At 46.8% G+C, this 217,322-nt stretch overlaps 23 protein-coding genes and 2 long non-coding RNA genes across 57 annotated transcripts; 12 read left to right on the forward strand and 13 right to left on the reverse strand.

The window, feature by feature from the left end:
* Positions 1-7,496: 7,496 nt before the first annotated feature.
* LOC4802799 (trophoblast glycoprotein) lies at positions 7,497-51,624 on the forward strand. 2 transcript variants are annotated; one of them, XM_033385938.1, is made up of 3 exons: positions 7,497-7,542; positions 18,449-18,507; positions 50,165-51,624. In XM_033385938.1, the coding sequence occupies exon 3, from the start codon at positions 50,184-50,186 to the stop codon at positions 51,489-51,491; it is 1,308 nt and encodes a 435-aa protein (XP_033241829.1). In that variant the 5' UTR covers positions 7,497-7,542; positions 18,449-18,507; positions 50,165-50,183; the 3' UTR covers positions 51,492-51,624. The 2 variants fall into 2 exon arrangements, with proteins under 2 accessions (XP_033241829.1, XP_033241828.1); XM_033385937.1 differs by lacking the exons at positions 7,497-7,542; positions 18,449-18,507 and adding an exon at positions 35,407-35,463.
* Positions 51,625-51,680: 56 nt separating this feature from the next.
* LOC117185662 (uncharacterized) lies at positions 51,681-52,704 on the reverse strand. The gene is made up of 2 exons (XR_004471133.1): positions 52,495-52,704; positions 51,681-52,441 (listed from the first exon to the last, which is right to left on the reverse strand). It is a non-coding gene; the product is annotated as an uncharacterized lncRNA (long non-coding RNA).
* A 58-nt stretch (positions 52,705-52,762) lies between these two features.
* On the forward strand, positions 52,763-54,892 carry Kyat (Kynurenine aminotransferase). Of its 3 annotated transcripts, none has more exons than XM_015182611.2 (3): positions 52,763-52,851; positions 53,426-53,989; positions 54,048-54,892. In XM_015182611.2, the coding sequence occupies exons 2-3, from the start codon at positions 53,426-53,428 to the stop codon at positions 54,861-54,863; spliced, it is 1,380 nt and encodes a 459-aa protein (XP_015038097.2). In that variant the 5' UTR covers positions 52,763-52,851; the 3' UTR covers positions 54,864-54,892. The 3 variants fall into 3 exon arrangements, with proteins under 3 accessions (XP_015038097.2, XP_015038098.2, XP_001359645.3); XM_015182612.2 differs by having other exon boundaries at positions 52,847-52,980; XM_001359608.5 differs by lacking the exon at positions 52,763-52,851 and adding an exon at positions 53,174-53,334.
* Positions 54,893-54,966: 74 nt separating this feature from the next.
* COX5A (Cytochrome c oxidase subunit 5A) lies at positions 54,967-55,822 on the reverse strand. Its single transcript, XM_001359609.5, has 2 exons — positions 55,668-55,822; positions 54,967-55,599 (listed from the first exon to the last, which is right to left on the reverse strand). The coding sequence occupies exon 2, from the start codon at positions 55,595-55,597 to the stop codon at positions 55,148-55,150; it is 450 nt and encodes a 149-aa protein (XP_001359646.2). The 5' UTR covers positions 55,598-55,599; positions 55,668-55,822; the 3' UTR covers positions 54,967-55,147.
* A 535-nt stretch (positions 55,823-56,357) lies between these two features.
* Positions 56,358-58,166, forward strand: p23 (cytosolic prostaglandin E synthase). 2 transcript variants are annotated; one of them, XM_015182613.2, is made up of 4 exons: positions 56,358-56,509; positions 57,064-57,150; positions 57,216-57,472; positions 57,536-58,166. In XM_015182613.2, exons 1-4 carry the CDS (start codon positions 56,493-56,495, stop codon positions 57,727-57,729), a joined length of 555 nt encoding a protein of 184 aa, XP_015038099.1. In that variant the 5' UTR covers positions 56,358-56,492; the 3' UTR covers positions 57,730-58,166. The 2 variants fall into 2 exon arrangements, with proteins under 2 accessions (XP_015038099.1, XP_001359647.1); XM_001359610.4 differs by having other exon boundaries at positions 57,539-58,166.
* Positions 58,167-58,274: 108 nt separating this feature from the next.
* Positions 58,275-59,844, forward strand: nmdyn-D7 (nucleoside diphosphate kinase homolog 7). Its single transcript, XM_001359611.4, has 4 exons — positions 58,275-58,511; positions 58,576-58,742; positions 58,805-58,972; positions 59,036-59,844. The coding sequence occupies exons 1-4, from the start codon at positions 58,389-58,391 to the stop codon at positions 59,739-59,741; spliced, it is 1,164 nt and encodes a 387-aa protein (XP_001359648.3). The 5' UTR covers positions 58,275-58,388; the 3' UTR covers positions 59,742-59,844.
* Positions 59,845-60,816: 972 nt separating this feature from the next.
* On the reverse strand, positions 60,817-63,778 carry LOC4802804 (solute carrier family 15 member 1). The gene is made up of 7 exons (XM_001359612.4): positions 63,357-63,778; positions 63,044-63,274; positions 62,428-62,656; positions 62,088-62,362; positions 61,818-62,023; positions 61,447-61,752; positions 60,817-61,376 (listed from the first exon to the last, which is right to left on the reverse strand). Exons 1-7 carry the CDS (start codon positions 63,388-63,390, stop codon positions 60,981-60,983), a joined length of 1,677 nt encoding a protein of 558 aa, XP_001359649.2. The 5' UTR covers positions 63,391-63,778; the 3' UTR covers positions 60,817-60,980.
* A 142-nt stretch (positions 63,779-63,920) lies between these two features.
* eca (transmembrane p24 trafficking protein eclair) lies at positions 63,921-64,922 on the reverse strand. Its single transcript, XM_001359613.5, has 2 exons — positions 64,681-64,922; positions 63,921-64,619 (listed from the first exon to the last, which is right to left on the reverse strand). The coding sequence occupies exons 1-2, from the start codon at positions 64,811-64,813 to the stop codon at positions 64,102-64,104; spliced, it is 651 nt and encodes a 216-aa protein (XP_001359650.2). The 5' UTR covers positions 64,814-64,922; the 3' UTR covers positions 63,921-64,101.
* Positions 64,923-65,027: 105 nt separating this feature from the next.
* Ddrgk1 (DDRGK domain containing 1) lies at positions 65,028-66,440 on the forward strand. Its single transcript, XM_001359614.5, has 2 exons — positions 65,028-65,394; positions 65,453-66,440. Exons 1-2 carry the CDS (start codon positions 65,304-65,306, stop codon positions 66,289-66,291), a joined length of 930 nt encoding a protein of 309 aa, XP_001359651.1. The 5' UTR covers positions 65,028-65,303; the 3' UTR covers positions 66,292-66,440.
* LOC6897811 (transmembrane emp24 domain-containing protein eca-like) lies at positions 66,438-67,964 on the reverse strand. Its single transcript, XM_002137880.4, has 4 exons — positions 67,793-67,964; positions 67,181-67,731; positions 66,938-67,121; positions 66,438-66,879 (listed from the first exon to the last, which is right to left on the reverse strand). Exons 1-4 carry the CDS (start codon positions 67,923-67,925, stop codon positions 66,671-66,673), a joined length of 1,077 nt encoding a protein of 358 aa, XP_002137916.4. The 5' UTR covers positions 67,926-67,964; the 3' UTR covers positions 66,438-66,670.
* A 93-nt stretch (positions 67,965-68,057) lies between these two features.
* Positions 68,058-69,836, reverse strand: Smyd5 (SET and MYND domain containing, class 5). The gene is made up of 4 exons (XM_001359615.5): positions 69,699-69,836; positions 69,028-69,642; positions 68,783-68,960; positions 68,058-68,718 (listed from the first exon to the last, which is right to left on the reverse strand). The coding sequence occupies exons 1-4, from the start codon at positions 69,732-69,734 to the stop codon at positions 68,366-68,368; spliced, it is 1,182 nt and encodes a 393-aa protein (XP_001359652.3). The 5' UTR covers positions 69,735-69,836; the 3' UTR covers positions 68,058-68,365.
* A 509-nt stretch (positions 69,837-70,345) lies between these two features.
* On the reverse strand, positions 70,346-128,876 carry SNF4Agamma (SNF4/AMP-activated protein kinase gamma subunit). Of its 9 annotated transcripts, XM_033376863.1 has the most exons (13): positions 127,273-127,412; positions 125,947-126,131; positions 107,747-109,397; positions 104,681-104,799; positions 103,993-104,617; positions 103,798-103,920; positions 98,045-98,081; positions 80,029-80,162; positions 75,526-75,574; positions 72,075-72,365; positions 71,829-72,007; positions 71,558-71,761; positions 70,346-71,479 (listed from the first exon to the last, which is right to left on the reverse strand). In XM_033376863.1, exons 3-13 carry the CDS (start codon positions 109,223-109,225, stop codon positions 70,586-70,588), a joined length of 4,134 nt encoding a protein of 1,377 aa, XP_033232754.1. In that variant the 5' UTR covers positions 109,226-109,397; positions 125,947-126,131; positions 127,273-127,412; the 3' UTR covers positions 70,346-70,585. The 9 variants fall into 9 exon arrangements, with proteins under 9 accessions (XP_033232754.1, XP_033232756.1, XP_033232755.1 ...); XM_033376865.1 differs by lacking the exons at positions 107,747-109,397; positions 125,947-126,131; positions 127,273-127,412 and adding exons at positions 128,494-128,654; positions 128,714-128,876; XM_033376864.1 differs by lacking the exon at positions 125,947-126,131.
* Positions 81,731-82,607, reverse strand: LOC117183327 (uncharacterized). The gene is made up of 2 exons (XM_033376869.1): positions 82,385-82,607; positions 81,731-82,310 (listed from the first exon to the last, which is right to left on the reverse strand). The coding sequence occupies exons 1-2, from the start codon at positions 82,526-82,528 to the stop codon at positions 82,098-82,100; spliced, it is 357 nt and encodes a 118-aa protein (XP_033232760.1). The 5' UTR covers positions 82,529-82,607; the 3' UTR covers positions 81,731-82,097.
* Snmp1 (Sensory neuron membrane protein 1) lies at positions 115,245-118,018 on the forward strand. The gene is made up of 7 exons (XM_001359617.4): positions 115,245-115,510; positions 115,566-115,723; positions 115,788-115,935; positions 116,385-116,639; positions 116,699-117,205; positions 117,267-117,445; positions 117,515-118,018. The coding sequence occupies exons 1-7, from the start codon at positions 115,400-115,402 to the stop codon at positions 117,840-117,842; spliced, it is 1,686 nt and encodes a 561-aa protein (XP_001359654.3). The 5' UTR covers positions 115,245-115,399; the 3' UTR covers positions 117,843-118,018.
* LOC117183326 (leucine-rich repeat-containing protein 15) lies at positions 118,074-119,676 on the reverse strand. Its single transcript, XM_033376868.1, has one exon. The coding sequence runs from the start codon at positions 119,447-119,449 to the stop codon at positions 118,103-118,105; it is 1,347 nt and encodes a 448-aa protein (XP_033232759.1). The 5' UTR covers positions 119,450-119,676; the 3' UTR covers positions 118,074-118,102.
* On the forward strand, positions 122,982-124,745 carry cDIP (Common Dpr-interacting protein). The gene has a single exon (XM_001359618.4). It carries the CDS (start codon positions 123,041-123,043, stop codon positions 124,673-124,675), a length of 1,635 nt encoding a protein of 544 aa, XP_001359655.2. The 5' UTR covers positions 122,982-123,040; the 3' UTR covers positions 124,676-124,745.
* A 2,152-nt stretch (positions 128,877-131,028) lies between the features above and the next one.
* Positions 131,029-131,280, forward strand: LOC117183328 (uncharacterized). The gene is made up of 2 exons (XR_004468481.1): positions 131,029-131,121; positions 131,192-131,280. It is a non-coding gene; the product is annotated as an uncharacterized lncRNA (long non-coding RNA).
* A 2,659-nt stretch (positions 131,281-133,939) lies between these two features.
* On the reverse strand, positions 133,940-135,468 carry meigo (Solute carrier family 35 member B1 homolog meigo). The gene is made up of 3 exons (XM_001359619.4): positions 135,162-135,468; positions 134,647-135,108; positions 133,940-134,589 (listed from the first exon to the last, which is right to left on the reverse strand). Exons 1-3 carry the CDS (start codon positions 135,364-135,366, stop codon positions 134,225-134,227), a joined length of 1,032 nt encoding a protein of 343 aa, XP_001359656.3. The 5' UTR covers positions 135,367-135,468; the 3' UTR covers positions 133,940-134,224.
* Positions 135,469-135,966: 498 nt separating this feature from the next.
* Positions 135,967-137,729, forward strand: LOC4802814 (soluble calcium-activated nucleotidase 1). The gene is made up of 2 exons (XM_001359620.5): positions 135,967-137,132; positions 137,190-137,729. Exons 1-2 carry the CDS (start codon positions 136,174-136,176, stop codon positions 137,488-137,490), a joined length of 1,260 nt encoding a protein of 419 aa, XP_001359657.3. The 5' UTR covers positions 135,967-136,173; the 3' UTR covers positions 137,491-137,729.
* Exd2 (Exonuclease 3'-5' domain-containing 2) lies at positions 137,665-139,902 on the reverse strand. The gene is made up of 3 exons (XM_001359621.5): positions 139,402-139,902; positions 138,214-139,338; positions 137,665-138,154 (listed from the first exon to the last, which is right to left on the reverse strand). The coding sequence occupies exons 1-3, from the start codon at positions 139,602-139,604 to the stop codon at positions 137,746-137,748; spliced, it is 1,737 nt and encodes a 578-aa protein (XP_001359658.3). The 5' UTR covers positions 139,605-139,902; the 3' UTR covers positions 137,665-137,745.
* A 384-nt stretch (positions 139,903-140,286) lies between these two features.
* On the forward strand, positions 140,287-141,989 carry LOC4802816 (solute carrier family 35 member G1). The gene has a single exon (XM_001359622.4). It carries the CDS (start codon positions 140,575-140,577, stop codon positions 141,616-141,618), a length of 1,044 nt encoding a protein of 347 aa, XP_001359659.1. The 5' UTR covers positions 140,287-140,574; the 3' UTR covers positions 141,619-141,989.
* Positions 141,990-142,442: 453 nt separating this feature from the next.
* sals (sarcomere length short) lies at positions 142,443-155,527 on the reverse strand. Of its 12 annotated transcripts, none has more exons than XM_015182621.2 (9): positions 154,873-154,948; positions 151,239-152,779; positions 145,293-145,416; positions 145,124-145,213; positions 144,302-145,052; positions 143,579-143,701; positions 143,247-143,509; positions 142,965-143,184; positions 142,443-142,877 (listed from the first exon to the last, which is right to left on the reverse strand). In XM_015182621.2, exons 2-9 carry the CDS (start codon positions 152,296-152,298, stop codon positions 142,677-142,679), a joined length of 2,832 nt encoding a protein of 943 aa, XP_015038107.2. In that variant the 5' UTR covers positions 152,299-152,779; positions 154,873-154,948; the 3' UTR covers positions 142,443-142,676. The 12 variants fall into 12 exon arrangements, with proteins under 12 accessions (XP_015038107.2, XP_033232961.1, XP_001359660.3 ...); XM_033377070.1 differs by having other exon boundaries at positions 151,239-152,511; positions 154,873-154,940; XM_001359623.4 differs by having other exon boundaries at positions 151,239-152,508; positions 154,873-154,937.
* LOC6904114 (golgin subfamily A member 6-like protein 1) lies at positions 142,805-167,953 on the forward strand. Of its 4 annotated transcripts, none has more exons than XM_033377074.1 (2): positions 142,805-142,922; positions 166,232-167,953. In XM_033377074.1, the coding sequence occupies exon 2, from the start codon at positions 166,237-166,239 to the stop codon at positions 167,740-167,742; it is 1,506 nt and encodes a 501-aa protein (XP_033232965.1). In that variant the 5' UTR covers positions 142,805-142,922; positions 166,232-166,236; the 3' UTR covers positions 167,743-167,953. The 4 variants fall into 4 exon arrangements, with proteins under 4 accessions (XP_033232965.1, XP_033232967.1, XP_033232966.1 ...); XM_033377076.1 differs by lacking the exon at positions 142,805-142,922 and adding an exon at positions 153,805-153,828; XM_033377075.1 differs by lacking the exon at positions 142,805-142,922 and adding an exon at positions 153,807-153,820 and having other exon boundaries at positions 166,230-167,953.
* Positions 156,391-163,041, reverse strand: PGRP-LB (Peptidoglycan recognition protein LB). Of its 6 annotated transcripts, none has more exons than XM_015182627.2 (3): positions 162,894-163,041; positions 156,852-157,226; positions 156,391-156,789 (listed from the first exon to the last, which is right to left on the reverse strand). In XM_015182627.2, exons 1-3 carry the CDS (start codon positions 162,985-162,987, stop codon positions 156,542-156,544), a joined length of 717 nt encoding a protein of 238 aa, XP_015038113.2. In that variant the 5' UTR covers positions 162,988-163,041; the 3' UTR covers positions 156,391-156,541. The 6 variants fall into 6 exon arrangements, with proteins under 6 accessions (XP_015038113.2, XP_001359661.3, XP_033232968.1 ...); XM_001359624.4 differs by lacking the exon at positions 162,894-163,041 and adding an exon at positions 160,254-160,756; XM_033377077.1 differs by lacking the exon at positions 162,894-163,041 and adding an exon at positions 159,555-159,576.
* Positions 167,954-181,142: 13,189 nt separating the features above from the next.
* Positions 181,143-208,863, forward strand: dpr5 (defective proboscis extension response 5). Of its 2 annotated transcripts, none has more exons than XM_003736784.3 (5): positions 181,143-181,349; positions 204,990-205,134; positions 207,214-207,585; positions 207,955-208,212; positions 208,295-208,863. In XM_003736784.3, exons 2-5 carry the CDS (start codon positions 205,026-205,028, stop codon positions 208,429-208,431), a joined length of 876 nt encoding a protein of 291 aa, XP_003736832.1. In that variant the 5' UTR covers positions 181,143-181,349; positions 204,990-205,025; the 3' UTR covers positions 208,432-208,863. The 2 variants fall into 2 exon arrangements, with proteins under 2 accessions (XP_003736832.1, XP_001359663.3); XM_001359626.4 differs by lacking the exon at positions 181,143-181,349 and adding an exon at positions 203,695-204,175.
* The last annotated feature ends 8,459 nt before the right edge of the window (positions 208,864-217,322 follow it).

Consider the following 217,322-nt stretch of genomic DNA (forward strand, 5'->3'; position numbering starts at 1 on the left):
GCTATTTGTAAGAAGAGCACAGCTAGTGTGTGGCGGTTGGGCGCGCAAATTTGAATGTCGGGCAGCGATTTGAATTGGAACGTGATGTGGAAATCGGACTCTAATGTGATAACAGTTTTTAAAAAAGCCAATGAGCGCTAACAAGATCTCAGCAAAGAGTCCTTCTATGCCTGCTATGATGAAAAACTTTGTTTTTATCATCCATTGTGTGCTCTATGTTCAGTTATATGTTAAATATACTGTTTACGCTTCCATTGTGGCACTAACACCAAACCCAATTTAGTTTCAAGCCTCAGCAATCATGAACAAGTCTGAATAACAACGCTGACGGCATAAAATCCCATTGTGCCCTTGCGACCGCAAATTTAAACCATCTGCACTCTCGCGGCACAATAGAAGGGTTCAAAGTGTGGCATTAACGGTGCCATAATTTGCATGTTTCAGTTTAGTTGACACTAAAAATAAATCAAGAATATACGGGCCATAAAAAATACATAGACAAAAACTAGATAAACCTCAACAAATGCGGCATCAAAAAGTTGACAGAAAACAGAACACAAAAATCATGGGCCGATGTGTGCTTCGGGCAATGGAATTTATTTATTAATAGTTAGTATTTTAATAGCTTCGATGGGAATACAATAAAGCCTCGAATCGTGACCCGACACCGGGATCCTCTTGATGTGGGTTCCAAACCAGAAGCGGAACGAAAGACCTTCCTAGGAAATCGCTGTCATATTTATGGCACAGTAAAGGGAGGGACCAGCATCCCCATTCCCGTATTTTGGAAGGGTTGAAATAAATAAATATTGTTTTCCCCCATCTCTCTCTCTCTCTCTCTCTGCGGCAGCAGCTCACGCGACATGCATAATAAAAATAATATTAATATAAGGGTGGGAGAGCACAGCCCCTTTCAGCCCCAGCCCCCACCGCAGGGGCTAATGCAATAATAAGACCGACTCGGAAAGGGCATACATAAAAAGACTATATAAAAAGGGGTGCGGTAGGAGAACAAAAGCTCGAAGCAGCATGACGCCTTCCGCTTTTACGAGTATAGCCAGAAGACAAGGAGGCAGGAAGTTGTAGCAGTTGCAACACCGGAAACAGAAACGAGCTTCCATTGAGGAGGAGAAGACAGTACTTACCCGTAGCTGTCTTCTCCTGCCTGTCATTAGGTGGAGTCAACATGAAAGAGTGTCTGTGTCGCCTCTTTAGGAGGGAAATGGAAAATCTGAGATGAATGAGCCGCCATTTCCAGATCCATTTGTCTTCGTGAATGAATAACAAACGAGGAATCGGAATCGGAATCCTAGTTACAGTTCTGATTGAAATCCGTTTCGGTAACGGCAGGGAGTTGTCCGGAATGCCAGAGAATCTACATCTTACAATGTCAATCCTCTCCAAATGAAAATTGGCTTTTCTTATACTCAAGAACCATCTGTTAAGGCTCGCAGACTCCCCAACTTCAATCCTTTTCCAAATCCAACAAAATTGACCAAACATTCCAGCTCGAAACCTAAGCGGAAGTCCTTACAGCTTTTGCATATCCTTAAGTGCCACAAAGTGCTGCTATCATTCCTTCCACTCGTTTGTATGGAATGTGTGCTGTCGATGCTTATGACACCCTCAACCGCACTTTGAAGCGGATACAGATACGGATACAAATAGAGATAGAGAGGCAGATACAGATACAGATACAGATACGAATAGTGTGCATCCTGCAGATGTCCTGTGGTGTGTGTTCTTCATGGGAGTCTGCTTCAAGTGGCCCCCCACTTCGCTATGGTTGGTTTTTGTATCGCTGACCATGACAGAATTTTTCTCCTTGAGTTTTTTTTTTAACACGACTCTAAAGGGCTCTACACGTGGCACCACCTCCCTCTAGTGGCCTCCCTCCCAGAAAAGTGTCCAAAACATAAATGACATTTATATTGGTTATAGTATTAAAAGGAATGCTTGTTCTGCTCTGTTTTGGCTCCCCAAATACGATACGTGCCAACGTTTTGGGGTCATAAAAATATATGCCACAACAACGACAACAGCAGAAGCAGCAGCAAAAGAAAAGAAAAGAGAACACTGGGAACAAACAATTTATATGACGGCCAACAAAATATAGAAGGAGGAAAGGTCAAGCCATGAAATATGAGAAATTGCACACCCCTCCCACGAGTACGATTATGTGTGTCATGCCAGTGCGTTTCATAATGGGAAAGACAGTAGAAAGTTTGAACTCTAGCCAAGGTAGGTCTCTAGCTCTTAATATCTTAATAATATGTCACTTAAGAGAATACTCGTATATATCGTTAAGAGCTGATGATGTAGTATCCAATCGGAAACGGTTCTTAGATCAGTAATCAAGTTCTAATAAAGGAAAATGAAGTATTCCCATCTTTCCATGAACAATCATCATGTTTGAGGTATCTTCAGCTTTATTGAAGACTTGATGTGAAACATTTTGAGTTATCGTGCACTTAGATATCGGACAGAAACGAGTATCGTTAGAAATTATCAATTGAATTCACCTATCACCTATAAGAAGATAAATGCAAGATATTTTCTCTGATCGACTGTAATTATTAAAATTCCTATACATTTTTTTCAGAATCAAACGAAGTGTTTATTCATTCATTACCGATAATTTGTATTTCATTTTAGGTTACTTTCTTCATTATTTAACCATCCTTCCTCATTCAACCATGAATACCCACTGTATTTTATATAACATAACCATTTGCCGTATATCCCATATATCCCACTGAAATCTTTACCCAAAAAAGAACGAAGAAGCAACAGCAGCAATAACGTTTGCAATTTGCTGGTCACGTGGTCAAAGAGCAAGAGAGAGAGAGGGGGAACAAAAGCCTGGGCAAAAGAGTGGCTCCAAGAGTCAAAAATTGCGTATACGCCGCGTGCGTCAAAACGCAAATGTCAAAATTGGCTTTGGGTCAGAAGACCAAAAGGCGATGCGGGAAAGGGAATCGCTGAAGGGGTTGTTTGTTGAAGGGGTAGGGGCAGGGACAGGGGCAGGGGCGGGACCGTTGCTGCTGGTGTCTGTGAGTGGTTTAGGCAGAGTGTGCGTGCCTATGGCATAATTGTGTTCGCATACATCTATAGAAAACGAGAGGCAGAGGCAGATAGTGGCAGAGGGAGACAGAGAGGTAGGGCGTGTGGGGGCAAGTTCAATGGCGTCTCTCATAAATCCATCGCCGCAGCCAATGCAAATAAACAAAGCGGCGCTCATGCCTCCTCCTTGTGAATGGTTGTCCCATGTCCAAAGGATGAGGAGAAGTCTGCCCAGAGCAGGCAATATTCGCAGCTGAGCGGATAGATAGACAAACAAACACTAAAACAACAGACAGAGAGCGAGGGAGAAACATGGGTGAGGATGCATGCCACGTGCTGATTTAAACCTTTTTGATGAAGGGATGCCCTAACCCAGGAAAGCTATTAATGTGCAGAGAAGGGTTTGGTTGTGGAGACCAGAAAGAGGTGTTAGGGATAGGCTGATGCTCTATGAAGAGAAAACAACTTCACTAGTTGATAAATTTCCACTGCAAAGGTACTTTCAAAGATCTTCTCGAAAAGGGGCTTCTCCTAGCCTCTGTCGCTTCTTAAAAGAGTGTATCCTCTGCCCTTAACTTCTGATCCCTTCAAATCGCCTGCAGGTGTCAACAAACTTTCTCAGTTCTCAGTCTCTGTTTTCTTGTTGTTTGTCACTTTTTGTTTTGGTGCAAAAAAATGGAAGGTCGACCCAAAATATAAATACAAAACGATTTTGGTTGATGATTTTGTTTTTTGTTTTTCGGTTTATTTGGGGTAGCCTGTCCTGCCTGACTGTTGTTGTTTATCCCTCTGGGCCTAAATCATATTAATGAATTTTCTTTTCCCTTTTCTGGTCATGCTTTTGGCCCCTGGTCCTCCCGGAATGGGAAGGAGACCTATGGAGGACATTAATTACGCAAAATTAAATTTGATATCCTCACATTAGACCTGAAACGCTTCAGTGCATTTTCTTCCCCTTTTTTTTTGGTGGCAAACTTTCAAGGGTAGAACTTTGGGGGGTTTACTCTCGAAGGAAGTACTTTCAGGGGCAGTACGCTGAGGAGACCTCCTCCTTTTGAGCAGCTTATTTTAATTCATGTTTCGGCTGAAAATAACAAAGAAAAAATGAGTTTCCCCTGCAATGCGAAATCCGCTTTTGGTCATTAGCCCGATGCCCAGTCCGAGGGTTGGCTGTGCCCAGAAAGAGCGAGGGAGGGGGGAGGGGGGCGAGAGGAATGTGTGTGTGACACTTGCAAACCGGAATTTATTTGCCCCGCGCATTGCAGACCTCATTAGCAATAGTTTTGTTTGGTTTCGTCGGGATTTTGGCTTTTGCGAGAGGCATAAATCATGAGAGGCGCCATCGATGATGATGCCTCCCTCTTGTGGGCACAGAGAGGGGGAGAAATAGTCAGAGGGTTGGGGGGTTAGCGGGCTATTACAGTGTTTATTACGAGAGAGCCCAAAATAATACCCGACTTGCCAGTGACTGAACTGTGGCCCAAAATCTAATTAGACCACAAATGAACGTCCCAATACGACAATATCGAAGAGGAGAAGTTGCATTTTGGGTTGAAGAAGAGGAATCGCCATCGCTGCGACTTTTTCGGTGCTGCCAATTATTTAAGAGGATAGTGGGGACAGAGGACTGGAGGTCATAGGTCAGGGCAATGCATTAATCTCTATAAATAATTGGCAGCTAATTTCAATGGATTGGGAATCAGAGAGCGGTGATTACTATAGATGTAAGTCCCTTTGGAATATTTAGTCAAGGATAGGATGGTCGTGGCACTGATTAGCGGCTATCACCCGTATATCATTAAAATAATTGGATAATTGTAATTCTAATTAGAGAGATGTTGATTTTATCTCGATACAGATGGAGAAACCACAATAAGATTGACTGAAATGCCCGTCCCTGTATCTTTCTCTCTTTTTCTCTCTGTTAACGGATGTCCTTGATAATCTTGAACCATTTGTCCCTGCCTCAACAACATGAACTTTTGCAATTTTTCCCTCTCACTCAGTCGCTTTCTTCTTCAACAGATTTTGACTTGCGGCTTGAGTGGGGACTGGGACTGCGAGGGGGAGAAGAGATGGAGGAGAGCGTGTAAGCAGGCCAATCAAGCTGCATGAGTGCATCTTCCAACTCCAGATGCAGCTCACACACACACAAACACAGAGAGATACAGAGAGAGACAGAGAAACACGTGTGTGGCATCATCATTAACGGTACAACTGCAAGAGATAGTTCGAGGGGGGACGGAGACGACTTTCTCCCTTAGCGTTGTCCCTTTTTTGGCTTTTTACGTTTTTGTTGTCTTTGTTGATTGCCTGGCTCACTGCAAGAGAGAGAGAGAGAGGTGAGGGGGGAGAAAAGGCACGGGCTAAGCCTGTTTAAAGGCGAGTCAGAGATCGGGTCTGAGCGGAGCTTAAGAGAGGATTTTTCCCTGATATTTTTAAATGCAATTATGCCAGAGAGAGCGAGACAAATGTATATTTAATTTCGAACTCGATTTCGACATCTAAATGCAATTACTTCTGCCATGAACAGTAATTGCATATTTTGTGTGCCGTCGTGCCCCGAAAATTCGTTTATCCTTGGCCAAAAATGCTAATCTCTTCTGCTCCTTTTCATCTCTTGAACTCCCACGCACTGTCTCTATTCTCTCTTTGTGTTTGTGTGTGTGTGTTAAACAGAGCATGCATAATTCGAATGAAAATTAATTTGTTATTAGTTTGCAGCAAACACAAACACAAATCACCAGCAACAGGCAGAAGGAGAAAGGGAAATGGGGAGAGGGGAAAAGTCAAAGGCAGTGGAGAAGTAGCGGCGTAACAGCGGGGAGGAGTGCAAAACGATGAAAACCAATAAGTATGGACCGGCATAAAGCTAGCCTCATTACCACCCCAGCAAAGAGAGAGAGAGTGAGAGGGCAAGTGTGAGAGACAGCTTCGATAGCGTCTTGCTTAATTTACATAAAACACTTAAACAAACAGGAAACGAATGCCTTATACCCATGATATAGTCAAGATGTCTCTCAATCTGCGATGTCTAGAAAGAAACAAGTCTCTGCGTTATAAACAGCCTCCGAAAAACATCATACTCCCCTCAGCCAGTGGATACCCACTGGCAGCAGCAGCTACAGAAGAAGGAAAAGGAGAAAAAGCAACAGAGAAAATACATTGAGGAAAAACTACACCAAGAAACTGAAATTTAAATAAACCTTAAAATTGACTTAGCGACAGCGACAAAAACAGCAACGGGAGCAGCAACAGCAAACGGTGACAGGTGAGCGGCAGCAAGCAAGAGACGAAGAAGGTTAACTACAAATGCAAAAAGAGGCATACTAGCAAGAGGAAGAGATAACTTACTGATGCATTAACATTGCCAAGTCAATTTTGCTTTACGGTCTTTAAAAATAATATTTTCTTAACACAAACGCAAATTTGGCTTTGCAAAACCACTTAACACCCACTGTAACTGAAACATGTTGCTGGCGACAACTGAGGCGCTCATACATGGAACGAGAAAATGAGTCGGTGAGTAATTTTGAATGGGCTATCCAAAGAGGTATGTACAACAGGAAAAAGCAGCCGAGGAAAATTGCAAGGTTCGTATGAACCTCACCTCGCCGTGTTTTGACGCCGCAATATACCTTGAAGACAAAATCGGCGTTTTTGGCCTCAAGGTATATTATTGAAAAGGGGTGGGTTTTGCCTTGCATGCGGTGTATTTCCTGGGCCGTGTTGCCTGTTGCCCATACCCTCTTTTTCTGCAATGTGTAGTTGCCATGTTGTAAATTGAGCAAATGTAAACACAAAACCAACTGTCGGCCCCCATTTGGAGGCAACAAACCACAATCCCCAATCAGCCGCGAAGGTGGAAACAGTTAGTGTTGTGTCGAATGGTTGCATTCCATTCAAATCAGAATCGAACCGCGGAACCAGACAACAAGCAACTGGTGTTATTATCAGAAAATATATATGTAATACCCCTTGCCGCGGACAAGGATGTGTCGAATTTGCTTTTGAATTCGGGAGTCGGGGTCTGAATCTGAATCCGCGTGTTTTTCGCCTTGAATCGTTGTTATACCAGTTACCGCCTTGACCGCCCACCCGGCACCGTTTCCCCCTCCGGTGTCCCACCCAACCAACCCACTGTCCAACCGTCCAACGCGACGCCTACGCGCGCGACAAGTGAAGCGCACAGGTATTTGCGCTTGTATTGTGTACTTTCTGTGCCTGTGTGTGCGTGATTTTCCTTTTGTTTGCGGCCCAATTGTTTGTCGTAATTGAATGCTAGTCGCAGTTGCTAAGAGAATTGCGAAAAACGCAATAGAAAAAAAAACATATTGGAAAAAAGGTACAAAAACCAATACCCACACACACATACATCGATAGAAAGAGCAGAGCAGTGGCAGAAGCAGCATTTTAAGAAGCATATAAAAACCAGTTTTCGAGCAGAAGCAGCAGCGCAGTCGCAGCGGCCAAACTGAGGTGAGTTTTTTCATAAGTGTGTGCGCGTGTGTGTGAGACAATGTCTGAGCCGCCCGCCCACATACCCGAAGCTCCGATCCGCGCCGACCAAGGTGTGCTTTGGGAAGGGGAGGGTGATGCAGCAGAGAGCTCTCTGAGAACGACTCACCTAAAAATACACCTTTCTGTTCTCCGTCGTGGCATGCAAAAAGTATCAAACACCAAACTTCTCTCTGTCCTTGCCCCTGCGACAACTTGCTGAAGCCTTACTCCCAATTGGCGACAGAGAGGAGCAGCAGAACTCGAATCAAAAGCAGTACCTTTGAAAATTTAAATTATTTCCAAACAAAAAGAGAGATAAAACCAAACGAAAAAAGCGAAAAAGTGGAGAGATTGTGAAAATGGCAGTAAACTAAACTAATTTGCACACAGTTTTGCGTTTGACAAACTTTGTCTCTCCAGCTTGCTGTCTCTGTCTCTCTCTCTCTCTGGTCTGTCTCTTTGTTGACAAAAAACTCATTTAGAGAAGCAGCACTAAAACAACAGCAACAAAAATCAGAAAGAACTCGAAACTAGCTTTGGATATCGAAGTTTTAGATACCTTAGAAAAACACGATACTTATTTAAATCGATTAAAAGTAAAAGATATTCATGAAAAATCAAAAGAACTAAACATATTCCTTTTTGTAGACTGATGGATTTTGGTGTTTGTTTATTTATAAATTTGATTTTAAATCTAAGCAAAAATATCTTCAAGCTATCATGCCTGCTTTTTCTATCTATATTCGGTAGACTTCCTAGCTTAATTTTCATTCGTTTCGATCGTGCCGATCATACCCTCTTTCTGCAAAGGGTAGCGTACAACAAACGAATAATTAAAAACACAAAAAAAGGAGCTCCGAAAAAGTTTTTAATTGTCAACTTTAAGCCGATGCCGAAAGACCCGAAAGTCAAGAACAGACACGAGACCGAACCGAAGTAGAGGAGGGGAAGGGGAGGGGGGGAGCGCTGTTAGAAGAGGGAACAATTAGTGGGGGAGGAGAAAAGCGAAGAGAAGAGAGGCGAAGAGAGGCGAAGAGACTCCGATGACAGCAGACGAAGTTCGGTTTTCTTTTTTTTTGGCAGGGCTTCTTCTTTTTTCGCTTCCCACTCCTCCGCTTCTCCTTTGCTTTATGGAGGAGAAAGAATCACTAATTGAAATTTAGTTTTTCCCGCTCTCCCCCCCCCCCCCCCCCCCCCCTTTACTCCTCCTTTTATGGAAATGTAATGTTTAATGTTCTGTGTGGAACATTCGTTGCTTTTTGTTGGTTCTTGGGTTATTTATGCCACAACTACAGCCACGTATTGACAGTCAGGAGAGGGGGGTGGAGAGAAGGGCGGGGGTCTTCCCTGGGAAATTCAATTGAGAAATGGTAATTAGAGTTTTTCTTTGGTTTTCCTTTGCGCTTTCAATGTTACAACTTTTAGATGCAAGTCTTTAGATTAAGTCCATTTATCTCTTGAGTTGTTTTGCCATGTTTTCCCATGAGTTTTCCCCCTACTGCGGAAAGTGTTTAGTTTTCCAAGAAAACTTTAGTTTCATATACGAGTATGTCCTATATTTCTCGCATTCATATCCCAAGGTTTGATCCAATGTCCGTCCCATATAATCCCATTTTGTGCGTAACTTTAATAAAATTCTCTTAAGGGAGGTTTTCTTTAAGCCTTTCAGCTACCTCTTCCTTTCCCATCTCCTGGTAGTGCCATAAATGTATCTTTGTATCTTTAAACCCCTTTATCAACCTCATATTTTCTACTTTTGCCTTGGAAAAATAGGTTTCCATTGATTACAATTTGCTTGCTGCTGTTGCATCTTTTGCTCTTGCACTCGTATTTCATAGTTTGCCTCAATTACGACTCCACTGACTGGTATCCTGCATTCCCTGTTGCCAGCAGCAGGTCCTGCCGCTCCTTTGATGGAAAAAACTTTTGTTTTCGTGCCATTTTTCATATACTTTCGTTGGGTGACGCACAATTTAAAAGTTTCCTTCATGCAACACAAGAGGCGCCACAGCAGCAGAGCAACAAGATAGATAGAGGAGTTGCTGCATGGTCAGGATTGTACATTTCCACATAGCCATCCCCTTGCCCCTGATTTTCCTATTTTTTTTCTATCGCTTCCATGAAAACTTTGTCCTGGAGACCTAAAAATGAGCTCAATTTTCGCTGGGCATTCTGCTCGTGATTCCTCCTCCTTTGCGTCCTCCTTTTCCCCTTCAGACAACACTTTCTCTGGGCCAAATATTTGGCATAGATTTTCCGCAGGAAAAGCGCAGGCAGGGATGGAGGCAGAAGGCAGGATGGAGACCTTCCTAATTTGTATGCAAAAATTCTCAAATAATAATATACATCAGAGATCCATAGAGAAGACAGGACACACATCCCCACACACACACAGACATGTATGGAGCTCCTTTTGGGAATTGTATCTGTGTGTTTTGGAGTGTGTTTCTGTGTGTGTGTGTGTGGCTGTGCGTAGCTAAGGGATGGCTTTCGGTGACAGTTTATAATTTCAATCAGTGTCAGAGTCGTGACAAGTTGTGTATGTTTTATTGCTGTCTGCCACATGCCCCCCCGAAGCCCCCCCGAAGCCCCACACGGAGACACATCAGCAGGAATTTCCCTGGGAAATCCTGCCACCCCTTTGCTGTCTCTTCCTGCCTCTAAAATTGTATGCAAATTCATTTTGTGGCAAGGATCTTCTCTGTGCTTTTCGATGAAATATTTCTTTCTAATTATTTCTCAAGGAAAAGTGCAACAAAAACCTGGAAATTGCAACAAATGTCTCTATATTTATGGGCGAATGAATAAGTTTTGACTTTTTGAACTCAGAGCCAGAGAGACAAAGGGAGGGAGAGCAACCACAACCAGATACAGATACATTCATTCACTCGTACGAGTGGAGTATTTTGTTTAGTTTTGTGGCTTTTTCAGGAGTCGTTTTGGGGAAAGAATAACAAAAACGGTTTGAATCAGGGAGCGATTTTCGGGGAAGTTTCGAATATATGTATTTCATTGGATGTTCCCCAAAAGTAGGCTACAAAGAAAAGATGCCAAGGATTTGAAATGTTTCTTGCATTAAACAGCGTATTTTTTGGAACTCGGAATCGATTTTGAATCTAACAAATTCTATAAAATCAGAACCTTCTTGGTGGACAATTTACTTCGGTTTCGAACACTCAAAAGTACAGTACTTTACAGTGTTCAAAAGTCCGCCAAAAAGTGTTGGAAATATGTAAGTACGATTCCACTGAATCCTCTGTGGATTCTCTGTGCATAAAACCAGTCCTGTCCAGCCTTCAAAGAAGTCTCAAATGGAAATTAAATCCAGATCCTAGGCCTACTTTCAGTTTAATTATTTTCCCTGAATTTCCCAGAGTCTGGAGAGGAAAATCTCAGTCTTAAATCGTTTTCTCTTGATACATTTTCGGCAATTTAATTAATTTAAGCCAGAAAGGCCATTCTGGGTGCTTTCCCTCCTGGAATTCCACTTAAATGTGTTCCTTGCCGTCCACTTTAATTTGTTTCTAAATTGCAACAATTTAATGCCTAATTATCTTTAAATTTGACAGTCCATTGGATCGGGGGCAAGGAAAGAGGAATAGGTCCGGGGCATAGCCATTGGATTGACCTTTCCACCGTGCCACAAAGGCGAAGACTGCCTCCGCCTCCGCCTCGCCATCGCCTTCTCTCCTCTGAAGTCATGTGAGAGACAGGAGAGGCAGCCGGGAAGGAAGGGAGGGACGACAAGACGACTGATAGGTGTAATCCGAGGAGCTTAGACCTTGCTCCAGGCCCTCGAAACATCTTCCTCGAGAAGCCTGCCTCGACTCTCCTTCCGAAGGTGCCACAACTCAACTTCTTATGGCCTCCGTCTCTCCCCAGGAAACGCCGCGTACCTTCCGAGGGCGATTCTCTTGCCTTTAGAGGCAGGGATGGGAGGAGGACAGTCGAATGTTGGCCCAGCAGTAATTCACACAATAAGCCGCAGACAGCAGGCGGAAAAAAGACAAAAATAAGAAGGAAGGAAACAAATGAGAGGTGTTACCCGTTTCGAGTACAATCTACAGACATAGATGCTACCCAGCAATGGAATTTCCTGTTGATACTGCGATAAATCCCAAGGTTTTCCTATTAATTGGCTCTTGAAGTGGCTTTCTTTTACTATTCCTACAAAATCCCCAAACTTGCCCTCATTTTCTATGCATTCCTGTGTTGCATGCTACCCTGTAGATTTTTCCAGGTATACAAATAAATTTCGGGAAAAAAGGAGACGAGAAAGTGGCAGAGCGGAAGGACGAGTGCCGCAAATGAGAAAAGAAAATGTTCCTGAAGCTCGTGGCAGCAGAAGCGGCAGCAGCTTGTGGCACGTTCCATCACACTCAAATACCGGATGGAATGGAACGAAAACGAGACGCAGACGAGTGGCAATGGCAGGCGGCAGACAAACAGACTTGTGGCATGCCTCAAAGGCAGAATGTGGTGCAGACAGAAAAAGAAGAAGATAAAAAGAGACCGAGAGAGAGAGAGATGGAGAGAAGGAGAGACGAAAGAAGTGCCTAAGATGCGAGATGCCTCTACCTCTCTCCATTCGAAACTTTTTGGCCTCATAGTCGGTGGCTCTTTAACATGTAAGCGACAATTACTGGCAATTGTTGCAGCGACTAGATACTCGTTCGTGCAACAGCAGACACACAGGGAAAAATCCACCTCTGTGAGTCATAAATTTGCATCGACGCTTCGACGCCTCCACTTTCGAGGTGGAGGAGGAAAAAGAGGTGCCAGACACAGACAGAGATAGAGATACGAGTAATGTATGCAGTCGTGCCCCCCCTCCCCCCCTCCCCTCCCACACACACTGTATCTCAATTAAAGCCATCGAATCGTTGCCAGCAATCGCTTTAATTGTGATTTTATGCAAATATTTTCCACCCTTAAAGGTAGATTTTTGCGATTCAATTAAGTTGCTGGACTCTGGGGCTGGATTCGATTCATACAATATTCGTGAATGTTTTTCAGCTTTCAGATAAATATGAGAACGGCATGGCCTCATCGCTGCCTCTGCCTCTGCCTCTGCGATGCATCTTCATCTTTGAAAGTTTCGAGTCGCTGCATCTTTCAGTTGGCGGATTGCAGCCAAGAGTCGTATCCTTTCCACATGCACAGGCTGGCTGGCATCGGGAGTTACTTAAGTGATTCGCTGCCACAGAAAATCTGTTGAGATTTCATCTACCGCTTTTGATTTGATTGAAATGCCAGCAAAGGGAGGTTTTAAACGCTTCGTTTAAGCCAGGAATTAAAGAAGAGTCTGTTTAGATATTTCCTTCTTTTTTCTCAAATATTTAACCTTGCAACAGGGGCAGAGGGGCAGCTGTAGCGTCCAACTGCACATTCCATGCCTCTTAATTTCAACAAAAATACCACATGGAATGAAGGTAGGATTTAGGATTAGGTTTTAGGAGATTTAGGAGAGATTTAGGAGGGCTAGGGAGTGGGTTTCTAGGACTAGGTGGATTCTATATATATATAGAGAAAGAGAGCGAGTAAACCACCTGCATATTCGAATCGTTGGAGATTGCAGCAGAAATGGTAGCAGAAATTGTGGCAATTGATTTGCTTTGAGCAAATTCAAAGGACCCGGCCTGCACGCGGTGGCTGCTGCCCTTTTGCTGCCAAGGCATCTGCATCTCTTAGCCACCCACCCCTCTCCCCTCTGCACCTCTGCGCCCCTCCACCTACTGTATACAGCACCTTCTCGTCCTTTTGCAGGCACTGCCTCCTCATTAGCCAAAGGAGGAGGACCGCCCCCACACAAGCCATAAGTTTAATTTGTGGCCAAAATGTGAGGCACACACACACACACGTGAGGAGGGGAGGAGGGGCGACGGGAAGAGGGAGAGGGAGAGAGGACCAACTCCGTGTGGCAAACAAATAGACATGGAAATCATTGAATTACTAATGCGGGAAGCGCAAGGGGGGGGGGGGGGGGGGGGAGAGCTGAAAATGTGTACCAAAATGTTGAAAATGGTGAATGGCAAATGAATTGGAATTGGAATATGAAACCAATTTGCATTCCGATTGCCAATTGTGAGGCCAATTTCCAAAAAGATGTATGAAAGGAGCCATGAATCGGAATCGGAATGGGAATAGGAATCGGTTGTACGTACATGTGTTCTATAACCCAAGGATTTCCTGGGGAGAAATTCCTTTGGCTTTTCATCAATTAGATTTCCTGAGCAAAAAAAACACAGACATTTCTCGATCTTTGGGATTTAATTTTCGTGTTTTGGCTGTCGACTTTTAAGGCATTTCCCCTCACCTTTCCCCTCACCCCCTCCGACTCTTGCCTCTCTTCCTAAGCTTGCCACGCTCCATACTCTCTTTTTTAGCCTCCTGTTTTTCATTTCCCTGCTAATGCTTTTCCGCCCAAAAAGTCATTGAAAAATCGATCTAAGGGTTAGCCTTTTTTCTGGGGGGTTTAAGGGGACGGATATATGCACCTCTGGTCCGTCTGGTTCCTCCCCCCCCCCCCCCCCCCCCCTCTGCCACTTTAAGCCCACTTTCCCACTTTTAGGGGCCACCATATTTGCAGATGTCGGAAGTGGTTTTCAATGAATGGAATGAAAGTCGGAGTGAAACTTGAGTGATTTATTTGCCACCCCCCATCCATGCTCCATAGCATAGCCCCCTACCCCCTACCCCCACCGGCCCCCTGCACCTCTTTTCTAACGAAAAAACTCGCCGAAAATTGGGGGCAGAGATCGTTAAACAATTTTCTGATTTATTTGCGCAACGATCGCGAGGGGGCGGGGCGGGGAGAGGAGAGGAAGGGGGGGTGGGCTGTCATTAGCAAGGGGGCTTTTCGTTGAAAATCTAATGAGTATTTTGAAGGAGTTTTGGGGAGAGATTCTTTTCTTTTTTGTGGCCCAAAACATATTCCCTTGACTTTCGTGGGAAATTGTTTGCCATCTTCTACGGTTCTTTGGGGGAAAAACTAACGAAAGGAAAGCAAAGAGGGAGAGAGAGCCGTGTCCGTGTCCCTACTGTGCTCGCCCCCCCTTTTCAAGGACTCTCGTACCCCAACAGCCTCACATTTTTGATAAGAAAGTCGCTCCAATTGTCTATGCGGCCCCCTCTCTCTCCTCTCTCTGTTTTTCTTGTTTTCTCTCTCTCTCTCTCACTCCCTTGGCATCTCTCCTTCCTCCCCAGATACGAGCATGTGTGTGTTTTGTGTTTAGACGGGGCGAAGCATTGTCTGCCAGATGCTGCCTGGTGCTCTGCCCAAAAAAACGCCAGGACCTCCGGTTATAAGGTTTTTTTTTATGCATTGTTTTCTGTTTTTAGCTGTTGTCTTTCCGGGGGGGAGGGAGGTTAGTTTCCAGGGAAATATGGAATATAGAACGCAATCTTGGTACACTTTTTAGTTGTTTTTTTTTGCAGAAATATTTGGACAACAGAGTTTTGGGCGAAGAATACCCAGCAAACACCTAAATAAAATTGTATTAAATTAAGGCAACGATTCGGTCTTAGGTTTCGGTTCCTTTGTTGAAGAATCGATGAATTTTCTGCTTGATTTTTGGTTCCATCTGTCATTCAATTTGTTCCCTCCTTGTGCTCTCCTTTTGCCCTCTTTTTTCTCTCTCATTTGCCTGCAGGGCATTCCCCATTCGTCTTTTGCATTTTGTTGTTCTTTTGCTTTGTTTTTAACCATTTTTTGGGCTGTTATTACTCTTGTTTTTTTGTGTGTTATTGCCACCGCTGCTCGGGCCATGGCCACTAGCTGCCCTGTCTGCCCCCCTGCTCCCTGCCTCCCAGACGCTGGAGAGAGGCACGGGGAGGAGTAGAGGGGCAGTGCAGTGACGGTGTGTCTTTCGGGAGGGGCCTCCCGACTCTACTTATTTGTATGCGTGAGTGAAGAGTCGGGCGTGTGGGCTTTGCATACCCTAGAAAATCTGTAAAAACCTATAGCTTGTCAGCACTCTACGCCACTGCTCTTGTTTGTCGTCTCTCCCCATCGTTTCCCCCCCTCATATCGATCGGATGTGCTGCCCCTGGGGTGGGTTACACTCTCATTCGTTTACTTCCTCGTTGCCCTCTGATCTCTGGACACTGGGTATCACTGGGTCGACTCTCCGGCATGCGCCTACAGCCACACTGCTCCCATGTGTGTGTTTTTTTTTGTATCTCCTACGTGTGTGTGTGTGTGTGTGTGAGTGCAATGAATTGAGGATTTCGCTCGCTTTTCGTTTCGTTATCACATTTCGCTGCCTCATGCTCTGCCCGCGCCGCAGCTTTCTTGCCTGCACAATCCTGTTGCTCGCTCTCTCTCTCTCTCTCTCTCTCTCCCTCTCTCCTGCGTTCCTTATCTTGTGCTTCTCCTCGCTTGCGCTCCTTCCTTCGCTCTGCGCTCTCTCTCTTTGCATTATGTTTGCCTGATTAGTTTCTGAGTCGCATTTCGGACTCTGAAAGTTCAACGGAGAGACAGCGAGAGACAGAGAGGAGGAAAGGAGATCTTTCCTCTGAGACAGACAGACAGAGAGAGAGAGAGAGAGGCGTGGGATAATGCTTAGTAGCTTCCCTCCCACCAACGCCATCTTCGTGCTTCTCTCTCCAGCTCCCCCTTTGAGGGGAACCTTTGGGGTTCTTAATTGCATATTTTTGACGCCTTCAATTTTCTCCTTCCCTGGCCTGTGATATGTCGATTAAGGGAGAGGAATATTAATGATAGATTGGGGATTATTGGGGGATGAGCATTGCGGGTTAATTCACTGCTGAAACGAGCTTCGAATGGGGTTAAAAGTTTCAGCAAATAAAGGATCATCTTAGGGGTTCCTTTGGGGTATATAATATATATAATACATGATATCCTGCCTTAGGCCTTCCTGCTTGCCTGCAATATTTCGTAAAGGGAGTTCCAGGAAAGTCCGTAAAATATTACAATTAATATGTTTTCCATTAAGTGTCCATTAAATTCTAGCCAATTTCTACCATCCCTTTGCCCCTCTTGTGATTCACCCCCAAACATTATATAAGCCTCCACCTCCTGTAGCTTCGTCTTGGAACTTTTTTGGGATATTTATTCGCTCTTAAGGACACACAAACACACAGGCCGCCGCCCCCTCCTTTCACACCGCCCCTCGTAGATGGAGAAAATTATTGAATTTTTCGCCTAATTTACTGCCGTTTACTTTTTGTTCTTTTACTCATTTCTATATTCATAGGGCGAGTGAGGGAGGCAAACGTTGCGTATACGTAACGTAATTTACAACATATGAATGGTGGGGGTGCAGAGGGAAGGGGGAGAGCGGGACACAAAGCGTGGCATGTTGGCCGTAAATAACTTTACCAAGAAAACTCGTACTGCTCTTGGAGCTCCTTTGCCTTCCTCCTCCCCCTCCTGCTGTCGACTCCGTTGGGGGCAGCGCCTTTACATACATGCATACATGTGTGTGTGTGTGTGTATTTGTATTTTGTTGCAAATTGAATTCTGGCGAAGGCAGGAGGCACAACTTTTTGCCACTTTCTTATGTTTGACGACAACTTTGGCAGATAGATTTGTATCTTGTTTCCCAAAGTGCGCCCCAGGAACATGTATCTTTGGTGGATTTAGAAGGAGTAGCAACAAAGGCGGCAAGTGGAACAAGTTCTGTGGCAAATACGAGTGATTTCGGCTGCTTATTAAGTGCCGCCACACACAAAAATCGTTGCAGAACAAACCAGGAGAGGAGAGAGTTGAGAGGAGCGAGGAGCGAGGAGAAGAGAAGGTTTTCAAGGCCTACGCTGGTCATATGCCACGACACGATGGAGATGGAGATGGAAAATAAAAGAGAACCAGAACCGAAACAGAAACAGAAACTTGTTTAACAGCATTTTTCTCTGTCTGCCGCAGGCCCCATGCCACATGCCCCATGCCACATTCTCCTGCTCCTGCTGCTTCTGCTTCTGCTTCTCATTCTGCCTCCTACTTTTGCTACCAAAAAAGGAGGCGCCGCCCAGCCTAAAGATGGACTACTTTGATGGTCTTTGAAGGCAGCCATTCATCTCTTTTTAAGCGCGTTTTAATCGATGTATCGATTGTTTCTATATCATTTACAAGTAACGTCGAGAAATCGGCTAAGAATCGATGTACACATGAATCGAACTAAAAGAACTATCGATTTTTAATCAATTATTGATTTATTCCGCATTTATACATTGTCGATAATTATTCGATCGATTATTAAAAACGGTTTTGAAAGCCACTTCCACGGATGTGTCCTTATGGATTCCTCACTGGTGTCGTAGATCTCTGCCATTCCTTTCCTCATTCGAGCATACCCCAAGGACCATGTGTACGCCCAAAAATGGAAGAAAAGAATCAGAAAGTGGCGATAACAAGGCTCCTCCATATATGCGAATATTCGCAGAGAATATATGAGAACATGGCATTCGCATCGAGGGTTTATTCTCGTAGAGTCCCCCGAAACCCTACCCCACCCTCCTAGCCCCTTGCCCTTCCTACCCCTCCACTCCTCCTCCGTATATAATCTTTTTTCGGTTTCGGTTTCGATTTCTTCTTTGCTCTTTCCTTTTGTTCCGTCGTCGATGGCGATGTCCCACTGCCAAAAAAAATAGTGCCAGAGGAAAGTGTAGAGAGGAAAGGAAAGGCATATTTCGAAGGGGTAAGGAACAAGGCATAAAAGCGATAGGAAACTGGCAAGGGATATGGCTTAGATTGGTAAAGTATTCTTATGATTTCTCTCCAAATTATTAATGATATCTGTACAAATGAAATACGAATGAAATTGATGAGAAAAGAATCGAAGACAAAAGGTTACTTTAATTCGCACTCTTTTCTTGAATATTGCCACTTGCCATAGAAATATAAACATTTCGATATAATTTTCAGTTTCTATGGACATTCATTGGTTTCTATCTGGATAATCTACACAGACAACAGATTTTGAGGTAAGAACGGCCTAAAAATCCATGTAAACCATGGAAAATGCTGAATAAATTTCTATTAATTAGGGATATACTCATACATATGTATGTATATCCGTATATGCTCGTATATTTATCAACTGCAAACTGCACTGCGGTTCATTCCATCTTTCTGGCATTCCATTCTCTCGACTCTCGACATTCCTCCCTAAAGCAAACATAATCGGCCCTCGGATACTCCTGTCAGCTGTCAACGTTGACGGCCATTTTGTATTTTCATTTCCGCCTTTTTTTTGTGTTGTTGTATTATTTGTTTAATTTGTACACGAGTTTTGGGCTTAAGGGAAAGGGAAAGTGGCAGGGGAAAAGGGAAAAGGGAAAAATCCCAAAAGAGAGGAAAATAAATATAAACATAATTTTTAATTGCACCCAAAAGAGGCGTAAAAAGAACAACAAGAGTGACCCCCCCCCCCCCCCCTCCTCACTCACTCTCTTGCCTCTTTCCCTTCCAACAGGGGAACACTTTCCCACTTTCCCTGAGGAAAATGGGGAACATTTCGAGACATTTGACATTTAAATTTCCAATGCAGTGACCTAATGAGGGGGAGGAGGGGAGGAGGAAGCAGTTTGTTCCCTTTGAAGGCGCTTAAATTTTAAATGGGAAACCGCACAGCTCTCCCCGCCCCCCACTTTTGTGCTTAAAGTGTTGAAAACTTTTCTCAGAGACTGTGCCAAGTGATTTGGGTAAACAATGAAAAGCGATTACTCTTTCCCCCACTCTCTTCTCCGCGCTCTCTATGAGCGCCTCCTCGTTTTGTGGTAATAAAAATTGTAAACTTTGGCAATTAATTTAATTTATGCGGTGTCTTAAATGTTTATAATGTGTGTGTGTGGCATGGTGGGGCCTGTGGGGCACATGGCTCCACTCAAAGCAAATGTTTGCCAAGAGTAGAGTGTCCTCTGGGTGGTGTCCTGCCTTCGATAGTGTGTGTGTGCTACGGGGAAACTTAAGAAATTTCTCAGGTACGGAATGAGTGGAAAATCTAAGGATAGGAGCGACATGTCATGTCACACGTCTCTGCGGTTTAGACCTCTCTCTGGGATCCTGGCATAATAAAGAGGATACTAATTATTTTGTGCAGGACTGCGGGATTCATATCTTTATTTGTGTGTGAAGACACCCACAATAGGGGTTTTATCAGGACTCAAGGAAGCACGAAGGGTCTACCATGTAGAATAAAGATGGAAATTGGGAAATGCAGAAGAAAATTGTACTATTTCCAGACAAATTAGCTCTTCTGTAGAGGATCTTTTACCCTCAATTATCCATAGATCTCTCCACCATAGATCTATTCTTATATCCGCTAACAGCCAGATGGAACTGTCTTCAACCTCGAGCTCGTCCCAACAAGGATGCCCCAAGGAGCCTATTCTTGCCCTTTCTTCCATCTAGAGTTGAATCCTTCTGCTCATTGGGGTCTGTGGATCTCCTGTAGCGTATCTCCACCAACTACTCGCAAACTACACATCAAATCACAGCAAACGGATGGCATTTCCCTGCCTCCCAGGGCCGAGTTCTATCCTCAAATCCTTGGCTCCCTGTTTACAATAGAGAGCGACTTGTAGCCAAGTTTGAGGCTTGTCCATAATTAATGCACTTGCACGATGCATAATTATAATTAGTCGCGCCGCCAGAACAACTTCTGCCTAGCTTCTGCCAAAAGTGGGATTAGGAGATACAAAGGGTGCCGTACAGGAGGGGTGGAGATGGATGGAGGTGCCATGATGCCATCCACAAACAAATACACTGGGAAAAACTTCATATAAAATTCACGAATGGCTCCCTCTCTGCCCCCCCTGCCTTATTGTTACTGCCACGCCCTCAAAACAGATTTAGGCAAATGTTAATTAGACGTTGTGAGGGGGAGGGGGAGGGGATGGTGAGGAGGAAGGTTACGGCCCAGAGGGAAGAGCGGCTTGAAAATTGCCACAAATTTAGTTAACATTTTCATTGAAAATACAAGAGACTCGAAAAATGGATACCTCCCCTCTCTGCCACCCCTCTTCGCTACCCCCCCTCTCTCTCTCTCTCTCTCTCTCTCTCTCTATCTGCTAACTTGATTACTGAATAATTGAGTGCGGGATATAATGAAATTCGTATTCAAAATTCGTCGTCATTCAGTCAACGTCCGTCCGCCTCTCGTCTCATCCGGCTGAATCCAAAATCCAACTAAATGTTTGAGGAGCGAGAGAGAGGGAGAGATGACAAGTGGGTGGTGGAAGAGAGGGGCTCTCCCTCTAGAGGTGTGTGCTGTATTCGTGGGTCTGTGTCTGTATTTGCTTTTGGGTTTTGTGCGTAGCCGACTTGCATACGTAATGACACTCTCTCTCTCTCTCTCTCTCCCTCTGTCCATCCACCTTGTTGCCATGACACAGGCCCCTGCCCCTGCCCCTGTCCCTTACCCTTCCCTCATCATCAGCAAACGCTTTTATAGCCATTCAATACCAGACGCGACGCATATCCTCCGCTTTGGAGCCAAATTCTTGTGGGGGAATAAATGTTGGAGCCATGGAGACATGGATTCAAAGGATATCTTCTTTAGGTACCCAAAGATCTTACCAAAGAATTTTTAGAATGAGATAAAAAGAGAAAATAATGAGAATTTATACGGAAAAGATTCACTTTTAATGAATACTCGTATGATTCTTATACTTTACAGGAGAAGGGATTTCAATATCCTGCAGCTCCTTTCGGTATTTCTGGCCTTCTTTGATCCTTATCCTTATCTACAGCCTTTCTTCTGGACTTGGGAACCATTCTTAGAACTATTTCTGAGAAATGGAACCGGGAATCGGGAACCAGGAATTGAACTGCTCAAAAGTCTCGTCTCTTCTTTCGTACTACTGTTATCCTGTTGCTCCCTTGCCACCCTCCTTCCCTTCCCTTTCTTTCGTTCTCTCTCTCTCTCTCGCTCCTTATCCTTATCTACAGCCTTTCTTATGGACTTTGGAACCCTTCTTAGAACTATTTCTGAGAAATGGAACCGGGAACCAGGAATTGAACTGTTCTTTCGTACTATTGTTATCCTGTTGATCCCTTGCCACCCTCCTTCCCTGCCCTTCCCTTTCCTTCTCTCTCTCTCTCTCGCTCGTTCCCTTTCCTCTTTTTTTTTGGCGCTGCTGTCGTTGTAACTGGCGTGTCATTTCGCTTTGAGGTTCATATAAATTGTTTGGGGATTTAGTCGCACGATTTTCGTGTCCTGCCGCTTCCTGAAGCCAGAACCCCCCGAAGTAATTTCCCCCCCTTACCGCCCCTCCCTATTCCCGGACATAGCGACACCGGGGGGGGAAACTACGGCTCTGTCTCTGTCTCTGTCTCCGGCTCATTATTGTCATCGTCGGTCGACGACAGTTCTCGTTTCAGTTCTGTGCTTAATGACATCATTTTGTATGAAAAATTGTAGTTGCATACAAAAGAGACAGAGAGAAGGGAGGGGGGTGACTGGGAGAGAGGGAGAGAAAGTAACATAGGGAATGCCAGTCGACGCCAGAATGAATGCCGGCTTCGTAATCCTTGCCAAAAATTATAAAGTTGAGGTAATGATTAATGTCTGGGACCTGCTTCCCCCCCCCCCCCCCCCCCCCCCTTCTTCCTCTTTCTCTCTGCCAGTGTGTTCCCATCACGCATGGATATCCATCGTCTCCATGTAATAATCCTTCTCATGAAATATTTGTGTGACAGAAATGAGACATAACTTTTCCTGAAAATTATATTAAAAGAGGAGAAAAGAAAAGCCAGAGAGGGAAGGAAGGGGGTAGAAAATGAAAATGGAAAGAGAGGCACAACAGAGCAAGAGATAGAGATAGAGAGAGAGAGAGAGAGAGAAAGAAGATAACTTGTAATTCACTTTCATTTTTGTCTGTCTCCAAATTTTTCATCCAAATCCGAAGTCACGTTCCTCCAAAAAAAGGAAGCCAAAAGGTGAATAGTGAATGGAAAAATTGGGAGGAGAGAGAGAAAGAGAGTGAGAACGCTTTAAGCAGTAAAAACATTAAAATTCTTTGAAGCAGAAATATGAACCGCTATCAAATAAATACATATCCAAAAGAACCTTCAAAGAACCCTTGAAATATTTGTTGAAATCGAAAGCAGCGCTTTTGAAAAAACTCTATTGAGCAGCCAATTAATGTAATCACCCATGAAAATGCCAGGAAAGGAGGTTATTCGATGGAATTTCCCGAGCTCTTGGACTTCTTTTCCATAAAATGCACTCGCATTTTCCCTTTCCCTTTTCCCAGCCAAGACTTCACCTTGGCGGTAACCTCACCTCAGCCACATTTCATTCCATTTCCCATTTTGCCCCATTTCATAATTCATTCAAGAAAAAGTTTTGCATATTTTTTGTACAGCGCCAACTAATTTCAAGAGGTGAGGCACCTGCGATGATGAAATAAATAAACTTGTCAACATTTTCTTCAGCTGAAGGGAACCCCCACCTCTGCTCCACGTCCCCACCAGCTGATTTTCCTACCTTCTCTCTTTGCTCTTTCTCCTTCTGCTTCTCCTTCTCCTGCTGTCACGCTGTGCCTTGTCGGCTGTCAGAGGAGTTTTCCCCGCAATGGAAATAATATATAAGCTGAATGTTTAAATAAGCTTCAAGTCGCATACAGAGAAAGGAATGGATATGGGAGGAAAAGCCACATCAGGAGACGGCATTTTCCCACCCCCCACGGGTCTCCTTTGCACTGCTTGCCCTTCCTTCCTCCTCCAATTGGTGCTAAAAATTGTCAAAATTCCATTAGGAAAACCCGCCTGAGAGGGAACTGTTTTCTCCACATTTTCTCTATATTTTAAAGCTTTAAATTGGGGATAATCCCCATAAATTTATGCCGATATCTATCTGTATTTTTGTTTACAAACACTAGCTTTAAATGTCATCCTGTCATCCTGCATGAACTGCGGAATGTGGCAAGACTCCAAATCGGTGTTTAATCGATTGTTTAAGCTTTTGTTTCACCCTTTGTTTAAGGGGCTACGTTATATGGATATGAATCCATATATCGTTAAGAGAATTCATCGTTTGCCGCACAGGATAACCCTCTAGTCGAGTTCTATTTTACATTTATTAAACTAATTTTTATTTGTTTTATTATGTTGCCGCCTGTTGATTAGCGCTTCACGTATGTGGTCCCCCCCCCCCAGTCCTTCCCCCGGAGGGCGGGACTTTATTTGCATTCCATTTATTATATGTTTGAAATGCAATTCTATGAACTCTTCGCTCAATGGCGCTGCGCACACCACACCAAGCACAAAGCACACAAAAAACACTCGTAATGAAATTAAATATACAACATCCACACAATGGAAAAAACGAAAAAAACCCTCGAGCGAATGCAAATGAAATGGGTCTAAACTGTGAGTGCCGAAGGTTGAGATGCACTTAAAAGGGGTTAATATTACTATGGTAGGTCTATCCGTACCGATATTTGGGAGTTCTTTGTGAAAATTTGAGGAGTTACAAAAATTCTACCTATTGAAGGTAGTCAAGGTCTTTCCTATGTTTATATTTGATTATCTTTGTTTCAGAGAAACCACAGCCTGAAATACCCTTCGAAAAGAGTACCAAAAAACACTGCAAAAAAAGGCAGAAAAGGGTTTAGAAATGAGAGGGGGGGGGGGGGGGGGGGGGGGGGGGGGGGGAGAGAGGAATGCTGCCGCAGAGGCGTAGTTTTAAATTACGATTTCCGTAAAGCCGCAGAAAAGTGGGGTGTCTCGGACTCGCTTTATTTTTTTTGTAGAGATTCGGATTGGATGGGTTTGTTATGTGTTGATTTTCATGGCTTTTAACTTTAAATGCTATTGAGGTGGGCGGGGGGTCGGTGGTCGTTGTGGCAGAGACTGCCAGGGGAATGAAGAGGGGTGGGGGGGGGAGGCGCTGGCACAACCGCTGCGGTCAGCTAAATGGCCACCGAAAAAAAAAGAGAAGGCAGAAACGAGAGAATGAAATGAGAGATTGAGTGCTCGATGGAGAGCGAGAAATAAAATTATATTGCAAGTGCACAAAATAAAAAACACAAAAATTGAATTTTATGCAGAAATTATACCATATTCAGTAGAGGATTAAAGAGGGGATGCATATTTCACGTTTTAAATTCGAATGTAGATCGAGATCCATTCAGAAATACCTGAAAATGAAAGCCCGAACGTATGACGGGACATTTGATGGGAGATTTCGATTTGGAGGAGGATTTTTTGATTTATTTTTTTAGTTAATTAAACGTAGGATACACATTTGTTCGGGGGGGCTTGTGGGGATTGCAGGGCTAGGCAGAGGAGCTTAATGAATGATGAAAGCCCAGAATGTGAAGTGCATTTTGATTGGAAGTGACTTCTATTGGGAGGGGGAGGGGGAGTGGAAGATGATGTCACAGACGTCATATGTTATACAGAATGGATAAACATAACAGGCTGGTTAACGATTAAATTAACTGGAATTAACGACAGGAAATAACGATTTTCAAATAATTCTTTAATCGATTCTTTAGTGTATACTTTGCTTAATCTTTTTATGGGTTTCTTTAATGATGTTTGTTTTTTTCTAATCCCAAAAATGATAATAGAAAATAGATTCGAATTAGTGGAAGTTCTATAAAGATTTCGAAATATTTTCCCTCTAGAGGTGTACGATACAACAATACTTTCAGGCAACAACCTAACCTCTCCATCCCCACCTTTTTACACCCACTCCCTCGTTTCTCTTCTTACTCTACCTACTCCCACACTCATTCGTCCCACGGCACCATCCCCAGTGTAGCCTCTTTCCATTCGGCACTCTCCTGCCTCTGCCATTCCACCATACTCCCATTTTATATCTAAATTTATCAGCCATATCATTAGATTTGTCAACGCAGAATCCAAAATCAAAAGTTTTTCCTCTCTGAATCCACTTGATCTCTTTAAACCGCTACCTCTCTCTCTCTCTCTCTCTCTCTCTCTTTGTGTGGGTGTTTTGTATGTTCAACTAACCTCAAAATCGAATCAGCATCAGCGCCAGCAACATCCCCGAGACGAAGGAGAAACAACAATAGCAACATAATGACCCCAAAAGTATTTCTATTTATAGCAACCACAAAGCATAGCTAACCGTAAATTATGTTCTTTGGGCTTTCCCCACTCTGCCCACTCTTGTGTTCCCTTTTTCCTTTTCCCATATTCCCCATCTTCTGTCCCTCTTCTGCTTCCCCAACTCCAACCTCTGGTCCCCCTCCCTTTTGTACTTCTCCCTTCTGTGCTTTTATCTGGGTGACGGTGACAGGGGCCCTATCATACGCCCACTTAAATGGTTAGGGACCAGGGTTAAAAGAAGGTACGGCAGTCCAAGAGGAGCGGCCTTCCTTCAGCTTAGTGAGTGCGTATACTTATTGCTGCCATACCTTTCATACAATTTACCTTGCTCTAAACGATAAGAACCGGTTATGCTGCTGCTGCTGTTTTTGTTGTTGTTGCCGTAAAGCAATTTCTTGCATCGGGCATCTCTTTATTTCTTTTCTATTCTTCGCGAGCATCGCTATCGCTGCAGCTCCTGATGCGTCGTCGTCGTCGTCTTCGTCGTCTCGCATCTGGCATCTCCCTCTGGCCCACACGTATGTCACCAAATGTCATTGACACGATTTGCTTTATGCGCTCTCTGTCGTTCCTCTCTACATAAAGCAACAGAACCAGCAGCAGCAGCAGCAGCAGCAACAGCAGCAGTAGTAGCAGCAGCGCTGCAACTGCGACGCAGTTTACTTTGTGTATGCACCTCTGTATGGGTGTGTGTCTGTGTGAGTGTGGGACCACCTCAGCTTTTTTTCCACTGTCTCTGTCTGTGTCTCTGCCTCTGCTCTGTCTGTGACTTTGTGTTTGTCTTGTGTTTGGTTATTTCTACCTCTGCTGCCGGACCGCCCGCCCACTTCTCCTGCATTCACTAGCCGCACAGATGAGCACGAACGAAAGAGAGAGTGAGAGTGACAGAGATAGCTACTGCATAGATTGTTATCAGTTGGCAAACAAGAAGGCACCGAAGGCCTTCTGCTCGGGGTGTCGATGCTTTGATACCCCTCTAGCGCGGTGTTTTTATGGTGATTTCAATTAAATTTTGTATTTTTCGATCGATATTTCCTAAGAAAGCCTAGTTCTGATGAAGAAACCTTTATCCTGTATGGGATTTTCCGATGCTTGCTTCTTTGCCTTGCAAACCTCTGAACAAAACCATTATACCCTCTCTCTCCACACGGTATAAAAAATCCACCGACTCGTCGTTCAGCTCAGTGAAAATTGTCGTTGCTCTGAGCTTGGAAAAATTATTGAACCAAATTGTGGGCCAGTGAGGCATGAGTGCCAGAGGTAGAAGAAGATGGAAGATAGAGCGCGCGAGAGAGAGAGAGAGAGGGAGTGGCAGGGTACAGGTGCAAGTGTTGCATATACGTAATGAGAATGAATGAATGAGTCAGTCGGTCATTTGTTAAATCATTAAAAATGAATTAAACGCCAAATATTTTATTCCCAGCTTGTGCTTGGTGTCGGGTGGCCCATTAGCGGCATATAACACTTTATGCCCACTGTTATACGCCCTATTCTTATTGCGTTTTATGTAACTTTCAGCTGATTGAAGGCCGCCCCCACTTTGAAATGTGAATACAAATATTTAATATTATTATGACTACATTCCTTCCGTGCATGTAATGCGTATATTGCGGATAATTAACGGTTTCAATTCAATTAATGAGGATATTTCTGAAAAAATTCAATCGTAAACCACAATCCAATGTGTGGGTTGTTATCGAATTGTTGCTCCAGGAATTCGCCATGGGAGAAGTTTATATTAAATGGATGATGCTCTGGAAACGGTGGTGGTGGTGCGGTATCTGGCTTGTGGCGTGACTTGTGGGGGGGATGGGGGGGGGGGGGGGGGGGGTGGGGACAGAGATTGAAATTGCAGTCAGAGAATGTGGCAGTAGCCGAGGTATGGACGGATTAATTGCAACCATTTATGTGGCGTGTGTTCCTATGCGTATAACAGTTGATTGCGTGCAATATAACAGTGGCTGTCGCTACACAATTGTCCGAGTGACAGCCCAATTCCAGTTCAAAAAACTCTGTTGAAACAACAATTTACTTGCAACTGGCAATTTAAATGAGATTTGCATACCAAACACCGCACACATCCCCGTTTAAAACTAACTGAATTCGTGTCGCATCCTTAACACACACAGGACAGCATAACGGAAACATAACACGCATGCCGCATAAATTTATTAGAAAGAATGTTCTGCCAACTGTCAAAATGTGCGACAATCTTCTACCTCCCTCCCCACCCCCCTCCCCCCTAATCCTACACTCCACTCGTGTGCAGTTTATTTGAAGAACGTGAAAATGTTGTGGCCGGACACGGAGAAGCAACTGAAACTCTCTCCTGCTCTCATTCCCATTCCCATTCCCATTCTCCTTCTACAAATTCCATTCCCATTTCCATAACTACAATATTCCCACACCACACCACACGACATAAATATATGTACATACCTCGTATATGCATATGTATAAGTCTGTAGATATGTATGCATGTTTATATAGTCGTATATCTGTAGCATCGTCTGTGGCGGCATGCATGTTTACTCATGTATTTGCATTTCGTGTGACATAAATCACGCACACGACACGCCGCCCAGAGGCACAACAAGAGAGAGAGAGAGAGAACGCAGAGGAGAGGAGATGAGCATGAGCCCAGAGGGGGGAGGGGTGTGGGGGATATGGTAAACGTGTACGACACCTTCAGGGCAACATCCATGAAACAGCGGAAATGTCGCGCTGCATTTCTCAATGAGTGCTTCGCCGTTGATTATTCTTCAAGCAGCCCCCAGCCACCAGCCACCAGCCAGCGGGCCACCAGGCTCAGCATCAGCACCAATCCCACCACTGGAATACTCCTCAGGCCTCAGACCTCATCAATATATCAGAGACAGAGACAGCGGCAGAAAAGTTACCGGCAAAGGAAAATACAAAAAGAAAACAGAAAGAAAGCGAAAGAACAGCAACGAAAGAAAAAGGGCATTGCGACAAAAGACATAAGATATTAATTAAGCTTCGGAATTCAGTTAACATTTTGATGCGGAAGGAAGGACTGAGCTCTTAGTAAAAGAGTAGTAAATAATAGTGGTATTATTATCATCCCTGCTGTTAGTAAACTCAAAAAAATACTAGATAATACAGATAGTCCTTCTTCAACTTTATAATACCAGAAACTACTCGATAAATACAAAAATACCTACAAAGTTTAGAGTACTTAAAAATACTGATTTAAGAATACCAAAAAATAGAGCATTCAAAGTTCTCCCTTACGTGGTTCTCCTCTTTTCTTTCATTCGTTTCTTTGGTTATTGTTTGAGGTTTTTCCTCCCCCCCTCCAACCACTCTGCACCCTTGTCCTTTCGAGGCTCGAGAACTTTATTAATTTTACATTTTATACCCGATACGACTTGTGTAACGTCCAGAAGGTATCCTTTTCGACCCCATAATTATTATACAATAAAAATCAAAAATAATTATACAATAATACCTTATCAGCGCCATCTGCCGGAGGAGAGCCACACTGACCAAGTAACGGGTATAAATGTAGAGTTGCGGTCGCAGCCGCCACTCACAACGTTCCCCCCTCGTTGTTATTGCTTTTTGCCAACTGCTTTCGACATTTGGGCCCTTTGTCCCTGGCGCTGGCGCTGTCGCTGTTGACATTTGCCATTGCTTTCCATTTTTGACGAACGAACCAAGCGATTTTCCATTTCCCTCATTGACTTTTCAATTGATTGATTGATGCGAAAGTAATGAGAGACGCAGAGGTCAGGCAGGGTCCAGGTCATGAACTTATGTATGAAAACATTCCTCTATCTATAGATATGTATGTACGTAGAATATTAAGTAACTTCAATTAGCCGGACGTTTGCTGTACGGAAAATCCATTTAAATCCGAACTTCACTTAGCCGAGATTTCGGTTCGGGCCCTAAGAGCATTAGGCCCTCGTTTGATAGGCAATTTCATGGAGCTTCGGTTCCATTAAGGACATTACCTTCCACTACCTTGGGGGCCGACGCGTCGGCTGCTGATGGAATTTAATTACAGCAGATCCACAAATTGAAATGCTTTCGACAGCAGCGATACAGGCAGATGCCAGAGGCAGATCCCATTCCCATTTGCATTGATTTGGCCCTGGGTCTGGGTCTGGGTCTGGGTCTGTCGCCACTGCAAGTGTCAGATGACAGGCACACCATCCACTCACAACCACCGTGGATGCCCGATCTTTTATCATCACTTAACCCTTGGGTATAGGGGGGTATAGGGGGAGGTCCCTGATTCAATTAACGCCACCCCGAAAATAGTTATCGAAACGGATATGGAAGTGAAAATGTGGTTACAAAAGTGCCAGTGGAATCCCTGCCATCCCCATGAAAATGGGAGCCTCCTGGCCGTGTAATTGCTTAAAATGTGAGCATAAATCGGAAAGCAGATCCGGGCTGTCGCCTGTTGGCGTGGGTCTCCGTCTATCTGTCTGTCTGGTGCCGCATCTCTGCCTCTCAGATGCACAACGCGCCACTGACACGCAGTGGCGTCTCCCCCACCTCTACAGGGAACACTAGACAACCAGAATGAGGACCAGCGAAAGATAGCAGGGGGGCGATATCGTATCTTGGAGTACGAGTAATAGATTTTTGTTGAACATAAACCACTTTTTCCTTCAATAGAATCAAGGAAACCCGATTCCAAATTCCAAATAAATTGCCATACCTTTTACATACGAGTAGATCCCGTTTTTGTGCAGTCTAGTGTAATGAGTGGCTGACTGGCGGACGATGGCGATGGCGATTGGAGGCGGGTGGCTCCTCCTCCTGGGTCCTCCTCCGCTTGGTCGGAATATACAAATTCTAAAATGCATGCAAATGTGCTTTGCCACTGCTAATAATGGGCATTATCATGATGTTGATGGTGCTAGTGCCGCTCATGGCTCTCTGGCTCTGTGTCCCGTTGCTCCATCTGCTGCCACATCTGCCACAGCCTCCCCCTGCCCCTCCTCAACCACCACTTGATGAGGAACTGCAACTAGGGATGGCTCAGAGTGTGGTGGGCGGGGTAACGCGATAACTATTCCATCCAGTAGTCAGCCACTTCGTTGGTAGCCCCACCACCACCAAAAAGGGGGGGGGAACTGTCGCGTAGCCCCCGCCCCCTCTCTGTACCCTGCTCTGCTCCATGTAGACTTTCTGTGAAATTCTCGCCAGCGACATGCATTTCTCATGATGCGAAAATTTTGTTTCACTTGACATTTTGACATTTGACAGCTGGCGCAAAATTAACGCAAACTGCGAGGGAAGGGGAGGGAGGGAGGGATGGGGAGGGGCAAGGAAGGAGTGTAAAGGAATAGGGGATTAGTGGTTGGATGGAGGCGAGGGGAGTGGAGTGGGTCGGTTCAAGGAGGTGCTAAAAATGCAATAACATTCAACGAAATCCTTTACTCCCGCCCCCCCGCCACAAAATTTATCATGTTCGACAAGTGAGTGGCTGGGGGAAGGAGGAAAGGGGGCCCTGACAAGGGAGGAGAAGGTTGAATGGCGGCTGTCGAGCAGGGATCTGCTAAATACTGGATAATGACGCTGGATGAGGACTTAATTGAATCGCAGCTTCCCATAGGGAAACCCACAAAGAGGAGGAAGGCAGCGAAAGAGAGATTTTTAGGATGAGTTGGCAAAAGTTGGCAAGATTTAGTTTTATATCATGAAATGAATGCAACAAAATCACGAGAAAACTCAACAAATATTAGCTGCATAGCTGTGTATCACCTATCTAGATGCATTTCCTGGACTCTAGTCACTGTATAATGCATATAACACTCTGCCAACATCTGCATGAAACAGTTGAAGGATATTTGCCATCTCTAGAGCTTTTTTTTTGTCTGAAAATGTCCATAAGAAGGCTAAGCTTCTTGTTTCTTTCGTCCTGCAGAAGGAGGGGGCCTTTCGGATTCAGTCTTTTGATAGAAAAGATAGGCTAACCCCCCCCCCCCCCCCCCCAAAGGACCCCCCATCAACTTGTGTGTCTTCCCCATCCTCTGAACGAGGTATTTTTGCTGGCTTTTGTTGTGTTTGGGGCTGATGGAACACGTTGTCTGTACGTCAGTCTCCCTGTCCCTGTCTCGCCGTCCCTCTCTCTCTCTCTCACTCTCTCACTCACTCTGTTAGTTGTACAGATGTCGGCTGCAGCTATCATCTGTCCATTGTTGTCTCTGCCTTGACATCGCCTCCCCATGTTTCCCTCCAGGGAGGAAGAGGGGGGCCCTGATTCGTCCTGATTTTGACACTCGTCCAGTGGGAACCCTCGGCATGGAATTATTCGTATTAGTAGGAAATGCGTTTTGTTTTTCACAGGAGTTTTCTTTGGGGAAAGTAAGCTTCTTTTGTGGTGGAGGCAGAGAGGCGGATTTGATGGAAAGTTTGAATATGTTTTTCTGCAGATGGAAAATTAAATAAAAGTTGCCACTTTTGGGATCTGAGACGAGGAGTACGTACTATTCTATTGGGTAGACCGTAATTTATGCTCCAAAATCATAATTGAAGCACAAACTGTTATACGGCTAGAGACTGTGCTTAAAACAGTTATATATAGACTCCATAGCCTACCTTTTGCTCTACCCTCGATCTTCAACACTCCCAAAACTGTTATATGTACACTGAAACTGTTATACAGAAAACATTTAACAAAATTTATATTTCTTTTAAAAATTCTAACTCAAGAAAACAAAAAATGTAAATTAATTTGCACACAAAATGGGGGAAAATGGGGAAAATGGCTAATGGATAATATGTTTATGTCGAATTTGCACTCTGTCTGTTATCCTTTGTTCATACCAGCACGAGTACGAGTATATCCTGGCCCCCAAACGACCTGTCAAGTGTACAATCTCTGGAGAGAGAAGAAGAGAATGCAGAATCGAATGGCAAATGGTAAACTTTTTGCATTTTCCATTTCATAGTTGCCTCTGCTGTCACATAAAATGAAAATCCAATGGAAAAATGTGCATAAATATAACGAAAACAAAACACAGGAGGAGAATGACGAAAAGGGGGAGCAAACAAAGAAGGAGGGGGGAGGAGGAGTGACCCACAATATTTTCAGGGGCCAAAGCAATTCTCGACTTGTCCTCCGAGATGCACTGGAATTGCTGCCGTGCAAGAGAGTCCCGTCTGTTTATGAGGGATTTCGGGGGCCAAAGGAGTCGTCGCTTGAGTGAAGTTAAGTTGGGTTTTTATCTCAGGAATAGGGGATAACTAGGGCCCAGAGGAAGGTTAACAAGATGGACAAACAGCAGCAGAGGGTGAGACGATTGGATAACAAACTGTTTGCTTGTTTTTGGGAAACACAGTGGAGAGGGGGGTTCCCTTCCTTGCACACCCTTCTCTCTCTCTCTCTCTCTTCCTCTCCTCTCGTTGCCCCTTTGAATTCTGCAAATATTTGCGTAAACAATCCAAGTGCATTATGGTTTTGTATGCAATGCCCCTTGGCAAAGGACTTTATTACCATCTGTCAATGTAAAGTGCGTACCTTAAAAGGAAAGCGGACTTTGGGCTACAAGAATTGGATATATCGATTATGTATTGAAATCATTCATAAATTACCTATTAATCGATATTGAAACTAAATTTAACTCATTTTTCGTAATAATATTGTGGTGGGATAACCCCTATCACTCAGTACGGCAGCCCCATTACAACCTATATCAGCCAATGCGGCATCCCTAGCTTAGATTAAGAATCCATAAATGTACGGCCACCCCAGAAAAATACCGAAGATACGGGCACATTAAAAGTATGTAGATCGACGCTCGTTCATTACAAAATGGCGGATGAGTGGAATAAAGACGTGTTCGGAAAAGTAAAAAGTTCCATCCCATTTCACTCTCACAATATCGATCCAAAGACCATCGACAAGTGTTGTAAAAATCGATTTATTGATGGAAATATCGATTGAAAATCATTCAGAATTCAAATGATCAAATGGTAACTACAAAGAACTTTGTTTTTCGGGTTCGCTTTTTGTAACTATCATACGCCTATGAAATATACCTTGTATTTCTACCACATACACACATACACAAATGGCCACAAAACTTCTCTCATAGACCGGACTGGGCGCCTCCGGGAGCGCAACACAGCATTCAAATTGAAAGTCAGAATAAACGAGCGACTGTACAACTGTAGGGAGCGACCACGCCCCCTCACAAGTATAAAGGAGATGCAACTGCCTTCGACTGCCCCCGCCGTCTTTCGCCACAGACACCGCCATTGTCTTTCTGTTCCGTAGAACTTTTTGGCTTTCGGCACGTTTTGCCATTATCCATATGCTCAGAGTCAGACTCAGGGACTTGCAGGCTGCTCTTCTGCCTCTTTCCGTCCTTTTTACCATATGCTACTTATATGCCGCTTTTGCGTGTGTGTGTGTGTGAGTGTGCAACCGGAAACGAAAATAAAGCACAAAAGTTCTGTATTTCTGTCTGTGTCTCTGTGTCTCTGCTTCTCCTCTGCTCCCCTGTCCACCGTAATAATAGTTGGCTCTATATTTTGTTGGCCTTAACCTCTTTGCAGCCCCCTCTGACCCCTGTCTGGGGCTATTGTTCAAACTGATTTTATGAGCCCCCAAAAACTCTGACCATAATTTACTTAACCCCAACAAAAAAGAGACATAAAAAGGACAGGAAAGTGGGAAAAATAAACCGAAAATAAAAGCCAAAAACTCATAATTCATGGCTCACACTAATTGTCCAGATGTCCGGTGCTGTCCGGACTGTCCTTCTGGCCTGCCTCCCTGCCTGCCTCCCTGTCTGTGTGTCCTTTTGGGAGTTTTAATTAAATGCAGACAGAAGGATCAGGGGGATCAGGAGGACTGCCCACTGACTGAGGGAGTGACGGCTTGGAGGCTTGGCATCTGTCTGCCTTTAGATTTTGGCAGTTTTTAAATATATTTCGTAAGTACGAGTCTGTTGCCTGTTGCAGGGCAGGGTATAATGCTTTTGAGGACACCTTTTGCAGGACACGTTTACAATATTTCGATCTAATGTCGATGCAAAAGAATGCGATAAATGTTTAATGTATCAGCTTTTAATATATTTATCCATTTTTAATCGAAAATCAGCTGCTTTTCAAGAACATTCCAACGAAAACTCAATAAATGCACTCCTTGCAAATTCGTCCTTTTCCTTGAGGGGTATCAAAAGTACCATCATCGTTTCTGTTGTTGTTTCGAGACCTCAATCTCTGAAGCTTCGCCAGGCGGAGGCTGGAAGCTGGCAGAGAGTGCGCGTTGAGGGTAAATCTCTGCTGGCGAAAGCCGCTTTAAATTAAGTCCTTAGCCAACTGCTGGCTGTCACATTGCGCATACGTCATGTGGCACACGGGAGGCCAATGGAGCGGGACACCAAGGGGATGACAAAGATGCCATTTGTTGCTCCCCTTTGTCCTCCTCTGAATGCTGACCAAAGCTGCAGTTGAAGGGATTGCCCATTGCCCATTGCCCGGAGGTTTACTATCAAGCGAATGAAGTGTGGGGAAATGTCTTAGACAGAGAGAGAGAGAGAGAGAGAGGATTTCGACCAGGGTTAGAGGGGGGTGTTGGCATTAAAATATAACAACAGAAAGTTTGAAAAAAGTGTAATTAAAGGGCCTCTGGAAAAGAGTTTTCTGTGGATTTTTGGGAGCTCTTTGGGACATAAATTTACTTACTTATTATCCTTAAACAAAGCATCTACTAGATCTAATAGCTCTTTGGCTTATTCTTCTATAAAATCCTTCAATAACTTTTCGTTTCCTTTCAGAACTTTCGCCGAGTCCCTAAGTGACAGCAAAAATCAACGCAGAAGAAATAAACGAAACAAAACGAAAAAATAGTTTATTTTGATGTAAGTTTTCAGCTTAAATCCGCTAGGGAAAATACAGTTAAAATTAGAGCAGATAAAACAAAAAGAGAAAACCCGAAACTCGAAGGGAAACCCCAAAGGAAAACCATAGGAAAAGCCGCAAAACTGGAAAGTCATTTGCAGTGTTTGCGGATGCCACGGCGGCATTCGCATTCGAAATTTCAATTAGAGAAGTTTTTGTCGCGGGAGGGAGGGGCAAGGGAAGGAGAAGGAGAAGACAATAAGAATGAGAATAGTTGTTGCTCATTAAAATGAGAATCTCGAGGAAATGTCTCCCTCTCTCTCTCTTCCCCTTTTTATCCTTGTTTCTACCTGAGAGAAATTTCCCAAAATTGCACGAGTTTTTTTGGGGGTCTCATTAGAACTCTCTCTGGCTGCTTCCCCTTCCCCTTCTCCTTTTCTCCATGCTCCTCTGAGGATTCCGCTGGAAATCAAATGTGTGAAAAGTCTTTTTACTCAAGACAAAGTCTCAGGCGCTCAATGATTGAATTAATTGAAAATCCACTTCAAGGGCTAACGAGAGGTGGAAGTAGAAGTAAAGAAGAAGTTAAGAAAGGAGAATTAAAGAGGGGGTAGAGGAGGAAAGAGTTGTCATAACACAAGATGGAACTGCATGGCAGTTTTGGGCCTCCGGTAAATGATGGTCGAGGCAGAAGTTTCTCAAAGAAACTCTTACAATTTCCCATACGCTGCAGGAAGAAGAAGGAGAGCTCCCAGAGGGAAATGGGGGGGGGGGGAATAGTCCTTGGAGAGGGAGCAAGAGAAAGAGCAGCAGTAGCAACAGCAGCAGATGTTTGTCTAACGAAGCCTGACATCTTAACCTTCTCTATCCACACAGTCCCCCCCCTTTTCCCCTTTTCCCCTTGCTCCTTACATCTCTCTCCACATTCCACTTCCCCCTTCTTCCCTTCACTTTCTCTCGTTTAAGGAAAAACCCATCAAAACGAGAGACGAAACGAAATGCAATTCAAGCAATTTTCAATTTTCATTTCTTCTTTTTTTTTGGGGGGGTATGCAATCCGTTCTTACCACTTCCCCTGCCACCCCTGGCAACCCCGTTACTATCCAGAAAAGAAAAACTTGTCGCATATGCAACGGGTCTCAAAAATTCCCATCATTCATGAATGAAATGATGATGATGGTCGTCGTCTCGGTCTCTGAGGGCAATTTTCCAGGGACTTTACCACGTGCACGCGCTTTTCTTATGCGTTCTTTTAGCCCCCCTCTCTTTGCTCTCTTTATCCCCCTCTCCAGTCTCAAGTTATGCCTTAAAATCGAGAGAGAGAGAGAGAGAGGGAGAGGATGAAGGAGCTACTAAAAAAATGGCAAAGAAAAAGCATTAAAAGTTTTGCTAAAAAGATTTTCGCCTTAGCCTCGGCTTGGGCCGCCGTTTTTGCGACTCCTCTCCCCCCCTGCTCTTGGCTTACTCTCTCAGCTCCTCTCTGGCGCCCCTTTCTCCACTCTTTGCCAACTTTCCCTGTTGTTGGAGGAGCACCAAATGAAGGCATTACTGTTAGTTTTTATGGATTCTCTGCCTCGAGAGGAGCCCCCCCCCCCTGCCAGAGAGGAGGAGAGAAGGAGAAGGAGAAAAAGGGGAACCGCGTACAGTATTTAAACCACCAGCCAAATGAAGCCAAAGTTAACAACTGGAAAATGGAAAATGGAAAATTGGAGGTTGGGCTTCTGTGTCGGACCGTTGTCCGGGGTCCTTTCGCGTTAAGTGCATTCAAATAATGGTAAACTTCGCTCTGGTTAATCCTCTTTAGAGCAGTCTCCGTTTCCCCGGCAATCTTCTCTTTCGCTCTGTGTGCCTCTCCCCCTCTCTGGCTGCGATTCCTTTGACGTGGCACAGTCGTTAAGTAGGGTCCTTTGAACAGCTGCTGCAAGGATAATGATTGCTGCCCCCTGTAATGAGATTGGGTTTTGCTGTGGAATGAGAAGCAGGCAATGCAATAAGTAAAGAGATTTCTGAGTAAATTGCGAGATCCGTAAGGCTTTGAATTTGCTAAATATATATCTTAACTTAATTCCACTCGTTCATTGAGTGATATTTGAACCTATACGGAGTGTCGTTCCTTCTGAGAACTGCAAAAGAATGGATGGCATATGAAGAGGGGATACACATCCACAAATCAAGTAAATACCTGTATATATTTTCAAATATTTCCTATATCTACCATGTAGATATCCTCGTATATTAGCCTCGTATATTACTCTCAATGAGTATAAGGATTCCATCCTATTCGTGTGCTCCTTTGCCGCCCCACGATGCCTGTAGGCATCTCTCTAAATATCCTAAAGTTTTACAGTTTCCCCATAATTTCTGCTCCATTGTCCACATTTTCCGTCTCAATTTCATCTATTTCTTTCTCTCTCTCTCGGAAGGGAACAAGTTGGGTCTGGTCTTTCTTTTGGGGCCAAAACGATTAATATCTGACCCCAGGAACCGAACTGACAAATTCTTACAATTAGAGGAAGAGAGGCAGGCATCATAGAGGGTGGGGCATGGGGCATGCCCTTTGACACCACACATACTGCAGTTCTTTCCTTTCCTTCCGCGTCCTCCTCTCTGGCGGAAGCTCTTGCAAATATTTGCGCGCAATTTTTCATATTAAACGACAGCGGAAGGCGTGGAAAAGGGCATGGAAAATGGAAAATGGGTTTATCAGTGATGCAGCGGGAAGCGGGAAGCGGGAAGCGGGGTGATGCCACGGGACGGACCGGAAATAAATATTGCACGAAAAGGCTACAAAAACTGTGGGCCAACTGTGATCAATCTTTGGTGGCAGGAGAGAACGGAATAGGAGGAGCAGAAGGCCCTCCTGCAGTTTCAAAATATTTCGGAGGTCCCTCGGAGGCACAGGACCTGCCATGTCCTTGTCAAAAAGGGGAGGAATGACCGAAAAGGACGAGAGATGTGGGGAAAGCAACAGGACGGGAGAAGCCCAGAACTGGAGGAAAATTGCAACATATTTGCAATAGTCGTTAGGAGGCCACCGAGGGAAAACCCCCTTCAAGAGGGAAAGCGCCGGAGAATGCACAGAGAAGGGTCGCCCAGAGAGAGAGCAACTGCCCAAATGAATGGAGATGGAGCGGGAAACGGTATTTGGCCAAAGACTTGAACTGCCTGCCAAGGACTCGACTCTCGACTCCCGACTCGACTCTGGACGCCGGGCCAAAAGATTGATTGGCCCAGAGTTGTCGTGTGGCCAGAGGGGAAGGACGAGGTCCTGCCTGTCACTTCGCGTTCCGCTTTCCCACTAAGAAACCCTGTCCGCCGGCCACTTTTCTCTTCTTTTCACTCTGAAATTAGTTGGCCTGTCAAAAACTTAACGAGTCCAGAGGGTTTCTTCCATGACGATGAAGGGGGATGGGGATGGTGATGGTGGGAGGAACAAGAAAGGCCCCGAAGGCAAAAGGCAATCATAGTGCGACAGAGAGAGAGAGAGAGAGAGAGAGAGGAGAAAAGACTACAGAGTAAAGATATTTGCATCTTGTTTGTGGTTCTCTTGCAGCTCATTTTGCATTCCATTTTGATGGGTATGTATACCCTTTAATACGAAAAGAGATGGCAGGACTCTTGCACCAGTTTAATGGTTACATCTGAAAAATATTTGTTTAAGTTCTGGTTTGAGTTTTGTTTAACTTTCGATCAGCTTTTGAGCTAATATTGAACCTGTAGGCCGTCTAACCTGGGAATTGTAGTGACCAATATCGGTGTGTGGGTGAACTGCCTATGTATAAAAACACACAATATAACTCTTTTTATTAGCTGCGCGTCTGTCTCTCACGATCGCCATTTTACTTTATTATCGATGTTTCTTATCCGATATCTCACTATTGGTATTTTCCGCCGAGTGTATCGATGGTGCGGTAAATACCAACGCGCGCTGTATGCTTTTTTAAATACTAATTGAATGCCTTACTAATTATTATCTTGCTACAAATCGTATTTCATAGAATATTCGTCGCTTTGGAATCGATTATGAAACGGTTATACACGAGTAGATTTAAAGTGCAAGCAAACGGGTCAGGCATTCAATGAGTTCTGTATCGCCACTTGAACACCTTGAACGGGCATCCTTGTACTACTCTCCTACTCTCCCTCTCCCTCTCGCTCTCGCCCGCTCTCTGCTTAGAATATGCATTTTACACCGTTTGTTCCCCCCCCCCCCCCCCTTCCCTTTCACTCATTGTTTTCGCTGTTGCTATTCTTCGGTGGGAGCTGCTGCTGCTGCTGCTTTGTTTTGCAATAAACACTTCTCACTTGCTCCTCTCTTTTGCCTTTCATCTATTCGTCTACGAGCATTGCCCATTACCATTGCTCTCTTCCCCACTCCCCTGAGCTCTGCTAACTGCCCTTCATCTGCCCTGCCACTACCAAATGACTTTGAAATGTTTCTCTTCTTTCACTCGCTTTGGTTTTATGTGATTTTCTGTTTCTGTGCCTTTTCTGTGCTTGTTGTTGTATTTGTTGTAGAGCTTAAGCCTTGGCTATTTTGCAGTCATTTCAATTACCGTTTGTTATGGCTACTGTCTGTTTGTCTCTGTGCCGCTCTCCCTGTCTTGTGACAGATGAGGTGCTCTCTCTTGTGATGCTTATCTGTTGGAAAGATCTCTGCGCTTCTGCTGCAGCGCTGCTTGGCTCCGATGCAGGTCTGCTTTTGCTTTGCTAGTGCTCTGCTGCAGTGCGGCAGCGCTTGACGTTGAGAGACTTTGTCCGATCTGCCTGTGCTCTGCTTCTGCTCTGCTCTGCGTCTCTGCCGCTGCCTGCAGTGAGGTCTACTTCTTACGCCTCTCTCTTTCCTTGCTTCCGAGAGCGAGTACTCTTAATCCTATTATGTAGCGACATTCAATAAAACACTTCTGTGCTTACATACTTGCTCCTTCTTTCTAATATTTACTCTACAGATTATCCCTCCCCCCCTTTGCTCTCTGCGTTTCATTAACTTTGCTCTTGGCGAAAAACAAAAGTTGTTCTTTTCGGTATTTGCTTTGTTTTCACTTTTCCACTTTTCTCGTTTCGCTTTCCACTTTTCGGATCAATCCCCAATTTGTAAAACACTTTCAGCGTAAACAAAAACCGCGAATAAAGCTTCAGGGCACAAAAGCTCCTCCACTCCGCTCTCTGCTCCCCGCTCTCTCTCTGTCCCTGCTTCATTGAATCTCTGTGTCGCAACGCTTGAACTGTGGCCCCCCCTGTCCACTCTCGCCCCCTCTCTCGACAGTGTATGTCCCTTTTAATGGAAACTTTTCAACGCGTTCTTTGTCTCTTGCTCTGCCCCTCTCTGCTTTTTTGATGCAGATCAACTTTCGCCCTGAAATTTATAAACTGTTTTTGTTGGAGAGTGTATATGGGGTGTAGTGGGTGTAGGGGGTGCCGGGGGGTCTGTGTGACTTCCCCCAATTGAATATTTTTGGGCGATTTCATCGTTGACAGGATGTGGGTTCCGTTATTTTAGCGGCTAACCCTGTAACCCACAAAAAAAAAAGCGAATGAATTTTAAATAAACGCAAAGGCCCCAAAAGCTACAGAAGCCCTCCTTCGAAAGGGGTGTAAGAGGGAGGGAGGGAGTTGGTAGTTGATAAGGGACAAAGAATGGACAAAGAAGAGAATTTTGCATTAGAAAAGAGGCAAAAGAGGTCGAGAGGAGGAGCAGAAAAACCGAGAGTGAAAGCGTTAGAGCGGCAGCAGAGGAAAAGCGTTGTAAAAATGTAAATCTACACAAATTTCTAAAAAAATGTGAACTGTTTTTATCTCCTTCTACTTCTGTTCTTTAGTTATTTCCAAAGTATATTTTATGCAAGGTAAGGCATCTTACGCAGAGGTGGAGAGAGGGAGAGAAAGGTAGAGTGGCAATAAAAATTTGAGAATATTCTTATGGCTCACCCTATAATAATACACCTTGGCATTTGGCCTTTTGACTTGTTCTTTTGCGAAAAGGGCAGGAAGAATCTGAGAAGGAGAGGGGGGGGGGGGGGGGGGCAAGGACCCAAGCTGTTTGTTTCCAATTAGAGGAGTCGGTCGTCCGTCGAGCGCCATGGCATGCCGAGAGCAGAGGGCAGAGGTCAGAGGGCACCCAAGCAAAGGGCGGGCCGTATGATAATTGGATTGTGCCATGCATGCGGACACGAGGATGCGAGGAGGACACCCGACAGAGAGAGAGACAAAAGCTAGTACAAGGCTCTGCTGCCCCTCTTCCTTTCGCCCTCACCTGCCGTGTTATCCTCCGTTTACCGTTAGCTGTTAGCTGTTTGCTGTTTGCCTTCTGCTCTAGCAGATAAATGGATGGAGGACAAGTGGCGGAAGATAAAGAACAACAAGAAGAGAAGGAATGAGAGACGGACCAGACTGCCGGCAGGAGGGCAGCAAGAGGCAGACGACAACAAAGAAGCAACGACAACAGTTGACAAGTGGCTGCTGAAGAGGTGGGCAGAGAGAGAAAAACTGGGCAGAGAGGAACCCAGTCTTGCCGTCTATTTGATATTTGTACCTTTAGGGCTTGAGCGAAGAGCAACGGCGGAGGAGGAGGGCGAGGGAGAGAGAAGAAAAACTGTAGCACACTTTTGAGAACAGCAAAAAATGGTACAGCCGTGCATAAAGAGCAGGAGATAACGGAAGGAAGTATCGCAAGAGTGAGAGAGCAAGTGAGAGGGGGGGGGGGGGGGGGGCAAAGGGCGGCTATAAATAGTTGCAGGCGCCTCGGGGCAAAAAAACTATGCCAAAGGCGCTTCAACAAGCAGCAGAGGGGGGGGGGGGGGGGGGGACAGGGCCACCGAGGGCCCGGAGGCAGCAGCGGAGAAGAGAACTGGCGTTTAAGTTCAACAGGTTGAATCCTCTTCTACGCCCCTCCTCGTGGCATCCTCCTGAAACCGAGGACGAACCACAGCAACAAGGCAATTTGGCCGCCACGATGCCACACGCCGCTGCCTGGCCTCAAATCTCGCCCCAAAAGCCGGACTCAACAAATGACCAACAAAGGAGAAGAGGCCTCCCCGTCAGAGTTTTGGCATGCAACCAACACAAACACAGGCTAAGGGAATGCATTCTTGGATGGATCGTACTCTGGCGAAAAATCTCCCTCAGTTCTTCCGTGGAACTTCTTCATTAGCGGATATTCCCGTAGACTCCTCTCATAGGGACATCTCCATTAAGCACAGGAGGAAGAAGCGCTGAAACCTGGTGGTATGCTCCCCAGAGCATTAGAGCATTCCCCTAGTTATCTATAGATTTCCGCACAAAAATCCTTGCAACCTGGGCCTCATTCCTAGTGATTTTCATTGATTTTTCCATTGAATTTTTTATGCAATTTACAAGTAAATCAAATATGAATAAAAACTCGAGGAAAATCAGTGAAAATTCCATTAAAATTTAATTTAATTTGAGGTTGTTTTCTTTAGTTGGACATAGTTTTTATGGCCATTGGAAAAATAGATGGAAAATGCTGATGAAAACGGAAATTTAATTAAAATGCATTCAAATAAAGGTATTCTTCTTGAAGTTTCCTGCATGTCATGAGAATACTCAAAAGAAGTCCCTTTTTTAGGGGAACCCATTTGCAGAGACACTTTCAACTTTCAGCTCAATCGTAAGCACAATATCCTTGATAAATAAAATAAATGTAGACATCCTTTCGACATCATAAACCCCCCAAAACCCACTTTCACTTCATTCAAAGCGCCACAAAAAGTGTAATGAATGCACTTGCCTTTGTCGCCTCCCCCCCTAGCCCCCGTGTCTCATCCCCTCATCCTCCATTTCAGCAGAAAACAGCAGCAACATCGTCTGGCAAAAAGGAAAAACTCTGTGGAACCCAAAAAATATGCAAACGAAAACTTTATTGTCGCCTCCTCCAAACAAAGAGGGGGAAAACCCTCGAAATGGGAAAACAAATACCGTAATACAATTGCAAAGAGAGAGTGAGAGAGAGAGGCAAGTGCCACGCCCCCTGGGGTAGGTAGGGAGGCCGCTTTTAATGCAATTTGTAAGTGCAGCCCCCCAGTGCGATTTTGGGGCGATTTGGGGGCGGTTTTGGCCGCATGCGATTTCTGGTATACATTTTGCAAGAACACAAAAGAGAGCGGGCGGAGGTGTTTGCAGGGGGAGGGGGTGTAGTGATTTGGCAATGCTGTCAAAGCATTCGTAATTGTCGATAGCCCAAAAACACGGCTCATCGTGCCTTCCCTTTCCCTTCCCCTCTACTGCCTCTCTCTCGCCCTTTTCCTTCAGCATTTAATGGATTTTTGACACGAGTTCAGGAGTGCTGCCACTTTGCCTATGCCACTCGTAAATGATGTGCAAAAAACGGATTCCGAATTCCGCCTGCGTTTGTATGCAAATCCTTTAAAAACAGCCAAGAGGGGTATGACGATTAGGAGAAGACTCTTCTCAGAGCAGAGAGGGGAGAATTGTGGATTAATTAGGATTTATTTATAAGGATTCAACGAAACCAGGGCGAGGACTTTTAAGCACGAAGTGGAAGAAGTGGACGATCGGCTCGTGGGCAAATCTTTTTTATTTATAAACATATTCCAGGTGTGATTCTATATCATCGTAGATCTCTCATAGAAATTATGAGTGGCTTTGCAGGGTATCGAATTCTTCGACTATCGAGGCTACACTTTTTCTTTGCTGGATTCCTTGCTGTTGGGGAAGGCAACACGTGCCATTTTCTGCCTGGGGAGGACAGAAAGAGAAAGAGAGAGAGAGAAAGGCAGGGTACAGTGTTGTTGCCACAACGTGTTCGTGTTGCATTCTTGTACACGCTCTCTCTCGCTCTCCCTCGCTCTCTTTCTCTCTCTCTGGGAGTATCTGTATCGGTGTGTGTTGCATCGTATGTACTCGCATTGCGTTTTATTCCAATTACCAATTTTGAGTGGTATTTACGCTTTAAAGCAGAGCAGAGGATACGTTTGATTACACTGTTGTTGCCACCAGCATATGTGCCACAGGATACGCCCGCTCGTCCTGTGCGTGGGGTGAAAGTGCGATGGAAGTGTCTTTTAAACCAAAAATTATCCCGAATTGCTGCGGATTTCGGGGAAAATTGTTCAGTAAAAGATAGATAGACGCTCCAAAGCGGCAGATGTACAAAATTTGGGCATTAATGGAATAAAAAAGTGTCCTTGAAGCAGTTAAAGAGTTTTTGGGTTCATCTATCATCATTTTCAATCAATGCCTCCTAATGATCACTAGACTTGTTTAAATATTATTAAATCGTATCCTTAGGCATTTCTTGGCTATATACAACATTCTAGACCTGCTTTCTACCCCCGAAAATATCACCTTCCCCTCTCCAACCCCCACTCCTGCCTGCATCCTGCCTGCTTCTTCGCCAAACTTCCACTTACCTTAATGACACTGCACCACGTTGCAAACCACCACATGGGGCATGTCCTGAGCTGCCCCTCTAGCCCCCCTCCAGCACCTGGTTAACCGCATCATATACTTTGGAGTCTGTTTCTGGCCATCATCCGAAACTGTCTCTCGCTCTCTCACTTCCTGCCCCCCCTCTGCCGCTTCTTGCGTCTCTCCCCTGCTGTCGCTCCATCTGTGTTTTCTTGAAAAGACCGCAAAAGCCACAACTCTCTCGCCTCGCAGTTGCCCCTTAAACTTTCACATTTCCCCTTGGATTTCCGTGGCACAACTTCCTGCCGTTTGGCGTGTGAAAAACTCTCACTTCTTTGGCGGGGAAGACTTCTGGCAGGGGATGGAGGAGTGGAGATACAAGATAGGTACTCGGCCATTGAGCTGCAATTAGCTATTGCTGTTCGCTAATTACATGCTGCCCCCAGCGGAAGACCCCTCTGGAAGACCTCTCGTCTGGTCAAGACAATGGGGGGAAGTCCTTCATTACGATACTCTTTCGAAAGCTCTCGCTTCCTGGTGCTCCTTACCCTCTCCTTCGTCTTCTTTTGCTCCCTCTTTTTTTGCCACACGCGCAATGGCTTCCGTGTCGTGTCCGTCCGTAACGCCGTCGTCCATCGTCCTCTCCTCATAATGAAATTATGAAGAAACCAACGTGCAACAATTTCATATTGTGGCGGATACAGCAGCAGCAGCAGCAGCAGCACATTCCCTCCACCCTCTCTCCTCTCTCTAGAAGTTTCTCCTAATTGAGTTTGAGGCCAGGACCAGCCAGGACCATGCCAGGACACTGCAGCATAGAGTCGCGTTTAATTGCATTGGCGATGGAGGGGCGGCTTCTCCTGAACAGAGGTTGAAGGGGGGGGAAAAACAGGTGAGAGACAACCGCGACAAGTAGCTCCCCACTGTCTCTCTCTCTCTCTATCTCTCTTTAGGGGCTCCCTGCGACAGTCAATGAAGCCATAAACAAGGCGGAACAAAGCCGTGAAGCGCCCAAAAGCAGTCCCTGGCGATAACTCAGTTCCCACACTCCCAAAGCCCCCTGCCAACCCCCACTTTGAAATTTATGGCCACGACCACAAGAACAGTTAGTTGGAGACTCTTTCTTTTGGTGGGAGCTCCCAGAGAGAGTCCCTTCCCAGAGTAGCTTCCTTTGGGGAAAAGCTTTTGCACAACATTTCAAATTGTTCGCTTCCTTTAATGACTGCAGAAGGACATTAAACGCTTTGTTGGCCGCATTAGGATTTTCGTAAGGAAGAGAGGAAGGAGCCTTGTCCTGCCGACTCCTCCATTAGATTGGACTGCAAGTGTTGCAACAGAGCGAAATCATCGCCGTTTAAAGAGCACAAGTGTTGCCCCAAAGTGTACGAGTATGCAACGAGGAGGAGTTGTGGCAACAATGAAATTTGACTGGCGAAAAATCCCAAGGACAGCACTTGATGGAGGCGTCGAGTGGGCGTGGCTTCAAATTTCAGTGCAAGAGAAATGGCAAGAGCTTGGGGCTTGGGGCTTGGCCACAGAACAGCCACCGATTCCGAGGAGTCGCCACCGACGGTGGTGATAATGGAGACATCTGCTGCTCTAGCTCCTGCTCCCCCAACTAAAAAGCGAAAGCCGAAACTCAACTCAATTTCAATGGGGATTCCGCTCCAGGGGATGCTTTCGTTGGGAGATGGGATGGAATGGGGGGAGGGGTAGGATGCTGGCTTTAATAAGGAGCAGCTAACAGAAGGGAAATCTGAACTAGATTATCCTGCAATAGACTATGGAATAATTTAAGTTGGGACTCCAGGGAAGAGATCGATAAATCAAGTACGATGTGGTCATTTTATCGAATGTTCAAAAGGGAAACAGTCGATGAATAAGAAAGGGGGATATGTGGTAAAAGGGGGATAAGGGGGGGTTGACAGTAGAAAGCTAATTGGTTGTCGTTATTCAGAATTACAGCGGAAAGCAATTGTGGTTTTGGCTTGTTCTACTGCTTCCACCTTACACCTTCCACCCTCCACCTGCTATTCTACTAACCAAGTGGTGACCCCTGACACCCGTTATAAATGTGACTTATCTATCGTAACTCTGAAGGTGTACTACTTCGTCCCCTCTCTTTCGCTCACTCACTCGCACTGCTCTTTCGACTTTCACCCCTACGTATGGGGGGGGGGGCGGGGGTTTCTCTCTCTCTTTCGCTCTGTAACTGTACATTTATGCTCTAATTAGACCACACACTCAAACACACACACCCCCACCCCCTCCCCCTCTCTGACTCTCATCGCGAGCTACAAATTGAGAGGCGGGCCCACCTTTAATTTCATTCCCATTTGTATTTACCCCACACTCGTCTTTTTTTTTTTTGCTCGCTTCCTTCTGCACCTGCTGTACTTTTCTTTTTTTTCGCCTCCCCCGCCACCTCACCAGCAGCTCCTCTTCCTTTGCATTGCAACTGCCAAGTGCCTGGCACTTCAGCAACTAACGAATTAACAGAGGAGAGGAGTAGAGTGGAGAGTGGAGAGAGGGAGAGGGAGAGTGTGTGTGGTAGAATGTTGGGGAAGGGGAAGGGAGTGGGAGAGGGAGAGGGAGCGGGAGCGGGAGCGGGGACAGCGAATGCAAAGCACACAAAAAATGTTATTATTTTGTTTGCGCGAATTATAATGCCTCCTCGTCGTCCTCCTCCTCCTCCTTCTCCTCCTCCTCCTCGTCCTCCTCCTCCTCGTCCTCCTCCTTCTCCTCCTCCTCCTCCTCCCCTTCCTCCTCCCCCTCCTCCTCCTCCTCCTCGTCCTCCTCCTCCTCCTCCTCCCCCTCCTCCTCCTCGTCCTCATCTGTCGATGCTGTTGCTGTTTCTTTCATTCATTGTTCTTTTGATACCCTGGAGAGTATTCAAGAAGAAGGTGATATTTTTTTGGAAAGAAGTTGGCAAGAAAATATTTGACCAAACATCTCAAGAGGTAGCACATATGATTTATTATCACTGGTGAAGATTCAAGGTATTATTAATGTCCAAATGCAGATAGACATTCTGAGTAACGCATTATCTGGAGAACATGCCGATAATTGCCACTTGCCTGGATATTTTCACAGGACAACGACCCGATACATTGCTGCAGGATAGTCAAGTCGTGGCTTAACCAAGAGGGAATCAATGTTTTGTAACGGCCCCCGCAGAGTTCCGACCAGAACCCTATAGAGAACTTGTGGGGAATTCTAAGCCAAGTCGTTGCCCAAAAAAAACCGAATTTGTGCCGAATTTGACTGGAAGAATGGAGGAAAATCACTCCTCAACAGTGGGCACATCCTGTAGATTCAATACCAAGGCGTTGCTCCACTTTTCTTAAGCAGAAAGGTCATCCTACAAAATATTAAAGTAGTTTTATTAAAAATACTAGGAATACTGGGCAAATTTGAACTTTTTTAACCATTTTTTTGGAGGATATTTTGGAGAAGATTTCAGATTTTTTAATTATTTCGCTGACTATATATTTTCATAACTTGGTTGTTGGTTTATGTAGTTCTTGTGGCTTAAGTTTATGAGCACCACGGTATGATTTATTATCACTTTTCCCAACACTTTCTAGGGTATCAACCGCTTTCACCCCTCGAAGAAACATATGTATGTATGCTTTTCGTTGTTGGCTTTTGTTGTTGCTTTTGGGTTATTGTTACTTTTGTTGCTTTTCTTTATTATTATTATTTTAAGCGCATGAATAAATTCCACAAAGCAAAATGGAGAGAGAGAGGGGGAACAAATTATTTGTTTGTGGAGGGGCCAGAGGGGGGCCACACACACACACACACACACACACATAAAATGCAAAGCAAAGAACAAACAAAAGACATACATATGTATGTAAATGTTGAAATTGAAGTAAAACTGCAAAGAGAGTCGAACAACAGAGGGAGGCAGCGAGCACAGGCGCAGGCGGAGGGTCTCGAGTGTTAGAGTAGTACAGTGTTTTTGTTTTTGTTGTTGTTGCTGGTGCCGCCGCTTGTTAGCGTCCGACAAACCGGAAATGACACACACGGACCTGCATGAACATGTTCCTATTTGCCAACATTCTAACGGTAGTGGGTAGTGTTGGGTAGGCAGCAGCAGCAAAGCTTTTGTTTCATTCCCTTGGCTTTGTGCCCTTTTTTTTGGGCAGAAGCGCAAGAGAGAAACGTTTAAGGCATGTAATGGGGGGAGTGTGAAAATGGAAGAATAGGCGTGGAATGGTAAATGGAATTCCTGCCTAATGAAAACCTCTCTCTCTCTCTGTCTCTGTCTTTGTACTCTCACTAATTGGTAAATATTTTCCGTATTTTTCGCAGCCAGCAGATAAGGAATATCTTTGCCACACAATTTTGTTAATTTTTGTGGAATTTCAAATTCCAGGCAAATATCGAATCAAATATTTCAACATAATTGCCAGCATGGGATAATTGAGTGGCACACAGAATGGCAGAGTGGCATGTGGCATGTGGCACCTGGCACGTGGGGCGCCTATTAAAGAGCCGTTAGTTTTCAATTTTCACAGTTGGATATTTGATGCCGCTCATTAGCAACCCTTTGGGAAGGCCTGTGAGCCTCCATTTCCATAGACAAGAGAGTCGAGTGCTAATTGAACCATCATCCAGGACACCCGCCTCTGAACGGAGGCAATCAATGTGGCAAAGGGCACACAGCACTCAAACGTAGAGAATAGGGGCCCTTGTCCCTTTTATGCACTTTCCCAGGCCGAATCTTTTGTGTGTTTCGGTTCGGGGCTTCCAAAGGAGTCGCTGTGGCTGTGGCTGTGCCTTAATTAACCCCTCGAACGGCAGAGAATGGTAAACATCGTTTCGACCAAGTGGCTCCACTCCAAACAGGGGCTAAAGCGCTTTCACTGAGATTACTCTACCTTACCAAACAACTCAAAGCCCAAAATATCCTGAAACCACGCACGCTAAACAAATAACAATAAAAGAGAGAAAAATAATCAGGTTTACGGCTTCGCCGCATCTCCGGTTCCTCCCGGCTGCTTCCTGTTTCCCGCTTGAGTGCTCTTCGGGCGTCTGTTGTGGCTGTCGGTCGGTCGGTCCTTCCTTCCACCCCGGCAAAAAGTTTCGGCACTAAACAGAAATTACCCATACGCCGCGTGAGCCATTGAGGTGTGCAGCCGGAGCCCCCTTTCATAAGCTCGTAAATCTGCAACTTGTGGAGCATAAATATCCAACAAGGACGGGGGGTAAGTGGGTAAGGGGAGGGGGGCTAAAGATAGGGCAGATTGAGGTTGCGGCTTTTGGGCTCCACTTTAAAATGCATTCGCAACTAATAAAACATTTTACTCCTGCTATTAATTGCAGACCCAAGCCCCGGAACTATATGAGAGCTACGAGAGCCATGATGCCAACCACCGAATCGAGGCACAGCGGATGGGCTGTCCTGGCCGTGGTCCTGGTGGCCATTACCCTGGTGGACGTGGATGCCCAAAGCTCTTCCAGCTGTGGCCCCAATTTCCCGCCCGCCTGCAGTTGCGGGGAGGAGGTGTACGAGAGCGAGATGCAGTACGTCGTTAACTGCACAAACGCGGGGCTGCGCAACACGAGCGTCCTGGAGTTCATGCCCGAGAAGGTGGAGGTGCTGATCTTCACCGGCAATCACATTGCGGAGCTGCCCTGGAACGTGTTCGGGAGCATCAACGACTACAAGCAGCTCAAGATCGTGGACATGAGCAGCAACCACATCCGGGAGATACGCGGCAAGAGCTACCACCATGTGCCGCGCGTCGAGCGGCTGATCCTCAATCACAACAACCTGAGCATCTCGCGCTACGACGACGAGGTCAATCATCACCATCCGCGGGTCTTCTCCAACTTTGTCAATTTGCAGAGCCTTCACCTAACGGACGCCTTCGAGGACAACAGTTCGCCGCAGCTGAGCGAGGACCTGCACGACATATTCGTCAACAGCCAGCTGCTGAAGCTGCAAAAGCTCCATCTCGAACAGAACGAGATCACGCACTTCAAGGACCGCAATGTCTTCTGCGATCTGCCCTCCCTCAGGGACCTGCATCTGGGCGACAACCAGCTGCGGGACATTAACTTCGAGGTGCGATGCCTGAACAATCTGCGGTTCCTGGACCTCGAACGGAATCAATTTGGCTTCGTGAAGCCCAGCGACATGAGGGTCCTCAACGAGCTGGAGGATCGCTCCAATCGCACGGCCAATCTGATTGTGGACTTTAATCTGAATCCCTTCGTCTGTGACTGCCGCATTGCGCCCTTCCGCGCGTGGATCCAGTCCACACGGGTGACCGTCCGCAACAAGGACAGTCTCATGTGCTTCCACTCGGCTTCACGGGTGGATCCCTCGCCCGCCCACATCCTGCAGCTGGATATGGGCGCATGCCAGGCGGCCATTGATGCAGCGGCCACCATCCTGAATGCCGCCGAGGAGGAGCAGCGGAGCTATGGAGCAGAGCAGCCGCCGGCGCACATCAGCGGCCATACTGCCACGCTAATCTTCCTGCTGATCGTGCTGAGCATGATCCTGCTGGGGCTGCTGGTGGCCCTCGTCTACGTGAGTCGCGATAAGTTAAAGTACATGATCACGCCGGTGTTCGATAACGTGGCCAAGAAGGTCCAGTATACGTCAATTAAGGATGAGGACTGCCCGGAAGTGCATGTCTAGAGGGGCCCATATCCATCATCCCAGAAGGAGGAGAGACCTGAGGAAGAACCAAAACTCAGTTTCGTTTCAGTTTCAGTTTTTGTATGCCATTCGCGTTACGCAAAGTGTGCCATTCACAGCGGAAGGGGAAACAGAAGATCGAATATCATTTGCATCCGCGTATCCCAAAACTTAAGCCTCTTGTTTTTCGTAGTACTTAAGCATTTAACAATGAAGATCGAAGGAGTAGGAGGAACGTGCAAAATGCACTTGCAATTACAGTTAAAATACACACACTCACACAATTTTTCTATAGTTTTAGCGTTTTTCTAACTTAAACTTAAGTCCAAGTCTTGTTATTTCTATGATTCCCACACACGAAAAAGGAGTCCATAGGAGTGCAAAGCGGCCCTGTAACAACCGATTTGACCAGAAGACCACGCATACATATATAGCAGCCTATATATACATACATACCCACATATATCGTAACAAACACTTTAGTGTTATCTGTGATTTAAGTTTAGTAGCTTTACTTTGTTAAAACTCTGCAGAACGCAACTTTTGTAATGGAAATTCATCAAACAAAAATACATATACATATATCTTCAAATGTAAAACGTTTCGCTACTCAAAAACATGTTATTAATCATTTGTCAATTACAACACTATAGCTATATGATGATTTCATACTTGATTTACCAACATTAACAAGCATTTTTTATAAATAAAACTTTTGAAAATTGAAAAAGCGCGGTGCTGTTTTGAGTTTTGAATTTCGATAGATGTATCGATAGATGAGATAATATGTGTGGTGTGAATGGGATTTGGGATTTTTTCTCCTTTTCGTGGTGCGATATCCTCTCTTCGTGGAGGGATTTTTCGTAGGAACGTTAATTTAAGGTTTTCTTAAAGACACCAAGAATAGATATCGGGAATCGTATGCCTAAATATTTCTAAAACATGTCCACCTGAGACCAAGTCATTAGTACTGTTTCCAATCAGCCTATACAAATGTCCTTACCACCGGTTGACAAGCAACAAATTCATGCCATTTTACGTTTTAGCTTTGAATTTTTTCGTTTAAACTTTCATTTAGCCAGAATCCAAGCAAAGAGTATCTTTAAAATTAGCCAGTAATATAGAAAATTAACTAATCTACCGGATAAAATTATGAGTTCAAAACTGAGGCTCCTTTCTGGATATTTAGCCGAATTTAAAAAATGTGGAATATGATGGAACTTGAATATAAATAAATCGTCACTATATTTACGGTATATTTTAAAAATTGTGACGCATATTTCGGTATTTTTCTGATGGTCAGACGGTCGATAAGTCCGCGGTCACACTGAAGAGCTTTTCCCGCCTAGAATTATAATAAGTACAATTTTTATTTAATTTGCTGGTTTTGCGGCTATTGTGGTTAATGTTTAAGTAGTTCGGGGTGTGTTGGAAGTTGAGGGGAACATTGGAATTATGGAACACTTACCGCGCTGCTAAGAAGCCCTGTGTGAGGAACCAAGCTCAGGGCTAAAGCTGAATCGTAGATTCTATAAAGTAAAGCACTAACATACAGTATATACAGTAAAATCCACAGCATAGCATAATTTCAAGAAACAGCTGGCAAGTGTATATGTATATTCACCAAACCGATTTATTTACATACATATTTGAGTGTGTGAGTGCTTTAAACAAATTCAGTTTCGCATCGCTTATATGTACATAGATATTCCGCGAGTCTAATCAAAATTCAGTTCCATTATGCAACGTCACTGAACAGTGCACGGCTCCAGCATTCAATTCCCCCAACAATTGCATTTAACAAGTGATATTTAAGCACACAATTGTCTCAGACAGCAATAAAGTGCGTGCTTATCAGCCACATCAAACAGTTCGCAACACACGCTGCCCCAACGATAAGGGATCATAAAAACTAAAAACCACCTTTCTTACAGATGCTCCGAAACTGTCGCAGCGCTCTGCAGCCAATCCGCCTCCTCCTCACAGCTAAAGACCCCTGTCAGCCCCAACCGCAACGCCAGCAACAAAGCGCCGCAGCCGCAGCCGCCAGCGGAAGCATGGAGAAGTTCGATCTGCCCAAGCGACTGCAGGGGAGCACGCCAAGCGTGTGGAACGAGTACATCGCTTTGGCCATGCAGTACAAGCCCCTGAATCTGGGACAGGGCTTTCCAGACGATGCCGCCCCCGAGTATGTGACCCATTCGCTGGCTGACATTGCGCAGGATGAAAATCCTCTGCTGCATCAGTACACCCGAGGATACGGTCATGTGCGTCTGGTTCAGGCTCTTTCCAAGTTGTACAGTGGACTCGTGGGACGTGAGCTGAATCCGCTCAGCGATATCCTCATCACTTCGGGGGCGTACGAAGCTCTGTACTCTACCATCATGGGTCATGTGGATGTCGGCGATGAAGTGATCATCATCGAACCCTTCTTCGATTGCTACGAACCCATGGTGAAAATGGCTGGCGGTGTCTCACGTTTTATTCCACTGAAGCTGGTAGGAATTCCAAACTACAAACTACTTAGATCCCCCTTTCATTTGTATTCTTTTTCAGCGCAAAACAGAGCAGGGTCCGATCAGCTCCGCGGATTGGGTGCTGGACGACGCCGAGCTCGAGAGTCTCTTCAATGCGAAAACCAAAATGATCATCCTGAACACGCCACACAATCCGATAGGAAAGGTCTTCAACCGCAGGGAGCTAGAGCGCATTGCCGAGCTGTGCCGCAAGTGGAACGTTCTGTGTGTCTCGGATGAGGTGTACGAGTGGCTGGTCTTCGACGGAGCCGAGCACATACGCATCTGCACGCTGCCCGGGATGTGGGATCGCACCATCACGCTTGGGTCCGCGGGCAAGACTTTCTCCGTCACTGGCTGGAAGATCGGCTGGGCCTACGGGCCGTCTCAGCTGATCAGGAACCTCCAGATGGTGCACCAGAACTCTGTTTATACTTGCCCCACGCCCCTCCAAGAGGGTGTGGCACGCAGCTTCGAAGTGGAGCTGGCCCGCCTGGGCACACCAGAGAGCTACTTCCTCAGCCTGCCCCGCGAGCTGAAGGAGAAGCGGGATTTCATGGCCAAATTCCTGTCGGATGCTGGGATGCGTCCAACCATCCCCGAGGGCGGCTACTTCATGCTGGCCGACTGGTCACCGCTAGCGAGCAAAGTGGACCTGAGCTCAGAAACGGACAAGCACCGTGACTACAAGTTCACCAAATGGATGACGAAGAACATGGGATTGCAGGGCATCCCCCCTAGTGCCTTCTACAGCGAGCCCAACAAGCCGCTGGGCGAGGACTTTGTGCGCTACTGCTTCATCAAGAAGCAGGAGAACCTGGACAAGGCAGCCGAGCTGCTCAGGAAGTGGAAATAGTGGCCAATCAATAAACGAATTTAATGAAATCCAACCCAGAATGCAGTAGCAGCCGTCTAACCTAGGTGGTCCGGTTACATAATCAAGAGGCAAACAACACACATTCACTTGTGTGGTGGTAGCCTTACTCCAATCTCCTTTTATTTGCAATCCAATAACATGTTCATCCACACCATATTTGGGATACTATGGATGTGTAGCTAGTGTCTCTGTGAGGTGAGGGTATTGTGTACTGTTTTGCTTTTTCATTAAACTATGTGGAAAAGCAGCTCGGTATGTACTGCTTAGAGGTCGTACACCGACTTGAGGGCCAGTTCGGGTTTGTCGTAGCCCAGCTCCTCAATGGTGGGAATGCCCAGCTCCTTGAGGGTAGGGGTGATCTTCTCCAGCAAGTAGGGATAAAGGGTAGCCTTCTGGTCACCGCACTTGTCCTTGCAGCCCTCCAGCCACCTGATTGCCAAAGCGATGTCGTTGACACGGCGAGCACCGCGCAGGCCAGCCTCGATGACCTTGGGGCTGGGCACCAGATCCATGCCCAGCAGATCGTTCATACCCTTGCGGATCTCCCAGCCGTCGATGCCCTCGCGGCTGAAGTACTTCTCGTAACGCTTGTCAAAATCCTCCGCAGATTCCTCAGATCCGTGCAGGGCGCGGACGGCAGCGACGCGCGACGAGGTAACGCCAATGGTGCCACGGATGGCGCTACCAAGTTTACCAGCTGTGATGCGCAACATGGCTGTCGAAAATGCAATTAAACAATCTCAAATTGGCAAAAAATTTGGTTAAGTAATAGTTCAGACTCACTTTTCGTTCTTGTTCTTGCTACTTTTTCTTTCAGAGGTATGGCAGCGCTGTGAGTGAAATTTCTGTGCTGTACAATGCCTCAACTGTCAGAGAAATACTATTCACCTTTTTTTGTAAACCTTATATTATACACATTCCAAACTAATTCACCAATCGGATAAAATTATGTGTTCAGGAATGATGGTCTTGCCTAGCTAGCTATATCAAATCGAATATGAAAATCGACGAATTTGACTTCCGATCATGGACGATTAACCCATTGTTGACCAGTGGATACTAAAATACTCTCCCCAAAAATTATGAATGTTAAAGAATTTTAACGCAGTTCAGGTGAAAGATATCGTAGTGTTTATTGAAGTTCAGAGGAAAGATGGCATGAATCTACAACAAGAACTTACAATCGTTAATATTTTCAGCCATTTACCTGAAGTAGTTGAACTATTTAAATAGAGGGGGCTGAAGTGGGCTAAGTTCGTTTTTCATCATAACGAGACGCTAGCAAGAAAACAAGTCAAGTAGAAAATTGATTCATCAATAGGATAAAATTATGTGGGCAGGGCTGAGGGTTTTATTGCACGGAACATCAAAAACGAGGAATATGTATAATAGAAATTGGCTTCGTCAGTATATTTACGGTATATTCTTAAAATGAGACCGTATATTTTGGTATATTTCACACACTGTTCTCGAGCTCTATTTCCTCGGTCTCCTCTCAAATTATATTTTACGCGGCCACACTGATCCTGAAAAAAAGTGAAGAGTCAGGCAATAAAGAACTGCTAATAAATAAATAGCCCAGTAACTAGCAATCAAATCAACTACAGAATGTCGGCAGCAATTGGGTGAGTGCATTATTTATCGTTGTAAATAGCCATGTTCTTGGCCCGGCCGCTGCACATCTTTTTGTGGCTTCTTTCTGCGGCGCGTGCTTTGTTGCAGTAGTGGTGGCGTCCATTTTTCGCGGATACCTATGATTTGCGCGGTCAGTCCTTAGATAGTTAGACCCTCTCCATATGGCCGCCCAACTGCGTCGGCTAGTTTGCTGATGGTGGGCGTATCCTGTGCGCAACTGCATTGCGATATTTTTTGGGCCAAACTTGAGGCCCAGCATTTGAGGTTATGTTTGGGTTGGCGCTAATTCTGTGTATTTTCGGCATGGACCTTTGTGCGCGGCGCCCGGCTGTGTGGGTTATGTGTATGCAAATGGATCGCAGAGCGATTAGCATATATTTTGCACTTTGCCTTGGTTTCCAGAAAAGTCGACGACGTTTGTCCGCCGTCGCCGTTGCTGGGGGCCGGCATGTGGCACCCCGCACCGTCGAACCCCACACCGGCTGTAGTTTATATATGTGCTTATGTATTTATTCAAGAATCTCCATTCCATTTGCCACTTCAGATCAATTCCGCCTCCAGTTTCCTGGGCACAGCGCAGCGACTTGGTCTATGTGATCATCGATGTTGAGTGCAAGGACATCGAACAGAAGTAAGTGACCTTTAGATCACATTCGATAGCCTTAACTGATCCTAAACCTTCTGCTTTACCCGCAGAGTGACGGAGAACAGCTTCACCTTCAAGGGCGTGAACGCGCTGGATGCGTCTAAGAAATACGAGGTCACGCTCAACTTCTTCGGAACGGTTGATCCCGAGAAAGTGACCAGCAAGAACATTGGGCGTTGCCTAGAATTCACAATACCAAAGAAGGCGAGCGGACCCTTCTGGCCCAGTCTGACCACGGACAAGACGAAGCTGCACTTCCTTAAGGCCAACTTTGCCAAGTGGCGCGATGAGTCCGATGACGAGGAAGGTGAGACTTGACTCTCTTTTTTGACCAACCCAAATTCTACTTTAAATGTTCCTCCAATGTCAGCAGGTGACGCCAAAGACAATGGAATGTTTGGCAACTTCCTGAATAACTCTGGTGGTGATTGGAACAATAAATTCGACGACTTCAATGTTGACGATGAGGAGGAGGACTCCGATGACAACATCCCTAGCCTTTCCCAGAACGACGAGGAAGAGGAGGAGACCGGCGAGGGTGACAAGAAGAAGCCGGCTGCTTAGAAAGTTTGCCGGGGTCAAGCATTTTGGAGTAGTCGTAGCGTTAGCCGAGGCGCTTATACCATTAAGTCCACACGAACACACCAACACTCACAATCTCTCCCTCCCCCCACACACAACACACAAAAACACCAATCAACACATCCATATAAAATCATCCACATACGCATGCGTATATACACTATTCCAAAAAGAATCACCCATTTAACTTAGCTGAATATTGGCTGCGTATTCAGGTGAGGCGAGAGATGTTAACAACAGAAAGTAAAACGGAACAAGAAACGAAACATTTGGAGCCGACAAGAAAACCATAAGTTTTACGCTAGAATATAACAACAAGCAGAGGAAAGCTACAACCAATTCATTGCAAAAAATGTGTTTGCAGTTTATTATTTTTTGTTTCCTGTAAATAAAGGAAATTACAATAAATAAAACAAAAACGGGAAAAATTGTCCCCATTTGTGGAGGGGAGGGATGGCATTTTTGCTCGCAACCAGCTATCGATGCGGTGTATCGATAGTTTCGATTCGTGTTGCTGTGACAACGCGGGCACGCTTTGAAAAAAATTCGAAGCAAAGCAAACAACACAATTTCACTCGAAACAAGTGATATTATTGTTGGGAGCTACTTACAAACTTTTAAAAAGCTTCTTAGAACTTAATATGACCGGCGCAGCACAGGCAGAGCGGCGACTGGCCTTTGTGGCCGAATGGTATCAGGCCGAGGCTGCCATCATACGTACTTTCCTGGTGACCTACTTTGTGGCCGACGAGGCAGTGGAAGTGGTATTGTATTTCCTCAAGAATATATCGCCTACAATTCGGATGCTAATCTTTGGGTACTCCTCAGTTTGATCAACGCAGCAAGAAGACCTTTCTGCGTCGCACCAAGATTCCGGAGCTGACGCAACGCGACTTCTTTGTGGGCTCGAAGATCAATGTTTTCGGCCGGCAATTCGACATTGTTGACTACGCGGACGAGTCGACCCGCAGCAACTTGGCCAAATATCGCAAAAGGTAAGAGGTGCTCGACATGAAAAAGTCCAGACTTGTTCATACTATACGAGTATTTTTCACAGAGGATTCGTGCTGCTTAAGAATAATATGTGGCACAAGCATCTAGGCAAGTTTCTGAAGACACTCATCAATAACAAGATTAACATCAACAACGGACAGATGGTACAGTTCACTCCCAAAATGGTGACACAGTTCCTCTCCGGGAAGCCCAAGAACGAAGTTGTATCCTCGTGAGTATTATCAAAAGTTTTTCTGGGGGACATTTAAATCATACGGCTGTCACGCTCTGCCAGTGTCCTGATGAACGAACTATTGGCCGGCCCGGCCATCAGCATGGAGCTGATCGGCGACAACGTGGTGGAGATCATGATCGCTTGTGTCAAGTACAAGGGTCCGGATGGGGTCAATGACTCCTCCTCCGTGAAGCTGTCGTCAAGCCTGGAGGAGCTGTTCGAGCAGGAGGATGTGCGCTACGGAATCTACTGTCCTGCGACCGAGGAGGATGTCGCCATAGACTTGAAGTTCTTTTTCGAAGACCGCCTCAGCATCATGAAAGAATGTCTATTCAAGAACTCTACGCTGGCCATCATCAAGCCGCACAGCATAAAGGACGGCCTTTTGGGTGACATCGTTGACGAAATTCTGGCCAACGGCTTTAATGTGACTGCCATGCGCATGATTCTAATGGCGCGAATCAATTGCGAGGAGTTTTACGAGGTCTATCGCGGTATCCTTCCCGAGTATATACCCATGGTAGCGCAGCTAGCCAGCGGCGTGTGCATGTGCCTTGAGATCGTCTCTGCCGATCCGGGAAAGAGTAGCTACGGCGAGTTCCGTACATTCTGCGGTCCTATGGACCCGGAAATAGCCAAGCTATTGCGCCCCCACACCCTCCGCGCCAAGTTTGGCAAGTCCAAGGTGCTCAATGCAATTCACTGCACAGATCTGCCAGACGATACCAATCTGGAGCTGCAGTACATGTTCAAGATCCTCGACTGATCTCTCTCCTTAGTTAAGTTATTTAGTTTGTATATATTTTCAGTAAGTGTGTGCGGGTATGTGTGTGGGTCCCAATAAATTACAAGTGCAATGGCAATACCTAGTTAAAATTAATATTGGTAATATTGGTGTGCCAGTTGTGGGAACGCTTTAAGGGAGCCTTTAAGGAAATACCTTTTCCTAGAAAGTGTCTGTAATTCAAATAATTTATTTTATTTATTTATGTAACGCTAATATCTGGTTAGCTCCAAACTTGAAGCTATAGCTACTGAGGCCTTAAGCTCTAGGGTAATTGGGTCAGATTTGATACATATTTACAAAGGTGTTGGGATGGGTATTTACAGTATGCTCGGTTATATTTTGTGAAGGAGATTAGCGGTACAAGAAATATGCGGATAGTTTTGGAATTTGCGTTGGTGGGGTTTGAGATGAGTTGCATGGGATCTTTGTTTTTGAATGATAGGGACCTTTGTGAGGAGAGTGAGGGGCACAATGGACATGCCTTGGGCAATGTTTTGGTGGTCAGCTTGGTGTTGCCCAGTCTCAGTCTATTAATTATGACCTGGTGCCTTCTATTAAGGATATTGTTCTTTGGGGGGGTGTTGTTGGTAGCGTGGTGGCTAATTTGTTGGTACCATGCAGAGGTGTTTGTGAGGAGGTCGTTTTGTTTAGATTGGAGGACTTGTTTTAGGAAGTGTGCAATATCGGTAGAGTTGTGGTTTGGGGTGTAAATGAGGGGAAATTTGGTGTACATCTTGGCTGCAGAGTCTGAAAATTCGTTGCCTTTTATGCCTATGTGACTGGGTATCCAGATTATTAAGCTCTTAGGGAAATGGGTGGATAATAGATTTCTGATCGAGGAGGCGTGTATGGTAAGGATGTTGAATTTCTTGGATGTGTAGGTTCTGATTGGGGAACAAGGGATGGAGTGTTTTTGGGAAATTTGTTTGGCTCTATCTACCGTGCTGTTAAGTCGGTGTTTTCTTCTATGGCTTTTGGTAAGGGTATTTAGGGGGGTGGGTCTACATAAAGTAGACTGTCTAGTACAGATTTGGCTCTTTTGAACCCTAGTTGGTTGTTGTGGATCAGGTTGTTATTTAATTAAAATAAGTTTTACCTAATTTCATATACATTTTCGTTAACTAAAAATAAAATCTGAAATGTAAATCTGATATTATTTAAAAAAAAGGGTGTACCAACATTAGTTTCAACCAGGTACTACATGGCTGTAGCAGTTATCTAGATGCTGCCGCTGCGGCTGGTGCTGGGGATATCCAGGTCATCGGAGGTGCCGTCCAAGCAGCCCCTCAAATAAAGACCGCCATTGCGCTCCTGCTGCATGTAGTCGTAGGCTAGGAGTGCAAAGATTACAATGCAAACCAGCATTACCACCGCATAGAAGAAGTACTCGTCCATCTGGGAGCTCAGCAAACCCAGCTCAGTGACCACAACCACAACGAGGTTGCCGAAGGCATTGTTCAGGAACCACGTAGCCGTTACCACAGACTTCATGGACGTGGGCGCCTGCGTGAAGGCGAACTGCAGTCCCGGAATAGACAGCAGCAGTTCGCCCAACATCAGCAGAAAGAACTGCGGCAGCTGCCAAGCAATGTTAATGGTCTGGCTGGGTGAATTCTACGAGGATTTACAAGTAAGAGAGTGAGTTTCTCAGTGGAGTATTTGTCTTTGTTATTCGTTGTCTAACCATAATCACTTTCTGCAAGGCTCCTGCACAAAAGAAGGAACCAGCGGAGCAGATGCCACCCACAGTGACGCTGTTCAGTGGCTTTAGTTCCCAATTAAAGTATCGACGCAGCAACGGAACCGTCACATATTGCCACAGCGGGATGAGCATGAAGAGGAAGATGGGGCCCGCAGCCTTGGCCTGATCCGGCTGTATGGTCACTCCCAACACTGTGGTATTCATCATGGCCGCCTGGAAAGTCCAGCTGGAGTCCTGTTGGGCCAGCAGAGCGAAGTAAAATGGTAGTGGAGTAAACAGTTTTGAGATCTGAGTGGAAACGGGAGAAAAGGATTCAAGTACGAGAATCAATCTGGCTTGTAATCTTTACTTACCCTCAGAACCTTGGAGACGTCGTTGACAAAGGCCTCGTCGTAGACACCGACGGCATTGTGCAGCCAATAGTTGCATCGCTTATTGGAATTGCGTCGCTGCCACTTCTGCACCAGTGCCGTCTTGATGCAGCCGCAGAATTTGAAGAGTATATTGTCATCGGCCAGCTTCTCGGTCTTGTAGAAACATTTGCCGATCAGAAAGATAACTGGAAACAGTGGGAAACCCTTACAATCACAGGAGCTGATGTATGCAAATCGATGATTACTTACGCCAGGCCATCATGAAGGCACTTGCGAGAGTACCGAAGACGGCGGGATAGCACTCCACCTTGTCAAAGCATTGCGTATTGGCCCGAACCAGCGGGGGAATAATCTTGCTCAGAAATATGCCGAAATAATAGACGAAATAGTAGAAGGAGAAGTACTCTGAGAGGTGAACAGCCTGCTCGGGCATCTTGAACTGCAGGGCTCCCAGCGACGTGATGCAGGCGCGGATTGAGCCGTTTCCCACTGCCAGGAACAGGAGGGCAATCGACACTAGCAGGCTAAGAAGGGTAATGCAATCAACAAAAGCCTCACTGGATCAGCGATCAAAACGTGTACTACTCACATAATTGGTACTCCCACAGAGGGGAGCGACGTCATGGTCAGCAGCATCCATCCGAAGGCGTAGAGGAAACAAAAGGCGGAAATGGTGCGCACATTTCCCATGTAGCTGTCTGCCAGGACGGCGCCGATAATGGGGCAGAACTGGCCGAAAAAGTTGAATATGTGCAGCACCACCGTAGAGAAGCTCTCCGTGAAGTTGAGATCATCGCGCAGATAGAGGGCGAGAATGGCTGGAATTGAGTAATAATCAGAATCGTGCTGTGACACCAGAGACAGAGTGCAATCTCGTTCAATACGATTGATTTATTTATCGACCATGAAATGAAGGTCACGTCCCCACCAGAGCAGAGGCCTGGAAAATTTCTGTGATGCATCACCAAATTTCCTTATTCCATTGATGACGGAAAAATTCCCAGAAAAATAACAAATCATCAAGGGCTCCCCTGCCGCATCGTATTTGTATTTTATCAATGCATTTTATAATGCATCGCAGACCCCCTCATCCCTGTGTGGATGCTCGCATCTGGCGCGGCGCTGATAAGTTTCGGTGTTTTTCGTCAAGACAAAGCAAGGCGATTGTAAATGATGCGCGGCTGCCCGTGGGGTGGGTTACTTACTGCGTATGCCGTTCGCTGCAAAGGCCTCGAAGAACTTGGTGGCGAGAATAAAGTATACGGCGCGCGGGTACCTGTACTCCATGCGAATGGGCGCGGGGGCAAAGCCATAGCTGGGCAGAGAGCTGCGCTGTCGCGGCTTCAGCTGGGTCCGTTCACTACCTTTGCCCCACTCGATGTCCCGTCCCTCCGTCTCATAGCTGGCTTGCGTGAGCTCCGCAATGGCTGGCAAGGCTGCAAAGATCAACACCAACAGAATAGTGTGGAGATTTTAGAGATCTGGGCCTTATCTTATCACCATCAGGCATGAACTCACTTTCTTCGCTGCCGATTTCCGTTGCTCGAAACATTTTCCACAGCCGTGCGCCTAATCCGACGTGAGTGAAGTGAACTGACGAGGAGAGGGAAGCTGTCGAGCACTACAGTACAAGACCCGAGAGCAATATTGGAGCGAGTTGTTGGCTTGTTTGCTTTTCTGGCGGCGGATCAGGTTACAGACTTGCGGCTTTTGTGGGTCTGCGTCTGCACTGCCACAATGAGCTCTATTGTAAATGTTGAATCTGTGCCGCGATTGACGACCGCTGATGTGCGCGGTCCAAGAGCTACTAGCTTTTCACTTTGTACACGACACGGGCGCAAGAACAAACATTGCGATAAAGGCTAGCCAGTCAATTCAATGCAGTTACAATGCCTGCCTCATGTAGCTAAAACGACGGAGTTAACGCTACAGGTTATCTCCCGGCGACAACTTAAGCTGATAAGTCCAAGTCGCGCTCAGTCAGGCGTCAGCGAAGTCACGGGACCAGGCTCAGCTGACTGACTGACCGACCGACCAGCAGACAGCGATAGGATTGCACTGGAGAGTCGTACAGTCGCTGTCTGATGTTTTTGTACAATGGATTTTTATTAAATTACGCACAAGAAATTAAAACTAGACGTGCTTGGAGTCGAGGCCTTGTGGCGGTGATGATCCACCGATGAAATTCGCAAATATTGTTGCACCAAATGAGCCAAAAGTAGGAGAAACACACGGAACTTGGGGGCTGAAGCTGACGGTGTCCTCACACCAGCTTCTTCGCCTCGAAGAAGCTCTTCAGATGGCGCATTTGCCAGAAGCCCATGCACACGAGGACAACGGTCTGGGCCAGGGACCACCAGAGCACGCGCGAGTTGGTGCTCTCGCTCGTGTGACGGAAGCGCTCCTCGCGATAGCGTTGGTAGTTCTGCTCCTTGGTGATCTGCTCCACCTGATCCAGGAGCTGGCGAATACGTAGCTGCAGCTCCGTCAGCTTCTCCTTTTGAGCCACATTGGCATAGTCGATGGCATGCTCTCCCACCTGTATGTCCAGGTGAACGCGCAGCTGGGCACCACTGAACCAGGCAGTGCTGTTCGAGTACATACAAATCACATGCTCGCCGGGCGTGTGTGAGGTGAACGAGATTCGGCCCTGGGAGCTGTACACACGGGAGAGGATGATTTTGTCATCGCTGTCACGCACCTCCACATGCATGCCGATTCCCGGGGATGAGGGCATAAAGCCATTAGAGCGTGGATCGTAGAGCTCCACTTTGTAGTTGACTGGGGACACATAAAGACTTGTTTAGAAAATGCGTTGGCATTTCAGACCCTGTCCGCTTACCTATCACAGTGGTTTCGTCGGGAACCTCCTCAATAAAGCACTTCCGCTCCGTCTCCGATATGTGGAAGTAGAGGCCGCAGGCACTGTGCAGGGCGCACAGCAGCAGGGCCAGGCAGATGAACTGATCTCGCATTTTGGCAATTTGTTATAACTTTTTCCACTAAATATATTATAATGTTAAGCTCGCCGACACGTCATGAGAAAAAGTGCCAGATCGAAGTTGAAGTGTTTGGCATAGAGATGGTAGCGTGACGGAATTCTCATTCCAGCATATCACCACTAACTATACGAGTTTTGGAACCCCAGAGACTTCGGCTCTGTCGTTCGGGTACTGACGCGTCATCATGAGAGAGCGCAGAGAGAACATCCCATCAAACTGAATAGTTTTAAAACACGGCCATACATTTTTTAATTTTTATTCCGTCATATTTTCGGAATTTTAGATTACTTCACATTTATAATATACAATTTTGTACAAAATCGCGCTGACTGGCAACGCTGCAGCAACAGCTGGCATATCTTGTGTGTTGGCAGTGCCGTAGAAACAGCTGAACATCTGCCACAATTGTTGACGTTTACCTTTTTGCCAATCAAAATCGTGCAAGCTGTATCTTAACTAGATAATGGACCTGATTATTCTTGTGGGCATCGCTTCGGCCCTGCTGGTCGTGATATTAACGATATTTTTCCTGCAGAAAAAGAAGGGCGGCACAGGTAAGCCAATAGACCATTAGGGGCAGCCTTAAATTCACTTTGTTTTTGTCCTCAATAGAAGCAAAGGAAGCAGCAGCACCACCGCAACGTGGCGTCCCATTGCGAGCACAGGAGGGCGTCCCGCGACGGGCCCAAATAGCCCGCAATCAGCGTAACCGACTACGCCAGAATGCTCCTGCAGCAGCCCCGGCCGCAGCGGCTGCCCTGCAAGCAGCTGACGCCGAGGGGGATAATGACGATGAAAATCCCGATGGCGATGGCCAGCGTATGCCCCAAGGTGCTGTGCTTGACGAGAAGATGGGTGCCAAGAAGCGGGCCAAGATGGAGGCCAAGGAACAGAAGCGTCTGCACCGCGAGCAGGAGCTGATCGATAGAGAGCAGCGGAAGGTGAAGGAGGCCAAGGAAGAGGCCGAGCGAAAGCAACAGGAGGATTTTCAGGAAGAGGCAGACCGCAAAAGAGCCGAGGCCGAGCGTCTGGTTAAGGAGGAGCGCGAGCGCAAAGAGCACGAGGAGTATCTGAAAATGAAGGCCGGCTTCAGCGTCGAGGAAGAGGGCTTTGAGGAGGGGGACGCGGACGACCAGGATAATCTTTTGGCCGATTTTATACAGTACATCAAGGACAATAAGGTTGTCCTGTTGGAGGATTTGGCCGTTGCCTTCAAGCTGAAGACACAGCAGGCCATCGAGCGCATCCAGGATCTGCAGGCCAATGGGACCCTCACAGGCGTAATCGACGACCGTGGCAAGTTCATCTATGTCTCAGAGGAGGAGCTGGCGGCCGTGGCCAAGTTCATAAAGCAGCGTGGCCGCGTCTCCATTGTGGAGCTGGCTGAGAGCAGCAACAACCTGATAAACCTGACGCCCGTCTCAGCTGGTGCTGGCGAGGGCAGCTCGTGATGAGATTTGTTAGCCATTTATAAATTAAATTTATATTTAGGTGCACTGTTAATAGAATAACGACAACAAATGAAACCAATTCTGAGGCTGAAGTCCTTGCGAGCTATCGGGGTTTTCCGGCCGCTTAAATAAAATCCACAAAAAAATAAGTTAAAACAAATTCGTGAAACTAAAACCTATATATGTATGTATATAATGCAAGGATCGCCGACTATACTGCTTCCAAACCGCCACCGCCATAGTTATGCTCGGGCTATACAGCAAAGGTCTTCGATTAGCGAGCGAGCGTTAGACAACTAAGAGCCAGCATTAGATTTAAGTGCGCTGGCTAGCGCAAAGACCTTGTTTCCAACGGCTGCTCCGAACAGTCCTTCATCAATTATATCTGGATCGTTGATTGTGGGCGGCATTCGGTACACTCACAGATCAATAAGAATTTGTCATTCGATAAGTGAGCACTCCGATCTGGCTTTGTTTGTTCGAGGAATATATTTAAGTCGGAATTCGAATTTTCAAGGAAATATGATGGCTTGATCACATCACGATTCTCCTTGGATACCTTCTCGTTGTTCAAGAACTTGCCAGCAACTACCAAGAATAAAAATAACATGGAAATATCTGATCACACTTGGTTTTCTTTACTTACATTCGTTCACTTTGTCGTGAAGCCTTTGAGTGAGGTTGACCAGCATTATCTCGTCCGGTTTTGTAAGAGATGAATCCAAATCTAATACCTGGTCGACCCACTGAGAGATGGCGCTGCTCGTAACGGCCTCCGGACTAGTGCCAATGATTTCCATCAGTGCTTTGAAGGCGTCTAGAGAGGTGAACTGTTAGAGTTAAAACGCGTTAATATATAGGATAAGCCTTGTCGCTTGTGCGTAGTCACCATGGTAAACTCGTCTCCGCTGAGCACTTTGCAGAAAGCCCTATATAGGTCGAGTCTCTCATTGCGCAAATTAAACGCCTGCAAGGTCGAGATACAGACAAGAACAACGGTCTGGGCCAGGGACCACCAGAGCACGCGCGAGTTGGTGCTCTCGCTCGTGTGACGGAAGCGATCCTCGCGGTAGCGTTGGTAGTTTTGCTCCCTCGTGATCTGCTCTACCTGATCCAGGAGCTGACGAATACGTAGCTGGTCGGTCGTCAGCTTCTCCTTTTGAGCCACATTGGCATAGTTGATGGCATGCTCTCCCACCTGTATGTCCAGGTGAACGCGCAGCTGGGCACCACTGAACCAGGCAGTGCTGTTCGAGTACATACAAATCACATGCTCGCCGGGCGCGTGAGCAGTGAAGAAGAGCCAGCCCTGAGATCTATACACACGGGAGAGGATGATTTTGTTGTTGCTGTCACGCACCTCCACATGCATGCCGATTCCCGGGGATGAGGGCATAAAGCCATTAGAGCGTGGATCGTAGAGCTCCATTTTGTAGTAAACTGGGGACAGATTAAGGCTCGTTTAGAGACTGCGTTGGAATTTTAGGCTATGCCCGCTTACCTTTCACATCGGTTTCGTCGGGAACCTCCTCAATGAAGCACTTCCGCTCCGTCTCCGACATGTGAAAGTAGAGGCCGCAGGCACTGTGCAGAGTGCACAGGACCAAGATCAGGCAGGCGGATCGATGCGCCATTGTGATCTTTTCTTTCCAACTAAAACTTTTCACATATGAAGCAGCTGCTTTTGGCGATACATACAGTATCGAAAGCTCTTTTTGTGTTTACTATTATAAAACCCATATCAATTAAAGCTACATGGGGTGGGGTGAGTGGTCATTTATATCTGCGAGATAAAGCTGTGAGGTGGCGTAAAGGGCCAACTGATTGATAGAATTGTAGCTCTGTTCTTAAACGATCAATTTAATGATAATTAAACGATAATTTAAATGTTAGAAGTCCGTTATCCTAATCAACTTGAAAAGGATCGGGGATATGTCCTACATACTTAGTTTTCTCACCCGATATGGGCGCGCCAAGGCCAGCAATCCATTTTCATATCAACTGGGGGTCTCTATAGCCATAATATAATCTTCACTATACTAAAATCGGATCTTGCGACAAATTGAGTGTTAATCTAGTTCATATCATCGTCATCATCGTAGTCGTCCATTTCGTCATCGTCCTCCTCCTCGTCGCTAGTCACGTCGGGGTCGGATGCCTGAGCCTGGCACTTGAGGCATTGACAGACGAATATGTAGTTCTCGCGCAGCACCTTGTGGCGCGAGTGGCGGCTGCGCTCCAGCTGGCACTCGTCCAGATAGGAAATGCAGATTTCTTCGCCCTCCTGGATGGGGGCCAGTGCTTTCAGGACAACAATGTCGTTGGAGTAGGGGAACGTCGAGCAGGCGTTCGGCACGCAGCTGTGATTGATCTTGCTCTGCAGTAGGTACAGACCGGAGCCCTCATTGTTCAGGAATTCGCCAGCGACTGCCAGTAGAGAAAAATAGCATTAGGAGTTGACTGGAGGATACTTTGTATAGACAGATGTTACATTCTCCGACTTTTGAGTAGAGCTCGTCGATGACAGTGTCCAGGGCAGTCTTGTCGGCTTCCGGCAGCGGCAGGTCGGACACGTTGGTCACCCACTGCGCCAGCACACTGGTGGCGATTCCCTGGCTGTTGGTGCCCATGATACCCATGAGCGTCTTAAAGGCATCTGGTGTGGTGAACTAATAAGAGGATAAAACGCACGTAAATATCTGGTTTTACTACTCCCTGATCATCCTTTCCGATTACCATGGCAAACTCATCGGAAGCAAAGGCCTTGCAGAAGGCGCCGTAGAGCTGATCCATCTGCTGCTCAAAGTTCTCACCCAGCATTTTGTGGTAGATCTTCTGCTCGCGATTCACAATCAGCGCTTGGAAGGACTGCAGCTGCTCGAGGAAATCGGATTTTTTGCTGCTCTGCTGGTACATGGCCATAAGGCGGACGATGAGCATGATGGTACCCGTCTCCGGGGGGTAGTGCATCTTCTTCCAGGTCTCGTTTAGCACGTTGATGGGATGTGTGTCATCCGCGCGAAAGGCACCCATGCAGGCCACGCGGTGGTACTTTTTCCGCGCCTCCATCAGACAGTCCTCGGAGCAGTAACGCACCTTGCACCGCTGGCACTGCGTGAACTGTGCCACCCAGGACGAGGTGGGATCGTGCTGGAGGAGCGGAACCTCAACCTTCGCATCGCTGGCCAGGCGACGTACGTTTTCCAGAACCGTCTCCAGCGGTCGCATGCAGTGGTCGCACGCTGCATAGCCGTAGGCTGCATTCCACGAGAATTGGCTCGACACAAAGGGCTCCTCCTCGAAAATGATCTCGTCCGCGGCAAAGTTTTTGGTGGCCACCATGGCACGCCCCTAATGGAGAGATGTTATGTTACTGCAGCTGCAACCGGATAATAAGTGGGAATTACCTTGCCGGGAATTTCTCGTATCTCAAAATGGTTCATTTGCACGTGTGTTTACAATTCGCATAGAACAGCTGTTCGGTGTGACCGCGGATTTTTGTATAAAATATACCGTCCGACCCTCAGAAACATACCGAAATATACCGTGTCATTGTAAAAATATACTGAAGATATACTGACGAATTCAAATTCTATTATACATTTTCCTCGTTTTTGATATTCCGTCGAATATTACTAGCTAGATAGAATATTTAGCCATGCCCACATAATTATATACGATTGATGAATCAATTTTTTACTTAATTGGCTTACTTTAAATACTTGCTTTTATTGGATTTCGTCTAAATAGAGAAAAATGTTACGTAGCGAAACACGTAAGTGGGAAATCGTTCCTATTGATAAATTTTGATATTCCGTTGAATAATGGTGGCTAACAAAACCCTTTATCTTTGCCCTCCGCGGACTTAATTGGGATCCTTCTAGGCATCGTCTCTTGGTGAGTTATAGTATTTCTCTCCCGTCCCGTATCAGCTTTTCAGAATTGCAGAGTTCAATACCATCAGAAAAATAAAAATAAAGTTACTCTTTGTCCGCCACAGTTTAGTTTAAATTTTCACCGAACGCATCGATTTAAATGAAATAAAAACTCGGAATTTGACTTGTACTGTACTATTATATAATAATCAAATACATAGTTTAAAATTTAAAGACATTCTAATGTAATTTGTTGTTGGTTTTCTTGTGTGTATATATAAACATTCTTTCTGTTAACATTTTTTGTTTTGCGGTTGTTGTTGGTTTCCCTTTAGTAATAATATATCATATCCTTAATAGCTAGTAATATTCAAATATAGTTTTCTCTTTCTTGGGTTTCTTTTGTTTAAATTATAGTTTTATTCACTAACCAGCGCCATCTCTCGCGCCGCGGGCGTGGCCAAGGATTGGCCCAGAGCCGACGCGGCGGACACGGCGCTGCTCAGGCCATCGTCCTCCTCTTCTGTGTCCGCTTTGTGTGCCGCCGCAGCGGTTGCCTTTTTGCGCTCCACCACCTCCACGTCATCGTCGTCGTCGTTCTCATCCTCGTCGTCATCCTCATCGGGGTTTTCATCATCACAATTGCTGCGCTCGACCTGGTCAGTGGCTTCTGTTTCTTCGTGCGCCTCATCGGCAAAGGACACTTCGGCTGGACTGTTATTGCTGCTATCACCATTGGCCGTCGGCGCCCCCGTCGTTCTTCCCCTCTCGTGCTGGCTCTGGTTCTGGTTGTTGTTGGCCTTATCCTCACTGGCGGACTTGTTGTTATCACTGTCGGCATCGGCATCGGCATCCGCCTCCGCATCGTCGGTCTTTGCTGGCGTCTGGGGCGGCGCCGGCTCCTCCTCGGGTATGTCCTCGATCAGGCTGCGATTGCCGGACCCTGCCGAAGGACTGCGAGGCGGGGGCGTTGTCGCTGAAGTTTGTGCAGGGATCTCCACTTCGGCCACCTTGCGCAGAAGGACGGGATCGGAGGCACGCAGTGAGCTCTCGGATCCGCCGACGCCCTCGCCACTTGGCCGCAGAACCAGATAGAGCAAGATGTCTGATAGCGAGATGATGCCAATAACCTTGCGATGCTCATCGACTACCACCAGGCGATGCACCTCCGCCCGCACAATGCGTTCCATTATGGTGTAGAGCGCTTCGTCCAGATTGCACTTTTGAACGCCCTCAAACCACTCGTTGCGATGCTCGTTGGCCTTGCGCAGCGATACATCGAGATCGTTGTAGGTTTTCTCAGCAGCGAGATTCTAAATGAAAGGGAGAAGAAAGAATCAATCAATTTTGATTGAGACATTGGTTGAAGCTGCAGGCTGCAGGGGACTTACAATCACATCAAACTTTGCATAAATATCAACGAGACGACCCTCGGCATCTACCAGGGGCAGCGCCGAGACGCGTCGCTCCACAAACTTCTTGAGCGCTGTAATGATGCTCGTGGTCTCGTCGGCGGTCTCGATGTTGCTGTACGTTCCGATCTTCAGTTCGCGCAGACTCTTTTGCATGTACGCAGGCTTTGGTAGTTCGTTAATCTGCAAGCGAGAGAGCGGATTCGATTCCATGTGTGTCCAAGGGATATATATATAGATAGATACTCACATATAGGAAGAGGAACCTCAGTATGCGTTTGTGTGTCAGGATGTAGAGGACATTGCCGGTCGCCGGATCGATCACGGGCAGGCGGTGAATGCGGCTGTGGATGAGAATTTTGATGGCATCGTAGAGGGAGGCATCCGGTCCGATGCTGACCAACGGCATCACCTGATTGTGCAGCACACCTGTGGAACAGAAAGGCGGCGGCTGGTCTCAGAATTGCTTCTCCACCTCAAGATGTGTTCTACTTACTCCGCCACGTGTCCAGTTTGTGCTCTTCGAGCTGCTCCATGGAGGCGTTGGGCGACTTGTAATACATTTGCAGGATCTTGATAAAGTCCGTGATGGTCAGCATACCCACAAACTGCTGCTTCTCCGAATCCCAGAGCGGTGCTGCCCTCACGCCGTTGTAGACGAGTGCATAGAAGGCTTTCTTCACGAGCAGCTGTGTGTCAAAGACCACGAGCTTGGCGGATGTGGGTATCAGATCGTAACACTTGTGGAAGCGGAAGAACTTGACAAAGATCTGTGAGTCGTCCTCTTCTGCAAGGACCCAAGAGAAGGAGAGAGATATTCGTTAGTTTGAATCATCTTTGAGCTGTGGATAGGACACCTTTATTGAGCAGCTCCGCCAGCAGACGCTTCCAGGCTTCGGAGATCTGCTCAAACTCTTTGATGCTCTCCAAGGGATAGCAAAGGACATCGGCTGGCCGACCAGTGCCCCCTCCCAGCACCAAGCGACCCGCATGATTCGAATAAAAGTGCAATTGTAACATGCGTCTCAAAGGTTCTTTGTTTTTTTTGCTCTTTTCGTTTTACTATTTTTCACACTGTTTATCCTCCTCCTTCAATGCCCTCGCATTACGATTTCTGTTGGGTCTGTGGGCGTTAAAAATTAGCTGGGGACTCAATTTGGCTGCTAACAGAACAGAAGAGCTCCATGAGCTCCAAGAGTAACACGGCCCTTCTATTCGCCTGACAAACGAGATGAAGGAACTGCATAGATCATCATCTAAATGGACTGAAACCTTCCCGTCTATGAGCTGGTCTGGGCCGCAAATGAAACAAATTGTTGGGGAGCGCGCGATTCGATAAATTCAATTTAGACATTTTTAATTAAAATAAATTTAGCGTGCGACAAAACCACAAAACAGACAGAAATACCACAGTACACACGACAGATAGACACCAGAATAGATTTTAGATTGTTCAAAACCAAATTGTTCAACAATAAATATTAATTCAATTCCTCAAAAGAGAGACACAGACAGAGACGAGAGAGAGAGAGAGGCAGGGGAAAGGGGCAGATTCATAGACATCAACTGCGTGGTGTGGCGCACAGTGTAAACAAATAAATATTGAGGCGGGACCTAAAGGTGTTAATCAAATAACTATATACTCGCATGCATAATATATATGTACATATGTACTGGGGGCTAGGCCATAGATCTCCCAGCGATAAATGCAGGCCAAACAGACATTATAGCGACAGATATCGGGGTACGGATCGGATCGGATCGGACGACGACAGTTGTGCCAAGAAATTAATTAACCAGAAAAGAGCCGTGCTGTGCAGAAATATCTGAACGTCTCTAATGGGGATTTATATTCCATTTTCATGTGCATTTGCATATTTGCCTTTGGAAATCTATTTGGGAAATCTTCAAACTGTTTATGGATCACAAATTATTTCAAGACCACCACAGATGAGATTTTTGTTGGGAATGGACATGGTATATAGAATGCCTATGTTCTGAAGACTGAATGGAAAGAGTCCCCAGATATCCAGATTGAATTTCCTTTCAATTTGGATATTCCCTCACATTCGTATCACATCCACATATCGTTTATCCGCCTAATGTCCACAAAACCTCAGCAAACAAAAGCAAAAGCGGCACAAAAAATGGGCGAGAAAGCCCAGAAAATGTATAGAAAAGAAAGCGAAGGCCAGTTGTGGCAGGAAAAACATATATATATTTGTGAAAATGTGAAATATTTGGATAGAAATTCTATATCCAAAGAGGATTCTACAAATTTAAATGTTAAAAAAGTGTCGTCGCCACGCGGGAGGCGGTAGGGTGGGTGGTGGGTGGGCCTTCATCGATAAAGAAATCGAGATAAGAACTTTGGAGGAGAAATGGATGAAGGTCTCCCTATTCCTATCTCCCTGTGTGTTTTCCTATCTTTATTGTTGTTCTCTGATTGGAAATATTCAATATATATAGGTTAAACCGCATATATGGGTTATCGATTCTTGGGCTTTAGTTTTTTTTCCGTTTTCTGTTTGCATTTTGCGTTTCTTTTGACAGCGGGCCAGGGGCCACGCGAGAGTTAATTGAAATGCTTCTTGCTTTGTTGCTTGGTTCTTGGCTTTGTGCGGCATCAAAACAATTGAAAAACCATTTCCCCAGTGGGCGGTGGGTGGTCGGCGGTGGGCGGTGGTTTGGTGGGTGTCTAGGTATAGGTGCCTCTGTTGTTGTTTTCCTAGGTCTTGGCGTCGTCGCGCGGCGCTATTCGAAAATTCTTGACGAATGACTCAAGAGACAAGAAGACCCGAGGGTAAAACCTTCGATTCGGTTCGATTTGTCAGTAATCTACGTGGCACTTGGATCTACATATATCCATATTTCTACACATATATAAACCAGCAGCCAAAAGACACAAGAATTAGTCGTTTTCTCTGGCCAATATTTTCACACGGAACACGAACACGGTGGAAAACAATCAGCCGAGTATCTGTCGTCTGCCCGTCGTCGTCTCCGTTCTAAGCGATTCGAAATTTTATCATAAACTGATCTTCTGCAGCCTCTGTTCTGTTTCTCTCTCTCGGAAAATCGTTTTCGGCACAAGGAAAACGCGCAAAAACAAAACAAAACAAAAGATAGAGGGGAAAAATACTCACAAGTGGGAGGAATTTTCAAAAAAAATCTGAGTATATTCTCAGAGCGGAATATAAATTGAATAGAATTTGCTTTTGCTGCCTCCGTTGAGTGTTCGGATCGGGACGTACGAGTACGAGTACGAGTATTAGATCGGAACAGATCGTCGAATCCGTTGGGGAATTGACGTTAATGAGGTTCATGAAATGTGTCTGAAATTGGCAACAAATTACATGCAGTGCACACCCTCCCTCCTGGGCTCTTTCCGCAGCCGGTAGACCCCGTTACGTTACACTCTTTTCCGTAGAGATCTCTCTCCGGCGTACTTGGAACTTATTTATAATTAGCATTCGGCGGATAAAGACACTTTGGGGGTGTGTTCGGACACCATAGAAGATATATCTATGTATCCTCTCCTCAGAAGAATATGTATTGCGATCCCATAACGATTATGTTCCGAGTCGCCCACATAACATAAATATGTATCTATAAGACGCAGATACTACGGCCACCATAATCCCCCTTGAGTTATGACTTCGATTCCATGCCATGCCACCTTTCCTCCTTTCCTTCCTCTCGCATCCGTCCGTCTGTCTGTCTTTATGGGTATTTCGATTCCTCTGATTCTCGTTGGGATTCTATTTGTTCACCGGGGAAAAAGTGTCGTCGTGTGCCACAATGGAGGCCGACTCTTGATCGAATGCCAAGTGTGTCTGCTAATTTATTTAAATTAAACATTTTTTGTTTGCCCCATGGTGCGCATCAAAGGCGGGGGCACGGGGCATGGGGCAGGTGGCGAGGTGCGATCGAAGAATAATACTTACCAAAATCAGATAGATTGCACTTCTCTAGGAACGGATCGGCTACGGGCAGCTGTAAAATGGAACAGAAAAAATGTATTGTTAGATTGGATGTTGCATATAGTAAAACTAGAAAGGGTTCAACATTGTCTATCAACATCATCTAACCTCAAAAAGTACTCGGATTCAAAGGCTGACCTTCTGGGCCAAAGAAACGTCATACATGGATGGATTTCAAAGAGAAGCAATTTTGCACTTAAATTAATGGCCCACACTATCTATACACCTGTAGTATAACGACACGTTAAATATCATTAGGCGGAACACTGTACGGAAAAGGAACATGTCGTAAAGCTCACGTAAAGCATTACGCCACACTTCCACCGAAGAAAACGTGTTCATTCCATATGGAATAATGATCTTCTTCCGTTTCCCGTTACACTCGCGTATTCCCATTATCAATCCCTTTTTCATATATGGGTCACCATGATTCGAGTTTTTTTCCAAACGGAAAGAAGAGAGAGAAAACACAAAATATCAAAAATGAACAGGGGGGAAAAAAACTACACTTAAACCCGATACTCAGTCAGACATGGCTATAGACTCGGCTTTTGATGCTGATCAAATCATATAATTTAAAGGGTTATTTTAAAACGCCAGATCCACCACAAATATAATATAACCCCTATACTCATTTTGAGCATCGGGTATAATAATTAGGGAATTGTTACTTATACTGATAGTACCGCTATAATCTCTTAATCTGCACCAAAACCGCAGATAAAACATCAGAGGAAAACAAAAACAAACGAAAAACTCCCATGAAATATTTATGAGACACGCCAGCGAGCTTTAGTACGAGTATTTACTCACTTGTCGCACATTTATAGTCGCGACGGACGTTCCGAGTTCGAGTAGCTTTGAAATTAACATTGAAATGTGTGCAATTGTGGAATTATGACACTTAACCAGGCAATTGGGATAGATGGAGGGGGAGGGGGCCAGAGATGGAGCAAAATTACGCTCGCATTTAAGCAAACTCAAACATCTTAAATGCCTCTCTTTCTATGTTCTCTTGAGTAGTTAATAGGCTCGTTCGTTCCTGCTGCAGGTGAAAGCTTTAATGCCAAAGCTTTTCTCTCTTCCGCTCTTCTGCTCTCAGTGAGTGTCACTCTCCCGGGGGACTCGGGGACTGCACTTACACTAATTTTACGACCAGAGCGAGGCAGCAGCTGCTGCTGCCGCTTCCACTGCTCGATCTGTTCCACACTGTAATCACTGCGTCGCCGCATAAGCATGCACTGATGCACCGGGGAGTGGGTGCGGGGCGAGGAGTGGGCGCTGCTCACCCGCCGCCTCTCATAGACGAGCGCCTGTTGGACTGCAGCAAAGTCTCCGCGAGTGGAAAAGGAGACAGGTGAATGACCGAGGGAATGGCGCGGACCATTTGCAATCGTATTGTGGTTCCTCTGCTGCTGCATATGTTTCTGTTGCTCCATCTTTTGCTGTTGCTGTTGCTCCATCTTTTGTTGTTGCTGCTGCTGCTGCTGCTGTTGGCTGTGGTTGCTGTGAGCCTTGCGACGCAGCAGAGACGATGACATCGCTGCCGTTAGAGTGGCCGTCAGCTTTTTGCCATCAATTTTGCTGCTTTTGGTGTTGTTGCTGCTGCCGCTGCTTTTGGTAGTGCTGCTGCTGCCGCTGCTGCTCTGGCTGCTGTCATCGCGCCTGCTTACGTGCTGCGAATGGCGTTGACCGTCGACGAAATCTTTGATATTTGCACTATTCAGAAGCTGATAGTTGACGCTGGCCGCCGTTGACGGGCCGTTTCCCCCAGACATTAGCCCGGGCAGATGGCTGTAGCGCTTCTTGCGATGGTACAACGGAGAATTGCTGAGAGAGCGCGCCTTTCGGCCGATTTTTGCATTCTGGCTCTCGCTGCTGCCGCTGCTGCTGCTGATGCTCTTTCCATTGCTGTTGTTGTTGCTGTCATTGTCGATGGGGAGATTTGGGTCAAAGCGCACGCTCAATTTGGGGCCGTTATGGTGGTGGTGGTGGTGGTGGGGGCTGGGGCTGAGACTGCTGCCTTGCAGCACTTTGGAGGTTGCAGCAACATGTGGAACGCCCGCCGGGGAGGGCAGCACTCCGACGCGCGGTGTACTCGGCTCGAAGGCGGAATAGCGACGGCGATACATGGAGCACACCAATACCTATGCACACGAACACGCACACGCACACGCGTGTAATGAAAGACAAAGAAGAAGAGGACGCGAAATCGCAGACGGATTTATCAGAAAGCTCTGCTGCGGCGGTGGCGGTGGCGAAGATTATGCGATGCGATTCGGTTCGGTTCCGGGCACACGGTCTGCGCGCTCGCAAGTGAAAAAGTAAACTGGTTAAGAGTTTCGCGAGCCCCCACGATCGCCACAAACAGTTCCACACACAGAGAGATAGAGATAGAGCTGCTAACTAGAGAGAGCAGAGCGTGTGTGAGAATGCTGAAGCTAGCGCAAATACAAGAACACGCGATGTAACGACGTCGAAGAGGGAACACTCTAGAATGCACTTGAGAGCGAGGGGATGGCATGACTCGATAAACCCAAAAATATATTTCTCTTCTCTCTTACTCTTTGTGTGCATTTCTATTCTTGTGCATGTTTGCTTTAGTTAATCTCTTTCGGTTTGCTCTTTCGGTTAGGTTTCCACATCACCGTCACACACGAGGCAAACAAACTGTCATGCCTCGCTCTGCAAATAAAGGGTACATGCATACATACATATGTATGTGTACATATGTGACGGCCGAAGAACCAACAATTACCGAAAGAACCAGAGAGAGGAAGCTTCTTCATACACCCACAACGGAATAAACGAACGGCATTGAGTAAGAAAAAGCTCTCAAGAATTCTACCACTCCCACTCAATGCAATTCATGAACATGAGTGGGGAGTGGAACAAAAGCTGCTGCTTCTACATATGTACATTTGTTGTTCTGCGTGCGATAAGTAAAACAAACGGTTCTAAAAGATTGTGGGCCACTCTCAACAGAAGAGACAGAGAAAGAGAGAGAGAGAGAGAGAGGATGGGGCTCTACAGGTACTTATGGGAGAGAGATGTTTGTACTTCGTATTGGGCAATGTATTGGCGGACATGTGAAATGTTCTCACTCAATTAATCATCATTAGCGGGCGTCCGCATAAGAATAACAAAACCATAGATCAATACATATGCGCGCCTTTTCTGTCCGGTGAAAGCCCACACAGGTATGACGTCAGAAGTGCGAGCAGACAAGAATTTCCGAGAATATGCGAAAATATGTACATTCTCCTCTCGATATAAACCCGTTTCAATGAATTAACCACCAATAACAACACATTTTGTTGTTGTAATGGGCATTAGGCCCATTAGCCGACCTTGAGGACTATGTGCGAGGTGTGTGCGCGACAATAAACGATGGAGAGATAATATAATGCTTCGGCCCGCGTTCACATGCTGATGACGGGGCAATGTTTGCGTATATTAATCAGTTAACATTATTAGCCGACTAATCTGATATGTCTGCGATTCGGATATTTCACAACTACCGCTAAATGGGTGTCAGAAAGGGGCTTGGAAAGGGGGATTACGGGGAAGAACATGCTGGGCCGCTGTATATGATGCGGTATTTTTTCGAATCGAATATGCAAATCTCGTGTCATGTGCGAGTGGGACAGTGCACAAATCCAATAATGTACTTGATTGTCAAGCCACTGTAGGTCTTTGTTCCACAGGTGACCACGGGCGTCAGAGTACCATCCCAGAGTGCCAACATCCCATCCCCTGGTGTCTGGTCACCCTCCTGGACCACCGTCCCTTCGCAATTCGCAATTTTCCGCAGCTCTATTTCCATCTCCAGAGCCCTATCAATTTCTCTCAAGCTAACTCTCGTGATGGAAGAACAGAGCAGTGCTATCTCGATCTCTTTACATTTTACATGTAAAGTAGCTTCACCATGCCAAAAGTCTCTCCATAGCGAAGACAACAACCCTGACTGACAAAAGCTGACTGCCGCACCACCCACCGTCATACCTGTTTTACTATTTGTGGACCACTCAGCTGTCATACCTTCTTGTAATCGTAAAACTGTCCCTATAATAATATTTGGATTTAAGGAAGGGTTGGGTGAATCGGGAATGGCCGGAAGAAAGCCCAAAAGTTATATGACTCTGATGAGAGATTTAAATATGGTTCGGTCATTAAGACTCGAAATATCAAGGTATAAGTACCAAGAAGTCCAGATAAGAAGATCAGCTCTACGGCAATATTTACAGCTGGGAAAAAAGAGATGAGAGATTTTCCCACAAGGTTGATACAAAAAAAGAACAAGGGGTAACAGGAGATCGTGTATGGAAGATGATATACGATTACGTATTGTATATCTGGGAACTGGGAAGATAGCAACTTTGTTGACGCGAAACGAGACCCGCTTCCAGGGGACTATATTTAACCCATTATCATACATATGTACGTATACATAAGTTCTCGACTTACCCCTCTGGAATCTCTGAACAGTATGGCCGCATGGTGTGGGTCCAGTGTGCCATCGCCGCGTAATCCTCGACCGGCAGCCCCCACAGAGGCGCGTCGTTTCTCCAGATCCGCAGACGCGCGACGCATATGAGCACCTTTTTAGGAAACAGGAATACAAAGTGATTAGTAGAAGATACGACTTCACGATTGTTACGATCTAATCATAAGTCTAAGTGAACAGCAAGTACCAGATGATAGATGGACCCTTGGACAAACCCTTTCCCTTTACCTTCTTTGACAATGCGATCGTAGATCTTGTAGGTGGCCCCGCAGTCGTCGAGGATGCGATTGGGGCGGCTGAGTGTGTTTACATCCAAGCTCTTGGAGCGTGTGCGAAAGTTCTCCTGCGGATCGTTCTGCGGCGATGTGCAGACGCTCTGGGCATCGTGGTGCTTGCGAGGCCATACGTGAATCTTCTTGCCAAAGTGCTTGAGCAGCTCCTGGATCGAGTGGTGATGGTGACTGTGATGATGATGGTGCTTGCCATGCTTCCCATGCCCCTCCCTGTGGGAGGGCGACTGCCCCGCCTGCTGCCTGTCTGCGGACTCGTCCACGCTGAGGCTCTTGGCGAAGGAGGAGTTGTCGAAGCGATGCCTTTGGAATGCTCCACTGCCGGCCATGCCGCTGTCTGTGCTGCCACCACTGGGGGCACTGTAGTCGTCCAGCGATGTGTTGGCCGCCGACACGCGGTGAAAGATCGAGATGGCCGTGGGCCGCTCGCCGCTGTCACGCTGCTGGCCGCTGGCGCCCGTGTGGGTGAAATACTGATGATCTGCCTGGCTTTCGTAGATGAGGTCCAGGTCGTGGGGAAAGAACCCTCCTCCGCCGGCACCTCCGCCGCCGCTTCCGCCAACTGCCGCTGTGGTCGGCGGGGAGCCAAAGTCCGGACCGCCGCTGCGACGCATGCTCTGCAAGGGATGGGTATCGGAATTAGAGGGTGGCTCACAGCACGAGGGATGATCTCTGCTTACGCCGTAAACTGCCGGACTCTGAGATCGTTCCAGGAAACTGCGCTTCGACGAGGGCGTACGCTTCAGGCTGCCGCTAGCCCCGGAGCCGCTGGTGTACCAGCTGTCGTAGGAGTTCCTTTGGCCGCCGCCACCTGCTCCTCCGCCACCAGTGCAGCTGCTGCCGCCTCCTCCGTGATTCTCCAGCGATTTGTGGGCATCGGGCACGGCCTGTGGCTGGGAGTGGGAGTGGCGATCGCTCTGCCACTGTGCGTAGGCGCTGCCCGTGACGCCTCCGCTGTTCGAGTTGGAGCTGGAGCTGCTGGAGGAGTCCACGCTGTAGAGGCGGTTGCCATTGCCGTTGCCATTTCCGTAGCCGTGCGACCAGCCCTCAGAGCCGACGCTGAGCTGTTTCTCTACGGCATGCTGCCGATAGAGGTGTGTGATGCCATGCATTGCTAGGCCGTCGTTTTATTTTTGGTATTTGTTGTTGTTTTGTCAATTATTTTTATAGTTCAGTTTTTTTTTGTTGTTGTTACACTTTTTTAACGCAGTGTAAAACAGTATTGTTTTTGTTGTTTTTTGTCTTGCAGCAGTCGCGTTTGTCGAAATTTTAGTTCAAAACACTGCGATCTCTCTCTGATCGCTATTGCTGTCTCTCTTGCCTTGTAAAAGTCACATAATCCTTCAACTGTAAAATAAAACATCACATCATTCTCTCGCTCGCTCGCACTATCAATTATTCCTAATGAACTTTTCTCAGAGAGCTTTTGCTCTTCAACACTCTTCGTCTCGCTCACTCCTAGGTTGAACGCACTGAAATTAAGTCAAAGCTGCAGCCACACACGCACACGCACACATGCACAAACAGATGCAGCGCGCTGGTGTCGACGTCTGCTCGTCAGCGTTTCATTTGTTGTTTCTCTTATTTCATGTTGTCTTTTGTTTGCCGCTTTGCGTATTTATTTTCAACATTTTTAAACACTTTTATTTTCAAATTATTGCATTTTGTTTGTTAGCAGCTATGCGGGAGGAGAGTGGAATGAACGCCAAAAAAATGCAGCCGACTCAATATTGACACTGTCAGCGTTGCCATTGGGTCGACAACGCCAGCAGCGACTGCGCAGCGGCAGCGTCGGCATGCACTTGAACAAGTTCAGCACCCAGTCCACCCACACGCACGCACCTACACGAACGGTAGAGTGGAGTGGAGTCAATGCGCGAGTAGGTTGTATTTTTGTTGTATTTTCCCTTCTCATTATTGCGGTTGCACTCTGATGAAAAATAAATAAATGCCTAATCGATCAGAAAAATTGCCATATGCAATTCATATAGATAATCTCGGACAATGCTTGCGACATTTTCGTCACCTGACCACACGGCTGGCAGCCTGGCTTCAGGGTCGTCGGCGTTCTAGGTGGGGGCAGCGACACATTTGTCGACTGGCAGGCTGGCTTGATCCCGTTGCGGATCTCTCTGCTCTCCATGCTGATCTGTACTTTTATCTCTCTCATTCTGTAGGTGCGCTTGCGGTTTGCTGACTGTCAACCCTCTCCCTCTTTCATGGGTAATTAAATAATTTTATAATGCAATAAATACGAGTAAATGTTGCTCTCCGGCATCTCTGTGTGCCAGAGGGAGACTGACTGCAGTCCGCTGATAGCTTTATAAAAAGTCCACACTTGCACACACACACACACACACACTTGTGCGAATCGTTTGCTTGATTTAAATAAACGGCCTTTATCTTTATCGCTATGTAAAAAAACAAACAGCGAAACACAAGAGTGAGACGAGACGGACAGGGAGAGAGAGAGATAGAGGCGAAGGTGGAGTAAAGACGCAGGCGGAGCGTGCGGCAACGGGAGCCACTTATACATAAAGCAAAGAAAAACAAAGTTAAGTTCTATTTTTACTATCAACGCAACAGCAACGAAAGCAGGGGCGGCGGCGGCGGCAGCGAATGATTAAAGAAGAAGTGTTTGATAAAAGCCAAGAGAGGAGAAGAGAGGAAAATGACAAAATAATGTCACACGAAATATTGATTGTGTTTCCATAAGTGGCTCTTGGGCAACACAATTCACAATTTAATCAAATTTTAGAGCAATTCTCGAATGACGTAGAACAAAGAAAGAGACAGAGCCATAGAGAGGCGACACACACAGAGCACAGGTTCAATTGAGGTTAAGTTGCCACCGACCGACACACGCCCCAAAGGCAGCCGCCACCACCCGCACCCGCACCCCCCTTCATTTACCGTAGTCAAATTTTGTATAAATAATGCAAAAAAATATAGTATATGATGAAACGGCCGGACGCCCACGCACACATACATATGTATGTACTTATATTCACACAGAAATACACACACAACCGAACCGCTTAGCTAAGAATACGAGCAGAGAATGAACGGCAGAATGAAAAGAACCGAGCAAAATGTGCACGTGCTGCCCGCCGCGACGCGTAAACAAGTGCCAGCGCAAGAGAGCGAGAAAAAGTGGAAGGCAGAGCAGCAGAGAAAAAAGAGAAGCAGATGGTGGTGGTGGTGGTGGTACTGCTGCTGCTGCTGACGCCCTGAGATAGCGATAACTGTGCACTCCTAAAGCTCCTCCGGCGGGAGGGGGGGTGGCCTTGAACGAGTATGCAAAAGCGAGACTGACGGGACGGGAAGAAGCCTCCTTTCATGAGCTCCCTTTCATGAGAGTGCCGCTGCATAATGGAGCATGCGGTATTCCATTAACGATACGATTGAAAAACGTGTGGAAGAGTATCCATTTTCTTTGGCTGGCGGGCATCTCAAGGGCGTTGGACAGAGGACCGAGTGGGCCATAAATCAAGCCCAAAACTGCGACAGTCTGGGAATTCTCTTGGGTTCTTGTTATAGAAATCACATAAACTGCGCATTTCTGGACATAAGGATTAAAAGGACACTTTTAAGTATTCAATGGCTTGCCCCATTCCCCATCCCCAAAGGAGAAAGGGCATGGCAGAGAGAAAGCAATAAACTTTGGGCAAGGTCACACGAGCCCCCCAAAAATTATGACGCATGCGTGTACAGAAAGTGAAAGTATGTACAGTAGAAACTGTTCAAAAAAGGACATCCCTAGATTCAAAGAGAAGTGCAGACATAGCCCATAGAGCTTTCACTGTATATGGTATATACATACATTCCCCTATGTACCAAACACACACCCATCGACAGTCTCTCCCAAAAGTCTTCCAACACTCAACGTACGCTCCTCCAAAGAAATGGCGCATTTGGGTCAAGTGTGTTAACGAAAATCTTTGATTAAAATGGCAAAAATTTCAAATCGAATATGGAGACCCCCATCGACCAGACCCCCTCTAGACGACAGGCGCACTGATGATAAGGAATAATACATAAAAAGTACTCGTACATTTCTAAGAGATAAGATTGTTGATTGTTTGCTGAAAGAGCGGGGGGCCTTTTTGGAACCTTCTTGGTTTTTATTTACGACTCAACAACGTAACTGCAAACTGGTATTGTAAACCGTATTCTTCTATTCTTTCCTGCCCTGAAAGTTGCTTAAATTGCAACTTACTTTGTGCTTTTCTTTATATCATTCACCTTGAACGTGATTGGGCTGTGGGATATGTGTAAATAACTATTGGAGAAGACCATGCCCTGACCACGCTCTCAACATTCCGCTGTCGGATCTGCTGAGTTTGCGATTTTTGGTAGGCAGGGGACGGACCGACCACTCCTCCAATTACACATTTTTGGCTTAAACTCAATTATTTTTGTGCTGAGTTTTGTTTGGTTGTTTGCACAGATATCACATATATCACCCCATGATTCAGTTCTGAGTATAGTATAGGAATACGAAATAGGAGAGGAGCAAATATTTGAACTGACTCCAAGTTGCCTGTAGAGTGCCAAGTGCGGAGGGTCCCCACCTAATGATATAACAATTTTAAGAGCAGAAGCTCTCCGACACAAACACTTTCGTAATACAGTTTCCAGATTACAACAGAGAATTACCAGCAATAAGGTATCTGAATCATCCGATAGTATCTCCCTCGGGCACTGTTTTCATCACGTACACCATTCTTTTCTATATTCAATTTTGATTTACATATTCATATGCCTGGAATAGAACAGGTTCAAGGTTGGAGTCGCCTTAACATTCTGCAATAATTTCCATGACTAATGAATACTTTAAGCAATTCCTGCGACGCACACGGAGTGGAGTGTTGTTTTCCTCTTAATGGGTCAATTTATGGGGGGAAAAATATATAACATTCCTGCCCAACAGAAGGTGAATTGGAGAGTCATATAATCGATTACTTTCCACCCACAAAAAGGCATGAATGAAGCTCTGGCACGCTCTTCTGACCTTCCAGTGTGTCGCTGACCCTCACTGAGGGCTTTTCTTCCTACGAATTGCACAACGGCATGCAGTTTTAGGTCATGGCCTCCGTAGAGAACTTTGAACTTTGCGCGCGGAATAGCCGCGGATGTCCTTGCCGTTGCATAATGTCTGCTGCCTTTAGCCAAGAAGAAACCCATAGAACTGTCAAACTTTTGTAAATTTCCACTTTGTTTTGCACAGTTTTCCTACCCAAAGAGATCTGCGTCTGCTATTGGTCTCCGTTTCCGCATCATTAGAGACTGCAATTGCGAGCATTGCAACCGGAAGGAAGCCCCCGGACACGTACTCGTACTATTTACAACAGAACTTTATACGCTGTTTGATGTCGATGCTTCTGTTGCTGTTGCCATTCGTTAATTAGCTTAGTTAAACAAAAAAAAAAGCGGAACCCCCACGCCCCCGCACACGGAAAAGATGGCATACAGAACGCATCGGAAGACGCACGGACGGAACCTTGACGGGGGAATTCGCGTAGAGCACAAATCGTATAAAGAAAAGTCCTTCAAATGAGTGTATATTATGTTCGTTGCTCTGTGGCTAATGTAATCTTGGCATCAAACGTACGAGTGCTGCGAATACAACACTCATTCGTTCATTCGAGAACCCGAGTATCTGAGCATCCGAGTATCTCATCTGCATCTCGTTGACAGCGCGGGTCAGCTGGGGGTCGATTGTTCGACCCAGGCCCCTCCCCCCGGTGACTATGCCAATCCATCCAGCACACCCACCAACCTCTTCCCCGCACAGTCCACCCTTTTCAAACCCCGTAGTGCAGTGCGGGTGAAGCTAAACTTTTGCACTTTCAACTTTTCTGTTGTTCTTATCTGATAAAGTAGGGGACCCGCCCCCTCTCTGATCCGCACTGATCCGAGATTTTGTCACCCAAAACTTGCCAAAATACAATTGAAATTTAAACAGAACAGCGACTAGAGAGAAGACCTTTGATGCCCTCCCATGGATGATGTCTCGACTACAATCCAGTGGCAGCCGACAGACAGAGTGTCACGCGTTGGGGCTTATGTAATCGGTACACATATCGATATGGGTAGATATAAGATGTATGTGGAAGAGCTTCCCCAGTCCAGTGGCTGTTGGTCAGTGTTTGCAGTCGCTTGAAGCCGGTGGAAATTAGCAAATTAAATGAGAGTCGGCGGACGCGGACTTGGACTTCCTCGTGGCTACAAGTGCACTCTCTCCACACTCACAATCCACACACTCATAGTTTGTCTGGAATTCAATTAATGAGTGCAGTGCGCGTTGTCGGTCTTTCGTTTTCTGTTTGCACTTCTAATGGGGACCCACACGACATCTGATTCACATTTGCGGGTGGAGTGTGTGTGCTCCTCCTCCTCCCCCTCCACACCTGAACAAATAGATAATGGAACAGAGATAGGGACAGAGTAGTAGAAAGAGAAAGATAGAGGAAGGCAGGGGCTCGGCTCGACATACATAGAGCTCTATTATTAAGTGATCTTTGAACCAAAAGCTCCGCCTTTTATTCAGAGATTTCTACCTTGGATGTCCCTTCCTTAGGGCTTTCACTGTACCATACCCACAATCTCTAAATAAATATAAATACTTTGTCCATCCATCAACATTCTTGGCTTTCAAGGGGCCATAACAAATGAGATTCACGCGAGCCCCAACACACATATAATTCTCTGATTTTGTTATGTACTGTTTGACGTCAGTAAAAAGATTAAAAATTAAGAAAATGGGGGAACATTTATAGATAATGGTATCCCTTGCAATAAAGCCTCTACCTCTGCATACTTCCTTCCTTTTCTATAAAGAAATCTTGCATTTTTAGGGATTAACCACGGATTATTCAGATAAAAAATCCAATAGGTTCCACTTTTTTCCTTATCTTAAGCTTCTCTTCCACCCATTTCTTATCCATACCCGAGTACGAGTATTATATATTTCTCGGATCTGCCATCTACCACACATTCTGACGTCAATCGGGGGGGAATGGGAATGTAAATTCATGCAAATTAGGGAGTCTTTTGGCAGCAGGTCCTCGTTTTTGCTCCACTCTCGCTCTCTCTGTTCTGTCTCCGGTGCTAATTAGATTTTACGAGCCTCGTTTGCCGCCCATGTGTCCACGTGGTGTGGCAGGGACAGTTATTGAACCTGACTCTTGGCTCGAGGCCAAGATGCCTTCAAATTAAGATTGTAGATTACATGCACAATGGTAGGAATGGGTTGGGAACGGGTCCTCTTCGCTGCCCTGCTAAATGGGCAAAGATTACGACAACGCATCCCCCAGCCAAGGACAATGGGCAAAAGACAAAAGAAATGACAGGACTGGAGGGCCAGAAGGACGAGCGACAGTCGTCGGGAATGAAAAATGAAAATGTTAATGTCAGAACATAATGAAGGAGGGACTGACAGCCAGTCCGGAAAATAATGCGCAGACACGCACGCATTTCATAAGAGGAAAACACGCAAGGAAAAATAAAATGGAAAAGCGTGCTCTATCTAGCACAAATCGATGGGTTATATCCTGTCCAGTCGTACTCCACTTTGTGGAGAAAAACCCCTTTAAAATCGGCCAACAACCTTGACACATGTCGCAGGTGCCCCTCGGTGGGGGGTGGGGGGGTCGGTGGCAGATAGCTTTTGCTGTTGCATTGACAACTTCCGCGTGTGCGAAAAACATAAAACTAAACAATTAGCAAAATTAACAATTACCATACGAGTGGAGGGACGCGGACTCCTCCCGCAAACATTAATTATTGCTCGGACGAGGGTTCTCCAGAGAGAGAGAGAGAGGGATCTTACAACGAATTAATTTGTTTACCAAATGGAAAGTACACTCGGTACACTGGGCGACATACATATATAGCACACACATATAGTGTGTGCGCACATATCGTATCTGGCAAATGACAAATGCAAACGATGAGCAAACAACTAAATTGTTATTCTTTTATTATTATTATTTTTCGATCAACAAAAAGTCAAGACTCTGTTGTTTGCATTCTGGAATGAAATGAATGATTTCTACAGTGTATTCACTTTCAGAGGGGCTATCTAAGGAGGAGCTTCCCTCCAGGTAGCTTTCCCTGTGTCTAGAAGTGTGTTTTCTTTGCAAATATAAACCATATTCCACATTCTGTTTGCATAAGTTGCACTCTAAGAGCTGCGGGCGGGGTACGGGGGTCACAGAAGGCCAGAGGGCGTAGTGTTTACTCATTCAAGTGCGACGCAAGTTGTTGACCAATTGCTTGTCATCTATCGATGGCAATCGAATCGAAATGTATTTGATTTTTCATTTATACCAGCACCCACCCACCCTGGAAGGTATGCCATGCAGCAGCGCCCCTCGGTCTGATGTGTTCTGCTTGGGATTCACTCTTAATCCCCGCTTATCGTGGACAGGAGGCAGAGACACTGGCCAGGAAGAACAAAGCACATAGCTCAGAGCACAGTGGGAAATATCTCATCGATATTCGATATTCAAAACTCAATCGTGCATGCTAACTATCGTGGCTTTCAGAGTGAGTGTGTTTGATTTTTAGCAACTCTCATGAGAGTACTCGATTTGTTTGTAAATATGTACCCGATTCTCTGTATAAATCTATAAATCTGCGTGCTAAAACCCATAAAGTGAACTGCAAAATTTGTATTTAAAATTAGCAAAGCTCACAACAGACAGAGAAAAAATGAGGGAAACAGGGAGACTGAAATCCACAAAATGTCACGTTTTAGGGTTTTGTTTTTCAGAGGGATATATATCCACGTGTACTCAAGTAATTAGCCATTCAAGATGGTATAGTATATCCCTATAGCCTTAAATATTATCGGTTTACAGTGGAATGACCTGTGGAGAGCCGGTTTTTCTGAAAGTCGCTCCTAGAGATTACCATCTCGTCCCCTTTCTCCGAGATAGGCAGCAGACCTCTATGAATGCCACTCCCTTGGGCGTCCTACCACCTACGCCAGTCTACACTGGAAATGCCACGAGCTACCCATTAAGCTCCCATTGATAATTTGCACAATGTGTTCACATCTCCACAGATGCCTCCTTCCTGGTCCGTTACGGGACAAGGAGAAACAGAAACAGTTCAAGGACAATTGCTTTTGTGGGTGCCAGCCAGTGTACACTCTGCCAGTGACGTGCGACAGCGAAGGTCGTTCAGGAGGAGACTGGGAACTGGGAACTGGGGACTGGGGACTGCGGATTGGGGACTGCGAGACAGAGACCGTGACCGATGCGAAACGCGACCGCCTGGGGAGGATCCGCATTAAGTCCGCTTGGCGTGCGAGCAATTAACCAAGAGAAATGTATTCGTATTAGCAAGAATAGTTACGTCTTGCTCAGCCAGAAAGAGGAGAGGTTTACGAGCAATTAAGGGGAAAACGTAATTGCTGGAAATTTATGGAGAGAATATGAGAAAATTTGAACAGGATTTGCTTAGCACTGTCCATATCCGATACTAAGAGAGAGGAGGGGCACAGAACTAAAAGAACTTGACGACTTCTTATGGAATCCAGGGAAACCAGAGCAGTATGATATTGATAGAGAAGGTATAAGGGTTCTTCTCCCCTAAGATCTCTCTGGGTAAAGAAATCTCTTGCTCTCTCTCTCTTGCTCAGCCAGAAAGAGGAGAGGTTTACGAGCAATTAAGGGGAAAACGTAATTGCTGGAAATTTATAGAGAGAATATGAGAAAATTTGAACAGGATTTGCTTAGCACTTAGTCCATACCCGATACTAAGAGAGAGGAGGGGCACAGAACTAAAAGAACTTCACGACTTCTTATGGAATCCATGGAAACCAGAGCAGTATGATATTGATAGAGAAGGTATATTAGGGTTCTTCTCCCCTAAGATCTCTCTGGGGGCCAGCTATAAGATCTTTTTTGTGTGCTCTCCTGGAAGAGCACCCTGTATGCTAAGTGCACTCACTATATGTATGTACAATTTATGCAGCAAAAACACACGGGAGACCAGACAACAATCGCATGGTTACTTGTTGTAATTAAGGCAACACAGCAACAGAAACAGAGTAGCAGAGTAACAGAGCAACAACTGAACAGAACAGAACAACAAAATAGCAATCATCAGAGGCAGGGGCGAGGCAGAGACAGAGGCAGAGGCAGAGCAGTACTATGAAATATTTATGTTTTTCCAAGTTGAGATTATAATTGAGAAAAAAACAAAAACAACAACAACAATACAAATCGAAGTAAAACAGAAATTTAATTACCGTTTAAAGTAAGTTCCTCCTCTTGACCCAATTCTCAGGCGACCGACCCCATTCAATATGAAACACAAACTGAAATTCAAACAAAACAAAAGGCAGCTGCGGCAAACATCTCCTCGAAAAAAAACCCGCTCGAAATACAGATCTAATCTACAAGTTCAGATCGAGAAATCGAAACCAAGAATAGAGCGGGGAAATAATTGTGTTTGAAAATGGGAAAAGTCTCACCGAATGATTGATGAGGCGGAGAGCGTGTGCTGTAGAGTTCCCAGAGTACTCAAAGACACAATATTAGATAGATGGATGCACCAAAAATTTATTTCTTTTCTGGTAAAAGCCGGAAAAGTTCAGTGAACTAATTTCATTCGGTTTTTATCAAAATTTCCACTCAAAAACACCTTCTAGTTGGAAAAGTTAATGAAGGTCAAAGAAAAATTGGGGAAAATGTTGTTCAAAAAGACGAAAATCAGAACTATTCATATAAAATGTAGAAAACTTTTGTTAACCGAATGAAATGTGGAACGTAAACAGATTAATTTATTACATCAGGTTCTGTTCTCTATATCTAAATATCTATACTATATCATTGTTGCATTCTACGCAGCAGGTCCGCAAATGTATAATATTTGTGTTTGTTTCTGGTAATGGCATTTTTCACGAATTTTCCCCACACAATTAATGTGGAAATATTTTACAAGTACTATAGTTTGTATATTTATGGGGATATATTTTAAATTAATATCTGTTCGGGGTCGTTGCCAAAGGCGCATGTAATGTGGCATCTCTCTATTCCCATTTGGTTAACGGTTTACAGCATTCACTGTACTGTACATTCGACCATAAGCTCTGCTTGTAAATCTGTGAATTACGATCCGCTGTGCCGCCGGCTGCTGCATGGCAATGACAAAGCTCTTAACACCTTCTCTCTCTCTCTCTGCCGCTCTCTCCGGCGACACCTACCGGGCTTACGACTCAAGGAGACCGTAACACACACGCACACACACACAGAATCCACATCCCGTGGTAAAAAGTCTTGGGTTCTGTCTTGAGGCTTTTGCTTTTGCGTCGCGTACTCGAAAATCAAAGCCAAATGATTGCGCCCCCCCTCTCTCTCGCTCGCTCTTCTCTACTATCCACCTCTCGGAGAGTGCGAAATGTGTGCTCACTCTTTCACACACCTATCAAGTGGTTGTTGTTGTCCAAAAAAGTCCAACAACAACAACAACAACAACAAAAAGCGCAACGAAGAACATTTCTGCTGCGCAATTTCTTCTTCGGCGGCGGCGTTTTCTTTCCTTCGTTTTCTGCTGGCATTCTCTGGGCATCGCTGCCTCTCTTTCCCACTCTCATGTGAGTGAAATTAAACACTTCCTCCATGATACTGTTGTTGTTCCTTTCCCTCTTTTTTTGTTTTTGTTTTCATTTCGTTTTCGTGCCGGCAAAAACAAAAGTTTTATGTAATTTTGGCTTCGGGCATAAACAAGCATGGAGGAATGCGTTAAGTAGACCATTTCGACCAAAAAATACCCATTCCTTGGTGGAATGTGTCCTATGAGAGAGTGGGGATCAAAAGATTAAACCAAATGATCTCAATAATCGGTTTAGTTTCTATAGTCTCAGAGATACAGTTGTTCCCCATTCATTCTGCCTTGTACACCCCTCAATTACTGGGTACAGAAAAGGTTTGGGCCTCTGAGTAATTGAAAAACATTTGCTGTGGGCCATAAATTTGAATTAGATTAGCTGGAAAATAAATACGATACGAACGAGTACGCACTGAATTTATGGATTTATTTTGATTGCTTCTACTTTATGTGTGGTTGTGTGGGTGTGGTTTCTATTAATCTGTTTACTCTATTGCTAAAATATCACAATACACAATATCATGTAGTTGTTGTTGTTGTTGGTTACGCTTTATAAAGGAAACCCCCCATCCCAGCGAAACCGAAACTGAAACCGAAACACTGACCTATTCCAAGTGAATTTCAATTGCTGGCCCTGTTGTGTGGGAATTTGTTTTGCGATTGAGAGACTGCTTATTATTATGATTATGAAAAGTTCTATGGGAGAAAGGTTATCAAGCACCCCTGGGGACCCGGCGCAACTAATCCAGCAATTATCATGGAAAGTCCGGGTGTACCCGGAGATCACTAATCACTAATCACAGGCCAAAAGCAGCTTTATTTTTAGTCAAAAGGAAAACAAACGGAATACAAAGAAAGAGCAAAAGAGAAGAGCAAAAAACGGGAAGAATGTATGGGCAAAGATCATCCGAAGAAACACCTGTGTAGCTCGTTTTCAGATCATTTGAATTTATCCAAGCTTTAATTATGGTTTATTATGCAAAACAAACCTCAATCACATCACACACAGAATCATCTCTAATCTCTAAATATGTCTGTTTCTCTCCGAATATCTTCCCCAGAGATACGGATAAGAATGTGGTTCTGCCTGCTTAAGTCACAGCACCTCATCATCCAAATCATCATCAGTTGAACAGCAGCCGATTGGCGCCACACAGTCATAAATCAAATCTCAGCATTCCCTCTACTTTTCGCTCATTTAAATAAAAATTCAAACGAAAGGAACGAAGCGAAAATACCAATATGCTAAACTTTAAGAAAACGCAAAAAAGTAAATTGAATCAAAAACCAGCAGCCGGCAGAATATAGATTCTTTTTACCGACACATTTGGGAACAGTTCTTGAAGAAAGTCTACGGTTAAAGGAAAGACAGATGAAACCTTTGCCAGGATCGTTGCAAGGATTCACAAAAAAACCAAAAAACATTTACAGTGCCTGCCGGTAATACTCTCGCTCTCTAGAAATCCGGAAATCTCTAGATTTGTAGCATCAACCAAAGCAATTGCATCTTCCATTTGTTCTAGAAACTTCCATGGAGTATTTCTTGGAGTTTTCATTGGGATTTCATTGTTTTGCATTCAAACAACTACAACTCAATATTTTTGATTGTTTTTGTAAGAAGTTTAAGGAACATGTGGCCCCAGATTTCTTTCCACTCCACTTCTGTACTCTTTTAAAGCATATATTTGAGTTTAAATGGTGCATATTTTAGCAGTCATAACAAATGAGTCATTAAATTTTGAACCAACAGTCTCACTCTCAAAAATTCTCGCAACCATTATGACGGCGTTGCTTTCGGGTTCTTTGAGATCTCTGGAACTCTCTCTGGGAATTTATCCTTTAAGTAAACACACTTTCCCTACTCACTGTATCTGTATTTTGGATCTATTTTATTTATAACATTCAGTCCCATGGCAGGGGTCTTATTTTCTCTCTTCTGCTACTGCTTCTGGTTTTTGTTTTTGGTTACTTTTTTGTGCAATTACTTCGATCGATCCCCCAATCGAGCCGGGAGACAAAAAATGTTAAATTTTTAAACTTTATGCAAATGTTTTGCTGTGCCGCAATTTCACTCTTCCACTCTTTCGTTTTTTGTGTAATTATTTTGTGTGCTTATATTATTTTTCGGGTTATTTGGCTAATTAGCGGGGAGGCTGCTTATCAACTTGTTTATTTTTGGTATCTGAAATTTCTTATTTCTGTATTGCCGTTTTGTGTCAATTTCTTACAGCTGTTTATGGATTATTGTTTCATATTTTCTCTCGGTTTTCACTCATTTATTTGTTGGCTTCAAAGGTTGATTGAATACAAACTTTTGGGAATTCTTGGAATTTGTTTTGTTTTCACACACACACACTTTTTAGACACCGTACCGTCACCATCCGAACACCGATATCGGTATAGGATTCACTGTGATTTTATTGTTCCGTTTCGGCCATAAATTGACGGCCCTCATGCATATTCATGGATATATGTATTTGTTGTGGTGCTGCGGCGGTGAGCCGAAAATCCAGTTCTCTTTGTTTGCAACTAATTATGTTTTTCTTCTCGAATATTATAATTGTTACTGGGATAGTTATTAATTATATTCGATGTTTGCGCTGTTGCTGTGCTGACTGACCGTCGAAATATCTGAGAAATATCTCCCTGTTATCTGCGTCTCTTTCCCCACAATCACGTGGAGTTGGGCGACGACACGTAAGACGTATGTAAGTAGACGTAAGCGTAAGGCGCGGCGCATCCGTCTCTAACGGGAGCTGAACATGAAATGAACTAAACGGAGAGCTCCACGAAACCCCATGTGGGGCGGCGCAGTCTATATATTTTTATACTTCGTGTTTATATACGAAGGTTTTTTGTCTGTGTGCAAAAACCGGCAAGCTGTTTGCCAGTGTGTGTTGTGAGTGGGGTCTCTCTCTCTCTCTCTCTCTCTCTCTCTTTACGGAAAAAGGTGAGCACAACAGAAAAACAAGCGAGCAAAGCAAACGGTGGATAGGCAAACGTAAAGATAGGTAAAATAAACCGAAACAAGAGACGAAGAGAGCGATAAGCAGAGGGAGAGAATGATTAGGGCCCTCCACGGCTTAGGGCTGTTGTCGCTTATGGGGCGTGGCACTCCACCATCAGCTGACCGCAAAACCTGATCGAAGCCACAGGGTGTATTTCAATATAAGGTAAGGCAGGCATTCCCGATCTTTCAATTTACTTTTTGTTTTCTATTAAAACACCTTGATCGAAGTGGAGGCCTCTTTCTGGAACAACATAGAGTGCAAGGTATATTGGTTGCAGCCTCTGGAACTGCCACACCGATGCAAGCACTGCCCTACCTTCCATATAATATACCTTGACCAGACCCACTCTCTCTCTCTCTGTCCTCCACCCCTCTGTCGATTACTCAACTCTGAATTTCAGTGTGTCCGCTCTCTTTCGTTGGCTTTCCTCCACTTACAACGCATTAACATTTACATTTCTGTTATGTTTATTATTTTGTTGTTCTCCCCCATCATTCGCCCTCGTTCTAATGCTCTATCCATGGATTCTTTGTGTGTGCCGAAGCGCACGTAGGCCTAAAAGACCAGAAGCCGCCACAGCAGCAACAGCAACAATAACGCACCGAATTATTTCGCCCTTAGCATGATGTCTGCTGTCTCTGTCGCTCCAATACGGCATAAATCACCCTATCTCTGTCACCTCACGCAGCGCAGCCGCCTGCTCTAGTTCTGACTCTGTCGGCTGCGAAGTCGGCGTCAATATCAAGTCGTACCCTTTACAGCGTGGGCATTGTCGTTCGCTCACTCCGATCGGCTCATATGCATCTAAGAGGGTATCAAATGTTTCGCACCGAACTGTAGTTTGTCCACTTTCTGCATGTGGGCGGCGGCTTGAGAGACTCTCCTCTCGCAAGCCCCAGACTAAGCATAAGCTCAGGCGACAGCGGACCACAAAAACAACGACCTACACACACTGATTGTCAATGTCTGGGCTGCCTTCAAAATCAATGCCGATCGATGTTTGAGATTTGTTTGTGGGTTGTGCTTTCTCTCAAACAGACAGCCGCTCCGCCGCTCCTTTCGCTCTGGCTCTCCTTCTCTCCTGCATTCGCTGTGTTTCAAAAATATATTACGTCATGGGCCCGTCAGACACTTGATACGAGACAGCCGGCAACCCGTAAAAGGGGTAAAACGAAATAAACACCAAAAAAGAGGAAAAACGAAAACACATGAAAGAGAGAGAGGGGAGGGATACACGTTCAATGGTGGTTGTTGCTGTTCTCACTCTTGCTTTTGCCTGACATTGAAAATGCAGCTTAACATAAACATCAACATAAAAGCAACAAACTGCAGCCCCTGTACATGCATACACACATGCATACATCTACATATGTATGTATGTACATGTGTATGAGAGACCCAGTGGTGAGACCGTCAAGGTCAGAGAGAGGGTAAAAATCCAGAATCAACAGTAGCAACAGTTGGACTCTCTTCAAGTCCTGCACTATCCCTCTCTCTCTCTCTCTCTGTCACTCTTCCTTTCTGTTGCACTCGCTATCTTCTGAATTGCAATGACGCCACCGAAGCAACTGTATCGGATGATAGCCATCGATGAACGATGACGTGTGTATCGCTGAAATGCAGTTCATAAATCAAAAGAGCAACAAACATTTGTTTTTTTTTGGGTAAGTTGTTTTTCTCTTGCTATTTCGGAACAATAGTTTTTATTTGTTTGTTGACGACACGCTTTGTCTTGGGGTGGAAATTGCACCGACATTGCATTTTTCTTGTTATTCAAGCTATTTATAAAGTTGTTATTCGTCGTGCCATGTAACATTTCAAAACAAGAGAAAATTGCATTTTCATTAGCCATAGAAATGGGTGTCAAGTGTTTAATGACAAGGGAGATTGATGAGGATTAAAAGGGGGAAGAAAGAAAACTACTATCGCTAAACGTGGCAAGTGCTTAGCAGTAATCGATAACTATCGATCGTCAGAAGAACAAAGTTTACGCACCTACGATTTTACTACAAAATCGATTACCTTCAAGATAAGCGCTGTTCTATGAGTTCTGTGAGAATACTAGATGGCATATAATAGGTTTGGTATTTCTAGTAGTTTTTTATTTTAATGATAATCCATGGCAATCAGTCGATTAACTTAAATTTGAATATTAATTGAATTATTAATAAACTTGTGGTATATTTCCACTCCAATTACCTTTATTAATGAGATGGAGTAAAAGGAAAACAAGAAAATATTCCACAATAACAACAGCTGTTCCCACACCTACGCAGTGGAATTGATTGCTTTATTCCCCTTATTCGTCTTCTTCTTTACTGTTATCCAAGCTTTTTCAATTGATTCGGACAGCAAATGAATTAAAATGTTGAATAGAAATAATCTTAGCACTCTGCCTGGCATTTACATATGTAAAACATATTGTTTACCTATTCAAAGCGCTCTATTTATCTACATATCTATCCGGCCGGCCCTCTGATGTTTTTCTATTTGGTCGCCACTCTTTGCACTGCTTTTCTGGCGCTCTTCTCTGCCTTTCCGGTTCTCACTGCTTTTCTGCCTCTCCTCTCTGCTAAACAAATCTTAATTCAAGCGGCTCTGCTTTTGTTTTCAATACTCTCTCTCATTGAGTATTATTAACTGGGTGTAACCCTTTTCTTTAGCCTCTCGTTGGAGCAGATCGTTGAAGATCTCCAAAGAGTATCAATAGTTTCGACTCTCAAAAGCCTGCCTGCCTTTTCTGGTTTTTTGCATGTGATTTTCGCTACGAACTTCTGTGGTTTTTTAGTGTTGTATTTTTTTCATTGCGTTTTATTTGTTTGTTTTGTTTTAGTTTTCGCTGTTTACTTAGGGTGTGACGCCTGTTTGAGTGAGCGAGTGAGACACTGCTTTACTTTTTGTTTAAATTTCAAAGTCAAGGTTAAATTTTTTGATAGAATGGGTTGTTTTGGCTAGAAATTGGGTTAGTTTTTATACGAAATCTGGTACTTGCTGTTCTTAATTATCGCTTTATGCCTATAAATTAGAGTTTATTTAAGCGTTTTACTTACTTTGTACAGCCAATTGTTGTTGATGCGCCGCAGCGCGCTGTAAAAAAAGAGAGAGAAAATCAAATAAATACAAATAGAAATAAATAATTGAAATTCCCAATCCCAAATGTAACCTCTTCTGCTTACGCTGTTCGACAACATGGCCCTGATTCCTGGTAGCGACTGTACATCCAGGGAATGACTGCGCCCCCGCCGCGTCTTAGTGGTGGGTGAGACGGGCGGAGGACCTGGCGAAGACGAGGCCGCACTGCTTGAGTGCGTGTGGCGGTAGATCCAGCGCTTGACCGCTGACATTTTGGTTAGGGTTTTAATTTAAGTTTTTGTAATGCTATGATCCGAATTTATCTTAGATATCAGCTCAATTGTATCGTTTTCATATTTCTTTAGATTTTACTTCTTTTTTAATTTTCTATTTCACTGCGAAACTATAATTTCAAATTCGAATTTGAATTCAAATAGCACACTGCTTAGCGGGTGCGAGCGGTAAGAACTGCTTAGAACTGCTTCGAACTGCTTGAAATGTGCGTACTTCCTCTACTTAGCAACAGGTGGCACCAGTTTGCGGTTAGCATTTATTTAATTTGTTTTTCTTTTTCCCTTTTATTGCTTTTATTACACAAAAATCACAAGTTGTAAAACATTTTTGATTGCCTTTAATATTTTCAGTCATAAATTATTTAAATTTGCTGGATTTTTCCCGCCGGGAGTAAATTTATGTATATTTTTTATGTGCCCTTCAAGACATTTTTTCGTTTTCCCTTGCGGAAATGTGAAAATAAATGAAATAATTGTCGACCATGATTGAGGAGAGAGATTTCCCCACACTTAGTACGCCAGAGAAATATACATATAAGTATTCTTCAGCTTTCTTTTCTCAACCCCACAAATTAATCCTTGACCCCGAACTCTTTTAATTGAGAAAATAAGAACAAAGTATATTTGATGACGCATTAAAGTTGATTGAACGCGGAGCAAAAAAAGTTCATTGCATTTGAAGGGAGGTGGGTGGCGTGGCCACGCCTCATCTGTTGATTGCTACTGTCGTGTGCTGTCGCGTAATTGAAATTGACAAAAACTTTGATTGAAAGGTGCACACCACGAATGCGACACGAGACTAGAGGCTGCTGGGCTGGGATTCCACGCGAGTGGAACGGAATCGAATCCAATTCCCCCATTCGATTGAATTGAAGAGCAGTCAAAGCCCCAGAAGTAGCCACAGGGAACGGAACGATAACAGGTAGCGTTCTGCTTAGGCTGTCGCTGGGTCAAGGGCAAGCAGTGTTTAGAGAAAGACAGTGAACTGCTTGCAGTCAGAGGACTAACTGCTTGCAGGAGGGATCTTAGTGGTTTAAACTATTTTCTCGATGTCATTGTCATAAAGGTTTTGACTCTCTTTTCTCTTTACATACCAAATTTGTTAAATACATCAATTTACAATTGCCAAACAGAGAACACACGTTAATCTGATTCAAGGATTCCCAACAGAACGGAAACATTTCTGCTATCTCAGCGCCCAAAGTGAATTACTGACTGAGGACTGATTGCCAAGCTCTAGACAATTTATAAGCCCTTCAAATGAATATACGCAATAATTCCAATCACGAAACCTGTCTAGTCTACCGTCAAAGTCCCTCAGAATTGGGAAATATCATAGTCGTCTCTCGAATATTACGACTCTTCCCCAGAGAAAAAGAGCAGAGGTCATTTCGTAAAGGGAAAAAAACAGAAATTTTGCAGTGTTTTTTCTACAATAATTTTGTTTGATGGTTTTTTGTGTGTGACTTTGTTTGTCACGACACGTTTTCCATATAAATATTTCAACTATTTTTAGGCCTTTCTATGGACTCTGAGCACTTGACGAATTGTGCATTTTGTTGGCATTTCTATAGTCAATATTTGTTGGAGAAATGTGCGCAAAATTGAATAAATAAACACACAGTCATTAACGTTAATTAGCTGCCCAGAACAAAAACAACTAAAAACGTAGACAAAACAATGCGCCAGTAAAGGGAAACAAAATGTTTCGCCAAAGGGTTTCGCACGAGGGACCGCTGATGTTAGTTATAAATCATTTTGGGTTCCGTTTAGAATGCCTTCTCGATTGGAAGACTGCCAAAAAATTAAGGCTCAAGAGAGCTGTTGGATTTAGAAGATTTCGTTTAGCAAAAAGCCGCTAACAAAAGGCATGTTAATTAAAACGCACGCAGTAGACTACGTAGATCTCAAAATAAGCTTTTGATGGATTCTTTTTGGATGGTTTGGGCTGTAATCGAACACCGATGTCACGTTTTTATCGAGGCACGGGATTGACCATAGAATTTCAAGAGACCCTTTCGAATGGTGACGAAATAGTGCAGGGATAGATTATAGATGGGTCCCTGAATTAGGAAATGGTTTGAAGATCGTGCATGACACCTTTCTGCATAAAATATTCACAGCATACTTCTTGTGCCAAGGAATATATATTCCCTCATTGGTAGTTGTAAAAGAAACCAATCAAATGCCATAAAACTCTTCCCAACTGCTCATTTGGTCATAAACCACTTCCAAACATAACAAAAATTCCCAATTAAACAACAGAGAAAATTGCCAATACAATATATTTATATATATGTATTTAATCAACGGATAGGGAGACCCGCTGTCGCCATAAAACAATACTTCCCAAAAGCCAAAAACACTTGCCGCCTAGTTGTGCCTGTCAAGTGGTCGACCTCCGAGCAAATAGAAATAATAAGCAACAATAACTAGATACATACACAAGTGTAGATACTATAGATATATAGAGAGAGTGTGGATCCCAGGACGGGCCAAAAGTGTTTGGCTTTTGACAGATGATTGATTAACAAGCAGAATACAAAGAGTGAAATGCCACCAAAAATAGAAATAATTACACAAATTCCTTGTGTGACACTTTTTTTTTACTTTCATTTCATTTCCTTGTGGAAAGAGGAAAGAAAATCTGAGATCTGAGATCTGGAAAGCACAACATATCTGTGGGGGTATCTGCCAAATAAGGAAGGTGGCTGAGATCTGTTGGATATGATTGTATTTATTGTTTCTTGATTTGATTTAGAGCCAGAAATCTATTCAGTAATCAGTGGCAGATATTGGAGAGAGTACGAGTATATATTCTATCTCTCTTTCTCTCTGTCTCTCTTTCCACCGCTCTTATCTTATCTCTCTGTCTGTCTTCCGCTGTGTATTCTAAATTCTAAATTAAATGTTGATAATATTTTGTTTTCCTGCGTTTTCTTTTTGCAAATAATACTACGAGTATTGTTCTTATCAAGAGGCCCTGAAAAGTTGGGTAAGCCTGGAAAAAGGGTTTTATGAGTGTGATATCATCTGTTTATAGGCCGTAAAACAGTCACCACCATCAAACAAAACAAATATTATTGAATGGAAAGATTTGTGTTCCATCAGTAACGATAATTATTAGAAAAACTATTGGCAAACGATCGATCACTGAAGATCCCTGAGGAGGAGAAAATATTCTGTGACTATAAAATGTCCATTCGGCTACGAAATTTGGCACAAATTGTGGGGAAAGTACATATACAGCAGGTACAAAGGTCAGTTTTTATTTCAACAACAAGAACATTTGCTCGGGAAACATATTCTGTATCCGATTATTCCAATTATAGACTATATAATGCGCACAATAAAAGCAAGCTCTGTTGAGTGGACACGTGCCTAAGATGTACAATATTTATTGGAGCTTCAGCCAGCAGTCCACCAGGAGAATCCGAAGAGATTCTTACAGAAGAGATCTTCCCAAGATCTAGTCGATATAAAGATACTTTTTAAACGAGAAACGTTTTTGTCTAGCCACAAGACAGGCCGAAAATGCGAAAATTTCTGGAATCTATGCACGAGCCTTGTCATTGAGCCAAGAAGTCAATAACGGCCAAGAACAAGTGTTACCCTTCAGCCTCTCTCCTCTTCTACCCCTCGGCTGGCTACCCTTCTGTCCAATATGTTGGACACTTAACAAATTAGCGACTAAAGAAATGGTTTAAAGGCCTTAAACAAAACACAGCAAAAGTCAGCGACAAAACAAAACGCGACAGAAATTATTTAGCAAATTTCACGAATACGATAATAGAGCAATAATCACAACAACAAAAAGAACAGAAAACACACACACACACAAGCACAACACACGGATACACACTCATACACTGATAAAGATCACATGTTGGCCATTTATTTTGTTGGGTCTTTTGGCGTATTTCGCATTCATTTTCCATGCCTTATAGATTGTGTTTAATTAAATAAATATGTAACAGACTCTCTAGACTAGATAATAAATAAATGCACAAAATATGGGGCACTTCTGCCCCCCCCCCCCCCCCCGTCTCTTGTTCTTCCTCTTTTTGTCTTTGAACTTGAAAATTGAATTTTGTGAAGGAGGAAGTCCGACGAAATCCACGCGGGGAACTTTTCAATCAAATCTAATTGTGGCGGCACATTAGAACTAAAATGGCAACAACAAAATGGAATAGAATTTATGAAATTATCTTTAAATACACTTAAAGAAAAAGAATGGCCATAAATCAAAGGGGGAGTGGCGGGAAATTTTATGTATTTTTGGAGACACTTTTTCGGACACTTTTCAGCCATCAATTTGATAAGGCAGCGAACATTCAATTAGAGATCATTTCAAGCGGCATTTTTCACTCCATTTTTCACTGGGTTAACGAGCTTTTCTTCGTTTAAACACAATACAAAACCAACGCATATATACAGGAAACTTCTGGAAACGCGATTTATACATTTAATCCGACGAATATATTTTTTATTATAAATTATTATTTTCTGTTTTTGTTAGCTTTAGCGAAACAGAAGGAAACAGAACTCTCGAGCCGTCCAAATGGAAATGCAATTGGAAATCAAGTAAAACACACAGAAGAGAAGAAAACGATGGCGGCAGAAACGGCGACGCTGGCGTATACGTAATGCATGTGTGTCCGTGTGTGTTAAAAACAGAAAACAGCTGAGAGAGCGGTATCAGCAAGCAGAGTGTAGAGAGAGAGAGAGAGAGGGAGAGTGAGAAAGCAGAACAGCTGATGCAATGATCACCTGTTGGCGGAGAGACACAGACAGGGAGTGAGAGAGAGAAAGAGAGAGGGAGGGAGGGAGGCTGAATGCATTGAAACAAGGATGTGCGGACGTCTCAAGAGAAGGAGAGAGTGGCACGCACGGGTCGGTCGCTTGTTGTTGTCTCTCTATCAGATAAGAAATATATGGTTTTTTGTGTTCTTTATCGAAGCTTATCAATCAAATCGGCAAATCTGAAATTTGCTCACAAATTATTTATAGATTGCGAGCCAATAAGCGATTATTAATGACGATTCATCGTCGATAAGAATGGTACATGCGAGAGGAGGAATTTGATTACGAGAGACAGGCTGGCATTCATACTGGTGGGGCAAAAAGGGTGAGGGGCGTGTGTACAACATTTAATCTGATAAAGCAATCAATACATGGGGATCTATAGATCTATGAACCAAAACAAAACAAAAGAGATTCACACTGGCACCCTGCATTGTTCAATTTATGAAGTTTCCCCCCTTGAAATTACTAGCGCCATCTACTTTTCAGAGTAGTAAGTCAAGTAAAATCCACAACGTTATCAGGGCGCCACTAAAGTACTACATGGGTATGTAAGTAACATGTAAAATTCAACGGGGAGTGGGTTCCTAACTATTTCTATATTTTCTCTCTTAAATAAAAAGGTCTCCACTCACCGCTTTACGTTTGTCCGCTTCACTGACGGCCGAATTGGAGCGATGCCGGAACAGATCCATCACCTTGGTCATAGGCGAGCGTTGCGTTGCATTCGGACGCACTGCCGTCACCGTGTGGTAATACTTGAGAACGGAATGGAATTGGAATACGGTTAAGGAGATCCCTCAAAGAGCGAAGTGCATCGCAAGACTCACCTGCGCGTCGCTACCCTGATGCGGATGGGCGCTGCCATCTTTGTACTTGCTTTTCGCAGACACTGTGCCATCGGCATTGGTTATCGTCACGGCGGGATGCTGGCGGTGGCCAAAGTTCTGCATTGCCACCTTCATCGAGTTCATAAGGCCTGCCCCGGCACCCCCAGCTCCAGCTCCCGCTGTCGCCCCTGCCCCCCCTGCTGCAGTGGCAGCGGCGCCGGAGACAGGTGTTGGTCCTCCGCCGGACACGGAGTACGTGCTGCTGCCAGCACTGCTGTCCGCCGAGGAGGGATCCAGCAGATGCTTCTCCTTCTGCCGCTTGGCATCCGACTTGGCGCGCGGCCGGAACACATCGAAGATCGTGGGCCTACGATTGGGCGACGCGATGCCATGGACTGTGGACTGATTGAGCACCGGCGAGTCCTCGCCGCTGCGCCTCCGCTCCAGGGAACCGGAACGCGAGCCTCCGCCGACTCCCGACATGCGCTCGGTGCTGCGTGAGATCTTTTCGCTGTGGCGATTAAATTTCTCCAACTTGGCGGCCTCCCGCTCGATCCGTCGCGCTGTCTCGCGCTCCATTTTGCGGGCCTCCTTCTCCCTGCGGGATTGCTCCTTCTCTTGGCGGCTAAAAATTAGTGAAATTAGTGATTGTTTCAGGGCTAATCTGGAGCGAGTATTCTCCACTTACCGCTGCTCCTTTTCCATCTTTTTGTAGGCCTTTTTCGCCGCCTTGGCATTGGGTTCTGCGGGTGCGCTTGAAGGCCGAGATCCTGGCGGACGGCTTCCAGCGGCCGAGCCATCCTGCTCCTGAAAGCGAACATGACGTTTTTGAGTTTGTGTCGGAATTGGATTGAGATTGAGATTTGGTTTGGTTTCAGTGGGAGATTCTCTTGGTGGCGGAGTCTCTGGTGTTTCTGGCATGTTTCTGGCGTTGCGGCCAAAGACAAACTGAAAACGGAGGGCCCCAGCAATTATCCTTTCGCCGACTACTATTCCTTTCTAGCTGCTGTCTGCAATTATGCCGAATTGTCTACAAACACAATTTATTCCCCACGTAAAAGCCACTTTCCCTAAAGAAGAGGAGAGAGTAGAAGAGAGGAGAGGAGGGACAACAATTGGATCTGACGACACCCGATGCGATTCCTTTAATTGAAGCAACAAGAAAGAAGCGAAGGAAGGACCTCTCCTCCCGCGGCGCCTTCAATCGAATCGAATCTAATCAATTAATTTATGATTACGCAAAATTACAATCAAATGTGGGCCAAAGGACCACAGTGGCTGTGCACGATATGCTCACAGAAGCTGTTGCTATAGAAAAATCTCGTTTATCAGATCCAAGAGGAAATTCTAGAGGACTCCATAATGAAGATGGAACAGGGAATTCAATTTAAGGCCTTTTCTGTGTGGTCTTTTGATATTCTGGTATTTAACATGTGTTCTGTCTGAGATCTCTACCACATCTGTAGACCGCCTATTTAGACCTAGTTTTAACACAGCAAAAAAAACCTTATTGTAGAGCAAAAAGTGCTTTAATTGCCTTAAACTCTAACAACTTTCACAAACTTAAAAAAATAGCCGCACATTTAGCAGATTTTAGAGCCCAAAAAAAACCGCATCAGAGATCTGCAGACCCAAAAGAGTCGAAAGCAAAGCCCAATCCGCAGACAGCCTCAAAGATCTCCAAAATCGAAAAGTGCCTCCTCCCCACCTGTATTTGAGTTTATTTTTAGCAAAAACTACAAAGAAATTCGAGCCGCAATAAGGCCCGACCCGACCCGAGCCCTGTTTTCATTGGTTTTCATTAACAAACTGCAAAGTCACGTGCCCCCGAGGGCCAGACGACCGAATGTCGATGAGCTAACGTCTGGGGTCTGGCGTTCCCCTCAAAGTGGGTTACAAAAAAGACGAGAAAAAAAACCAGAAGCCGAAGCTTGGCATCTTCAGGAAAAAGTGGGGCATGGGGCAGGGCATGGCAGGGCATCAGCTGTTCTCGGCTGGCGTCTAAATCAATATTGAAACAGCTCTAAAAGTGATTTTGAGACAGGAGAAGGGGGTGTGGGGGGAAATCGACTTCCTCTGGCGATTGCGATTACGATTATAGGTGGGATAGGGGTCTTATAGCCGTTTCAGGGAGTGCCACAGCCGCAGAAGAGGGGAAGAGGCCGCCCCTCATTGACGTCATTGTTTGTCCAAGAGAGAACAGGTAAATACTCCTCCCCTATATACTCGAGCGATATGGAAATGATATAGATATGTATGTATATGTATGGTTCTCGCATTCCGTCAAAGCAAATAAGAAATGGAAGCGACCCTCTGCGAGGGAACTGCTGATGGGGATTGTGGCACGATAACAGAGGAGGTAGACAGGCCACTCTCTTCCCTACCCCCTATATATAATCGTGTATAAAAATATACATATATCCAACTGTGGATACAACCAAAAACAGATTGTGTTTACCTTTTGGTCGACAGAAACTCCCGAGGAAAAACCAGGCCGAAAATTACGACTATTTTCTGTGGATGGGAATCTTGGATCTTGGCTAAGAGTGGCGGGGCCTATAAATAGAACATTTTACGAGTACTATTAACCATAGCGAAAGATCCGCGCTGGCATTCACAATTATGACTATTGAATAAACAAAAAGAAAGAGCCAAGTGCTCAGGTCAAGTGAATCTGCTTCAGACAGAGCTCTTGAGAGAGTGGAAGATGATGATGCTCCCCCCCCCAAAGAGCTTTCATGAGATATGGGCATGGAAATATCTATGTGGATTTGATCGAAAGAATTGCTGTGTTTTTAGGCTGATCAAACGAAAGTATGATTCTCTTATATAAAGATATAAAAAGGGACTTTCGAAGTGAAGAAAGATCAGCAGAAAGAAGAAGGAATCTTCATAAAGAAAGAGATCGAATTTCAGGAAAAAGTCGTGGGTCCCACAATCTACAGACACAGTCTACAATCGTGATGAAATCTCTTGAATTCTTCCAGAACTTTCTTGGAACAAGGCTCACGCGTTATGCAGCAGCGCACCTCGGTATGGTTCCCCAAACTTCAGACGTTCCTTAGAAGAAAACTAGCACTACTCTACTTTCCCCTTGACGCAGTCTTCAGTCTTTCCTCCGATATCCCCCAAAAACTCTCCTGCTAATGACATCATTTTCCCGGAATCCCTGTCTTTTTCCTCTTTCTTATGGCCTGACTCTCTCTCTCTCTCTCTCTTTCGCTAAATGATTTCATAATAGAAAGTGCACACAAAACCCAAAAGAAACACGAAATGACGTCAGTCCGAGGAGGAGTGAATATAAAGATTAAACAAAGCCCTCGCCCTCGTTTTTGGAGGCATTGCTGGGCGACATTTCTGCGGTTTGAATATTGTTTTGATTGCTATTTAGCTTGGGACTATTTTTGGGGGTGCTTTTTGTCAACGAATCATTTGTGGGATCAACCTCAGATAGAGATCTTATTTACACTGGAGATGTGGCTGGCAGTCTGGCAGTGTTTACGGAAACTGTCTGCCCAAAAAGGGTTCTGATATTGGAGATTGCATTCCTTTGGAAAGAGTCACGCGTCTTGCGGTTGCGTCCATCGGTATTTTGTGCGTTCGTTGAGAGAGGAGCTGAAAAAACCCAACTTCGTGCCCCCATTCCTTTCTCTTTATGAAAATAACATTACTGAAAAAATATGATCCATAAAAATCGATCTGCCTATCGATCTATCGATGCTGGCATCGTTCCTTTTATTCGAAGAGGACTTACTTCATCCGAAACGGAACCCGAGACCGATCCCGAGGCCTGCAGCGGTCGCGGTGGACTCGATGTGGAGGCACTGCTCGCGCTCCTCTGCAAACGTGGCATCGTGGATGCCCCTCCCAGGGACACAGGTCTCGGCCCCACAGGTGTTGCCCCGTACGGGGCAGCGGGTGGTGTCGTACGACGTATCCAGATGTCGTCCAGCTCTCGCTCGCTGGGCGTCCTTGGCGGAGGCGCCTGCAGAGGCTTAATGGCTAAGCTTTGGGTATCACAATGGAGGCTTTGGTTTGGGAGTCCGGCTGTATTCAGAGCCGCATTGCTGGTGCGGATCTCCACCAGCGATGGCTCGAAGAACTGCTTGGAGAGATGTGGCGTGGCTGACGTGGGAAACTTGTGCGAGCCGTAGCGCTGCGAGAACAGTCCTTGGACCGAGGAGTAGCCCCCGAAGCTGGAGGGAAAGCTGATGGTGTGCGCATTGGAGGAGGCACGCAGTTTCGCCAACTGCTGCGCCTCCACGCGCAGTTCCGGAGGCGTCTCCTGGGCCAGAGACACCTTGAATTTGCCGTTTATGATGAGCGGCGGCTCTGAGGGCAGAGGCAACGGCGAGGTGGGTGGCTTCTCCCTGTCCACTGGCGGAGGGATTTCCTTTGGGGCCAGAGGGGCAGCCGGCTCCTCTGTGTGCAGCAGCTCCTTCAGGGCCTTGGGGAGAATGGTCGCTGGTATCGGGGGTGGCGGTGGAGGCGGTGGTGGTGGCGCCGCATTCTCCTCGATGTTCCGCGTGTTGATTCTGTCGATTTTGTGCATAAACTGCTGCCTGAGCCGCTCCAGATCCTTGAACCGCTCTTTGGAGGCCTCGTCCTGGGGCGTGGGCGGCCGTGGCGGCGCTTTGGAGGCTCTCTCGGCTTTGGCAGCGTCCGTGCCACCTGTCTGAAGAGATTTCTCCCCATCTCCATCCTCATCATCCTCTTCCTTGCATTGGGAGAGCCGACGCCTTTCGGTGAAGGGCGGCAGGAGGTAGCCCGGACGCGGATTCATGGCGTACAGATCCTTGCCGAACTTGCCGCTGAGGCTGAGGCTCAAACTGAGATGCACTTCATCCACATCGTCGTCGTCGTCCTGCTCCTCCTCGTCGTCGCTGCTGCTGCCGCTGCTGCTCTGGAAATCGAAGGAATTGGATCGCGGCAGGCACTTGAGCATCTGGGCATCGATATGGGGTCCGTGGGGCACCAGACCCCGCGACTCCCGCTCTGTCTGCGGCTGCAGATGCGTCTGCAAGCTGCCTGAAGATGCAGCCGAATCGGGCTCGGAGTCGGACTCGTAGCCGTCCTGCTCCTCCAGGCCCTCCATCGTCGACTCGAAGGCGCATTCGAAGGTGTCCTCCAGGTAGGCGGGATCGGGCTTCTCCTCTGCCGGCTGTCCTGCCGCTGGCTGCTGCTTCCCATGCTCCTGCTCCTCAATGCAGTCGCCAGGTGGTGGCGATGCCATTTGTGGGATTGGTTTCCTTTTTTGTTTTCTTTTTTTGGGATGATCTTTGGATGCGAGCACTCTCTTGCTCTGTTTCTCTCTCTCTCTCTATCTCTCTCTGATGTCTCTCACTCGCTGTCACAAATATTTTCTTTTGCACGACATTGATATGCCGCCTGATATCCTTGGGGATCTGTAAAAAGGTTTTGAGGATCGTTCTATAGGAAAGTTCTATATGCGTTTCGCCAGGGCAAGTGGGCGCCTCTTGAACGTTCCTTTTGTGTTGATATGAGGGTTATCGATAGTCTATCGATCATTTGGACGATGGCTTGCATCGTTTATCGATTTTCAATCGAATTTTCTATTTAACTATCATTATTTCTCGATTGCCATCCAATCTTCTATCAAACCAGCGATTCTATCTTTTTCACAGCTTTTTATAATCGATTTTCTATCGAATCTTCAATAAATCTGGAAGGAAATGTATCTTCTATGTATCATCAATCCTCAACCAATCTGCTGTCTTCTACTGATCTCCTATCAATCAACTAGCATTCATTACCCCATTTCCGATCATTCTTCTATTCCACATTCGATCGATTTTCTGTCGATCTCACATTTTAGACACCAATTTCCATAAAATGGAAACCAGAAAACCCCGAAACCACCATAGAGGTGAAGGTCGCGAAACAAAAGGCAGAGAAAATGTACAAATTCTCGTCATTTCACCGCGCAGTTCCTCTTCGAAAGAACGATTCGATCCGATCCGAACAACAACAAAAACAAAAGCTAATTTCATTATTTACGCTGCGTCATCGTCAACGTTTTTAGTGGAAATAAAAACAAAAGTTCCACAATAAATAAATAAACAACGAAAGAGAACAGAAACCAGAAAACAGAAGCCAGAAACCGAAATTAAAGAAGCTCTGTCTGTGCCTCCAAAATACTGAATGCTCAACATATGGCAGCAGACAAAACAGAAGATCCAGCCCCAAAATAGAGGTATATATAGATGTATCTTTGAAAGATGCATCTAAAGTGAGAAGAGGAGTGACAAGCCACAGAAAGGGAGGAAAATCCAAAAGAAAGAGAGCGCTCTTGAACGATTGACAGAGGATTGCTAGAACATCATCGAATCGGGGTTGAATGAAGCATTGATAGGTGTTTGGTTGAGGAGTCGATAGAGCTAACGATCTAGAGAAATATCTGGTTCACTCTTTAGAAGCAATCCCTAAACGAATCGTTATTCAAAACCACTTTTGGAAAACTCCTCTAGACTGCCGCTTTCCCCTCATTCCTCAATCGAATGTCGTGCAACAAGTGCCCCGACTAGACGCCAGAGTGTCTGGCAAAAACTGAGCCGTAAAGATACAAAGATACATGTTCGTGTATGAAAACATTGCCATGCGGTGGCTAGCCATAATAAATAATTAATAGATACAAAATAGCGGAGCAATCAGCTGACGAATGCAATTGATTTCTGGGTAGCGTCTAATGTTATACAATTTCATGCGGCAGAGGGGCTGTGGCAAGGGGCAGGGACAGGGAGAGGGAGAGGGAGATGGCCATGTAATTGCATGGCTACTGCCACGGTTGTATCCGTCAGATACAAACTGCAGTTTCGATTGAGTCACAAAGCAGGCTGGCCTGGTGGTTCGTGTCGAGGCAATTAAAATGAAATTTCTCGCTTAGAAAAAACAGTATCTGTACCTCTGAGGGGGGAGGGGGAAAACGTATCTGTGTATCTCTGAACAGGGGGGGGCAGTGGGCACCCTTTGACTTTTGGTCTGCTGATCTTTTGTGAGTCACGCCGCTGCCCCCCACTCGCGCCCTCCATTTGCCACCCACACGTGCGTCAGAGAGAAGACCGCGAAATGAGAGACACATATGTGGATACCAGATACATTTGTATCTAATTGCCATTAATTGCGGCGGGGCGCATCCATTAGATGCGTACGCGAGCATCGGGCATGCCATATGCTCGATTACACCACAATTTTGCGGTTCCGAGTCTATGGTGGGAGGGAAAAGGCAGGGGAAAGGGGAAGGAAGGTACACTTTTAGGCACAATTTCAACCACTTGTTGCAGACACATTTGTATCTTGCGAGTGAGGAGGAGAACTTGTTATTTATCCAAGAGATACAGGCGGTTTCAATCGATACTTATCGATACCCAAATGGCATAAAATCGATCGAATCTTTCATCTCTGGATATCAGATCGATTGAAATTGTTAAGATTTAGCTCTTCCCTCCTTTTATCGACCCATTTTAGAGGATTATACTTCAAAGAACCCACCTTTGGGGATCAGAAAGCAGTACGTGCCTCTATTCCCCATTGTTTTCATAGTTTTCCCTTTAAAATCCAAGGGTTTCCTTCGCTATTTTTATCCAATGCAAATGAGGCAGAAACTATTCCAAAAACATTGAACTCTTGCCCCGAATTCACGCGTAATGGCAGTCACGTAATCGAAATTATTGTTTAATTAAAGACGAGAACAAAACAACAACAACAAAATCGCAAACAAAATGCTTTGTCGACTGTCGACGTCAGCAGCAATGACAATAATTAATAACAAAAGCAGAAAATGGCACTCAAGCCTCATTTTGCAGTTTCATTTTCATATAAAATATCACACGAGAATCAAATAAAATACAAATTAAATCTGAGCAAAAGGTGTGCCCACAGGGGGACGTATCTGTATCTGTACGTCTGTATCTTTGTGTCTCTGTGTCTCCGAGAGAGATTATATTTATTTAAATGTGATAAATTATCCCCCCAGTTGAATTTTAATGAGTTAGGTTTATTTTTGAAGCTGTTGGAGGATGGGAATAATCTTTGATACCTTGTAAAAATTATTTATTTATTTTTAGGTGCATCTCTTAAGGAAATCTCTGAATTTCGATTACTTTTTGCTATCTTCTATATGGTTATCAGCTTGTTAGCCAGACCGAGGGGTGCTACTGCATGATGCGTGTTGCATTTAACCGAAATATCTATTATACGAGTATACAGGCCAAAGCCTGCTTAGAACATGTATACCCCTCTGAAAGGCATCACAAATACTCGTATGCAAAATTCAATTGCAGTTGGTTTTGGCTCTGGCACTTGGTATTGAAACAGAGGCCCACAAATAAATATGTATACAATATACAGAATAGAATGAATACAATGAAAACGAGTGTAGTGTGTGGGCTGTAATTGCTGCTAAATGATGTAGGATTGCCAGCTGCCTCGAGGCGTGAGGCATGGAGGCGCTTCCTTCGTTCTCTTGGCCCAGTGCCTTATGCAATCCCCTCACCCTCACGTGATCTCCTCCTCCCTAATGAATGATGATTCACTCCAGAGAGAGAGAGAGAGAGAGAGAGAGAGAGAGAAGACTGAAGGCCTCCGATGGCTGATAGCAGCAGAAATGTCACTCGCTTGGACGGGGAGCAGCAATTCATTAAGCGGCTGTCATCAGTCCCCGCCGGTCATAATTGATATTGTAATCAACAGAGAGCCTCAGAGACTTCGAAGTCTCATAGACTTTTCCTACGATAAGGATTGCCAGATACACAGATACAGATACGAGTGCACGAGTGGCACAATCTGCACTGCAAATGAGTCGAGAAATTAGCAACAGAGATTCTCTCATTGTGGAGGTGGCGGTGCGTGGGATTTTCTCGATGGTCTGCTAATTGGCAGCAAAGAAGCCGCCCCAGCCGTATGTCGGATAAAAACTAACATCTGGTGGATGGTTTTACCATCGAAACGTTTTCTTTGAGGCACATTTAGTATCTTTTAGGGTCTAAACGATGATTAAATATCGTAGATATAACCACAAATCATCTCTATCCATGATTTTCTACCACAAAGACTTCTACTTTCCTTTGTCCTACCACTCGGAAACGCAAAACAAGGAAATTGCCTGACATTATTCTGCATACAATCTATTGCATTACTGTGTAAATGAGCCATAAAGATAGCAGCAGTATCTATATCTACATATAGATTCATACTGTATCCATGAACAGTCGCAACGTTGTTGCCGAGGCACAAGGCCCTCTTTGGGGGGGTTCTTCTGATAAGAAAAAGGTCATCGATATGAAAATAGATAGCCAATTGATCTGTTAAACAAATACATACATATATGATAAGCATTCACGGGAAAACATAAGTAAGGTACACTCTTGAGAGCTTCCAAGCCACAAATGTGGATCCGTAATTGATAATTTCCTCTTTCGCTTTCGGGTTACTCAATGCCTCTGCCTCTGCCTCCGCCTCGAACATAATCAAATTGCTGGCTTTTCAATTTCCATTTGTTCAGCAGAAAAAGAAACTTGGAGACTGGAGACGAAGCCTCTGGGGGGGCTTGGGGGCTGGGGTCTGGCGTCTGGGACTGTTGTCAAGCGCATTTCAATTTGCATTTTTCACTCTTGACTTGCGACTCGTTTTTCTGTGTCACTTTTGAGGAGAGACCCCACACCCAAACCCCTCAACCCCCTCCACCATCCGTCCGGCGGCGTCACGTGTTTGTTTGTGGTTTTTGCCATTCGTTTAAGTTTGTTTTTCTGTTCATTATGTTATGTTGTTTTGCCCTCTGTTTCAGTCGCAGTTCCAGTCTCAGTTTCAGTTTCGATTTCTGTTTATGTCAACTCAAGGTGGCAGATCATTGAACGCTGCTATGACCAATTGAAGATCGTTTTACAGAGAGAAACTACAGAAAACACACAAGGAATTAGTACAAACACCAAGCACAACTGTACTTTTTGTTTTAAAGGGGGAATATTTAGCAGCATTTCGGTTCCTTTTCAATTGCTAAACAACATCAAGCGCAACTGTACTTTTTTTGGGAGAAATTAAAGAGAGAGACACTTTTAACCACATGATAGTAGTAATTTTTAAGCACTTTCTTTTAGATCTCTTCAGTTCTTGAGATTTAAAATGTGAATCAGCAAAAAGTCTCATCAAATAAATGCATTGCATTGTACAACACTGCTAAGAATAGTATAACCATTTGCCCTTTAAAATATAATTGAGCTCCTTGGGATATTTCCCCTATCTTTAGGCCTCTTTTGGAGGCATACCTTCTGCCTCCTTTAGAGGATACCCCTCCTCGAATTCCTTAATCATCCATCAACACTTGCCAAGGTTCCACACGGTGGAAAATGGCCTCCTGGTAATTGCCACAATTAGATAAACAATCCACTTCTCAGGAGGGCCATGGGAGGAGGGGAAGTGCGAGAGGACTGCGATTAACAATGGAATATGGGCCAGGTGTCGTTTGGGTCAAATGCCATATCAATTGTAGGAGAAAAATCAAGTCCAAGTTCAAAACGAGGCCCAAAGGTAGGAGATATATAGTTTCATTTCGATAGGCATATCGGCAGCGATAGATCGAATTGCGATAGAGTGATGTGGAAACCATACTCGTAGGTTCATGTGAGAGAATATATACGACTCAGAAAAGATTCAGGTTTACATCGAGAGAGAGTTGTATAATTACTGTGTTACGTATGAATCGACTAGACAATCATTCTACCCATGGAGAACCCATAAAATCCGTTCAAGCTATTTTCAGACTACATTTATGGCCGGAATAGACCCCGAAAGACCGCTAAGATCGTTCAACTGGTTTCTGTTTTTGGACCGTAAGAACCATTAAACGAAGATCGCTCGGTGCATGATCAAATATACTCGTATGCCATCGAAAAAGCCATCCCCCAGATCTCGTTAAACCGCATTCGAGTGTTCGACTAAGACCGAATGGAATATGAATATCTGCGTAATAAATAAGTATGTTCCGTGTAGAGTGGAGTGGTTTAAAGTGGAGTGGAGGAGAGCCGAGAGAAAACAATTTATAATACAACAAATACATGCAATTATTGATTTTATAAGTAGTGCCGTGTTTCTCAGATTGTCTGTGTGTTCCTCTAAGCGAATAATATTCGCACGTATTCGCATTTGTCTGGAGGGGGGCGTGGAGGGGGGGGAGGGGGGCGGGAGCAGGAAGTTCCGACCGTCCGTCCGTCTACTCTGAAGACCCGAGAGACTCGCATTTCAGTTGCGTCGCGACTGTGAACGTCTCAAGCCGTTTTCTGCTGGGAAGAGCCCCGAAAACAGATACGAATATCGGTTCTATATCTGATACAAGTGCAGATAGATAGAAAAGTATCTTCAAGCCAGTGTTGAGCAGAAAAGATACGTTAGAAGAATGAAACTCGATCGCACGAAGCTGCTCTTCGTCTCCGCGGGCACCCTCGTCTTTGCCATCCTCTTCGGCTGGGTTATGTTCCCAAAGATACTTAAATTTATGATCTCCAAGGTTCGCAAAAGTGCTCCATCTCTTCGCCCTAACGAAAAGTATCTTTAATCCGTAGCAAGTAACGCTAAAGCCCGGCACGGATGTCAGGGAACTCTGGTCGAATACCCCCTTTCCGCTGCACTTTTATTTCTACGTTTTCAATGTCACCAATCCGGAGGATGTATCCCAGGGTGGACGGCCACGGCTCCAGGAAGTGGGTCCCTTTGTGTTCGAGTGGGTTTTGCGATCGATCTTTGAGGTTAGAGCTGCGAATTGATATCTTTCCCCTCTTGTGCAGTGAATGGAAGGACAAGATTGATTTGGTGGATGACGTTGTGGAGGATTCGGTCACCTTTACCATGAGGAATACTTTCATCTTCAATGCGAAGGCATCGTATCCCCTGACGGGAGAGGAAACTATTACCCTGCCACACCCCATCATGCAGGTAAGAGAGATCGTACTCGAGCAACGGAAAGATACTCCTTTAAAGATGGGAAGACACTCATCTAAAGCTAAAGGTGACGGCAGATGGATATTTATAATCGATTCTGAAGGTAGATACTCCTCTAAAGATGGCTAAGGTACTCCTCTAAAGATAGATAGATACTTCTCTTCGGAGTGCACATGACCCTAATGACTCCCATTGTTCTCTGAATCTCTCTTTCCCTCTCTCTCTCACTCTCTGTGGGAATTATGCAAATCACATTCTCAGCAGCGAAAAAATGCACCTATCAAATTGTGAAAATCATATTTGAAATGCAATTACTCAGATGCTTATCCGCGAGATACGCATTAGAGGTCTTCCACATGAATTCAAATGGGAAAACGAATGAGTTGCGAATGTGTTCTGGGGTGAATTCGATTTATCATAGTTCTCCCTTCAATTTCCTCCAGCCTGGCGGCATTACAGTCCAGCGAGAACGTGCGGCCATGATGGAGCTGATAGCCAAGGCCATGTCTCTGGTGTTTCCCGGAGCCAAGGCCTTCCTCTCCGCCCCGTTTATGGATCTGTTCTTCCGTGGCATCGATGTGGACTGCTCCCCGGATGACTTTGCCGCCAAGGCCCTCTGCACGGTGTTCTACACGGGCGAAGTGAAGCAAGCGAAGCAGGTCAACCAGACGCACTTTTTGTTCTCATTCATGGGCCAGGTAAGTGTGTCCTTCGGGGATCGATCCCTGATTTTGTAGAGATCCCTCTATTTTTGCAGGCCAACCACTCGGATGCTGGACGCTTTACTGTCTGCCGGGGCGTGAAAAATAACAAGAAACTGGGCAAAGTCATACGATTCGCCGAGGAGACCGAAATGGATGTCTGGCCGGGCGATGAGTGTAACCAGTTCGAGGGCACCGACTCCACCGTGTTCCCGCCTGGCCTCAAAAAGGAGGAGGGACTGTGGGCCTTCACCCCCGATCTGTGCCGCTCTTTGGGGGCCACCTATGTGAGGAAATCCTCGTACCATGGCATGCCATCCACTAGATACACCCTGGACCTGGGGGACATGCGTTCGGAGGAGAAGCTGCATTGCTTCTGCGATGATCCCGAGGATCTGGAAACGTGTCCCCCGAGGGGCACCATGAATCTGGCCCCCTGTGTGGGGGGACCGCTGCTGGCCTCCATGCCGCACTTTTACAATGGAGATCCAAAGCTCGTGGCGGCCGTTGATGGCCTCCATCCGAATGAGAAGGATCATGCGGTTTACATAGACTTTGAGCTGGTAAAAATGAAATGGAAATCTCTGTAGGATATACCTTAACATCTCTATGTTCGTTCCTTAGATGTCTGGCACTCCCTTTCAGGCGGCCAAGCGTCTCCAATTCAATCTCGACATGGAGCCCGTGGAGGGCATTGAGGCGCTCAAGAATCTCCCAAAGCTCATCCTTCCGCTCTTTTGGATCGAAGAGGGCGTCCACCTGAACAAGACCTACACGAATATGGTCAAATACACGCTATTCCTGTGGGTGTCCTTTAGGTCTGCATTCGTCTCCTGCTTTCATAGATCCCCCTTCTTCCTTCTTCCTTTCAGTGGCTTAAAATTCAACTCTGGTCTGCGTTGGACTCTCATTACTCTCTCCCTGGTGGGTCTCATGTCGGCTGGTTATCTTTTCTATCAGAATTCCGATAGCCTGGACATCACTCTGCCTCCGAAGATCCTCAAGGAAGTCAACAAAGTGGCCGATGCGGCCATGAATTCGAAGATGTTCCCTGAGAAAGCTCCCACCACTCCACAGACGACTATTCCGGGCACCAATCCTCCCACCAATCATGGCGCCCAGCCACCTCCTGCTGTGGCTTCGGTTCCAGGCATATCTCCGCCGTTAAATCTCAAAATGGAGCAAACACAGCGCTATTAGAGCTTAAGATAGAGACAGAGAGATAGAGAGAGAGAAAGAGAGATCCCTGCGATCTCTGGGATCCACTGTACTCTGTACCGATCCCCACTGTAGTAGTTTCTTAGTAGGGAAGCACCCCTGTAGTATATTTAATTCAAATGCTAATAAAATGCGACAGCAAACTTGTTTTTAGAGACCATTGGAGCGAGCTTTAATCGCTGAACGTCCATCTTTCTGTTTCAAAATAGAACAATCTTTTATTTATTTCCCTTAAAGTCTACCTAATGCTTTCCACATAAGAGTGTCGAATCCTCCTCCCAAAAGGTCACATCCTTCGCCAGTTCCTTGTCGCTTAAGAGCTCCATCAAATGGTCGCATTTAATCCCATCTTCTTTCACAAAGAAATCATAATCCACATCCTTGATGTAAATCTCTCGCAGTTTCTCCTGCTGTATCTCTAGATAGTTCAAGTCTTTTAGCTTCGGCAACATATCCATGGGATAGGTGATGCTCAAGCGCTCCAAGTGCTTCGATTTCCACAGATCTGGGGTATCCTTGAGCTTATCTATGCCCGACAGATCCAAGTCCATCAATCCAGTGGCCTTTGATAGAAAATCCAGACTCAACAGATTCGTATTGGCCAAATCGAGCTGCTCCAGGGCTTGAGGCTGGGTAATTTTCACATCTTCCAGCTGAAGATTGTTATCCAATCGAAGTCTGATGATGCGACCATCGAGAATCACAGATTTCAGAGCACAATTGGAGGCCTGCAGCTCTTGGATGTCTCCTTTGAGACGAAGTCTCGTTAGATGTGGATTATCAGAGAGTATTAAATGCTCTATGGATTCAAAAGTATTCATGGATATCTGTTCCAATAGATTATTTCTAGCTGAAAGTAGTCTCAGCGGTCTAAAGAGTCCTCTGGGGAGTTCTTTGAGTTTGTTGCTGTCTAGATTCACGGTTTGAAGTGCATTTAAATGGGTGAAAACATCTAGAGAAACAATCTTCAGTTGATTGTTGGATAGATTGAGTTTCTGTAACTTTTTGAGGGGTAAAAATACTCCTCTTGGGAGTTCTTCCAATTGATTGTCGGATAGATTCAACTCCTCCAGCTCTGTCGAAAGATCAAAGGTGTTTCGTTCCAATTCCTTTATAGAATTTCCACCCAGATTGAGTATCTTCAAGTTCTGCGAACCCCTAAAGCACTCTCTTTCTATGTGCTGCACCTCACTTTCCAAGACATCAAATTCCACGAGTTGTGGCAGACTTTGAAAGACATTTCTTGGTAGATTCATCAGTCGCGAGCTGTGGATGATCAGTGCTTTGTAGTCCTTCAGTTTCTCCGCGGTATTCTCTCCAAAAAAGGCCACCTCTAAGGCTGAGGGATACTCCAAACCCACGCAGAGGCTCTCCTGACAATCTAATCGCTCCACTGGCACTTCCTTCAGCCCTCTCCGGCTCCCTTCTTTATCTGCATCCTGTATCCGCATCTCTGACTCACAAATGGAGGCTACAAACAGCAGAATCGTCGACACAGCCTCTAATTTTCGGAGCGACAGCATCTCTGTGGATCTTTGTTGACGAAGAACTAAACATAGAACTGGAATCGAGAAGCTTTTATGGCACATTTAAGACGATAAACAGAACAGAACACGACCTTCGTGAGAGCATCCAAAAACTGGTCGTTGAATTTTGGGTTTTTGTTTTGTTTTTTTCTGCTCATAAAAATTTATGATTCCTCTTCAATGAATATTCGCGCGGAGCTCCTCTACAACTCGGCGATTACTTAGTTCATTTCGAATCAAAAGCCGGCCGATAAGCACGTTCTCTCCACTCCTACACTCGACACTCGACACTCGACACTCGACGATCGACGATTGATGGGGTTACCCGCAGTTCGAGTAATCCTATAAATTATAGGCAACTGGAATATCAGCTGATACGATAGGCTCTGACTACCGCCGAAAGTGTGTCTCATTCGGTCTGGATTCAACGATACGAACCACTTTTTCACGGTATTACTCTAAATAGATTCTCGGCATTGATGTAAGATTCTAGTTTGCAGAAGTACGGGAATGTGTCTCCTATATCTTTATAGAATTTCCTCTCAGATTCGGTTTCAAATCATTATTTCTGTTGTGGCGCGGTTCTTGGTTTTACTTTTATTAACTTCTTTATTTTACGTCTTTTTTATCTTCTTGTCGATCGTCGAATTAATTGCCTCCGACTTATCGCAGTATCATATCGCATCAAACCTATCGCATAAAACCTATCGGGATCGGGGTTAATATCGGTAAGGGCTAATATGGGGTTGGTTAGGGTTAATATGGGGTTGCCTTACACCGTCAATGAATTGCATTGCTTCAACTGCTTCAAGAGACAGCTCTTTAATCGCACTCTTTATCTCTATTCATTAATCAATAATTGTAGTAATTATTTACGATAACTTTCAATGGATGAAACAAGTATCAGAATGAACACTTTTGCTCATTAATTTTATCATCTGTACATACGAGTACACAAGCGTATCACTTCCGTCGATGTTCGATATTCATATACCCCGCGCCACGAGTATTTTGTTGTTGAATTCTGGGTACAATGAAAGCTCCTAATCTAGCCCAGCGAGTACACCTTTGATTACCACCATTCAACTTCGTATCAATATCATGTATAATTCCATTCAATACCATGCTTTTCCTATCAATATCACACCTTAAATCATCCATTACACAGACAACTATTAAAATCTTCTATCCTCTCAATTATCCATTAATTTTTAAGAGTACTTAAAGTGCTATAAACCAGAAAGTAATGCCCCTGCATTTATGTGCAAATTATCGCATTTTTTTCCCGTAGAATTATATCATCATTCTGTGAACAATTTCGTCATCGTTTGAACCTACAATTTCTGTGATTTATTTCACTGGAAAATCTTAAACATTTAGCGCCTGACTTGAGCAATAAAATTAATGAAATAAATAAAGCGCCATAAACTGCCAGAAGGCGCCATATAAAAGGAGCACCAGGCCCCCACAATAGACCTCAGTTCACTCGTTAAAGTACGAATAGTACGTTCCATATAGAAAGAGATATCCAGCATGACTGATGGCTATATACTATCTGTATATGTGTGTGTATGAGGCACGTACTACCCTGCATTGTATCCCATTTGTTTGCACAGCAAAACTATTGTGGAAATTTCGTTGATTTGTATGGAAATGCAGTCGGGGGTGGAGAACAGAAATCAAAAGATTGGAACTAGAGGATACTCTACAAAACTAGAGGGAACTCTAGCTCTTAGAACGAGAGGTGGATGGCTTACAAAAATCGATCCCTACTCGAAGAGTCCTCCGATTGTAAGTAAGTTTGATATATAGGTAGTTAATAGAGGGATACAGCATACCCATTTATACCCTTTATGAACCCAACATAGAGGAGAGGCAGGCTGATGATGATTTCCTCACTCCTTCTCTTTCTTCCCCGCCGGTTCGACTGGGTCTCTCGACTCTTGGGGGATATGCAAAGTAATTGCTGGAAATTGAATTGAAAACAAGAGTGCGACATTCGTTTCATATCGCTAAACGAAGTCATGCCATTCCAATTGAGAACTCAAGACAAACACAAAGATATACATATGTGTACATCATCGTACATCATGGCTCAAATAATTAAAAAGCCATTGGACTACTACTAATAATCATCTTTAAACAATAAGCAAATACTCGTAGGCAGATCAATTATCAAATATAATTTCCAAAGACTGGGGAAAAGCGGGTTTTGTTTGCTTCGAATAAAACCTTAAGTCCCATGAAAATATTGGGCGTTAATTCTCAACAAGCGTATAAATTTGTTTGTTGAAAGCTTTAAGCGACTTTGAATTTGAATTCCTTCCACAATTTAAATACTTTTGTCATTCGCTGAGCGGCAAAATAATTGAGCGACTGAAAAGCAGGTTGAACGTGTTCGTTCAACGACGATTCCGATAATGGATTGTTATAATTTTTGTGATATTTTTCAATTAACTAAAGAGGGTCTTCTTTAACGTAATAAATTATATAAATTGTATGTAAAATGTTGCTAGAATTTGTTTTGAATCTCTGCCAGAGAATTCTTTGTAAATAAATTGAAATAGAACAGTTAAAGAAAAGCCCACCCTATAAAGAAAACTCTTCGCTAGAACATGAATCATCCGCAAAATTAGCGTGAATTTTATATTCTAAAAAGCGACGTTTACGATCTAGAAAAAACTATAAAATGTACTCAAATTTATTAGAGAAAATATACAAATGTATTTCCACGTGTTTTTCATGGGCGGAAAATACCCTAGTCTGTGGCCAAGACTCTGCTTATCAGCCACCAAATGATTTCCACCTTCTGTGGGCCACAAAACACAAAAGCTTTAAGTAAATTAAGTAAATAATACTGCCATGATAAGAGGCCAGACAAAAGAGAAAGAGCTTGTTTTTGCTGGACATTTCATGGGCTGAAATCCGTTTATGGCCATAATATAGAAATTCTCTATAGAACAGAAGCACCAGAGCGCGGAACTTCAGACAAAGAGAGACAGAGAGATAGAGAGAGACATAAAGAGTCGCTCCTCTCCATATAAAAAAACACCAACTAAACAATGATTCGAACGAATTATAATACACATGTCAAAACGATGATGACAACAAAATAAAATAGATTATATTTTGCCCTATACAAATCTCAGCATATTACACATTTAATCTGATGAAATATGAAGAGAAATCAATGTACTTTTAGGTTTATCGATAGATCCAAACGATAATTGCAATTTGATATCGAGCGATGATGATCATGCAATCGTCTATTAGTATTTATCGAATATGTATCGATGTATATCAAGCATTCACTGGAAAAAGGGAATAATACCAGATTTTGAGTACAAACAAATCTTAAAAATGCCAGATAAAACCAGAACACACCTTTTTTTCGATAATTATCGATATTTTCCCCATATTACAGTGGAAGTAATAGTTAGAGTATCTATTGAGACGCTGTTTGAAGCTGTGCTTAATATTTTTTTGCAAAATCAAAACACCATGAATACTAGGTAGAATGAAAATTATATAGAAATGATGGATGGATGGATGGGAGACATGGAATTATAGCATTATGGCATCATATTCGTGGCTTATCATTTCAGTTGAGAGCTGATCGTGAACCGCGGAGCACAGCCACAGCACACGCTCCAAATGTACGTCCGGAATAGCCTTGAGGTGTGGTCCCTGGTGAGTTGGTGGCTGGTGGCGTTGGTGGCATCAGCAGAGATCACACCAGATCTCATCCGCGTGGAGAGCTTGGCGGATCACTGCCTCGTCCAGGCGGAGCAAACCCGCTGCAGTGGCTTCAATTTCGACAGGGAGGACGAGAGGGCCTCCTTTGACCTTCAGACGGAGGTAAGGATCACCCCGGATGGCAGCACCTACGAGGTGGTGGGCGACGACCAGCCCACGGGAGCCCTGATATTCGAGAACTGCACCTTTGTGCACTTTCCCGCGAGGCTGCTGTACAGTCTGGAGGTCACAGAGCTGGACATGCGATCGTGTGGCATCAGGCACATGCGGTGGGACAGCTTTGCCCTCGGCGCCGAGAAGCTGGTTATCCTCCTCCTTTCGGACAACCTGCTGGAGGAACTCAACGATAAGAGCTTCTTTGGAGCCGGGAATCTGCAGTTCCTGTTCCTCAATCAAAATAGGATCAGGAGCCTGGAAACGGACACCTTCGATGGTCTGCAGAGTCTCCAGTACTTGAATCTCATCGAAAACCAACTCGAAGAGCTTCCCCCAAGGATATTTGACGACCTAAAGAGCCTCCAAACGGTGCTTCTGGCCCAAAATCTGCTGACCACCGTGGCAGGCGATTTGTTTGCCTACAATCCCCGCCTCCATAGCGTGTCCCTGCACACAAACCGCCTGGAGGATCTGCAGGAGTACGCCTTCCGCGTGGGACAGGAGCACCGCCTGCATTCTCTCGATCTCTCACACAATCCACGGCTGACGGTGCTGCTCCTCAACCTGAACGCCAGCCGCTTGTCGGTGCGAAACTGCTCGCTGGACCGCGTCAATCTCTACGGATCGGTGACGGAGGTCGACCTCAGCGATAACCGGGTGCGGGAGCTGTACTTCCCCGCGTCGGAGACCCTCGAGTATCTGGTGCTGCGCAACAACTCGCTCGTCCAGATGGCCTCCCTCACGCGTGTGCCCCGCCTGCGGCACTTGGATGTGGCTGATAATCCCCAGCTGGCGCCCTTGCCCGAGGCCTGGCAGACGCCCGAGCTGGAGCTCCTCGATCTGCGGAGCACGGGACAGCAGGAACTCCCACTGGCGGCACTGCAGGGGATGCCACAACTCCGAAAGCTGGACATTTCCGGCAACAATCTCACGGATATCGATCCTACGGCATTCCCACTGCTCTCCCAGTTGACGCACTTTTATCTGCATGCCAATAACTGGAACTGCTTCAGCCTGCGGACCATCATGGACATGCTCATCCGTCCCAATGGCATCACCTACACGGTGGACGCTGTAGACCCCGATTTCCCCGGGGAGTACATCCATGGTATTGCCTGCATGTACCGCCAGCCAGAGAGGGAGCCTCTGGGAGGCTATTCCTCCACTGAAACCGAATCGGGCTACTCCGCCAGCGTGGAGCGAGAGAGTGAGCCCTCGGAGGTTGAGAAACTTCGCAAGGAACTCCAGGCCGTGGTGCAGCATTTTGAGGCAAAGTTCGATAGGATAATGGAGGCTCTGGAACAGCTGAACGATCGCATGGCCTCCATTGAGAGGCTCAATCACACCATCTGGAATACGGTCACACTTTCTGTTTAATTCGATCTCCAATCCAAAGTTTCCAAAGTTCTATTGTTTGAGTAATAAATATGTTTTGTTTTGACCTCAATTTCCGATTACTGGTGTATCCGGAGAGCATCGATAAAAGCTGTTATCTCTGCTGGCAATGCCTCTTCGCCTGACCTCTGGCAACACCCGTAAAAATCGCAATTTGCTTGTAAATATTGCCTTTTTGTTTTGTGTCGTTTTGTCGAATACGTAACAAAATATTTGCACAAAAATATTGATTTTCAAGCCAAAGCAAAGTCGAGGAGGGGCCTTCTTTGGTTCCCCGATGGTCGCTCCAAAAGATATTGAAAGCGAGCGTTCATTCAACTCTTGAGGGAACAGAATGAAAGAATAAACAGAACTGAGTCGAAAGAATCTGAGAAGGAATTGCGTAAGTGAGAGATAGATAGATAGAGAGATAGAGAGAGAGAGAGATTCCATAGAATTAATTACAGGCACTTGATGGCCTGCTAATTTCCAAGATAAACAAAAACAGTTTCAGTTTTCAGGCAAGAGCTAACGATCGTGTGCATGCGATCATTCTATGTATATAACTAGTCCTCTATATACTCGCACTTCCTCTGTATGTATGTACATTCTCTCTGTGCGGTCGATCAGTGTTTTTTTTTCGAAATGCAGTTTTCTGTTTAACGGTAATTGGCATACAACTCGTGCCGATCGGCGCAACTGTAAATGTTAGCATTCGATATTACCATATTCTCTATATGCTATGTACTATATTCCGCCAGAAATCAAAGGTCGAACACTTGCTGGGCTGGCTCCACAGGTCTGGGCGTTAAATTGAAAGGTGGTTTCCAAGACCAAAACGATAATTGCCAAAATGGAGATAATACGGATGATAAGATATTGCAGAGCAAAAACCAAGAAAATATCCCCAATACCTGGTATTTCCCATACATGATCTCATCACGGGAATTTCCCATAAACTCATCATCCGTGGAAATGAATTACTGAGAGCTCAATTACCCTTCAGAATTTTCTAGTTTAAAAATACCGCCATCAAATAAAGTACCAATAGCTGGAAGTGGAGGGAAATGTCCCTTTCACTCATCAGTGAAGGGAATTTCCCACTTAGTCACATCCACGCGAAAAGGGGGAGGGGGGGTGGGATCGAATCATATCAACACAAAAGAAACGCAAAAAAGGCATACAAAAATAAATCATATATTTTTGGCAATTAAACAATCGAATAAGGGGAGGGGGGGTAGGGTTAAAGGGTTGACTAAGAAAGTAACACCAACCTTTTGTTCTTGCTAATCAGCCACTGGAAATAATGTTGATTCTCTTGTTGAATGGAAATTTAAAACACAAAAATGCACTGGCACACTCACTGTCACAGTCACTGTCACCGTCACCGTCACAGTTATGTGAACGGACGAGAACACTACTATACTCTTGAATTTTTGTAAACAATTTCGCGATTAGGCTAACAATTTTTGTAAATAAGAAGAGAACGGACGTTTGTTGAAGATTAAAACGAAATTATTATTATTATTATTTCAGTGGGCAGAGGGGAGCAGGGGGTTTTGAACATCCAAACACTTGGAAGGTGTTGACTTTCGAGATTAGATTAATAACATTTCCACACACACACACACACACACGAGCGCGCACGCACTCATTTCTCACTGCTTAAGTAATTATCAGCCATTTTGTTCAACACCAAATAAATCACACACTAGCAGCAGTGGCAACAACAACAACGTGAAGAGCAATTGCAATATCAGCAATAAGAGGAATTAATTGATTTTAATAAAAACAATGCGAGCGGGAAAAATTATTCGGGCGCGCGTTTCCACTTTGGACACCACTGATCGAGGCGGCAGAACTGGAAGCAGCGGAGGGTAGCTGCGCTGCTGCTGCTGCTGCCTACGTCACTGGCAGGCACTCTCACAAATTTAATTTATTTAAGAATTATTACAACAAAAAAGCAGCAAGACTCGCGAAGAAATGAAAGAAGCAACGGAGGCAAATAAAAGTATTTATTTGTCCATGGAAAATTTCCAAACGCTGCCAAAACCTCCATCCCTCCCCTCCCGACACTGCCAACGTCCGCTGCTTCCACTGTTGTTCACATGTGTGTGAGTGAGTGTGTGCTGCTGTGCGCAACAGCTGATCGTTGATTATTGATTTTTTATTTTAATACTGGAATTATATGTACACTCTCTCCACACACGCAATTCTTGCTATTGTTGATCAACTAAATGATAAATACTGACTGTCGATTGCCGAGTATTTTGCGCACATTTCATTTCCAAGAGCAGAGAAAAAGATTAAATGCCACAATATTGCACTTCACGAGGCGTTCTGTTGTTGTTGCATTTGCTGCTGGCCGCTGCCCTTTCCGTTCGCGCACAATTAAAAGCTTGGTACGCAGCTTATCACAAAACAATATTATTCGGCACAAAAACACACATTCCACACACACACACGCACACACAAATATCAAAATATCCAGCCAGCGTAGTTGTTTGCTGGAAGTTTTTCCACAAAACGACCGCACGTACCACTGCTCGCGATAAAATTAAATTTTAAAAATTAAAAAGACGGACAACGACCGTTCGTACCACCGCTTTCGTTTTATTTTTACACTATAAATTGGGCTAGAATCGTGTTGGAAGAAAAACAATAAAAAAACATAACAACATCCACAACTAATCATCTGATTAAACTCTTATATTATATTTTGGGTCTGCCGTTCTTTCAAATTGCGCGCCCATGCCTCAGAAAAAAGGTATGGACAACAGGTATAGCGGCCCAGAAAATGCAGCCACTGCAAGGTTATATCAACCCTTTTGCCCAATATACCTTGAAGACAAATATCCAATTTTGAGAGGTGGGATTTCTATAAAGCTTGCCATTTGGCTTGGCTCTTTTTGCCTGTTGTCCATACCCGTGTCAATAGTCCATTCAAAATTCCGCTCTCCCGACTCATTTTTTCGTCGCAAGGGAGGAGCAGTAGAGCGCAGCAGTAGGACCGTTCGACCCTCAGAGAAACCGTAAATATAGGATACAAAACAAACTTAGCCCACTTAAAGCCCCTGTATTTAATAAGGTAATATTTGTATTACCCCCGCGATAAAAATTAAAATTTAAAAATTAAAAAGACGGAAACAGTGGTAAGACAGAAAATTGCCATTCACACTTTGCGCATGCATGCACGCGTTGTATGGGGTATGGAACCGCATTAAATATGACATTCAATTTTAAAAGTTTGGCCTTTTTACAAACAAGATTTTTAACAAAACAAATTGTGGAAAGTAAATCAAAGTATTTTCCTCTCACTGGAGTGTTTTGAGTGAAGATCACAAGACCGAGTTATTAATCGAATATGCGATAAGTATTCCATTTTTTTCGCACATCTCTAGAAACATCGCATTGTAAGTATGTTTATGTTGGCGGGAAGTTCAAATCACACTTCAATTTGTAGATGACATCTACCAGATGTAGATTCTCATAGAATATAAGGGGTAGAGCAACTAAAAGTGAAAACCATTTGAAAATATTCAATGTAAAATTTTGAATATTTTACAGACCATATAAAAACCAATTTATGAGCAATAAATATGAAGAATTTTTTGCCTTGGTATGCCCTTCACACTTTCGGCACCCGCTGTCAAACTCTGCTCCAAACAAACAAACTTTGCAACTTCATTTTCACCCCAAAGAAAATCAATAAAAATGGCGCATTGCACTGAAGCCATTACGCCACCAGAAACAGAAACAGAAACAGCCAAAGGAGTGGAGTAGAAACTCCATTCACCATTTTCCTCCACCCCGCCACTCACCTGCTCAATGTCAAAGTCCCATTCGGGCGAGGGCGAGCGTGCTGTTCGGCCGCCGGGAGGGGGTGTACGTGTACCCAGGGCCGGGGATCCTGCCTGCGGCTCCTCGGGTATGACAGCGAAGCGCCCGCGCTGCAGGATGGGTGAAATGGCGCCATAATTAGCTGCAACGGGAGAAAACAATTAGCAAAAGTCAGACAGAGGATTTCGATCCAACACTTACATGTGGGCATCAGGCGGAAGCGTCCCAGCGTCGTTTCCGGCGGTCCCTGGGGCGTGGATGATGTGATGCGGAAGCGTCCGCGGCGAGCGGCGGCTACATCCTCATAGCTGCCGCCCCCTGCCGCTCCTCCTCCAGCACTACTGTGCATGCTGTTAAAATATATTTTTTTTTTAAAGTTAATTCTAGACCACGCTGCAATAAAGAAAGAGGGAGAATGAAAATCAATGGTCAGTGAATGGTATTAACGGGTTCCTTGCACGCAACGGTTTCTTTTGAGCGCCTCAAAGTGCGCTACGAAACGGACCCCAGTATGGCCGCTCGCTCATGCAGGAGGATATCATAATTTAAAAGCTCACAAAAAAATGCACTAAAATGACAGAAAACATTCCTCAAAAGTGTGCCATTCAAGTCATTCAACTGACGAAAGAGAGGGTCAGACACAGAGAGAAAAAGAGAGAGAGAGAGAGAGGGCAATGAAAAGAAAAAAGAGAAAGAAAGAGAGAGAGAGAGAGAGAGCGGGCGGTCGAACAGCTGTCTTTCCGCCACGCGACAACGCGGCGTATGTGTATTTTTTCGTCAAATTGAAACGTTCTCTCTGTTTTCGCTCCATTAATTACAAATTCTGACGAATTTCGCTAGAAATTTATTAGTTTATTTTGTGCGACATTTTCATTAGACATTTCTACACATCAAAGAGATGGAATGTCATTTATTACGGCTAGACGGGCTTATGGGGGGTTTTTATGGCGATATTCTTACAATAGAAGAAGCTATGGTTAAAGAATTGCATTACTTGCAGAAAAATGATGCCAGTAAAGCAGAGCAAATGATTGGAACTAATACAAAAAATGAATACCATAGATTAGAGGCATAAATTTGTATAAAACTTAGCTTTCTTCAAAATTTAATCTACATTGTTTGATCGGAAATTTCTCTATTGGCTAAATTCCCATTAAATTTTCCATTTTACGTCACTGATTTCGCATTTGCCGTCTTTTATCTCTCAGATATTCCTTGGCACTTTTCTAGAATTCTTTTGCCTTATTTACGTAAACAAGTCAATGAATGAACAAGACAAGGAATATACATATTTATTTGATTCGAGCAATTTACGAGTATTTACCTAAATAAATTCGTTTGCTTCTTGTTCTGTAAGCTCCCAGAAATGAAAGAGCTCTGAAGTTTATTTTGTTATAAATTTTGATCAACGTTTAATCAAAGAAATATGCACTTTTAATTACGACATTTGCTCAATTTCACTATGAATATTATTCTGTAAGCTTTATTTTCCGATATTTCTCACGACTGGTATTTTTGCGGCACTGCCAAGAGAACGTTTGCATAACACGCACAAGCGAACACAGGAATAAAATGTACTATATATCATTCCGATACATCATATATAGTATCATTCAGTTATGGGCATAACCACTGTGGATGTGTTCTCGGAAACTGTTTGATGATTTTTGTTTTTTTTTTTATTGATTTTTGCTCTACTTATTGCTTTTCGCGTTGTTCGACAAATTAACATAGAAACAAAAAAAAACACCGAATTATAATATTTAGAACCCGCTGCAAACACTTTCCGACTGTGGGCCCGTGGAAATAATAAAAACAAAGAGCATGAGAACTCAAACAAAGCAGAGACAGAGAGACACACACAGAGACAGAGACACAGAGAGAGACAGAGAGAGATAGAGAGAGAGCAGGCGGCTGGCTGGTGCTGCGGAATTTCGCGTTTTGTTTTATGCAACTGCCAAAAATTAAATTGGCCAACAACAGCGACGCGACGCGACGCGACGAGACCGAGCGAGTCCGAAAGCGAAAACGAAACGCGGCCAAAATGAATGCAGCACCAAAATAAACCGAACGAAATTGCGGCCGAAGAAGCCAAAAGCGAGAAAGAGCAAGCAACAACTAGTCCAACAACAAGAGTCCAAAATGCATTCGCTAATTGACAAAGAGAGCCCAGGCAAGGCAAGGTATACTCAGAACAAGGTATGGCTGTGCAAGAGAGCGGCCTCTCATTGGCAGCCAAACCTGTTTCAGTGCGAGCACTATGCGAGGAAGAGAGAGTACTGCCTTACCCTGGTATTTAATATACCTTGGGTGCAACCAAAGAAAAACAGAGACGGAGAGAGAATGCCAGAGAGAAACTGAACTGCATTCGATTGGGGTTCATTTAAAGCCGACGCAGATAACAAAAAAAAAAAATGGTCGCATGTGCAATGAAGAGAGCGTGAGCGAAGAGAGACAGAGAGGAGCAGCATTATGTTTAATTCATAAAAGCACAGAGGCAAAGCAGAGAGTCGTCTCCCACAGAACGAACCAGAAACTGCGTATACGCAATAAAAACAAATACAAAAGAGCGTTCGGCCATCAGCTGTTTCCTTTGCAAAACCAAACACGTGAGCGCACAGAGAGGGGGAGGGATGGAAAGAGATATTGCTTGGTGCTAATTGGAGACTGTTTGTACAGATGCGCTGCCGACGCTTCTGATGCTGATGGGGATGAGCATGGTGGCAGAGGGAGGATATGGAGGATGCCGATGATGAAAATAAAAATAAAATTTAATTGGAAAAGTGAGTGACTCATTCCGCTTGGGCGGACTATTAGTGAAGAAGGAAGAAAATAAAGACGAAAAGCATCCAATAGCCATTTCATGCTCTGATGCAATCAAGTCCAGACGAAGAACTTTTCTGTCCCAGGAATTGTGTTCAATTTATATCTTTGTCATTTCTATATATACATATATCTATCTTTCATTTGATATAGCATTTCCATGTCAATCAACAACTAATACTGATCGTCAGTATGCAATCCGCCGCTGATCAAGCGCACAAAAACTTGCAGACATGGTATGAAAAAATTTGTTACAATTAGAAGGGGAATTATTAAAATTATAAAAAATTTTAAGAAGCGATGAATAGATTTTCTTTTTGAATTTTCCGACAATTATCTGAGGCACGACCGACACATCCATCCAATCCATCATTATAGTCAACAGTTTAAAGGAAAACAATTTTCACGTTTCGCTTGGCGAAGAATCTGACGCGATTTGCGTCTGAGGGAAAACTATTGCCCACCCACAAAGGAAATTTCTGCTATTCTCGTTGGGTTTTCTTTGTGTTTCTTTTGGGCGCGCATCCAAACATGTGACTCGGACCGGACCCCCTCCCCACGCAAGCACCAGTCCTCGACAGAGGATGACATCATGGGCGGCGTTGTGGGGGGTTGGTTGAGTGACGAGGACCTGGTCGGGCAGACAGTTGGGGCCGACAAACAAACACACACAAACGTGTGAAATATGAAAAACAGTTTATAAATAGGGAAAGAGCAGCTCGATTCTCTTTTACTTTTGGCCTTTGCTGCTCACATAAATTGGTTGTTGCTTTTATTTTGGTCGAATGTCAAATGCGTTTGTTGGCCCCGGGCTCCGGCGTCAGGTGAGAGCCGTGACGACCACAACCCGGCGAAAGTGAAAGTTTTTGAGGGTCACAGGGTGGCAAAGAAAGGTTGTACCGATGTACCACATTCATTCAGAATTTCGTTCAACACATGATGTCAGTATTTCGATTATTTCGATTATCAGCCCGTCTATATAATGATTTGCAGATGTCTGGCCAAGCAGACATGCCGTAGCTAATTGTGTCCCTCTATCTGTATCTTCCACTCACTCTCTATCAATCTGTGTCTCTCTGTGTCGCATTATCAGCGTGAAAACTCATTTCAATGAACCACATCGTGCGTGCATATATTATATGTATGTATATATGTATGTATGTATGGACCCTGCGTCCGGGTATATTATTTTTGCATGTGCTCTTTTGTTTTGTTTACTGTTGCGCTCCGTTCCGTACTTGTGCGGGCGATAAGAGGGGCTTTTCGCTATCTGCCGCTGGGGAGGGCGCTAGCATAAATCACTTTCCCACTATAGTTTCCGTAGATACGATGTGCAAAAGTATGAAATGTAATAAAACTTTATATAATATTCCGTCGGGGCAAGGCATTTCGCCGGCTTCTATTAAGACAGTGTGCCAGAGGGAGAGAAGAGAGGTTTACGTCACAGGCAAATCAACAACAACCGGCAAAATACTAACGGTACAACCACCCACCATTCCGAGAGAGCGCCAAGTCCGAAAGGAGAACGAGAGAGAGAGCGTTCACATTGGGGGTGTATGTTGTGTCACACACCCTCTCACCGTCCTCGAATGCCTTGACAACATGTGAGACCCAAATCGAAATTTTGAAAAGCCCTGCATCTGGTCTGCTGTTCAGATTACTTGCTATTATCGCATATATTTCACAATTACTTCGATGTCTTGTGTCGCCCGTTGGCGTCCCACACTCACTTTCGATCGCATTTAGTGGCTAAAATTAAGTTAAATCACTGACAGACACTCACTCACACAGGCCCAAAACGGAAAAAACGTCACGAGGGGCAGTGGGTGGCCAATACACACTAGCAAACAGCTGGCAACAACAACAACACCAGAATAAGAACTCACCCAAAGAAAATATTATATTGTATTTATGTAAATTAGCACTGAATTCGTTCTGCTTCTGAATTTATATCCTTAAAAAACACTTTAGGCACTGGTATCATTCGGCATTTTGATTGCCCTTTCACTTACGACACTCGGGAAAAACTTTCATTAAGATTTCGCGCGACTTCGCGCCGTATCCTTGGGCTATTACGCTGTCACACGTGTGTTTGTCCACTCTTACAAACCGGTCATGCTGATTTCACTGCATTCCTTGCGGTTTCTGCTCTTGTGTAACAAGCAGCAGGATCAATTAGTTTAAACATTTAAAAACAGTTACAACTTTAAATAAAAATAATAAAATTTCGAGCGCAACGGCAACAGTGTGACCGCGGATCTACCGATAAAATATACTTATACCGAAATATACCGTCTTATTGTCAAATATACCGATGAAAAACGATTTTAGCCCACTTAACCCCCCTCTATTTAACAACTTTAGCTAATTCATGGAAAATAATAGTTTGTAAATTCTTCTAGAAACGGTTTCTTTTTAATTACGAAAAATTCCTCATTATTTTTCACCTAAACTGTGCTAAAATTCTTCAAGATTCATCGTATTCGTGGCGAATTCGGGTTGACAATGGCTTAATCGTCCTATGTACACTTCAAGTTGGACCAAAATTGAATTTAATTAATTTTTGAAATTAACTAAATGACTTAATTAAATGAAAATTTTAAATACATTAACTAATAAAAGTAGCATAGTTTTTTAATTATTGTTTGGGGCTTTGATCGAGTGATCTAATAGATATTTGTTGTTCTTTTCTAATTGATACCAATAGTTTAGTTTACTTAAATAATGTCCAACATTTTTGTAGGTTGCAGATCAAGAATCGAATGCATTGTTCGCTATACCGCGGCTATACAAAAACCAACATTTTGTACGATTTGCAGTTCCGGGGAAGGGCTAAAGCCAGACGCGATAATTCTATATACACTAGGCTACACAGCCGTCTAATAAATTCTATGAAATCAGGTCCTTCTTCTCCTCGGACAGCTTGCCGCCATCGCTGGGGTGCTTCTTGGACGACACCGGCGCTGCCGGCGACTGCTTCTTGCCATACAGCATATCCACGAAAAGAGCTGCAAAAACGAGGACAGCGCCCAGCCACTGGCGGGCAATGAGGACGTTGCCAAAGAGCAGCACGGAGCACAGGACGGTGAAGAATTTTCGCGTCGTGGTGACCACGGAGCAGGCCAGAGGTCCGAAATTGGCCACCGTCAGGAAGATGAAGAACTGGCCGAGGGCTCCACACAGCGAAAGCAGCGAGAGATGCGTCCAGACCTCCGGATGACGGATCGCAAAATGCAAAGACTCCTTGATCTCACCTAAAGAGAGAAGATTACTCCAATTGCAAGATTTGGCAACATGTATGAGCTGCATACCAGTCAGAAGCATGGCGAAACCGAGCATCAGAGTGCTCCAGAAGTTCATAGACTTCATCATTTGCTGGCCAGAGGGCGAGCTGGCCGCCCGAATGCGCTCCTGCACGGCGCCCGTCAGTCCATCCATGGACAAGCTGAGGAAGAGCAGGACCTCGCCGAGAAGAGTCGTCTCGGCGGGCAAATTGGCGACCTTTCCCTCCTTGTACATGAACAGAATGACGCCCAGCACGATGCTCAGTACACACGCGTATCGCGTCCAGCTGTACGATTTGCGTCCGATAAGCACACCCAGAATCATGACGGGTATCGGCTTGGCCGACTTGCCCACAACAGCCGTGGGATAGGGAACCCAGCGCATGGCCATTGTGGTGGAGACCATAGCCAGCAGATAGGTGAGCGAGCAGGCCGCATAGGAACCGGTGTGGGTGGTATCCTCCTTTTGCGGCTTCACCGTCAGCAGCACTGCGAAAAGATGGTTAGAAAACACGGCCTTTAGCAGATGTACATCGACTCACCCTTAGCAAAAATGTAATTGCAGACGCACTGCACCCAGACCAGAGCCAGCGCAAAGGTGAAGCGCTCGCCCACGGATCCATCTGCCTGTACTTGTTCGCCGTACCGCCCCCGCGTCAATTTCTCTTGAACAATGCCATAAAGGAAGTAGCAGACGAAGATTCCCACGGCGTAGATCACGAAACGGCTGCGTTCGGGTACGTTCATTGCAGGCAGCTGTCTTTTGAATTTTAATCCTTAATTAATTGTTTAGTTTAGTGATGAGCTGGCCTAAAACGTGGCCTAAATATACCGTAAATATGCCGATAAGAAGTCGAATTTAGCCCACTAAACACCCCTATATTTAAACAGTTCAACGACTTGAGGTAAATGGCGGAAACTTTGGTGATTAATGCCATCTCTGCTCTGAGCTTCAAAAAAACCACGATATCTTTCACCTGCGCTAAATTTATGAATCTTCATTATTTTCGGTGGAATATTAAAATACCCCCTGCAATGGGTCTACAATGGGTTAATCGTTCCCCGTCAAGGATTGAAAACGTAAGAAAACTTTAGCGAGTATGGAATGTAGGGACATTGTCGCGATGAAAAAGGACCTTGCTCCACGAAGAGTGGTCATCCCACCACGAACAAGAGAGCTAATCCCAGAAAGATAGAGCAAACGGCTACCAGCTGTTCGGCTGGAATTAACTACACGGTAACTACACATTTGATACATTTTCCAATTACATATTATGTCAAATTATTTTATATTATGATTTTGTTATGAAAATAAATAAATAAGAAAAAAATTAATGTATCACATCAATATTATATATGTATACTTCAGTAAAGATCTGGATTTCTAAAGCTTGATTTGTCGCGTCAAAAAAACCGCCAAAAGCGTCAGCACTTGCATTTGGTCAGCTGTTTCTACTATGGGTCGCACTGTCAAATTCCAAACAAAAAAACCCAAAACCGACACATCACAAGTCTTGTTTGTGCCACACTCCAACTCCGCCGAGCCCCACATAAATGCAACAAAGCCCAGCCTTCGCTTATAGGGAACAGGAGACCTCGCCACGCGCCATGTACATGCGCGACTGGCGCTCTGCCCTGCGAACGCCCACGTATCGTATCGGAAATCGAACGGTTCGCTTCAACTACCACTTTGCCCTGCTGGTAGTCTGTGTTGTGGCTCTGGTGCTTCTGTTCTACTTCGCCCGCCAGGGGTCCCGCTCCTCCTCCGAAGGCTACTGGCTGCGCAGGAGCATCATCGATGCCAAGAGCCTAGATGGCAGAGCTGTCACGGAGGCGTACAACTCCACCTACCCCCTGACGCCACCGTTGGGGCTGCGTGGCGGCGTTATCAACTACCGGATCGCCATGATAGCGGATCTAGATATCAGCTCGAAGATAGCGAAGCCCGACGGCAGCAGCACGTGGCGGAGCTACCTCAAGAAGGGCTACCTCACGTTCACGGTTTCTAAGGCGGAGATCAAAATAAGTTGGGACGACGGGGCGCCCACCGTGCTGGAGTCGGCCTTTGCGCTGAAGGGACGTGGCATGGAGCTGTCCGAGCTGGTGACATTCAACGGCCGCCTGCTCAGCTTCGACGATCGCACGGGCCTCATATACGAGATTGTCAACGACAAGCCCATTCCGTGGGTGATATTGCTCGATGGGGATGGTCACAGCGCCAAGGGATTCAAGTCGGAGTGGGCCACAGTCAAGCAGCAGACGTTGTACGTTGGCTCCATGGGCAAGGAGTGGACGACGAGCATGGGGGACTTTGAGAACAACAATCCCATGTACGTGAAGGCCATATCGCCCAGCGGGGAGGTGCGCTCTCTCAACTGGGTGGACAACTACAAGCAGCTGCGGCTGAAATCGCTGCAAATCTCCTGGCCCGGCTACATGATACACGAGAGTGGGGCGTGGTCGGACTTGAAGCAGCGCTGGTTCTTCCTGCCGCGTCGCTGCTCAAAGGAGAAGTAAGAAAATCCATAGAGAATCAGTATCCCCTAATCGATCGATGGATCCCCTTTCAGATACAACGAAACGAAGGACGAGTACATGGGCTGCAATGTCCTGGTGTCGGCCGACGAGAATTTCAACAGCATCGAAACGATTCGGCTCAACCCGGAGAACACCGCGCCCACGCACGGATTCTCCAGCTTCAAGTTCCTGCCCGGCACCGATGACAGCATCATCATTGCTATCAAGTCCGAGGAGCTCAACGGAAAGACCTCCACCTTCATCACTGCCTTCGACGTTGTGTCGGGAAAGACCATCCTACCGGAGGCACGCATCGAAACGGACTACAAGTACGAGGGATTCGAGTTCATTTAGCTGTTGCTTCCAGCTCCCAGTCGAAGGTGCTGCCACTCGAAGGTGCTCCAGTTGTAATTGTATATACTGTAAGCCACGTAATAGTGTCTCGTCTCATACGGTAAGCTTTATATTTATAGTCAAGTTTTAGGTTAATCCAGAGATGCTCATTTGCCTCCTGTACCATAGCGCAAATCAAATTGTATTGTAGTTTATTTTTACCAAAATACAAAACGTACAAAGCCCGCGGCAAACCAAAACAATCCAGCATCCCGATTATTCGTTGTTTGGCTTCATCTCCAGTCCCGCCACCAGCAAATCCGCAGTGTCTACGCGCCCCTCGCTGGCTCGCACCTCCAGGCGATCGGCATTGTGATTGACGTTCCAGAGGTCGGGCAGAAACTTTGGCTTCATCGTGTGCAGAAAGTGCTCCCGCCACAGCCGCTCCAGCTCGATCAGGCCTCCAAATTCGAAACGGTACATTTGAACCACCTTGTCGCCGTGCTGGCAATAGTCTTCGTTCTCCATTCGATACTCCACGTCCGCGGCCTCTCTCAGCAGCTGATCTGTGACCTCGGTGTGATCCTTGTAATAGTCCAGAAGCGTACGGCGCATCTCCTCCATCTTCTGCTCGGGGATGCGGTGGCCATTAAACAGCAGTGCTTTGGCAGCGGATTTGACCCGCCTGAAAGTCAGAAGAGAACGGAGATTATCTTGAGTGTTGAGGGTGTCTTTAGGACTTACTTTAGCTCTGGATCGACGTGATACCGGACATTGCCTTCGCTGTGCTTGAACGGGGCATCGCACTTGGCGGCCAGCTTGCAGTGAACCCGCAGATCCGAGATGTTGCTCAGTTGGTGGCAGGGCGGGCACAGCAGCAGAACGTCGTGGGAGGTATGCGACTTCATAACCACCGGGAAATGCTTCCGGTACTGATGCGGCACCACATTCTTCCGGATTAACGCCTCTCGATTGCCGCACACCACGCACTGGTTCTCCTTGGGTGTCTGGTAGTAGCGTCCAACCTCTCCGACAGCCCGTCCCGCAGGCTCAAAGTTCAGGCGCACTGTGAACGGATTCTCGCTGACTTTGGTACCCAGATTCTGTGCCAAATACCAGGAGGCTTTGCGGCGATCCATCGTGCAGAGGAGCTCCCCGTCGGGTGCCTGCAGCAGGCAGTTATCATAGAAGACCTTCGACTGAGTTCCGAGGTAGCGGCATTGCTGCTTTTTATTCGACACTTTCTTCTGCTTCTGGGAACCAGAACTGGGGGCACGACTCCCATCCGCCGACAGATTGATGTTGAAGCCCCTGGCGAAGTCCACGTCCAGGAAGGGCTCTATTTTGGGCCGAAAGCTTTGCTCACTCAATGGCCGCCAGTCCCAGAAGTTCCGTGGCTCCAGATCGCTAGATAGCTTCTGGAAAATGGCCACGGCAGCCAGTGCATCGTTGGCCGCGTAGTCGATTTGGCTAGTCTCCAGCTGCTTAGCCTCCCAGTTGGAGCATGCCAGCCGCCAGTTCTTGTCCAACACGAAGTCTACGTGGGTCTTGGCCAGCTTTCCCAGCCCCTCGGGCTTGTGTCCGGCCATGACGGCCAGAAAGCGAAGGTCCAGTGTGCTGGCGACGCCCACTCCGTAGTCGTGTACCAGCTTCTTGGCGTCGTCCTGTGGCGCTACTCCCACCTTGATCACTGCCTCGTCTTCGAGCAGGTCGCGCAGGTCCTTGGGTATCTGCCTCATAGTACATAGTCGGAAGAGAGCACAGAGTCCTTTGTGGGAGCTCAACTGAAGGAGGGCGACGGGTCGCCGGCTGCCCCCTACCGTGATCCACTCGCAGTCGAAGCCGACCACCTTAAAGCTCTGGCAGTGACTGAGGATCGGCAATTACTTATTAGATTAGTTTACGTGTGGAACGCCGCCGGACATTACTCACGTTCGCAGCTCGTTTAGCACGACCTGGGCGGCTGGGTCATGGATGGAGTTGATGACTTCTACGCGCCTGTTGTGCAGCGGACTGTTCGAGTGCCATGTGCGCCGCATCCTGGACAGCAGGGAGTGCTTGTGGCGCACCAGGACATACACAAGACTCACTCCGGCAGCAATAATAGCTAATTTTTTTGTATTGTCAACGCTCATTGTTTTCGTTGTTGGGGAAGCAGCTGTCCAGTCCGTCTGACAAAAAAAAAGCTAAGCACACTTAAGCCCCCTCTATTTAAAGAGTTCAACGACTTGAGGTAAATGACTGAAAATATTGACGATTGTAAATTCTTTTTGTAGATTCATGCCATCTTTCGTCTGAACATAAAAACGGCCACAAAATCATTCACCTGAACTGCGCAAAGATTTTTAAATTTTGATAATTTTTGGTGGAAAATTGAAATACGCCCTTGGTCTACAACGGGTTAATCGTTCTCCTTTCAGAATTGGAAACAATTTTCCTCGATTTTGATATTTGATTTAATATTACTGGCTAGCTAGGACTTTCATACCTCAACACATAGTTTTCTTCGGTTAAGGAACTAATTTTTTACTTTACTGGTTTGTTTTAAATACTTGCTTTTATTGGATCTTGTCTAAAAAAAGGTTTTAGCGAAACAGGTCAGACAAAAAAAAGAACTAGGATAGTCGTTCATATTACTCAATTTAGAGATTCCGTTGAATAATTCTGGCTAACTAAAACCCTTACTTCTGCCCACATAATTTTGGGCCATTGATGAATCAATTTTGTACAGGATGAACTACTTTTAAATACTCCCATTTATTTTATTTTGACTAAAACAAGGCTTAAACAAAAAAATTCAACAAAAAATGAACTTATCACATTAAAGCCCCCTAAAACATTTCAACGACCTATCGGGTAAATGCCACCACTAGCGATAGCCACCACTAGAAATCCGCGTGAAGACTTTTAAATGTTAAATTAAAAACTCTAAATTGAATAATGAATAAAACCAAGTGAGACGCGACCGGAGAAGTCATGTGGAAGTGAAGTGCCCGAGCAAAGGCCTCAGCAGACGGAAGAGCGGCGCGGCTAAGGAGAATCCCATCCCTGCCGCCACAGTTCCTGTAACGGAATCGATTTTTCACTGCTAGAGAAACCCCAGAAATGACGGAGAATTTAGAGCTGCACCAGTTCCAGGAGGGCTCCCACACGGTAGACGAGTCCAATCGCTGGCTGGAGCGACTGAAGACGCGCGTCAACTGTCCATACTTGGGCATCATCCTGGCCACGCTGTCGTCCCTGTTCTTCTCGTTGTGCTCGGTGATCGTCAAGGGACTGGTCGATGTCAATCCCATGGAGCTGGCAGCATTCCGCTTTGTGGGGGTGCTGCTGCCGACCATTCCCATCCTCATATACACCCGCCAACCAGTTTTTCCGCAGGGGACGCGCGTCATACTGCTGATGCGCTGCTTCATGGGAACCACGGGCCTGATGCTCAGCTTCTATGCCTTCCGGCACATGCCACTGGCCGATGCAAGCGTAATCATCTTCTCCACGCCCGTCTTCGTGGCCATCTTCGCGCGCGCCTTCCTCAAGGAGCCCTGCACCATGTTCAATGTGATCACAATCAACATAACGCTTGTCGGTGTAGTACTCATCACTCGGCCGCCCTTTGTGTTTGGCGAAACGACGCCCCCGCCGGATGAGCAGCTGACGGGCAGGCCATACGACATCTGGGGACCAGTGGCCGCCTTCTCGTCCACCCTGTTTGGGGCGAATGTCTACATCCTGTTGCGGGCGCTCAAGAACCTACACTTCTCCGTGATAATGACCAACTTCGGAGCCACTGCCCTCGTGTACACGCTTATCGTGTGCGCCTCCATCGGAGCCGTATGCTGGCCCAGTTGCGGCCGTGACCGCTGGCTGGTCCTCGTTCTCGGTGTCTTCAGTTTCCTCGGCCAAATCCTGCTCACCCTCTCGCTGCAGATCGAGCAGGCCGGACCAGTTGCCATCGCCCGGTGCGCCGACATCGTGTTTGCATTCATCTGGCAGATGATCTTCTTTGGCGAGACGCCCAATGGCTACTCACTTTTTGGAGCCCTCATGGTGATTAGCTCAGTCATCCTCACAGCGCTGAAGAAGTGGGCCATGACACTGCCGCGGGAGTCGTCGCTGCGCAAGCGGCTGCGACTCATCCTACTGGAATAGATGGAAGGTGGTGTCGCTCAGAGGCAGGGCACGCCGTGGTTTCTCCCGAGTAATGTCTAGTCACATCGTTCACACGTCGTATATCGTACATCGTAGTAGAACGCAATCAAATAGAAGCATGCGGAATGGAATGATACACGTAGACTTAGCATATCCAAGAGGCTCAGCATAGCATAGTTTATTCGAATAGCCGTATCCCTAGGCAGTTTTCTGAGTTGGAGGAGGTGCGGTGCTCGTGATACCCATAAGTTTCCATATTGAAATACTCATAGTGTGTGTTTTAGTTTAGCCAATTCGCCTATTTGTTGTTTTGTACATTGTTATACATGCTTTAAATACAATAATAAATAAAACTTATGAATTAAACGCAACTGTTTAAATGTTCTTGGATTGCATGTAAATCCTTTTCGCTCACTTTCAAACAATTTGTATTTGGCGCTCAAGTTTGGTGCACTTGCTCTCTCTCGGAGGTTATACTTTATCGGATTTCCTTGCCAATATATCGGATTTTCCAGTACATTTTAAGACGCGTTATGTGTCGCCTTTGGTAATTACATGAAAATGTAGTTCATATGTAGCAAATGGCGTATAGTTACCATGTAGGGAAATTAATTTTGTGGACATTTTTTGTTGACCGGCTTTTCTTAAACCTTATTTTACAAACAATCCAGTAAAGATGAGAGCTTTAAGTTAACCAGTCTTGTAGAAAATATATGTAATAATTCGATGAAATTATTAGTTCAGACCCTCAGGTCTTAGCCAGCTAGTCATATTCCACGGAATATCCAAAACGAGGAAATATGATGCAACTTGAATAAAAATAATTCGTCAGTATATTTACGGTATATTTTGAAATATGTGATGTATTTCGGTATATTTCTGAGGGTCAGACCGTATATCTTATCGATAAGTCGATAGTCGATAATCAACTAACGTTGACAATACAAAAATCACACTGGTTAAAAAAAAGGCTAAAAAGGAAGGAACAAAACAAGCAAACAGAAAAGAAAACAGAAACACACATTGTACATTCGCCGTGGTTGGTGTGGACCACCGCCCTAGAAGCCCAGATCCGCAATCACCGCGTCCAGCTCGTCCTGCAGATTGGTGGCCCGGTGTCGCACCTGCACAATTTGGTCCTGCAAATTGTCGACGTTCGCCTGCAGCAGCACGTTGCATTTCTTCATCGCCGCGAAGCGACTCTCGTGCTTTTTCAAACGCGGCTCCACGTTCGCCTTCTTCGCGGAGTTGGACGCGTCCTACGCGGGAACACAATCGAAAGAAGGAAGGAAGGAAGGAAGCAGGTGAGTGGCATACAAGAATGTGGGAAATGTGGGTGGACCCACCTCTGGTTCGGACTCGCTGCCCGTCTCCGCCTCGCTCTCGCCCGACTCGGATTCCTCGGATTCATCGTCGGACTCTTCCTCCTCCTCGGTCTCGTGCTCCTCCTCGGCCTCCTCTTCATCCTCCTTGTCCTCGCCATCGACATCGTCCTCGTCCAGCTTCATCGAGGCGGCCATCTTCTGCACCTCCTTCTCCAGCTTCTTGAACTTCTTGTTCTCCTCCCTGCAAACAGAAGAATCCTCTTTAGACGCCGCACTCGGAATGGATAGCAAAAGGAAACTCACTTGAGGATCACCTGGTTCTTCTTCATGGCCTGCTTGAGCACATCCTTCTCCTTCTTGGCCGCCTCCTCCTTGACCTTCACCTTCGTGAGCTTGCTGCGCAGGACCTTCAGCTCCTTGCCCACACGCTTCTCCCTGCGCTCCGTCTTCTTCTCCTCGGGCTCGTCCGGATCGCTTTCGCTCACCTCCAGATCCAGCTCTGGCGAGCTGTCGCGCCCGAAATTGGCATCGCTCGACCGCCTTGACCCGTCGAGCATTCCGCCACCCTGCGGATCGCGGCACAAACCAAAATGTACGGATTAGCAATCTCCTTCGCAGCTGGTGCGTGGCTTTACCTGGTGCGGCGCGTGCTTGCCGGCGTAGTAGTGGTCGTAGTAGTCGTCATCGTCGTCGTCGTCGTCGTCGTAAGCAAAGCATTTACTAGTGTGCGTTCTGTTAGTGCTTGGTGTCGCACAGCCCTTGCAAGAGAGCGTTCAATGGGTTAATCTGGTTAGTGGCTGCTGCAATTTTTGTTGGGGTGGGCAAAAGCGTGTCTTGGAGTTGGTCGGGTCTGGGTATCGGATCTTTGTCATGCGGCATGCGATGATCTCTTAACTTAAGACTTTAGGCGATCGATCTCCAGGCATTTCTGCGGTGTTCGTGTTTGTAGTGCTGTGCAGTGGCGTTTGCGTTCCCCATTGAAAAAGGACACCTGGAGCCCCCCATCCCCATCCCCAGATGTGTGCGTGTGTGTGTTGTCAGCTGATCTGTTTTTGTTTCGTTTCGTTTCCATGGCTACTATGGCTATGTCACTACTATGGACAACTATTTACAAACAAAACAACTAATCGCGGGGACTACTAATCGGGGCTACTAATTGCGGTGGCTTCGTTAGCTCCTCTCGTCTACTCCCTGCGCCGGAAACGCTGAAAATGTGCGGAGGAGAACCTGTGAGGAAGATGGCGGATGGACAGATGGGTTACGGACCCCACTAACCCCGCTTTTCCCTCAACTGACAACACTTCGAGCGACGCCCCATCATTCCACATCCCATCAACGATCCCTGAACCCCGACTGACCTGGAGAGCCGCTGCTAGCTTCCGTTCGAGGAGCTGGATCTGTCGCCGCTGCTCCTCGATCTCCGTCTTGGCCTCCACCAGCAGCTCGCTGGTGCTCTGGTAGTTCTTCTCCACCTCCTTGGACACCTTTCGGGCATCCTCCACCTCGCTCTTCAGCGAATTCACGTACGTCTGCTCGGCGGTGGGCGTGGGGTCCATGGTGGCCACGATGACATTGGAGCCGTACTCGAGATTCTTCTCGCGCGACTTCTCCCGCTCCAGCTCCGTCTCCAGAGTGCGAATCTTGGCCAGCAGCTTCTTGTTCTCGCGCTCCTGGGCCTCCCGGTTGCGCAGCTCGAGGGCCAGCATCTGCTTTGTGCTCTGCAGGTCGTCGCGGATCTTGTCGATGTCGTCCAGCTCGTCGGGACTCTCTTCATCGATGGACATTGCGGAGGCGATGCTGGCCCGCGATCTGCCCGACCCCAGGGCGCTGGCACTGTTCGGTCCCAGGGCATGGCTGCTGGGGGCCTCGCAGAGCATGTTGACCTTCGATTGGGACTTTTGGAGCTGCTCCTCGATGGTCATCTGGCGGCGGAACTTGCGCAGGCCATCCAGCACGGGCTTGCTGCGATCGTTGGTCCGTGTGGGCTTCAGCTTGATGCCGCCCTGGATCTGCTGCAGCAGCTTGTTGTGCGAGTTGTCCTTCTCCGTCTCGTAGATGAATTTTTCGTCCACTTTGGTTATCGACTTGCATGTCAGTATGGGCTGAGATCTGCAGTGGGGCGGGGGGGGGGGAGGATGTAGTAGCCAGCCAGCAAGAGGAGTCCTTCTCTAATCACTTACCTATCGTTGCACGCCACATGGCGCAGCTTCTTGCCACTCTCCACCTCCTTCATCATCTCGGACCAGTCCGGGCGCCTTCTGGGCCGTGTTCTGTGAACCGAAAACAGGAAAACCAGAAAACCGTGAGAGATGGTCATCCTCCTACCGACTCCAGCGACTCCAGACTTACCTCAGCTTGTCGAGGTTCTCCTTCTGCGTGCTGGAGAGCACACGCTTCTCGCCGGGGGCCAGTGGCGGGGGCGGTGGTGGCGGGGCCTTGGGCACCAGCGAGGGCAGTGGCGGTGGGGCGGGAACTGCAACAAACAGAGGCGCCCGGTGGCGATGGGTTGTGAGAGTTGTGAGTATAGGAGTGTGGAATGTGGCATGAGGCATGGAATGGATGGCTGTTGGATGTTGCTTCGGTTGCGGGGCATTAGAGCAAATCGCCGCCTGGCGCTCGCTGCGTGCACTCGCGGTTATTAAATATAATTTTAATTTAATGAGTTTGCAATTTGTGTCAGTTGTTTGTTTGTTTTGTACCCCTCCCCTCCTCGATGTTTGTTCAAAGTTTCCGGCACAGGGCCATACATATCAATTGGCGTAGGAGAGCAGCTCTCCCACCCAGCCACATGGCACTCCCTCTCTCTGTGTGTGTGTCTCTGTATCTCTGTCTCTGCCGGAAGTTGCAGCATAGATTGAAAAGTTAGTAGGGCCTCTGTGCCTGTGCCTGTGACTGTGCCTGGCTTTGATGGTGTTTTATTGCCTTAACACCATTCAATTCGTCCGAAAGGGGCAGGCGGCAGCAGGAGGCAGCAAAACTTTGATTGCATTTTTTACTTTGTCCGGACTTTTCCTTGGTCGAGTCCTCCGTAGGGCCCCCCCGCATTGCTGCTCTCTTTTTTGGGTTTTTAGTTAGTTTAAAGTCCTGTCCTACGCTTCTTCGTTTCGTTTACTTCTTGGTGTTCGCTGGAGCCTGGCTATGGCTCTGGCCATGGGTCTGGAGCCCTGTTAACGAGGCCAATTAGTCCGGACAGCAGCAGGCGGAGTCGAAGTAGGAGTTCACCTCCGGCAAGCTGTTTCTAATAAATTTCCGCTTAAATTGTTGGCCTAACAATCTCCCATACTCTCTCTCTGGAGGTCGCCTCTGCCACTGCCTTTTCCTCCATCTTCCATTTACCTCTCCCTCGTGGCCTCGTAATTAACAATTGAAAAACTTTTTCCAGTTTCGATTTTTTCCCGGAGCTCCGGCTCTCTACATAACCTCACTCTGCTCAGGCACTCTCTCTCTCTCTCTCTCTCTCGCTCTCTCCTGCTCTGTCTAACACACTCATACGCAGTGTTGTTGTTGTTGTTGTTTTGTGTGTGTTTTATCGAATACTTTGCATTCTTTATGTTTTGCTGCTGTCTGTTTGTCTCGCTCACACTCCCACTCCCACTCCCTGTTTAAAAAAAGTGCAAAAGTCAAACAACAGAGGCCGTCCTGTGGGAGAGAGACAGAGAAGAGACGCCGTCGCCGCCAAGTGATGAAAAGCTGACAAATCTGTTAATTAGCTTTGTTTGAATGAACCCTCACCGCCTCCGCTCTGGCAAGGATGCCACCCACTCAGGCACCCACCCAGCCACCGCATTATCCTTTGTCTGAGCTTCCAGGCTTCCCCCTCGCCCTACGCTGCCCTCCGCTCCTCTTTGCTCCTCTGCCTTTTCTCGGTTTTGGCTTTCGCCTCGACTTTGCCTTTGGTTTGCGCCTCGCTGGCTATGCACTTAATCTTTAAGTGGTTCGCTGCCGTTTGCCACGCTGGTGCATTAGTTGCTCAGTGTCTGGCCACGTACCGACCTCCCTATCAGACTCCTTTCAGACTCCTCTAGACGCCCCCCTCCTTCGGCTTCTGCCCGGCACCTGGTGGAGGAGCCAACAAGAAACTAATCCAAACTCGTGTTACTTTCGTTGAATGAAATCAGTGTAAAAGAGAAACTTGATTATTGTCTAGGACGAGGATACTACTGCCACCGCCTGCTCCTGCCCCTGATGCTGCCGCCCCCTTGCGTGTCTGCATGTTAATGAACTCCTTCGGTGGAAGAACTGCTCCCTAAATGGTAGCCTCTGATTAAAATACGTGGTCAACTTTTGGACAGCCAATTGAGGACGCGTTTAGTTTGGTAATTTATGGACCATACCCTCCCTGCCCTTCTTCTGTCTGAGGGAAGTCCTCTCTGTGTCCCTGCCACGACGGTGTGGGTGTCAGGCAGGCAAGCAGGCAGTTATCCTAAATCAGAGGCAAACAAAAGTGGAAGCAAAACGAAACGAAACGAAAGAAGGAAAACAAAAGCAGCTCGCTTTCTTTTTCCGAGAGGGGGGCTTTTGGGGTTCTGGGCTTGCGGCTGAGGGGCTGAAGGGCGGAAGGGTGACCCAAGCAGATAAAACGTCTTCATTCATTCATGTCGACAAAATTATTTCTTATTTAAATAAAAAGCAAAGGCAGGATGGAGTGAGGAGTGAGGAGTGTGGAGTGAGGAGTGTGGAGTGTGGAGTGAGGAGGATAGGGGGTACTAAGACTCCGCGATGATGCTACCCACTTAATATACCGCAAAGCCCGCACTTACAACGAATGGCGGGGGTATGTAAACATAAATTTTGCCAGCTCACTCTCAGTGATGGCCCCGGGTACCCCCTGCCCTGGAGACTACCCCTGGAGCTCGTGCCTGGCTACAACCATTGTGTTATCATCATCAGAATATTCTATGCATGCACAAATGTTGCCGTTGTCATTGAATCACGCTGGGAACAGGGACAATGGCAGGGGGATTGGTACTGGTGCTCCTCTGGATGCTGGATGGTGCCCCGACAGAGGCAGAGGCAGGGGCAGGGGCAGAGAGTCATGGACTCCTCCGATGAGTGACTTTCCAGCTTGCAGCTTTACTTCATTGTCTCCACTGCGGCACGATGATGGAGCACCGCTCAGCCAGCCCATATATCTCACAGAAAGAGACTGCTCCCTCCGATGGGGGGAGAGCCCCTTCGTTGGCCTCGTATGATTAGCGTTTTTGATAGAGCCATCGCTTTAAAGGATACACCCCTTAAACCCAGAATGGTTATGGCCCTGAGAGAGAGAGAGGGCGATGGAGATCTACTCTTTTGTGGTCCCGCACTTAAAAAAGTTTCGAAATATGTGTGTGCTCCACAAAATGAAAGAATTTACTGCTGTTTAACTTTTCCAGCCAATTTTGGGGGAAGCATACAACAGTTTTTGATGGCATTCTATGGACATTGAAACAGAGCCCTGGCAGGGACACTCCTTTCACTTGAATCCTCAAAATGAAACCTTCGTTCACACCTTAAACCCTCCTGAGACACACCTCTAAGGCTTCTAGGCTTTAGTTTTAATTTCTCCTTCTTCACGGGTTCTGTTTCAATTTGGATCTAATTTCTAATCCCATTATTCAGTCGACCAGTATAATTATGGCCAACTAACAGCTCAAGGCCAATAGAGTAGATGTGTGTGTTTGATTGTGCTTCGAACGGTTTCCTTTTACGTCATTTTGGCCATTCGAAAGAGCCTAATCATCTTTTATGCTTCGTTGGAAGAAGGGACACACAGAGGGAGGGAGAAAGTGGAGCCTCACCTATTGATAGGCGACATTTCTAATGACAGAGACCCACCCACAAATGGAAGAGGAACAGGGATGGCAGGAAAGACCCGAAAGACTGTTCCAGGACGGCATAGCCTTCACGGGTTTCAAGTCGCCTCTACACACGCATACATACAGATGAGGTTCATTTAAATAAAAGAAAATATTTGTTGTCCTTTTTTTTTGAGAAGAGAGACTCCAGTCCACCCCACCCCACCCCTCGGTGGATGGTGGATGGACAGTAGGGGGGGGGTGGACCTGCTTTGCGGCCACCGCCGTCTTTTATTTCGTTTTGTTTTTTAGTGGCGGATATTTGAATATAAATGGGGCATTTAGTTAGACTCTATCAAGCACATTGCCATATATCTTTGGCAGCTTTCCTTTGGCCCGCTCTCCCCCTCCCCTGTCCACGCTGCCCCGCTGCCCCACCCTGCGGAGACACAGTTCCAATTTCGACTCCGACATCCGATAGTTGTGGGAGAACCTTGAAGCAGAAAGGAAGGACTCAACATCCCCTCCTCCTCCACCATTCCTCATCTGGCTTTAAAGCATTCCATTTTATGTTGTAGTTTTGACAGAATGAGCAATAATCATGAATTTTGCTTAGGCCATAAAAAAGGAAACTCCACTCAAATCGGCCCCAGCGACCCCACACTCCACTCCCACCCTCGATCCAGGACCCGTTTCGGGAAGGACCTCATCCGAACACATTAAATAAATGTTTTGCCTTCTTTTTCCTTTTTTTTTCGGCTCTCTGGTCGATGGGGTGACAGCTTTAAAGGACAAGGCGGTGCTTCATTTTGGGCGCCTGGACCCGCCCCCTGCTCTTGGCCTTGCTGCGGGATCCTTTTGTTTGTCGGTCAAGATTAGGACGCATTTGCGGTCACGTTATTGCCCACTGATTAGGACGGGGGGACAAAGAAAAGTTAACTGCCTCACACGTAACCTTTCCCCAAGACCTTTCCCCACTGCCACTGCCACTGTCCCACGCTTAAAGCTAACGAGCTTTTCACTTCATTTTAGTTGCCTTTCCCCCCGAGGGACACCTTGGGACATGCCGTGGCAAGGCATGGCATGTCCTGGGCCTGCGGACTCTGTGCAATTCAATTTCAATTTTGAGGCCAGGTGACAGGCCACACTTATGCAACGTCTTTGTCTTTTCTGTCGCCGGATCTGGTGCGCTCTTCCTGTTTTTTCAGGCCAGCCTCGCGGCCAGAAAGTCCATTAGAAAATTACGACCTGATTCGGGGTATTCTTGAGGAGCGTAGAGGTCGAGTGTGTGTGGCAATAAATACGGAATTAGAAAACGAAAATACCTCTACTTTGTTTGCACCTCCAGGGGACTAGATGGCTGGAAGGGTGGAAGGATTGGTGGGTGGACGGGTGGATCCTCCCTTCCCAAAAAAAGTACTCGAACAGAAATATAAACTCGACAGAAATTTGCAGGGAAACACACTTTGCGCCTCTTTCGGCTCAATGCACAACACTCACTAAAATTTAATAAATAAAAAATGATATTTATATTGCTTTATGGCCTTGTTTTTCCTAGTGTCCCGCCCCTTCACCCACACACCCCCACCTGCCACTACCTCAGGCTCTCTGCCTCTCTGCCACTCTGCCGCTCTGCCACTCTGCCTCTTTGCCACTGCTGTATGCGCTTTGTGGTTTTTGTTTGGCCGAAACATTTTGATGAAATATTTTTTACACACTCATTTCGAGTTGATATATATTCTTCCTCCTGTGCAAATATATGACTGTACTCTCTGTACTCTCTGTCCTGTTCTGTTGCTCTGTTCTGCTGCTTCTGTATGGATATATAGACAGACACGTCGTATACGTATTTTTGTGTATTTATTTTTTCGGGTATAAATGGGCAATCACAGTGCAGGCTGAAAGAGAGGGAGGAACGACTGCTGCGGCATTAGAGATGGGCAAGTGGGAAAGTGCAGCCTTTATGGTGGGGATAGCGATATATATGGTAAAACTGAACGACTATCGTGCGAATAGAGAGGATATGGATCCTCTTTAGACTATATATCAGTCTTACTGTGATCATCAGCTGATCGCCCCACTACTACTATGCCTTCGACCATCTCTAGCCTCTGACACGCTGCCATCCCTATACCCACTTACTCACGCTACCATCTCGTATGAGCAATTCTGTTGCACATATCACTCATACGCCATGTTGACGCTTTATTCGCCTTATTGTCGCTGTGACGGTTATTGGCCCTGCCTTTTGCCAGATACAAAAGCTACACAAACACGCAAGAGAAAGACCAGTTTCCCCTGCTTTTCCCCACCCTCCTCCCCCAATCCTCACCTGGTTAGAAATTAAAGATTAGAAAAGCTTCAGCAATAATTTACAGCGCTTTGTAACGGATTGCAGTCGATCCATTCGCAGTGGTTAATCGGTTAAACTTCCATTTGGCAGTTGGCATTTGGGCATCGGGTTAGACGACCAGCTTCCAGGATCGGATCGGATCGGAATCGGATCTGTGGCACTTACCATTCTTGATGCTCTGCTCGCGCTTTATGGAGGGGGCTTTTCGCAGGGTCTTGGTCTTGAACTCGGGCTTGGGCTCCTCCTTGGGCTCCTTGAGGAGCTCATCGATCTTCGGTACCTTCTTGAGCACTGGCCGGATCTTGGCCAGGTCGTCGGTGCTCTTGCTGGGCAGTGGCTTCTCCTCGCGCTTCACGTGCCGCAGCTTCGGCTTCTCTAACTTGAAGCGCAGCCGGCGCTCGCGCTCCTCCTCCGTCTCCCCCTCCTCGGCCTCCTCGTCGTCCGCCTCGGCGGGCACCTTCTTCATCGACTTGTCCCGCTTGACCACCGCTACGCTCCGCAACTTGGGTTTCTCTATAGTGAAACGCTGTTTCAACTCACTTTCCGGCTCCGGCTTCTTGTTGACGGTCGTTGGACGCAGCTGGGCGGCCTTCTTCACGTGCTCGGGCACCTTCTCGTCCGCCGTGGTGTCGTCATCGTCGTCCTCCGCCTCGGATTCGGTCTCTTCCTCGGTCTCCTCTTCCTCGGACTCGGTCTCCTCTTCAGTCTCCTCCTCCTCCTCCTCGCTCTCCTCCTCCTCCGAAGAGGACTCTGGCGGTGGCGTTGGCTCCTTCTTCTTGGTAGCCGCTGGCTTCTTGGTCACCGCAGTGGGAGCCACCTTCTTGACTGGCTCCGGGGCCTTCTTGGTGTTCACGGGCTCCGCATTCGCATTTTTCTTGCTTGCTGCTGCTGTCGTCGGTGCTGAGGATTTCTTGACGGGCTCAGGCACTTTTTTAGCCGTCTCCGCGGGGGTTGTCGTCGTCTTCTTCGCGGTCGTCACGGCCGGAGCCGCCTTGGCCTTGCTGTTGGCTGTCGCTGTGGCCGCAGATGGAGCGGATTTGTCGCCATTCTCCTTGGCGGCAGCGGCTGCCGCTGTCTTCTTAGCCCAGGGCGTGGTCGTGGGCTTTGTGGCTGTGGCACTGGAGGCTGAGGCGGCGTCCTCCTTCACCCACGGCGGGCGGAATGTGGTGCGTCCCGCACTGTTGTTTGCACTGCTTGTCCCCGCCCGGGGTGTCACAAACGGCATTGCTACTGCTTGCTGTCTCTCCTCCTCCTCTTCAGATGCTTCTGCTGCTGCTTGCTTTTACTGTTGTTTTCCTGCCGCTCGCTTTACCGTTAACTCTCCAGAGGGGGCTGCCCACTTGTCGTCGTGCTCGTCGGCTCCGTCTATTTGCACACACTTTTTAAATAATTTTCCGTAAATTCTTGCGTTGTTTTTCCCGCTTTTCCGTTTTTCCTGCTGATGAAAACACAAAACTTTGCACATTAGCACCGCCGTCGAGGGAGAGTCGCGACGACTTGTCCAAAAAGTTCTTTCATTCAGATTCAGATTTTCAATGTATTTTTTTTTGTTTTTTCGGTTCGTTGGCTCGTTCTTTCGCGGATTTCTATTTCTCTTTTGATAATTCGGTTCGTTTTTTTTTTTAATTTTTCCTAGTGTTGTTTTTCTGTTGGATTTTGTTCCCCGTGCTATTTATTCGCGGTCCGGTGCCGACGATGGGCAACAGCTGTTTGGGATATTTTCAGTCCAATTCAAATTCGTTGTATATTTGGGAATGTTTCATTTCAATGTTATTTTTAAATGAATGCGCTCATTAGCTTTTTCTTGCTTTTGCTTTTGCTTCTGTGGCGATTGCTGTTGTTGTTGCCGAGAGACAAAATGTAGGCCTTTGTGTCATAGTCATAGAGTACACACAGGGACACACGGACTCGCTGGCATGGTCGGGGACAGGGACAGGGACAGGGACAGGGACACACATGCATCAACGCATCCCAACAGATAGGAGAGTAGAGAAGAGTAGAGAAGAGGCATGCCATGGAATGCTTTGGTGCGCACACACAGTAAAGACTCTTCAGGCGGAAAGACATTCCCAGACCCCGAGACAGTGTCACCATGGGGAAGGCCTTGACTGTATGTCACACTGCTTGGTGCACTGCTTAGGACTAACACTATGCGAACAGTGCCTGGGCTTTACTGTAGCCAAGTACTGGACTGCCTGGACATGCTAGATAAGGTGAAGGTGAAGGAAGGGGCTATGCCAGCGAGTCTGGACAGTCTGCTGGGGTGACGTCTCCATCCAGAGAGAACCTTTACTGTTTGTCCAGTCGACTGTTTGGATATGCAATCACTATTGTTACAGTGGGGTGTTCGCTTCAGGAGAGCCTTGACTGTCTGTCCAGTAGAGGTTCTCGGGCCGTCCATTCTGCAGAGCCTTCACTGTATCAGCGTGTGTCCAGTCGACTGCCTAGATATGCTCTTTCCCTGTGCGTGTGTGAATGCACATACACATACATATGCACTCCAGTAAACAGCAACAACAACAACGACAAAAGCAGCAGCTACTGAAACGGGAATAGCAACAACAACAAACGATTTGCTCTGCCACTGCCACTGCCTCCTCTGCGATATGTAAACGGCGAAAATATTTAATTTTAGGTTCTTTGTGCCAGACAGCCAGCCAGCCAGCCAGCGCCACAGCCAGCGTCAAAAGCGCCAAAGAAAGCAAAAAGAGAAAGAGAGACGCGCCCAGAGAGAGACAGAGAGAGAGAGAGAGAGAGAGGGTGAGATGATTGCTCTCAGAGAGCGAGAAAGAGAGGCATCAAATCGAAAAGAATAAAAGGAAACACACATCTCTGGCGCTTTCTTTTTGTTTCTACAAAAAAAAGAGAGAGGAACGGTACGGGCCGGGAAGGGAGGGGAAGGGGGGGAAGAATGAAATCCGAATTTTTTTCATTCCATTGCCATTTCCATGGCTGTTCACTGGATTGCCTTCCTCCCCCACCCTCTCTGCACCGCCCTGCCCCGCCATCCATCCTCTATCCTCCATATTCATTTCAATTCCTGCTTTTTTCTCTCTCTCTCTTTTCTTTCTGTTAACGATTGCAAATTTTTGGCCGTGCTTTCTGGTGCGTGCAGTCCTCCACCCCTCCGCCCCTCCGCCTCTTTGGAGGCGTTAATTAAACATGACATGCAAATAAAAATTATACTTAGGAATATTCCATCATCATCAACGCAGAGGAGGAGTGTGGGAGGGGTGGCTGTTTTTGGGCCGAAAAGGCCCGAATTTTCAATTAACATTGTTAACTGGGAGAAAATTGCATTGATAGCAGGGAAAAAGGGGAACAAGTGCCCGTTCGAGAGGGGGTGGGCGTGGGGGAGCCGCAGCTCCTGTCAACAAATAGTTTAAAAATACACCGCTCTTTGGTCCATCGGTACATATGTATGTATGTATGTACATATGTATGCATGTATTTATTTTGGGAACACCATTCATGATTCTGCTGTCCAGAGATTTATGGGATCAATTCCGGAGGCCATCGACGGTGGAGGCAGTGACACTTTGGCGACCGATAGAAATTTCTGCGCATTTGCAACCCCTACACATATACTATATGCTATATATTTTTGGATATATTATTCGATATATTTTCAATGTGTATTAATTGGCTCGTTCGGCCGATGTGGATGCAGTTTTCGTTGTGTATAGAATATAGTATAAAAGCGGTTTGGTGGGTCGAACCGACACCGACACCCACACAACCGCAACCGCAAATTAAACGCACACACACACACACATATCACACGCACACAGACATATACACGGTAACGAAGTGGTTTCTTTTGGCCCGAAACGCAGAGGAGGCAACAGCAGCGCCTATGACGGCGTTTCAAAAACTAAATTCATACATTTTCCAAGCAGGCCGAAAATGCCAGAAAAATTCAAAAATTTCACCGATTTTTCCTCTCTGCTGGTTGCTGTATGTTCTGGCACTCTCTCTCTCTCTGTCTCTCTCTCGCTCTTTTTCTGTGAAAAGCATAATGAAATGAAAATTTTGTTGACCGACAGAGGAAGAATATTTTTAGCATTTGGAGAGCGAAAGAGTGGGCAGAGAGAGAGAGCGAGGCGGAGAGAGAGTGGGGTCCGATTGACCTTATGGCAGGTGCAGCGCCTTCACAGCCGCTGCCACAGCCACAGCCTCAGTTCAATGGAATCCGCATGGAATTATTAATAACCCGATATCTGTGGCCCACTTCAAGGATAGCCACCCACCCTCCTCCTCCCCAACCACTCCCATTAACGCCTCTTATCAGACTCTGAAGTTACGCAAGTTCTCTGTGTCGCTTGGTCGTGGGTGTCGCAGCTAATTTCGTGGGGGAGAAAGGGGGAGGGGGAAAGGGTCGTGGGGGGAGGCGTCTTACCCTGTGATAGAAACCACTCGTCTAGAAAATCCAAACCCATTAGTGATTCTGTTCTGTTCTGTTCTCTGGATGCGTGCGATGCTGATGGATCTGCGATGATTCTCTCTGATTTGCTTGCAATATTTACATTGTCTGCGTGATGTGTGGATGCCGGTGTGGGGGCTGCTCGAATCACAATCCCTCGGCAACGGTTGACATTAATGCAGGGAGCCGTGCAATGGTCGGCGGGTGCGTGATTGTATTTATAGTCTCATTGATCGCATATCGATTGGCCTAGGGCTAGGCGAGTCTGTTACAGGTTTACTTTCCACACGTATGCATTCATTATCTATCGATTCGCACACAATTCCCCCGGATTGGACCACAAACGGTTGAGATATTCTGCTAAAACCAGGACTCCCTGCAACAAATCTTCCTTCCTGATGTCTGCATTAGCTCAGTGGCGCCATGATCTGTGTGCGTCTGTTTCTGGAACTACCCGTATGGATCTTAGGCGCGAAATTCAAACATCCCAATCGGCTTTCAGCTTTGACCTACTGGCGGCGTTTTTCCGCAGCCAAAAAGTATGCAACATTTGTGCGCATCGGCATTAAAAACAGGAAACAACAAAAAGCTTCGATTTAGAGGAGGCATGGGCTTTGGAAATTTGAATATGCGACTTCTCCCGCGGGGCTTTAATAATTAATTGAATTGTTTGTACCCTCGTCTCGATGGCAAAAGTTTCCGCGTGGCAATATAGTCCCCGTTTTTGTCCCCCAACCATGGACGACCCTCGGGGTCGACGACTATTTCATCGCGTCGTCGTCGTCGCGGCAAAAACTTGTCCCATCCAAATCCGAATCGAATTTGACACAAATTAATTGCCATTCGATTTGACAGATGGCGTGGGAATGGGGCGTGGCGTGTGTTTCGGCCAAGTGTTATCATCTAGAAATTGCTTTATTTGTGAAATGTTCGCAGAGAGACATCTAATGAATACTGAATGAACTCCTTGGCATTGAGCGGGGGAGCTGAGAGCTCGTGTGGCGTAGTATGGTATATAGCGGATAAGGATTCGGGATGAGCTAAACTAGACCTTGGGGACCACAGGCAGTGCCTGCCCCTGTGGTGGCTGCTCCGTCGTTGCGTTAAAACGGATTCCATTGTTGAAGTGCGGCCACGTGGAAATCTCCTGGAAGAGGCGTCCGCCCGGACACTCTGTCTCGCGCACCTGCTTGTGCCCCAGCAGCTTGTATGCGGGGTCGATGTAGCCCTTGAACACGCCGAAAGCGATCAGGTTCCTGGCGGCATCCAGCATCTGCTTGGGCGGCAGTTCAGCTGAAGATTGACAGAGGGATGCATTAGAAATCTATAGATTATTCTTAAAGAAGGGCTCTTACTTCTCCAATCTCCGATGAGGACAATGCCCACACTCTTGTCGTTGTATTTGGGGGCATGTGCTCCGATGACGTTGAAGCCGCGACCCGTGTAGATCATTCCATCTCCGCCGATGCCGAAGCTGTAGCCGATGTCGTTCCATCCGCGCTCCAGCTGATGGAAGTCCTGCATGTCCCGCATGCTCTTCATGCAGTCCGGCGTGCTGAAGCAGGCGGCGGGCATGTACGAGTGATGGATGATGACATACGGGGCGGGTCCCTCAAAGTGTTCCACGGACTTGGGCATCCGGGCGCCCCAGTCCGCTCGGGAGAGCAGTCGTGCTCCGCCCTCCACTCCGAGCGAGCTGGGTTCTGGCTGCTGCATGTGCTGCGTGTAGCCTGGAAAGACAGAGGAGAGAGGTGTACGACCTTGGGTTAATGAGGGTTCGCTTGTCTTGAACACACAGACACCCGAACACGCTTCAATGAAGAGAGACAAAGGCTGCTGTTTGCGTTGAAATCTCGCACCAAGCTCTGTCCGCCGTAATTGCAAAGGAAAGTGCTGGGGCGGAGGTGCTAGGCGGTGGGGGTGTGGTCTGCGGTGCTGCTACCGTGCATCGCTCACATTCCATTGATAAATGATAGCCGATGTGTGCGCTGCTGCTGCTGCCCCACGCGTTGTCTGCTGCGGTGTCTGCGGTTCCAGAGAGAGGCGCGAACATGCACTGACACGCTGGCTTCCCAATTCCCCCGAACGAATGTCAGCCACAAAATTCCCCGTTACGTTACCCATCGCGAGAGAGGTGGGCCTAGAAGAGCGCAAAACAAGTTGCCGATCCACTCCGATTGGCAATCGCAATCGTCATCAGCGACACAGCCGCTCAGACGAAGATCAAGCCGAAGATCAAGCCGAAGATCCAACCGTCGCCTCAACCTCTGCCGCAGCGCAGCGTGTATTCAATATGCTAACGACTAACGTTTATTGCAGAGTGCACGCCAGGTATATCAGTTCTGGCAGGTATCAGGATGGATTAATTTCCCCAATGTTCTATAGCGATTCAAGCTTTTCTTACTCTCCCTGCTGTTGGGTATTCACACCTCATTCTGTTGCTAAACTGTTGTTTGTATAAGGTAATTGTAATGCCTTTTCAGCCAGGGTATGTCGAAGGGTATATCTGTTTGGGCTTTAAAGACATGCTTGGAGGTGGCACACTTTCACTTGTTTTAGGGAATTCACACTTCGGTTCAACTGTTGACCCGCATCAGCATGACTCAGTTTATAGTGTCGACTGGCTTCGAAATAGCTAAACGACCGTCAGCCAAGGGGAAGGGAGAGGCGAAGAGAGGGGGAAGACCAAGAGCAACAGGTGCTATCATCTATCAATGGCTCCGCAGAAAAGAAGTTCCGTTCCGTTCGGATTGTAGTCGTCGTCGCCCCTCTGTGAGTCATAAATGCAAATCCGAAAACTATTTCATTCAAAATTTGTTTTATGTGCGCGGGGGAGCTGGCAAACACAGGGGACGGGGGGAGGGGGGATAGAAGTTTTGCATGTTTGCGGACGTCTGCCAAAACTTCGGGATACATCCACGCCCCCGCATCTCGCATTTATATGCATACGGAAAACTTGGACGGAAAGCGGAGGCGGAGGGGCGTGGGACGTGGAGCAGGGGGCAGGGGCAGGGGCAGGGGCAGGGAAAGCACTTGACTAACTTAATAGCGGCAGTTTCTAATTAAAATTTAGAAAGAGCGAACGCTCTGCCACCTATCCTATCGTGTCCGGGACTCCTACATTGGCGGCGCGTGCTTGAATAATAAACAGAGCAGGAAGCCAGGAGCCAGGAATGCGCAAGAGGTGATGGAGGAGGAGGAGGAGGAGGGGGGATACAAAGGTGTGAGGGAGGAGGAGCTGCCAAATCGTTGGATGTTTAATTTATGCCGCTTACTTTTTGGTGTGTGTATGTAACATGTTAATTACATTTATATTTACAGCAAAGCCCCGGCAAGAGCCGCTGTTCTACGTTCCTCCGCTTCCTAATTGTTACCCTAATTACGCGGCCTAATAAAGTAAACATTAAAACTCGCGTCGGCCTAATCAATGTTGCAAACTTTGTGGCACTCTCACACTCTCACCTCACTCACTATCTATCCATCTTCCTCTCACCTCCTGCCACATGCCACACATTCGCTTTACACACTATTAAACCTTGCTATCGCGTACACACGCGAAAACATATATGCGAAATGGGTGGAAGGAGGGGGAAGAAGGGGTGGCAAACTAAAGCCCTGCTTTAGTGATTGGGGGTGGGGGAGGGGGAAGCACACACTCATTTCATTACAGAAAGCAATTTTGAGGCGAAGGCGCAAAGTTCTTTGATAATTTTTGATTAATCCGTGGAGCCATGCTATCAGACCCCCTTCCCCCGTTACCGTTCCTTCGTTTTTCGTTTTCGCTGCTGATTAAATTGTCGCATAATTGAGGTATTTAAATTGCCAGCAAATAATTAGAGTCGAGTCACTGGGACAGCAAGAGCAGGGCAGAGGGAAAACAGGCGAGTCCCTTGGGTAATTGTTTGTTTTTAATCAGCCAAAGCACATAATAGAGACATTTCAATATTATTATTATGTTGACGATGCTCTGCAGAGGTTGGAGTCCGTCATTCCATTCGTCCGTGTACACCGCCGTTCATTAAACAAATAACCGTACACGGGGAATACAACGTACGTACAACACATCGGAGGGCGGAATGTGCGAAATTAAGTCACGCTCGATTACAACAAAAACAAAAGCAAAAGTCAACGGGAGTGAAAAAAAAAGAACCCAGTGCAAACCAACGGCAAAAAACACAATGAAAGCGGCAGAAAAAGAGCGAAATACAAAAAAAAAGCAGACGAGCAGAAGGCGAACAGTGTTCGGTTCACAGCCGAAGAAGGGATGCTCTCTTTCACAGATCTTCGGCACAGAACATGTTCGTGTGCCTTTTGCCCTGGCACTGGTTTGCCGTTCGCCGAAAGACATGCACGAACGGAAGGACTCTGTCCCGCGTATGTTAGGGTGCGCAAATTATTATGCATATTAAAATCAAAAACAATTTCACTCCGTCGCACTGGGGGCGCTGGCTGTCAAGCCGTAAATGACAATTTTGTTAAATGTCAGTAATTAATTGAACAAAAAATCACATACATATGTATGTACTCCCCGTATCCCCCCCCGCCACATATGAATACGATGTTCATATACGATATTCCTGCTCGACTGACGCTGATTGCAGCTCTGATAGATGTGCAGAATGCCTCGATAAGACCCCTCTCCACCATGTTTTATGGCGATGTTCAGGGGCATGCGATAAGACCACTCACTGTCTCCCGATCTCCACTCCCACTCGCAATCTCACACCCACTCACTGCTGTCTCGCTTACACACTTACCCATCATTGATAGCAGAACTAATCCCAGTGCTGTCATGCTGTCTCTGCTTCTCCTGCTCTCCTGTTCTCCTGCTCTCCTGTTCTGCTGCTAGAGTTGTTGTTAAACTTGCTGTTGGATCTGCTCTGCCTTTGCTCTTGTTAGGAACTTTTTCGTGTGTGTTTGTTTGCACAAATGTGACTTTGATTTAGGAACTTTTTGTGTTGATTGTTTCTCGCTTCGCTTGTTGTTGTTGCTTCTTTTAGTGTTTCGTTGTTTTTGCAGTGGCAAGAATTGTGCACAAACTTCGATTGTGGTGTGAAGGTCAGCCTTTGGTTGTTTTTTTTTTTGGGTGTGCGAATGGTGCAGAGAGTCTCTTGGCTTGGGTTATGTTTCGTTTTCGTATCACAAGCGCGAATGTTGGCCAGCATAAGGGCGCACCTGTGTTTATAGACGAACGCGAAAAAATCGGAACTCTGCTGCCGCTGCCGCCGCCGCCGCTGCTGCCACTGGCACTAGCGCGCTGTCTCTGCCGTCGTCGACGCCGCAATGCCAAACCAAACAAATTTTTAATCGCATGAAACTTATTGCCAACAGCCGATCATCATTCGCGCTCGCCGTTCGCTCACTTCCGCTCACACTCCTCTGGGAGCGAGAGAGAGAGAGGGAGAGAGAGAGAGCTTTCAAACTAAGTCGCTGCCGCTGCCGCTGTCGCCGACTCTGTCGCTGTTATCAGTACGGTGGGGATTGCCGGGGATTGCTGTGGCAAAGGTCAAACTATGGCCGAAGTGAAATGTGATATGCCCACTGCTGTCCGCTGCTGTGAATTACACGGCGACGCGCAAACTCGTTGGCCTCATTTGAACCTCGTTCCGGTACTTTTTTCCCCACTGCAAAGGGTTCTTTTTTGATACCCTAACGGCGAGAGAGAGTGGGAGAGTACTACCGTTTTGATATGAAGTTGGCAAAGCAGATCTCCACATCCCGATTGTAATCCAAATTTCAACAGAATTGTACAAACAATTGGGGGAAATTGCATTAGATCGCTTCGTATCGCTCATCGCTAGTTCCATTGAGTTGTTCTTGTGGTTGTCAAGCGGTAAAGCGATGCACGTGTCAGCGTGACTGTCGATTCCCCTCAATAAGGGACGGTGGATGAGATATTTCACGCTGATATGCAATTAAGTTTAATCATCGCAAACTTTGAACGGTCTCTGGGCCAGAATTCACGCCTCGCAGTCCTCAATCACAACTTCCGAGTGACAGAATGACAGGTGGGTGTTGGGGGCGGGGCCGGAGGCAGTGGGCGTTGGGTGACAATTATAACTGTGTTAGTTAGCGGACGATTAGATAATTATGCAGCGTTATGGATCAGTGGGCTTCATGTGAGCGTGGCGTACGAGTAACGCCGGTTCAATATCGGTCAGTCTTGAAGGTCGCTAGCAGCAGATAAGGGCTCTACTTTTCGGTCCCCCACTATCGGTCTTCTATCGCAGCAGTAAATCAGCTGCTTGTTGACAATCTTTCCATGCCACACAACACAATAGCTATACGAAACACGATCCCATAGACAGAAACCCACAAGGTTCTCCCGACAGCAGTCACGGATCTCTGTATTATATATCTATCTCCTTGGTCTATTCATTATTTGATGTACTATATTGTACAAGGTGAAAGATATACACTTTCCGGTAGTCGTTTGTTCTTCTTCTTCTTTTTTTTTTAGTGACTCTTCCCCTGGTCGTGACTTGTCTTGAGTCACTACTTCTTATTCCTTAGCTTTAAATGATGTGATCCTAGGCACTATGTTCCATGATCTATACGATTTTTGTCCATTATAATCTCCACTCAACTTCGATCTCTTCTATTCCGTGATCTGTTCACTGTGAAAATATCTCCAGCAGCATCTCCATTTGGTGTCTCTCTGTGTCACCTGTTGCTGCTTTCTTTGCCTACCATCTCCGGACGTACTCTTATTATTATTATTTTTTTTTTTTTGGTTATTTAGTTGTTTTTTTTTTTTTTTGTTTCGAGGACTGGGGATCCCCTGGCTCTGGTCGGTCGCCGGTCTGTGTCGGTCGTCTGTCTGTTTGTCGGTTTTTGGGGGAAGCCCAAAATGCGCTGCAAATGCGACGGCAAATGCGGGTATTAAATTGCTTTAGTCGGAGTCTCGGATCGGAGATTGGACGGATAGACAAATTAACAGCATTTTATTTTCCGTTGTCGATTTATGGCTGCTGTGCTGAATCTGTATCTGTATCTGTTTCTGTTTCTGTTTCTTTTGTTGCTTCTCACAGAGAGCGAGGGAAAGAGATGCGGTGGGGCACACAGGTTTTTCTGGTCGAAATATTTGGGGGATCTACCGCCGGAACGCTGGAGAGAGACCACCAGATGCGTTCTGGCGCCGCAGCAGCCGCCAAAGGAAGTCCAAATCGCAGACTCATTTTCTGCCGCCCGCTTTTTGCCTTTGTTTATGCTTGTGGCAAGGTAAACACGCAGCCTCACACCTGCCACACAAACACACACCTCACACCCCCCTCCCCCCGCGCACGAGCTTCACAAATTTATTACCCTTCAGAAAAAGGGGAATTTTCCCGGAGCGCTCTTGGAAATAGTTGAATACTTTTCAAAAAACAGCAAATAGTTGCGCGCTCGGTACTTACCACAAATTGTTGCCAGCTGCTGTTGTTCAAACTCTTTTTGCAGCTCGATGTCTGCCCCCGGAAGGGTGCTTGATCCAGACTTCTTGTCGCCCATGGTGCGTGGCAAGACTGAAGACCGAAGAAGAGTGATACGCAAAGCAATCGAACAGTTAATTGAAACTCTAGACTCTGGGGAGCGCCAGCGCCAGCGCCAGGTATCGGTGGTGTGTGGACAAGTGGCTTTGATTAGGAAAGTTCTTGTAATCTATAGATGCTCTATCTGCAAGTAGGGGTATGCCTGAATCGAGGAGAAATACAGAAGTAGGCAATTTCTTAGTGGATTCTCCTTGGGGAGTAGCCCCTCAGGGCACCCGCAGGGCACCCGCTAGTCGGCTATTCACTACCCCCACCCCCCAAAAAAGAGAAGAATGCTGGCCATTGTTCCCATGGCTCCATGGCTCCATGGCTCTATGGTTTATGGCTCGCAGCACTAATCGCCCATCTTATCAGGGTATTAAGTGTGCCTCTGCCCCTGCCTCTGGCTCTGGCTCTGCCCCTGCCCCTGTGCCGCTCACTAACTACGTCTTGGCACGCTCTGCGCTGCTTCTACACCGATGAAAAATATCAAGTACTTACTTGTACAAAAATCACACCACAAAACAAAAAAATCACAGGCATAGTTTTTCTGTAGGGCTGTGTGTGTGTGTAGGTAGGGTATTCACCAAGGTAAACATTATCAACTATTCCGCCTCGGAAGAAGCCTCCACACATTAGATAAATAAATAGTATGTGTGTCTATCTGTGTGCTTGTATGTGTATTACAATTAACAAAAGTAATTGCAATCGAGGCAATGGCTGGGTAGGGATGGGTTGGGGATTATTGTCGATATCAAAAGGGGAATCCCTGCGGCCTCCATGGAAACCTCTTTGTTGCTGCACAGCCAGTCACTTCACAGTCCATTACACTGCGGGAAAAATAAAGGAAACGAATGTGTACTCATATAGCAATGTGGGTCAAAAGGTTACTAGAGCATTGGATATGTACATTTATTCAATTAAATGAATTTTAATGCATAGCGGGGAATAAATACATGTAATATGCTAACTATTCCTAGGAATTATCGGTTTCATTTGATTTTTAAGATCGCTTTCATAGGAAACCAGTGGGAATATTTTCTGTCGAGCCTACACGTGCCTTCTCTTTAAGATCTGGAGATCTTTGAGATATCTGCGATGCTATTAGTGCCTCTTTTCGTCTGGTGTATCCTCCATTTCTTGCACTACACACTCATTTATCTGTCGCTATTTTGTAAATATATTTAATATGCTAACTATTCCTAGGAATACTCGGTTTCATTTGATTTTTAAGATCGCTTTCATGGGAAACCAGTGGGAATATTTTCTGTCGGGTCTACACGTGCCTTCTCTTTAAGATCTGGAGATCTTTGGGATATCTCCGATGCTATTAGTGCCTCTTTTCGTCCGGTGTATCCTCCATTTCTTGCTCTACACACACATTTATCTGTCGCTATTTTGTCACTGGCCCAACCAGCGATGAGGCACGATGCGAAACGGAACCTTTTGGGGGCACAATTCGTCAGATGTTGTAGCCGTATCATTGTCTAGGCAGATTAGTTATGCTTTGCTGGTTCGAAGGAGGAACACCCTGCCACCCCTACAAGCCCCCCCTGCCCTGCTGCTGGCGGAGGATGGCAAGGGGAGGTACAGAAATTGGTTGTCCTCGCATCCTCGCGTTGAGAGTGGGGCGGGGGCGGAGGGGGCGGGAGGCTCACGCACATGCCATATATTAGAGGGGCATAAAATGACAAACGACTTGCGAGGCGCGTAAATTGAAAAGCTCTGAGCCATGTACCAAACGCGGGGAGGGGCTTGAATCGAAGGGCGGCAATCCAGGGTAGGAGAGGACATGGATTTCGGTGACTTTTTGGCTGTTTGTTATTGCTGCCAGGGAATCAGAGAAGCAGGGAACCCGAACAGAACCCCACTGTCTCTCTCTCTCTGTCTCTGTCTCTGTCTCTGTCTGTCTCTATCCTGCTGGCTGGGGGCCAAAACTTTCGCCAAAGTATTCAAATTAAAATTTCAATTAAGGAAGTGAATTTGTGTGTGCCGAAAGTGTATTAAGTCTATACGAATGGTGGCATCTTGGCATTTGGCTGGTGCCACGTGTGTGGCACGCCTTCTTAGGTTCGAAATAACCCACAAACGAAAAGAATCCCCAGTCCCCCATCCCCCCCCTAGGCTCCACCTACCGCTCCGTTGTTTGATTTATTGCCAAAGTTTGTCGGCTGTCATATGACATAAGGAGAGTACTTTGTTGGAATATTTTACATTTCGTGTAAAGCCACCTCCCGAATCCCGTGCCATCCTCTGAACTCCCTGGCAGCCGCATCCTGACACCTTGTTGGGCGCCACGCCCCCCTCTATGTCTCTCTGTGGGCATTATTAATAATGCAATCAATTTGTAAACAATTTGGCATATATCAATGCGCTTCGTGCCGCCCATAAATCTCTGGGAAATTAGCTACCCCTCGGGCTTTGGCCTGGTCATTTGCATGCCAGATTCCAGGCAGCATCTCTTGCTCCTGCTGCTGCTCCTGCTGCTGCTGCTGCTCCTCCTGTGCCTGCTCGTGCTCCTCTGACAGATTGCAGTGCGTCGCTCCTTGATGGATGGGCGGCTTGGAGCTGGCAGCGGCACAGCATGCGAGGGGTAGCCAGGGAATAGTGGCTTCTGTCCCGGATTTTGCCATATTTTTGCGCTTTGGCTGTTGCTGGTCCTCTGGCAGTTAGTGACAGCTGCGGTGATGGCCTGGCTGTTGCAGCAGGAATGGGGGCAAAAACCATAACGCGTGTCCTGGTCGCAGCAGGGCATACCCTAAAAGGGGAAATGGGAGGCATTCCATTTGTGGCATCAGATTTCAGTTTCAGTTTTCAGTTTTCAGCAGGCAAACATTCAACATTCAAGGGAAATACAAAACAGAACACAACCGAAAAGATTCATAGAATATCTCTTTCTATTTCTGGATACTGGAAAAGCAATAGAGACAGAGAGAGAGGTACAGCCCATCCTTTTAGGGGAAGTCGTGCCCTTCAGCTAATCGAATAAAGTTAAGGCTCCAGTGTCCAGTGGCGACACTTCCGTTTCGTTGTGCCTGTCCTGTGTCTGTGTCCTTAAGGTCCTTGGCCAGCGGAAAAGCAGAAGCAAGAAAAATGGCAAATTGAAGTTACGCTGCCACTCGTCTTGCTGCTGCTGCTGCCGCCGCCTTGGCCCCAATTGAAAAGTTTATGAACTTGTCAACCAACTGGCGCCTCACTTCCCTTCTATCGTTCTCTCTTTGCAGCAAGGATGCCGGGGCGACTCAATCAGCAGCATGCCGCATACGCGCAGCGCAGGGAGCTGGAGAACAACCGCGTGCAGGCCACGCAGGCGGTGAACCGCTACTACGACCACTGGGGCAAGGTGACGACGCGCTTCGAGAACTGGACCAACAAGGAGTACTACGAGAATGCCGAAAAGAAGCTGCAGACCCGCAAGAGTCAGAAGCAAAAGGACATTGACCTCACAGACCGCAAGGGCAGGCTGCGTCAGCTGCTGGACACCGAGAACGAGGCGTACGACATCGAAATGGGACGCAAGCGGCGGCCCAGGGAGTGCTCCGCCGACACCCAGATGCTGGGGCGCGTCAATCAGTCCCTCAAGGAGCAGGAGCAGCTCAAGCGGAAGCTGGAGATGGAGGCGAAGCTGTACGGCCGCTGGCGGCATGGGGTGGACGACGAGAAGTTTCTGTACCAGTCGAAGTCCGACAACGAGGTGCTGGCGAAGCTCAATTGGCTCGACAAGCAGATCGAGCAGCAGAAGGAGCGGGACGAGCAGGAGGCCCTGAACGCCGAGCGGAAGCTGCAGCTGCAGCAGGAGATCAGCCGCACGGAGCTGGCCCAGAAGGAGCGCCAGCTGATCCAGGAGCAGCAGATAAAAGAGATCCGTGAGCTGCAGGAGTCGCACATGGTGGAGCTGCGCCAGCACCAGTCCCAGGCCGAGAAGCTCAAAGAAGAGGAGCAGCACTTCCGGCTGTTCATCGGGGAGCTGGAGAAGGAGAAGCAGCTGCTCGAGGAGAGCACGGCCCTCGTCCTGCAGCGCCCCGACACGGGGCAGGCCTTCAACCTGAACAAGATCAAGGTGTTCATCCGCAACCGCAGCGAGGCGAGCCGCCGCCAGATATCCCTGTGCATCAATCTCCTCGAGCGCATGGCCAAGTACGTGGTCCGCACCGAGGACCTCCAGTCCCTCCTCCACAAGTACAAGGAGCAGCTGGAGTCCGAGCAGATGGCCTACACCCAGATCGAGGCCATGTACGAGTCGGAGGCCAAGTCGAGCCTCCAGCGCTGCGAGGAGAACTGGCGCGAACAGCACTTGCAGCGGTACCAAGAGCTCTCGAAGCTCATCGACACGGAAAAAGACTGTTTGGACCGGCTCCTGCAGGAGAACGTCAGCCAGCAGCAGGCCCTCTTGGAGCTCCGCAGCACACATCTCTCTGGCATCGAGCAGGCCACCAAGAAGCTGGAGCAGATAACCAGCGGAGATCAGGGATCTGCATCGTCTGACCCGATTTCTGTGTCCTCCTCAACTGATCTCTGTGCTGGGGCTCTTGCCGAGGAGGACGATGCCTCCGTGAATGTCCCCAAAGTGAGCAACTCGTTCACCAACCTCAATCTGGATGTGTGGCAGGATCTGCCGCCAGTGCGCGGCGGCATCAACTCGCCTCGTCTCGACAAGACGCGCTCTTTGAATGTCGTCACAGCGCAGACTGCGTTGCCACCGAAGTTTGCCCGCAAGCGAGTGGCATGGAACTAAGGCCACATTTTTTTTTTAAATTTATCAAGTATTATTAAGCTAGTCCCTGTGTTTAGAAATAGTTAAACGCTCCATGTGTGTGTGTATGTGTAAGCCCCTAAACAAAAACACTTGTCCCACATCCTACATCCTATATCCTGCATCCACTTATAGTTAATAAGACTGATAGATAGGCGCCAGCCCCGTCGTAATAAATCACTTAAATCGTGGGCCAAAAGGAAATGCGGCTTAATTATTGTCAAGTGCAAGGAGGTGCTGTCTGCCCGCCTTAGAAGTGGGTCAAGGCTTAATTGATTCCACCTGATGAGGATGATGATAATGATGTTGGGTATCGCCCCATAGGAGTAATAGCTGTGCTATCCATGAGGAGAATCTGATTTGCATTTAATTTTAATTAATATTTTCAGATCGCACCCTGCAAATCTTAGAGCCTCTCTCTCTCTCTCTCCGGATGCAAATGGCGGAAACAGGAGTAATAATGAGGCGCTCACACACTCGAAGGCAGGCACTCACTCAGGCATTATTTAATGCATGTTATTCATCATTCATTTGAATAGATTGCTAGAGCCTTCTCTCCGCCCCTGGAGCCTCCACTTCAATGGGCGTAAGCTGCTTCTAATGGCCAAAATGCTTGCAAATGATGATGAATACGTTTCAATTACTCCACTGCCCGGCTCTCTCTACTCCGAAACTCTCCACCATCCATGGGCGGTGGGGGTGGGGAATGGGATGGTAATATTCTGATATCATTTGATTGCTACCTGAACAGGAGCCAGCCCCAAGAGGGGCGGAGGCCGGGGGCAGGGCAAGGAAGCTCTCCGCATTCTGTGCGCAATTTATGAAATATTGGAAAATATTATCCGCAATTACTCCTCCTCATACTCGTACTCGCACTCGTCCTGGCATTTGAGTGCTGACCAACGATGCAGTCGATTTAATGGTAATAAAAAACAAGATATAATAATAACCAGATACTCACGCACACACACAAATACAGCCGTCCGTATATTTACGTATCTGTGTGTTGTATATAGGAAAATATGCCAAACGCAGTCAGCACGCCTTTGATTAAATTTCTTTGAGTGTTTGGGGCACACAAAATGCAATTTCATTTGCACTAATGGCTCGCGTCGCTGCCTGCTGCGCCGCTGCTGATGCCGCTTCCGCTTGGCTTCGCTGCCCCTGCCGCTGCCCCTGCCGCTGTCGCTGCTGTTGCAACAATGCAAGGCACACATAACGCTGCAGCAGAGGCACAGGCAGCGCAGGCGAAAACAGAGCGAAAAGTGCAAAGAAAAGCGGAAAAAAAACAACAAAAAACGAAACGAGCGCAAAAAAGATTGTTAAATTGAATTAAAACCAACAACGCTGCAGCGGAACAGCGGGGCATGCAACGGGGGCACGACGGAGCCTGCCAGCGGCGGCCAAGCGGAAGGTATATCATGATGAGGAAGAGTTGCATGCCTCTGGTGCAGCAGATGCCTCATCCTCCACCCGCTACCATCTTTAATGGTGTTACTCTTGCAACCATTCCCCCATTACCAGGCACCGACTTCGGGGCCATCTGCCACGACGGTTTGTTTGAGCAATAAACGCAATTTGAAGGATCCTTGCCTGCAACCGTAGCAGGGGTTTCTGCCCTCCTCCGCTAAAGATAACAATGTTGGGGCCGTCTCGCTTATCGTTGGGTTGGCTCAACCTCCCCCCGAAGGGTGCTATTTTTTTTTTGTTTTGTGTAACCCTTAAACTATCGAAACACCCGGGAAACATCAAAGACCAACATTCAAGTGGTGTTCTCTAGTAAGTGCTCTACAATTCCATGCCACCAGCGGGGGAGGGTTGACTATCGTTTTCGATCTCATTCATCGCATACCCTGGGATCCACATTCTGGGATATCATCATATATATAAAGGATATATACAAAGGATGTATATCAAAGGACGCTAATCAATTTGGATTCGGTGAAATTAAAGTAAAACGAATGACAGGAATCAGCACGTTCTCGTATTTTTGGGGGATTATACAGATATGATCTATGTATATCTCTCTATGAAGAGTCATCTAGTATTATATTTTCTGGTATTTTATCTTGTATTTTTTTCTATTTGATTTAGTACTTTTAAGGCATTTTTGAATGTGTTTTTTAGAATTTTATATATCTAGTATTTTTCTGGTATTTTATTAAATAGGTATATTTTTTGGTATTTTTTCTGATAAATTATTTTTTCCTATTTATTATATTTTATAAAAGTATTTTATTGGTATTTAATTCGAACCCTACATTAAATTGTGTAAGCCCAAAGCGAATTTTTAATCTCAGGGAATTTTCTCAGGGAAATTCTAAGAAATCTGCAAATCTTTTTGTTTTTCTGCCTTCGTTCCGTTTAAGAGAACGAAACATAAATTACCATAACAATTGCGGCCAGGCGATGTTCGTTGATGTTCCTTAGAAAGCTGAAAGCAGAAGCCAGCTGTAAGGCAAGATGACAGAATAAATATATATATGTAGGTACATATATACAGTCGTATTTCAGCACGAACATTAATTCATTCATTCATTCTGTCTGTCATTCAAGCTGTCGTCTGATTATCATCGCAATTCATGGAATCAAATTGTTTGCTTTGTCAATTGGTTGTATATTTTGACTATTCTGGCATCTGATACACTTGTACTTCAACGAGTGATACAATTCTCCGGTAACCAGGCTACCTTTGAGGCATGGAAATGTCCGCTTCGTGGAGCGGGAGGGGGGATTGGCGGCAGCAGGGAGTTGCAGACGGATTACAGCATGATTACAACAGGTGTGGATTGGTCAGAGGCGGATACGGTGGCAGAGGCTGACTTTTCTTGTGCTCACGTGGCATAATCTGTCAGACGACTGTCCCTTAAATAAGATTAACTGCGTGGAAAGCGAGTGGATGGCGGATGGCGGATGTGGATGGGAAGGCGGATGTGGAAGGCTTAAAGGCAACAGCAGCAGCAGCAGCCCACAGAGACGGTGTAATGCGATGAGCACGGCTCATGTCTCGGCCTCGTAGAGTATGGGATAAGGAGCCACAGTGAAAGCCAAAGACAGTGGCAGTGTGGCAGAGACAGAGAAGGAAAACCGGAGACCGTGCCACAGTCGCCGCCTTTTCATCCGAGTGACATTTACGTCAACAATTCAGCAAACAATTGGCAAATGTGGCCATAAAAGCATGACAGTTGTCACTGCCGTTGTCGCTGTTGCTGTCGTTGCCACTGCCACTGCCACAGCCAGTGCCAGTGCCTATCCTTGCCACGTCTCCACTTGCCACTCCATGGCTCTGCCTCTTGCTGCTTGGCAATGCACAAAGCGGAAACGGATGCGGATGCGGATATACATGTATGCGTGTTGCTGTTGCTGTTGCTGCTGCAACTGGTTGATGTTGCCTCTGCTGTCTGTCTGTCAGTCTGTCGGCTTGTCCGCCTGCCTGTCTGTCTGTCTGTCTGTCCCCCCTGCGAGAGCGATGGCTGAGCCAAAAGCCAACATGTCGCCAACAGGAGACTAAGCCCCCCCCCCATCCAGGCCGCACATTATGCCGGCTAAGCCTTCAGTCAATTGCATTCAAATAAGCGGCTGAAGAGACCTTCCATCCTTCCATCCTGCCATCCTCTCTATGCCCATTCTGACTGCTGCATGCCACATACTGCCCGCATCTCAGCCCCTTGTCCGTTTTCGTTCCCACTCTGACCGGCAATCGCACTTGGAATGGCACGAGTCCGAGCAGAATAAGGATGATGGGATGAGAGGGGCTGTTGGGGCTGTTGGGGCTGCCTCCGTTTACATATGCAGAGCTTTCAGAGGGGGCCTCCTACTACTACTACACCTACTCCTCGCACCATGTCCTCGCTCAGGAATGTTCAATTTCACCCATGAACTGCTCGGGCATCGTTTCATGTATCACTTTATGACTGTGCCACTGGCAGCACGACCGAGCACGAGACCGGCAGAGAGAGAGATCCTGCGGCTTGCGTTTAAACTTTAAACAACATTTATATTATCTGTTCTCGGTACTCGGTTGCCATGCCACTGCTGCCTGCCACTGCTGTTGCCACTGGGTCTCTGGCTCTCGTCTCCCTTCAATCCTGCAATCCCCCAATCCCAACCGCCAACAGTTTGCTTCATTACTCTGCCCCCCCTCCGCCCTCTCCGCCCCTGCTGTTGCTGCTGCCACGCTGTCTGTTGTTGTTTTCGATACCCTCTAAGCCGAAGAGAATGAAGCATCTTGGACCAAACAAAAGCCTCCACAAAGATATCTGACAATTGCTGAAACAAATTCTAAAAGATCGAATTTCTATATCCACAGGTCGACCTTTGCTATGAGCCATGTTTAAGGGGTATCAAAAGCTTCGTTCCCTTTGGAATGGCAGTATCTTTTTCTGTTAAGTATGCAAAAAATGCTGCGTAAATATGGCAACAAAAAAGAAGCAACAAACAGCGGCAGCAGCCACAACAATAGTGGCAGCCGCCACATCAGATCAGGGCCAAAAGCGTGGGGCATGGCCAGAGCATCGCTTAAATCTGTTGTTGTTGTTGCTGCTGTTGCTGTTTGCCACATTACACACATATACATATGTAATTCAGTTTCAGTTTCATAACTAAAAAACCATAAAACAAAATTGTGTGCCCAACCCACCGCCCCCGCCCCAGACCCCGCTCTGCTGCTGCCACAGCTGATGGAGGAGGAGTCGCCACTGAGTGAAAAGCGATCCGAAAAAACGCCCGCATTCCCCCGCAAGGGAAAACAAGAGGAAAACACAGGCAGAGGCCCAGCTTTGCTCTGCTCTGCTCTGCTCTGGTACCATAATAAGCATCGCATCGCATCGAATGAGCGCACGAGTACAGTGGGGATTAGCTAAATGAAAAGCCCTCGAAAGACAGCTCATGCATGGGGAGAGCCGAGCGAGAGCGGAAGCAAGGAGTTTCCCCAGTTTGTTTTGTGGCAAACAAAAGCCGCAGGAGAATGCTGCAACATTAAAAAAGAATGAACGAACAGTGGGACTACGGACTGAGCTACCAACAGTGAGGGGGAGCAGGCTTCGCACGGATTGAGTTATCTTTCGGAACGGAACCCCTTTTTGGGGCTGTGACTCGCATTCCAATCGGATTACTCACAGATGATTAGGCCCCATCCGCAACCGCCCCGCCCCCCCGGCACCCGCACCTTAAAGTGCGATTAAGTCATTACCAAGGGGAAACGTCATTAAGGGAGGACTCCAAACCTGCCTGGCCCTCCTAAAAGTGCGCTGTCACTTCAAATGGTATAAAAAATGCATAGTTTTAAGTCAATTTTCATATATTTTTCATTCGTTTAATTCATATGAAATGTATTTTGTTCCCAGTTAAATATTTATGATAATCTATAAATGAAAACAAAAAAAAAATAAATGGAATAGTTCTATATTCAATTATTTGAAATTATCAGTGAAAACTAATAAAATGGGGGGGAAAAAAATGCACCCTTTAGTGAAAAATAAGTCAATTATTTATGGTATTTGTGTGGTTTCCACGCCCTGCCCCCGGGGACACCCTGTCGCTGGGCCATCTGTAAAGTTCCATTTAGTGCTACTCCACTGTCCCGGCAGCTGTGTGTTCATTTTCAGGTTTTGTTTTTAAAGTTTGCGCAAAAAATTAGAATTCATTTGCAGCGACACAGCACTCGAAACTGCCACAGAAATACACACAGAGAATGTTGCCTGAAACTGAAACTGAAACTGGACAACTTTAAACAATTACAGCTACATTTACAGCAGCCATAAATGGTGGGCGGAGGGAGGGGCAAACACAAACACAAACATAAAGACAAACAAATAAGCCTCTCTCTCATTCGGTTATTTCGTATTCAGAAAATGGCACTAATTATACAGTTATACAGCAGCTATACTATATATGGGGCATGCGGCATGCAGCATGCCGAGTGTCTGTCGCCTGGTATGCCACATTTTTGGGCACGCTTCCTGCTTGGGCCCCATTATCTGTGGCCCTTAACCCATAACCCAACCCCTTTAAAGCAGCATCCTTCATCCCTCTCTCATTCCATCCATGAAATGGCATAGCATGCCCCACAGCCATGCCGCAGCCATGCCTCTTCATCCGTGGAGGCAACGCCTGCAACGGTAATTAACGTTCTCGAACGGAACCGACGACTTGAAGCGTTGCCCTGACACAGGCGGCGACTGCCACTGCCACTGCCACGCCCTGCTGCCACTCTGCCACCAAGTCGGAGTCGCGTCGCAGTCCATTGGCAGTCGCAGCTGCAACACCTGCAGACAAACGACAGACAGGGGACGACGAAGGAGGGACTGTCGGTCGGTCGGTCGCTCGGTGCACAGGACGTATACGTAACTTTTGTAATTAAAAGCATCGCACTGCAGCAGCAGCAGCAGAAGTGACTGCGGCAGAGGCAGAACAGCGACCGCGCAGTAGCAGCAGCAGCAGCACAGCAGCCACGAGGACGGCGACAACAATGCATTCATGCAAAAAGCTGCAGCTGCAGCTGCACCAGTAGTGGCAGTGGCAGTGGCAAGCAGCAGTTGCAGCTGCCTCTTGGTTACTCCCTGACAAAAGGCAGTCGGTGGCAGCAGTTAGCGGCATGAGGCAGGAGGCAGGAGGCAGGAGGCTGGAGGCACAGAAGAACATTCAAACAAAGCTCCAAGCAGCGCACAATAGTTTTTTGGTCTTGGGGTCGCCGTTTGCCAAGTGGAGAGCCGTGTGCCACTGTGACACGGAGTGGGGGTGTGGCGGGGGGTACAGAGCTTGGATGTTGGATGTTGGAGACGACACTAAATGCGGTTGCGGTTTGGAGTGACGCGCTGGTCTTGGAGGCTGAAGTCTTAGCACGATGCCACAACACAGCACAGCAAAGGGAACTATCTCTGTGGGTCTCTCTGGTCATCCCCCGTTCCCCACTGTCCAATTTGTTAGAGTGGTCCTTCCACCTGCTCCTCATTTAGATGATCATCTACGAGTACCTCTTGGCACTTCATTCCACTCTCTAGGAATCTCTTGGCACTCCATTGCCTCCCCTCTCCTGCAGCTCCTATAGGAATCTGTCGATTTTAGATTCCCATCAAGTTTACATACGACGCACTCCAGCGTATAAATGATGGCCGTAGTTTAGCCAGAGGTTAACCCAGAGGATGGACTGCCGTGTGGCCGTGGGGAGTTGCTCCATATCATTTTGCAGCATCTCTCGTCATTGCTTTTTCAGTGGCGCAGCCACAGGATCCCCAGTCTCTGGTCCCTGCCCTCGAATGTCACCAAGTTGCTGAAGCTGAGGAGGACGATAGTCGAGCGGACAGGCCTGCGGGCTGCGTGGCCTCGCATAAAAAATGGCCAAGTTTAATTGATAAAGTTTCTCTCTGGCGAGGGCCATGACGCCGCATTAAGCCCGGTCAGAACCAGGACGGGGACGAGGACCACGATGAGGTCGAGGAGGCGCAGGCTGGCGATGGGAAAAAATCTGTTTGTTCAGCCTCAACTTAAAGCGTTTACGTGTGTATCCTGTCGTTTGTACCCAGTCCTGCTGCTGCTGCTGCTGCTGCGTACTGATTCCCTTGATGCTCGTTTGCTCAATCGCAGCCCGTGTCCGTGTCCGTGCCACACAGTCCCCTGAATGTGCCACAAGCACACACATGCACACACGGGCACTTGCTTGTGGCAGAACCGGACGAGGCAATCAATGCAAAACAACAAATTTTATTCCATCACTTCATTGACGACGTAAAAATGTAGAAGTTTGTCGCTGGAGGAGCACTGAAGGAGCGTTGAGCCCTTGCCCTAAGGCTCTCGCACACGTGGTGTCCGTGTCCGTGTCCGTGTCAGGGTCCTTGTCCTCGTCATCAGGTTGTGACACTCCTTGGAGGCGCCTCCCCATGCTGATGCCACTGATGTGCCTCAGAGCTTGGTTCAGGTCACGTTCCGTTTGGCTCCGTCTTTTATTAAAAACGCTATGCAGAGCACATTACAAGTTAATAATTCCCGTGCCGCCCATGAGGTGGAGGTGGCCCCGTCACTGGTGCCATATGCTACACATTCGTTTGCCCCTTGGCCAAGCGCAACATGAAACGAATAATTTTTATTATGCTGAAGCTCAGTCAGTCCCCTCCCCCCCCGTCCTGTGTGTCCCTCCTGCATGCGGAATGGTGGTCCATCAGCCAGCAGAATCGACCATTCAGGCAGAGCATTCGAGCATCCGGGCATCCCTCATGGAGCCAGCGAATAATGGTGTTTGTGTTCGAAAATACATTTATTTGAGGGTGTTGCCATGCCACCATTTGTGGCAGGGGGTGTGCCTTTTCTGCTGCTGCCGTGGCCTCTGCTGTGGCTGCGCCAGTTGACACAAATTGTCAGTTCATCAACGCCTACCGGGCGTATGCGTGATGTGAGAATGGAGCACCGCCTGCCGCTGGCCAGCGGGCTTCGTTAGTGCCACACATGAATGTGGCATGGACATTGTGGGGGCAAGGGAAGAGGGCTTGTCGTGTGTGTGCGTATAAATCCTGCACGTTTAACCATAACCGAATCGGGGAACCATCCCTGTTTCGGGAATCTCTCTCCCTCTCTATCTGTCGGTTGTTGGCCATACGGTCGTTGCTTTTGTTGCCAATGTCATTGTTATTAACTTTTTATGGCTTATTGCATAAGCAGCGTAAATCCAAAAGACACGCCTAAGTGACACACGTCCAATGGGGGGGCGACACGAGGATATGTGTGTGTGTGTGTGTGCGCCACTAATTAAATATATAATAAAAGGAGCTTCCATTCCTAGCGGAAAAGATAGATATCTTCCCCTTGCCCCCACCCTTTCCTCTTTTGTAGATGAATAAAACAATAAAATTCTGTTGATTGCAAGGCTTAAAGAGGGGACTCCCCCAGGACTCTGCTCCCAGTGTCACACTCTATCGCACACGCCACACTCCTTTGATGCCACAGAAGCATCTTCGATCCTTTCTTTTCAGCAGGAGGTGCAAAGGTCGAACCTTTCACACTTTTTTCGGGTGCGAAATCCTGGTAATCCCCTTCTGGATCATGGGCCAAGCGTTTCCAATTCCAATTCCCCGAACAATTACTTCCATCAGCCCCGAAAATCCCCCCCCCGAAGCGACGAATCAATTGACAAAAGGTATTAAAAGTTTTCCAGCTGAGGCGGAAAAAGTTTTCCCAGTGCCTTCGAGAATCACAGCAAATGCTAAACATCTTGCCCCATTAAATGGCAAACCAATATGTATATGGGGGCACGGTGGAGGAGGGGCATGGTCTATATCGTAAATTGTGCGAGACGCAAAATGAGATACGTAGGACGCATACCAAAGGATTTATAAGTAAAACATTTTCTGATTAGCTCTGGAGCCACGTTTTCGATGAGGAGAAAGAGAGAGAGTCTCTTCGTCTCTCTGTCTTTGTCTCTGATTGGGAGAGAGTGTGTGGCATGCCACTGGCTATTTCTATTTGATGTTTTGTGCTGACCTCGCTCTGCGGTTTGGTTCTGTCTCAGTTCTCAGTTCTGTGGAGTTCCATGGCACTGCTGTGCTGTTGTATTCTGTTCAATGTGGTTCTGGAAGTGCGCAAGCATAATAAAATCAAGATAGAGATACAGACAACACTTTGAGGAGGCAGGGTCCTGCGTTTCCTCTCTGTGTCTCTGCCACTAATTGAACTTGTGTGAACGTATTAAAGCTTATGCGAATGTGCGAGGCACATCTTGGGATCTCTCTCTCTCTCTCTCTGTGGCACAGTTGCTTAGGATGAATAAAAATATTGTGTTAACTTCGGGGGCAACAGAACTCTCAGTTGATACAACAGCCCGGGGCTTCACCACTGACTCTGTTCTGTTGAGGCAGGGGCAAGGGCAGGGGCAGAGGCAGGGGCTGGGGCAGGGGCAGGGGCACTGGCTGTTGGCTGGTGGCAAGTGTCGTCTCATTTTCTACGAGTAAGTGTATTTGTTTCATTTGCCCTGAATGCTAATGATGGGAAAATTTGCGAATTTGCGCCAGTCGTTGGGTGGATTATGGAGTGGGGTGGATCGAAGTCAAAGCCGAGAGACGACTCCGACTCTCTCTGGTAAATGCTAATGATGTAAAAAGCCAGACCCAGAGCCAGAACGACAGCGAGAGCCTGAAAGCTGAAACAAACGACAGCTGAAGTTCATTCTGGGGTGGACTGGAGTGGAGTCCTCCCCCCCCGAAATGCGGAGGAAACTGACTTAACTTAATTGAAGTTGCTGATGGCTGCCCCTCTGCTTTCCCTTCAGATTTCCCCCGCTTTTCCTCTAGTTTTTCCTCGTTTCTGTCTGCATTTAAAAGCAAGAGAGAACGAGAGAACGCTCCTCCGATCGGAAGCTCACTTGAAGTGATTCCGTAATTAATGAATTAGTGGATGGGGCACGACACTGGGCCCTGGACACTGGAAGAGAGGCAGGGGGCAGAGGCGTGCGTAAGTGGAGCGTTAGCGGTCAGAACGATTTACTCCAGTTGGCAGTTGAAAGACGAACATCTTCCGCATCCTCCGCTCCAGCGGAAAGCCGACGAATGGAGCTAATATTTAAGGCAATAGAAGGGAGTGTTGCATGAACTGATTACACATGCAACATGGCCAACAGAGTGAAAGAGAGAGTTTTCTTGAGTTCATTGATTCCACTTCCATTCCTCCTTTCCTCCCACTCCTCTTTTGAAGCACTTGCAGGACTTGAATTATGATTTCATTAGAACCTATCTACTGGCCCATTTCCCCCCCTCTTGGGGGCTGGGGGAGGGGGCACCTTTTGCATAATAACTCATTATGGCAGCTGCAGTTTGCCGTTTGCTGCCGGCTTTAATCGCTTTTATCATCAACTGCTTGGCTGGACTCTGGGACTCTTGGCTGCCTGTCTGCTGTGCCTCGAGAATGTGCAGGCAGCACTTCCGGCTCGTTAGCTACGCTACAGAGGTGTAGGTGTAGGTGTGGATGCGGCTGTGGCTGTGGCAGTGGCTGTGCAGATGTGGGCTGCACGTGCCACACACCAGCCATGCGGGCAGCCACTGGCCAACAGCAGACAATGCTCCTCCATTAGCATGCAGCATATTTTAATTAGCCAAATAAATTTCAGCATCGTCCGGGTATCTGCAGGATTTCTTTATGTTCTCTTAAGCTTAAAGCCCACTCTCCCTCTTTGCTTCTGTTTTAGCCAGGATTTATTTATTGGAGCGGAGAGTAAAAACCTTGGGGGAGGCGCCACAGAGTACAGAGCACAGAATGAAGGGGAAATGGGACGTTCCCTGGCGCCTGTTTAATTTCACTTAACGTTTAACCTGCTGCCATTAATCGAGTGCAATTAACGCGCCTTTAATGGCCAGCACTGCCACTGGCCCAGTGCTTCTGGCCATGATATATATGTGTGTGTGTGTGTGTGTGTTTGGGTAGCCTCCTACATGTATGCATATTTAATTAGCAAAAGTCAACGCAAAGAAGGTCCTCGAGAGAGTACGTTGCTTGATAAATAGCCAATAATTCTTACGCCGCGAGCCCCAGAGGCGCCTCCAGCTCCACGTTTGCTTGGTGGGCGGGGGGTGGGGGCGGGCCTGCCCCAAAACAAATTGCCCTGGCATTTCGGTAACCTTGAGCGTGTGTTGTGGCTATTATCATTTGTAATTTGCAGCAATTAGTTCGGGGCTCAAAAATTCTAAAGCAAACTTTGTCCGCCGCCGCCGCAGGAGCAGGCCTGGTATCGTAGGATCCTGGCAGCCACGTCCCGGTGCCCTGGCTCCCTGGCCGAAAAACAAACAGCACGAAAAAAAGAATTTATTGAGCTCCGGCCAGAAAAGAGCTTACATATTTATAAGGGACATTAAATTAATTTACGCATGTTTCCACCGGGGGATAGGCAGGATCCCCAAATGAGGGATGGTCTGAAGGGTAGGGGAGGGCAGAGTGGCACAGTCTACCCCTTGTTTACAATGCTACAGGGCCAGGAGGAGTACTAGCCACAATAACATTTGCTAGACCTCAGAGCCCAGAGGCCCAGAGTCCAGAGCCCACAGCCCTTGGGGGCAGTTCAATGCCATTCGATGATGAGGTCCAATGCTCCCGCGGGAGCATACACAACTCATGCAACACGCATTCAGACACACTCATTGACGCATTCAGGATTCATGCCACACTGATTGGTGCAATTGAATGAATGATGATTAGGAGAATGAAGGGGATCAGCCACAGGAGGCACACGTTGCGTGTTTCGTGTGTCAGGCGTTGAGTTCAATTGAGGTTAACCTTGGGGCACTGAATCCGCTTGTGGTGCCACTTAGGAATACTTCTCCGTTTGTTCCAAGGAATTCTCCTATGAATTCTCCTATTATTCCTCCTCTGGGATACCCATTAATTCTCATAATTTTCCTTGTTTTAATCCTGTTATATTTCCTTCTACGAATCTTCGCCTGAATCCTTAGCTTTGGTTTCCTTTCATTCCTGTGTTCGGGCTTTCAGGAAATTCCATTTAGAAATTACTTTCCACTTATAAAAATCCTCGAAAAACAGACAATCAAAATCAGAGTTCGACTCATGTGTGTGTCCTTAGCTACGAGGAGAGTATTAGCCCCATTTCGAGAGAGTTCAAACCAATCACTGATGGCCAACGCATCAATCTATGTGTGTGTGTGTGTGTGTGTGTGTTTGTGCAGCATGGGGCAATTGCAGTCCCATGCCCCTGCATCGTAATCTCAAAGAACAAATCGATTTTCCCATCAAGAGCAGCAGAAGCAGCCACAATTCAGGAAGAAGATGTCAAAGACGATTTCTTCATTGCGTACAGTGCGTTTCAAAGCAATAGGGACTGTCCGCTGGGGAGTGGAGAGAGTGAACTGTTCACGCACTGTAGACAGCGCAGTGCATAGATACAGATACATTTGTATCCTAAAATCAATAAGAAATGCGCTGCTTAGTCATGCATTCATTTCGTTCTTCCTTTTGTGAGGGAGCGTACGCTCCACCCACATTTTTCCGCCCACCAGGTCGCCGTCATTTTCCCACTGGAGGGACCCGAGACTAGATTATTAGGTAGTATTATTCGATTTTTGACTTTTCTTCATTTTCCTTTCAGTTTTAGGTTAAGGGGGGAGGGGGGAAGGCCACGCACAGCAACGGCGAGGAATACACCGAGAAACAAAACCCAACAACAACGACGCAGCAGCAGCCAAAGAGAGAGAGGAATACATTCAGCAACGACCGAAGAGGAACGCCGAGAACAGCGAGCCGTCGGCATCGACGCAGCAACAACGAAGCGCCGAAAAGATAGGCCGCCAGCGTCGACGCAGCAACAACGTCGACGTCGACAACCAAGCAACGACGAGCGCCAGCAGCGAAAAGGAGAGCCCTCTGCCGCCGCGAGAATGACGACGCTGACCGCCCACTCTGACGTGGATCAAGCAAGTCGATGGAAGAAGGCCGCACGAGCCAGACGTGCCAGTGGAAAAAAAAGTTCGAGTGATTATAAAGAAAAACTAAAATAAAAAGGCAACACGTGGCGAGATCCGAAGAAAGATCTTGCATCTACAAAACGCCGCGCTGACGGAGGAGAGGGCACTTTCGACGAAGATAAGCGTGGGAAGTCAGGGGTAAGCGAGTCTCTAGTCACAAAGTGACAAATTATAAAGAAAACATAGGCTGACCATCAACAATTTATACACAAGGGGAAGCTGGAGGCCCGGGGCTTCGCCTTCTCTGTCCACCCTTACGCCTCTGGCCCGAGTCTCCTCTTGCCCCGCCCACGTGGTGATCCGTATTCTTTACAGATGCCCGTCGGTACCCCGCGTGGCTCCCTCCAGTAGCTCGTATCCCGGCAGGATCCCGAGGCCGCTGTCCGGCGATAGCCTAGGCGCTCTCGGCGACACCTGTTGGCACTCCCGCGTGATCCCCCTCCCGTAGTTTGTGGCCCAGCAGGATCCCGAGGCCGCTGTCCGGCGATAGCCTAGGCGCTCTAGGCGACACCTCCGTATGATTCCCTCCAGTAGTTCGTTACCCAAAAATATCCCAGGGCCGCTATCCGGTGACTGACTAGGCGCCCTTAGGGATACTTGTTGGCGTTCCCGCGTGATCCCCCTCCCGTAGTTTGTGGCCCAGCAGGATCCCGAGGCCGCTATCCGGCGATTGCCTAGGCGCTCTCGGCGACACCTGTTGGCCCCCCCCTCCGTATGATTCCCTCCAGTAGTTCGTTACCCAACAATATCCCAGGGCCGCTATCCGGTGACTGCCTAGGCGCCCTTAGGGATACTTGTTGGCGTTCCCGCGTGATCCCCCTGCCGTAGTTTGTGGTCCTGCGGGATCCCGAGGCCGCTGCCCGGCGATTGCCTAGGCGCTCTCGGCGACATCTGTTGGCGCCCTGTATGATCCCAGTAGACCGACAGGGTCCCGGAAGTACTGTCCGGCGATAGCCTAGGCACTCTCGGTGATACCTGTCGGTACTATCGCATAGCAAAGACCTTCGTATTAATTCTGAGTTCGATGGGGTCGTGAAGGCGCTATCTGGCGATAGCCTGTGCGTTCTCGGTGAAACCGACTGTCACGTCCCATACGGTTCTCCCCCACTACGATCGCTCCCGTCCGCGGGACTGCCTCCCCGTACCCATCGTCGGTCAGAAATTCGGAGTCCCGGCTAAATATTCTAAATATTGCTGTAATTTCGACCCTGGAGTAGATTGAGATATGTACCCCAGCCAAGATCGCTTCCTTACACTGTCTGCCATGGATGGGTCTTTCCTCTGGCTTTGCTTGCCAACCTTGCCCTGGGGAGGGGTTCTCCACTCCTCCTGCTCCTCCCCCCCTAGGGGACACAAACACAAACAACACATCCATTTATAACAAACACGAAGCGCAACAACAATTAGTTGTATTGATGGAAGGGCCATTGCCATAGCACCACATATGTCCCGGGCATAAATAATAGATTTTCTAGCCGCACCGCATCGCCCCCCACCCGCCGCAAGGCACAGATGTATGCAAAGTTTTTCCAGCAGTCGGGAGAGCTGCAGCTCAAGTTCCAGAATCCGTACTGGCACTCGCACTCGCACTCACATCCGAATCTCGAATCCATTTTACACTCGTAGGAAAATCCCCACGCCACATCTCTGACACTTGCCACAGCCGAGGGAGGCAGGCACCCCCCCCCCCCCCTCCCCCTTGTGTTAGATAAATTGCAGTTTAAACCTACTTACAACCATGTGTTGGCCTTACCCCCAGCTGCTGCTGAAGGAGGTGCCGGGAAGACGTGGAGCCCTGTGGCATGAGGCAGAAACAGAATGGAAGACCACGATTGCCATAAACATTTTGGGGCAGAGTCAGCAAAAGGATAGTCGCCTCCACAGGGAGAGTGCGGGACTGAAAGCATTGCCAATGTTGCATGCCACATGTGAATGCAGTTTTTTTTTAACCCGTTCCCGTTTCGTTTTTTCATTCTTTTGACTGCCTGCCAACCTTAAAATTGGAATAGACTCCGGCTTTGGGGGCCCCCTGGCATTGTGCGACTGTGCGGCTGTACGGCTGTACGGCTGTAAGCGGCTCAATATATTTTTAATATACTTAGTCCTCGGATGGCATTGGCGATGTGGCGACATTGTTTGCCCCGGGCGGCGGCGGCGGCTGGGAGGGATCAGGGGGTTGCCTGGCAGCCAGACAGTCAATTGCGAGCTTTTGGTGGTAAAAGTTAATACGATTTAACCGGCTCGAAAGCCACAGACAACTGCTCTACTCTGCCCTCCATTGAGCAGCAGAAATATGCAAAATATGTTGAAAATATAGAGCCAAAGGAGGGGCGGGGCAGTTTCCCCTTAACAATATGTATTAGGCCACTTGGTTGTGGCAGTGGCAGTGGCAATGGAAGCGCCAGCCGTGGGCGGGGCACAGATTTGTTGAGCTCATTCGCTTCATGAATAATTTGCGCCACAGCGTCGGCAGGCGTCCCTCAAGGGATGCTGCCACCCCGTAACCCTAAGACCACCCCCTGCTTAGGGGCCAAACAATAAACAAATGGGCAAAAACATATGCAAAGTGGTGAGAAAGAACAGAAGGGGCACAGAAAGAGAGAGCCAGTGGCAGGAGAACGTATTCAAATAGAGTTGACAGTCGACGAGTGACGAGTGTGCCCCCGCGTCTGTGTGTGTCTGGCATCAATGGCGTCATCCTGCAGTGTAAGGAATCCTTGAAGTAAGCAAGTCATCTAGTCATCAGGATATACGCCTGTGCCCCATCTCCTGCCACGTCGCCTTTTTTGAGTAGCAAACAAATGGTCTCCAGGTCTCGGAGCGCGATAAAAACGTGTGAAAAAGGCATTTGGCAGAGGCCTTCATCCCAGGTCCTTGGGTGTGAGAGAGTCCTATCTATCCTTCGTCCGGCAGCAGCAATCTTCACTTCACCTTTTGGCAAATGATAGTTTTTATCTCTCCCTCTCTCTCTGTTTCTCCCCTGTCTCTCTCCTGTATCTGTTGTATCTCTGGTCCTCGCTGGTCTACCGGCAGACGAGTGTCGAGTGTTTTTCGGGCTCGATGAGTTATGGTTGCTGCATCAAAAAGGCTTTGCACCCCAGCCAAAAGGAAGCAACACTTCCGAAGGTGTCTCTCTCACTCGCTGCTTCGATTTGTGTGTGTGTGTGGCATCCACACATGACCATCAGCATCATCATCAACATCAGCTTCAGCTTCAGCTCCAGCTCCAGCCTCACCATCAACATCAGTCTTTGGCGTTACGCTTCTCCTGGCACTGCTGCAGGGAGACAAACGTGTGCTCAATTCATCACTTGCCTGTCATTGGCCGTCTTCCCAGTAGCCGCCAGCAGCCAGCATCCTGCCTTCCCGCCTGCCAGCCAGCCAGCCAGCAGCAAGGATGCCTTCCTGCTGCAGATAATGTTTATTGGCCTTCGAGTTGGTTAATTTTAATACCGCACACTGCCTGATTTATTGCCAGCCGCTGGACAATTGAAGGGCTGCTGCTTCCCAGGGCAAATGGCAATACAATAAACTGCACTTGCTGTGCTGCCCCTCCCCCGTCCTTTCCTCCTTCTCCTGCTCCATGAGGCATCCACTGTCTCATTAAGTTCGTGGCAGCCACACGGCAACGGCAATGACAACATAAAAAACTCGTTTACCTGCATTAAGCGAAACACTCAGCCGCTGCTTCGGTTGTGGCATAAAGGAAATGTGACGGAGGGTCGAGGGGGCGAGGGGTACGCTGCTGCTGATTCCCAGCCGGATGCCACAAGTGCCCCACTGTTCGCACGTGAAGAGGAAAAGCTGCTAAAGCTCAAGTCAAGCGGCAGCCTGATGCCACTGCCTCCTGCCTCCTGCCTCCTGCGTCGCCTCCTGCAGCGCAGAGGCCAAAAATGCAAATCAGCTGTAAAGCGAGGGCCCCCCCCACCTTGCCACCGCCTGAGCCTCCGTCCGCGCCTCGTCCTGTGGCCCCAGGACCTCCATGTAATTGCGCGCACTTGGCGGTTAATGGGGACGACACGAGCAATCCTCAAAAGAAAAGAAATGTATGAAATTTGTATGAAGCAGCCAGCGCGCTCTCCGCCGGGCAAAAGTGCAAGTGCCCCTCCAATGAAACACACAATGAAATGGGGGGCATGCCACCATGGGCCTGCCATTTCAGGGACACCAGGGACGCTAGAGCATGCACGTACTGTACTTGAAACTGTACTTTTTCCATTTGAACGATCGGATCTTGGCTTTCGTTTTGTCGCCGGGAAAACTTTCCTTTTGGTTACCCTCGAAGGGCGCTTCCTCTCCAGCCCTGGCTTTGTTTCACTCTGAATGGGGGGGGGGGGAGAGACCCGCCCACATCTCGAGTCAAACTCATCTCGTCACCTGCCACGCTCTGCACTGCACTGCACTGCACGGCACAGCACTTCTGGTCCTTCATTCATTCACTCACTCAGTCACTCAGTCACTGCGGATGTGCTTGGGAATTCTGCGTCAAATGCTTGCCTCAGACTGCTCCTGCCAAGCCCCTCTCCGCTCTGCTCTATGTGGCATTGTTATACTCTTTGCAGGGGGTTGTCTATTGAAGAAGCATCTGAAAGTATTCATGGGAATTTCATTAGATTCATGATTTGATTCATATTTCTTTGATATATATATCTCTTGTATCTGAACAAAAGAATAATCCCTGTTCAGAGGGTATCCATGTCTTCGTTCCTCTAAGCCACTCCTTCCTCTGTTATTGTTGCCATTCAGTGCAGGTTGAACGTTGCGTATGCGTGATTTACATGCGCTTTGTTTGGGCTCCCCCGCTGCCCCGCTGCCCCACTGTTTGCTTGTTATTGTTTTCACTCGACCAAAGCCAGCATCAGCAGCAGCGAAGAACCAGTCATTAGAGCCTGTCAACTGTAAACTGTAACAAAAATTAGCAATAGACAAACACGAGGGCCCCAGACCAGACCCACTCCTCTGCTGCTCCTTCCATTCCTTCTGCTGAAACCCCTTGACAACGCCACGTATACGTGATGTGATATGTGGCATGGCATTCATATTCTCGCATTTAACTGCGAACCAAAGGCTGCGGAGCAGTCAAGGCAACGCGACAGACGACCGACGACAGAGTCTTCATCGTTTTATGCCTTTTGTTGTCGTTTCCCTCCGCGTGTATCAAGCAATTTGTGAGCTTAATTTACGTGGAGGCTCAACTGCTAATTAACTCGCATTATTTTGCCATATTTTCTATGCCTAACCAAAGTTTCAATGAGGCCAACAAGAGGCAAAGACAACAAAGAGGTGGAGGATGGCAGGGTGGCAGTGGCACAAGCAAAGGCGCAATCTTGGGACACTTTTGTGACCCACTGACTCGGTGACTCCGTGACTCGGTCGCAGTGTTCCTCCTGCTCCTTCCATCGCTCGGCTTCTCTGTGGAGAAGAGAGAGCTCTAGGCTAAGAGAGCAAGTCCTTGCCAAAGAGAGCCTTCCGCAGGAAAAGAGAGAGAGAGTCCTGACGAAGAGAGAGAGAGAGCGACAATCCTTGGCAACATTCGATGGCTGGCTGACTAGCAACATGTGGCACGGAGGCACTTTCAATTATCTATGCGAATGCGATAGAAAATTAAAATAATGAACACATAGAGATACTCCTGTGGCACATGCCTCATGGGTGTGTGTGTGTGTGTGTGTGTGTATGGGTGTGCATTGAAAATATGTAAATGCTGCGGAATATATAGAATATCTATACGAGTACGCGTATATGTGGCATACTCGTCGTACACAAGTGTCTGTCTATATCTATATCTATAGATGGATGTGGCATGTGGAAAGTGGAGTGGAAATTGCGGCATTTACGTTTACGTTGTGGCGCGGGCCAAGGACTTTTACCGCCTCTTCATCATCAGCTGCTGCTGCTTCGGCTTCGGCTTTCCCTTCTCTAGATTTTCATACTACTTCTCCTCGCTTTCTTTTTTTTTTTTGAAGTTTTTCCGCTCCTTATGGCTCATCGAGCAACATTTCCCAGCGTTCTGATGGCCTGCCTGTCTGGTGCCACAGGACGAGGCACAAGGACACCCAAAATAAACATAATCTAGAGCTATGGATGGGGGGCTCTTCTGCGGCGGGTGAATGCATGGAAATTGTCGTTGTCTCTGGAAATGCTAAAAGCGTCTGCCACAAAAGCAGCAGCAACAGCAACAGGAGATAGGGGACAGGATACGGCAGGATACGGCAGGGGAGGGAGCGGCAGAGGGCCGTGTGGCATGGCACATTATTTAATCAAGCGTAGAAATTGAATAGGCCCTTAAAACTTTTGCCCCGAAGGCACTTAACCCGCAGTGAAAATGGAAATTGACGACATCTCAGGCCGTCGAGCAGCAGGCAGCAACTTGAAGAATCTCCCAAAAAGTCCTAGAGATATAGAACCCGAATGCCTCGCAACTGCAGGGCCCGAATCAGCCTTCAGCAGATCCCAGAATCAGATGAAGCATAAAAATGAGTCCGATAAGGGAGCAGATTTCATGCAAAATTGGTAAGCCAATAACCTGATTACTTAATTGCCAGTTTGCCAGTTTTGCGGGGCGATGGCTTTTAGCCCTGCCCTTGCCCACTCTCGTCCTTCATCCTTCATCCTTCATGTTTGTTGAGAGTCTCATAAATTTCACAGCTCCCAAAGATGCGAGAATGTCGCTGCAAATGGAGCAGAAAGCGGTGTCTGGCAGGGGCAGTGACTTCGGTTGAGTGTCTGTCCTCCGTCTGTGGCAATTGAGTGTCGCGCGTGGCAAGAGGAGGTGCAAGGCATCACATTTGACAAGGGTTAGGCCACTGCTGTCAGCCAGGAACCAGGAGTCAGGAGCCTGGAGCCTCCCCTCCCGACCTCAAGGTGTCATGGCCCTACACTGCAAAAGAGAATGATTGGACTATCCTTTCGTTGTAGAGTTTTCCTCCCATTAAGAGGTGAACTTTCCTCCCCCACATATATAGTAATAATTGTTCATTCATTTCATATTCATTGCCCGGAATCTATTCCCCAATTAATGAAAATTCGAGCACCGAAATCGATTGGCAATTATTGCCACAATTTTTGGCGCGAGTACTCGGCTTTTTTGTGAATCAAATGGCCTCGAGTGGGGTCTGTGTGGCACGAGGAGGATGTGTCTGGGTCCAAAGCACCAAAAGGCAAAGCTTCTGCAAAGTTAATTTTAATTCTCACGCTCTTTACAGCTGCCATTACTGGGTGGCAGTGGCCCCCTTGTCAAAGGTCCATTTCGTATGGCGTTTGGGGCAGGAGAGGCACGGGGCACGGAGTGAAGGTGAAGCTCCATTCAAAGTGGAGTGGCGTGTAGGAGGCGGAGTCCTGTGGCCCTTTGGCTGACCATTTCCCTGGCTTCCGCTCAATCGCTGGGCTCGGAGCTCGAACTACTATTTGATTTCCAGCATTGATTTATGAGCGTGTCCGGTTCACGTACAGAGAGGCCACTCTGCCCCGTCCGTTCCCTGCCCCTGCCCCTGCCCCTGCTCCTGCCCCTGCTCAATGGCTCCACATCCGCATCCCATGTTCGTGTTTTGTGCCTTTGGCAGATTTGCTTTCGACTCGACTCGACTCCAGTGAGAACCGGCGACTGGCAGCTGATTGCTGCCCCCCAAAAGTCAGTAAATTAAAGTTCATTCAGGCTGAGCCTCAGAGATTGCCTCCGTGCCCCTTCCACCTCGTCTGCCACACGCATTTCGTAATTTATTCGCTGGCAAAAACCACAAAAGCAAAATAGATATTTATTAACATATAAATTATGCATGTGATTGGCCTGGAAGCCAGTCTGGGGCAGTGTGGGGGGGCAGTGTGGCATGCCCCATCGGACAGCAGGTTCTTTGATGATTAATCGACGGACCAGCAGAAACCCCTTTTTAAAGCCAAGTTGCGCGCTAATTTGTGTGGGATTTTAAACCCCATATTTGTTGGGGCAGCTGCTGCCACAGCCACATTCATTCTGATGTTGCAAGTGTATATCGTATCCTTCCTTCCCATATCCATCGTGGGCGTTGAGATAAAGGGCGAAGCGAAGGATAGTTCTGCCCGTCACATAAATCGGATCAATAAATGATGATATTATGCCACCGCAGGGACACATTCAGCTGCCACACAGGGAAGGCACACAGGGATGGCGTCCTGTTCCTCCTTCTCTGGTATTCTGGTATCCTCGCAACGCCTCTGCTGCTGCCAAGTCGTAGGTGGCAACACATTAAGATAAAGTGACAACGCCTCCGTGGGGCAGTGGACGACGACAGCGCCAACGACAGGCACCATGCCATGGGGCATGGGACGATGGGCCATGGGGCACGGATGCGCTGCAGAAAGGGGTAGATGAATGGTTGGGGGGGCGTGAGGAATGAGGGCGAGATGAAGGACAAACAGAAATCAGGCGGCAAACATCAGGAGAACGAACGCTTTGCGTTGCGATGGCATTGGCTTCAACACACAAATGAATTGTATGACATTTCCCTTCGCTGCGTCCTCGCATCCTCGCGCCCTGTCGCTCCTGGAGGGTGGGGGAATGGGTGGATAAGCTTTTATTTTCGCTTGGCATTTTATGCGCATCACGCATACGCACTGTTACACGCACACACACACACACACACCGAGACAGATAGAAATACAAATGGAGATGCCAGCAGATGCGATAGCAGGAGCATAGATGTGTTTGTGTGTGCCACAAGCACACATACTCCCAGCGACATGCACAAAAGCAAACAGCGCGAGCGAGCGCCCCGCTTTGCATCAGGCCAGGGCGCCAGGGGTGGAGGGGGGCGGCTGGGGGCAAGGGTTGCGCTGGCTATAATGACATTTAGCTTTCGAAACAATGTAAACAGCACAGCGGCGGCAGAGGCAGCAGCAGAGGCCAAGACAACGTCGAAGTTCAAAGTTGGCTGCTGCTTTAGGCCGCCAAAAAGTTGTCCTAAGTACGAGGGTACACACACAAGAGGAGAAAGTCTGGGCCAGATGAGTGTGTGGCATAAAGCAAAGGACAAAGGATCCCACGGACGAGTTGTATGCCAAGGAATTTTGCATGAGAAAGCCTAGCAGAAAGCCTAGGAATCATCGTTCCCGATGGCGACCGCAAACAGTGAGCAGCGCCTGTAACTGCTTCCATGCCCAAGCCCCCAGCAGGAGTATCACACAGCGAGTCAGCGGCAGCGGGTCCTTCAGCAGCAGGCGTACCACCCCTACTACGAGGTACAGCAGTAACCGACTGTCAGGTAAACTGTCACACGGCTAAAACCCCGAAGCAGAAGCCATAAATTCATGGCAGACGAAGGGGGGGGCGCCCGGAAGCGACAGCAGGCAGGTGTAGGCCCCCGCCCCCACTTCTAGTGAGAGCCAGAGTGGAGCCGACAAGACGTCGACATTAACTAGGCCAGATATTGAGACAACTGAGAAAACTCCGGGCAGCAGGACGGACTCCTCCAGGTAGAGGTACGTAGAGGACCCAAGCGTTAAGCTGTTCCCAAAGACCCAAAGACCTCATGCATATTGTCCGAATGAATGCCAAAGCTGGAGGCAGTCCATCCTCCTCTTCAGCCTCTGATTAAGTGCGGCGATAAGAAGGAGAAATCGTTATCCAGAAGAGAGGGTAGAAGGGACCTACAGAGCCACAGAGCGGCAGAGAGGCAGAGTTATTGTTGAGGCAAATTGATGGTTTTATGGACAGATGGATGGGTGAAGGCGAGGGTTACAGGGAAGCACCATTTATCCTAGCCTTGGTGCCTGCTTCCTGCCCCCTTTTGTTGCCTTTCCGAGGGGAGAGGGATAGGGTGGCAGTGCGTGCATATTCAAATGACATATTATATAAGCATGTGAAAACATTTACGCTCGCTTGTAAATATTTCAATTTATTTTATGCCCTCCACGAATCATGTGGCATGTGGCATGTGGCATGTGTGTGTGTGGGCGGGGTACGTATCTTTTATGTGCATCTAGTGCTAGTCCTGCACTCAACGGAGGATGGGGGGCATAAAGAATGGCCTGCCATAATCATATGCCAATAAAAAGTCGGTTAGCAGCATCAGTGGGGGATCCGGGGATCCTCCTCCGTTGGGGAATGGGATTGGGGATTGTGGATTGTGGATTGGGACACACGTTATCATTATGCGCTACATCGCTTACACATGTGGCATGAACGGACGGGATGGAAGGCAGAGGAGGCAGAGGAGGAGACACACGCTTTATAATACATTCAATTCATGGCCAGAACAAATGATGTGGAAATGTAAAATAGATGCCCAGGGCTTTCAGGGGTCCAAGATGCCGCAAGCCCAGCGTGTGGCACACACATATAATGGTGGGGATAATCGCACACACTTCAAATGGCAGTGGCAGAGCCGCAGGAGGGGTGTGCGGGTAGGAGGGAGGCCTTGAATTGAGATCCCCAATTGGAAACCCAAAAACCCTGTCACGTTCTCCAATTCCGATGTCAATGTTGATGTCCAGCGGCGGTGGGGCGGGGGATCGAAGGGGGGGCGGCGGCTGGGGCAGGAACTTCATTAGCTGCAACGATGGCAGCGTTTAATTTTTATGGTCATGTGCCTAAATGCAATACTCGGTAAAAGGAGGAGAGAGGGCCAATCGCCGAAGCCACTTTTATGGCTTCGAAGCCCCTAACGAGCTCTAATTGAACAGCAGGACGAAGGACGAAGGGCAGGAATAGCAGCAGGAGGCGGCACGGCACACAGACAACGCAACGGATGCCCCGGACGGACTGGACTCTTGGCTTTTGTAATTGGCTAACTGTTATTGTTAAACGGAAAACGAGGCAACAACGAGGCAAGGACGAGGCGAGGACGAGGCGAGGACGAGGCGAGGACGAGGCAAGGACGAGGCGGGTGGAAGAGAGGAAGTTTCATTGGGCCGTAAAATGCTTGCTTCCAATTTCCATCGATGGAAATCACAATCGAACATTAAAAGTTCAGGAAAGATGAAGTTCTGCCTCTGCCTCTGCCTGTCTGCCTGTCTGTCTGCTGCTCCATCACTCATACGCAGTGTGTGGCAGTGGCAGTGGCATCAAAGGCATCAAATGCGGCAAAAAGGCAGTCATTAACCGACACATGCGGCCTACCGCCCGTGTGGCATGCCTCACTGTCTCCTCTGCTAATGAAACGAATGATAATGGCGGCAACACGACATAATCTCATTAGAGTTACGATATAAACGATATATACGATATATGTACGATGTCCACGCATATAAATATGCCTCGATGGCAGGCCATCAAGGGAGGGTGCCACATGTGTGCTGCATTGTTATGGCCTGCCACACTCCTTGGGCTATTAATTGTGCTTAGTCGCCGAAGAACGGAGGGGCGGGGGGGAGAGGAGTCGTCTTCACTTAGTAATCGCATGATGGAGAGAGGCAGCAGTGGCAGTGGCAGCGTCGCCTCCAGATGTGCCTGGACCTGCAACACCGATAAGGAAGCGATGTTGCCCCATTTGGCGTCTTCATATTTCAGGCATTTAAGGACAGGCCTTTTGCCCCTGCCCCTGCCCCTGCCCCTCGTTACTCCTTGTGTAGCTACCACATTCAAGCGACCTTTGAACTAGTTTTCAATTAAAACTGCAGACACTGCAGGGCATGGTCTGGTGGTCCTCGCATCCCCTTTGTGGCATTTACTTAGCATTTAGTATTTTGTATAAAACTACAAGAAGATTCCATAAATCACGAAGGGCTCCAAGCCTCAGAGCCCCAGAGCCGGAGAGCCGGAGAGCCCGAGAGCCGAAAAGTGAAAAATCGCAGGACCCCAATTTTAATTAAAAGCGTGCAAAACACGATACTCGACTTCTACTATGTGGCATGCCACCCACTCTGGCAAACAAACACACACACACACACACACTGACAGCAAGACCAACACTCTCTCAAGTCGTATACAATGTTTTTTAAGGAGCAAAAGCCTTTTGCGAAAGCCTTTCCTTGAATAATGATTGAAAAACAAGGCTGGAAACACACACCGATGCCTCGTGAGAGGCAGAGAGAGAGAGCTCTCGTTGCCCCTGCCCCGCGTCCTTCGTGTAAGCTCAAGAATGAAGTTTGCCTTAAAATAATTTGCAGGCTGTCCAGCAAACCGGAACCAGAACCAAAACGAGGCACAACGCCTCCGCCTTTGTTTGCTTATTTGCAGAGACCCATTTGTTGCCCCGCCCCCCCGATGGCTGCCCCCCCCTTGTACGTGAGCGTTTCCCCCATAGAGGAGGAGACGTAGACGGAGAAGGGGCTTCCTCCAAGCCCTAGAGACGGCGACAAAAGTCTTTAATTTCTGCCTCCGATACGATGCGATGCGATGCCCAACGAAAGCTTTTGAAAGCCACCGAAAACGGGGGCGTTAACAGGCAACACAGTGAGACAAAACTTGCCGTTTATTTGCAAAAACAACAGCAACAGTATGGAGGAGCCCATAGATAAATAGAAGCATCACACACACACTTACAGAGAGAGAGAGAGTGGGGCTGGGGCTGGGGATGGCGATACAGCCGCAGGGTATCAAGGGATTAGTTCTTGCACTTGAACAAATATGCAAAGATCCAAAGTTTGTCTTCTTTTAATGAGCCACAGGGAGGTGGCAACGAGGAGCAGAGGGCGAGAGGCCTAAGGGAGGAGGGACCTCCTAAAAGAGATGTAAACGTTGTAAAGGAATCAGTGGGAAGCCCAAGCAGGGTATTAGTCGTTTATTAGCAGGGGTAATCAGGAAACAGTTCTTAGACTCAAGGAAACAACACTCAACATTTCCAGAGCTAAAATGGAAGACCAAGATGTAAAATAGAAAGCCGTTGGGGGTATGTAGCTCACCTTACAGGGTATTCCATGAGTCTCACAGTACCAGGTACGAGTTGGAGTTGCAACCTCGCAAGGAAGCCTAGTCCTACCTAGTCTGCGCCCAGAGTGCAATGGGTATCCCTCTAGTTTGTAGTACTCTCTTGAACATTTCCACTCTGCGTGGCAGATAAGTACAGCATAAGTATAAGTAGGATATCGAGGTATGTATGTATGTACGCGCCGGGTGCCTCCCATTCCCATTCCTAGACGTAGTCCCGGGCCTAATAGCGTTTTGATACCCGCACATAAACAACAATGACGGCAGGCAGGAGCCACAGGAGCAGAAAGACAGGGAGAGGAGCGACGACAATAAAATGCAAAACCCTCGCCCAACCCCTACTCCCACCCCGCCCCTCACCCTACTCCCAGCCCCACCCCCACTTCCACCCCCTTCAGAGGTAATCCCAACCTGATGCTGCCTCCTGCTGGATGATGATGATGCCGCTGCTGTCTGTTTTGTAGTGTCTGCTGGCTGGCTGTGGCCTTAGAACACGAGCGGGTTAATCGCAAATGGTGGAGGAGGCGAGTGAAAGTGGTAGCAGGTCGTGGGAGTGGGGGGGAGTCAGAAGCCAAATGCTTTTTCGGATTACATAAAAGTAGGCACTTATTATGCTGGCAAGCGCACAAACGACGTTGCGATTTATTGTTTGACGTTGGAGGTCAGGGCTCCTGGATTTGACTCCGGAGTCCGCCCAGCCACAACTCCGGACTCCGGGGGCTTAGCACAAATGTTGATCTAATCCAGAGACAGACAGACAGACAGCCACAAACAACACCCCACCACACCACAGGCCATGACGTGACGATGCCCCATTCTGCATGCCACACACCAGACGGAGACGCGGATGCAGCCATGACTACGGCGAATAGCAAAACAAACCCCCGTTTCCGCTGAAGGCCTTGATGAATGGCTTTGGAGTTGCACTCACATGCAGGAGGCAGCAGCAACCAGCAAGGGGTGGGAGGTGGGCAGGCAGACTGATGGAGGGCACACGCGTGTGTGTTAAGTGACCCAGTCATCCCAGCCATGGATGGTTTTGGAGGCAAGGCATCCCCGTTAATGTTTTTCCGCACTCAACCCATCAATCCCTGACGCCAGACTTTGTCTGACATTATCCGAATGACCTTTCATCGGAGAAGGCCGGCTCCGAGGGCCAAGGGCCATCGAAATGGCATTTCAATCAATTCATAGGCCCCCGAAATTGCCTCCAAAATGGCAACCTGGGACGAGGGATGACGGGTGGGTGAAAGAACCTACACTCAAACCACTTAATGTCACAATAAAAATGTAACTAACCATGAAAATTACATGTTTCCCAGCAATTTGCTAGCATTTGACAACCCTCAGACCCCCCACTCCGGCCATCCTTCAAAAGGAACCCCAAAAGCCCCGCTCCGACAACTCTCTGATGTTTGTCCTTTGAGTTGTGTCCATTCTGGCCATAAGGATGAGGTTATGACGGGCAGAAGGCTCCACAGAATGATGTGGAAAATGGTCTCCGAGTTGTAGATGTGCACCAGCAGAAGGGGGAGGAGGAGCAGGGGTGGAAGGAGCAGCTGCAGGGAAGGATGTGGATGTGGATGTGAATGTGGAGCCCAATATTTACAAGAATATCAACAACGTAGCGTTCGTGTTTTTCTCAGGGACAAACTTCTTAAAATGTTGTTTCTGTTGCAGAATTATTGGAAAAAAAATCAAATAAAATACGAATAAAGCAAGCAGGAAAATTGCAAAAAAAAAATGAGAAATGAAAAATAGGGATGGCGGGGTGAAAACACAAGATGAAGGAAAAACTCAATGGTGGAAAGGCAACGTCCGGGGAAGGAACGAAATTCCCTAGCAATAAAATTTACTTTTTATACCCGATACTCAAAATGAGTATTGGGGTATATTAGATTGGTGGTGAAAGTGGATGTGTGTAACGTCCAGAAGGAATCGTTTCCAACCCCATAAAGTATATATATTCTTGATCAGCATCAATAGCCGAGTCGATTGAGCCATGTCCGTCCGTCTGTCCGTCCGTCCCCTTCAGCGCCTAGTGCTCAAAGACTATAAGAGCTAGAGGAACGATGTTTTGGATCCAGACTTCTGTGATATGTCACTGCTACAAGAATATTTCAAAACTTTGTCCTGCCCACTTCCGCCCCCACAAAGGGCGAAAATCTGTGGCATCCACAATTTCGACGATACGAGAAAACCAAAAACGCAGAATCGTAGAGAATGACGATATCTTTTAGAATCTGAACCAGATCGTATAATTATTATAGCCAGATTCAAGAAAACAATTTCATTTTTTCTCGCTCTGTCTCTCTCTAACACACAGGTTTCATGGTCGGTTTTGCCAATTGCAAAATATGAGTTCAAGGATCTCAGAACCCATAAGAGCTAGAGCAACCAAATTTGGTATCCACACCCCTTTGATATCGGACCTTGACCGTTTTGTGTCAAAATTTCGCCACACCCCCTTCCGCCCCCGCAAAGGACGAAAATCTGAGGCAACCTCAAATCTCAGAGACTATTAAGGCTAGAGTAACCAAATTTGGTATCCGCACTTCTGTTAGATCTCACTATAAAACGTATATTTTAAAATTTCGCACCACCCCCTTCCGCCCACACAAAGGACGAAAATCTGTTGCATCCACAATATTGCAGATTCGAGTAAACTAAAAACGCAGAATCATAGAGAATGACCACATCTATCAGGTTGCTGAATCTGGATCAGATCGGATCATTTTTGTAGCCAACGAGAACAAATCAATTTTTAGTGGCTACGCAGCGCGTGACGTCACGCTCAGACTGATTTTCTGTCTCTCCCGCACGCACTCTTTGTCGTGTCGTTTAATATTCGCGGCGTCTGCCGGAGGAGATCCATACTGACTTAGTATCGGGTATAACTGTAGAGTTGCGGTGTCCGCAGCAACTCACAACGTTCCCCCTCGATTCATGTGTTGTTTTTCTCATTTTTTTTTTCACTTTGTTGGCAGCGAAATGAAAAGTACGCGTACAACCAACCAGTCATACATGCATGTCCGATACCTTTCTTATATATCGAAAAATATCTAATAAATATATATAGAAAAATAACCGCAAAAATTGTCAACGTTTACATTCTTTGGTTTCTCTTTCTCTGGTTTCGCTATTTCTGGTTCTCCTCTCTTTTGTTTCTCTCTCTTTCGCTCTTTTGGTCTCTATGCCGTTTTCTATTTTCTATTTTTATACGTTTTTCACTTGAGCATCTTTGCATCGCAATTCGAGTGGAAAATTGACATATGTTTACTTTGTTGCTCCTGTTTTTCCACTGCTTTTCCTATTTTCCTGGCTGCCACTCCTTCTTTGGTTGTTGTTTTTAGCAAAGTTTTCGTCCTTTGGTCCTTCAATCGAATAGGTTGCCGAAAAGTCGAGCGTCATTATAGTCGTTGTACGCTTCCCTCGAGACGGTAGAGAGCCGAAAGAGTGGTACTTGCAACACGGACAATGGCTCCAAGACTCTCCGAAGGATATTGCAGGACCTTTCAGAGTTGCCACAGTTGAAAATACTCTCTAATACTCTCTAGAGATCAACAAATCTATTCGTTTGTGTTAGATAGATTTAGTATATATCTGCATTTCTCTTCGGTGGACCCATTCATCCTTTGGTTCCTCTCCTTCTCCATCTTTCGATACCTTTGAAAATTCACTTATTCAATTATTTCCCCCTGATTAACCTTTGATCTGTTGTCCAACAACTTTTCCCATTTCCCACAACTCAAAGGGAATCCCCGAAGCCCTTTTGCCGGCTCTCGTTATGGCCATGGCCATGGCTCGGCTCCGGTTATGGCTTTGGCTATTGGCTGTTGGTTGTTGTTGGCTTTCTCTCTCGTAGCTTCTGGGTTAATCTCTTTCCGGCTCCTGGATTGCAGTGCATTCGGAATTCCCTTTCAGTGCGTGCTCATCGTCATCGTCCTCATCGTCGTCGTCATCGTCCTCGTGCTGCTGCTCATTTGTGCTCCTGCCAACCTCCCTCGTCCTGTCGTCTTGCATTTTGAGTTGCCATAAAAAAATTAAATTAAATTATTGAAACATTTTATAACATGTTTCTTCTGCTTTTTCTCCTGCATACACTCCCGCATTCTCTGCTGTTTTCCCCCCCTCTCTCTCTCTCTCTCTTCATCTCTCTCTCTCTCCTCTCTCTCTCCGCTGTGTCCCCGGCATACCATGGCACATATTTATTAAGCAGAATGATACGAAAGATACGCGATGTTCAAGCCATGAAAGCCATCAGTGGATAGTGGCCTAAAGGGGGGGGGAGGGGTGGGATGCGGTTACCATCAACAATTGGATACATCTCTCTGCCCCCCTGCCCCTCCCCTTGCCTCTGTTGGGGTCTGGGGTTAAATTGCCCATCGAAAGGCCGCCTGGGGGGCAAACAATCGGAGGCTGATGCTGCTCTCTCTGCTCCTGTTGCAAGGCCATGCCACTGCCACTGCCACTGTTGCAACGTTAGCTAACCGATTACCATTATGCAGTGGCTGTGTCAGCAGAAGGGGGGGGGTGGGCTCATCATTGTGGCAGGAAAGTTGCAAAGTTGCATGCAACTGCAACTGCAGCCGCACAGAGAGAAAATGTTGAAAAACGAATGCCCATAAATGATTAATGGCCAAAGTTGCGATTCCGCAAACACTTTTCCATAATTTTATGCTCTCGAAAATTAGTCAGCGCTTTGCCACCCCCTCTCCAGCTCACCCCAACCCAACCCTTTTCTCCCTCTCCCTCCAGAGACACATCCCCAAGCCCATTAATGGCAATTTATAACAATTTTTGTCTGTTGAAAAGTCTTTGCTTACTCTCTAAAAATATTTCACCAACTGCCATTGCAAATGAAGTGTAAAAAGGAGATAGGTAGGGGTAGGGGTAGTACATTCCAAAGAGGCGTGGCTTGCGCCCAAATTAGAATCGGAATGAATGCAATGTTTTTTAAACTCTCCCACAGAGACCGACCCCGAAGGACGAAGGACCGACATGAGAGCCAATTTACATAACCCAGAACAACAAATAGTTACAAATTGAAAACTTTTCTCTGCCAAGATTCGTAAGCGATTGTCGGTGCCCCCAAAGCAGCACTCTGGGTGGCGCTGGGCTGGGGCTGGGGCTGGGGATGGGGAGGCGTCTCCCATTGTTATAATCAAAGTAGTAGAGTGGCAGACAGAAATAACAAGAGAAACAGCAGCAGGAAAACTGATTCTGACAGCCAGACAACACACAGCAGAGCAGAGAAGCGGAGAAGCGGAGGAGCGGAGGAGCAGAGAAGCGGAGGAGCAGACAACCGGAGAAGAGAGCACCAGTTAGAGAGATACATTCAGTGGAGATACAGATACTCAGATACATTGCTCCTTTCGCAATGTATCTACAAGATTGGAACGAAAAAGTATCGACAAGTTTGACGCTTTATGGCATTGTTTAGTGCCGCACATTCCGTCCAAAAAAAAAGAAGGAAAACGTTTTTCAACTTTCACACAATTGCGCCATTTGGGCGGGGTATGGGGCAGGGGCAGGGGCAGTGTAGAGTCGACACAAATCTGCTGACGGAAGCTCTGGTGGGGCACGGCACGGCGCACACACACAGCCGGAGCCGTAGCCGGAGCACTGCTTTTTATACGGAAAACGTGCAGAAAGTTTGAGTGGAAGCTTAGGAGGGAAGAAAGTTATAAAACAGTAGATAATAAAATAATAAAATATATGTATTTGTGCCCCCTCCTCCCCCCCCCTTCTGCCTGTTGGTGTGGCACACACATAAACTTTTTGTTCGAGGCGATAAAATTACATGTCAAATTGAATGTAACCTGCTATTTGTGCCCCGCATTACGAGTCCGAGTCCGAGTCTGAGTCCGAGTATTGGTGCCATAATTAAACGCCCCCCAATCAATGGCTGGATGGGGTTGGACGCGGCATGCCACATGATGGCTGGATGGTCAATCATTGGGGTTTATTTGATGGCTTCCTTTTATAGCAAACTTTCCAGCAGAGACAACAGATGAAGACACTTCTCTTCGTCTGGCCCAATGGCAAATGATGGAAAAATGAGTTCCGGCGGCGCCTGGCGGATGACCTCAGACGCCAAAATAGAGACAGCTTCGGCTCTCTCTCCAGAGAAAGTCCCCAAGAGCAAGAAGCGTATGGGTCGTATGAGTAATGTCTCTCTTTCTCGAGCATTATTTAAATATTATATTTCACTTTTATTCACGAGAATGGCGCATAAATCAAAAGCAAAATCTTCCACAGGAATCTCCAGAAACAAGGGAAAGTTTCGCCTTCAATAAATTTCTTTCGGGGGGCAAAACTTTAGAGGAATTCGAATTTGAAAGCGAGACAATTGTGGCACTCATACGAGGAGATTCGAGGAGAGACCATTGTCTGGGAAACACCCATTGCTCGGCATCAGAATCGGAATCCAAATCCCAATCGGAGTCGCAAAAAGAGTGCTTCACTAAGCCGAATCAATGCGTTTTTTATGGTAATACAATCAATCGGTCTAATCGAATCAAGGGCTGTCCCCTAGCCACCCCCCTCCCACCCATCGAATGTGCCTCAAATGGAGCGTTTTCCTTCGGATTGTCATCGTCCTCTTGTGTCGTGTTGCCACCGATAAACTATCGCTGGGAACAACAGCAATATGCATAAAACTTTATATGGCATTTAAATCGTGGCAGCCTCACCCTTTTCTCCTGTTGTTGCCACATGCCTGCTATCCCTGCGGCTGTTATCCTGAATGGGGGGGGGAGGCACTGGCTATGGCTGTTGCTTAGTGGCCGAAAGAGAGAGAGATAGAGAGAGAGGGGAGGATTTTTGTTAACTCAAGCGTCACAAATGCCGGAAATCGAATACAATTTGTAATTCTGATGAACAGTTGAGCAAAACTTAAGCATCGTCGGAGTCGGTGTCCTGAAGTCCTGGTGTCCTGGTGTCCTGCCTGCCTGCTGTTGCTCCTCCCATAACCATTGGCATTCGTATTGCCATTCCTGATGCCCGATTCCCATTCTGATGCTCCTGATTGTCCTGGCTTTCCTGTCCAACTACTTTCGGCATATTTCGACCTGGAGTCCCCCTTCTCTCTTTTGCTTTTCCTTTTTGCTTTTGTTTCTCTGGCTCTCATCTCTCGTCTCGTCTGTTGTCTCTGGCTTCCATTTTTTCGTTATCGAGTTGTCGGCCCATAGCCGTGTTCTTTGCCAAATTGGCGACATTGTTATACTCATTGCGATGCGAGAGGCATACCCAGGGGCATATGGCAGCCATGGGAAAGGTATGTCACAGGCAGCTTAAACCGATCTTAGCACCTGAATCTATTAGAACAGTTAGTTCCAGCGGCTGATTAGGGCTACAGAAGGCATCTTCCAAGCACTGGGAACATTACTTTTCCCAGGTTATCCCCAGGTATCCCCTAGTCCGAATCGAATCTACAACAACTGCTGTTCTTTTGCTTTGTTTTTGATGCCCTTGGTAGTAGTTTTTCCATCTATTTGTCGGGCGTTGAGTCCTGTCGCTGTCTACAGGTTTACTCATCTGTTTTGGGGCTCTGTTAAATTTTCGCACACGTAGCAGCAGCGGCAGCATAAAAATTGACACCGATAATTCGAGAGTGGAGTCCCGGTTTGAACGGTACAACGTTACGTATACGCGATACGCGATATAAACACGCACACGCCCCGAACACATACATCACATCATGTGGCGGGGGGGCGGAAGGGCGGAGGGCGAGGGAAATTTGTCGGTCGCGACACACATGAGGAATGAGCAATACAACGCAGGGGGCAGGGGGATGTGGCGGGGGGCAAAGGAAGTGCCTGGGATGTTGTCGCTGTGGATTGGGGGGATTGGGGGCGAACGATGGCGATATGTCGCGTCGCTGTTTACACAAACAAAGTTATCAATTTTACACACGACAGTCGGAGCCCCCCTGCACCCCTCCCTCCCCCTTCCCTGCCGTAGGTATGAGCCAGCATTTCCATCAATTCGGTATGCAATCAATGTCCAAGTCGCCAAGAAGCCCCTTACGCAGAATAGCTGCCGGCGGAATAGCTGGCAAAGGCCAGAGGGTAGATCGAAAGGTTAGACGCAATATGATCTGCCGAAGGTCCCTTGTCCCACAAAGGGATTTTCGAGTAGGAAAAGTAGGAATTACATTTTTCGCAGCATACTTTTTGGGGCCACTTCTAATTATAGAATTTGCTGGCTTTCCCAGGGACATTGCCCTTGCTGAGGACTCTTCAAGTGTTGTCGACATTTTCAATAATTTTCCAAGCCCCCCTCCGCCATAATTGTGACAGCGTCTCCCCCTTGCCGCATGTGGCCGTGTGGCAACAAAAAAATTCACTTAAGAGAGATGGATGGAAAAGCGCGAGGCTCTGCCAAAAACAATGTCGCCGCCTTTTAAATTTGAGGAATGTTTGGCTTGTTAGTGTAAAATAATATGAAAGACAGAGGCTTATCGAGCAGGGGTGGCACATCGAGGGGGGGGTGGTGGAGGGGTTCTGCTTACTTAGGCGCCTGCCGCCTCCTTGGACTCCTCCATTCCATTGTCTATTTGGCGACGAAAAGAGCAAGGAGTCGTAAGCAGCAGGCCTGGGGGGGGCTGCATGGGACAGAGGCTGGAAAAATTCCACTCAAATTGCATTTATTGGAGAAATATTTATAATAACTTTGAAATTCAGTTTCCAAAGAAAATATGCTAAACGGATTTCAGGAGGAAAGAGTGGCATGTCCCTCTCTTGTGTGTGTGTGTGTGTGCGAGAGAGAGAGAGGGAGAGAGAGGGGTCATAGCCAGAGCTGAGGCATGTGACCGTGTGTGTAGGTGTCGTGTCTGTCTCTATGGCAGGAGGCAGCAGGCAGCAGGCAGAAGGCAGAGAAATATGTTAGAAAATTAAAATCGAACCATATGTTGCCTCATCGATTTTGATAAGTCGCCTGCCGCCTGCCAAAGTGGCAGCCAGTGACAGCAGGAGGAACAACGACGAGCAACAGAGGGCACCCATGGCCGCCGCTTCATATCCGTTTCCGCTTTTGGCACAATGGGAGCGCACAATGCGTGCCACTTTCATTCATTGTGTGTGGGACTGTGTGTGTGTGTGTGGGGGGGGCTGGGGGGGTCATGGGCTCGGGGTGTCGCCTTCCAATTGAAAACAAGCTTGTAAAACGCGCCTTGTCATGCATGAGAGTTTTCCTGCTCTGCCTTTTATTATTGCTGTTGTTTCCATCACTCCATTGTTGCTCCTTCCGCTGCTGCCGATCCTCCCAACATTCTGGTGCTGTTGCGTGACACAAATCACATGTCCATGCCCCATCAAATGTGGCACTGGGAGTGCTCCTCCGCTCCTCTGCTACTCCGCTACTCCCCTCCTCCGCTCGGCTTTGTAAATATTTCATAAGCCACGCATCTCGAATGAAATTTAAGGATACAAATACCCTCACCACCTTGCAGCCTTGCTGCCTTACTGCCCCCCCTCCTCCTTACACCTCCTTCTGCTGCATGAAGCTCCTTTGGTTTACAATTCAATTTGGCTCCCAATAAATGTTTCGGCAACATGTTGCTGCTGCGCCTGCGCCCTGCCGCTGAGATTCCTCTTAGAAGTGGCATTTGCATAATCTGAAAGGAAGGCTTCCCTTCTGGTTCATTCAGTTGTTTACCGCGCCTCAAGCCACACGCAACGTACAACGCAGCACGGGGAGTGCCACAAAGCGGATGCCGTGACTGTTCGTCGTGACTGTGACTGCTACTCGTTCGGGAATCTTCGGGTGTTCTGTGAATCTGTGACTCGGGAATCGGAAAACGGGAATCGGAATCGCAGTCGCCGCCTCATTGGAGAGTGAAGGATTTTTCGAGTGCGGAGTGACTGCTGGGTGACCGAGTGTGGCACAGTGACCGAGTGACGTAGTGGCGCGGGGGGCAATGAGGGAAGTTACGTAAAGACATCCCCCACCCCGTCCATCGTTAAACGAAAGAAACGCAACGCGCTCGAATGCGTTACGTTGCGCATGAGATGGCGGCACGCAGTTCGCGCTACATTGACTCCGACTCCGACACCGATTCCGACGACCGCATTCGCATTAACATCACCTGCCCCTCGGTCTAGTCCTTCGAGCAGAAAAGGTAGAGCCCACCTCTAGGACTCTCGCTTCCGTCCGTCCGTGTCCTGGAATATAATTAAGTGTATTATCGGAACGTGACCAGCCCGAAATTGCTGCCTGTGGGCAGCCTGCGACTCAACTAGGACATGCTCCTTCGCCTCCGCCTCCTTCGGACACTCCTCTTTTGGCTCATCTTTCAACAGCTGCGTCCCTCGTCCTCGTCCCTGCAGCAATTGAATGGACAGCTTAGTGTGTAATGAAGAAATTACCAAAAGCTTTCCCTTTACTCCACCTCCACCTCCACCCCCATGGAGCATGCCACATGCCACAGGCGCACATCTTCTTAGCTTCAGCTTCATCTTGATGATGATGTCCTGTGGGGTGTCCCTGTGTCCTGCGGTGGGTGTAAGGCGTCATGGTGATTGAAAACTCAACCGCATTGCGGTCTTGTCATCAGAGTTTAAATGAATGTTCGGCGGTTTCCTCTCCGCATTCGCATCCGCATCCGCATCTCCCCGATAAGACCGGAGCCTTGAGCCTAATCCCTTTTTCTCAGTTATTGTTTCTGTGCGGCATGGAGTGGAGAGAGAGAGAGTGCCAGGAGTGGCACGGAGTGGCGGGGTGTTGGCAAAGCGTGTCCTGTACTGTTGTTCTGGTCTTTTGTCTGCTGAAAAGTCGAGTCTCGACTCGAGTTTCGCGATTGCCATCATTTATTTTAATTACTTTTCTGTTTCCGTTCTGTTCTGTTCTGCTCTGTTCTGCTCTGTTCTTCTCTGTTCTATCGTTCTTCTTGTCATCGTCCTTCGTCCTGACGACTACCTTCTCCCATTTTACAGTTATCATTCGAGAGCGTCACAAATTGCGCGCATGAAATGTTGGTGGAATACTTTATGGCGCTGCTCGTGATCATGGGATTAAGCGCAACATTCGACAAGCAGCAGAGGAGGCACCACCACAGTCGCAGCCACAGCCCATACTTCGGTGAGTACAGCGTGGCATGCCGCATGCCCCATGCCGCAAGTAGATTAAAATCTAATCAGGCATCAGGCAAAGGGGTACTCGCAACGACAAGATTCGAAATGCGGGGAATATTTCAATTAGATTGGAGGCTATCCCTGGGATTACGAAATCAGTCATTCATTGATTGAAGGATGGCAGAAGCACAGGACACTCGAGAAGGTTAAGGGAAAGGATTAAAAATTTATTCAAAATGCGATTGGAAATAGCGAAATTCCATTAGATTGGGGTTTAGTTGTTGTCTGTAATTAGATCTAGATTAAAGACAAGACACTGATCTAGAGGCTTCCACTGGCGACACATTGATTGAAAGTCCCCTAAGCGAAAGGACACTAATTGACTTTAGGAATACACAGAAAGTCGCAGGTAATTCCGTTTTAATATGGAATTAGAGGAACTCCTATTCGGGGGGGGTTGGGTAAAATTCCAATTAATTATCTGATAGTGTGAGAGTGAAACCGGATGGGCGATTAACTTTTCCGAATACGTCTTTGTTCCACTCAACCGCCATTTTGTAATGAACGAGCGTCGATCTACATACTTTTAATGTGGCCGTATTTTCGGTATTTTTCTGGGGTGGCCGTACATTTATGGATGCCGTATCGGCTGATATAGGTTGAGTACTGAGTGATAGGGTAGTGATAGATTGAACACTATAACCTTGATTTAAGAGTTCTTTAAATTGAAATTAATTATGAGTAACCGAGGGATCAGTGTTGAGCAATATCTGGGAAATATGAACCCCACTCATTCATAAATTCACTCACAACACTCACAGGATGAATGTGAATGCCTTGAGTACGAGGCATAGACCGGCAATTGCCATTACAATTACACTTAGGGGCTTCTTTTGGAGGGAGCCTATGGGAGCAGAGGGGTGGGGCTCCCACTCATCTGTCGGGAATTGGAAGACGAAAGAGCAGCAGTAGAAGGACTTGCAGAAGGAACAGGACTCTAGTACGAGGAGCACCTGCAATTGCTGCTCATTTATAATTTATCGCCACCTGAGGTCTGTTTAGTGCCCTCATGGGTGGCGGGCAGATACGTAGGTGGAGGGCGGGCGTCAGTGGGGGCGGGGGGCGTGGTCGCGCTGCGGTTGCGGTCCCACTTTTGCCCCACTGCACTTTGTATGTAAATAACACAACTTTTATTAAAAATTTTTATGTTCTGCATGCGTGTGTGTGTGTGTGGGTGTGTGTGGCATGCCACACCGCCTGTCTGTGTATGGGGCGGAGGTTTTTTATTTTGTGGCCAGCATAAAAAGCAATTTCCAGTGAAGTGTTTGCCACATCGCATCGCATCGCATCGCCGAATATCGCCGGTGGCTCACGGATCGCATGGAGCGGTGGCATCGGATGGCTGTGGCGCAACAGTGTTTCAATTAAGTGTTTAACAGCATTTTATTGCCTTGATATTTGATATCTAAATACAAGCCCAAGCCACAAACCCACACAGAGGCAGGGATCCTGGCTCTGGCTCTGGCTCTGGCTCTCCGTCTGCCTATAAATCAATATGTGTTTATCCACTTCTACGTCCTATATCCTACATTCGCATCCAGCAGCTGTATTTGTATTTGTTTAGGCCACTCATGGATTATTAGCGCATTAGTTGGCTAATACATGTGGCACAGTGCGCCACAGTCACCCACATAAATCACTTGTGCCGTGCCTCTGCCTCCTCCTCGAGTGATGGATCATAATGTGCGGGGGGAATGGGCGATGCTTAAACTCGAGGCACAAATACTCGTTAATCAAATGAATGCCTTGATTCGAACTTCATCGAACCACACACACTACACATTCATTCATTCATTCATCCAAGCATCCATCCATCTGTCCATCCAGCTGTTTGTCCATCTATAGATACATCTATCTATCTATCTATCTATCTATCTATTTATCCATCTGCCTGTCTGCCTGTCTGTCTGTCTGGCTGTTGCTTTTCTCTCCATTAGAATCTACCATTGAATGCACTTGAATTACATTTAGATTGACATTTAGATATGTACATCCATTCATGCCTCTCGCCCTCTCTCTTCTTCAGGTTTCCTTGCCTCTGCCACCGAGCTCTCGAATCTCATTCCCGACTCGTACGATGGCGGCCTGGATCCGCTCTTTGACAACTCGACAAATCGTGAGATCATCGCCGCCTTGGGCACAACCGCCCGCCTCCATTGCCGTGTGCGGCATCTGGGCGACCGGGCCGTGTCCTGGATCCGGCAGCGGGACCTCCACATCCTCACCATCGGCATCATGACCTACACGAATGACCAGCGCTTTCTGGCGCGCCACATCGACAACTCCGACGAGTGGGTGCTCAAGGTGGTGTCCGTGCAGCCGCGCGATGCCGGCGTCTACGAGTGCCAGGTGTCCACGGAGCCCAAAATCAGTTTGGCCTACAAACTGATGGTCGTGAGTGAGTATCCTTTAAGATGGTGTTTCCCTCCGAGCTCCGCTCTGAGCATTAAGATTAGAAGGACCCACAAACGGACACTCAATTACCAAGGGCGATAAATACTTGATGAGATGGGGAACTGCCTTGTTGCCTCCTTCCGTGCAACGCCCCAGGCAATCGATTGAGTCGATTGAATCCCCATTGTGGGCGCCTTGATTACATCTCCATTACAATGGACCCAGAAGGCGGCGGGGCGGGGGGGCTGCTGCTGTTTCTCCGTCGAATTAGTTCATCAAACAGCAGCAGCCACGGCGCAGAGCGAAGGAGAAACACCCATCATTGCTTTGCTCCTTGCTTGCTTCCACTTGTTGACACTCTCCCCTCTCGCAGCTTCCAAGGCGCAAATCCTGGCGAATCGCGAGCTCTACATCCAGAGCGGCAGCGACATCAATCTCACGTGCATCGCCCCACAGGCACCGGGGCCCTACACGCACATGCTGTGGCACAAGGACACGGAGCTGGTGAGCGACTCGACGCGCGGCGGCATCCGCGTGGTGTCCGAGCAGCAGATGAAGACCAGCAACCTGGTGATATCCCGCGTACAACACACGGACTCTGGCAATTACACGTGCTCTGCGGATAATTCAAGTGAGCCACGGAGTCGAGTCCTGCCGTGCTCCTCTACAACTCATTTCTCTCTCTCTCTCTCTGTTTTCTTATTTCTCGACAGATTCCGACAGCGTCTTTGTGCATATCATTAAGAGCGAACAGCACGCGGCCATGCAGCACGAGGTGGGGGCACGTCTGGAGCTGCCACACCTCTGTCTGCTGCTCCTTTTGCTGGTGGCAGCGCTGCGACCTCTATAAGGAGCGGCAGCGTATGTTCAATGTCTGGTGGCTGGAGCCTGGAGCCTGGAGGATGTTACTGCCATCAGGAGCCCATCAGCCGCCCCATGCCCCATGCCCCGTGCCCCATAGAGGAGGCTGGCTAACGACGTCTCTCGCGTTGCAAAATCTTTCGAGAATCTCTTTTGTAAATATGTAAATTTAGTTTTTCGGTTATGTGGTTTTTTTTTGCGTTTCTCTGCTTTAAGTATTTTTATACGTAATTAAGTCCCCCTGCATTCCGCAGATGCAGATACACGGATATACATATAGAAGATATATATACACACGAAAAGATACAAAAGATAATACACACGATCCGATGAATCGCACGGATCGCATCCATAAACTAGAGATACGCAAAAACGAATAACGAACTTGTAAATAAATGTTTAATCTTAAATAATCTTTAAAGAAATTATCTTTCGGTCCCCCTCTCTGTGTTTGCCACATGTGGTGGCATCGTTTAATTATGATAAATTCGTGGAAATTTAATTTGAAAAGCCCCATGATTGATGGCAAAATGAATATGATTGTAGCCATTCCGAGTGTCCATTCGATAACGCTGGTAGAGAGCGGGATAGCGAGAGTCCTTTGACATTCCCAGGACCCCAGGATTATAACGCTTAATTGGGAAAAGCAGGCAGGGGGGGGGGGGGGAAGGTGAAAGGGAGAGCAGGCGGTAATTGAAAACCGATATGGCAGATTCTGTGCCTAGATTCCCATGGCCCAAGGGCTCTTCGACACCCAACATCAAAGGCGTCGACAAAAATACTTTTCACTTCGAGGGTCAAAGGGTGTGGGTGCTACGAGAGGGGTTGACTGTGGCTGTGGCTGTGGGGGTGGTCAGGTGCCTGTGGCAGGGGTAATTGAAATATTTGATGCGTGCATAATTTACAGTTTTTGTGGCAGTTAACAGGACTTTTGTGGCCTCATCCTGGCAGTCATGGAAAGTAGTCTTGTGGCATCCAAAAGCAGAGCGAAACCGAGTCCTGTGGCACCCAACAAAGACCAGGGAATGGGACTCCAGGGAATGGCCGAAACTGTTTCTCCTCTCTGGAAAGCAGGAACTGGAGCAGAGCTCCTTCCAAGCGAGGATAACAAGGATAAAGACAGCTGATGACAGTTTGTGGCGGCGTTTAAGCTCTAACTCTGTCGGCTCTGCGTCGCTCCTTTCGGGAGGGACTTCAAAGTAGCGCCACACAATGAGTAATGGCACATCCTGTGGAAAGGATGCGCACAGTAGCACGCCTCATAACGCATCCTCTCCGGCTATCCATATCCCCGTATCCTTATCGCAGTGCCTGCGCGTGAATTTTGCATTAGCTGCTGTGGTAATTGAAATAAAAGACGCGGCAGCCGACGCGCTAATGGCTACGCACGCACGCAAGGACTCTGCAGATTCAGATTCCAGGACGGAGGAGACTTGCGGCACCCAAGTAGAGGAGAGGCATCCATCACAATCTACGAGTGCTGTGCGGCAGGAGGCGGGGTGCCACCGCCCAAGTTAGCATATCTCTGGCTCCCCCCCAACTCATATCCTCGCCCTATCTCCCTTTTGTTTTTATGCCCCACACTCTGTATTTCCCTGTGGCATTGGGGCAAATCTTTAGAGGAATCTTACGCATCTGAAACACGCGCTACAGTGCCTGACAGTGCCTGGTCCCTGGTCCCTGGCCCACTCTCCACTTTCCACATTCCACTCTTCGGAACATAACCCTTGGAAGGACAGCATCGTGCCTCCTGCCACCCCTGGCAGCCCGGCTTCCGCTCTTAGCCTCACTCAATGAATTGCAAGTGGATCCCAGGGTCCGGTTCAGCAGTTGTGCCTCCTTCGGTTGCGTATCCTTTTGCCCGGCTTCGTGGCGTGTGCTGTGTGGTGTTGATGCCACAGCGGCTGCTGTCTCCACTGTTGTTGCTTCACCTTCACTCATAAATTGTACAACGAGAAATAAATCAAACTCAGCCTCAGAGTCGAGACTCTGTGCGTGGCTCCTGCCGCTGATGCTTGCCTCTGCCTCTGGCTATGGCTATGGCTTGGGCTTGGGCTTGGGCTCTGCCTCCTCTGTTGCTGCTGCTGCTGCTGCCTGAGACGCTGTCAGTAACAAATCATGCTCAGGGCTACGGCCAGGCCGCCCGCCCAGTAGGAGCCGCAGAATCAGAGCCATAGCCATAGCCATATAGCCGTGGCCATAACCCAAGCAGGCGAGGAGCCATTGCTTGTGGACTTGTTTACGGGCTTAATACGGCCTCCGAATCAGGCATCAGGCAGCAGGCAGCAGGCACCAGGCAGGCAGCAACAACTTCCGACTAAATGATACCCCTGCAACACACATTTGCCGGCTATCTCTGTCCCTGTCTGTGCCACTTGTTCATGCAACGCGAGAGTAGAGAATGATGTAATTGGAAAACAACATTCCATTACCCCCAGTTGTGGGGCATGGGGGCATGCAGCGGCTAATGAGTCTGCAGTTTGACATCTCTGCAGATTCTAGAGGAAAAGATCAGCGAATGATACCCTGGAAATGGCAGAAGCAGGCTATAAATAGGTATAAAAAGTGCGTATATGTGGCCCGAGGAGTCTTGTGCGTCATCCAGGGGCATGGGGCAAGGGCGGGGAAGGAGCATCAACAGCAGATTCGGATTCGGATTCAGCATCAGCAGCAGGCGGAAGTGCGGAAGTGCTGGCTGTGCGAACACGACGCAACGACGACGACGACGACGACGACAGGGACAACAGACATGAGGCATGGGGCAGCTGAGACGCAAGGGGTAAGCAGGGGCCAGGCGCGTTGTGGAGACACTACGGGGCGTAGTCGCGTCGGAAAACATTTAATTACTAATGAGTTTTTCGTGCTGCAACAGAGAGAGGGGGAGAGAGGGAGGGAGAGAAAGGACGCTTTAAATACTAAGGATTTTTAATTTGCTAATTAGGAAAACAGCAGCACCAGGGCCAGCCGAAAATGTTGATTGATTGGGTGTGCGTAGCATGCCACATGCCACGGCTAGAGACAAGTCCATCGATGGGACAGCCGATGGATGGATAGAAGTGTAAGTGGAACCATCAATTATTCGGGCAGCCATTTAGCAATTGTTTATCTCAGGTTTTGCGAGTACTCCAGAGGCAGAAGGAGCCGCAGTCTGGGGAGTGTCCTGCCAGAGTGTCCTGCTCGTATGCATAAGTTATAAGAAAACAGAGAGAAATAAGTTTTCTGGCATCCACAAAAACAATGACATCTTTCGACAGGCATTTAAAATGCCTTAGTCATCGTTAGCCTCGTCCTGCGGCCTGTGTCCTGCGTCTCCAGGACTTCAGGAAAAAGTTTATCTTCGATATTTGCGAATATTATTATTTTTTGGGGCATAACTCCGATCCGTTCTGTTCTGTTCTGTCCTGTTCTGTCTTTCTTTCGGCCATAAATCAAATTAGTCGTCCGCCTGACACTTGGAAACACATAAGAAATGCAAAAGATTCTATTAAATATACAAACAAAGGAGGAAAAACCAAGCAAAACTCAGGGAAAACTCAAGGAAGTAATTGAATTGTCAAATGCTCTTCCTTGGGCGAGGAGCGGGTGGCAGAGTATCCTCTGGGGCACAAACGCTAGCCTCCACCTATGCTACCCGCTTCCCCGAACACTAGGAAAGGGTATTTCTGGGGGGGGATGGGATGGGTTCGGCCTAAGAAAACATTTATCATGCGATTTACGGCTAAGTTCAGGCCACACGACTTTTGCTTTGCACACAAGAGAGATTTAAGTGATTTGCCGACTGGCTTTAAAATCAAAGTGCGGATAATGAATGGCTTCTCCGGCACTCTCTCTCTCCTTCTCTCTCCATTCTCTATAGCTCTATGGCTCTATGGACTCCGGGCATCCCTCTATTTGGATTGCTCGCCAAACTGTTTGTTTTGGGCGGCGGCTCAATTTAAGTTTTGTGGCGTTTTGTGGCAGTGCAAAACTGTGCAAAGTGGCAGGCATTTTGCAGCAATTGCAGTCCCCACTGGTGGGGGGGGGGGGCCCTGGGGTGGCCCTCTCTCTGCCTCTGTCTTGCATGCCACACGCGATGTGCCATTGCCTTTCGAGGCCATTGTTGCAATTGGCATTTGCCGCGAGTTGCAGTTGCAGATGGAGTCGGGAGTCGGTAGTCGGCATTCGCTGGTGTTTGGACGGACACCGTCGTGTAGGTTAATCTGCAAACAAAATCGTTTGATCCATATCATCAAAAGCGGAGACGGCTGCACGCTACTTGCTGCCCCCCGGCGTGGCAAGGAGGTTAATTTCCCCCAGGAAGCGACCTTAAAGCGGCAGCAGCACAAAATAGCAGCCTGCCAGCACCACTGGCCTAAGTAAACTCTCACATTAACACAAAGCCAGACCCAGAGGCCCGCCCCCCCCCCCGCCGAATAACCACCGAAAAAGCCCGGAGGGGAAGCCCACCTGCTTGGCAGGACTCCGGCAGGACTCCTTCTTTGGAAGAACCGAACAATGTGGAATTACCGCCCTGAAATACGGACCCCCGCTGAGATTTTATAGCATTCAACTTTGAATTATTAAATATGTATTTCCCCCCACCAAACCCCCCAAAAAGATGCCAAAACCAGAGGCTCTCAATCTCCCCTTCTCTCTCTCTTGAGCGGAAGAGGAAGTCAAAGAAGAAGAAGCTGAAAAATGCGTTATATTCAAGTTTTGGGGGAATATTTGAGGGAATTTCCTCAAACAGAGAAATTTCCCAGCCACTTAGAAGCCCGTTAGACTGAAATTTCAAATAAACGACGATAAAGCAGTTTCATACACTTCAGGTTATGTCGAGTGACAAACCGATAACGCTACATAGTTACATGGAGGTGAGCTTTTGTCAGAGTGACATAAGTATTGTTGTCGTCTCTATACACTAGATGGCGCTGTTTCGCATGGTATACAAATATTAGGTAGGTAGCCATTAGATTTGATACATTTGAATTCGGATGGTAATAAAAATAATGATAATAAATATAAATAAATAGTAGAATAGTAGTCAGATACTTCGGGATGGATATACATATATGCAAATTTGATTTCACTTACCCTGATCCTGCTAGTCCTCTGGTGTTTTACATAAAGCTCTCATCCAGGATGCTGCTGCTGTTGCTCCTGCTGCTGCTGCATAATGAGGCCTAGTTAAACTTTGCTGTGACAGAGCCAACGTCCCCCCCCTTGCTCCACTCACACTCTCTGTTGGCGGCAGACAAATGACATACCGTTAGGCAGTTATTGCGGGCATCACATGAACATTAGCAGCTTCGCCTCGTCGTGCTGATGCCTCTGATGCCACAGCCTGCTAATAAATATACACCTCAACTCCGCTGTTGAGCCAGCCCCCCCTCTCCACACTTCTCTCGTTCGACACCACATTCATATCCAGTGGAATGGCGTAGTACATCCTGGTGTCTGTCGCATGCATACATACATACATACATATTCATAACGGGGCAAGGAAAAACGAGGAGTATTCCCGCTCATAAACATAAATTCTCATTTCTGTGTTGCATTTCCTCGACTCGATCGCCTTTTGCCTTGTTTCTCACACTTTCTTTTCGTTTCGACTGCTCTGCAGAGCTCCTGCAGCCTTTATCTCCTTTCCTTCGCCTTTCTGGGTAATTTCTTTTGCAACTGTAAAATGTGCACTGCGAGAATTTCACTTTACTTTACTTGAAAATTGTACCCGTGATTATCAGCTATGCAAATAGCACACGTGCATTTGAGCAGGTTCTCATCCTCCCTTTGCTGTTGCTTTCGGCTAATCTTTTTCCATTAGGGTATAGCTCCACCTTACCGCTGCCTCTCTTTCGCTCTCTCTCTCTCTCTCACTTTGCATACGTGTGTGCCGGTGTGTGGGAGTGTGGTTGTGGCTGTATTTGTTCTCCATTTAAATTAAAATTGAATTTCCAACATGCAGTCACTGGCTCTCTCCCACTTCCATTCTCGCGCTCTCTCTCTCTTTTGCACAGTGCATGTAAGCTTCGGCTTGGAAGTTGTTCTTGTTCTTGTTCTTGTTGCTGCTGCTCGCTCCCGTTCTCAGGCGCTTTTTCATTTGCAGCTACACTTCCGCCCTCCCTCATCGTTTCCTTCGTTTCCACCGCCTCTTTCTCGGGTTTTTTTTTAAGTTTTTACAGTTTGCACGCATCGGTCCGTAAATTTATGCATTTGGCTATGCGAGCGTAATAAACAAGACCTTCCAACCGACATTCTCTGTCTCTCTTTCACTCTTTGGTTGTGTTGGACGTTGTCCGCTACTTTGCTTGCTGTTGCTGTTTCTGTCTCTGTTTCTCTTGTTGCTGGTCACTCTTCTCTTCCATTTGCCGGGGTCCGGGTCGGTCTCCTGCTAGACTTTTATTTTTATGCGTAGATATTAAATGTGTTTCCTGGCACTTTATTCTGCCGTTTCTCTCGTTGCTGCTGTTGTTGCTTTTGCTGTTCCGTATTGTGGCATTTTACACCAACGCAATGGCAAAGCCAAAGGCAAAACCAACGGCACACTGGAACCGTGGTCGCAAATGTACGAGAAAACGGATATCACACACTACCCTAAAAGGCACAAAAAAAAGGCGGGGGCAGCAGGCCACAAAAACTAAAACCTAAACCAAAGCGAGCCATAAAGAGGCATAAAAAAAACACAGAGTGAGCAGTGATGGGTGGCGAGGGGAGGGGAAAATCGCTTCATTTTAACCTCAACCACGCATAAATAGGCAATGGCATTGCCAACCGACGACGTCGACGACTTGGGGGCTTTGGGGACTGAGGGATTGGCGCAGGGACTCGACTCTGCTTCTGGGCTCTGTTTCGGCAGCAGCAAGTCATGGCCAAACATTTCTATGTAAAAAGTGCGCACATAAAACTTTGCCAATTTCAATAACAACATTTCATTTTCGCAGTTTGCAGTGCCTGCCCCTGCAGCCCCCGCCCCCGCCCTCACCCTCGCCCTGGTCGCAGCTTTCGCCAAAAAGCCAAACACTCTTTGGGGAGCCTGCTTCTGTGCTTTTGAGTCCGAGGCCTCGACTAAGTCTTTGGCGCCACGGTGCGCTCTAGTCGTTCGCGCCCTCTCTCTCTCTCCCTCTCTCTCGCTACGCGACTCTACTCTGCTGTACCGTTACCGTTATGTTCTCCCTTTCAGTGTTTCTGTAGTGCAGTACACTGACTCTTTCCTTTCCTTTCGTTTCGTTTCCCTTCCATCTCTTTTTATTTCATTTTTATTTTGGTTTTTTTTCGCCCGACACCACAATGCGCGTCTGCTGAAAGGAAATTCATAAAAATGTTAATTTTTCCGGCGGAAATATAATTTATGTAAAGCGCAGTGGGTGACCGACAGCGGGAGGGTCGGCCTGTGGATGCCACAGATTCCGATGGGACGCCCCACGGGCAGAGGCTGGAACGGCAGCCCTTCCTCACTCCTGGGCCGTTTGCGGTGTCGTGGATTGGGATTCCGATCGGGATCGGGATTGGGATTGGGATTGGGATTGCAGTTTAACATGCCCTGAAAGTACGTACATATATCCGGTGCGAATTACAAAAATTGCAAATGAATGAGTGCGGAAAAAGGGAAAAGGGGAAAGCCCAGGCCCAGAGAGGTCGAACGCATGGTGCAGCAATAAATGTGCGCTGCAATTTGCATAATTCAACTTTTTCTGCTGCACGCTTTTGACAGGAGAAAAACAGAAAAGCAGAAAACAGAAACACACACATCCCGACCGCGCATCGTTTCGCGTCGCCTTGCCGCGCCCACCGTGCATCTAATTAATGCCATAACGCCCTCATTTATCCCTGCCACGGCTCATGGAGTGGGTGTGAAGGGAAGTAAAGTACACCCACAACAAAAAGTAAATCCCCAACGAAGCTGCAGCCTGGAGCGTGGAGCAGTGGCAGCGTCAGTGGCAGCGCCATGTCATGTGTTGGGGTCATTGTTAGCATTGCGGCAACATTTTCAAGTTTCTTCCATGACCATTAATCTTGGGAAAGAAGGTAATTGCTTAGCAATTACCCTTTTGCAACAGCCACGGCTCTGGGTGCCCTATGACCCCACTCTCGGCTTGCAAATTCGTCTGGCAACCAGAGAGCCGAGCCCAACCCCAACCCCACCAGAGTCTATCCGCAGGGGCTGCTTATATCTCCACCGCTGGTGCCTGCCGCTCCTTTCCTTTCTCTGCTGTGGTTACATTTCAGCGGAAGTCCCACGCAATGCCGCCGGCAACAGCTGCACTCTCGCCTTGCCCACAACCCCACAAAACTCTCTTTTCCCTGCCTCCTGGTGTCGCATTCTCTATGTACGACAATGTCGGTACAGTACATAACACGACCCGCGTGGAGCCCTTGCTCCATGGAGCAGCAGCTCTGTGTGGCCCCGAAACGTGGCCCCCGTCGCCGTCGTCATGCTGCGCCTGCATTGTGTTAATGCTTTTTGTTAAGCTACAAGGAGGAGCGGCAACAATGTGCAGGAGGATGGGCCAGGAGGGGGACAGGGACAGCAATAGAAGGAGTGGAGGAGCTTCATTGTGCAGTTTTGCAGCGTGTGTCGCTTTTTGCGAATGTTTGCCGCACACAAACACACACACATACACACGCAAATGCAAGAGAAAAGATAGGGTTCGAGGGAGAGGGGGAGGGTGGTGGACATAGATTCAACACACATAAAGAGCAAAAACAGCAACATCAGCAGCAACAACAGCAATAAAAAAAGCTAGAGAGAGAATGAGCAGAGGACAGCTGAAGAGAGCAGAAACAACACTTGAAGGATACTTTAAAATTAGGAGCAGCGTAAACGAAAAATGCTGCCAGCCACCTCCTCTCCGCTCTCCAAGCACAGGTGATGATCCGAGAGAGTGAACGCCGAAGAGCCGA

The sequence above is a fragment of the Drosophila pseudoobscura genome, chromosome 2 (assembly GCF_009870125.1).
Source record: "Drosophila pseudoobscura strain MV-25-SWS-2005 chromosome 2, UCI_Dpse_MV25, whole genome shotgun sequence".
Classification (NCBI taxonomy): Eukaryota; Metazoa; Arthropoda; class Insecta; order Diptera; family Drosophilidae; genus Drosophila; species Drosophila pseudoobscura.

Bases quoted from the DNA above. Each gene is read 5' to 3' on its own strand.
- LOC4802799 (XM_033385938.1), top strand. From the start codon at position 50,184: ATGAGAGCTACGAGAGCCATGATGCCAACCACCGAATCGAGGCACAGC.
- Kyat (XM_015182611.2), top strand. From the start codon at position 53,426: ATGCTCCGAAACTGTCGCAGCGCTCTGCAGCCAATCCGCCTCCTCCTC. The intron at 53,990-54,047 runs GTAGGAATTCCA...ATTCTTTTTCAG, and splicing joins GTTTTATTCCACTGAAGCTG to CGCAAAACAGAGCAGGGTCC.
- COX5A (XM_001359609.5), bottom strand. From the start codon at position 55,597: ATGTTGCGCATCACAGCTGGTAAACTTGGTAGCGCCATCCGTGGCACC.
- p23 (XM_015182613.2), top strand. The intron at 57,151-57,215 runs GTAAGTGACCTT...CTTTACCCGCAG, and splicing joins TGCAAGGACATCGAACAGAA to AGTGACGGAGAACAGCTTCA. The intron at 57,473-57,535 runs GTGAGACTTGAC...CTCCAATGTCAG, and splicing joins TGAGTCCGATGACGAGGAAG to CAGGTGACGCCAAAGACAAT.
- nmdyn-D7 (XM_001359611.4), top strand. From the start codon at position 58,389: ATGACCGGCGCAGCACAGGCAGAGCGGCGACTGGCCTTTGTGGCCGAA. The intron at 58,512-58,575 runs GTATTGTATTTC...GGTACTCCTCAG, and splicing joins CCGACGAGGCAGTGGAAGTG to TTTGATCAACGCAGCAAGAA. The intron at 58,973-59,035 runs GTGAGTATTATC...ACGCTCTGCCAG, and splicing joins AAGAACGAAGTTGTATCCTC to TGTCCTGATGAACGAACTAT.
- LOC4802804 (XM_001359612.4), bottom strand. From the start codon at position 63,390: ATGTTTCGAGCAACGGAAATCGGCAGCGAAGAAA. The intron at 61,753-61,817 runs GTAAGTAAAGAT...GTTTCCACTCAG, and splicing joins ACGTCTCCAAGGTTCTGAGG to ATCTCAAAACTGTTTACTCC. The intron at 61,377-61,446 runs GTTAGACAACGA...AAATCCTCGTAG, and splicing joins CCTTGCAGAAAGTGATTATG to AATTCACCCAGCCAGACCAT.
- eca (XM_001359613.5), bottom strand. From the start codon at position 64,813: ATGCGAGATCAGTTCATCTGCCTGGCCCTGCTGCTGTGCGCCCTGCAC. The intron at 64,620-64,680 runs GTAAGCGGACAG...ATGTGTCCCCAG, and splicing joins CGACGAAACCACTGTGATAG to TCAACTACAAAGTGGAGCTC.
- Ddrgk1 (XM_001359614.5), top strand. From the start codon at position 65,304: ATGGACCTGATTATTCTTGTGGGCATCGCTTCGGCCCTGCTGGTCGTG. The intron at 65,395-65,452 runs GTAAGCCAATAG...TGTCCTCAATAG, and splicing joins GAAAAAGAAGGGCGGCACAG to AAGCAAAGGAAGCAGCAGCA.
- LOC6897811 (XM_002137880.4), bottom strand. From the start codon at position 67,925: ATGGCGCATCGATCCGCCTGCCTGATCTTGGTCCTGTGCACTCTGCAC. The intron at 67,732-67,792 runs GTAAGCGGGCAT...ATCTGTCCCCAG, and splicing joins CGACGAAACCGATGTGAAAG to TTTACTACAAAATGGAGCTC. The intron at 67,122-67,180 runs GTGACTACGCAC...TAACTCTAACAG, and splicing joins GCGGAGACGAGTTTACCATG to TTCACCTCTCTAGACGCCTT.
- Smyd5 (XM_001359615.5), bottom strand. From the start codon at position 69,734: ATGAACCATTTTGAGATACGAGAAATTCCCGGCAAG. The intron at 69,643-69,698 runs GTAATTCCCACT...TCTCTCCATTAG, and splicing joins TACGAGAAATTCCCGGCAAG to GGGCGTGCCATGGTGGCCAC. The intron at 68,961-69,027 runs GTAATCGGAAAG...TCCTCTTATTAG, and splicing joins CTTCCGATGAGTTTGCCATG to TTCACCACACCAGATGCCTT.
- LOC117183327 (XM_033376869.1), bottom strand. From the start codon at position 82,528: ATGAGAGAGATAAAAGTACAGATCAGCATGGAGAGCAGAGAGATCCGC. The intron at 82,311-82,384 runs GTGACGAAAATG...CTGATCGATTAG, and splicing joins GCTGCCAGCCGTGTGGTCAG to GCATTTATTTATTTTTCATC.
- SNF4Agamma (XM_033376864.1), bottom strand. From the start codon at position 109,225: ATGGCATCGCCACCACCTGGCGACTGCATTGAGGAGCAGGAGCATGGG. The intron at 104,800-107,746 runs GTAAGTCCTCTT...GTTCGCTTTCAG, and splicing joins CGGGTTCCGTTTCGGATGAA to GAGCAGGATGGCTCGGCCGC. The intron at 72,008-72,074 runs GTAAGTAGAACA...TCTGTTCCACAG, and splicing joins CAAACTGGACACGTGGCGGA to GTGTGCTGCACAATCAGGTG.
- Snmp1 (XM_001359617.4), top strand. From the start codon at position 115,400: ATGAAACTCGATCGCACGAAGCTGCTCTTCGTCTCCGCGGGCACCCTC. The intron at 115,724-115,787 runs GTGGGTTTTGCG...CCTCTTGTGCAG, and splicing joins GTGGGTCCCTTTGTGTTCGA to TGAATGGAAGGACAAGATTG. The intron at 115,936-116,384 runs GTAAGAGAGATC...AATTTCCTCCAG, and splicing joins TGCCACACCCCATCATGCAG to CCTGGCGGCATTACAGTCCA.
- LOC117183326 (XM_033376868.1), bottom strand. From the start codon at position 119,449: ATGTGCCATAAAAGCTTCTCGATTCCAGTTCTATGTTTAGTTCTTCGT.
- cDIP (XM_001359618.4), top strand. From the start codon at position 123,041: ATGTACGTCCGGAATAGCCTTGAGGTGTGGTCCCTGGTGAGTTGGTGG.
- meigo (XM_001359619.4), bottom strand. From the start codon at position 135,366: ATGAACGTACCCGAACGCAGCCGTTTCGTGATCTACGCCGTGGGAATC. The intron at 135,109-135,161 runs GTGAGTCGATGT...ATCTTTTCGCAG, and splicing joins CAATTACATTTTTGCTAAGG to TGCTGCTGACGGTGAAGCCG. The intron at 134,590-134,646 runs GTATGCAGCTCA...TTCTCTCTTTAG, and splicing joins TTTCGCCATGCTTCTGACTG to GTGAGATCAAGGAGTCTTTG.
- LOC4802814 (XM_001359620.5), top strand. From the start codon at position 136,174: ATGCAACAAAGCCCAGCCTTCGCTTATAGGGAACAGGAGACCTCGCCA. The intron at 137,133-137,189 runs GTAAGAAAATCC...ATCCCCTTTCAG, and splicing joins CGTCGCTGCTCAAAGGAGAA to ATACAACGAAACGAAGGACG.
- Exd2 (XM_001359621.5), bottom strand. From the start codon at position 139,604: ATGAGCGTTGACAATACAAAAAAATTAGCTATTATTGCTGCCGGAGTG. The intron at 139,339-139,401 runs GTGAGTAATGTC...GCCGATCCTCAG, and splicing joins GTGCTAAACGAGCTGCGAAC to TCACTGCCAGAGCTTTAAGG. The intron at 138,155-138,213 runs GTAAGTCCTAAA...TCTGACTTTCAG, and splicing joins CACGTCGATCCAGAGCTAAA to GCGGGTCAAATCCGCTGCCA.
- LOC4802816 (XM_001359622.4), top strand. From the start codon at position 140,575: ATGACGGAGAATTTAGAGCTGCACCAGTTCCAGGAGGGCTCCCACACG.
- sals (XM_015182621.2), bottom strand. From the start codon at position 152,298: ATGCCGTTTGTGACACCCCGGGCGGGGACAAGCAGTGCAAACAACAGT. The intron at 145,053-145,123 runs GTAAGTGATTAG...GCCCCACTGCAG, and splicing joins CATGTGGCGTGCAACGATAG to ATCTCAGCCCATACTGACAT. The intron at 143,510-143,578 runs GTAAAGCCACGC...CGCGATCCGCAG, and splicing joins GCAAGCACGCGCCGCACCAG to GGTGGCGGAATGCTCGACGG.
- PGRP-LB (XM_015182626.2), bottom strand. From the start codon at position 157,549: ATGTTCGCGCCTCTCTCTGGAACCGCAGACACCGCAGCAGACAACGCG. The intron at 157,227-157,452 runs GTGAGCGATGCA...CTGTCTTTCCAG, and splicing joins CTATCATTTATCAATGGAAT to GCTACACGCAGCACATGCAG. The intron at 156,790-156,851 runs GTAAGAGCCCTT...GTCAATCTTCAG, and splicing joins CCTCATCGGAGATTGGAGAA to CTGAACTGCCGCCCAAGCAG.
- LOC6904114 (XM_033377074.1), top strand. From the start codon at position 166,237: ATGCCGGGGCGACTCAATCAGCAGCATGCCGCATACGCGCAGCGCAGG.
- dpr5 (XM_003736784.3), top strand. From the start codon at position 205,026: ATGTTGGTGGAATACTTTATGGCGCTGCTCGTGATCATGGGATTAAGC. The intron at 205,135-207,213 runs GTGAGTACAGCG...TCTCTTCTTCAG, and splicing joins CAGCCACAGCCCATACTTCG to GTTTCCTTGCCTCTGCCACC. The intron at 207,586-207,954 runs GTGAGTATCCTT...CCCCTCTCGCAG, and splicing joins CTACAAACTGATGGTCGTGA to CTTCCAAGGCGCAAATCCTG.